General features: G+C 46.8%; 2 protein-coding genes across 4 annotated transcripts; both read left to right on the top strand.

Annotated features, from left to right (window-relative positions):
- Nucleotides 1–16,937: 16,937 nt before the first annotated feature.
- Nucleotides 16,938–146,947, top strand: LOC135057138 (zinc finger protein 16-like). Its single transcript, XM_063963034.1, has 15 exons — nt 16,938–17,307; nt 36,144–36,255; nt 37,881–38,039; nt 40,408–40,486; nt 40,605–40,702; nt 40,859–41,126; nt 79,493–80,465; nt 80,621–80,709; nt 115,397–115,517; nt 118,247–118,343; nt 118,997–119,155; nt 133,047–133,125; nt 135,365–135,462; nt 141,740–141,944; nt 142,527–146,947. Exons 2-15 carry the CDS (start codon nt 36,178–36,180, stop codon nt 143,669–143,671), a joined length of 3,648 nt encoding a protein of 1,215 aa, XP_063819104.1. The 5' UTR covers nt 16,938–17,307; nt 36,144–36,177; the 3' UTR covers nt 143,672–146,947.
- Nucleotides 146,948–165,217: 18,270 nt separating this feature from the next.
- On the top strand, nt 165,218–223,433 carry LOC135054674 (gastrula zinc finger protein XlCGF17.1-like). 3 transcript variants are annotated; one of them, XM_063957924.1, is made up of 7 exons: nt 165,218–165,608; nt 184,625–184,736; nt 186,362–186,520; nt 188,889–188,967; nt 189,086–189,187; nt 189,340–189,607; nt 219,005–223,433. In XM_063957924.1, the coding sequence occupies exons 6-7, from the start codon at nt 189,409–189,411 to the stop codon at nt 219,907–219,909; spliced, it is 1,104 nt and encodes a 367-aa protein (XP_063813994.1). In that variant the 5' UTR covers nt 165,218–165,608; nt 184,625–184,736; nt 186,362–186,520; nt 188,889–188,967; nt 189,086–189,187; nt 189,340–189,408; the 3' UTR covers nt 219,910–223,433. The 3 variants fall into 3 exon arrangements, with proteins under 3 accessions (XP_063813994.1, XP_063813992.1, XP_063813993.1); XM_063957922.1 differs by having other exon boundaries at nt 165,220–165,608; nt 219,002–223,433; XM_063957923.1 differs by lacking the exon at nt 165,218–165,608 and having other exon boundaries at nt 184,730–184,809; nt 219,002–223,433.
- Nucleotides 223,434–224,104: the final 671 nt, after the last annotated feature.

The following is a 224,104-nucleotide window of genomic DNA, read 5'->3' as shown; positions in this document are numbered from 1 at the left end:
CTTGAAGCTTTCCTCTTGAGGGCCAAAGGATTTTCTGAGGCGATCATTCAAACCATGCTTCTGCTCGGATTTACCATAGGGTCTGGAATGTTTACTTTACTTGGTGCGCATCTAACGATCATGACGTTTACAAGTTTAGTATGGCCAAACTTTTTGGCCTTCCTACAACAGGGCCTGGACTTAGGCCTTCATCTGGCCTCCATCAAGGTTCATATTTCGGCCTTGTCGGTTTGGTTTCAGAAAAATATCGCGACCTTGTGGTCACAAGAACCCGGCGTCCAAAGGAAGCATCCTGGGAAGCGGCAGTATCGAAGGCATAGAACCTTATGAACGTGTTCCCGGAAGACCACGTAGCCGCCTTGCACAATTGTTCAAGGGTCGCACCACGTTGGGCCGCCCAAGAAGGTCCAACAGACCGAGTAGAATGGGCCTTAATCTGATCAGGAGCAGAGAGACCAGCCTTCACATAAGCATGTGCAATCACCATTCTAATCCATCTGGCCAGGGTCTGCTTGTGAGCAGGCTAGTCACGTTTGTGAAATCCAAACAAAACAAAGAGAGAATCAGATTTTCAGATAGAAGCAGTTCTCTTCACATAGATACGGAGAGCCTGTACCACATCCAAAGACCGCTCTTTGGGAGACAAATCAGGAGAGACAAAGGCCGGAACCACAATTCCCTGATTAAGGTGAAACGAAGAAACCACCTTAGGTAAATATCCGGGACGAGTCCTAAGAACCGCCCGATCACGGTGAAAAATCAGATATGGGGAACTACAAGACAAGACACCAAGATCCGACACTCTTCTAGCAGAGGCAATAGCCAGCAAGAACACCACCTTAAGGGAAAGCCACTTAAGGTCAGCTGAACCAAGGGGTTCAAACGGAGGCTCCTGCAACGCCTCCAAAACCACCGACAAGTCCCAAGGAGCCACAGGCGGGACATAGGGAGGTTGGATACGCAACACACCCTGAGTGAAAGTATGAACATCAGGCAAAGTCACAATTTTTCTATGAAACCACACCGACAAGGTAGAAATATGAACCTTTAGGGAGGCCAGACGCAGGCCCAACTCTAGACCTTGCTGCAGAAAAGCCAAATGCTTGGCTGTACTAAACTTGGAAGCATCATTGTTAGATGCGCACCAAGCAAAGTAGGAATGCCAGACCCTATGGTAAATCCGAGCAGAAGCCGGTTTCCGGGCCCGTAACATAGTTTTAATGACCTCTTCAGAAAAACCCTTAGCCCTTAAGACGGAAGCTTCAAGAGCCACGCCGTCAAAGACAGCCGGGCTAGGTCCTGGTAGACACAGGGGCCCTGAACGAGGAGATCTGGGCGTTGTGGAAGTAGAATTGGACGCTCTGACGATAGGCCCTGCAGGTCTGAGAACCAGTGCTGTCTGGGCCACGCTGGAGCTATGAGAAGCAGATTTCCTTTTTCATGCTTGAACTTCCAAATTATCCTGGGCAGGAGTGACACCGGAGGGAACACATACGGCAGCCGAAACCTCCACGGTGACGCCAGCGCATCCACGAATGCTGCTTGAGGATCCCTTGTCCTTGCTCCGAAGACCGGAACCTTGTGATTGTGTCGAGACGCCATCAGATCCACATCTGGAAGACCCCACTTTTCCACGAGGAGTTGAAACGCTTCTGGATTGAGGCCCCACTCGCCGGCATGCACGTCCTGATGACTGAGAAAGTCCGCTTCCCAATTCAGGACTCCCGGAATGAATATTGCCGATATAGCCGGTAGATGGGGTTCCACCCAACGAAGAATCCGTGAGGCTTCCTTCATTGCCAAACGGCTTCGAGTGCCGCCTTGATGATTTATGTAAGCCACTGTGGTGGCGTTGTCCGACTGTACTTGAACAGGACGGTTCTGAATTATATGCTGGGCCAGGTTCAACGCATTGAAGACCGCCCGCAATTCCAGAATGTTGATCGAGAGGAGAGATTCCTCCTTGGTCCACCGACCCTGAAGGGAGTGTTGCTCCAGCACCGCACCCCAACCTCTTAGACTGGCATCTGTCGTCAACAGGACCCAGTTGGATATCCAGAAGGGACGACCCCTGCATAATTGTTGGTCCCGGAGCCACCAGTGTAGCGACAGACGGACCTCCGGAGTCAAAAAGATCATTTGAGATCTGATCCGGTGAGGCAGGCTGTCCCACTTGGCTAGAATCAGCCTCTGGAGGGGGCGAGAATGGAATTGAGTATACTCCACCATGTCGAATGCTGATACCATTAGGCCCAGCACCTGCATTGCCGAATGTATCGACACTTGCGGACGAGAAAGGAAGCAACGAATCTTGTCCTGAATCTTCAGGTTTTTCTCCTGAGACAAGTCAACCTCTGGTTGTGAGTGTCCCAACAACGCTCCCAGGTGCACCATGCACTGAGCAGGGACCAGGGAGGATTTCTTCCAGTTGATGAGCCACCCGTGGGCTTGTAGAAACCAGACCGTCATATCCAGATGACGCAGGAGAAGATCTAGGGAATTTGCCAGGATTAACAAGTCGTCCAGATACGGCAGTATCCTGACCCCTTGACGGCGGAGTACCACCGTCATCACCGCCATAACTTTGGTGAAGACTCGCGGAGCCGTTGTTAAACCAAAAGGTAACGCCCGAAACTGGTAATGTAGGTTGCCAATAGCAAACCTCAGGTATTGTTGATGTGACACCGCTATAGGAATATGCAGGTAAGCATCCTGTATGTCCAGGGAGACCATGTAGTCCCCAGGTTCCAAAGGCCAGAACTATAGAGCGAAAGGTTTCCATACGGAACTTTGAGACCTTCACAAACCTGTTCAATGCCTTGAGGTTGAGAATGGGCCGGGAGGACCCATTCGGTTTCGGGACTAGAAACAGCAGAGAATAGTACCCCCGACCCCTCTGAGCAAGAGGCACCTGTACGACGACTCCTGTATCCAGGAGGGTCTGTACCACCGAGTGTAGAGTTTTTGCCTTGGTCTGGTCCAAAGGGACGCCTGTCTGGCAAAATCGATGAGGGGGTCGGTTTTTGAAGGCTATGGCGTAACCTCGAGTGACGACTTCCCGTACCCAGGCATCTGAAGTGGTCTTCAACCATTCCTGGGTATACCCTAGAAGCCGGCCCCCCACCCTGGGATCCCCCAGGGGGAGGCCCGCCCCGTCATGCGGCAGGCTTATCAGTCTTGGCAACTGGCTGACGGGCAGCCCAGGCTCTTTTGGGCTTCAGCTTACCAGGCTTGGAAGTGCGGGCCTGCTTATGGTACGCCTGACCATTTGCTTTACCTGAAGGACGAAAGGGGCGAAAGGACGTACCTTTAGCCTTCGACACAGAAGGAGCGGTATTAGGCAGACAGGCAGTTTTGGCAGTAGCCAAGTCAGCCACAATCTTGTTTAAGTCCTCCCCAAACAGAATATCTCCCTTGAAAGGGAGTACCTCCAGGGTTTTTCTAGAGTCCAGATCCACAGACCAGGATCTCAGCCACAATATTCGGCGAGCCAGGACTGACGTAGTAGAGGCCTTGGCTGCTAGGATACCGGCATCAGAAGCCGCCTCTTTAATATATCGAGAAGCTGTGACAATATATGACAAGCATTGTATAGCATGGTCAGAAGAGATTTCAGCTTCTAACTCCAAGGCCCATGCTTCAATTGCCTCGGCAGCCCATGTAGCTGCAATAGTGGGCCTTTGTGCAGCACCCGTGAGGATGTAGATCGCTTTAAGACAACCCTCCACACGTTTATCCGTAGGCTCTTTTAGAGACGTGATGGTAGTGACAGGTAGAGCTGAGGAAACCACCATCCTAGCCACATGTGAGTCCACTGGAGGAGGCGTTTCCCAATTTTTAGACAGCTCTGGCGCAAGGGGATAGCGAGCCAGCATCTTCTTTTGAGGCACAAACTTCGTACCCGGGTTTTCCCAGGGTTCCTGATGTATATCCACTAGGTGGGCAGAGTGAGGTAAAACTTGCTTAACCACCTTCTGACGCTTAAACTGCATTCTTATAGGAAGAAAATACTGCATTATTTTTTGACTTTCTTCCTGTGATCCTAATGTTTCATTGCTGCATAGGTCATGCAAGATTTCATTTCTGTTTCCTTATGTTTCAGTAATTATAACAGCTCTAATTCATACCTAGTGTTTTCAGTGACATTTTCTTCATAAAAGAATCCTCACCTTATATACCAGTATTATTAATCTGTATCCATAATTATTTTTGAATCATCTTCTATCTTCAATCTTAGCATCTGTGTATAGGGAAGCCAATCCCGGGCCATTTTTTCAATCCCGGGTATCGGGATTGAAAAATGGTCAATCCCGGGATTCCCGGGATACCCGGGATTGGCTTTAGACTGTGTCCGGCCATCGCGCCACCCCTCCCCACCCGCCCTGCAGACATAAAAAAAAACCCTACAAACTTGCACAGCGAGGCTGAGGGTGAGGAGGATCCAGCGGGTGAGTGCTGGGGAGCCGGTGGGTGAGTGCTGGGGAGCCGGGAGTAGGCGGCGAGTGAATGCAGGGGGAGCCGGGACGAGGCGGCGGGTGAAGCCCGCCGTACTTTCCGTCTCTTCAGCTGCTGACAGCGCAGTGTGACCTCACAGGCACAGGTCACACTGCGCAGGGGGAGCCAAGAGGAGGGAGCCGGGCAGCGTCTGAGCATCCTGACGACGCTCAACGCTGATCCCTCAATCCCCGGGATTGGAGCTTCCAATCCCGGGATTGAATCCCGGACATTTTTGGGCCTAAATCCCGGGATCCCGCCGATCCCGATCCCGGGATTGGCCTCCCTATCTGTGTACACATATACAAAAACAAAAAAAGGTTTTTCTTGATCCTTGTTTTTCTACCGTTGTGTACGCTGACATACGGGTATTTTTCAGTACCTTTAGCCTAATAACATAAGCTTCATTAACTTTTTTATAAGGGCATATATCATATTACGCCGTAATTCATATACCTTTCTCTTCTTTCATGGACTCTCATTTATGATCCAGGGGCACAATACCACCTCGGTGGGATTTGATGTCTCCTGCCTAACATAAACAGCAGATCCACACTGCATCTTTGTGACCCAACAAGTCACTCCTCTCTATATAGGTGCACTCTCATTGGAGTCTGACCTAATCTCTCTACTATCAAACCACACTGCTAATGCCCGATCTCGTCCGATCTTGGAAGCGAAACAGTGTGGGCTGAGTTAGTACCTGAAGTGGAGACTCACAGGGAATACCCAGTGTTGTAGTGCAATAATCATCTCATATGATGTGTGGTATGTGACTCCAACAGCAGTATCACCACTTGCTTCTATCCTCTCCACTCCCTACTAAGATATACCCTTTTATCTTTCCTAATTTAGAATATACTATAAACATATCGCTACAGGTTACTAATCAACCAAGCACAGCTTATGAACAATTGCATACTGCTTAAACAAGCTGTTATTTCTTTATTTGGATTATGACAGAATTAAAAATCAATTGACTTAATTGATCTCATTAATACAGATTATCTGTACTGGTCGGGTGAGATGGGTTTATGACTTGCAGTGTCTTCACCCTTCTCTATCTCATTTCCTGAGGCAGGACCAGAACATTTTATTTATCTAGGATCATTCACATCTCTTTGATAAGGGGCAATTATACCTATTTTAAATATTATCTCTAAATAAATTGTGTTTTATCTGCTAATAGATTAACCAAGGGTTAATCATTCAAGTTATTTAAATTAATGAGTGCGCCCACACAAGAGCCTTCTCTTTTCTCCTTTTGTTCATGCATGTGTTTCTGGCTCTGGGCGCACCCCCAAACTGGACACTGTACTAAAGATTTACTTAAAAATTGTCCAATTTTTGTTTTTTTGTGATCAAAAAATGAATATAGACCGGTGCCGGGTCGCCCTCTTTTGTTACTGCCACAGAATGTGCAAGCTGAAATGTACTACACATCCAACTAGCAATCGTCTGCTTAGAAGCAAGAGCACCCAGTTTGTTGAGTGCATACAGGATAACAGCAAGTCAGTTTTCCTGACTCCAGCCGTCCTGGAAACATATATTTTCAGGGCCCTGACAACATCTAGCAACTTGGAGTCCTCCAAGTCCCTAGTAGCCGCAGGTACCACAATAAGCTGGTTCAGGTGAAACGCTGACACCACCTTAGGGAGAAACTGGGGACGAGTCCGCAGCTCTGCCCTGTCCGAATGGACAATCAGATATGGGCTTTTGTGAGACAAAGCCGCCAATTCTGACACTCGCCTGGCCGAGACCAGGGCCAACAGCATGGTTACTTTCCATGTGAGATATTTCAAATCAACAGATTTAAGCGGTTTAAACTAATGTGATTTGAGGAATCCCAAAACTACGTTGAGATCCCACAGTGCCACTGGAGGCACAAAAAGGGTTGTATATGCAGTACTCCCTTGACAAACTTCTGGACTTCAGGAACTGAAGCCAATTTTTTCTGGAAGAAAATCGACAGGGCCGAACTTTGAACCTTAATGGACCCAAATTTGAGACCCATAGACACTCCTGTTTGCAGGAAATGCAGGAATCGACCGAGTTGAAATTCCTCCGTGGGGCCTTCCTGGCCTCACACCATGCAACATATTTTCGCCAAATGCGGTGATAATGTTGTGCGGTCACCTCCTTCCTGGCTCTGACCATGGTAGGGATGACCTCTTCCGGAATGCCTTTTTCCCTTAGGATCCGGCATTCAACCGTCATGCCGTCAAACGCAGCCGCAGTAAGTCTTGGAACAGACATGATCCTTGCTGAAGCAAGTCCCTTCTTAGTATCTCTTGAAATTCCGGGTACCAAGTCCTTCTTGGCCAATCCGGAGCCACGAGTATAGTTCTTACTCCTCTCCGTCTTATAATTCTCAGTACCTTGGGTATGAGAGGCAGAGGAGGGAACACATACACCGACTGGTACACCCATGGTGTTACCAGAGCGTCCCAGCTATTGCCTGAAGGTCTCTTGACCTGGCGCAATACCTGTCCAGTTTTTTGTTCAGACGGGACGCCATTGTCACGAACCGGTCTCTCACCTTTGCGGGTTCTGGGGTTCATCCGTTGCCAGTGCGGTTGCTCGCGGTGCTGTGCGCCTGTGTGGGGACACGGCGTGATCAATGGCACAGGTAATGCAGAGTCTGGGAACTGTGAGTGCGGGGACCAAATGGCCTAAGGCACTGCAGTGTGTCTGCTGTATAGGAGGTGGCCATGTTGGAGACCAAATAGCTAATACAGAGCACTTGTGAAAACACCTGTGGGCAGGTGTAAGCCAATCCCGTGCTTGTGCTGCCTTTAAGTAAGCTGGGATTATGTTACTCTGGGCCAGTGCTTTGTTGTATCAACGCTGTGCTCTAGCTCTGAGCTCTCTCCGTGCATTCCTGTGTTATTCCCGTGGTCCAGATATCGCCTCCGTTCCCAGAGGTCCGTCTGCAGCCTTCACTGCTGAAAGATCCACCGGCTCTCCGCTGTGCTGTCAGTTAATTGCACTCCTATTGGAAATAGTTGGATTCCCAGTGTCCTGCATGAGGTTACCTTGTCAGTCTGCCTATCATTCAAAGTCTGGAGGATTCGTTTCTCTCAGCTGTTCGTTTGTTCAACTCTGCATTTAACCCATTCATCACCTTGTCTTCTACTACAGTTTCACAGTGATCTCCGGAACCCGCAAGTAACCCAATTCAGTACTTTTTATTTGCTATGTTGTCATTACAAGGATAATTCATCACAGTCTCTCAGTTAACCCTCAAAACTCCATTGCAAATTCTTACAGTTAATTCACCATGTCTGCATTAACCAGTTAAACACAATCTGCAGTTCAGCATCAAAGCTTGTTTATATTTGGACAATTCAACATTTATTCTTCAGCTTGTTTTTGCATGTTTCCATGAACATTTCTTTTATTTATTTTTGAGTTTTCTCTTGCATATTATTTCTGCCATTCTTGCAATACTTCAGTATAATGATGATTAACAACTAGTCATTTAACTCCTTACTGAATTGTTATTTAATAAATATATGAAGCGGAACTTTCTTTGTCCTCCCTGCTTTCTTCATACCCCAGCACCTACACCTGTGGTTGGTTCCGGGTTAACGGATTCACAAAAACACCCGGGCCTGACAGTAAGCACTGGCCACATGGATCCGTCAAGTGACCAATTCGCAGGAGGCGGTGCTACGTCAGATATCCTTTCCCGTCTGGAAAACCAGGAGTCTATACAGACACAAATAGTGCAGTTTATGCAAACTATGGCAAACCATGGAAGTCCTTTCATGGGGTAAATCTTGTACCAAGGACTGTTTAGCCTCAATTGTACCTCTCCGGTCAATTAGCCTTCCCGACCTACCTCCGGTGTATCAATCCTTTGCGGATGTTTTCAGTAAACAAGCAGCAGACTCTCTACCTCCTCATCGCGAATGGGACTGCCCAATTGTCCTGGTTCCGGGTAAAACACCTCCTAGGGGACAAATTTATCCGCTATCCATCCCAGAGACGCAAGCTATGTCTGATTATATACAGGAAAATCTAACCAAAGGATTTATCAGACCATCTTCTTCACCTGCAGGAGCCGGATTCTTTTTCGTTAAGAAGAAGGACGGTGGGTTACGACCATGCATAGATTACCGTGGACTCAATGAGATCACTGTGAAAAACAAGTATCCATTACCCTTAATTCCAGAATTATTTGACCGGGTAAAAGGAGCTACTGTGTTTACAAAACTGGATCTCCGAGGGGCCTACAATTTAATCCGCATCCGAGAAGGGGACGAGTGGAAGACTGCTTTTAATACCCGGGATGGGCATTACGAATACCTTGTAATGCCTTTCGGTCTTTGTAATGCACCTGCAGTTTTTCAAAGCTATGTGAATGAACTTTTTCGTGATCTTCTCTACAAGTGTCTAGTAGTGTACCTGGACGATATCCTAATATTCTCTAGGGATATAAAGTCTCACCGTCACCAAGTTAAAGAGGTACTGACACGTCTGAGGAAAAATCAACTTTATTGTAAGTTAGAGAAGTGCACTTTTGAAGTATCTTCCATACCGTTCCTTGGTTACATCATTTCTGGATCAGAGCTATGTATGGATCCCGGTAAGGTACAAGCTATCCGAGATTGGTCCACTCCTACAACTCTCAAGGGGATTCAGCGATTTCTCGGCTTTGCTAATTTCTATAGGAGATTCATTAAGAATTATTCTACGTTAGCTGCTCCCATCACAGCCCTAACTCGTAAGGGAGCAAATCCTACGAACTGGTCTTCAGAAGCAATCAAAGCCTTCTCTGATTTAAAGCAAGCCTTTGTGTCAGCCCCCATTCTTTGACAGCCTGATTTGAATCGTCCCTTTCTACTAGAGGTGGATGCATCTACAGAAGCAGTAGGAGCTGTGTTGTCACAAGTCTTTGAAGATAACAAGGTCCATCCCTGCGGATATTTCTCCCGTAAGTTCCTCCCGGCAGAACGTAATTATGCAATCGGTGAGCAAGAGTTACTTGCCATCAAGTTGGCATTTGAGGAGTGGAGATACCTTCTAGAAGGAGCTCAACATCGCATTACAGTTTATACTGATCATAAGAATCTTCTGTATCTGCAGTCAGCTCAGTGTTTGAATCCACGACAAGCTCGATGGGCGCTTTTTTTCTCACGATTTGATTTCAAACTCACCTATCGTCCAGGATCTCAGAACAAAAAGGCAGATGCCCTTTCCCGGTCCTTTGCTTCTTCTGAATTAAATGATGCTACCACGAATCAAGCCATTGTGAATCCTATGTCCTTTTTAATGACTCGAACCTCTCCAGTTCCTCCGCCTGGCAAGACCTTTGTCGCCACAAGTCTTCGAAAACGGCTGCTTACCTGGGCTCACTCCTCTTCCTTCATGGGTCATCCTGGGGTTCTAAAGACTCTCAAATTTATTCAACAGTCTTATTGGTGGCCACGTCTCAAAGCCGATGTCCAAGAGTTTATAGCAGCATGTCCTAAATGTGCCCAACATAAGAGTCCAAGAAGTTCTCCACCAGGTTTATTACATCCACTATCCATACCCAAACAACCATGGACTCATATCTCAATGGATTTCGTGACCGATCTACCTCCATCAAAAGGGCGAAATACCATTTGGGTGATAGTGGATCGATTTTCGAAAATGGCACATTTCATTACATTAACTGGGTTACCATCAGCCCCTTTACTAGCCAGATTGTTCATCTCTGAAATCTTCAAGTTGCATGGCCTTCCTCGAGAAATTATCTCTGATCGGGGAACACAGTTTGTGGCCAAGTTTTGGAGGTCGCTTTGTTCATCTTTAAATGTCAAGTTGAATTTTTCTTCTGCATATCATCCTCCGACAGATGGACAAACTGAGAGAGTCAACCAAGACCTTGAAACATTTCTCCGGCTATATATATCGTCCTCACAGGATGACTGGGTTGACTACCTTCCATTGGCAGAATTTGCTCATAATAATCTCTTCCATTCATCTTCAGAATCTACGCCCTTTTATATTAACTTCGGCTTTCATCCTCGTGTGCCAGAGTTTCATCCATTGCCAGCCCTAGAGGTCCCAGCGGCAGATCAAGAGCTTCAACGTCTATCTAGCATCTGGAGTTGTGTACGTAAGTCCTTGGTCAAAACTTCCGCTCGTTATAAATCTTTTGCAGATAGAAAACGTAAAGCTGTACCGAATTACAAAGTGGGAGACCAAGTTTGGATTTCTACGCGCAATCTCAAGTTCAAAGTTCCTTCTAAGAAATTTGCTCCCAGGTTTATTGGTCCATTTCCCATTGTAAAGGTACTCAACCCTGTGTCATACAAAGTCAAGTTGCCACCGTCTTTGAGAATTCCTAACGCCTTTCATACATCTTTACTGAAGCCTTTGATTCTCAATAAGTTCCGTACTACCCAGTCCAAATCTCCTAAAGTTCACTCTTTGCAGAATGAGGAATTTGAAGTTAAAGAGATTGTGGACTCACGTTCCCGATATGGACGTTTACAGTTTCTGGTTGACTGGAAGGGTTACGGTCCGGAGGAGAGATCCTGGGTTTTCTCTGAAGATGTTCATGCTCCAAGACTGGTACAGAAATACTTCTCCAAAAATCCTGACAAGGTTCAAAGGTGTTCGGAGACCACCCGTAGAAGAGGGGGTACTGTCACGAACCGGTCTCTCACCTTTGCGGGTTCTGGGGTTCATCCGTTGCCAGTGTGGTTGCTCGCGGTGCTGTGCGCCCGTGTGGGGACACGGCGTGATCAATTGCACAGGTAATGCAGAGTCTGGGAACTGTGAGTGCGGGGACCAAATGGCCTAAGGCACTGCAGTGTGTCTGCTGTATAGGAGGTGGCCATGTTGGAGACCAAATAGCTAATACAGAGCACTTGTGAAAACACCTGTGGGCAGGTGTAAGCCAATCCCGTGCTTGTGCTGCCTTTAAGTAGGCTGGGATTATGTTACTCTGGGCCAGTGCTTTGTTGTATCAACGCTGTGCTCTAGCTCTGAGCTCTCTCCGTGCATTCCTGTGTTATTCCCGTGGTCCAGATATCGCCTCCGTTCCCAGAGGTCCGTCTGCAGCCTTCACTGCTGAAAGATCCACCGGCTCTCCGCTGTCCTGTAAGTTAATTGCACTCCTATTGGAAATAGTTGGATTCCCAGTGTCCTGCATGAGGTTACCTTGTCAGTCTGCCTATCATTCAAAGTCTGGAGGATTCGTTTCTCTCAGCTGTTCGTTTGTTCAACTCTGCATTTAACCCATTCATCACCTTGTCTTCTACTACAGTTTCACAGTGATCTCCGGAACCCGCAAGTAACCCAATTCAGTACTTTTTATTTGCTATGTTGTCATTACAAGGATAATTCATCACAGTCTCTCAGTTAACCCTCAAAACTCCATTGCAAATTCTTACAGTTAATTCACCATGTCTGCATTAACCAGTTAAACACAATCTGCAGTTCAGCATCAAAGCTTGTTTATATTTGGACAATTCAACATTTATTCTTCAGCTTGTTTTTGCATATGTTTCCATGAACATTTCTTTTATTTATTTTTGAGTTTTCTCTTGCATATTATTTCTGCCATTCTTGCAATACTTCAGTATAATGATGATTAACAACTAGTCATTTAACTCCTTACTGAATTGTTATTTAATAAATATATGAAGCGGAACTTTCTTCGTCCTCCCTGCTTTCTTCATACCCCAGCACCTACACCTGTGGTTGGTTCCGGGTTAACGGATTCACAAAAACACCCGGGCCTGACAGCCATCATGTCCACCTTTGGTCTTTCCCAACGGTTCACAATCATGTGGAAGACTTCCAGATGAAGTCCCCACTCTCCCGGGTGGAGGTCGTGCCTGCTGAGGAAGTCTGCTTCCCAGTTGTCCACTCCCGGAATGAACACCGCTGACAGTGTTATCACATGATTTTTCGCCCAGCGAAGAATCCTTGCTGCCATTGCCCTCCTGCTTCTTGTGCCGCCCTGTCTGTTTACGTGGGCGACTGCCGTGATGTTGTCCGACTGGAGCAGCACCGGTTGTTTTTGAAGCAGAGGTCTTTCTAGGCTCAGAGCATTGTAAATTGCCCTTAGCTCCCGTATATTTATGTGGAGAGAAATCTCCAGACCCCTGGAAATGTTTTCCCTGTGTGACTGCTCCCCAGCCTCTGAGGCTGGCATCCGTGGTCACCAGGACCCAGTCCTGCATGCCGAATCTGCTGCCCTCTAGAAAATGAGCACTCTGCAGCCACCACAGAAGAGACACCCTTGTCCTTGGAGACAGGATTATCCGCTGATGCATCTGAAGATGCGATCCGGACCATTCGTCCAGCAGATCCCACTGAAAACTTCTTGCGTGAAATCTGCCGAATGGAATCGCTTCGTAAGAAGCCACCATTTTTCCCAGGACTCTTGTGCATTGATGCACTGACACTTGGCCTGGTTCTAGGAGGTTCCTAACTAGCTCGGATAACTCCCTGGCTTTCTCCTCCGGGAGAAACACCTTTTTCTGGACTGTGTCCAGAATCATCCCTAGAAACAGCAGACGTGTCGTCGGAATCAGCTGCGATTTTGGAATATTTAGAATCCACCCGTGCTGTCGTAGAACTACTTGAGATAGTGCTACTCCGACCTCCAACTGTTCTCTGGACCTTGCCCTTAGCAGGAGATCGTCCAAGTAAGGGATAATTAAGACGCCTTTTCTTTGAAGAAGAATCATCATTTCGGCCATTACCTTGGTAAAGACCCGGGGTGCCGTGAACAATCCAAACGGCAGCGTCTGAAACTGATAGTGACAGTTCTGTACCACGAACCTGAGGTACCCTTGGTGAGAAGGGCAATTTTGGACATGGAGGTAAGCTTCCTTGATGTCCAGGGACACCATATAGTCCCCTTCTTCCTGGTTCGCTATCACTGCTCTGAGTGACTCCATCTTGATTTGAACCTTTGTATGTAAGTGTTCAAAGATTTCAGATTTAGAATAGGTCTCACCGAGCCGTCTGGCTTCAGTACCACAAATAGTGTGGAATAATACCCCTTTCCTTGTTGTAGGAGGGGTACTTTGATTATCACCTGCTGGGAATACAGCTTGTGAATTGTTTCCAATACTGCCTCCCTGTCGGAGGGAGACGTTGGTAAAGCAGACTTCAGGAACCTGCGAGGGAGAGACGTCTCGAATTTCCAATCTGTACCCCTGGGATACTACTTGTAGGATCCAGGGTTCCACTTGCGAGTGAGCCCACTGCGCGCTGAAACTCTTGAGACGACCCCCCACCGCACCTGAGTCCGCTTGTACGGCCCCAGCGTCATGCTGAGGACTTGACAGAAGCGGTGGAGGGCTTCTGTTCCTGGGAAGGGGCTGCCTGCTGCAGTCTTCTTCCCTTTCCTCTACCCCTGGGCAGATATGACTGGCCTTTTGCCCGCTTGCCCTTATGGGGACGAAAGGACTGAGGCTGAAAAGACGGTGTCTTTTTCTGCTGAGATGTGATTTGGGGTAAAAAAAAAAAAAAGGTGGATTTTTCAGCTGTTGCCGTGGCCACCAGGTCCGATGGACCGACCCCAAATAACTCCTCCCCTTTATACGGCAATACTTCGATGTGCCGTTTGGAATCTGCATCACCTGACCACTGTCGTGTCCATAAACATCTTCTGGCGGACATGGACATCGCACTTACTCTTGATGCCAGAGTGCAAATATCCCTCTGTGCATCTCGCATATATAGAAATGCATCCTTTAAATGCTCTATAGTCAATAAAATACTGTCCCTGTCAAGGGTATCAATATTTTCAGTCAGGGAATCCGACCAAGCCACCCCAGCGCTGCACATCCAGGCTGAGGTGATCGCTGGACGCAGTATAACACCAGTATGTGTGTATATACTCTTTAGGACATTTTCCAGCTTCCTATCAGCTGGCTCCTTGAGGGCGGCCGTATCTGGAGACGGTAACGCCACTTGTTTTGATAAGCGTGTGAGCGCCTTATCCACCCTAGGGGGTGTCCCAACACGCCCTAACTTCTGGCGGGAAAAGGTTTAACGCCAATAATTTGCTATCGGGGGAAACCCTCGCATCATCACACACTTCATTTAATTTATCTGATTCAGGAAAAACTACAGGTAGTTTTTTCACACCCCACATAATACCCTTTTTTGTGGTACTTGTAGTATCAGAAATATGTAACACCTCCTTCATTGTCCTTAACATGTAACGTGTGGCCCTAATGGAAAATACGTTTGTTTCTTCACCGTCGACACTGGAGTCAGTGTCCGTGTCAGTGTCGACCGACAGAGGTAATGGGCGTTTTAAAGCCCCTGACGGTGTTTGAGACGCCTGGACAGGTACTAATTGGTTTGCCGGCCGTCTCATGTCGTCAACCGACCTTGCAGCGTGTTGACATTATCACGTAATTTCTAAACAAGCCATCCATTCCGGTGTCGACTCCCTAGAGAGTGACATCACCATTACAGGCAATTGCTCCGCCTCCTCACCAACATCGTCCTCATACATGTCGACACACACGTACCGACACATAGCACACACACAGGGAATGCTCTGATAGAGGACAGGACCCCACTAGCCCTTTGGGGAGACAGAGGGAGAGTTTGCCAGCACACACCAAAACGCTATAATTATACAGGGACAACCTTATATAAGTGTTTTCCCTTATAGCATCTTAATATGTAATAATATCGCCACAAAAATGCCCCCCCTCTCTGTTTTAACCCTGTTTCTGTAGTGCAGTGCAGGGGAGAGCCTGGGAGCCTTCCTAGCAGCTGAGCTGTGTAGGAAAATGGCGCTGTGTGCTGAGGAGAATAGGCCCCGCCCCCTTTTCGGCGGGCTTCTTCTCCCGTTTTTTCTGACAACCTGGCAGGGGTTAAATACATCCATATAGCCCCAGAGGCTATATGTGATGTATATTTAGCCAGTATAGGTAATTTCATTGCTGCCCAGGGCGCCCCCCCCCCCAGCGCCCTGCACCCTCAGTGACCGTTGGTGTGAAGTGTGCTGAGAGCAATGGCGCACAGCTGCAGTGCTGTGCGCTACCTCATGAAGACTGGGAAGTCTTCAGCCGCCGATTTCTGGACCTCTTCTCTCTTCAGCATCTGCAAGGGGGTCGGCGGCACGGCTCCGGTGACCCATCCAGGCTGTACCTGTGATCGTCCCTCTGGAGCTAGTGTCCAGTAGCCTAAGAAGCCAATCCATCCTGCACGCAGGTGAGTTCACTTCTTCTCCCCTTAGTCCCGCGTTGCAGTGAGCCTGTTGCCAGCAGGACTCACTGAAAATAAAAAACCTAACAAAACTTTTACTCTAAGCAGCTCCTTAGGAGAGCCACCTAGATTGCACCCTTCTCGGCCGGGCACAAAAACCTAACTGAGGCTTGGAGGAGGGTCATAGGGGGAGGAGCCAGTGCACACCACCTGATCCTAAAGCTTTTACTTTTGTGCCCTGTCTCCTGCGGAGCCGCTATTCCCCCATGGTCCTTACGGAGTCCCCAGCATCCACTTAGGACGTCAGAGAAAGTCTGTTTAACGGGCCCTACACACTGGGCGATTTCAGCGATTTTAACGACCAACGGTATTATCTTTGGTCGATCTTTCCCCAACGATTTTTGCATACACACTGGACGATATCTATGGCCGATACGACAGTACAATACATCGTCCAAATTGAATTGCATATATAACGATGATTGACCAACGATGAACGACTTGCGGGGATTGGCTTCGTTCATCGTTGGTGCATACACACTGATCGATATGAATGACTTATTGTTCATTTTTTAACGATATCCTTCATATCTATCATGGTTATCACAAAGTGTGTAGGTCCCTTAAGATAGGCTTCACTTGAATACCAATGGTCCAAATGATTACAAGATATAGGGGCAGATGTATTAAGCCTGGAGAAGGCATAAGGAAGTGATAAACCAGTGATAAGCACAAGGTGATAACTCACCAGCCAATCAGCTCCTAACTGTTAATTTACATATTGGAGCTGATTGCCTCATAGACAGCCTGCAACAATAAACTATGATTCACTGAACAGCTTCCCCACACAAGTAATACCAATTACAAGCAAGTCATTACATCACAAACTTTAAAAACATAGAAGAGTTTGCATAAAGAAAGAAATGTATCGAGCAGATTGTCCATTTCAGAGTTCAAAAACACAGATGTTAATTACATTTTAACAGCATAAGAAATGAATGACATACTTTTGAGGCATCAATGCAGTACATATGTGGTGGCTTTGGTTTGTAGATGTTTCCTTTCAGTTTAACGCAGGTGTAACACTAATATTATTACTATAATAGCCCTTTTATGCCATCACTTCCATGGAAGAACTGACATAAATGTTATATAGTAAAGTTTGCCATGTGCAAGCGTCTCCTCAGCGTCTTTCTGTAGCCATGGTTACTGTCCCTGCTGCTCTACCGCCTATTATCCTACTGACATGCCCACCCCGCAGCTGTCCCCTCCCGCTCACCGCACATCAGCCAATCGCATCTCACAGCTTTTTTCCCGGCTCCTCCCACTCACTCTCACTATGGCTACAGCTACCGCCCCATCCCTTTTAGTGCTGTGACTGACGCACCGAGAAGCCAATCAGGCGGCTGATAATACTCCGGACGTCTTGTAGATAGTGGCAGCTGCATCACAAAGGTCATCACTAGAGTAATCAACTGTAGCTACTATCAGTGTCCTCATATGTGCTGCGGCCATTTTCCTGTAGTCTCTTATACGTGATAGGTTGTCAGAGCCTCAAGGAGTGACGTAGAAGAGGGGGCGGAGTTAGGGAGTCCTCAACCGCCATTTTGGAGATCTTCATTAAAACAGGTAACTTAACTCTATATGATATTATTATATAGGGGAGAGGGGACTGTACAGTGATATATGAGGGGAATAACACAGCTCCTGGCACACACTGATATGTGGTATTATTATTATATAGGGGAGAGGGGACCGTACAGTGATATATGAGGGGGAATAACACAGCTCCCTGCACACACTGATATGTGGTATTATTATTTTCTCTTACGTCCTAGAGGATGCTGGGGTCCATATTAGTACCATGGGGTATAGACAGGTCCACCAGGAGCCATTGGCACTTTAAGAGTGCGGGCTGGCTCCTCCCTCTATGCCCCTCCTACCAGACTCAGTTTAGAGAATGTGCCCGGAGAAGCCCGTCACAGCTAGGTGAGCTCTACAGAGCTTCTCTAGTAAAAGTTTTTTTTAGAGTTTGTTATGTTACAGGGAGGCTGCTGGCAACAGGGGGAGAGCAGTGTGCGCCCTGCGGGGTCTTGAGCCACTGCCTCCGCTGAATGGACATTGAGCTCCAGAGGGGACAGATCGCGCCCCGCCACAGGGGAACGCTCACCCCGGCAGCCAGCCGCCACCCCCTCACAGAGCTGAAGTGTGGCGAGTTAGTCACTGTCCTCCCTTACAAGCAGGGGGTCAGGGTGAAGAGGGCGGCTTAAGGGTGGGAACACGGTATTAACTGCGCTCCTGGGCGGCTCAGCGGTACTGCGGTGCGGCGCTGTGATGGGCGCCCTGAGCCATCACAGAACCCTACACTGACCATTTCCAGCCTGTCGGGGTCCGCGAATCTCAGCCAGCACAAATTTCCTCAGGCCAGTATAATCTTCAAGAACGGGAAGACAGCACCATTGAAGGGGCGGAGCTTCTCCTAGCGGACCCAGCAGCGTTCAGCGCCATTTGTCCTGCCTGCAATCACTGCCAGTGGATGTCCAGGTCCCTCCAGAGCAACTCCAGCTATCTGTACGGTACCAGGGGGTTGAAGAAGGGAGGTGAGCTGTATGTAGGCTGTGTCACCTATTAAGAGACACAGTCAGCACGGGTTTAGGGTCTCCCTATACTGTAATAACACTGTGTGTGGGTTGGCTCCGATCTCTGTGTCTCTCTGCCATTCTTGGGGGAAACTCTGTCTAGTAAATACCCTGTGTGTTTTTGGGGTGTTTGGTGTGTGTGACAACGTCTATGGACACTGTTTCATATGCTGCAGTGGATTTGTCTTCCCAGGAAGACTCTATACCATGTCATCAGGATTGCACTGTTGTAGCGCAGATCCCAGCTAGAGAGCCAGAATGGTTAGTCTCTCCAGGGAAGGACTATTTCTCAGACTTCTGATATGGTTGCTAGGACTGAGCATGCCACTCAGGTCCTACAATCCTCTATGGTTGTATGGTCTGATACTGCTTCCTCGGAGTCCCCTGCGGTACATTCTCAAAAACGTGCACTTGCAATGCTTATGCAGGATGACACGGACACCGACTCTGACACTGCAGACGGTGACGGGGATGTGTTGAGGGGGACGGCATCACTTGCTAAGGTGGTGCAGTTGATGATTGAAGCTGTAAGGGATTTTCTACATATTTCTGACACAGGTCCTGAGCAGGTGGAGGAGGCCTTTTTTAGAGATAATAAGAAGCCCCCCCCCCCCCTCACCTTCCCGGCATCCAAAGAATTAAACGCTATCTTTGATAAAGCCTGGGAAACTCTGGGAAATAAATTTTAGATCCCTAAGAGGGTCTTGGTTGCTTTTCCCTTCCCAGAGGAAGATAAAAAGAAATGGGAGTCCCCGCCGATAGTCAATGCATCTGTCTCCAGGCTGTCCAAACAGGTGGTGTTGCCGGTCCCGGGATCTACCGCATTGTAGGACCAGGCAGATCGCAAGGTGGATGCTACGCTAAAACCATTTACACGGCTTCCGGGGCTATATTACGGCCTACTATAGCTTGTGCTTGGATTGGTGTCGACTCCGCTGGATAGAGGTGACGTTGATTTATTTTTACGCCATATTCAGGATTCTGCAGGGTTCCTGGTAGATTCCATGAAGGACCTGGGTTCCTTGGCTGCGGGGATCTCTTCCATGTCCGTCTCGGCTCGCAGGGGTCTCTGGCTGCGCCAATAGTCTGCGGACGCGGAATCCAGGAAGAGCGTGGAGGGCCTACCCTATACAGGTCAGGTTCTCTTTGGGAAGTCGCTGGATGCGTGGATTGCCACGGCTACCGCGGGTAAGTCTCCTTTTCTCCCCTCAGCTGCACCGGCTACGAAGAAGCCTTTTACACCAGCCACGTCACAGTCCTTTTGTCCGGCGAGGCCTAGAAAGAACAAGCCTTCGAACACCTTCTTCAGAGGTGGTCGTGCCAAAGGAAAGAAACCTGCTCCCGCAGGTTCCCAAACCTAGAAGCCCGCTTCTGATACCCCTAAGTCCTCCGCATGACGGTGGGCAGCTAGGCCTGGAGGAGGGTCAGGTGGGTACAAGACTCCAAAAGTTCAGCCACGTCTGGGTGTCCTCTGGCCTGGACCCCTGGGTTCTGGAAATAGTGTCCAGGGGGTACAGACTGGAGTTTCAAGATCCCCCACCTCACGGTTTCTTCAAGTCAGGCTTGCCAGCTCTGCTGGCAGACAGAACAATTCTTCTGGAGGCCATTAGAAAATTGGTGGTGTCAGAGGTCATTGTTCCAGTTCCACCTCAGCAGTGGAACAAGGGTTATTATTCGAACCTTTTTGTGGTACCACAACCGGATGGTTCGGTACGGTCTATTTTAAACTTAAAGTCTTTGAACCCTTATCTCAGGAAGTTCAAATTCAAGATGGAATCTCTAAGAGCTATCGGAGGGGGATTTCCTGGTGTCTCTGGACATCAAGGACGCTTATCTCCACATTCCCATTTATTCGCCGCATCAGGCATATCTCAGTTTTGCACTGTTGGACGATCGCTATCATTTCCAGGCGCTGCTGTTTGATCTCTCCACAGCACCTAGGATCTTCACCAAGGTGATGGCGGAGATGATGGTTCTCCGCCACAAACAGGGTGTGAACATAATTCCATATCTGGACGATCTTCTGATCAAGGCGTCTTCCAGGGAGAGGTTGTTGCGATCCATCGCGCTCACGACACAGCTGCTCAGGAAGCACGGTTGGATCCTGAACCTTCCAAAGTCTCATCTGGAGCCGACAAGGAGGCTGTCTTTCCTGGGAATGATTCTCGCCACGGAAGTGCAGATGATATTTCCCCCGGTGGAGAAAGCATTGGTGATTCAAACAATGGTCCGGGATGTCTTAAAGCCTACCCGGTATCCGTTCATCAGTGCATCCGCCTTCTGGGGAAGATGGTTGCCGCTGGGGAAGATGGTTGCCGCCGGGGAAGATGGTTGCCGCCTACGAGGCTCTGCAGTACGGCATGTTTCATGCTCAACCTTTTCAGCTGGACCTCTTGGACCAGTGGTCAGGCTCTCACCTACACATGCACAAGAGGATACGCCTGTCTCCGAAAGCCAGGATCTCACTCCTCTGGTGGCTACAACTTCCGCACCTTCTGCAAGGCCGAAGGTTCGGAATTCAGGACTTAATCCTTTTAACCACAGATGCAAGTCTAAGAGGTTGGGGAGCAGTCGTTCTGGGGGGAAACCTTTCAAGGAAGGTGGTCAAATCAAGAATCCCTTCTCCCAATAAACATCCTGGAGCTAAGGGCTGTGTAAAACACCCTTCTGCTAGCAGCACATGTACAGGGTCAGGCTTTTCAGGTGCAGTTGGACAACGTGACCACTGTGGCCTACATAAACCGACAAGGCGGAACGAAGAGCAAGGCTGGAATGTCAGAGGTGTCAAGAATCCTCCACTGGGCGGAATGGCACGCTGTAGCTGTGTCAGTAATCTTCATTCAGGGGGTAGACAACTGGGAAGCAGACTTCCTCAGCAGACACGATCTACATCCAGGGTAGTGGGACCTCCATCCGGAGGTGTTCGAGGAGGTAACCGGTTGGTGGGGGGTTCCTCACGTAGACATGATGGCCTCCCGCCCCAACAAGAAGCTGGGCAGGTACTGTTCCCGGTCAAGAGACCCTCAGGCAGTGGCGGTGGACGCACTGGTAACACCGTGGGTGTTCCCGTCACTGTATGTGTTCCCTCCACTTCCTCTGATTCCAAAGGTTCTTCGGCTGGTAAGAAGAACAAAGGTTCTGGCAATCCTCATTGCTCCGGATTGGCCAAGGAGGGCTTGGTATGCGGATCTACTGGATCTACTTCTGGAAGATCCAAAGCCCTTACCTGTTCAGGAGGATCTGCTACTGCAGGGGCCGTTCGCCTATCAAGACTTACCACGGATATGTTTGACGGCATGACGGTTGAATGCCAGATCTTAGCTCGGAAAGGTATCCCGAGTGAAGTAATTCCTACCCTGATTCAGGCTAGGAAGGGGGTAACGTCAAAGCATTACCACCGTATTTGGAAGAAATATGTTTCGTGGTGTGAATTAAAATTTCCTACAGTGGAGTTTCAACTTTTCTCCTTTTCCTGCAAGCGGGAGTGGATGTGGGCCTGAGATTGGGATCTATCAATGTCCAAATCTCTGCTTTGTCCATCTTTTTTCAGAAACAGTTGGTTGTCCTCCCTGAGGTTCAGACCTTTTTGAAAGGGGTTCTGCACATCCGGCCTCCCTTTGTGGCACCAACGGCACCCTGGGATCTAGATGTGCTGTTGCAGTTCCTAGAGTCTGTTTGGTTTGAGCCTCTACTGGAGGCTGACATCAAGTTTCTCGCATGGAAGGCGGTCCCTTTGTTGGCCTTGGCTTCTGCCCGACGCGTGTCGGAATTGGGGGCTTTATCTTGTAAAAGTCCTTATCTGATCTTCCATGAAGACTCGTCCACAGTTCCTGCCTAAGGTTGTATCGGCTTTCCATATCAACCAACCTATTGTGGTGCCAGTGCCTACTGACTCAATTGCTTCAAAGGCCTTGGATGTTGTCAGGGCTTTGAAGATCTATATGAAGAGGACAGCTCGTCATAGAAAAACTGACTCTCTCTTTGTCCTCTACGATCCCAAGAAAATTGGGTTTCCTGCTTCTAAGCAGTCGATTTCGCGCTGGATAAGGTTCACTATCCAGCATGGGTATTCTACGGCAGAATTGCCGTGTCCGAAATCGGTTAAGACCCACTCTACTCGTAAAGTGGGTTCTTCCTGAGCGGCTGCCCTGGGTGTCTCAGCCTTACAGCTTTTCCGAGCTGCTACTTGGTCTGGTTCGAACACGTTTGCTAAGTTTTACCAGTTCGATACTTTGGCCTCTGATGACCTCAAGTTTGGTCAAGCAGTGTTGCAGGAGCCTGCACGCTCTCCCTCCTGTACTAACAGCTTTGGTACATCCCCATGGTACTAACATGGACCCCAGCATCCTCTAGGACAGGGGTGGGGAACTTCCGGCCCGCGAAGCCGTTTGGTCCGGCCCACCAGCTTGTGTCAGTGAGACAAGCTGCCGCTCAGTCGGGCGGCAGCGTGTCTCAGCTGTCAGAACAGGGAGACGGAGGAGAGCGCGGCTGTAGAATGGGAGCAGCGGCGTGTAGTACAAACCAGCCGCCGGTCCGTGAGCCAATCAGAGCTCGCGGACCGGCAGCCAATCAGGAGCCGCGGCTGCCAGTCCGCGAGCTCTGATTGGCTCTCGAACCGGCGGCTGATTTGAAGTACTACACGACGCCGCTTTCACCCGACAGCCGCGCTCTCCTCCGTCGCGTCCACGGTGAGCAGCACGGAGGGGAGGGCATTTGTTTACCTGGCACTGTGGGGGAATCTGTATACCTGGCACTATGGGGGCTGTATACCTGTCAATGTGAGGGGCATTTGTATACCTGGCACTGTGGGGGCATCTGTATACCTGGCACTGTGGGGGCATTTGTATATCTGTCACTGTGAGGGGCATCTGTATACCTGGCACTGTGGGGACATCTGTATACCTGGCACTGTGGGGGGCATTTGTATACCTGGCACTGTGGGGGCATTTGTATACCTGGCACTGTGGGGGCATTTGTATACCTGGCACTGTGGGGGCAATTGTGGATCTGGCACCGCACTATTGGGGGCATATGTGTATCACTTCCCATTTTAACTGGCCACACCCATTTTTTGGGGCGCGTGCACACACAGTAGCTCTAAGGGGCAGACCTACTGGGGGGCAGGGTAATTTTTTTACGTTTAAAATTTTTGTATGGCCCCCAAAGGATTTTATAAATATCCAAATGGCCCTCGGTAGAAAAAAGGTTCCCCACCCCTGCTCTAGGACGTAAGAGAAAATAGTATTTTAATTACCTACCGGTAAATACTTTTCTCGTAGTCCATAGAGGATGCTGGGCGCCCGCCCAGCGCTTCGTTTTCCTGCGTTGGTTTCATAGTTCAGTACTGTCTGGTTCCTAGGTAAGTTCTGCGTTATTTACTGTTTCAGCTGTTGTTGAGTTTTCCGGCATGTTGGCCAGATTTGTATGTTGTGTGAGCTGGTATGAATCTCACCACTATCTGTGTAATTCCTTCTCTCGAAGTATGTCGTCTCCTCGGGCACAGTTTCTAGACTGAGTCTGGTAGGAGGGGCATAGAGGGAGGAGCCAGCCCACACTCTTAAGCTCTTAGTGTCAATGGCTCCTGGTGGACCCGTCTATACTAATTATTAATTGTTACTAATATGGACCCCAGCATCCTCTACGGACTACGAGAAAAGGATTTACTGGTAGGTAATTAAAATACTATTATATAGGGGAGAAGGGACCGTACAGTGATATATGAGGGGGAATAACACAGCTCCCGGCACACACTGATATGTGATATTATTATTATATAGGGGAGAGGGGACCGTACAGTGATATATGAGGGGGAATAACACAGCTCCCGGCACACACTGATATGTGATATTATTATTATATATGGGAGAGGGGACCGTACAGTGATAAATGATGGGGAATAACACAGCCCCGGCACACACTGATATGTGGTATTATTATTATATAGGGGAGAGGGGACTGTACAGTGATATTGAGGGGGAATAACACAGCTCCCGGCACACACTGATATGTGGTATTATTATTATATAGGGGAGAGGGGACCGTACAGTGATATATGAGGGGGAATAACACAGCTCCCGGCACACAATGATATGTGGTATTATTATATAGGGGAGAGGGGACCGTACAGTGATATATGAGGGGAATAACACAGCACCCGGCACACACTGATATGTGGTATTATTATATAGGGGAGAGGGGACTGTACAGTGAAATATGAGGAGGATTTACACAGCTTCCGACACACACTGATATGTGGTAGTAGTATTATATAGGGGAGAGGGGACCGCTATATGAGGGGGAATAACACAGCACCCGGCACACACTGATATGTGATATTATTATTTCTGCAGCGGGGCACACTGTGTTCCACAGGGAATTCATCGGGGTGTAGAGATGGCTCTTGATGCAGAGGCACCAACAGGCTAAAGCTTTAGACTGTCCCAGGATGTGTTGCGGTGCCTCCTCTATATAACCTAACAGGGGGCGCTAGGCAGCCTTGAAAAAGCTTTTTAGAAGACTTCATATGTCAGTGTGACATACTGTGCTACGGTTTCATCACGTCAGCGGCGTTGCATACTCCTGTTGGCTCTGTTCCTGGGTACTTGCTGCGAAGGTGCTACGGTTCCTAGGTATACCAACGCAGACGCTCTCCTGGATCGCGTGGCTGCTACTAAGGGAGGAGGTAAGAGGGTCCCCCAGGTGGGACCCGCCATTAAATCGTGTTCCGGTCTTGGCCTAAGGAGACGGATCGCGGCGCTGGCATGGATACTGTGGCCGTGCAGGGACCCCTCTATACCCGCCAGGGCATGGAAGCACAGGTTGGATAAGTAAAATATCCATTTTAATAAGGCTCCATAGTACCCGGTGGTGAGGACCAGCATAGGGGATAAGGTGCTTGACCTGTAGCCCCTCCCCCAGCTCCGGGTGCCATCTACTGCTAGTGATCCCGCCCTGGAGCTGCCTCACACTCTCCAACACATAACAGACCTTTGGGGATTACCCCAAATAGACATGATGGCCTCTCGTCTCAACAAGACGCTTTGACGTTATTGTTCCAGGTCGAAGGACCCACAGGCAGTGGCAGTGGACAGCGTGGTGTCTCCGTGGGTGTTCCAGTCGGTGTACGTGTTTCCACTACTCCCACTCATCCCAAGAATCTTAAAGCTCATAAGGAGAACAAGGGTTCCAGCGATCCTCATTGCTCCAGACTGGCCGAGAAGGGCTTGGTACGCGGACCTTCTGGATCTACTACAAGAAGAGCAGAGGCCCCTTCCTCTTCGAGAGGACCTGTTGCAGCAGGGGCTGTTCGATTATCAGGACTTACAACAGCTACGTCTGACGGCATGGAGGTTGAACTCCTGATACTAGCTTGGAAGGGCATTCCGAACAAAGTTATTCCTATTCTGATACATTACCATCGTATTTGGAAAAAATGTGTCTTGGTGTGAGTCCAAGAGGTTTCCTACGGTGGAGTTTCAACTGGGACGGTTTCTCCTCTTCCTGCAGGCCTGAGGTTGGGATCTGTGAAGGTCCAGATTTCAGCCCTATCCATTTTCTTCCAGTAACAATTGGCTGCCCTCCTTGAGGTTCAGACCTTTTTGAAGGGAGTTCTGCACATCCAGCCTCCCCTTGTACCGCCTGCGGCGCCACGGATCTTAACGTGATGTTGCAGTTTCTCCAGTCTAACTGGTTTGAGCCTCTGCAAGAGCTTGAGGTCAAGTTTCTTACGTGGAAGGCTGTCACTTTGTTGGCCTTAGCTTCTGCTAGACGTGTGTCGGAGTTGGGGGCTTTGTCTTGTAAGAGCCCCTACTTGATCTTTCATGCAGATAGAGCTGAGCTCCGGACGCGTCGGCAGTTTCTTCTGAAGGTTGTGTCGGCATTTCATATCAACCAACCTATTGTGGTGCCAGTTGCTGCTGACTCCTCAATTTCATCTAAGTCCTTAGATGTGCTAAGGGCTCTGAAGATATATGTGAAAAGGAGCTCATCACAGAAAATTTTACTCTCTTTTTGTCCTATATAATCCCCCAATAATTGGGTGTCCTGCTTCTAAGCAGACAATTTCTCGCTGGATCAGGGTCACTATCCAGCATGCATATTCTACGGCAGGATTGCCGTGTCCTAAGTCTGTTAAGGCCCACTCTACTCATAAGGTGGGGTTTTCCTGGGCGGCTGCCCGGGGTGTCTCGGCATTACAGCTTTGCCGAGCAGCAACTTGGTCTGGGACGAACACGTTTGCAAAGTTCTACAAGTTCGATACTTTGGCCTCTGATGATCTGAAGTTCAGTCAATCAGTTCTGCAGGAGCCTCCGCGCTCTCCCTCTCATTCTGGGAACTTTGATACATCCCCATGGTACTAATATGGACCCCAGCATCCTCTAGGACGTAAGAGAAAATAGGATTTTAATTACCTACCGGTAAATCCTTTTCTCGTAGTCCGTAGAGGATGCTGGGCGCCCGCCCAGCGCTTCGTTTTCCTGCAGTTGTTATCTGGTTCAGTACAACTTTGTTGTTAGTTATGTACGGCATTTTCTCATACGTCCTAGAGGATGCTGGGGACACTTCAAGAACCACAGGGTATAGACGGGATCCGCAGGAGACATGGGCACTTTTAGACTTTGAAGGGGTGTGAACTGGTTCCTCTCTCTATGCCCCTCCTCCAGACTCCAGTTTTAGAATTGTGCCCAGGGAGACTGGTCACATACAGGGGAGCTCTACTGAGTTTCTCTGAAAAGACTTTGTTAGGTTTTTTTATTTTCAGGGAGCGCTGCTGGCAACAGTCTCCCTCCATCGTGGGACTTAGGGGAGAGAAGTCAGACCTACTTCTAATGAGTTTAAAGGCTCTGCTTCTTGGTTACAGGACACCATTAGCTCCTGAGGGTTTGGAACATTAGGAACGCCTAGGGGTTCACTCCCAGAGCCCGCCGTCACCCGCCTTGCAGAGCCAGAAGTCAGAAGACAGGTGAGTAGAAGAAGACAGAAGACTTCAGTGACGGCTTTCTGAGGTACCGCACAGCGATCCCGCTGCGCGCCATGCTCCCACACACACAGCGGCACGACAGGGTGCAGGGCGCGGGCGCCCTGGGCAGCATAAAATCCTCATTTTCAGGCTGGCAAAAGTGGTATATAGTGCCTGGGCACAAAATCCGAACCCCCGCCAGTATATTATATTAAGAAAATAGCGGGGCTGAAGCGTGCCCCATTAAGGGGGCGGGGCTTAGCTCTCACAGCTCTCATCAGCGCCATTTTCTCTTCACAGAAGCTGCAGAGATGCTGGTCCTCTCCTCCAAGCACTGCTATACAAGTAACAGGGTGCAAAACGGGGGGGGGGGGGGGGGTACATAATTTGGTGCAAATATAAAAGCTCTATTGGTCTGGGGCTTTATATTAAAGGTTCAGATCTGGGATTGAGCGCTGGGTTGTGAGCTGGCAAACTCCCTCTGTGTTTCTCTGACAGGCTTTACTGCGGGTCTGTCCCCTAGTTGCCCAGTGTGTCTGTGGGTGTCGGTACAAGTGTGTCGGCATGTCTGAGACGGAGTGCTCTTCCCAGGAGGAGACTGTGGTAGGGAGAGAAACGGCTGTGGGAGTGACCCTGTCAGCACCACCGACTCCTGATTGGGTAAATCTGTTGAATACCTTGAATGCTAATGTGGCTCTTATTAATAAGAGATTGGATAAATCTGAATCTCAGAACCAGGCATGGAAGAAATCTGTGGAGGATGTGTTATCACAGGTCCGGACCCCTCGGGGTCACACAAACGTTCATTTGCTCAGTTGGCAGACACAGATACCGACACGGACACTGACTCCGGTGTCGACTATAGTGATACCAGATTAGACCCAAAATTGTAAAAGAACATTCAGTACATGATTGTGGCAATAAAAGACGTGTTACATATCACTGAGGACCCTACTGTTCCTGATACTAGGGTCTGTATGTTTAAGGGAAAGAAACCTGAGGTAACATTTCCGCCCTCTCATGAACTGAATACCTTTTTTGAAAAAATGTAGGAAAATCCTGACAAAAAGTTTCTGATTCCCAAAAGGATTCAGGTGGCGTATCCGTTCCCCTCTGCGGATAGATATAAGTGGGAATCATCAGGTCAGGTGCTTCCCCATTGTGGACAAGGTCCTATCACAGTTGTCTAAAAGGGTGGCTTTACTGTCTCCTGACACTGCAGCCCTTAAGGATCCTGCGGATCGTAGACAGGAGAATACGTTAAAATCCATTTACGTCGCCACAGGTACGCTGCTCAGACCGGCCATTGCATCGGCGTGGGTGAGAACTGCTATTGAAAAGTGGGCAGATAACTTGTCATCTGATATAGATACCCTGGATAGGGATAGCATCCTGTTAACTTTTGGTTATATCAGGGATGCTGCGGCCTACCTAAAGGAGGCGGCGAGAGATATTGTCATTTTGGGATCAAGAGCCAATGCCTTGGCAATTTCAGCTAGACGAGCATTGTGGATTCATCAATGGAATGCTGATGCTGACTCTAAGAAAGCTATGGAGTCTCTCCCATATAACGGTAGTGTCTTGTTTGGTGAGGGTCTCACTGGTTTGGTATCTACTGCTACCGTGGGTAAGTCGTCATTTTTGCCTTATGTTCCTCCACAACAAAAGAAAGCTCACCACTTTCAGATACAGTACTTTCGGCCAAATAAATACAAAAAAGGCAGAGGTTATTCCTTCCTTGCCAATAGAGGAAGGGGAAAAGGTAAAAGATCTCCGGCCGTGGCAGGTTCCCAGGAGCAGAAGTCCTCCCCGGCTTCTGCCAAATCCACCGCATGACGCTGGGGCTCCTCTGCGGGAGTCCGCACCGGTGGGGGCACGTCTCAAGCTCTTTGTCACGATCCGGGTACTGAGACGCCATTTTCTGCCCGTTAGGTGCCTCCTGAGGTTGGCTCAGCAGGCTAGGGCCAGGCTTTAACCTTGGTTGTGGCCTGCAGCGCTGGTCTTAGCATCCACCCGGGTATGTGTACTCACGGAAGTGCGGTGCTCTCTGCCCCGCCGCGGCCGTCACCGCCGCATCCGAGGACCTATCCTGGATACACGTCCTCCATGTGTCTTTGCCATTCCTGTGGCCGCTGTGTGCATCTGGGTGCATGAAGCTCTGCTGTTGCGGCCTCCGCCGCCATTTTTACATGGCTAAAGTACTTTGTTCCCCTTCTGTGTGTGTGTGTTCATGGGCGCAGCCATGTTGGACTTCATCACATGACATTGTTCCTCCTATCCGCAGTGCTGACAGTGCTGGAGCCTAATTGCCCACCAATCCCTGCTAAGCTGTGGGTATAAATATCCTGGATTCACACCCAGAAGATTGTCAGTGCTTCTGTTTCCTTCAGCTACTCCAGTGTGCAGTTCTCTGTGGACTCTCTCTGCAGCTCAGCCTGACTCTCCAGTGGTTTCCTCCTGCGGTGCATTCCAGCTCTCCTGTATCCAGCTTGGTGAGCAGCCTGCTTCTCTGTGTTCCCGCATCCAGTGCTAAGTAGTGTGTATACTCCGGCTTCCCAGCAGCCACTCTTCATTTATACCCCTTTCACATCGCACAAATAACCCGGTATCGACACGGCAAATTGCCGTGTCGACACGGGTCAGTGTGCGATGTGAAAGCACTTTCTCTGAATTAGCGGGTCGCCTGACCCGGTAATTCAACCCGGTATAAAAGAAGGATTATACCCGGGTTGATTACCGGGTCAGGTGCGGTGTGAATGGGAGCCGTGTCGATGCGACACGGTTCCCATTCACAGCATAGGGAGAGGCGGCGCAGGAGATGAGCTCATCTCCCAGCGCCGCCTCCACCCCCGCCCCTGCTGCTGCTGCGTTCCCCCGCTGCTATGGCAACCGACCCGGTATATTGCCGGGTCGGAAAGCCAGCAGAAGGGAGCAAATGCCGGATCCCACCCGGTAAGGACACGTTTCTTTTACCGGGTGGGATCCGGCATTAGCGATGTGAAAGCGGTATTACATTTCTCAATTACCAGCGAACCCCAGCCTCACTTCTTATTTACCAGCGAACCCCAGCCTCATTTCTTATTTATCAGTGAACCCCAGCCTCATTTCTTATTTACCAGCGAACCCCAGCCTCATTTCTTATTTACCAGCGAACCCCAGCCTCATTTCTTATTTACCAGCGAACCCCAGCCTTATTTCTTATTTATCAGCGAACCCCAGTTTCATTTCCCATTTACCTGCAAACTTCAGCTTCATCTTCTGTTTACTCACGAACACTCACATTATTTACAGCTTCACAAATCATCCTCATCATCACGTTAATCCTCACCTGAGTCCTCAAGCTTTATACAGAACTTTTTATTCATTTCGGATTACTGGTCTCAACCAGCAGTATGTTCTTTATCCCTTGTGACAGTATTATTTCAATGCACCTTATTTGACTTTTTATTTAATAAAAACCTTCAAAGTTATTTCAGTTGTCGTGGTCACGCCTTCAGGCTTCTATTACTACTACTGTGCGCATGTCTAGGAGTCCACTCTCTCCTCCTACATTCCGGTACCAGTCAGCCCCTACAATTGAGGCTTCCAGTCACCGTCATCAGCCCTCAGTTGTGACACTCTTCAGTCAATTCTGGGCTCGTTCGGCCCTGGACCCATGGGTTTTAGAAATAGTGGCCCTCATTCCGAGTTGATCGGTCACAAGGAGAATGTAGCAGAGTTACACACGCTAAGCCTACGCCTACTGGGAGTGTATCTTAGCTTCTTAAAAGTGCGACTGAGGTAATCGCAATATTGTGATCACAAACCTCGTAGCAGTTTTAGAGTAGCTTCAGACTTACTCTGCCTGTGCGATCAGTTCAGTGCTTGTCGTTCCTGGTTGACGTCACAAACACACCCAGCGTTCGCCCAGACACTCCCACCGTTTCTCCGGCCACTCCTGCGTTTTTTCCGGAAACGGTAGCGTTTTCAGCCACACGCCCATAAAACGCCGTGCTTCCGCCCAGTAACACCCATTTCCTGTCAATCACACTACGATCGCCGGAGCGAAGAAAAAGCCGTGAGTAAAATTACTTTCTTCATAGCAAAGTTACTTGGCGCAGTCGCAGTGCGAACATTGCGCATGCGTACTAAGCGGATTTTCATTGCGATGCGATGAAAAATACAGAGCGAACAACTCGGAATGAGGGCCAGTGTCCCAGGGGAACAAACTGAAGTTTCAAGACGTTCCCCTCACCGATTTTTCAAATCGGCCTTACCAGTTTCTCTTCCGGACAGGAAGGCTGTATGCGATGCAATACAGAAGTTGTGACTAAATCAGGTCATTATCAGGGTTCCCCTGTCACAATAGGGAGAAGGCTTTTATTCAAGCCTGTTTGTGGTCCTGAAACCGGAGGGCTCGGTCAGACCAATTCTGAACCTAAAGTCCCTCAATCTTTACCTAAGAAAATTCAAATTCAAGATGGAATCTCCCTGAGCGGTGATCTCCAGTCTGGAGGAAGGCGTGTTGGTCGACATAAAGGATGCCTACTTACACGTCCCCATATATCCTCCGCATCAGGCTTACCCGAGGTTTGCTATTTAGGATTGTCATTACCAATTTCAGACGTTGCCATTTGGTCTGTCCACGGCTCCGAGGATTTTCACCAAGGTAATGGCGGAAATGATGGTTCTCCTTCGCAGACAAGGAGTCACAATTGTCCCTTACTTGGATGATCTCCTGATAATGGCGAGATCCAAAGACAAGCTGGAGCAGGACATTGCGCTCTCCCTGACAGTTCTGCAGCAACATGGTTGGCCCCTAAACTTGCCGAAGTCACAGTTGAATCCGACGAAACGGCTGTCGTTTTTGGGAATGATTCTGGACACAAAACTACAGAGTTTTTCTTCCAGAAGAGAAGGCTCTGGAAATTCAGGGTTTGGTCAAACAAATTCTGAAACCAGCGAGAGTATCAGTCCATCAATGCACTCGATTGCTGGGCGGCCTACGAGGCCATTCAATTTGGTAGATTCCATGCCAGAGTGTTTCAGTGGGACCTATTGGACAAGTGGTCCGGATCCCATCTGCACATGCACCGGAAAATAATCCTGTCCTCCAAGACCAGAATCTCACTCCTGTGGTGGCTGCACACCCCTCACCCCCTAGAGGGACGCAGGTTCAGAATCCAGGACTGAATCCTAGTAACCACGGATGCGAGTCACCGAGGCTGGGGAGCAGTCACACAGGGGGAAACCTTCCAGGGAAAATGGTCAAGCCAGGAAGTTTGTTTACACGTAAATGGCCCTTAAATCCTGAACGTTTATAACGGCCTTTTTCAAGCGGAACGTCTTCTTCGCAAGCTGCCCGTCCTAATACGTTCGGACAACATAACAGCAGTGGCGCACATAAACTGCCAGGGTGGAACGAAGAGCAGGGCGGCAATGGTAGAGGCCACAAAAGTTCTCCGCTGGGCGGAAAGACATACAAGCGCTCTGTCAGCAATCTTCATTCCAGGAGTGGACAACTGGGAAGCAGACTTCCTCAGCAGACACGATCTCCATCCAGGAGAGTGGGGTCTTCATCAAGAGGTCTTCACAGAGGTGACAATTCTTTGGGGAATTCCTCAAATAGTATGATGGCGTCTCGCCTCAACAAGAAACTTCAGAGATATTGTTCCAGGTCGAGGGATCCTCAAGCAATAGCAGTGGACGCGCTGGTGACACCATGGGTGTTTCAGTCGGTGTACGTGTTCCCTCCGCTTCCACTCATTCCAAAGGTGCTAAAGATCATAAGAAGAACAAAGGTTCAGGCGATCGTCATTGTTCTGGACTGGCCAAGGAGGGCTTGGTATCCAGATCTTCAGGAATTACTCTTAAGAGATCCCTGGCCTCTTCCGCTACGAGAGGATCTGTTACAGCAGGGGCCGTGCGTATATCACGTCTTACTGCGGCTACGTTTGATGGCTTGGCGGTTGAACGCCGGATCCTTGCCGAAAGGGTATTTCCAGTGAAGTCATTCCCACACTTCTTCAAGCTAGAAAAGTAGTAATGTCTAACCATTATCACCGTATTTGGAGAAAATATGTGTCTTGGTGTGAATCCAAGAAGGCTCCTACGGAAGAATTTCAGCTGGGGCGTTTTCTCCATTTCCTGCAAGCAGGTGTTGATGCGGGCCCAAAGTTAGGCTCGATTTAAAGTACAAATTTCGGCCTTATCGGTTTTCTTTCAAAAACAATTGGCCTTCCTTCCAGAAGTTCAGACTTTCGTGAAAGGAGTTTTGCACATCCAACCTCCATTTGTGCCCCTAGTGGCACCATGGGATCTTAACGTGGTGTTGCATTTTCTTCAGTCACATTGGTTTGAACCTTTACAGAAGGTTGAGTTGAAATTTCTCACTTGGAAAGTGGTCATGCTATTGGCCTTAGCATCCGCAAGGCGGTTGTCTGAGTTAGCGGCTTTGTCTCACAAGAGCCCTTATTTAATCTTCCATGAGGATAGAACGGAGTTGAGGATTCGTCAACAATTTCTGCTGTAGGTGGTTTCATCGTTCCACATGAACCAGCCTATTGTGGTGCCAGTGGCTACTGACGCCTTCGCGGAGTCAAAATCTCTCAATGTTGTCAGGGCCTTGAAGATTTATGTTGCCAGAACGGCACAACTTAGGAAAATGGAAACCTTGTTTATCCTGTATGCTGCCAACAAGATTGGAACGACTGCTTCAAAGCAGACTATTGCGCGCTGGATCTGCAATACGATTCAGCATGCTCATTCTACGGCTGGATTGCCGTTACCGAAATCAGTGAAGGCCCACTCTACCAGGAAAGTGGGCTCATCCTGGGCGGCTGCCCGTGGAGTCTCGGCATTACAACTCTGCCGAGCAGCTACTTGGTCGGGTTCAAACACTTTTGCAAAATTTTATAAGTTTGATACCCTGGCTGATGAGGACCTCATGTTTGGTCAATCGGTGCTGCAGAGTCATCCGCACTCTCCCGCCCGTTCTAGACCTTTGGTATAAACCACATGGTTCTTGAAGTGTCCCCAGCATCCTCTAGGACGTAAGAGAAAATAGGATTTTGATATCTACCGGTAAATCCTTTTCTCTTAGTCCGTAGAGGATGCTGGGCGCCTGTCCCAGTGCGGACTCTATCTGCAGTTATTAGTTATTAATTATGTTTACACACAGGTTGTGTTTCTGTTATAGTCAGCCTGTTGCTGACATGGTTCATGCCGTTGACTGGAGTTTCTGTTAAATGCCATGTTGTACGGCGTGTTTGTGGTGTGAGCTCTCACCTTAGCTTAACAATAAATCTTTTTCCTCGAAATGTCCATCTCCCTGGGCACAGTTCCTATAACTGGAGTCTGGAGGAGGGGCATAGAGGGAGGAGCCAGTTCACATCCCTTCAAAGTCTTAAAGTGCCCATGTCTCCTGTGGATCCCGTCTATACCCCCATGGTTCTTGAAGTGTCCTCAGCATCCTCTACGGACTAAGAGAAAAGGATTTACCAGTAGGTATCAAAATCCTATTATTACTTGGTAAGTAATGTTTCAGCTGTTGCTGAAGGTTTTCAAGCTCGTTAGCTTGATGTGCCCTGTATGTGTGAGCTGGTATGAATCTCGCCCCTATCTGTGTATAATCCTTCTCTCGAAGATGTCCATCTCCTTGGGCACAGTTTCTAGACTGAGTCTGGTAGGAGGGGCGTAGAGGGAGGGGCCAGCCCACACTCTCAAATTCTTAAAGTGCCAATGGCTCCTGGGGGACCCGTCTATAGCCCATGGTACTAATGTGGACCCCGGCATCCTCTACGGACTACGAATAAAAAGGATTTACAGGTAGGTAATTAAAATACTTTTTTTAATTACCTACCGGTAAATCCTTTTGTTGTAGTCCCTAAGGGATATTGGGCGCCCGCCTCTGTGCTGTGACTTTCTGCAGATTCTCTGTTATGTGTTACCTCTTCAGCTGTTGCTGTTTATGTTGCCAGCTGTTGCTGGCCAAGTTATGTTATGGTGTGCTGGTGTGTAAATCTCACCACACTTATTATTATGTTCCTTCTCTCAAGTATGTCATTTCTTGAGAGAAGGAACATACACAGATAGTTTTACCTATAACTGCCTGTGAGAGGAAGCATAGAGGGGAGGAGCCAGCACACCCAGTTGAAGAAATGTAAAGTGCACTGGCTCCTTTGGACCCCGTCTATACCCTATCGTACTAATGTGTCCCCAATATCCCTTATGGACTATGAGAAAAGGATTTACCGGTAGATATCAAAATCCTATTTTTGTCCCTTCTGCTCACTACCTGGGGGTAAATAATATCACACAACATATTAATCGTGAAATGAGAGGATAAAGAGTGTAGTAATACATTTGCAGGTGCGCACATAGCAGGGGATTCCTGTTGCCCAGATCCTTTCTGAAGTGAGATCATAGAGACCCTGCCTGTCTCCTCCCACATTCTTTAACTATTTACTGTTTCCTGGTGCAGCCAATCAGAATAGAGCGCGGGGAGCCCAGGATGTAGAGAGGGGACACAGCAATGAGTGAGGCATGAAGAGGGTGCTTCAGAAATGTTACGGCCCATATAGATAGTTACTGGTAGTGGGATTGTCTATCAGAGCATAATGCAGCTGTCTATATATTACTATAGAGATGTCATCCACGCCAGACACTAGTGTGACCCAATGTTGGTGATGTGTATACGTCCACTGTAGTACTTTCACTATCACACTGTGAGAGGCTGCTGCTATATATTGTTATATACCAGAACGTCATCTGATTAGTACTCAGGCTTATGCTCCTTCTACTGATATAAATGGTCAGATATTTGAATATGTTACATGTGTTTAATGTGATGTTATGTTAATTATTTTAATTATTATATTTATTTCTAGATAATTACGTGGTGCGGATCCAGAGACTTTGAGGATGGACATGGACCGGAGTCACACAAATGAGAGGATATTACATCTCACCCTGGAGATCGTCCACCTGCTGACTGGGGAGGTGAGGGGATCTGGGAGTGTCACAATGACATCACTTCTATCTATAGTAATAATACCGGGACATGACTAAGGAGGTGAGTGGATCTGGGAGTGTCACAGTGACGTCATTTACATCTATAATAATAATAATACAGGGACATGACTGGGGAGGTGAGGGGATCTGGCAGTGTCACAGTGACATCACTTATACCTAGAGTAATAATGCAGGGACATGACTGGGGAGGTGAGGGGATCTGGGAGTGTCACAGTGACATCACTTCTATCTATAGTAATAATACAATGACATGACTGGGGAGGTGAGAGGATCTGGGAGTATCACAGTGACATCACTTCTATCTGTAGTAATAATAAAGGGACATGACTGTAGAGGTTAGGGGATCTGGGAACGTCACAATGACATCACATATATCTACAGTAATAATACCGGGACATGACTGGGGAGGTGAGGGGATCTGGCAGTGTCACAGTGACGCCATTTACATCTATAGTAATAATACAGGGACATGACTGAGGAGGTGATGGGATCTGGGAGTGTCACAGTGACATCACTAATACCTATAGTAATAATACAAGGACATGGTTGGGGAGGTGAGTGGATATGGGAGCGTCACAGTGACATAACATATATCTATAGTAATAATACAGGGACATGACTGGGGATGTGAGGGGATCTGGGAGTGTCACAGTGACATCACTTATATCTATAGTAATTATACAGGGACATGACTGGGGAGGTGAGGGGATCTGGGAGCGTCACAGTAACATCACATATCTATAGTAGTAATACAGGGACTAGACTGGGGAGGTGAAGGGATCTGGAAGTGTCACAGTAACGTAATTTACATCTATAGTAATAATACAGGGACATGACTGGGGAGGTGAAGGGATCTGGGAGTTTCATAGTGCCATTATAGATCTATAGTAATAATACAGGGACATGACTGGGGAGGTGATGGGATCTGGGAGATTCACACTGACATCACTTATATCTATAGTAATAATACAGGGACATGACTGGGGAGGTGAGGGGATCTGGGAGATTCACAGTGACATCACTTATATATACTGTTTAGTAATAATACAGGGAGATGACTGGGGAGGTGAGTGGATCTGGGAGGCTCCACTTCTTATGATTCTGGACTCCAGGATGCACCTATTTAGACATATTCAGGATAATTAATAAAAGGTTTGTACATTTGGATGTAGCTGGTAATATGAGGTGTGACCTCCAGCCTCTGTGGATCCTTTACAGAAACAGTAGTATCACAGTGTTACCTCTCCTGCATCTCCACCACTCTCAGTGGGCGGCTGTTCTCAGTCCTCTGTTTTCCTCCAGCTCCCTCCACATCATCATCTTACTGTCTGCACTACTCTGTCCAAGGCACGTGATTCATCTGTGGGTGCCGACCATATACCGAGGACACTGAGTGCTGGGCCCACTGAGGATGGCGGGAGACGTGCTATATACACTCCACTATCCTGTATACAGGAAATGGTTCCATGTAAGATTGGAGTTGTCCTCATAGATTACACTGTTGTGTTTTTTGCAGGTATTCCCTAAAAAGTGTAACTTCAAATAGGCAAACTAATTAATTTACTTTCAACGTTGTCTCTATCAATACACAGGGTTACACAGTAGTGAAGAAGACATTCCTTGACCATCTGACAACCATTAGCTGTGCCTCCATCACGGTGCCTCCACCTCAGTCACAGATACATGAGAGGGACGATGACCAGAAGATCCTGGAACTCACCAACAAGATCATTCAGCAGCCATCTGGAGAGGTGACTACTGGGAATGGGGCATTATACAGTAACACCAGGGGATGTGTCTGGGTGATGACTGGAGAGGTGACTGCTGGGAATGGGCATTATACAGTAACACCAGGGGATGTGTCTGGGTGATGACTGGAGAGGTGACTGCTGGGAATGGGACATTATACAGTAACACCAGGGAACGTGTCTGGGTGATGACTGGAGAGGTGACTGCTGGGAATGGGGCATTATACAGTAACACCAGGGGACGTGTCTGGGTGATGACTGGAGAGGTGACTGCTGGGAATGGGGCATTATACAGTAACACCAGGGGACGTGTCTGGGTGATGACTGGAGAGGTGACTGCTGGGAATGGGACATTATACAGTAACACCAGGGGATGTGTCTGGGTGATGACTGGAGAGGTGACTGCTGGGAATGGGACATTATACAGTAACACCAGGGGATGTTTCTGGGTGATGACTGGAGAGGTGACTGCTGGGAATGGTGCATTATACAGTAACAGCAGGGGATGTGTCTGGGTGATGACTGGAGAGGTGACTGCTGGGAATGGGTCATTATACAGTAACACCAGGGGACGTGTCTGGGTGATGACTGGAGAGGTGACTGCTGGGAATGGGTCCTTATACAGTAACACCAGGGGACGTGTCTGGGTGATGACTGGAGAGGTGACTGCTGGGAATGGGGCATTATACAGTAACACCAGGAGATGTGTCTGGGTGATGACTGGAGAGGTGACTGCTGGGAATGGGGCATTATACAGTAACACCAGGAGATGTGTCTGGGTGATGACTGGAGAGGTGACTGCTGGGAATGGGGCATTATACAGTAACACCGGATGGACGTGTCCGGGTGATGACTGGAGAGGTGACTGCTGGGAATGGGACATTATACAGTAACGCCAGGGGATGTGTCTGAGTGATGACTGGAGAGGTGACTGCTGGGAATGGGGCATTATACAGTAACACCAGGGGACGTGTCTGGGTGATGACTGGAGAGGTGACTGCTGGGAATGGGTCATTATACAGTAACACCAGGGGACGTGTCTGGGTGATGACTGCAGAGGTGACTGCTGGGAATGGGTCATTATACAGTAACACCAGGGGACGTGTCTGGGTGATGACTGGAGAGGTGACTGCTGGGAATGGGACATTATACAGTAACACCAGGGGACGTGTCTGGGTGATGACTGGAGAGGTGACTGCTGGGAATGGTGCATTATACAGTAACTCCAGGGGACGTGTCTGGGTGATGACTGGAGAGGTGACTGCTGGGAATGGGGTATTATACAGTAACACCAGGGGACGTGTCTGGGTGATGACTGGAGAGGTGACTGCTCGGAATGGGACATTATACAGTAACTCCAGGGGACGTGTCTGAGTGATGACTGGAGAGGTGACTGCTGGGAATGGGGCATTATACAGTAACTCCAGGGGACGTGTCTGGGTGATGACTGGAGAGGTGACTGCTGGGAATGGGGCATTATACAGTAACACCAGGGGACGTGTCCGGGTGATGACTGGAGAGGTGACTGCTGGGAATGGGACATTATACAGTAACTCCAGGGGACGTGTCTGGGTTTTGACTGGAGAGGTGACTGCTGGGAATGGGGCATTATACAGTAACACCAGGGGACGTGTCTGGGTGATGACTGGAGAGGTGACTGCTGGGAATGGGACATTATACAGTAACACCAGGGGATGTGTCTGGGTGATGACAGGAGATGTGACTGCTGGGAATGGGACATTATACAGTAACACCAGGGGACGTGTCTGGGTGATGACAGGAGATGTGACTGCTGGGAATGGGACATTATACAGTAACACCAGGGGACGTGTCTGGGTGATGACTGGAGAGGTGACTGCTGGGAATGGGACATTATACAGTAACACCAGGGGATGTGTCTGGGTGATGACAGGAGATGTGACTGCTGGGAATGGGACATTATACTGTAACACCAGGGGACGTGTCTGGGTGATGACTGGAGAGGTGACTGCTGGGAATGGGGCATTATACAGTAACACCAGGGGACGTGTCTGGGTGATGACTGGAGAGGTGACTGCTGGCAATGGGGCATTATACAGTAACACCAGGGGATGTGTCTGGGTGATGACTGGAGAGGTGACTGCTGGGAATGGGGCATTGTACATTAACACCAGGGGACGTGTCTGGGTGATGACTGGAGAGGTGACTTCTGGGAATGGGACATTATACAGTAACACCAGGGGACGTGTCTGGGTGATGACTGGAGAGGTGACTGCTGGGAATGGGACATTATACAGTAACACCAGGGGATGTGTCTGGGTGATGACTGTATCACTGTGTGTGTCAGGTTCCTATAAGGTGTCAGAATGTCACTGTCTATCTCTCCATGCAGGAGGGGGAGTATATAGAGGAACACAGGGGTCTGTACAAGGACGTGATGATGGAGAATCACCGGCCCCTCACATCACTGGGTAAGACGAGACTGTCATGCATTGTACAGGGGAGAGCAGGTATGGGGTCCCCTATATACACACATCATCTGATAATCACATATATACACTGTACTCAGTCACTGTGTGTCTCCTACAGATGGACCCAGTAACAGAGATACCCCAGAGAGATGTCCCCGTCCTCTGTATTCCCAGGATTGTACAGAGGAGAATCACAGGATCCCACAGAAGGATCAGGTAGGTGGGATTTAGGGTCTCGCCAATATACCAAAGTGACTTTTAACTGCTTCGTCTGTATTAAAACTGTGTATCATACACTGATATTATACTGTTTAATCTCAAGTAATGACATCAGACATTATTAGAAAGGTGTTTTTTTTGTGGGTTATTTAGGATGAATTTCTGACTGATAATAATGCAGAATATATAGTGGGAGAAGAAGAGACGTATTTTACTGATAATATGGCAAAACATACAGAAGAAGAAGAAGAAGAGTCGTATGTGACTGATATGAAAGAAGAATTTATAGAGGGAGAAGAAAAGACGTATTTTACTGATAACATGGCAAAACATACAGAAGAAGAAGGAGAAGAAGAAGAGACGTATGTGAGGGGGGATCAGCAGTGTAAGGAGGAGCAAATACCTACAGCCATCAGCACAGGTGAGTAATAAACACTTATTACAGAACAGTCACATGTTCTCCTTACTCAGTCACTGCAGCAGTTTCTTATTCTACACCCTCCTCTGTCAGTACAGACTAATGATGGAAATGTATCTGCCCAGTGGGAGATTCAGGAGCCATCAGCCCCTATTTCATTAACGTCCTAGAGGATGCTGGGGACTCCGTAAGGACCATGGGGATAGATGGGCTCCGCAGGAGACATGGGCCCTGGGCAGCAATATAAACCTCTTATTTGGCAAAAGAGAGCATATATACAGCTGGACACTGTATATATGCATGAGCCCCGCCAATTTTACTCTTTTAGCGGGACTGAAGCCCGCCGCCGAGGGGGCGGGGCTACTCCCTCAGCACTCACCAGTGCCATGTTTTTCTCCACAGCACCGCTGAGAGGAAGCACCCCGGACTCTCCCCTGCTTATACCATGGTAGAAGAGAGGGCTTTAAAGAAGAGGGAGGGGGGGGGGGCACATAATTCGGCACAGATAATAATAACAGCACTACTGGGTAAACATTAAATTGCTGTGTTTTTCCTGGGGTATTAGCGCTGGGTGTGTGCTGGCATACTCTCTCTCTCTCTGTCTCTCCAAAGGGCCTTGTGGGGGAACTGTCTTCAGATAAGAGAATTCCCTGAGTGTGTGGTGTGTCGGTACGTGTGTGTCGACATGTCTGAGGTAAAAGGCTCTTCTACGGAGGAGATGGAGCAAATGTGTGTGTGTGTGGTGTCTCCGTCGACAACGCCGACACCTGACTGGATATGTGGAGTTAAGTGCTGAAGAAAATTTATTGCACAAAAGATTAGAGAACAGACAGTGGGGTATATTTACTAAGGTCTCGATTTTGGCCGAGATGGTGTTTTTTCTTCCAAGTGTCATCTCAGGAATTTTTTTTTTCAAATAACTTTTTATTGAGTCATCATGAAAGTCACAAAAAGCAAATAAATCATAAGGTTATAATTCACAAACATTAAGATCAAGTAGTATACATCAACAATGTCTACATTAAGGGTATCAAGGTAACCAACTAATGTACACAATTACATGCGGTACAGTCGCACTGCATATAAGTAACTATTACTTATCCGCCGCACGACCAACGGAATCGTTTTTTTAGGCTGCGAAACCTTCAGCCGGAGCGTATTCTCAAAACGGGCCTATATGGGTACTACGCTATCCCCCGGGGCTGTGCTCACTACCTCTGACCTTTCTTAAGTCAGGGTCTTCAGTGCTTCGTTACTTACCTTAAACGGATTTCTGACTCTCGCGGACCTTTTGATCTGCTGTACTACTAATTGCTCCTTTTACCTTATACACTGTTAACGTGAGATGGCCTTCTCCCACGCCACCACGTGTTCACTTCACGGGTGTCCTTTGACGAGATCTCGATTTCCGGGGTTCACACAAAAACCTTTATTTGCATACACATGCTCTTTCTCTTCATATATACTTTGATTTTTCTGTACAGAAAATTTCTTTCATTCAGGTAACACAGGCTAATCCCAGAGGAGATGCAACGAGAGAAGGATCTTTTTTAAACTAAAATTTTGGAAACTGAACAAATCTGTGCTATTATCGCGTGGCTTCCGTATCGCCTACTAAAACAATGCTATCGTGTGATTTGTATCTAGTGGGCGTATCTGTACGCACATTGCGTAATTTACGCCACGTGTGTAGGCCTTTGCGTTGCGTACGCTGTCTCGCACTCGGTCAGAGACACGTGTACACAGGCCGGATACTCCCGCAGTAACACAAATAACACGCTTCTATAAACGCAAACGATATTTAACTATAATCGTTTACCAAGCACCACACAGTGTCTCCTGTATAACCTTTATAACTGGGTCAGGCTGCGTGCGTGTTTTACAATTACTCCCTTAAGTATTAATCTTACTTTTAACTAAATAGCAACAAATTTTCTCAGCACGTGATCAATGCCAATGGCAAACAGAAAGGTAGATATGTGAAAGTACACAAATGAAAATACAGGTGTGTTGCGTGTGCTATATGCACCAATACAGAAATTAAAACAGGTTTAAAAGACAATAGCTTAACGTTCTTAGCTTTCGGATTCGGATCCCACCAGCATCCCTACAAACCAAGCGGAGCAGACGCTTATCTAATCAGCACTACCATATCCCCGACCACCAAATGGTTAACAGGGGGATACTACCTTCCTGCCCTTTGCTGATGGATAAAGTCTGCCTGGTTCCGCTAGGCTGTGGATATGAGGAGGCCCGGACGATGCCCCCAATTGATAATGTCAATTATTACCTTAAAACATAAGCTATATACTATTTACGGACTAAGTACGCTATTGGCGCACTGAGTACCGTAAGGGTACGCACTTAGCGTAGCAGACGCTAGGCCGTGGGCGCGATGCACGAGCGACACGTATGCTCACAGAATCACGCTTAGTATCGAGCACGCTATAGGCGTCCCGAGCACCGTAATGCTACGCTATTGGCGTAGCGGACGCTGCGCCGTGAGTGAGACACGAGCGGCGCAGACGCTCACAGAATGTTACACAGAAAACCTTATTAACCACACACAGTAAGGGTAAGCTTATACTCTAAACCTTGGCAATGTAATACTACAATGATGTAACGCTTATTAACCTTGATAATATGTAAGCTGTTTGAGCGATTGAGACGCTAAGAAAACCCTTTACAGTAACTAGTGAAAACACAAGACCTGGTTTGGATTTAAAAACTTTGTGGATGATTCTTTAGAGTGAAAAGGGAAAACACTACAAAACTAACATCAAAATCTAAACAGAATAACAAGGAATAATATGAACAATAGCATACAATCGCAAACACGAGCAAACAGAATGAGAATAAATGGCAAACACAAAGGATAACAAAATGGCTACAGAGAACAATACATACGTGGGAATGATTCAAGAGCGCGTCCTGGATCCAGCCCTCATCATTCAATGAGAAAGCCTTTCAGAGAGAGTAAGTGACTGGCTCAGGCAATGGTGGTCCTTATATACACAGCATACAGTAACAATACAATGGTCCCTATAATCTCATTGTTCATTGGACACAGGAATGTGTCTCTGCATTATAACAAAAGGTCATAGGTGGGTTCGAGCAGGTGGGCTGTGTCTTTCTCCAACTGCTCAGGTGGGAGGTATCCTCAGGTTTCCCGCCGCATGGATAATGAACAGCAAATACAGTAAATGTCTATTAACTACTTTTGTACATAAGTATACGCAGGAGCGAGCAATCTCTTCCTAACCAACACCAAAATGTTACCATTAAAATACTCTACAGCTGGATACTAGACACCAACCTTTATCTGACCCTTCCTATCATGCAAAGAGGAATCTCTCTGTCCAAGAACCATTTACACTAAACATACTTGCTGACATTGTTTATGGGAATAATATCTATAAAACACACTATTTGTGTTAAATGTATTACGAACGAGTCGCACGCTAGACGCTTACAAACTCCGCCGTAAATACTCATCTCCATGCGCATGAGACGTTGGAGCGTCCCCTACGCAACCTGGGGGGATGCGTACGCACGGGAAAGTGGGTGCCCGAGCAGCGGTCATGTGCATTGGGGTTAGTACAAGGCATGTGAATCATGATATTTTTCGACTTTGACACTCAGCCAGCAGCAAAATCCTTAGGCCAGTATAATCTTAAAAAAGCGGGAAGACGGCGCTATTAAGGGGGCGGAGCTTCTCAGAGCGGACCCAGCAGCGTTCAGCGCCATTTTCCTGCCTGCAGCTGCCTGTGAAGAGTAGTCCGTCCAGAGCAACTCCAGTTATCTATATGGTAGAAGGGGGGGGGGGAGGCTGTGTATAGACTGTCACCTATTAAGGGGCACAGTCAGTGCTGTTTAAGGGTCTCCCTATACCTGGAAAGCGCTGTGTGTGGGTTGGCTCCAAACTCTGTCTCTTTGCCATTATTGGGAGGGGGGAAACTCTGTCTGCCCTTTAACCTGTGTGTATGTGGGGTTTGCAAGCAACCATGTCTAGAGACTGTCTCATATGCTGCATAGGATATATCTTCTCAGTATGATCCCATTCCATGTAATCAGGATTGCACTGTTGTAGCGCAGATCCCGTTTATGGAACCGGAGTGGTTTGCCTCTATTAAGGGGTTTATTTCTTAGATTTCGGAGAGGGTTGCATAGACTGAGAATGCAACTCAGGTATTGCAGTCTTCTATGGTAGTATGGTCCGGTTCTGTTCACTCGGGCCCCCCTGCGGTACACTATCAAAAACGTGCTCTTGCCCAAATTACGCAAGATGGCACGGATACCGATTCTGACACGGCAGACGGTGATGGGGATGTGTTGAGGGGAATGGCATCATTTGCTAAGGAGGTGCAGTTGATGATTGAGGCCATGCGGGATGTGTTGAATATTGCAGACACAATTCCTGTGTAGGTTGAGGAGGCTTACTTCACAGACATTAAGAAAGCCTCGCTAACCTTCCCTGCTTCTAAAGAATTAAATTATATATTTGAAAAATCCTGGGAAAACCCGGATAAAAAATTCCAGATCCCCATACAGGATTCTGCAAGGTTTCTGGTAGAATCCATGAAGGATCCGGGTTCCATGGCTGTGGGGATCTCCTCCATGTCCGTCTCAGCTCGCAGGGGTCTCTGGCCGCGCCAATGGTCTGCGGACGCGGAATCCTGGAAAAGTGTGGAGAACCTACCCAGGTCAGGCTCTTTTTGTGGAGGCGCTGGATGCGTGGATTGCCACAGCTACCGCGGGTAAGTGTCCTTTTCTTCTCTCAGCTGCACCGGCTATGAAGAAACTTTTTTCTCCCAACACGTCACGGTCCTTTCGGCCCGCTAGGACTAGAAAGAATAAGCCCTCTCACACCTTCTTTAGAGGTGGTCGTGCCAAATCCAAAAAACCTGCAACTGCAGGTTCCCAGGACCAGAAGTCTGCTTCTGGTGCCTCAAAGCCCTCAGCATAACGGTGGACCGCACAGCCTGGAGGTAGGTCAGGTGGGAGCGAGACTCCGGCATTTCAGCCACGTCTGGGTGTCGTCTGGCCTGGATCCCTGGGTACAGGATATTGTGTCCCAGGGGTACAGACTGGAGTTTCAAACTCTTTCACCTCACCGAATCTTCAATCAGGCTTGCCAGCTTTGCCGGCAGACAGAGCTTTTCTACTGGACGCTGTCCGAAAATTGGAACTGTTGGAGGTCATTGTTCCAGTTCCACCTCATCAGTTAAACAAGGGTTACTAAGCAAAACTTTTTAAGGTACAGAAGACGAATGGAGGAGGTAACCGGTTCGTTCAGGCCAATACTGAGCTCGTTAAACCCTTATCTCAAGGAGTTCAAATTCAAAATGGAGTCTCTGAGAGCGGTGATTTCCAAACTGGCGGAGGGGATGTTCCTGGTGTCCCTGGACATCAAGAATGCATACCTCCACATTCCGATGTGGTTGCCGCATCAGGCTTACCTCAGGTTTGCACTGTTAGCCGATCACTATTAATTTAAAGCACTGCCATTCGGTCTCTCCACGGCACCGAGGGTCTTCACCAAGGTGATGGTGGAGATAATGGTTCTCCTCCGCAAGCAGGGGGTGAACATAATTCCATATCTGGACGACCTGCTGATCAAGGCATCGTCCAGGGAGAAGTTGTTAAGGTCCATTGCTCTCACAACGCATCTGCTCAGGGAGCACGGTTGGATCCTGAACCTTCCAAAGTCTCATCTGGAGCCGACAAGGAGGCTGTCTTTTTCTGGGGATGATCCTCGACACGGACGTGCAGAGGGTGTTCCTACCAGTGGAGAAAGCGTTGGTGATACAAACAATGGTCTGTGATGTCTTGAAGCCTGCCCGGGTATCGGTTCATCAGTGCATCCACCTGCTGGGGAAGATGGTTGCCTCCTACGAGACTCTGCAGTACGGAAGGTTTCATGCTCAGTCCTTTCAACTGGATCTCCTGGACCAGTTGTCGGGATCCCACCTACACATGCACCAGAGGATACGTCTGTCACCAAAAGCAAGGATTTCACTCCTCTGGTGGCTGCAACTGCCTCACCTTCTGGAGGTTCGGGGTTCAGGACTGGATCCTTCTAACCATGGATGCAAGTCTCAGAGGTTGGGGAGCAGTCACTCAAGGGAAAACCTTCCAAGGAAGGTGGTCAAGTCAGGAATCCTTTCTTCCAATAAACTTCCTGGAGCTGAGAGCCATGTACAACAGCCTTCTTCAAGCAGCACACCTTCTGCAGGATCGGGCTGTTCATGCGCAGTCAGACAACGTGACCACAGTGGCCTACAAAAACTGACAAGGCAGAACGAAGAGCAGGGCTGCAATGTCAGAGGTGACAAGAATCCTCCTCTGGGCAGAAAGGCACACAGTGGCGCTGTCAGCAATCTTAATTCCAGGAGTGGACAACTGGGAAGCGGACTTCCTCAGCAGACACAATCTCCATCCAGGAGAGTGGGGCCTCCTCCCGGAGGTGTTCGAGGAGGTAACAGGTTGGTGGGGGGTTCCTCACATAGACATGATGGCCTCCTGCCTCAACAAGAAGCTGCAGAGGTACTTTTCCAGGTCGAGGGACCCACAAGCAGTGGCGGTGGACGCACTGGTAACACCGTGGGTGTTCCCGTCAGTGTATGTGTTCCCTCCACTTCCTCTCATTCCAAGAGTTCTGCAGATTGTAAAAAGAACAAAGGTTCTGGCACAATCCTCATTGCTTCGGACTGGCCAAGGAGGGCTTGGTACGCGGATCTGCTGGACTTACTGCTGGAAGATCCAAAGACTCTGCCTCTTCGGGAGGATCTCCTACTACAGGGGCTGTTCGCTTATCAATACTTACCACGGCTACGTTTGACAGCATGGCAGTTGAGTGCCAGATCTTAGCTCGGAACGGTATTCCGAGCGCAGTTATTCCTACTATGATACAGGCTAGGAAGGGAGTGACGTCTAAATATTACCATCGAATTTGGAAAAAGTATGTGTCTTTGTGTGAATCCAAGTGTCACGATCCGGGTATCTGGACGCCATTACCTGCCGTTCAGGTATCTTCTGAGACTGGCCCAGCGTTCCAAGTCCGGATCTCATCTGTGTCCACACTCTGTGCATCCCTCCTGTTGTTCTGAGACACTACTACAGCGACGCCATGTTTGAATCCAACATGGCGTCTCCCGTCCTCTGCGGCCTCCGCCGCCGTTCCTGTAATATTGCTGCAGGTTCTCAGAGTGGTTTATTATGCCTGCCGCGGTCTCCACGTGTCTCGGCATATAATTGCCATCTGGCGTCTCATGTCCTCCGCGGCTGGCGCCGCCATTATCACTATGTTTACACATTACATTTCTAACCAGTTTACCCTCCAGGTTCCAGCATGGGCGCAGCCATGTTGGATTTGATCACATGCTCCAATTCCTCCAATCCACCATCTCTGAATCTGCATAATTGCCTAGCTAATGCCTGCATAGCAGCAGGTATAAGTATCCTGTGTCTAGGCCAGATAGATGTCCGTGCTTTGAATGTCATACCTTGTTCCAGTCTCTCTTTCCTGTGGCTTGTTTCTCCAGGTTCCATTTCCTGCCTCCAGCATCCACAAAGAGACCCGCACCTGCTTTCCATCCTGCGGTGCAGCCTGACTTTACAGTCCTCTGTGGCTGTCCAGTTTCCAGCTATCTACTATCTGCTTCCAGCAGCCAGCTTTCAAACAGATTCCAGCTTCTACAAAACACCGGTGCTGATCCAGCGGATCATATCTACCAGCAGTATCCACTACCACCGGTAATCATCTATCAGCTATTCTGTTTCTACGCTCACTAGCATCTCACATCATCCACTCTGTAGTTCATCACCTGGCTGGTTCCATCCAGCACCCACTCCGTGACTTTAGTACCTGGCTGATTCTATTCAGCATCCACTCCGTGTTTTACCACCTGGCTGGTTCCATCCAGCTGATACAGCAGCTTACTCAAATTACCAGATTAACCTGTTACAACTACTGGCATGTTCCTCGGCTATCTCCACTACTACAACCAGGCCTGTGACAATGCTAAATTCCTTTGTCGTATAAACAACCCTTTATGAAGCTAAGAACACTGTACGCTGTTTACTTAAGAAGTACCGTAATGGTACGCTGTTGGCGTAACGATCGCTCGGCCGTAGGCGAGACGCTCAAGCGTCACGTTCGCTCGCGGCCCAGCGATCACAGGACACGTTATTGGTTATGTCTAGGGTAATGATTCGCTATGGCGTAGCTTACGCTCGAGACCACGAGGAGGTCACCAGCGATGCAGATGCTCACAACACTATACCTTTATGTTAAAACCTTATACCAATGAAATACACTGAATACCTTAATGTGAGTACAGGGTGTAAGTGCAACCTTGTGTAACCTGACTAACTACAAAGCTGCTTGAGCGTCACCGACGCTCAAGTGAACACTTAACACTATAGAAAATACACAGATACTGGTTTAGGTTCCAAAGCCTATTAACTGTATTATATCTAATATACTTGTAAAAGGGGATAACAGTACAAATGATACACTACAATATAACAAGGACTTCCTAACCACAGAACTAAACAATAAATACAAAAAGACAATACTACACTGACCTAAATGCAATACAGTACAATACTATAATACTATGAGAGATATAAGAGAAAAGAGGAGAGAGAGAGATAGAGAGAGAGAGAGAAATTGGCTCACAGAAAGACAATGATTACGGAGAGAAACTTACGCACAAAGGGTTTGATCGCCTGCGCCTCGATATCCAGCTCCCGGCTATCAGCAGATAACCGTTGATGAGAGAGAGTGAGCTGGATGTGGTCGGCCTGCCTATTTATGCCCCACACACAATGCAATCTCATAGTCCCTACAATCCCATTGTTCATTGGCCGAAGGAATTCGGCCCTGCATCATAACAAAAGGTCATAAGTTGATTCATATCAGTGGCCCTGGTTATGCAAAATAATGGGTGATGACTAACACATTCCTGTCTTCTGGAGAGCGATTGTTTGGCGAATACAAAACAGAATCCTGTCTGGGTTCTGTTCTATATTCATGATGTCCACTTTCAGTTGAGACAATGACATCTCAGCCCTCATTCTCCTGTATACAAATCCAGCCCCATTTGTAAACACAGGTGTTGGCCCTCCTTATTGAGTCTCAAAAACTCAGTGTAATTAAAGGCTATTGTACTCCGTCTGCGGGAAAGATACTGATTTGGAGTACAATTGATCTTCAATTACTATTCCTGTGTTTACCTTATGCATGTGTAGATATGAGGCCCTCTTAACATGCAAACTATTGTTTGGGGGATCTCTGAGGTCAAAGAGACATTTGAGACCCACTGATGCCTGTCTCCTACTGTTCAGATGCATGACTAAGTAAGAACAAATAATAATAAATAAATGGACATAACTTCTTATGTCCATAACTATTCGCACGAGCGATTAATACGCTCCAAACCAACACCGGAATATTGCTAATTAAATACTCTTCCGATGGGTACCAAACACTGCTGTATGATTCCTGTTAGACCCTTCGTACGATGCAAAGAGGGATTCCTCAGCTCAGGGACATTCTATTTTAACCAAACTTTCAGAATCTATCAAAGGGACCATGATCTATAAACTACATTAATTGTGAACAGTTGTAACGAATGGGTCGCACGCTACGACTACGTAAACTCTACCGTAAATACGCATACCGCGCCTGCGAGTGCACGCTATCGCGGGTATGCGCCTTCACGGGAGAGCGTACGCATGCGCAGCGCGGACCAGTGTGCGGTGCAAATATGGCAACGTGCATAGAGACATTTTTCTGACTTTGACAGTCCACCCTTTGGCAGTCAATAATAACTGCCACAAAACGTTTAAGGAGAAAAATGTAAGTCAGGGGTTAATTGATTTCCATGGTGGGGTAAGGAAGAAGAGAGGAGTAGGTGTGAAAAGGGTATGACCTAGTGAGAAAGCAGAAGCATGTGTGTATGAGTCCATGTTTGGAGGGTCATGTATCATCGTGCCGTACGTGTGGTAAATCAAGCTTCGAGGTATTGCGAAGTATACATTTGAATTCCTTCTTATCCTGTGGTACAGGTCTGTGGATGGGCTGTCAAACTCTACCGAGCTCATTTCGGCTGTGGTTGTAACAAAATGGGGAAGCACATTTTAGTTGATGATACATGAATGGGGGAGGTATGTGGTTGCTGATATCTGTGCCTGTATTCCCTATCGTCTATGTGTGTCGTTACCTGAGGGTTGTAGAGATGAAGATAAAGAACACTTATGGAGAATGCAATGATATTCTATGTCAGGGAAATGTACATCTGTCGTTGAGGTTGTGTTCGGTATCTGTTGAGAGTCGTCTTCTTTGCGCTGTATTGCTCCTTAGGCATGAGCAAATAGCTTTGTCTGAGCCATCAGATTTACAAAAAATGTTGGGCTAGCGTGAGTTTAAAAGTACTAGGGAAACTGGGGATCCATGGCAAAGTTCATCAAGTGTCCATATCATAGGTTATCAAAACTTCATCTTTGGTGCTTGTCTGTTGTCTTGTCTGTATACCGTCTCGTCAACTTCCTCGTCCAAGGGGTCTTTGTATCTTGGAGAAAAGCAGAAAAACAGGTGAAAGAAACGGACCGTATAATCGCATTTTCATCACATTCTGGTTTCTATCATTGGGTCATAAATCAAATCCAGGTTAATTACAGTTTCCTCACTCCTCAAGCTCATCACTTTTGTACTTTGTTTGCACCTCATTAAAGCCTGCCCGCATCTAAATATCAATCCAATCGATATAACGACACCCAAGATACATAGGAGAAACTTTCCAACATCCATTATGACTCCTTGAGCCCAGTCTCCTAAACCGGAGAACCAATTTCGCGGGTTCAACCATGACACCCAACCAGTCAGCTCATTACCTACAGCAGCAAGGGTGAGATTGTGTTTTCGACGAAATTCCCACTTCAATTGGAGAATATCATCCATCTTTTGGTCTATGACCTCTACCGGATCCTCGGTGCTATTTGTGATGTACGTGCAACACTTTATGCCGTACTGTGTTGCCAATGTAACACAATATCCGCCTGTTACTGCTGTAAGATAATTAAGAACCATCCTATGCTGAACTAGTTCTGTTTTATAAGCTTGAAGTTCTCTTCCAGTGTATCTAAACGTGTCATCATACATTTCAGTGATATTATCTAACAAATTGGCGAGTGCGGAAATGTATCTATAATTCATCACACCTCGAGCGGTGCGAGTGAAATCTAACGCTACCAGAACCTGAATCCCGGTGGATTCATGGATAAGATCAGAGGCCGGATGCTCTAACCTTTCTGACAGTTGTCTTTTAACTCGGTGCTCGTAATGAGTGTGAGTATAAGGAGCTTGGGCACCACGGTGTATGTCCTTCATTTTGTCATGTGTAACAGTCATCACTTCAGGCAATACTTTTCCAATATAACACAATCCTTCAGAGTTTGGGGCAAGCCACTTGTACGCCTTTCTCCCACATATGAAATATGCGTCATCGGGGAGAACATAGGGGACGGAGAAGGACATGACCATGTTACAAACCTTCCAGGTGAAATCTCCTGACCCTAATTCTTCCAACTGCTTAATGCACGTATCGGTTTGTACGATGTGTGCACAGTATCCTGGTGATACCTCTCCAACTCTAGTAATCCTATTTCCTAAGGTATATCGATACCGGAAAGATTTTCCTCTACTGGCTATGTGGCGTACGAGCTCTGTATCTGTAGGCATTCTATCTGCTCTGTGTGAAAAGGTCATGGTAAGGTTGCTCCATGACACTTCCCAATTTCCCGGCTTACGGGGATTGGAGATATTAAAACATATGAGGGACCTATCCACATGGTATTGGTGGAGCTTCAAACTAGGAGGGCTGGAGATGTTAAACCTCCGGTCCACCGGTCTCCCACCACTTAGCTCAAGTACCTCCCCTAACGTTAAAGGAAATGGTACTAGCCCTGATTTGCTATGCCCTTGAGGTACTTGAGAACATACCCAAAAATCTGTCTCATTTAACACGCTACCCACTAAGGAGTGATAGTCACTCAATGGATGCCGGTCCCTATGGTTATTAAAACTGGATTGGCATTATTGTTACCGAGCCTACTGATACAGTTTTCTTTTTTGAGCTAACAATCCTTCAAAGAAAATGTTTACAGATAACATGGTTGTTAGATCGTGCCCGGTACTCGCCTTTGCTTGGTGATTGGGTTGCTATTGGAAATTTACACCTCCGTCTCAGTCATTAGAGCCTTTCTGGATCCTTTCTCGACCTCACTGGTACTCTCACCGAAACAGACTGCTCTGGTCAACATCATGGTTAACGGGAAAATCCATATCGCAGTCTCTTGGGGCAAGTCCATCTTACAGGAGGAGAAAAGACGAAATTTGTAAAGGGGGTATAAGAAAACAGTTTGAGGGGGGGGGGGAGAACTCGTTACGATAATAAGTTCTCTCGTCTTGTTGTTCTTCTTGTTCTGCTGTCCTCTCAAAGGTGCTGTCTCTCAGTCTTCAAAAAACGATCATTCTGGTGATGCAATATTCCTTCCTAACCGACGATCTTTCTGTAAGGAGCAAAAATCTGGCATTACCATTGGTCCAACTGAGGGGTGACATACCATCTTTAAACCATGGAAACATGAGTGAGAAGAGAGAGAAAATAAAAAAACAAAAGAGATAGAGAACAATTCATGTGCATATATACATTACATAACTCGACAATAACCATCAATAAGAAAAGAGAAACAAAGCATTTTTAAACATTGTAAGAAAACATTGTTAGCATTAGAAAAACATTGTCAGACTTATTAGGCTGTCATATCTATGTGTCTAATGGTCTCCCTGAGCAGTCCCTTCCCACCAGCACCTGCATTACTCCACTGTCTGTATCTGGCCAGAAATACATTGTGGCGGAGGTCATGCTGGGGTTTGGTAGACTTCTGCAAGGACCAAGTGGATATGCAATGTGTGAATTCTTACCACTACTAGTCAGAGATGGGGATAGAGAGAGGGAGAGAAAAACATTTTTCACAAATACATTTACAACTTTTCACCTGGTCATTCCTGTGTCTTTAGTGAATGACCTCCCACTTCATTAACCGTTACTTCAGGCTTGCCTCCATTCCTAATAATCACCTTTCCTGCCTATGTGATCCTTGATTATAATGGTGTGTATTGTAATTTTGCTCATTTCTTGGTCTAGGGGGTCTAACTTTATGTGGGTTATTACAGTTGCTAGCACAATGCCCTTCTCTCCTACACTGATAACAAATCCTGGGCTTCCTCCACGTGTCCATGACCTGAGGTTTTGGTTGATTTGATGCCTCCTCAAACGCTCGGATGCTCATCATCATCAATCGTTTCCCCTGTACTTCCCTGATTCCTTGGATTTTATGATTATGGTGTTGTCTTTCTCTTGATCTACAATCTCTTGCAATGTGTCCCTTTTTATGACAATTGTAACAGATTTCCATATCTGGATTTCTCGCAGGGGTGTGTGGCTTTTGTTGGGGTGGTCTTGTGGTTTGGGCCTGTATATTTGCTGCCATTAACTTATCTCTTAGTGACTCTCTGTACCTGGTGATATTCTGGTCATGATTAATGACGGCCTCTCTTAGTGCGGCCACCGAGATCTCTCTCCAGTTTGGGTTGGTGGTCTGTACCCTTGTTTTTAATTCATCCTTTAAACCATTCATTAATACCTTAACCGCTATTCCTTTATGTTGTGCATTTGTCTTGATGTCTGCGATCCCAGTGTTTCTAGCCATTATTTGCAGTGCTCGATTGAAATAATTAGAAACATTTTCCTTTTCGTTTTGCCTTATGGAGAAAATTTCATTCCACTTGACAGTGGTTGGGAAATATATTCCTAACTGTCGGTTAATTTGCCTAATACATTCCTGATTGTGTTCCTCCATACAGGGTACCTCCGTGTTTAATTTACAATCAGCAATGAATTTTTCAGGGTCAACACTGGAGGGCAAACATGCCCTCAGCACTGTCCGCCACTCTTTGTTGGTGGGTTCTGTGGCGTTTCCTAGTTCTTTAATAAACCTTTGACATTTGGCTAGATTTTTCCTCGGATCAGGAAATTCAGACATAATTGATCTCAATTCGGTCCGGGACAAGAGACAGCGCATTGCACTGTCCTTGACGGGAATGATTCCCTGATCGTCAGTCTTCCCATTGGGGACTGAGATCACCCTGGCCAGATCGAGCTCAGTTACATCATCTTGTGTTGGTCTTACAATATGGGGTACATCTGTTTGTGCGTGATATGAAACATTGTACGTACCTGTGGACACGACCTCACCTGACCCTCCGTTAGGGGGTTCGATTATTGCCTTTACCAATTTTGTCGCGTCCACCTGGATGGCTTTTGTGATGGTTGCTGGAAGAGGTGCTGACATCGTTCTGGGCTCACTTTCTTGTTTGTATTCCTGAGGGAGGTTTGACATGGGGTGCAGCTTGCACAGGTTAATAGTTGTACATTCAACAGTATTACAATAATCATTGTTACATTTATTACACTTATTCTTATAATCTATATTACAGTTGCTAAGAGCGTTTTTATTGTTCACCCTTGTGTCTTTCTCTCCGCAATCAACCCCTCTCCTGATGCCACTGTCTCTCCTCTCAAGATAAGAGTCAGAAAAGTCAATAGACTCTTTTTGTAATTCACTTTCCTGTTGCCATAACTGTAAATATTCATAATGTTTATTTTGTCTCTTCGTTGGTTCAATGAGACTTATCCTCCTCCTTAAATTTTGTAACACTACTGGACTGAAGCTACCTATTCTTGGGAATTTGTCCCTGTCTTGTACAGTCATTCTCTCCCATTCATCACATAAAATTTCTGTGTGACTTCCGTATTTTTCACACATGATGTACCTTGCCGACCCAATTGATCGGTTCTCTGAATCAACCCGAACCGAGGTTGATCGCCCCCTACCTGAACAACTGGCCCCCATAATCTGCAGGCGTTGCTTATTCCTCCTTGAATATCAAGGCTTTCAGCGAACCCTTACAAACAAACCAAGAAGTCCTGGGCAGGCCGGCGGTGGCGGTTTATCAAGTACCCCACTTACTTCTCGCCCACGTTGGCCTGTGCTGCAATCACTGTATCCAGAGCTGCGGTACCCAACCCAGGGCCCCTGTGAACCTTTATTTACTGGGGCGCGTTCCCCAGCAAGTATCGGTTGTTGGATAGTTCCTGAGTGACCAGCGAACTTCCCTTCCAAAAATAAAAAATTACACAAATCACGTCAGAGTGTACAAATAGCGTTTGTGACCACTTTACTCTAATGGTATTAGGTCAGATTACTAACTACTGCACACAATTACGTGTGGTCCAATCGTTCAGTACACAAGCACTACTTGTTATGTACTGAGAGATCAATGGAATCGATGTTTCCGGCCGCGATTCCTTCAGCAAGAGCTTATGGCCTATATGGGTTCTGCACCAACACCCCAGGCGTTGTGCCACTGGACTTTTATAGCGGACCTCTTTGTCTATTTTGTGACCTCCTGGTCTTGTTCCTTATGACCTCCTGGTCTTGTTACCTTATGACCTCCTGGTCTTGTTACCTTATGGTCCGCTATACTCTAATGCTCAAATATTATTTAACCAGGGATGCCTCCCTAGCCACCGTATATGTCACTTACACGTATGTCCCTTGACGAGTACCCGGCTTTCCTTTTGGTTCCACCTTACAGTTATATAAACTTTTGTATACAAAACACACTCACTCAACACATGTACACTTTTGTTTCTATATCTATTTCTGCGCAGAAATTTGTCTTTAGCCCAACAGTGTTACCAATTAGGAGCAGGATCTGTTAAACTAAATTTCAGATTCTCCAAAAATAGACTTGCGTTATTTTCCACGTCGCGTTATCTACCGCTGTGCGTTACTTATCGCCTTTGCGTTACTTCACTTTATCACAACTTGAGCTACGTGGGCGTAACCGGACGCTACGTTGCGTCTGCCTTTGGATTGCGTACGCTAGTCTTTGTTAGCGACACGTGTACGCAATGCAAAGATCCACCGTAACACAATATATTTTTATCAATGTAAATGATCCCTGATCATCTACCGCAATCCACACTGACTGCCTTGTATCTCAGACAAACCGTGTGTTTGTTCTATACTTTAACTATTACCTCTACTATGAAATAACACCAAATCTCTTTTTAGCACTTTCTATCAACTATAAAATTGGCAAACAGGAATAGTGATATACGAAAATGAAACAGAAATGCAGATATATGCGTGCGTACGCAAGACAAAAGAAAAATAAACAGTTTTAAAAAGACACAAGCGTTTTGTTCTTACTTCCGGTTACCGGGTTCCTTCAGCACTCTTTATCTAAGCGAAGCAGACGCTTATCCCGCCAGCACTATGAGACAATCTCCCACCCTTTGCTGGGGGATAATGTCTGCTGATCTACCTAGTGCAGATGTGAGAAGTATAGGACGAGTTCCCAATTGACAATGCTAAATTCCTTTGTCGTATAAACAACCCTTTATGAAGCTAAGAACACTGTACGCTGTTTACTTAAGAAGTACCGTAATGGTACGCTGTTGGCGTAACGATCGCTCGGCCGTAGGCGAGACGCTCAAGCGTCACGTTCGCTCGCGGTCCAGCGATCACAGGACACGTTATTGGTTATGTCTAGGGTAATGATTCGCTATGGCGTAGCTTACGCTCGAGACCACGAGGAGGTCACCAGCGATGCAGATGCTCACAACACTATACCTTTATGTTAAAACCTTATACCAATGAAATACACTGAATACCTTAATGTGAGTACAGGGTGTAAGTGCAACCTTGTGTAACCTGACTAACTACAAAGCTGCTTGAGCGTCACCGACGCTCAAGTGAACACTTAACACTATAGAAAATACACAGATACTGGTTTAGGTTCCAAAGCCTATTAACTGTATTATATCTAATATACTTGTAAAAGGGGATAACAGTACAAATGATACACTACAATATAACAAGGACTTCCTAACCACAGAACTAAACAATAAATACAAAAAGACAATACTACACTGACCTAAATGCAATACAGTACAATACTATAATACTATGAGAGATATAAGAGAAAAGAGGAGAGAGAGAGATAGAGAGAGAGAGAGAAATTGGCTCACAGAAAGACAATGATTACGGAGAGAAACTTACGCACAAAGGGTTTGATCGCCTGCGCCTCGATATCCAGCTCCCGGCTATCAGCAGATAACCGTTGATGAGAGAGAGTGAGCTGGATGTGGTCGGCCTGCCTATTTATGCCCCACACACAATGCAATCTCATAGTCCCTACAATCCCATTGTTCATTGGCCGAAGGAATTCGGCCCTGCATCATAACAAAAGGTCATAAGTTGATTCATATCAGTGGCCCTGGTTATGCAAAATAATGGGTGATGACTAACACATTCCTGTCTTCTGGAGAGCGATTGTTTGGCGAATACAAAACAGAATCCTGTCTGGGTTCTGTTCTATATTCATGATGTCCACTTTCAGTTGAGACAATGACATCTCAGCCCTCATTCTCCTGTATACAAATCCAGCCCCATTTGTAAACACAGGTGTTGGCCCTCCTTATTGAGTCTCAAAAACTCAGTGTAATTAAAGGCTATTGTACTCCGTCTGCGGGAAAGATACTGATTTGGAGTACAATTGATCTTCAATTACTATTCCTGTGTTTACCTTATGCATGTGTAGATATGAGGCCCTCTTAACATGCAAACTATTGTTTGGGGGATCTCTGAGGTCAAAGAGACATTTGAGACCCACTGATGCCTGTCTCCTACTGTTCAGATGCATGACTAAGTAAGAACAAATAATAATAAATAAATGGACATAACTTCTTATGTCCATAACTATTCGCACGAGCGATTAATACGCTCCAAACCAACACCGGAATATTGCTAATTAAATACTCTTCCGATGGGTACCAAACACTGCTGTATGATTCCTGTTAGACCCTTCGTACGATGCAAAGAGGGATTCCTCAGCTCAGGGACATTCTATTTTAACCAAACTTTCAGAATCTATCAAAGGGACCATGATCTATAAACTACATTAATTGTGAACAGTTGTAACGAATGGGTCGCACGCTACGACTACGTAAACTCTACCGTAAATACGCATACCGCGCCTGCGAGTGCACGCTATCGCGGGTATGCGCCTTCACGGGAGAGCGTACGCATGCGCAGCGCGGACCAGTGTGCGGTGCAAATATGGCAACGTGCATAGAGACATTTTTCTGACTTTGACACCTGGTAAGGATTTCTATCAAAGGACTTTTAACATCTGTTCTAACCTACCAGTGCTCTGCAATACCTTCTACGGCTACGTGTTCCAGGAACTGTTATTTGCCACTATCAACTGCTAATCTTGAATGCTGCTTTGTTGTATCACGGAGTCTGTTAATACACTTTTATTTTGAATTTTAACTTGGTTGTCATGGTCACACCTTCGGGTAATTATTCTGCACTTACATGTCCAGGGGTCTGATTAAACCTCCCAGGTTTAATTTTATCTCAGCTCCTACAACTGAGGCTTCCTCCCGTCAGCCTAAACCCTCAGTTGTGACACCAAGAAGTTTCCTGTGGTGGAGTTTCAACTTGGACGGTTTCTCCTATTCCGGGAAGCAGGTGTGGATATGGGCCTGAGATTGGGATCCCTCAAGCTCCAGATTTCGGCTTTATCCATTTTCTTCCAGAAACAATTGGCTGTCCCCCTGAGGTTCAGACCTTTCTGAAAGGGGTTCTGCACATCCAGCCTCCCTTTGTGGCACCAACGGCACCCTGGGATCTTGATGTGGTGTTGCATTTCCTGCAATCAGATTTGTTAGAGCCTCCTCAGGAGGCTGAAGTCAAGTTTCTCACGTGGAAGGCTGTCACTTTGTTGGCCTTAGCTTCTGCGCGACGTTTGTCGGAATTGGGGGCTTTGTCCTGTAAAAGTCCTTATCTGGTCTTCCATGAAGATAGGGCGGAACTCAGGACTCGTCAACAGTTCCTTCCTAAGGTTGTGTAATTTCAACCAACCTATTGTGGTGCCAGTGGCTACTGACTCCTCAGTTGCTTCAAAGTCCTTGGATGTTGTGAGGGCTTTGAAAATTTTTGTGAAGAGGACTGCTCGTCACAGAAAATCGGACTGTCTGTTTGTCCTGTATGATCCCAAGGAAATTGGGTGTCCTACTTCTAAGCAGACAATTTCGTGCTGGATCAGGTTCACCACCCAGCATGCATATTCTACTGCAGGATTGCCGTGTCCAAAATCTGTTAAGGCGCACTCTACTCGTAAATTGGGTTCTTCCCGGGCGGCTGCCCCGGTGTCTCAGCTTTGCCGAGCGGCTTCTTGGTCTGAGTCGAACACGTTTGCTAAGCTTTGCAAGTTCGATACTTTGGCCTCTGATGACCTCAGGTTTGGTCAAGCAGTTCTGCAGGAGCCTGCGCGCTCTCCCGCCCGTTCTGGGTGCTTTGGTACATCCCCATGGTATTAATATGGACCCCAGCATCCTCTAGGGCGTAAGAGAAAATAGGATTTTAAATACCTACCGGTAAATCCTTTTCTCGTAGTCCGTAGAGGATGCTGAGCGCCTTATCCTGCAGTGATTATTTAGTTCAGTACTGCCTGGTTCCTAGGTAAGTTCTGCATTCTTTACTGTTTCAGTACGGTTTCAGTTGTTGCTGAGTTGTTCCGGCATGTTGGCCAGATTTGCCTTGTTGTGTGAGCTGGTATGAATCTCGCCACTATCTGTGTATTTCCTTCTCTCAAAGTATGTTGTCTCCTCGGGCACAGTTTCTATACTGAGCCTGGTAGGAGGGGCATAGAGGGAGGAGCCAGCCCACACTGTTAAACTGTTAAAGTGCCAATGGCTCCTGGTTGACCCGTCTATACCCCATGGTACTAATATTGACCCCAGCATCCTCTATGGACTACAAGAAAAGGATTTACCGGTAGGTAATTAAAATCCTATTTATATTCCTGCTCTCCCCCTCACATCATGTCACTGTGTGTTACCAGCCCAGAGATCTGACCAGTCTCCTCCCCACACTCTCTGGTGTATCTCATACATCAGGAGCCATCAGCCCCTATTATACTCCTGCTCTCCCCCTCACATCATGTCACTGTGTGTTACCAGCCCAGAGATCTGACCAGTCTCCTCCCCACACTCTCTGGTGTATCTCATACATCAGGATCCATCAGCCCCTATTATACTCCTGCTTTCCCCTCACATCATGTCAATGTGTGTTACCAGCCCAGAGATCTGACCAGTCTCCCCACCACACTCTCTGATGTATCTCATACATCAGGAGCCATCAGCCCCTATTATACTCCTGCTCTCCCCCTCACAACATGTCACTGTGTGTTACCAGCCCAGAGATCTGCCCAGTCTCCTGCCCAGTCTCCTCCCCACACTCTCTGGTGTAAATCACACATCAGGAGCCATCAGCCCCTATTATACTCCTGCTCTCCCCCTCACATCATGTCACTGTGTGTTACTAGTCCAAAGACCTGACCATTCTCCTCCCCACACTCTCTGGTGTATCTCATACATCAGGAGCCATCAGCCCCTATTATACTCCTGCTCTCCCCCTCACATCATGTCAATGTGTGTTACCAGCCCAGAGATCTTACTAGTCTCCAAGGGACGCTATCATAGTAATTTTATCACATGAACAATGATGGGAGTCCTCATGTGACATTATCCATAATCCTGTCTGTGATCTACCACATTATTCTTTATCTTCCTTGTGTATTGATATCTGAATATATAGTACTTTAATATATTTGAAATGACACTGCAATACCAAAGCAAAGTATCAGGTGATTCACTTCTCCCTAAGATCTACACCGAAGCATCCACCTGAGTTAGTAGCTGGACTCCGGCTGGCCAGAAGGACATATTGATGCTGATTGTGGCTCTCAGCTGCTGGCTATGGTCCTGATTCAGAGTTCTGCGCTGTTGCGTGGCTTCATACCAATTCCCGATTATCAGGAATCTGCGGTTGTGCAAAGTCTGCCATGTTTAGAATGGGTCTTGCGCTGTTGTTCGGAGTCCCCCTCTGCCGCTCCCTGATTGACAGGCTGAGGTGTTGAGGGTGTGTGTGGAGAAGGCGGACTGAAGACTGTGTTACTAGAACGCACATCGCCCTCGTTTTCTAGGAGGGGAGAGCCAAGGGACTTCATGTCACCACGCAGACTTCTTGGCCTTGCAGCCCCGCTTCCATTGGCCAATTGCACAATCTGGCCATCTGTGGGGTTACGATGGTCACGATGTTGGATCGCAGTGCTGGGATCACAGCTACATGCAGGATATGTCTCTTCTACTGAGATGCCTTGTGTACTCCCATTCCATGCCATTATCAGTCAGATGTGTTCCACCTAGCATGGTGTAGGTGTGAGTGCCATTTCCGGTGGTGGTGGCCGCTTTAGTCAGCGTAGAGCTGGGGGCAGAGCGTTCATAAGACATGTCTCACTCAGAATACTGTCTGATGTCCACATGAGATTTCCATTTGTGGTAGGCAGTTGGAATTGCGGCCACATTCCAAGCGACTTTGACTGAGGCCCTCTGTGTCCACCTGTAGATCTTCATTGGACTAGGATGTTTTGCTAATTTTTCTCATGTCTATTCAGCTCTGAAGGACCCAATGTGTATGGGGGTGAGGGACAGTATCTGAATGGCCATTATGGTTGGCATCTGATTATTGAAGCTTCCTGTCCTATGATGCCAGCTGGGCTGTGTGTATGTTCAGAAACTGTTACTCACCAATGTCTGCTTTTGGGTCCATGCAATATGCTTGGTGACGTGATTGTGTTACATTTTAAGCTAATGTTTTACTTATTCAACAGTTGTATTTATATATAATAAAAAAAATTAAGAATTTTCTCCTGCAGGGTTCACAGGTTATCCACAGGATAACATTGGGATATGATGAAGCGACAGTGGATTTCACCAAATGGTCAAAGCTTTTCTGCCTCTCAGCATGCAACGGGCCCGTCCATATATCCCTGCTTCCTGGCTCAGGGAAATCAGTTTTTTGTTTGGTGTGGCAGGAGCCGGACCATGGTCAATGGGCTGCTGGTTTTTAGCAGCCATAAGCTTTCTTATTTTATTTCTATAGTCTTACTATTTTTTTTGAGTGCTCTTTTTAAAAAGCGTCTTATACGTGCCTTAGAAAAAGTCGCTCCTACAACTCCCCACCTAGTCGCGACAATGCTTACTGAAAGGATCCCTACCTCTCTTTGATTACCTCGATGTGATGGCCACTGACGTCAGTGAGAGCAATCCTTAACGTTACACATAATACACGACACCATGTAGTTAAGAATCACTCTGCGTTTATTGTTCATAACAATGGTATATAAGGCATCATTGTCTAGGGAGGGATTGGAATGTCCAGGGAGGGGTAGGCAAAAGTAAATACTTTATTGGTTTAACTTTACTGCATAGGAGGGATAAAACAGGCTACATGGGGGGGATGTAGGATACAGCCTAGTACTTCATCTAGGGGTGGTGATTTCACACAGTTCCCAACAAACTATGGGTGGAACTATATTTATTTTATGCAATGCAAGCTAAATCCAAGGCAAAAGAAAAAGAAACAATATTTACACAATGCACAATGACAGAGGAGATTTAACCCTTCAATCCCCTCTTAGAATCATGATTGTTATACGACATGATTCTTCTGTAGAGCCCCCTTTTTGTTTCTCCAATTTTTTAGATATTGAACATAATCATCGGGTCCCTTACTATCAGAGGAGGTGACAGGACTGGGGGTTATATCATAGTACATCAGGGCCTTATCAATGCCTTTGGAGGTAAGTTTCTTTCCACAGGGAATTACACAATAAACTATAATGCCTAAAAGAATTAAAGTTACAAGTATGAATATGCTTATTTGCACCAGAGCCTGTTTCCAATTTTCAAACCACCCAAAATATTGGCTCCATGGGTTATCAATACCTGAATTTTTCTTGAGTTCTATGGATAAGGTTTCTAACTTGTTTATGGCTAAAGTAACCTTACCATTGGGACCAGTGTTGTCAGGAATATATGTACAACAGCCTTCCACCTTACTAATGTAAACACATGTACCGCCTTTTTCTGCTAGAATCATGTCAAGGGCCATTCTATTTTGAAATGTCATTTGGGAAGTGGCTTCTAGCTGTTCAGCTATACCTTTAAGAGCATCTTTGGTATCATTAACAAATCTTTGTTGATTATAATATATATAATTAATCCAGGCTACGTTTTTATTTACAGTTACTATAGGGAACAATGATTCAAAACCCGCAGCCACCTCATCTCTAGCTTTGAACTCATTTGGAACACCTCTTGGGACCCCTATAGCATCAATGTATACGTGGGGGTCAAAGCTACCTCCTGGGAGTGCTCTTTTCTTTCGATTAGCAGGAGTATTAGAGGGAGGAGTGGGGTCATCGGTGATCATTAGGAGTGGCATTATGACTTTGGCCAGGGCACACTCACCATACCATGGTGTGTCTAATTTAGTTCTAAGCTTCATATCCCCACATATATAATAAATGTCACCTAGTGATCTAGTTTGGTTAACTAAAACAGTTGTTCTTTTATTTGCACAATACCCTGGTGGGAAGGTTTTTAAATTTCTACCTGTGGTAGTGTTAGATGTATAACAGGTATAGTTTCCAGGATATATGGTTATGGTGCTTCCTGGGTTGGGATTTTTTGACAATATGGGATATTCCCTTTTCCACATTTCGCACTGACTGTCATTTGTTTTGGTGTCATTAAAAAGGCTGAAAAAACAATTTTCCTGTTCTAGGGGTATATTAAGGGGCACTGTACCTAGGTGGGGCCTAGATTTGCCACAGACATAACAGTTACTTTTATTATGTTTGCTAGCACTATACTTCATCCATTCTAACCAGAAATTGATGTCAGAGAAACCAGTTTCAATAGCTAGGGTGTCTTTAAAGGTAGGATTGTTAACGGCCATCATATCCTTGAAGGTGGTTATATGAGGTTTCAAGAGGTTGGGGCGTGGTTTAGGGGGCTTGAGCTGGGCATACTTTTCATTGTTAAACATATCCTGTAACAAGAATGGTGTAAGGGATGGGTTTAAAAAAAAGGATTCACCTAGGACATAGGTGCCTGCATCAGTAGACTGGGGATGTTTTATGCTTAATATGAATTTACTATCACATCTGTTTTGTCTATGAAGGGTAAGACGGGTAAGCAGGGACTCACCATATTTGTCTTTTCTTGAGAGAGCCTCTTTGGGCTGGTATCCATAACTATGGCCAGAATTCCATCCCACTGATCCCCAATACGCACATTTATTTCCCCAATATTTACTAGTAACACAAATATAGGCTTCAGTGGGGGTATTACGTGTACCATACTGATCACACTGCCAGGCATAATGTTTGTTAAGACAGGGAGCAATGGTACAGAAATCTATTTTATAGGCGGCAACCTCAGTATTGGAGGAGTTATACCAAAATGTGTAGGTGCCGGATTTTTGTGTAATGTCTACTTCAGCTGTAGCTTGGCAAGTGAGGACCATTAGGATTATCAACATAGTCCCCAGGATAGAGGTAGGGGACAGGTTCCTCATCCTCCTCTGTTCTTCTGTCTTCGCTAGGTGGGAGGTCAGGGCTGTCTGCCCCCGTTTGTACCTCGCTGGAATCACTTGCTTCCCTCTCTAGGTCTGGTCTAGGAATCTTTTTCACTCGGGATGCATGGATCCAGGTGGGGCTTTCCTCTGTCAGGACTGCTGTTCTGGTTACTGCTACGACCTCTGTCTCTGGACCGTAGGTAAAGTCTCCTGGGCTCTTGTTCCTGGGGAGCACCTTCACCACGACTCTGTCTCCGACTTTAAAGGGGTGTGTAGGTTCCTGTGGATTCAAAGGGTTTTTACAAACAACCTCATGTTCAATTTCATTCAGTTTTATTATCAGGGACCTGACATACTCTTCTCTGATGAGTTCTAGATCTCCTTCCTGTATTACTAATGGTTTCTTAGCCCAAGGTGTAGGGAAGGGCCTACCCATTAATATTTCAAAGGGGGAGTAACCCAAAGTCTTTTGTGGTGTCATTCTAATTTCTGCCAAGATAATGGGAAGGACCTTCTTCCATTTATGGAAGGTACCCCCTGTGGCCTTCCTAAGCTTGTCTTTGAGGGTCCTATTCATGCGTTCTACGACCCCTGAACTCTGCGGGTGATACGGGATGTGGAATTTCCATTCCACCTGCAGGGTCTTTACCAGAGCCTGTGTAATTTTTGCTGTAAAGGCGGAGCCTTTATCACTATTGATTTGCAATGGGCACCCCCATCTGGGGATGATTTCCTGAGTTAGGATCCTAGCAACTGTCTTTGCATCCTCAGATTTAGTGGGGAATACCTCTGGCCATCGAGAGAACATGTCTACAATGACCAGGGCATATTCCTGTTTACCAGTACCTGGGATATGGGTGAAGTCAATTTGCAGGTGTGTAAAGGGTGTGGTGGGGTATTCAAGATGCTGATGTTTTGCCTTGTCAGGGTTGTTGGGGTTGTTTCGCAGGCAAGTGATGCATCTACTGACATACTGATCTACTAATGACTTGGCATCCGTGACATAGAAATCATTACGTAAGAGTAAGGTAGTTGTTGCCTTACTGTGGTGTCCTATGCCATGGTAGTGGGCAATAAACAAGGGTGCACTGGACTGGGGTATACAAGGTTTCCCCTCTTTGCAGATTAATCCTGTTTTAGGATTCTTCTGCAAAACTGGGTAAGTCCAGTCAGCTAGGTCGGCATTGGAGGCTGAGGCCTGTAACTGGGTGATCAGGTAATGGTTGTCGAGAGCTGGGGGGGTCATGATGGTCATGTGGGCCTGAGTGATGGGCTGTGAGGCTGCATGTTTGGCAGCAGAGTCAGCAAGGGCATTTCCAAGGGAGACTGCATCCTTCCCCCCGGTGTGTGCCCTGCAATGGAGGATTGCAATGTCAGAGGGTAAGGTTATGGCATGCAGAAGGTCAGAGATGAGTTGGGCATGTGATATGCCTTTTCCATCAGCTCCAAGGAAACCACGGCGTTGCCAAATGACCCCATGGTCATGCACGACGCCGTACCCGTATTTGGAGTCAGTGTAGATGGTGACTGGTTTATTCCGGTAAAGGTGACAAGCCCTTGTGAGAGCAATGAGCTCTGCAGCCTGTGCTGACTGGTAAGGAATGGGCTGTGCTTCCAGAATAATGTCAGGGAGAGTGACAATAGCATAACCCGCTTGGTACGTGGTGTCATTGGGTCTGCTACAGGAACCATCTACAAAAATGACATCCGCGTCGGGGACAGGGACAGGGGACATGTCCAGTCTGGGGGATGTTTCTGACTCAATGGAGGCCGAGCAGTCATGGGGTTGAGGAGGGTGGTCTTCAGGACCTTTGAGCCCCAGTAGAGCGTTGAGAATGGGTGCAGGACCTGAAGAGTTGGTGGCATACTTAATGGTGAGGGAGGGGTTGTTCAAAAGGAGAACCTCATATCCACTGAGGCGCTGAGCTGACATGTGTTGTGTGTGTAACCCTTTTAAAATGGTTAGAACATCATGAGTGGTGTGAAGTATTGTTGTGTGGCCTAGGGTGAGTGTGGTGGCCATTTCAGTTACCATTGCACAGGCTGCAAGTGCCCTGAGGCAAGCAGGCATACCTTGCACAGTGACAGGCATTACTTTGGAAAAAAATGCCACTGGGCGCAACTTTCCTCCATGAAACTGTGTGAGCACCCCCGCCATGGTTTTACAATTGTCCCTTGCAAACAAATGAAAAGGTAGTACATAGTTGGGGAGGCCAAGTGCCGGACTTTTCATTAACATACACTTTAAGCTCTCATATGCAGTTAACATTTCCTGTGACCATTGTACAGTGTTAGGTTTGTCTTTCAGTGTGGCTTGTCTCAAGATGTTATCATAATAGGAACAATCAGATATCCACTGTCTGCAGTAATTTACCATACCCAGAAAAGACAGCAGTTCTCTCTGGGTAGTTGGGGTGACCAGGCCCAATACAGACTGAATGCGCTGTGGACTGACTTTCCTTTCCCCCTGAGTGAGCACAAAACCTAAGTAATCCACATGCTTCTTACACCATTGCATTTTTGTTTTGGACACCTTGTGTCCACATTCACAGAGCCAGTTTAACAGTGATATACCATCCTCCCGGCAGGCCTCCTCAGTTTGACTACAGAGCAGCAGATCATCTGCATACTGTAGCAGGACTGAACCATGGTGAGGGTGCCAGGGCCCCAATGTGGCCTGGAGTACAATGCTATACACAACAGGTGCGTCAATGAAGCCCTGGGGTAAACGACACCAGGTGAGTTGCTTGCCCTCAAAAGAAAATGCAAAAAGTAACTGTGTCTGTGCATCCACTGGAATGCTAAAAAATGCATTTTTTAAATCAATTACCGAAAAAAATGCAGCATCTGCAGGGATAGCTGAAATGAGTGAGTTAATGTCAGGTACAATGGGTGCTATAGGCACAATGAGTTGGTTAATTGCCCTAAGGTCTTGTACAAACCTTACACTGCCATCTGACTTAGCAACAGGGTTGACTGGTGTGCAGTAAGGTGAGATTACGTGTCTGAGAATGCCTTGTTGGAGAAACTGTTGTATCATTGGTCTAAGACCTTCAACCTTCTCTTGTGACAAGGGGTATTGCTTTTGATAGACAGGTTGTGTGTCAGGTTTCAGGGTTGCTCTATATGGTGTGCAAGGAATGAGGCCAGTGTCATAGGGACCCTCCGACCATAGAGCAGGGTTTACTTTGTCAAAATCAGGTGTAATGTCTGTTGCTTCCCACACCGGTAGGTGTGGGGACTCGACCTCCAGGCCACTGCTAGTGGGTGAAGGGAGAATGGAGATTTCGAGTTTGCTAAGAAGATCCCTTCCCAGAAGATTAATTGGACATTCAGGTATTACAGTGAAATTGTGTTTACCCATATACGTGCCTCCCGTGGTTCTGACACTAAGGGCATCTGTCAGGTAAGCATCTGTGGGTATCCCATTGATTCCCATTGAAGGAGCAGTCTTTTCCAAATGACCATCGTACAGGTCGACACACAAAACACTAGTAGTTGCCCCGCTATCCACCAGGAAAGGGATTGCTCTCTTTCCTATAATCAAGGTTAGTAGCGGTGGGTCCTTCCAGTGTCTGGTGAGTTGGGCAAAGGCTGGGATACCCTCCTCCGGGCCCCGTCAGTGGGAGGGGTCCTGCCAGTCAACTCGGAATCGGACATGATCCTGAAAGGGGTTGTTGTGTGACTGTCGGGGATGATCCCGGGAGGGAGCCGGAGCTTGGGGCTGTCGGTGGTTTTGTGAGGGACAAGGGCAATCCCTTGCCCAGTGATCGTCCCTTCCACAGTTGAAGCAGGAGGTTTGTTTCCTGCTGGCAGAGTCAGGGGGGTGGGGTGGCCTGGCTTGTGGGTTTTGATATCGGGCTGGATTACGGGGTGGGCCAGTGGAGTGCTGCTGGCGTCTATCTCCCCGACCTCTCTGATTTTGGTAATTATGAGTTGGGGCATTCTGCAAGGGTTTTTTAACATCAAAGCATCCTGCAGCTTCCTTTTCATATAAGTGCTTTTCAAATTCCTTAATATTATCAGAGGTCCAGGAAGAAACACCTTGCTTAACTGGGACCATAACAGATGGCAACAAGTTATTTACAAAGGTAGAAATTAGTAAATGGTCTGTATCTACAAGAGTAAGACCTGCATCTTCAGACCAACACTTTTTAAACCTCTTCCAAAACTCAGTGACAGTTTCAGTGGGCTTTTGTTTACATGCTACGGCAATAGGAAGAGAAGCTCGGGTTTTAAAAATCTCTTTCATATGGGTCTCAATTTCCTTCCACATCTCCGTTACACCGTCCCCAGTATTGAGAGGGTAGCGAACGGCATCGTTAAGGGTGGTAGGAGTGTTTATGGTGGGAATCTTTTTCCAATCCCACCCGTTGTAATGGTCTATAACCCCATCTATGATCAGCTTCATATCTTCTTGAGTATAGCTGCGTCCTGTGCAAGCCTTTTTCAAGTAAGCTATGCAGCCGTCAGGTGCAACAGTGGGTTTGGGACAGTTCTTAACAATTCTGTCTAAATCCTCTATTTCAATGGGTTTCTTTAACAACTGATCCCCTACTGTCATGAAGGGCAGGTGGGTGGCGACACCGAGGAAACCAGTGCCGGATCGCGTTGTGGAGGGGGTGAGAGGGTTGTCAGTAGCAATAGTTAAGTCAGCGTTGCGGCGGGAGACGGTTTGTCTGTTAGGAGTAGGGGCACTAGGGGCGGGGGTGGTTACGTCTATGTGGAGGGTACTGTCAGGGGGGGCTATTCCTCCTGAGCCTCCTTCTCCTTCCCCTTCCCCTCCTCCCCCTCCCCTTTGCATCGGAATTCGTGACAAAGCAACTGCAGCTAAAAGATCTGTGTCTTTTAAGGAGGGGTATAGGGGAGTGTAAGGCGGGGGAGAAGAATTTTTCAGAAACTTGTTGCTTCTAAATTCCTCAGCTTTATGCAGTCTGGAAGTTACAGATTTTATTCTACGCTGTTTCTGCTTGATATTCTTGTCATACCAATGAGGTGCTATCGTGAGCCATTGCTCTCCTCCAGCACGCATATATGTCATGTCCCATTGTGGGTCATGATCATACCATGGCCAGGCTTCCTTATCTTCCAGACAAAGACCTTTGACCATGTCCATATAAAAGGGATAATTAATACCGTCACGGGGGAATGGACTGGGGCTGCCAACTTTCTCTGTCCATCCTGCTAAGTTATCCACCCAAGGGTTAACTAAATAATAATCTGTGGTGGAGTTACGGGCAACATACTCTTTACATGTCTCCCCTGGTAAAGGTGGAGGATAAATGACTGTCTTACTCTGACCCCCTCCCATAGTAAAGAATACAATCTACACCAGCTTTCTACGCAATTTCTACAACAACTTATAACAACTGTCTATGCAATATCACAACAAAAATGCAGTTTACAAAAAAAACATTCTATGCAATTTCACAACAAAAATACGTTCTATGCAATTTCACAACAAAAATACGTTCTATGCAATTTCACAACAAAAAATGCAATTTAAAAACTTTCTATGCATGCATTAGCTAACACCAGTTAATTAGTCATTGACAATATCACAATATTATCTGTATAATGAGAACATGAAATCTTTTGACGGGTACGCTTACCTTCGTACAAGATGTCAGAAAAAAATACAGCGTTTTAAACAGGAAGCAAGAAAAGAGTTTTGAGTAAAGATATCTGGCAGACGAAAACTTACCAGCCGTCTGAACCAAATATAAGAACTTATCTCACTACAACATACAAGAATATATATATAGACGATCAGATCGAGGTATAGTCTACGTTACGTATAGACCCCAGGTCTATTTTTTTTTTTTTTAAGTATCCCAGATACTAACGTCTTTGGAGAATTGCGCTTTTCTCAGACGTATCTTTAAGTCCCAGACATTAAAGATTATATGGTATCCCTGATACCTGTTTTATGGCTTTACATAAAACTACGTAATATTAAGTCCCGGACTTAAATATTACCTTGTCACGTGTTCCCGGAACACGGAGCGAGTTCAAATTCAGTGTTTGAACGCAATCCCTTACGGAAAAGACAGACAATGAATTCTCTATCTTACCGATTCGGGGGCGATCAACTGAATCCAGGACTGAGCCCCCACTTGAAAGGATCCCTACCTCTCTTTGATTACCTCGATGTGATGGCCACTGACGTCAGTGAGAGCAATCCTTAACGTTACACATAATACACGACACCATGTAGTTAAGAATCACTCTGCGTTTATTGTTCATAACAATGGTATATAAGGCATCATTGTCTAGGGAGGGATTGGAATGTCCAGGGAGGGGTAGGCAAAAGTAAATACTTTATTGGTTTAACTTTACTGCATAGGAGGGATAAAACAGGCTACATGGGGGGGATGTAGGATACAGCCTAGTACTTCATCTAGGGGTGGTGATTTCACACAGTTCCCAACAAACTATGGGTGGAACTATATTTATTTTATGCAATGCAAGCTAAATCCAAGGCAAAAGAAAAAGAAACAATATTTACACAATGCACAATGACAGAGGAGATTTAACCCTTCACTTACCCGTGAGTACAGTTTTGTTTCGGTAGGCCTTTGTTGGATATACTAGCAAGTCCAGCAGACGTTACCAGACTGAGGCTTAGAGGGGGAACACGGACACAGCCGCACTGTTTTTGGAGTATACTACCAAACAGTCGCTAACATTTGGGGTGCTCCAGCGCTAGGCCTTAGGAATCATAGGCTCCAGGGGTAATTTAAGTCCGCAATCCCTAGGGTTGATGTCAGCAGTGAGGAGTCAGACGCTCCCCTGGTCACTCCTACCCCCGGTTCATGACCAGTTTCCTCCAAGTCTCCTGCCATGAACTGTTTTCCCGCTTCCGCCTGAGACGCTGTGTACTAAGGGAACCCAGTTGCAGCATATGCGGCTGTGTGATTGGTGCGTCAGTGTTCACTTGGGTGTCTGTGTTCACTATAGATTTATGGAGCGGTTATGTACACTATTAGCATCTGGATCCACTCAGCGTTCGCCAACGTATTGATCGGTCCTGGAAGCGGGGTGAGTCTCCCTGTATCCCACTGTACTGAGCACTGGTAATACAGCACTACATCTCTATCTACCTTTTGATTACGAATAGTTGGATAAGTGCTATTACATATGAGTCCGATCATTATTACTGTTGTTTTCTTTCGCTATGCGTCTGAATACAGTTAAATCTTATATAAAGTAATGCAGTAATATGTTTCTCCTACATACTTAAAATTTATTTGTAATTGATTATGTGCTCATAATTGCTTATTATACTAATGTATAACCTATGACTGATTGCTAGTGTGATTGCTGACTTTACTATAATTCTGTCAGTTTTTTCTGTCTATTCCGATCCTCAATGCTGGTGCAAAGCAGGGTAGGGTCGGATTGTATGTCACTTTAACAAAATTTAAAGTGATTTCAGTCACAAATTGTGTAGTACACTGTGCAAGTGTCTGATTATTTATCATGTCTAAGAGCGGCAAGGGAGAGGAAAATACACTCACAGCAGCACCAACACTCGTATCATGTTTGTCTTGCAAAGTTGGGTTAACCTTTCAGGATATGGTTCAAGATGGTTTGTGTGCAAACTGTTTTAGCTTTGACCAAGGTCTCTTGAAATATACAAGGCAGACACAGGTGCAAGTTGATCCCCCTTGGGCTATGTTTGCACACACTTTGTTTGCAGCAATAGAGTTTGTAGCTAACGAGTAGGGTGGTTTAGAGGAAGCATAATGTCTTAACTGTAAGTACATGTAAAGTTGTGAGGTCGAAAGGTGAAACTTCTCTTGTAACTGTTGGAAAGAGAGTATTTGGCCTCCAGAGTCGAAGCCGTCGCAGATAGCTTTAATTCCTATACAAGCCCAGTCATAAAATCATCTGTTATGTAGGGTGAGCTGGTATAGTCTCTACCCACTCTTCTATTAATCGTTATCCAAGCCAAATATGTATCTTTAAAAAAGGGATGATTTAGTATATGAGGAGGAATAAATTTTCTATGGAGATGTAACAAGGCAGTAGGGGCGTAGGGTGAGAATAAAGTATCATCAAGAGTGGAATTTGTGAAGTGATTGTGGTTTAGTAGCCAGTCTGTGGCATATTGGAAGAACCCAGCACAGGAAAAAGCTTGAATATCTGGTAGGGCCATTCCACCGAGGGTTTTCGGTTAGACCAAGCGTAAACGAGAAATTTTAGTTTTTTTTGGATTGCCATATGAATTTTATGAACGCTCTAGAACATATGGTAGTATCAGCTTTGGACATGGCAATCAGGAGCATCTGTATGCAATATGAGAGATTATGAGATATTACACTCTTAACAAGCGCAATTCTGCCTAGTAGTGAGAGAGGTAAGTGCATCCATTTCTGTAGTTGAGACAAAATAAATCGAATAATGGGGGAGAAATTTAGGCCATACAATTTTTTTTATCTTAGTAGGAATATGGATTTGAAAATATTTTAAGGAAGTGCGGGATACATGAAATTGCGATAACGCAGACGATGAGAACTGACCCTTTGTGCGGGGGTACCCCAGCAGTGGATGAGGCAGATATCTGATAAACTTACCCTTTGTGTCGGGGTATTGGAGTTAAAGATATAACTCAGTGGCCTGTGAGAGTAGTAGGGGGATTGGCAGCTTCATGTGGTTACAGTTATCACGATTCCCAGCCGACATATGCAAGATGAAATATAATATAGGGAAAGATAAATGCCGTTGGCTGGCTATGAGAGTTGCAGAGAGTAGGAGGTAAGTATGGTGGTATAGCCCAACTCTCCAGGGTGCCTGGGCTGTCTCCAACCTCCACGGGGCGCAGGAGACATAGGGTATCTGAGGGAACTGAGCCAGGAATAGCTACTGGGCCCTCTGCCCAGGCTGCAGTCCAAAAGGCTGCTCAGGTCTTTGTAACAGTGCTATGGAGCGTGTGTATGAAAGCAGCTGTAGAACTGTGGAGGCAGGGGGCCACTCACCAGCTGGAAGCTATATGGAGAGAGCAGGGCACTAGTCCTCAGGCTCCGGGGGCAGCCATGCAGGAGGAAGCAAGGTCCCAGGATGGCCATCTGCTGGGGGACACACCACTGCCGCAGTGTCTCCATCAAGCCGCAGGTCCCCGCCGGGCTCTCTTCAGATAATCCGTCGATGGCCTCACTGGCAGGGATGCTCAGCGGGTGCCGTGGGTTCACTCTGTCCCTATTCTATGGCGAGCGGGAGCAATCCGTCAGCCGCGGCATCCCTGGATGGCTACAGTCGCCGTTCCCGGATATCAAAGTCCCGGCTTTGAGAGGACAGGAGGGCTGCAACCTGCAGGAGTGAAGGAGTCGCTCCCCAGCTCCTCTGCACCACTCTGCCTGGATCCGGAGGAGGCCAGGGGGAAGACAGGGGCTGTTAAAAGGTAATTGAGGTTAGAAAAAAGGGGTATATTAGAGGGGAATTATGGGAGCTCGTAGGAAGCATGTCCTCCCTCAATCATCAGGCCATGCCCCCCCAGAGGACTGGTTTCTAAATCAGAAGATAAGCCATCAGCCTGATGGGGCGGGCCTCCACCTGCTGGATCCCAGGGTGGGAGGTCAATTTCTTCAATTTGCACAGATCTGGCATCAGTCTACAAGAGACGCCTGGGTGCAAGAAGTGATATCTCTTGGTTATGCATTTGCTTTCAGGAAGCTCCCTCAAAGGTATTTTTTGTACCAGCCTGTCTCTGGTAGAGATGAAGGCCAGGGCTTTGCAAGAGGCAGTTCAGAAATTGCTTCAGTCAGGAGTAATCATTCCAGTTCCTTCTGCACAACAAGGACAGGGTTTTACTCCAACCTGTTTCTAGTCCAGAAGATAAATGGGTTGTCCCGGCACATACTCAATCTCAAAGTGCTGAACAAGTACATTTGGGTGCCTCGTTTTCATATGGAGACTTTACGTTCCATCAATTTGGCCATGGAGCCAGGGTATTTTTTGGAATCCGTGGATATCCATTATACTTACCTACATGTTCCTATAGCCCAGTCCCATCAGCGCTATCTCAGGTTCACTATCCTCCAACAGCATTTTCAGTTCCAGGTCCTGCATTCCGGATTGGCCACAGCCCCCATAGTATTTTCCAAAACTATGGTGGTAATGGCAGCTTATCTCTGCCAACAGGGGATAAGAATTTTTCCATACCTCAACGATATTTTACTCCTGGCACAGTCTCAGGACTTGCTTCTGCGTCATCTGCAACAGACCATAACATGTCTTCAGAAGCACGGGTGGCTCATAAATTGGGCGAAATCGTCTCTGGTTCCGTCAAAGTGGAGGACTCACTTGGGAGCTGTATTGGATTTGAGCCTCTGAACAAAATATCCAAAGTTCAGTCAATTATTCAAGAGCTGCTGCATCAGAGGTTCTCAAACTCGGTCCTCGGGGGCCCACACAGTGCATGTTTTGCAGGTCTCCTCACAGAATAGCAAGTGAAATAATTGGCTCCACCTGTGGACCTTTTAAAATGTGTCAGTGAGTAATTAATACACCTGTGCACCTGCTGGGTTACCTGCAAAACATGCACTGTGTGGGCCCCAGAGGACCGAGTTTGAGAACCTCTGTGCTTCATAGTCGAAGGGTATCCATTCAAGCAGCAATGCGTGTGATGGGATTGAAGGTTTCAACATTCGACATGTTAGAGCAGGGGTGGCCAGACTTTTGGAGTCGGTGATCTACTTTGAAATCAGAAAAGCTTTTATCTACCTAGGCGGGATACTTGCACGTGCCCAAAAAAAGGGCGTGACATAACAAAAGGGGGCATGGTATAACACTAAATAACACATTGGCCACCACAGGTAAAAACCTCAAACACATATGCCCCCACAGTGCCAGATACACATATGCCCCCACAGTGCCAGATATGCCCCCACCATGCCAGATACACATGCCCCTAGAGTGCCATGTGCCCACAGTGCCAGATATTCCCCCACAGTGCCAGATATGCCCCCACAGTGCCAGATACACATATGCCCCCACAGTGCCAGATACACACATGCCCCTACAGTGCCATGTGCCCACAGTGCCAGATATTCCCCCACAGTGCCAGATACACACATGCCCCTACAGTGCCATGTGCCCACAGTGCCAGATATGCCCCACAGTGCCATATGCCCACACTAACATTACTTTATCTTACGCTGGCTGGCTTGAGTGCGTTCCCTCTGGCTGGATCCCCGCTGGCTGGCTGGATCCCCACCACTGCTGTCCTGCTGCTGCTGGCGCTGAGCTGACTGGATCAAACCAGATCTAGCAGGCGCACAGGATCCTCACATCGCGTTCCCAGTTGTGCATTGTGCGGGTGCGTGGCTGATGTCATGATGTCACCCACACAATGCATCAATGGGAACGCTCCAGACTCAGAGAGGCGGCAAGTCACACTTGGATCGCGATCTACCGGTGAGAGCTCCGCAAGCTACCGGTAGATTGCGTTCAACGTTTTGGCCGCCTCTGTGGTAGAGTATGCTCAGTTCCATTCGAGGCCTGTGCAACATCTAATCCTTACCAAATGGAATGGTTTTCATCAGACAATAAAAACGCAGACTATGGTCCTTACTCTGGAAGTAAGGAGGTTGTTAGCCTGGTAGCCTAGTGACTGCAGACATCCCATCTGGACAAAGGGAGACCCTTTTGGATCTCAGATTGGGAAATTCTGACAATGGATGACAGCCTACAGGGCTGGGGAGCAGTGTCAAGAAGGTCTTGTTTCCAGGGGCAGTGGACAAGGAAAAAAGTTGCCTGCCAATAAATATATTGGAACTTCGGGCCATATACATGGTGCTGATTCAGGCAAAGGACATCCTTCAGGGGAAACCAGTTCAGATCCACTCGGACAATTCAACGGCATCATCGAGGAACTGGTCGACAGGTGGAGGTTGCCGGAGATGGATCTCGTGGCGTCCCGTCAGAACAACAAAGTTCTCACATACGGGTAAAGAACAAAGGATCCCAGAGGGATCTTTCTGGATACCCTGTCAGTGAGATGGGACTTTCATCTGGCTTATGTGTTTCCTCCAATCACCCTAATACCCAGGGTGGTGAGAAAGATAAAGCAAGGAAAGGGTACCGTGATACTAGTAGTTCCGGCTTGGCCCAGAAGGCATTGGTACACAGATCTGCAGAGAATGTTGATGGATGCCCCACTTTTGCTCCCTCAACGTCCAGATCTACTGATGCAGGGTTCTTGTTATCACAGACACCTGGAGCGACTGTCTATGACAATGTGGCTCTTGAGACCTCTATCCTGAAGTCAAGCGGATTCTCACAACAGGTAATTCAAACAATGCTCAGAGCAAGGGAACCTTCCTCAGCTCGCATTTATCACAGTATATGGTAAGCCTATATTCAGTGGTGCAGTGAACGGAGATTTGACCCTAGGTCTTTCAGAGTTTCCAGGGTCATAGCATTCCTTCAGGCAGAAATGAATAAAGGTTTAAGGGTGGCTTCCTTGAGAGTGCAAGTATCAGCATTGACTGTATGGTTCCAAAAGAAAATTGCCAACCTACAGGATGTGCACACTTTATCCCAGGTAATGCTGCACATTCAACCTCCTTTTGTCCTCCTACAGTGCCTTGGGACTTAAGTGTAGTCCTAAAGGCCCTTCAAGTTGCCCGATTTGAACCACTTAAAAAAGTGGATCTTAAATGGTTGACAGCTAAAGTTCTCTTTCTACTGGCCCTGGCTTCAGCTAGAAGAGTTTTAGATTTAGGGGCATTGTTATGTGGTCCTCCATTTCTGATTATTTTTTTTATCCATATAGAGCAGTTCTCAGAACTAAATCTTGGCATCTTACTAAGGTGGTGTCTAAATTCCACCTTAACGAAGAAATTGTAGTCCCGGCTTTCCAGGGGCCGGGCCTTTCTGCATCGTTGGATGTACTCCGTGCCTTAAGGATCTACATAGATTGTATCAGTGCTATCAGAAAGACAGATTCTTTCTTTGTTCTCTACGGATTTCACAAGAGATGATAGCCTGCTGATAAGCAGACACTGGCGAGGTGGCTTCGGAAGACTATTTCAGAAGCATACTGATCAAGCTGATCTCCATGTGTCGGCTAATGTCTCTGCTCACTGTACTCATTAAGGTAGGTCCATCACGGGTAGCCAACGTGGTGCTTCAGCAGAACAGATATGTAAGGCAGGCACATGGTCTTCCATTAACACATTCATTAGACATTATGCCGGTGATACCGTTGCCTCTTAGGACGCTGAATTCGGGCGAAGGATTCTCCTGTCCAATCAGGAACGTCCCTACCACTGAATTGCTTTGGCACATCCCAATGTTATCCTGAGGACCCTGCCGGAGAAATATGCGTTATGGTAAGAACTTACTGTTGATAACGATATTTCTCCTAAGTCCACAGGTTCCACAGGGATCCCACCCTGAAGCACCTGATTTGAGGATCCTTTTACTCACTAACCTCTTCCTTTTTGTACGGAAAGGTGTCCATGAGTGTGTGTTCTTCTCGCCTGATTAGTGCTCTCTATGATCCTCCTGCCTTGAGCTTTGAAAAACAACTGATTTGCCTGAGCCAGGAGGCAGGGTTATATGGATGGGCCCGTTGCATGCTGGGAGGCCGAAATACTTTCATCGTTATGTTGCAAATCCGCTGTCGCTTCTTATCCCAATGTTATCCTGTGGAACCTGTGGACTTAGGAGAAATACTGTAATCAACTGTAAGTTCTTACCATAATGTATATATTTCCATATCTCTCCAGCAGATGGACAGAGGGGCAGGAATACCTCGGAGGGACATCTAACTTTGTTTCCAGATTTTAAATTAGAAGAGAAGAACATCACACGAGATTCTTCAGGAGAAAACCTTTTTACCTCAATTTTACATCCAGTACCTCATAGTGCAGATATATCATCTGATCCCTCTAACCATGAGGAGTGTAACATTAATTCAGATGTTGGTGCACATAGTGCAGCTCCTACAGATGCTACAGTATTTCCCTCTTCTGAATTTGTTAAATCCTGTAATAATCAGTCAGTTTTTGTTAGACAGGAGAATCGCACAAGTAAGAAACAATTTTCATGCTCTGAGTGTGGGAAATGTTTCAAATATAGAGCAAATTTTGTTGAACATCAGAGAAGTCACACACGTGAGAAGCCATTTCCATGCTCAGAATGTGGGAAATGTTTTACAAAGAAATCATCTCTTATTATGCATCACAGACTTCACAAAGGTGAGAAGCCATTTCCATGCTCTGAGTGTGGGAAATATTTCAAATATAGAGCAAATTTTGTTGAACATCAGAGAAGTCACACAGGTGAGAAGCCATTTCCATGCTCAGAATGTGGGAAATGTTTTACAAAGAAATCATCTCTTATTATGCATCACAGACTTCACACAGGTGAGAAGCCATTTCTATGCTCTGAGTGTGGGAAATGTTTCACACAGAAATCAGCCCTTGTTGTACATCAGAAAAGTCACACAGGTGAGAAGCTGTTTCCATGTTCTGAGTGTGGGAAATGTCTTGCACACAAATCAACTCTTCTTGCACATCTGAGAATTCATACAGGTGAGAAGCCATTTTCATGCCCTACATGCGGGAAATGTTTTACAAAGAAATGCAAAATTGTTGAGCATCAGAAATGTCACACAGGTGAGAAGCCATTTCAATGCTCTGAGTGTGGGAAATGTTATATGCGAAAATCCGCTCTTGTTGTACATCAGAAAAGTCACAGGTGAGAAGCCATTTTCATGTTCCAAGTGTGGGAAATGTTTTACACGTAAGTCAAGTCTTGTTACACATCTGAAAAATCACACAGATAAGAAACCATTTCCATGCTCTGAGTGTGGGAAATGTTATATGCGAAAATCAGCTCTTGTTGTACATCAGAAAAGTCACACAAGATGAAAACCATATCGGTGATCTGACTGACATGAAAGAGTTTTGCAACAATCTACCTATTGTAAAAGTCATTGATAGTAATATGTACAGTTCCGTTAAAGAGTGAATTCTCAAATGTATATTAACATTACATAACAGTTTTGGAGGGCAATTCAAAACTTGAGTCTTTGCCATCCACAAAGTGGAATGTTCGTCATCAACATAAGACTGGAACACAACGCACATGTATGGATCTTATTGCAGTCTCTTAGATGTTGGTGTCTGCTATATATTTTCACCACATTTTGGCCAAAGCCAAGGAATTGATTTGTGTTAACTGTGATATTATTTCCATCCAAAAGTTGCGACAGGTATACAGCCAGCTCCAATTGAGGAGCCTGTCGTTTTCTCCGGCTGAATGATGTGATAACAAACTCTTTCATCCCTGTGGGAGGCTGGACACAATAGGTATTGTGCGTGGTGTTCGGAGCCTGGACATTTTAAAACTGAAGCCAACTCAAGCTCCTCCTCATACACACAACGTTTCCTACCAACATCAGTTTTTCTTAGTGCTGGTGTTCCAGGATGCGCTCCATCTAGTTTTGAGTTTGGCAGATTTTATGTTTTTTTTGTTTTCTCTTTGGCTGATAGAGAGGTAGGTGGGTGAGTTCTTTCTCCTCCAGGGGCAGGGGGCCTTTATCTTGTCTCAAACATACCTTTCATGCCCAGAAAATAGGAAGAGAGTGTGTTGGATCTGATACAACACCACCCCCGTCCAGTGTGCCGTAGTTGAGGCATGCCAGATTGGTCGGACAGCCATCCAGGCCCCGGATCAACACACAGACATTAGGCATACTGAGAAGAAGGACCATCAGGAAAAGCCCTTGGTGGAAGCTCATAGGTTATGCTTCAGGGTCAAATGGTTAGATTTAACTTCAGATGCTTGGGTAAAAGACATATGCATGGGTTTCTTTTTTAAAATCTTATTCTAGATCTACCAGTGTTTGGCTTTACAAGAGGTTATTCAAAAGTCCCGATACCTGCCGGCAGAGAGGTGGGAGGTTTTATTCAAACCTTTTTCCTCGTTCAGTAGCCAGACGAGTAATTTTGGTAACTGCACTCGAGAGTCTTTACTAAGGTTTGAGAACAGTAGTTTCTCCAGAGATTCTGTTAGATCATGTCATAGTAACAGAACAAGAATTAATTTCCCATTGTTGGGTAATATATTGTTTAAAATCAAATATAGTTTTAGCTCAAAATAAGCTTTTCTTGGGCAGTGTGACTGATACCAGATTCAGGAGGGGTTTTCTTTCTGGGAAACAAGATTCCATTCTTACAAAAATGGCTCTTGAAAAAGAAGGCATTAAAGCATTGTGCGAAATGGTCTCCACCTATGAGGCAAATCCGTTACTCTTAGAAGTTCCAGATAAAGATTTTATGGAAATGCTACAGATCCCTATCCTCATCTGTAATCTCATCTCACCATTGAGTTCACTGTTGTAGACAGGATATTCTTTTATGATGTCAGAACAATAGACCTTAATCTATGAAGTTGAGGGACAGCACAGGTTTCAGGACAAGTGGACGCTGGAGGAGCCTTCATTCCACATCAGTGTTCTGAAACTTTGAGCTGCCTTCAGTGCCCAAAGATCTCTTTACATAGACCTTTTCTTAGCTGAAGTCTACATAAAGGGTCAGGTAGTCTAAGTCAATTTAGACCAAGGGTGGCCAACCAGTTAGAGACAAAAAATCCAGTTAGGTACATCAAAGAGCCGTCATCAAGCCAAAGGTACACGTGCAAAAAAGGGGTGTGGCCTTGTGCCTGCTAGACCATGCCCCGGTATAAAATACATTGAAAAGGCCACTTCCACATAAAATTATTGAAAAAGCCAGATTCACATAATATATTTCAGCTCCCCTATGTGTCACTCCAGCCAGCACCCTGCTGCATCACTCCAGCAAGCTCCCGCATATGTCACTCCTGCCAGTTCCCCGTGAGTCACTCCTGCCATCACCCTGCTGCATCACTCCAGCCATCCCTCCCATGTGTCACTCCTCGTACCACCCTTCTGTGTTACTCCAGCCAGCTCTCCCATGTGTCACTACTTCCAGCACCCTACTGTGTCACTCCAGCCAGTTACTGTGTGTGTCACTCTTGCCACCACTCTTTTATGTCACCCCTGCCAGCTCCCTCGTGTAACTCCAGCCAGCTCCCCCTTGTATCACACCAGCCCCTACAACTCGTGACATTGCAGCAGCCTCTTATGTGTCCTCAGTTTGCCTATATTATCCGGCTCCCTCAATTCTCAGTGACCGTAGTGCTGCTGTGTGTCTGGCTGGAGTGCAGCAGTTTCCGGATATATTGTGGTCATGTGATTTTGAGTGTTGGGGAGCCACATTTGAATAAAGAAAGCCTCATGGAGCTCAAGAGCCACTGGTTGGCCACCACTGATTTAGACCGTGCTATTGCAGTAGCATTTTTGAACCATCAGATGGGATACCAAGATTACCCAGACCATGGAGACATAAAGGACCTTCCTTTGGGTGGAGAAGAATGTGTTGACTCTCACCGCTTTGCATTTTCCCAGTGTGAGCACTGGGATGCTGACGATTTCTGCAGACAACCTACAATTGGGGGAATGGTCACTTCATCCAGATGTTTTCCAACAGATAGTGGACAAATGGGTTCAAACAGATATTGATATGATAGTCCAGAATGAACTTCAAAGAAATACATTACTGTGCCAAGACGAGATCTGGAGTCAAAGTTTGTTGACATACTGATGGTCTTTTGGATTTATCCCCTCATTTATCATGCTCCAGAAGGTCCTGGAAAAGGTAAAGAGCATGGCATACTTGTTGCTCTAGAATAGATTTACCAATTGGTTACTGAAATACAAAATCATTTTAGATAATGTGAAAAAGACCACAATGAATGCTAGGTGTCCTGCATCACCCAAATGTACTGTAGGTTCCCATTTTAACCTTTAAGTTAGCACAACTTTACAGGAGGTTCTTGTTACAGGGTAAAAGTGGGGGTCTGAAAGTTCAGATTTTAGCCATGTCAGTGGTTTTTTTTTTTTGCAGAAAAAGTCTTTCCCCCTTTTCAAGGCCAGTTCTGAACCTCTGTTTAAAGCCATTTTTTAAAGATACCCCACCAAAGAAAAAGTTGGGATGCCCTTGTTATAGATCATGCTATTTTTACTGGTGTTCTTGTGTAATTAAATTTAAAACAAAATAAAATAACGTTAGAGTTTCAGTTGATAAGAATGTATTCCTGGCTTTATTTCCTTTGTCATCCATATATTTATTGGAAAAGTTGCCATAAAAGGTGGTCAATGTATCTTGCAGTTTTTGGCAAAGGGTCATCAAAGATGTTTGGTGAATTTATTGGTAGTATATAACCAGTCTAGTTGGTGGGGTATGTATAGGTGATAAGTAATGTTAACTTTTGTAAAAATGGATGACCCCTCCCCTAGTAAATGTGAAACTAGAAACATTTATAAACCTCGGATTGCTGTAGCTTAGGAATCATAGTTTAGAATACTCCACTAACAAATGACTCCGTAGTCAGCACGTCCTCTTCTTTTTACATTATAAGAGCTCCTATGGTTTAGAATTGAGAGTTCTAGTGTTAGCCTGTTTCCAAGTGCATCTTTCTTTTCTCTTTTGTTGTATGTTACCTGTGATCATCCTTAGAAACTTCTGAAGATGTTGATTTGTGCAGTAGAATGTGTTGCCAAGGTGCAACAGAGAGAGGAAAGTGATAGATTGAGGTGAAGCTGGTGGGGTTAACGTCAAAAACCTAAAAATGCCTGGATAAGATGTTTTGTGTGAAATTATGTTATGTTTCTCTTACGTCCTAGGGGATACTTGGTATCCATTTAGTACCATGTGGTATAGACAGGTCCACTGGGAGCATTGGGCACTTTTAAGAATATGATAGTGTGGGCTGGCTCCTCCATCTATGCCCCTCCTACTAGACTCGGTTTAGAAAATGTGCCCAGAGGAGCCGGTCACGCTTCTGGAAGCTCCTGAAGTTTTCTGCATTTATTTTCTAAGTCTGTTATTTTCAGGCAGGACTTGATGGCACCAGCCTGCCTGCTTCGTGCGGGGTGGGGGTGGGGAGGCCCAACCTCTCTCAGGGTTAATGATCCAGTTCCCCGCTGTAAGCCCCACCACAGCGAGTGTACACTCCCGCAGCACGCCGCCACCCCTAACAGAGCTAGAAGAATGAAGAGTGGTGAGTACAAAGCCGGCGTCCTGGTTAGCGGATCGCCGGCCATTATGGTGGCATTAGGGTACAGAGACGCACGACTTCTGCATGGGGCAGCTGGGTCTCCAGACTCGGTACACAGTGCAGACGCACAGCTTCTGAGGGGGCGAACTCAGTGTCAGTACACTAGATGTGTACACAGTACCCAGACTGGCAATACAGACTTAAAAGGGGGACTGACTCCATTTTAGGCACAAAATTACCTCAGCCAGTATAAATAAGAGCGGAAAGACCGCGTGCCATTGAAGAGGCTTCACTATGAGTGGATCCAGCAGCTGACAGGCGCCATTTTCCCTACTGCAGGTGACACAGACACTGACTGACAGGGACGCGCAGCTCCTCCGGAGAGACTCCAGATTACTTCAGCGGTACCAGGGGGTCATAGCAGGGGGGAGCGATTTATTAGTGTACTAAGTCCCTAATCTAGGTACATAGTCTGCAAACTGGCTAAACTTGGCATTAGCGATAGGGGCGCTGTGTGCTGGTTCCAAACCTCTGTGTATCCCTGAAAGGGCTGTTTGTGGGTTAATTGTGCATTTATCCTTTTCCTCTGTGTATAAGCTGTCACTATACAGTATGTCAGACAAAGAGTCAGACAGTGTTCTTCCCTAGGGGGGTCACTAGTGTGTACTCAGTGTAGTGTCCCTTCCCAGGCTAGTGGGGCTGAACCAGCGTGGCTGGACTCCATTAGGGGGGTGATCTCTTTAATTTCTACTAAGCTATCTCCGAACGAGAAAGAGGTGCAATACTTAAGACAATCTATGACTGATTTTCGGAAAAGAGACTCCGTACTCAAGTCAGTGTCTCAGTCCCCTGCCATTTGTCCGCAAAAACGTACTTTGGCCAATGTCCTGCAGTCTGACTCTGATGATGAGGGGTCTGACATGGAGGTGGGTGAGATGGACTCAGAGGTGAGGGAGGGTACTCTGTCATGGAATAGAGGCTCTCATAGAAGCTATCAGAGAAGTTCTGACTATCCCTGATTAGGTGACAGGGAAGATTGAGGAATCTCATTTTAATATAAAGAAGAAGTCCTCAGACACTTTTCCTGTGTCTAAGGAACTTAATACCCTGTTTGAAGAACCGTGGGTTAATCCAGATAAGAAATTTAAAATCCCTAAACGGTTGTTATCATCTTTTCCTTTTCCTCCTGATAGTAAAAAATAGTGGATGCATCGTTATAGTGGATGCATCGTTATCCAGGCTATCACGGAAAATTGTACTGCGTGTACCAGGTGCAGCCTCCCTAAAAGACGCGGATGATCGCAAAATTGAGACTACTCTCATCTTTGTATACAGCTGCAGGGCTGGCCCAGAGACCCACCATAGCATGTGGGTGGATTACGCGAGCCATTGCAAAATGGTCAAGTAACATTATTGAGGGGTTAGATACCTTGCATCAAGAGGAGATTATTTTGCTCCTGCAACATATACAGGACTCTGCAAACCTTATGGTGGAAGCCTTAAAAGAGATAGGCTTTCTTAATACACGTACTACAGCTATGGCAGTGTCAGCATGCAGGGGTTTATGGCTATGCCAGTGGACTGCGGATGCGGACTTCAGGAAAGGCGTGGAAGGCCTATCTTTCACAGACGAGGCCTTATTTGGAGATGAACTCTACAATTGGATCTCCAAAGCTACGGCAGGTAAGTCCACATACCTTCCTTCTGCAGCTCCCTCAGCTAGGAAGACCTCTTCAGTTCCCAACCTACAGTCCATTTGGACAGCAAAATTTAGGGCAAGGCCAACGGTTCCTCTGCCTCAGCCAGAGGGGCTAGAGGTAAACCACAGAAACCTGCTACTACAGGTTCACCGGAACAGAGTTCAGGCTCTGCTTCCTCAAAACCTTCCCCATGATGGTGGACCGCAATGCCTGGAAGACTGTCAGGTGGGAGCCTGGCTAAAATGATTCAGTCACATATGGACAAGATCGTGCCAGGATCCCTGGGTCATAGACCTTATATCCCAGGGCTACAGACGAGTTCCAGGACCTCCCACCTCACAGATTCTTCAAATCAGGCTTACCAGTTTCAGAGAGGCAAGAATAACCTTACAGGATGCCATTCAAAAACTGTTACAGATCCAAGTTATTGTTCCAGTTCCACATCATCTACGAAACAAGGGTTACTATTCCAGCTTGTTTGTAGTACCGAAGCCCGACGGTTCGGTAAGACTGATTCTGAACCTAAAATCATGGAAACCGTTCTTACGAGTGTTCAGATTCAAGATGGAGTCTCTGAGACCGGTGATCTCAGGTCTGGAGTAGGGGGAATTCCTAGTGTCTCTGGATATCAAGGATGCCTACCTTCATATTCCAATCTGGCCACTTCACCTGGCTTATCTACGTTTTGCACTGCAGGACTGTCACTATCCGTTTCAGGCCCTGCCATTTGGTCTCTCTACGGCACCGAGGGTATTCACCAAAGTGATGGCAGAGATGATGTTATTACTCCGCAAACAGGGAGTGAACATAATTCCGTACCTGGACGATCTTCTGATAAAGGCACTGTCCAGGGAACAACTATTGGAGAGCATTGCCCTCTAGACCAGACTACTTCTGGATAATGGGAGGATTCAGAATTTTGAAAATCTCACCTGGAACCAACACAGAGGCTTCAGTTCCTGAGAATGATACTGGACACAGTCCCCGCCTTCAGGGGGAAAATATTGGCTTCCTACGAAGCAATTCAGTACGGAAAGTTTCATGCAAGGCACTTCCAGCTGGATCTGTTGGACAAATGGTCCGGATCGCATCTTCACATGCACCAGAGGATTCGTCTGTCCCCAAAAGCCAGGATCTCCCTCTTGTAGTGGCTACAAACATCTCACCTTGCTGGGCCGCAGGTTCAGGATTCAGAATTGGATTCTACTAACCACAGGTGCAAGAGTATCTTCATTATGGAGTTGTCATACCTAAGCCATCTCAAACTTCATATAGCTTGGGTGCTAAAAGTGTTAGTAAAAGTACAAATTGTAAGAAAAAAAAATATGGACACTTATTTCTAAAATCTTTTTTAGTGCCACAAAATAGCAAAAAATGTTGAAAATTGAATAAGTATAAGGAAGACGGAAAAAAATAAAAAGCAAATATTTTTATTTATAGGAATCAATCTCAAATGTTATTGTACTCTTGTTTCTAAATTCAAGAACAAAAAAAACTCAACAACAAGACAACAAAATACTACTCTAAATTAGAAAACATTAAAAGTTAAAAATCACGCTAAGTTAAAATCAGATTTTTTGTTAAATTGAGGTATGATGTCTCTAGATTTCAACCTGGTTCTAATGTATCCATCTCTTTCGGGTTCACAGACTGCTGCAGCAGCCTCTGTTACTAAACGAACACATCGTTCTACCGCTTGCGTGTGACACAAAAATCTGGGGAATGTCACTAACTCTTTGTTGGTGATACATCTCTCGATATTTTCACGGCTGATCGATCATGTTAAGGGTGGTTCATAATCATCATTGGTGTAGCACTTGTGACCTATCATTTCGAAATATTCCGAAGCATGAAAGTTCAGCTCAGGTACCTTGAATTTTCTGATTTGCTTCATAACTTTGTTCTCGTTTCTAATCTGTAAGATTTGGTGAAAAGCCAGTTTTCTAATATTCACTCTGTTATAAGTTAGCATAGCTAGCAACATATTTTCGGTTTGCCCGAAATACGCATTTCTCTGCATCACAGGATCAACAAGTTTTTTCAAACTTTCAGGAAGGTATCTTCTGAAGAAAATCAATTTCCACAGATTTCGGGGTCCATTCCAAACTTCTGGCAGCGTTTTGATTTCAAACCAAACTGGTGCAGATACTTTTACTATATAATTGGTTAGAATGACCAGATTCTCTGTTGGGTCATCAGTGCTAATAAACAAGCAAAGTATCCAACATGCAGTTGTCAGCCACCTTGAATGGGACATAGGGCCTAGTTGAAGATTAGACAAGTCTTGAGTACACTTGCCAGAAGTAACAGCCTCAACAATTTTATAGCGGTATTTCTGGCCACCACTCAGCTGTTTTAAATCGATATTGGGCATTGGAGTTCCTTCAATTGGTTCATACTTAACAGGTAAAGCGCAATCTTTTAAAGCTTTTCCAATGGGACCAGCAAAAGAATTCGGCCCATGTGTCACTCCATCTAAATGGATTAACAAGTGTCTTAGAGGAAGCTCATTTAAATGAAGACACACGAACCAGTGAAGAGGCATCCTGTAGTGAGTTTCCAGCATTAGTATAATGCCATTTTCGTAGCCAGTGTTCACAAATTTTTGCGTCACATCCTATTGAGACTAAACTCTCTGTTTTGTAGTCTTTTTCGGACAAGTAATTGGTAATAGGTTTGAAGATATTAAGAGAGTTTCCTGAGGATGGCATTACGTGACCCAGGTATTTTGAATTTGGTTCACAAACTAAAACCACATGTACTTTGATAACTGTTACTGAATGTCTCACACCATCTTTGGTAATCATTTTCTTAGACTTGTCCTTCCTGCCATCAAAGTAAATCGACTGTATCATGGGAGTCTGATCATCAGTATCGATACATTTCAAGTGAGACCGGATTTTCTGCCTTTCCCGTCTGATCTTACTGCGGTTTATAACAGAGGATGTTTCTTGTATTGAGATTATACCCCAATCCTGGAGCAGTGCAAATGACACAGCTGCTGCACCCCGATCAGATATCACCCATCTGTCACATTTGCGCGCCAAAGTTGGGAGGCTCTTGCGCATCTGAGCAAGGAAAAAATAAATCTCTTTACCATAAATGGTATAGAGAAAACAGGCGCTGTAACTGGGCTGGTTTTCTAAGCTGCTGTTGGAAACGGGATGATAGCTGTTCACCCCAAAAAAACATATATATGGATAAACAAGAATTACCAACTGCGCTCAAAAATATTTTTATATATATTTAAAATTGATATCACAGATACACATATACACATAAACACTTAAATACTAAAATTAGGCACTGCTAGTGCTAAACCATACAATATGGAAAATTGAGCCTTAATGAGCCACTCTCTGTAAGTGATTTTTCACTAGGGGCAGTCTTTATGTAGAAAAAACTAGCTGGTAAAACAGCTGATAGTTGGAGGATGTTATAAAGTCCTGCAACGCATGCGTTGATGTGCAAAAAACAGGTATCCAGATGAAGGAGGATATTTACCAAGTCCTTGGTGATAGTTCAGCCGGGTATCCCACCTGGCGGGGTTCTGGAGCAAACTCTCTATCCCTCGCAGCAGAAATGGTGGTTCTCCCTTTATTAATATCCACACCAAAAACGGACTGGAATCTCCAGATGGTGAACAGCGTCCTGTATGTCACTTGCAGGAATCCTCACAGGTGCCCAGGTCAGAGATGTGGCCCCCCTAACGCGTTTCACTGTCACTTGGCAGCTTTCTCAAAGGTTTAAGTGTTTATGTGTATATGTGTATCTGTGATATCAATTTTAAATATATATAAAAATATTCTTGCGCATCTGAGCATTGGTAACAGATGTAAGCTCCGAAGGAACTAAAGATGAGTTTGTAGCAGTACTACCTGAAAAGATATTCTAGACAAGCTGCAAAAACATCAATGTTAAAACCAAATAAACAATTTTAAAGCTCAAAACTATGTTTTATGGTCTTGTGGCACCTCAAGTGAATCAGTTTGGGAGGTCAATAGAAATCAAAAATAGAAATTTTATACCTTTTTTAAAAAAAATTTTAACACCCTGTGGCACCTCAAGATGACATCCAATTTTGATGAAATTTTGAGGCGATGTTAGGTACAACTTTCGCACACCCAAGAGTTTTTGATTTCTGAAATAGTGAAAATTTATGATTTTTTACTGCCCTTCAGCAAGCTGCATTTTTTCTTCCGATTCAGGTCCAGTCGGACAATGTGTGTCAGGATTCTGATTTTGTCTTTTCCCGGAGGGGGCAATAGTGGGTCAGTGTTGGAATGACGTATGAAACGTGGAGGCTGCATAAAGTCCTGCGCATATGCACTGATGTTTATTAAACACAAAGGTCACAGAGTAATGATATAGCAATGGATGATAACTTAGAATCGGCAGTAACAGAGATGAAATAAGCAGTAACTGAATCCAAGGTAATAATCAAAAGTCTCTGGCAACACAAATATATATTGAAGATAACTTGATGACTGAATGCAAATGGTTTAAAGTAAAATAAAGTCTCTGGTAACATAAACGTAGAATAATTTGGTAACTGGTTGCAAATGGTTTTATAAACAGAACTCCGGTATTACTTGGAAAGAACACAGTCTCTGTATATAACTCAAGTTCTTATAACTACACAAGACCCAGGCAGGAGACATTCCCAATGCAGCAAGCTTGCACAAGATGGTATGTATTAACGAGGTGCACAGGTTTAGGCAATGAAACAAACACCTGAGGAAAGTCTCTTACTGCTGATGAGCAGTGGCAGGCTGTGGCTGGAGTCTGAAGCGAATAGGAGAAATGCAGAATGATGAGTGGAATGAAATGATGAGAGGAACCACAGGGAACTACTGGAGACAGTTACACGGGAAACCACTGGAGAACTAGACACACCAAATGTGACTCGTTGTCCGAGGCCATGAGAATGAGCCAGGAACTGGAGTTTATACCCCTTGCTCTGTGATGATTGGATGTTGAATCCCCGTGAGAACACACACTCTGCTGAATTGGGTGCCCAGATCAGCTGAGAGTTAACTGGAGCCGATGATTAACCAGGAGAATGATTCCATAGACAGTTAATGCAATGCACTGCTGGTTGCTGGCTGGGATCAGTAGTGCACTGGGAGTTAATGCTGTTAACTAGAATCACTTGTGTACTCCAGGCTGCTGGCTGAAACCAGTGGTTACCAAATAATAGTACTGGTTGGGTGGAGCACAGTGAGCTGTAGGCTGCAGAAGACTGAAGACTGGAACTGCTGGGACCTGTGGTTCCACAGGTCCAATTCACAGGGGATACTCTGAAGACAGAGGACTGAAGCCAGGAGACACCTGTTCACTGGAAGTGATGCAATGGAGAATGCAGATTCCTGACAATGTGACGGCAGTGACGTACATAAACCGACAGGGTGGAATGAAAAGCAGAGCCGCAATGTCAGAGGTGTTAAGAATTCTCCTCTGGGTGGAAAAAAACGCAGTGGCATTGTCGGCAGTCTTCATCCCGCGAGTAGACAACTGGGAAGCAAACTTCCTCAGCAGACTCGATCTGCACCCGGGTGCATGGGGCCTTCACCCGGAGGTGTTCCAGTGGTTGACATGTCGGGAAATTCCACAAATCGACATGATGACCTCTCGTCTCAACAAGAAGCTCAAGCGGTATTGCTCCAGGTCAAGAGACCCACAAGCAGCGGCGGTAGACGCTCTGAAAACTCAGTGGGTCTACCAGCTGGTGTACGCGTTTCCTCCACTTCCTCTGATCCCAAGAATTCTAAAAAGTATTAAAAGGGAAAAGGTTCAAGCAATCCTCATTGCTCCAAACCGGCCACGAAGGGCCTGGTTTGTGGATCTTTTCGAGATGCTCCTCGAAGATCCGTGGTCTCTACCTCTTCACGAGGATCTTCTACAACTGGGCCCGTTCATCTATCAAGACTTACCACGGCTACGTTTAACGGCATGGAAGTTGAACATCTAATTCTAGCCAGGAGAGGGATTCTTGACAAGGTCATTCCGACTATGATCCAAGCTAGAAAGAGGGTAACGTCAAAACATTACCATTGTATCTGAAGAAAATATGTCTCTTGGTGTGACAGCAGACAATAATCTGTGGTGAAATTTCATCTGGGACATTTCCTGCTTTTTCTGCAGTCGGGAGTGGATGCGGCCCTACGTCTAGGCTCCATAAAAGTCCTGATTTCGTCCTTGTCTGTTTTCTTTCAAAAACAATTGGCTTCTCTCCCTGAGGCCCAGATGTTCTTGAAAGATGTTCAGCACGTCCAACCTCCCTTTGTGCCTCCCACGACACCTTAGAATCTCAACTTGGTACTGCAGTTCCTCCAATCGGACTGGTTTGAACAGTTACAGGAGGTTGACGTAAAGTACCTTACGTGGAAGACTGTCGCACTGTTGGCTTTGGCTTCAGAAAGACGTGTGTCGGAACTAGGGGCGTTGTCTCACAAGAGCCCCTACCTGATTTTCCATGAGGACAGAGCTGAACTCAGGACTCGTCAGCAATTTCTTCCTAAGGTGGTGTGTGCGTTTCATATCGACCAACCTATTGTGGTTCCGGTTGTTATGCACACTTCTGCTACTTCAAAGTCTTTGGCTCTTGTGAGGGCTTTGAATGTGTATGTTAAGAGAACAGCTCGTCACAGGAAATCGGAGTCGCTGTTCATTCTCTATGATCCCAATAAAATTGGTATATCCTGCTTCAAAGCTGTCAATTGCACACTGGATCAGGCTCACTATCCAGCATGCTTATTCCACGGCAGGCTTGCCAGTTCCAAAATCTGTACAGGCCCACTCTACTAGGTCGCTGGATTCTTCTTGGGCGGCTGCCCGGAGTGTCTGGGTTTTACAGCTCTGCCGAGCAGCTACTTGGTCAGGTTATAACACATTTGCAACGTTTTTCAAGTTCGATACTTTGGTCTCTGAGGACCTTCAGTTTGGTCGATCAGTTCTGCAGTAACCTCAGCACTCTCCCACCCGGTTTGGGAGCTTTGGTACTTCCCCATGGTACTAAATGGATTCCCAGTATCCCCTAGGATGTAAGAGAAAATGGATTTTAATTACCTACCGGTAAATCCTTTTCTCATAGTCCGTAGGGGTTACTGGGTGCCCGCCCAGTGCTTTGTTCTTCCTGCGCTGTTACTTGGTTAAGTAATGTTTGGTTCAGCTGTTGCTATTCCTGTTTCAAGTTTGGTTAGCATGGCTTTCCTCTTGTTTTGTGTGTGGTGGTTCGGAATCTCACCACTTTACTTATCTATCCTCTCAAAGTATGTCCGTCTCCTCGGGCACAGTTTCCTAGACTGAGTCTGGTAGGAGGGTTATAGAGGGAAGAGCCAGCGCACACTATTAAAGTGCACAAGGCTCCTAGTGGACCCATCTATACCCCATGGTACTAAATGGATTCCCATTATCCCCTACGGACTACGAGAAAAGGATTTGCCGGTAGGTAATTAAAATCCTATTTTTTGTGTTATGCTACTAGGTTTCTCCTGTTATGCTGATGCTTCCCCACCTACAGTATCATACTGTCGTATTTTGACTACAGCGGGGCTGGATGCTGGGAACTTTTTAGTTATGTGGGACATAAACATAATTGTTTATTTTCTTCTGTGAAACCTTTCTATTATGCCATGAATTGATCTTTAATGAGATCAGCTTAGTATGAATAAAATCATTTATACGTATGTCTCAAGGTGTCAATGTTACTGCGATATTCACTTAAAAAATAGTATGGCTAAGAATATGATATATTCAATCCTTGAATTTAGGAATCCTAATATGATTCTGGATTCTAATTCATGGTACCAAAGAAACTAAATCCAATAGTGATATCTTTCTTACTGATAACTGTGCAGACTAATGAGTGTAAACCAATAGAGTAGCAATGGGTTTATGGAGAAGTACTGTATATCTTACTGTAACTATAGAAGGGAGGTACTGATAGATCACATTATAATGCTTTTATGTAATAAGATGTTTATATGAATTGCCTGAGCTGTGGGCAGGGTAAGAGGGGAAGGGACCCAGTACATCCTGGGAAGCTCAAAGCTTAGTTATTTGGTGCCTGATCCTGGTCTCCACCAATCATACCCCAGTGTTAACCCTGTGGATGCCATGGACCTAGAAGAAAAAGAGTTAACAAGGGTAAGTTTTATCATAACTTTTATTTTTGAAGTTAATTGGCAGCTGGGCAGGATCAATTTAAAAAGTACTAATAGGTGCTACTGCTCCGTATTTTGGGGGTCATTCCGAGTTGTTCGCTCATTGCCGATTTTCGCAACGGAGTGATTAAGGCGAAAATGCGCATGGTTCGCAGTGCGCATGCGCTAAGTATTTTAGCTCAAAACTTAGTAGATTTACTCACGTCCGTACGAAGAATTTCCATCGTTGAAGTGATCGGAGTGTGATTGACAGGAAGTGGGTGTTTCTGGGCGGAAACTGGCCGTTTACTGGGTGTGTGTGGAAAAACGCAGGCGTGCCAGGATAAAACGCGGGAGTGTCTGCAGAAACGGGGGAGTGGCTAGCCGAACGCAGGGCGTGTTTGTGACGTCAAACCAGGAACGAAACGGGCTGAGCCGATCGCAGTGTAGGAGTAAGTCTCGAGCTACTCTAAACTGCTAAGAATTTTCTATTCGCAATTCTGCTAATCTTTCGTTTGCAATTCTGCTAAGCTAAGATACACTCCCAGAGGGCAGCAGCCTAGCATGTGCAGTGCTGCTAAAAGCAGCTAGCGAGCGAACAACTCGGAATGACCCCCCTTGTTTCCCTGATTCGCAAGGGCCCTCTGACCCTATGGGTGCGGTATGGGTGTCCCCTTTGCTTCCTACATTGTCGGGCCTGACCACAGGACAGCTGTGAGGCTACACATTAGTTCATTAACTCCTAACTACAAACACCTGTTGTCTGCGAGCTCCCTGTTCGGTCGGTGCTAAAACGTAACAATTTACTTCCAACTAGATGTGCATGCTTTCTGTGTTTCACAAATATTTTAATGTATATCTGTAACAAAATCTCTTTTTGCATTTATTCCTTTGAAGTCCTGTGAATGTGCAAATAACTAAGAATATTTCTCTTACGTCCTAGAGGATACTGGGGTCCATATTAGTACCATGGGGTATATACGGGTCCACCAGGAGCCATGGGCACTTTAAGAGTTTAATAGTGTGGGCTGGCTCCTCCCTCTATGCCCCTCCCACCCGGTCAGAGCTAGGGGAGCTCCTAGTGCTTCTTTGGGTTTATTTTTTAAGCGTAATAGGCACAGGGAGGCTGCTGGCAACAGCTTCCCTGCTTCGTGGGACTTAGGGGGGGAGCAGTGTCCAACCCAGAGAGGTCAATTGCCACTATCTCCGCTGACAGGACAGTGAGCTCCTAAGGGTGATGATCGTTAACCCCCGAGGTGACCGCACACTCACTCAGCATTCCGCCAGAAGATCGAGGTGATGAGTGTGTCACCGGTGACCCGACAAGCGGGGAGCCAGTGTGCATGGCAGCTACAGGGTTGGAGCGCAGTACTAACTGCGCTCTGGAAGGCTCAGCGGTACAGGTGCGGCGCTGTGAGGAGCACCCTGGGCCAGTGCAATGCCCTTACAACTGGTCACTGACGCTATCGGGGACTGCTGTAACGCTGCTAGCGCCATTACCTAAGCCCAGTATAAATATTCAAAGTGCGGGAAGATGCGCCATGTTTGGAGGCGGAGCTTCTCAGAGCGGACCCAGCGCCATTTTCTCCCTGCAGATCCACACTCTTGAGACGCTGACAGGGAGCGCTGACCCTCCACGACTCTCGCTATCCTGTGCGGTGCCAAGGGGGTTGTAGAAGGGGGGAGACTGTCTATTAACTGTGTAAGTTCTATTAAGGGTACACAGTCAGCGCCAGGCAACTATTCTATAACTGCCTACTGAGGTGCTGTGTGTGCTGGCTCCAAGCTCTGTGTTTCTCTGAAGGTACTTGGGGGAAACTGACATTTTCCTGTGTTTGTGTGTGTGTGTATACTAGTTTCTCACAGTACCATGTCCAGGGACTCTCTGTCTTGTGCAGCAGAATATGTATCTTCTCCAGAGGAATCTATTCCATGAACACAGGAATGTAATATTTTTGTATCAGCCTTCCGGATCCGAGCCCCAATGGGTAGCTTCAATTAAGGGAATGATATCCCAGATTTCTGCTAGGATTGCATAGAGACTGAATCACAGATTTTAAAACAATCTGTGGAGATTTTGTCTGGTTCTGTCCCCACTACCTCAAAATCCCCTGGTGTATGGCCCAAGAAATGTGCGCTTGCTCAGATTATGCAAGTCAACACGGACATTGACACGGCAGAGGGTGATGTGGATATGCAGGGGTGGGGGGGTGAGGCTTCCCTGGCAAGAGGGGTGCAACTCATGATTGAGGCTATTAGGGATGTGTTACACGTTACTGACAAGCCACCTGAACAGGTAGAGGAGGCTTACTTTACAGACAATAAGAAAGCCTCCCTTACCTTCCCTGCGTCTAAGGAATTAAACGCATTATTTGAAAAATCCTGGGAAAATACAGAGAAAAAAATTATAGATCTCAAAGAGGGTTCTTGTGGCTTTTCCTTTCCCTGAGGATGATAGGTAAAAGTGGGAAAACCCACCTATAGTAGACGCTTCTGTATCTAGACTGTCTAAAAAGGTTGTTTTACCTGTCCCTGGATCTACCGCTTTGAAAGAACCGGCAGACTGCAAGATTGAAACTACGCTCAAATCCATATACAGTGCTTCAGGGGTGGCTTTAAGTCTCACTATTGCCTGGTGCAAGGATTTCTAAAGCCATAGTAAAGTGGTCAGGCACATTACTAGAGGATTTAGATTCTATGGATAGAAGTGACATTGAATTGTTTTTACGTAACATACAGGATTCTGTGGGTTTCATGGTGAAGGCCATGAAGGACCTGGGTAATCTGACTGCAAGGACATCGCCCATGGCTGTCTCAGCGCGCAGGGGACTCTGGCTACGCCAATGGTCTGCAGATGCGGAATACAGGAGAAGTGTGAAGAACCTACCCTTCACAGGTCAGGCTCTATTTGGGATTTGCACGGCAACCGCTGGTAAGTCAACCTTTCTTCCAGCAGCCTCTCAGACGATGAAGAAACCTTTTTCTATGTCCGCTATGCAGTCCTTTCGGACTCCTACCACTTTCTTCAGAGGTGGGCAAGCAAAATAAATAAAACTGGCACCTGCAGGTTCCCAAGACCAGAAACCTGCCTCTGTGTCCTCAAAATCCTCAGCATGATGGTGGACCTCTCTGCCTGGAGAACGGGCAAGTGGGAGCGAGGCTCAGATGTTACAGTCATGTCTGGGTGTCGTCCGGTCTGGATCCCTGGGTACAGGATGTTGTGTCCCAGGGGTACAAACTGGAGTTTCAAGAGCTCCCACCCCACAGGTTTTTCAAGTCAGGCTTGCCAGAAAGGGCTGTCCTTCAGGAAGCCAATTAAAAAATTGCAAAGGTCAGATGTAATTGTTCCAGGTCCACCTCATCTTGTAAACCAGGGTTGCTATTCAAACTTTAGTTTTGGTACCGAAACCGGATGCTTCGATCAGGCCTATTTTGAACCTGAAGTTGCTAAACCTTTATCTAAGGGAATTCAAGTTCAAAATTGAGTCTCAGAGCGGTGATCTCGGCTGGAGGAGGGAGCGTTTCTGGTGTCCTTAGGATGCGTACCTCCACATTCTGATTTGGCCGCCACACCAGGCTTATCTCAGATTTGTGCTGTTGGACTGTCACTATCAGTTCCAGGCAGTGCCATTCGGCCTCTCCACAGCACCAAGGGTATTCACCAAGGTAGTGGCAGAGATGAAGATTCTCCTCCGCAGGCAGGGGGTGAATATAATTCCTTATCTGGCTGATCTGCTGATAAAGGCATCTTCCAGGGAGAGGTTGTTGCAGTCCATTGCTCTCACGACTTGACAGCTCAGGGAACATGGATCCTGAATCTTCCCAAGTCACATTTGGAGCCGACAAGGAGATTGTCTTTCCTGGGGATGATCCTCGACACTAAAGTGCAGAGGGTATTTCTTCCGGTGGAGAAAGCGTTGGTGATCCAAACTATGGTCCAGGATGTCTTGAAGCCTACCCGGGTATTGGTTCATCAGTGCAGTCGCCTTCTGGGGAAGATGGTTGCCTTCTACGAGGCTCTTCAGTACAGAAGATTTCATGCACGGTCCTTCCAACTGGATCTCCTGGACAAGTGGTCGGGGTCTCATCTGCACATGCACCAGAGGATACTTCTGTTGCCAAAAGCCAGGATTTAATTCCTCTGGTGGCTACAATTGCCTCACCTTCTAGAGGGCCGCAGGTTCGGGATTCAGAACTGGATCCTTCTAACCACGGATGCAAGTCTTAGAGGTTGGGGCGCAGTCACCCAAGGGGAAACCTTCCAAGGAAGGTGGTCAAGTCTGGAATCCGTTCTTCCAATCAACATTCTAGAACTAAGGGCCGTGTACAACGGTCTTCTACAAGCGGCACATTTTCTACAAGATCGGGCCATTCAGGTGCACTCGGAAAATGTAACGACGGTGGCCTACATAAACCGACAGGGCAGAATGAAGAGCAGAGCTGCAATGTCAGAGGTAAAAAGAATCCTCCCCTGGGCAGAAAGGCACGCGTCGACGCTGTCAGCCATATTTATTTCCGGGAGTGGACAACTGGGAAGCGGACTTCCTCAGCAGACACAATCTCCATCCAGGAGAGTGGGGCCTCCATCCGTAGGTGTTCACGGAGGTGACAAATCTTTGGGGTGTTCCTCAAATAGATATGATGGCCTCCCGTCTCAACTAGAAGCTTCAGAGGTACTGTTCCAGGTTAAGAGACCCATAAGCAGGGGCGGTGGACGCGCTGGTAACGGTGTTCCAGTCAGTTTACGTGTTTCCTCCACTTCCACTCATTCCAAGGATTCTAAAACTCGTAAAGAGAACAAGAGTACAGGCAATCCTCTTTGCTCTGGACTGGCCAAGAAGGGCTTGGCATGCGGATCTTCTAGATCTACTGCTGGAAGACCTGAGGCCTCTTCCTCTTCAGAAGGACCTTCTACAACAGTTGATGAGTTTTCAAGCTTGTTAGCTTGGTTTGTCTTCTGTGTGTATGAGCTGGTGTGAATCTCGCCACTATCTGTGTAAAGTCCTTCTCTCGAAGTTGTCCATCTCCTCGGGGACAGTTTCTAGACTGAGTCTGGTAGGAGGGGCATAGAGGAAGGAGCCAGCCTACACTATTAAACTCTTAAAGTGTCCATGGCTCCTGGTTGACCCATCTATACCCCGTGGCACTAATATGGACCCCAGCATCCTCTACGGACTACGAGAAAAGGATTTACTGGTAGATAATTTAAAATCCTTTTTTTACATAGCAATTAATCAAATAGTTGAACAACACCTGAGACCAGGTAATTTTACCATAAAATTTGCCATTTCCTTATGTGCTATCCTAAATATATATACTTTTAATCCAAAATTGCTGTATACCACAAATTATTATTTCTAATCTCACTCCATGGTATCTTCTCTACGGCTACTACAACCTTCGCTGTCTCTGCAACTCATCCATCTGTGAACATCGCAGCCTCAGTAATACACTCTCAACTTATTAAAACTCATGAGCTTTTTTCTTCTCTATGGGCCTTATTCAGAAATGATCGCAGCAGCAAATTTGTTAGCAAATGGGAAACACCATGGGGGTAATTCAGAGTTGATCGCAGCAGCAAATTTGTAAGCAGTTGGGCAAAACCATGGCCCTCATTCCGAGTTGTTCAATCGTTAGTTTTTTTTCACAACGGAACGATTAGTCGCAAACTGCGCATGCGCAACGTTCGCAGTGCGCCTGCGCCAAGTAAATTTGCAAAAAAGTTTGGTATTTTACTCACGGCTTAATGAAGAAATGTCATCGTTCTGGTGATCGTAGTGTGATTGACAGGAAGTGGGTATTTCTGGGCGGAAACTGGCCGTTTTATGGGTGTGTGCGAAAAAACGCTGCTGTTTCTGGGAAAAATGCGGGAGTGTCTGGGCGAACGCTGGGTGTGTTTGTGACGTCAAACCAGGAACGAAACTGACTGAACTGATCGCAGTGTAGGAGTAAGTCTCGAGTTACTCAGAAATTGCTAAGAATTTCTGTTCGCAATTCTGCTAATCTTTCGTTCGCAATTCTGCTATACTAAAATACACTCCCAGTAGGCGGCGGCTTACCGTGTGCAAAGCTGCTAAAAGCAGCTAGCGAGCGAACAACTCGGAATGAGGGCCCATGTGCACTGCAGGTGTGGTAGATATACCATTTGCAGAGAGAGTTGGATTTTCATCTTCCATTTCTTGCCTGCTTCTCATCTTCCATTTTATCTCTGAACCACTTCTTGTGCATTATCTGTTTCATTAGTGACAAACGTACAACACATTCTTGGAGTTCTCTTCCTACATATCTGAAAGTGTCATCATAGACCTCAGCAATATTATCTAATAATTCTGCACAATATTCTACTCCGTATGTATTTGACCCAAAGAAATCGAGAAACCCCATACACTCATATGTAATAGGGACAAATATCCATTCCTCTCCTTTTCCAGATGTGTGGGCCCATGTGAGCTCAGCATTTCTTAACTAACTGGTATCTTTGAACCTCAGATATTTCATAATCTTTACTTTAACTTGCTTAACACTTGATCTACTGGTTCTTATACCACACTTCTTACATACTAAAAACTGGTATGTACCTTTGGATTGGTGGACATGCCAGCCCCTGCCCTCTCTTATGATGGGTATACTATAATGAGTACTGAGGTCCCTGATATAATGAACCATAGTGGCCTGTCTGGTTTAGGCCCAATTAGCCTCTGCATGTTTGTGTATTTTACTGTTCAAACTTAACTTGGGCAAGTTTGCAGTACTCAAGCGCTCTCTTTCAACTTCACAGATGTGGGGGTGGTCAGCAACACTTGATATGGACCATCAAATCTGGGCTCAAGTGACTTTCTCACGTGTCTTTTCCAGATACACCCAATCTCCTCACTAGCCTGTGTGTGATACAACACATGGAATGCCTGTTGTATTCCCAAATCATGCATTGTATGCTACATTATTTCTTCAATGAAATGAGTACTGCTATCTGATACTATAACTTCTGGTACTCCATATCTGCAAATAACTTCTGAAATTAATTTTCTAGCTATTGATCTTGCTGTAGCTTTTGCCATTGGCCAATAACTAAAAATGTCTGTGACTACCAGTACATATTTGGCAGCTAAATATAGTCAATTTGCAGTCTTTGAAATGGAAAATAACTTTTGGGGATTGCTCCCAGGGTTGTCTTAACCTTCTGTAATTTCCACATAATAGCCAGCAGGCTTGTACAAACTTGGTTGCAGCTGGATAAAATTCTGGAGCTATCCATCCTTCATTAACTACATTTCCCATTTGATCCTTTCCCAGGTGTGTGAGTCCATGGCTGACTTGACACATAGGTGAATATAAGCTTCTGGGTAAGTAAAACTTCTCGTCTGATTTCCATAAGCCAGTTTCTTCTTCCTGTCTGGCTCCTCTTCTCTGTCATGATGCTTTTTCTTCAGGACCTGCTTCTTCCTGAAATGTCTTCAAATCCTGTAGATCAGGCATTTGAGGCTTTACTTCTTTTTTTCTTCTGTCTGTGGTGTAGATTTCTACCTTCACTGGTTGTTTGGTTGCTATTTTTTTTCACAGGCTACTTTCTCACTCTCTCCTGCTTGGTTCTGAAGTTCAATCAGCGTAGCATAATGAGGCATCTGGTCTGGCACTGGACTGGTTACTGTATAGGCTTCCCTTTCCTGCTGGGGGCATTTTGCTGCCCTCTTGGCTTCAGCATCTTGCCAGATTGTTGCCTCTTGTTTCAGGAGTATCGTTTCTTGCGTGTGCCTGGATCTTAATTACTGCAACTTTGTGTGGCCCTTGCCGAGCTCTGATTAGTGAAGCATGTTGTATGTCTTCGCCTCTTGACGTTTTGAAGCCTCTGCTTTTCCATATCTGGCCAACAATCTTGTGCTGGGATGGTAAAGATCCTGAATCCACAACTTCATATTCAGTGGTTACTGCATATCCTGTATAAGGAATCCCATCCTCATAGTACCTTGATCCATCCACATATACAGTTGTGCTCATAAGTTTACATACCCTAGCAGAATTTGTGATTTTCTGGCCATTTGTCAGAGAATATGTATGATAACTCACAAACTTTTCTTTCACTCATGGTTAGTGGTTGGGTGAAGCCATTTATTGTCAAACAACTGTGTTTACTCTTTTTAAATCATAATGACAACAGAAACTACCCAAATGACCCTGATCAAAAGTTTACATACCCTGGAGATTTTGTCTTGATAACTTGCACACAAGTTGACACAAACGGGTTTGAATGGCTACTAAAGGTAACCATCCTCACCTGTGATCTGTTTGCTTGTAATCAGTGTGTGTCTATAAAAGGTCAGTGAGTTTCTGGACTCCTGAAAGACCCTTGCATCTTTCATCCATATTTCATACCATATTGGATTCTACATGGACAAAGGGACTGAGGTGCTGAGTGGGACACTAGGTAAGTATGTGTGAGTGTTTAAATAAACTTTTACTATCACAGTGTGTATCTTGTTTTTTGGGGGGTATTTCTTTTGTTGTGGAACTACAGGTACCAGCGGGCCTATTAATTTTCCACATGCTGGTACTTGTGGTTCTCCAAGTACCAGCATGTGGGGAGGCTTACTGGGCCCATGGGTGGTGGCCATAGCCCCGGGCTTCATCCCTGGGCATTGGGTGCCTGGACGGGGCAACATCTTTATTGTAGGGGTCCCCACTCCCCCAGGGAACCCCGGCCAGGGGTGACTTGTTGGAGGGGAGTGATGCTGCAGGCACGGGGACCTTTCTAAAAGTGTCCCCCATCTGCGGCATCACCTCCCTGGCTAGTGGAGACCAGTGCTGGTTTAAAAAAAATATGGGGGAGACCCCTACCTCTTATCCCCCGTATTTTTGGAACCAGGACTGGTCCAAGAGCCCAGTTCTGGTTATAAAAATACTGGGGAACCCCTGTGCAAATTTTCCCTGGAATTTTTAACAACCAGGACCGGCTCAAAGAGCCTGGGGCTCGTTATGCGTAGTAGGGGGACCCCACACATTTTTTTTAAAGTTTTAACTATTTAAATACAGTACACAACGAAGCCCTGCACGTATCTCACTGATCTGGCCGGGCTTTATTGTGTGATGTCCGGCAGTGTTTTACTAATCTCTCACGTAAAATACTGACGGCAATACGAATTGCATCGGTGAGTTCAAATTAAAAAACCACGGTAGTTTGTTAAATTACTGTTTTTTTTTCCTCAAAATGTTGCAATCTCAAATGGCCGATGATCATGGCTGACTATGGGGGACATTCCGAGTTGATTGCACGTAGCAACTTTTTGCTGCCCGTGCAATCAACTAGACGCCGCCTATGGGGGAGTGTATATCTGCATAGCAGGGCTGCGAACGCTTGTGTAGCCCTGCTATGCTAAAAAAGTTTCCTGTAAAAGAAGAGCAGGGTAAGAGTTACTTAGCCTGTGCGATCGTTCCAGCGATGAAGGTCCCGGAATTGAAGTCAGATATCCGCCCTATAAACGCCTGGACACGCCTGCGTTCGGCAAGCCACTCCCGGAAAACGGATAATTGACACCCCGGAACGCCTTTGATAATGTCGATTTGATTACCTTATAATATTCACTATATATGGGTAAGAGACTCAGTACGCAATTGGCGTATGGGGTACCGTAAGGGTACGCACTTAGCGTAGCAGACGCTTAGCCGTGGTCGAGACGCACGAGCGGCACGCTCGCTCACAGCTTTACGCTAGGTATCGAACACGCTATAGGTGGCCGACTACCGTACTGTTACGCTACTAGCGTAGCGGACGCTGTGACAGCGAGGGGAACACGAGCGGCGCAGACGCTCACAGGATGACACTCAGTAAACCTTGTATGCAACACACTTGAAAGATTGAGTTTATACTGTAAACCTTACTACTGAAATACTGTAGCGATATAACGCTGCTTAACCTTGTATATGTTAAAGCTGCTTGAGCGAATGAGACGCTCCTAATACCCTCAGCAATGTAAGAAACACACAATACTTTACTAAGGTTCCAAAACCTTTACTAACAAGCTTTTAGTTATATCGAAAAGGGGAAAACACAGTTGACAAGTCATACACTACAAGCTAACATATAGGGGGTCATTCCGAGTCGTTCGCTCGGTAAAAATCTTCGCATCGCAGCGATTTCCCGCTTAGTGCGCATGCGCAATGTTCGCACTGCGACTGCGCCAAGTAAATTTGCTAAGAAGTTAGGAATTTTACTCACGGCTTTTTCTTCGCTCTGGTGATCGTAATGTGATTGACAGGAAATGGGTGTTACTGGGCGGAAACAGGCCGTTTTATGGGCGTGTGGGGAAAAACGCTACCGTTTCCGGGAAAAAGGCGGGAGTGGCTGGAGAAACGGGGGAGTGTCTGGGCGAACGCTGGGTGTGTTTGTGACGTCAAACCAGGAACGACAAGCACTGAACTGATCGCAGATGCCGAGTAAGTCTGAAGCTACTCAGAAACTGCTAAGAGGTGTTTAATCGGAATATTGCGAATACGTCGTTCGCAATTTTAAGATGCTAAGATTCACTCCCAGTAGGCGGCGGCTTAGCGTGAGCAACTCTGCTAAAATCGGCTTGCGAGCGAACAACTCGGAATGACCCCCATAATTCTAACAGAATATCTAGACAGAAATATACGCAATAGTGAACGATCACAAATACATAGACTAATAATGAATGGCTAACATTACACGGGTAACAAAATGGCCATAGAGAAACATACCATACGGGGAACCCTCGCTAGCGCAACCGGAATCCAGTCCTCCAATTATCAGAGATAAATGTTGAAGTGAGAGAGAGTACTGGCCGGTCTGTTGACCGTGACCCTTATATACACAACATACAGTGTACTTCAAAGGGCCCTACATCCTTATTGTTCATTGGACACAGGAATGTCTCTCTGCACTATAACAAAAGGTCATAGGTGGATTTGAACAGGTGGGCTGTGACTATTACAAACAGCTCAGGTGGGAGGGATTTGCCGGATTCCTGCCGCATAGATAATGAACTGCAAATATAGGAAATGTCCAGAAATTATTAATGGCCATAACTATACGCAGGAGCGATTAATCTTTACCTAACCAACACCGGATTGTTGCTATTAAAATACTCTTCGGTTAGGTACCAGACACCACTGTTCAACCTTAGTCAGACCCTTTGTATCACGAAAAGAGGGATTCCCATGTCCATGAGCAAGTCACATTAAACAAACTTACAGTTATCTTTAAGGGGAACTTTACCTATAAAACCTGCTATATGGATTTATTAAGTAACGATTGAGTCGCCCGCTAGACGCACACAAACTCTACCGTAAATGCACATACCATGCGCTCGAGCGCACGCCCGTAGAGGCGCCGTCACACAATTGCGAATATGTGCACGCACGCCAGAGAAAGTGCATGTGCAGCGGGCAAGCGCATGAGGTGAATATATGGCAGCGTGTAGCGTGATATTTTTCCGACTTTGACACCTTCCTCCTGTCAATCTTCTTGCGGTCGTCATGCTGCGACCGCTTTTGTCATTAGCGGTGGTGGCGCCAGGCAACGACGCGCCTGCGCAATACGGCCGCCGTGCATATGCAGAACCGGCCTGTTCGCACAGCTGCAATATTATACGTGTGCTGTTTAGAAGAGCACCGTGAGCACTTCTGGATCTTGTACCTGTAGCTGCTGATCACTGATTCTCCCAGTTATATCTCACTGTACCTATGCAAGGGAGGTACTGATAGATCACCCTATAATGCTTTTATGTAATAAGATATTAATATGTCTGTGTCCCCCCCATACATACACCTCAGGGATATAGTCCTGTATGTAACTTCCCACAATGTAACTGCCCCCACATTTACTCTATGCCCCTCCCTGAGTAACCTGTCCTTGTAGGGGTGTGCACTTCTCATCTACATTGTTAATATGAGAAATATATATACTTGTGATGACCAGTATATGGAATTGGGAATAACCAGATCTGACAATATATATTTGGTAACACATACTACTCAGTCCAGTCCATTGATCTGTTCCATTATTATAACACACTACTATACTATGAGTGATCCCCACCACAATACTAACCTCCTTACTGACCACTACGCTGACAGGTATTCCCTGGTCATAAACAGAAAGCCAGGACTTTTCCTTATTGGTCAAAATTGCTGTCCATCAAATATGAATAGACTTTCTTCCAATGAAAATACTAACAGGCACTACCAATTGGCGCATACCAACGTTAATCAGCCCCGATTGGCTGATGATGCTGTCCTTCAACAAATCTGGCCAGTGATTGGCCAGTTACATCGTTGATACATATGTTTCAGCATGAGAGACACCAGAGTCTGCTCCTCCTGCATTATAGTATTGTGACACCACAGGCTACTCCCCATGCATTATAGTAACATGACACCACAGGCTCCTTCCCCTGCATTATAGTAACACAGCAGAGTCAGCTCCCCTTGCCTAATAATATGACATCACAGTCTGCTCCACCTGCATTATATTAACATAACACCACAGGCTGCTTCCCCTGCATTATAGTAACGTGACACCACAGGCTGCTTCCCCTGCATTATAGTAACGTGACACCACAGGCTGCTTCCCCTGCATTATAGTAATGTGACACCACAGGCTGCTCCCCTGGCATTCTAGTAACTCGAAGCCAAAGCTTTCCCCATCTCCATTATAGTAGCACAACAGAGTCTGCTTCCTCTGCCTAATAACTTGCATTATAATAACATGGCAGCAGAGTCTGCTCCACCTGTAGTATAGTAATGTGACACAGCAGGCTGCTCTTGTTGCATTAAAGTAACATAGACCCGGGCTTGCTTGTCTTGCATTGTAGTAATGTGACACCCCTGCAGTAAAATAAGGTGACACCACAGGCTGCTCCCCCTGTGGTACAATAATGTAACACCACAGGCAGTTCCCACTGCTGTACAGTAAGGTGACACCACAGGCCGCGTCCCCTGCGGTACAATAAGGTGATGTCACAAGCCACTCCCTCTGCGGTACAGTAAGGTGACATCACAGGCCGCTCCCCTTGCAGTACAGTGAGGTGACACCACGTGCAGCTCCCCCTGAGGCACAGTGAGGTGACACCACAGGCTGCTCCCCCTGCAGTACAGTAAGGTGATGACACAAGCTGCTCCCCCTGTGGTATAGTAAAGTGACACAACAGGCTTCTCCCTCTGCGGTACAGTAAGGTGACACCACAGGCCGCTCTCCCTGTGGTACAGTATGGTGACACCACAGGCCGCCCCCATGCGGTAAGGTAACACCACAGGCCACTCCCACCTGCGGTACGGTAAGGTGACACCACAGGCTGCTCCCCCTGCAGTAAAGTAAGCTGACATCACAGGCTCCACCCCCTGCGGTACAGTGAGGTGACACCACAGGCCGCTCCCCCTGCGGTACAGTAAGGCGACACCACAGGCCGCTCCCCCTGCGGTACAGTGAGGTGACACCACAGGCCGCTCCCCCTGTGGTACAGTGAGGTGACACCACAGGCTGCAGTATAAGGGAGATATTGGGGACGGTAGATGCTAGAATTAAGTGGGAGGGGCGGGGCTCCTCTGTAGCCATGGTTACTGTCCCTGCTGCTCTACCTCCTATTATCCTATGGACACGCCCACCCCTCAGCTGTCCCCTCCCGCTCACCTCACATCAGCCAATCGCATTTCAAGCTGTCCCACCGGTTCCTCCCATCCACTTTCACTATGACTACAGACAGATACCGCCCCATCTCATTTAGAGCTGTGATTGACGCACAGAGCAGCCAATCAGGTGCCAGTAGACACGCCGGACGTCATGTAGATAGCGGTAGCAGCATCACACAGGTCATCACTAGAGTAACCAAATCACCTATCTCATATGTGCGGCGGCCATTTTCCTGTAGTCGCGAAAGATATTAGAACGTCATATCCTCCTACAGAGGGGGCGGAGTTAGGGAGTCCTCAGCCGTCACTTTGGAGAGCCTCATTACTACAAGAGGTAACTTATTATATATGATTATTATATAGGGGAGAAGGGACCAGACAGTGATATATGAGGGGAGAATAACACAGCTCCCAGCACACACTGATATGTGGTATTATGATACAGGGCAGAGTGGGGGACCATGCAGTGACCCTCTCTATACCCTAGAACACTACACATACCCTCCAACATGACCCGCCCCACTAGGTACAAAATGCTCTGTTTCTGGACTTCCCTCTTAATTTATTATTGCCATCACCTGTGAAGAAACAGCTTTGTTATCATTTAACTAGTTCAACACAGGTGATGGAAATCATAAATTAAGAGGGAAGTCCAGGAACAGAGCATTTTGTACCTAGTGGGGCGGGTCATGTTGGAGGGTCTGCACTACATCCCTGACCCCTCTACACCCTACACAACATCCCTGACCCCTCTATACCCTACACTACATCCCTGACCCCTCTATACCCTACACTGTAAACATCACCGTACTAGCTCCCTGCATTATATCACTGGGAAAATAATACAGAATAAAATAAATGTTCCTATGCGCAACCACAGTTAGATGCAGCCTATGGAAAAGACGGGAGGCCAGGTGTGGCTGGCCACCATGCTGCTGCTCCTCCTCTCCTCCATGCACTGGCCTCTCCCACTGCTCCTGTCAGGCACCCCAGGCTGCCAGTCAGCAGGCAAAGACGCGTTGAGGCAGATGGATAGTCTTTTTTTGCAGTTTGCAGCATAATTGAAAGCAGCACTACCCCGCCCCCATCTCTGGGCATCGTCTGACTATCTGTACCTGGACCAGACAGAGCTTTACACGCTCACTAGCCGGACAGTGCTGCCGCCTGTTATATAACACAGCGGACATCGCTACAGCTCTCACCGGCACCGCGTGCAGAGCCAGACAGTCTGGGTACATGTACTACTTTAGTTATAACCCTGACGGGGAGAATATACAAACTCCACACAGTTCGAGCCATGGTGGGAATCGAACCCATGACCTCAGCGCTGTGAGGCAGTAATGCTAACCATTACACCGTCCCTACTGCCAATTACATTTCTCTAACGTCCTAGTGGATGCTGGGAACTCCGAAAGGACCATGGGGAATAGCGGCTCCGCAGGAGACTGGGCACAACTAAAGAAAGCTTTAGGTCACCTGGTGTGCACTGGCTCCTCCCACTATGACCCTCCTCCAAGCCTCAGTTACATTTTGTGCCCGGCCGAGGTTGGATGCACACTAGGGGCTCTCCTGAGCTTCTAAAAAGAAAGTTAGAATTAGGTTTTTTATGTTCAGTGAGACCTGCTGGCAACAGGCTCACTGCAGCGAGGGACTAAGGGGAGAAGAAGCGAACCTGCCTGCTTGCAGCCAGCTTGGGCTTCTTAGGCTACTGGACACCATTAGCTCCAGAGGGATCGACCGCAGGCCCAGCCTTGATGTTCGGTCCCGGAGCCGCGCCGCCGTCCCCTTTACAGAGCCAGAAGCAAGAAGATGGTACGGAAAATCGGCGGCATGAAGACTCAGTCTTCACCAAGGTAGCGCACAGCACTGCAGCTGTGCGCCATTGCTCCTCATACACACTTCACACTCCGGTCACTGAGGGTGCAGGGCGCTGGGGGGGGGCGCCCTGAGCAGCAATATAAACACCTTGGCTGGCAAAAATACCACAATATATAGCCCCAGAGGCTGTATATGTAGTAAATACCCCTGCCAGAATCCAGAAAAAAGCGGGAGAATAGTCAGTGGAAAACGGGTGGAGCTATCTCCCTCAGCACACTGGCGCCATTTCTCCCTCACAGCTCCGCTGGAAGGAAGCTCCCTGGCTCTCCCCTGCAGTCTACACTACAGAAAAGGGTAAAAAAGAGAGGGGGGGCACTAAATTTAGGCGCAGTATATATTTATATAGATAAAGCAGCTATAGGGGACATAACACAGTCCCTGCATTATATAGCGCTCTGGTGTGTGCTGGCATACTCTCACTCTGTCCCCCCAAAGGGCTTTTGTGGGTCCTGTCCTCTGTTAGAGCATTCCCTGTGTGTGTGCGGTGTGTCGGTACGGCTGTGTCGACATGTTTGACGAGGATAATGATGTGGAGGCGGAGCAGATGCCTATAGAAGGGATGTCACCCCCTGGGGGGCAGACACCTGAGTGGATGGGCTTATGGAAAGAATTGAGTGCACGTATAGACTCCTTACATAAAAAATTTGACGACATGCCAAATGTGGGACAGCCGTCTTCTCAGCTCGTGCCTGTCCAGGCGTCTCAAAGGTCATCAGGGGCTCTAAAACGCCCGCTACCTCAGATGGCAGACGCAGATGTCGACACGGATACTGACACCAGTGTCGACGACGATGAGTCTAGTCTACTGTCCACTAAGGCCATTCGCTGCATGATTGAGGCAATGAAAGAGGTGTTACACATTTCTGATATAAATCCAGGTACCACTAAAAAGGGTATTATGTTTGGGGAGAAAAAACTACCCGTAGTTTTTCCCCCATCAGAAGAATTAAATGAAGTGTGTGAAGAAGCGTGGGCTTTCCCTGATAAAAAATTGGTAATTCCTAAGAAGTTACTGATGGCGTTCCCTTTCCCGCCAGAGGATAGGTCACGTTGGGAAACACCTCCTAGGGTGGATAAAGCGCTCACACGTTTGTCTAAAAAGGTGGCACTACCGTCCCCGGATACGGCCGCCCTCAAGGAGCCTGCTGATAGAAAGCAGGAGGCGATCCTGAAGTCTGTATACACACACTCAGGCATTATACTTAGACCAGCTATTGCGTCAGCATGGATGTGCAGTGCTGCCGCTGCGTGGTCAGATAATCTGTCAGAAAATATTGACACACTAGACTGAGACACTATTTTGCTAACTATAGAGCATATCAAAGACTCAGTCTTATACATGAGAGATGCACAGAGGGAGATCTGCCGGCTGGCATCTAAAGTAAGTGCATTGTCCATTTCTGCTAGGAGAGGCTTATGGACTCGGCAGTGGACAGGGGATGCAGATTCAAAAAGGCACATGGAAGTTTTGCCTTACAAGGGTGAGGAGTTATTTGGGGATGGTCTCTCGGACCTAGTTTCCACAGCAACATCTGGGAAGTCAGCATTTTTACCCCATGTTCCCTCACAGCCTAAGAAGGCTCCGTTTTATCAGGTTCAGTCCTTTCGGGCCCAGAAAAACAGGCGTGGAAAAGGCGGGTCTTTTCTGTCTAGAGGCAGAGGTAGGGGAAAAAGGCTGCAACAAGCAGCAGGTTCCCAGGAGCAAAAGTCCTCCCCCGCTTCTTCTTCCAAGTCCGCCGCATGACGGTGGGGCTCCACAGGCGGAGCCAGGTACGGTGGGGGGCCGCCTCAAAAATTTCAGCTCGTCCGGGCACAGTGTCCTAACTGAGGCTTGGAGGAGGGTCATAGTGGGAGGAGCCAGTGCACACCAGGTGACCTAAAGCTTTCTTTAGTTGTGCCCAGTCTCCTGCGGAGCCGCTATTCCCCATGGTCCTTTCGGAGTTCCCAGCATCCACTACGGACTACGAGAAATAGATTTACCGGTGAGTAAAATCTTATTGTTTCTGCTGCGGGGTACACTGGGCTCCACAAGAATTACATCGGGGTGTAGAGTGGATCTTGATCCAGAGGCACCAACAGGCTAAAGCTTTAGGCTGTCCCAGAATGCATTGGGACGTCCTCTGTAACCCCGCCTCCAGGCACTGTGAGCTCAGTTTCATTAACAAGTCCAATGTAGGAGCAGGTAAGAGAGGACGCAGATGATAGTCTTTCAAAGAAGACTTCAAGGGATGCAGCACTGTTACAGTATATGTCAGAATGACATTCAGTGCCGCATCCCCGTCACCTCCCAAGAGGCGTTGCATACTCCTGCGGCCTGTTCGCTGTAGCAGTTTGTGAGTTCTCTCCTGGATACAGGAGTGGTAGTACCGGTACCTCTGTCCCAAAGGGGCAGTAGTTACTACTCAACCCTGTTTCTAGTACCGAAACCTAATGGGTCATTCCAGCCTATACTCAACCTCCAATCACTAAACAAGTTTGTAATGCTGCTTTCAGATCGCAAATGCCGGATCCCACCCGGTAAGAGAAGCGTGTCCATACCGGGTGGGATCCGGCATTTGCGCTCCTTTGCTGGCTTTCCGACCCGGCAATATACCAGGTCGGTTTCCATAGCAGCGGGGGGCGCAGCAGCAGCAGGGGCGGGGGTCGAGGCGGCGCTGGGAGATGAGCTCATCTCCTGCGCCGCCTCTCCCTATGCTGTGAATGGGAGCCGTGTCGCATCGGAACGGCTCCCATTCACACTGCACATGACCCGGTATGCAACCCGGTAATAACCCTTCTTTTTTACCGGGTTGAATTACCGGGTCAGGCGACCCGCTAATTCAGCAAAGGAGCTTTCACATCGCACACTGACCCGTTTATTGCCGTGTCGATACCAGGTTATTTGTGCGATGTGAAAGGGGTATGAGTGTGTCCAAATTCCATTTGGAAACGTTGCGCTCAATTGTGCTAGCGATGGATACTGGAGACTATATGGTATCCCTGGATATACAGGATGCGTACCTGCATATATTGCCAAGTCACATCAGCAGCATCTGCGGTTTGCTATTGGCAACCTACAGTATCAGTTCCAGGCTCTGCCATTCGGACTGGCTACAGCTCCTCTGATCTTCATGAAGGTCATGGCCGTAATGACGGCACAGCTCTGTCGCCAGGGAGTCAGGATCCTGCCGTCTCTGGACGACTTGCTGATCCTGGCAAACTCCCACAATGTCCTCCTCAGTCATCTACAACTGATGGTAAACTTCCTACAAGCCCATGGGTGGCTCATCAATTGGACGAAATCCTCGCTGGTCCCAGCTCAGAGCATGGTGCACCTGGGGGCACTCCTGGACACACAGTCAACGTCTGTTCCTGTCTCCGGGAAAAGTCTTGAAGCTTCAGGACAGGATAAGATGCTTTCTCTGTCGCCCCAGAATCTTGATACACTCGGCGATGCAAGTACTTGGCCTGATGGTGTCAGCATTCAACATGGTAGAGTACGCTCAATTTCATTCCCACCCCCTGTAGAGGCTAATCCTTTCCAAGTGGGACGGCCTACCTCATCGGATCAGATCTCACATAATTACTTTGACTCCGGAGGTTCGTCATTCGCTAACCTGGTGGCTCCGGGTCCAGCAATTGAGCAGGGGTCATTCCTTCTGGATTCCTGACTTGGTCCTGCTGACAACGGATGCCAGTCTGCGGGGATGGGGTGCGGTGTTGGAGCAACACTCTTTCCAGTGTCGTTGGACCAAGAAGGAGTCCCGCCTCCTGATTAAACATTCTAGAACTGCGGGCGGTGTTCAATGCGTTACCCTTCGCCCTGCCTCTGGTACAGAACAGACCTGTTCAAGTACGGTCATACAATGCCACCAGAGTGGCATACATCAACCATCAAGGCAGCACTCGAAGCCGCATGGCAATGATGAAAGTGTCAAAGATTCTTCTATGGGTGGAACGCCATCTGCCAGCAATATCGGCAGTGTTCATTCTGGGAGTCCTAAACTGGGAAGCAGACTTCCTCAGTCGCCAGGACGTACACACCGGAGAGTGGAGTCTTCATCAGGAAGTCTTTCAATTCCTAGTGGACACGTGGGGCCTACCAGATGTAGACCCGATGGCATCTCGACACAATCACAAAGTTCTGGTCTTTGGATCAAGGACCAGGGATCCTCAAGCAGCGTTCGTGGATGCACTTGCCATTCCATGGATCTTTCGGCAGCCTTATGTCCTCCCTCCAGTGTCACTCCTGCCCAGGTGTCACGCTCGACATGAGTTGAGGCTCTGATGACTGACAATTGACTAAGGGAGCAGCATTCGGCAAAGGAAGGAAATGAGGTGGCTGAATATAGTTCTTACTCATGGATTGAAGAGTAGGCCTGAAGGTGAAGAGGGGTAGGCAATGAGGACAATGACTGAAACCAAATACTCTGAAGAAAGATTAATTTAGTTTTAATGAGACTTCAGTAATACACCACAACTAGGAGATAAGTCAGAGTGAGTTCTGAAGAACGAAATGTTCGTGACTTGTAGATGGTGCTGAAGAATACTGAATGGAGAAGTGACTTGTAAACGATGCTGAAATACACTGAATGAGGAGATGACTTGTGATTTGTAAACAATGCTGAAGGACGCTAAATGAGGTGATGACTTGTGATTTGTAAACGATGCTGAAATACAATGAATGAAGAGATGACTTGTGAACAATGCTGAATAAGACTGAATGACGAGATGACTTGAAGAACGATGTTGAAGAAAGGATCGCTGTGAGCACTGACAGTAAACGGAGACCCTCTACCAGATAGAGGACCCAGCAGTTAAACCTCAAGAGCAGGTCAACTGGAAGGAAAGGACTGCAATAACAGAACTGACCACCAGGCGGCCTCCACAGAACCAGGATACCAGGGGTTAACCTGGGAGCACAGAGCTTGAGCACCTTACTGCAGCAAGTAACTAGAAGCACTGGCACCATAGCTAAGCATTAACCCCTTTTTTATAAGGGAAGACTGCATCGGATTGGCTGGATACGAACTGGGATACCTATTGGCTTGGCTTGGTCTCCAACATGGCGGCTCCCTGCCCAGAGGACACATGTGGAACCAGCACACAGCCACTACCTCTGGCCTCAGCCTCCCAGACACCGCACTCCAGCAACAGGCCACTTGAAAACAGACACCTCCAGCTGCCATGCTCCGCTCCCTAGGACCCGGATCCCGGCCTCCAGACGCCCGGCAGCTGCACCAGAGGACCTTGCTGCTGCAGCTCCTATCCGCTGCAGCCACACCAACCAGCTTACAGGAATGCCGCATGGACCAGATCCGGAGGTAAGACTCCGGATGCTGACACCAGGGTTCTGTGGAAGTTCAAGCAAGAAGGAGGAATACTACTTCTAGTCGCTCCGGTGTGGTCCAGACGGCATTGGTTCTCAGACCTGCAGCGTCTATCGACTGAGCGTTATCTTCTACTTCCTCAACGACCAGACCTACTCGTTCAGGGCCCTTGTCTTTATCCAGACTTGGCCAGACTAGCTTTGACGGCGTGGCGCTTGAAGCATCACTCCTGAGAGCCAAAGGATTCTCTTAGGCGGTCATTCAAATTATGTTGAAAGCCCGTAAGCCGACGTCTGCTCGGATCTATTATAGGGTCTGGAATTCTTACTTCACCTAGTGTGCTGGTAAGAACTATGATGCGTACAGATTCAAAACATCCAGAATTGTGGCTTTCCTGCAACAAGGCCTGGACTTAGGCCTTCGTCTTGCCTCCCTCAAGGTTCACATATCTGCCTTGTCGGTGTGGTTTCAGAGAAAAATTTAGTCTATACCGGACGTTCATACTTTCACTCATGGTGTGTTACGGACTCAGCCTCCCTATGTCCCTCCTGTGGCTCCATGGGATCTGTCTGTTGTCCTGAATGCCCTGCAAAAGTCTCCATTTGAACCTCTTGAGTCAGTGGACCTTAAATGTCTCAACGCCAAGGTCCTGTTTCTGCTGGCTATTGCCTCTGCTAGAAGGGTGTTGGACTTAGGGTGGACGACAGGATAAAGCACCTTTCTAATATTCCATTGTGACCGGGCAGTTTTGAGAACTCGCCCAGGTTACTTACATAAAGTGGTGTCATCTTTTCACCTTTAACCAAGAGATTGTGGTTCCGGCCTTTGGGGGTCATTCCGAGTTGATCGCTCGCTAGCTGTTTTTACCAGCCGTGCAAACGCATAGTCGCCGCCCACTGGGGAGTATATTTTCGCATTGCAGGAGTGCTAACGCATGTGCAGCCGTGCTCAGCAAAAACAGTTTGTGCAGTTTCTGAGTAGCTCTGAACCTAGTCAGCGCTTGCGATCACTTCAGCCTATTCGTGTCCGGATTTGACGTCAGACCCCCGCCCAGCGAATTTACAACCACGCCTGCGTTTCTTCAGACACGCCTGCGTTTTTCCAAACACTCCCTGAAACGGTCAGTTGCCACCCAGAAACACCCACTTCATGTCAATCTTCTTGCGTCCACCAGTGCGAATGGAATCTTTGCTAGAACCTGTGCAAAACTACAATGCTCTTTGTACCTCTACGTCGTGCGTGCGTATTGCGGTGCATACGCATGGGCAGAAATGACGATTTTTTTACCTGATCGCTGCGCTGCAAACAACGGCAGCTAGCAATCAACTCGCAATGACCCCCTTCAACTCTTCTGACTTGTCCCCCAAAGAGCGGTCTTTGGATGTGGTAAGGGCTGTCCGTATATATGTGGGGAGGACTGCCTCTATCAGGAGGTCAGATACCCATTTTGTACTGTTTGGTTTCCACAAACGTGGCTGGCCTGCGAATGAGCAACCCCTGGCCAGATGGATTAGAATGGTGATTGCACAGGCTTATGTGCAGGCTGGACTCCCAGCTCCTGCTTCTATCAAGGCCCATTCTACTCGGTCTGTTAGACCTTCTTGGGTGGCCCGCTGTGACGCACGCAGAACAATTGTGCAAGGCTGCCACGTGGTCCTCAGTGAACACGTTCATTAGGTTCTATGCCTTTGATACATCCGCCTCTGAGGATGCTTCCTTTGGACGCCGGGTTCTCTTACCCGCTAAGGCGCGTCCCCTCCCTTGAGAAAACTGCATCAGGACATCCCGATGTATTTCCTTTGGTACACAGTGTACCCCGCTGCAGAAAAGGTGAGTTATGGTAGACTTACCGTTGTTAACTCTCTTTCTGCGAGGTATACTGGGTTCCACAGGGCACCCACCCTGATGCACATAGCTGCTATGGGTTTGTATGGCATTAGCCGCTGGTCCCTTCTCCTGTCGTGAGAACGTGCTTCTATGTGACTAACGTCTACCATCTCTATTACCTGCTTCTGCATTGGACTGGTTAACAAAACTGAGCTCACACTGCCTGGAGGCGGGGCTATATAGGAGGCCCCAATGCATCCTGGGACAGCCTAAAGCTTTAGCCTGTTGGTGCCTCTGGATCAAGATCCACTCTACACCCCCATGTATTTCCTGTGGAACCCAGAGCACCTCGCAGAAAGAGAGTTAACCATGTTAAGTCTACCATAACTCTCCTTTTTCTTATATCCGAATGTCAGCTGATTAATACTCAGCCTTTAGCAGCCTTATTACGACAAAAGAAAAGGGAGATCACACCTTTTGCCCCACAAATCAAATATTAAAACAGTTCAACACTCCCCTTTATTTAGGGTAACCCTCCTTTTCTGTCAATGGAGATTTCAGCATATAGAACAAAACAGGAACACAATCATTACGTAATACGGTTTAAAACAAAGGATAACAACTATATTACACTAAGATCTTGTGCTTCTGTTTTCTTCCATACTGTATGTTGATATCTTCATTTGCTGAGACGGAAAAGGACGGTTACCCTGAAGAACCCTAAGGAAAGTGTTGTTGATGTTAATTGAAGCCGTATTAAAGATATTTGAAAGTGTACAATGTGATGTTATTTCAATTTTTTTTTAATAATTATATTTATTCCTAGATAAATACGCAGTGTGGATCCACAGAGTCTTAGTTTAGTCATCACGTGATTGTGAAACGCGTCCTGTATAAATTGCTGAGTCACTGAAGATGGACAAGGACCGGAGTCACATGACCGACAGGATACTAAACCTAACTCTGGAGATCATCTACGTGCTGACTGGGGAGGTGAGGGGACCTTAAAGCGCAGCGGTGACATCACTTATATCTATAGTAATAATAATACAGGGACATGACTGGGAAGGTGAGGGGATTTGGGAGTGTCACAGTGACATCACTTATACCTATAGTAATAATACAGGGAGGTGAGTGGATCTGGGAGTGTCACAGTGACATCACTTATATCTATAATAATAATAATAATACAGGGACATGACTGGGGAGGTGAGGGGGATCTGCGAGTGTCATAGTGACATCACCTATATCTATAGTAATAATACAGGGACATGACTGAGGAGGTGAGGGGATCTGGGAGTGTAACAGTGACATCACATATCTATAATAATAATAATACAGGGACATGACTGGGGAGGTGAGGGGATCTGGGAGAGTCATAGTGACATCACCTATATCTATAGTACTAATACAGGGACATGACTGAGGAGGTGAGGGGCTCTGGGAGTGTAACAGTGACATCACATATCTATTGTAATAATACAGGGACATGACTGGGGAGGTGAGGGGATGTAAAAGTGTCACAGTGACATCATGTATAGCTATAGTAATACATACAGGGACATTTTGCACAATTATTCTCTAAAAAGAGTTAATCCAAATTGGCAAACTTTTAATTTATATTTCAATGTTGTCCCAATATACAGGATTATACAGTAGTGAAGAAGATATCCAGTGACCATTTGACACCCATCGGCTGTGACTCCATCACTGTGCCTCCAACTCACTCACTGATAAATGAGAGACAAAATGACCAAATGATCCTGGAACTCACCAACAAGATCATTCAGTTGCCAACTGGAGAGGTGACTGCTGAGAATGGGGCATTATACAGTAACACCAGGGGATGTGTCTGGGTGATGACTGGAGAGGTGACTGCTCGGAATGGGGCATTATACAGTAACACCAGAGGACGTGTCTGGGTGATGACTGGAGAGGTGACTGCTCGGAATGGGACATTATACAGTAACACCAGTGGACGTGTCTGGGTGATGACTGGAGAGGTGACTGCTGGGAATGGGACATTATACAGTAACACCAGGAGATGTGTCCGGGTGATGACTGGAGAGGTGACTGCTGGGAATGGGGCATTATACAGTAACAGCAGGGGATGTGTCTGGGTGATGACTGGAGAGGTGACTGCTGGGAATGGGGCAATATACAGTAACACCAGGGGTCATGTCTGGGTGATGATTGGAGAGGTGACTGCTGGTAATGGGACATTATACACTAACACCAGGGGACGTGTCCTGGTGATGACTGGAGAGGTGACTGCTGGGAATGGGTCATTATACAGTAACACCAGGGGACGTGTCTGGGTGATGACTGGAGAGGTGACTGCTGGGAATGGGACATTATACGGTAATACCAGGAGATGTGTCCGGATGATGACTGGAGAGGTGACTGCTGGGAATGGGACATTATACAGTAACACCAGGGGATGTGTCTGGGTGATGACTGGAGAGGTGACTGCTGGGAATGGGGCATTATACAGTAACACCAGGGGACGTGTCTGGGTGATGACTGGAGAGGTGACTGCTGGGAATGGGTCATCATACAGTAACACCAAGTGACGTGTCTGGGTGATGACTGGAGAGGTGACTGCTGGGAATGGGACATTATACAGTAACACCGGGGGATGTGTCTGGGTGATGACTGGAGAGGTGACTGCTGGATATGGGACATTATACAGCAACACCAGGAGACGTGTCTGGGTGATGACTGGAGCGGTGACTGCTGGGAATGGAGAGATGACTGCTGGTAATGGGTCATTATACAGTAACACCGGGGGACGTGTCTGGGTGATGACTGGAGAGGTGACTGCTGGGAATGGGACATTATACAGTAACACCAGGAGATGTGTCCGGGTGATGACTGGAGAGGTGACTGCTGGGAATGGGGCATTATACAGTAACAGCAGGGGATGTGTCTGGGTGATGACTGGAGAGGTGACTGCTGGGAATGGGGCAATATACAGTAACACCAGGGGTCATGTCTGGGTGATGATTGGAGAGGTGACTGCTGGTAATGGGACATTATACACTAACACCAGGGGACGTGTCCTGGTGATGACTGGAGAGGTGACTGCTGGGAATGGGTCATTATACAGTAACACCAGGGGACGTGTCTGGGTGATGACTGGAGAGGTGACTGCTGGGAATGGGACATTATACGGTAATACCAGGAGATGTGTCCGGATGATGACTGGAGAGGTGACTGCTGGGAATGGGACATTATACAGTAACACCAGGGGATGTGTCTGGGTGATGACTGGAGAGGTGACTGCTGGGAATGGGACATTATACAGTAACACCGGGGGATGTGTCTGGGTGATGACTGGAGAGGTGACTGCTGGATATGGGACATTATACAGCAACACCAGGAGACGTGTCTGGGTGATGACTGGAGCGGTGACTGCTGGGAATGGAGAGATGACTGCTGATAATGGGTCATTATACAGTAACACCGGGGGACGTGTCTGGGTGATGACTGGAGAGGTGGCTGCTGGTAATGGGACATTATACTGTGAAAGCTGATTTACATACAGGACAGAAAAAGCAATACCTTTTACACTGAAATTCGAGCAGCTGTGGCTGCTGGATGTAATCTTTAACCTACGTACTTTTCTCTTACGTCCTAGAGGATGCTGGGGACTCCAAAAGGACCATGGGGTATAGACGAGATCCGCAGGAGCTTGGGCACACTGTAAAGACTTAAACTGGGTGTGAACTGGCTCCTCTCTCTATGCCCCTCCTCCAGACCTCAGTTAGACTTTGTGCCCAGGACTGACTGGACACACACTTGGGGAGCTCTACAGAGTTTCTCTGGAAAGACGTTTGTTAGGTTTATTATTTTCAGGGAGACCTGCTGGCTACAGGCTCCCTGCAGCGTGGGACTGAGGGGAGAGAAGTCAGACCTACTTCTGTGAGTTAAGGGCTCTGCTTCTTAGGCTACAGGACACCATTAGCTGCAGAGGGTCGATCACTTGGTTCGCCTAGCTGCTTGTTCCCGGAGCCGCACCGTCACCCCCCTCACAGAAGCCAGAAGAAATAAGCCGGGTGAGTATGAGAAGATCCGAAGACTTCAGTGATGGCAGAAGACTTCAGTAACGGAGGTACAGCGCAGCGGTAGCGCTGCGCTCCATGTTCCCACACACACACCAACGGCACTCATAGGGTGCAGGGAGCTAGGGGGGAGCGCCCTGGGCAGCAGTTACTGAGGTTTTTGGTGGTAAAAGAAGGCTATACGGTGTCCGATCACTGTATAGAGTACCCTCGCCACTTTGCAATTTCAAATTTTAGCGGGCTACAGCGCGCCGGGAAGGGGGCGGGGCTTTGCCGCACATTGCTCACCAGCGCCATTTTCTCCTATTCTTACAGCGCTGCAGAGACGCTGCCCGGACCTCCAAGCTGCTGCAAGTACTTGGGGAGGGAAAACGGGGGGGGGGGGGGGCACTTAAATTTGGTGCTTTTCAAGTTATATTGTCGGCGCTGAGCATGTTACTAACTTCTGTTAGTATATGGGCGCTGGGGTGTGAGATGGCATACTCTCTCTGTGTTCTCCCTAAGGGCTTCTCTGTGGGGCTGTCCCCGTGCTTGTGGACTGTGTAAGTGTGAGTGTGTCGGCACGAGGTGTCGACATGTCTGAGCCTGGGTGTTCCTCCCCGGAGGAAGTTATGGGGGCTGCAGAGAAAGATTTAAGTATGTGTCTGTTGGCACAGCCGACTGCTGATTGGATGACTACGCTGAGTACACTGAATACAAATGTGGCTTTATTATCTAAGAGACTGGATAAGTCTGATTCTCAGACACAAACATGGCGTCTGTAGAGGACGCATTGTCTCAGGTACAAACAGTCTCAGGGTCACAGAAGCGTGCTTCTAACCAGATGGCAGATACAGGTACCGACACGGACTCTGACTCCGATGTCGATTTGAATGAGGCTTCTTTGCATCCACGGGTTGTCAAGAGTATTCAGTACATGATTATAGCCATTAAAGATGTTTTACGTATATCTGAGGAACCTACCGTTCCTGACACAAGGGTTTGTTTATTTAAGGGGAAAAGACCTGAGGTAAAGTTTCCCCCCTCTCATGAAATGAATGAACTTTGTGAAAAGGCTTGGGAGTTCCCTGAAAAAAGGTGGCAGATTCCCAAGCGAATTTTGATGGCATATCCTTTCCCCTCTGACGATAGGGACAAATGGGAGTCGTCTCCAAATGTGGAAAAAGCTCTCGCGCGATTGTCCAAGAAAGTGGCGCTTCCGTCTCCTGACACGGCTGCCCTCAAGGATCCTGGGGATCGCAAGCTGGAGACGACATTGAAGTCCATTTTCGTCAATACTGGTGCATTGCTCAGACCTGCTGTGGCGTCGGTATGGGTGAGTAGTGCAATAGCAAAGTGGGCTGAAAATTTGGCTTCTGATATGGACGCTCTTGATAAAGATAATATTCTTTTGACTCTTGGTTATATTAAGGACGCTGCAGATTACCTAAAGGATGCGGCGAGGGATGTTGGCCTCTTAGGATCAAGAGCCAATGCCATGGCGATTTCGGCCAGGAGGGCGCTGTGGATTCACCAATGGAATGCTGATGCCGACTTCAAGAAGAATATGGAAGCTCTCCCTTTTAAAGGTAGTGTCTTGTTCGGTGACGGCCTGGCTGACCTGGTGTCGACCACTACTGCGGGTAAGTCATCTTTTCTTCCATATGTTCCACCACAACGGAAAAAGATACCTTATCAGCAGATGCAGTCCTTTCGGCCTAATAAGTACAAAAGAGGTAAGGGCTCGTCCTTCCTCGCTTCAAAGGGTAGAGGTAGGGGAAGGAAGTCGCCTGCAGTGTCAGGCACCCAGGACCAAAAGACCTCCCCTGCCTCTACCAAGTCCACCGCATGACGTTGGGGCTCCACTGGGGGAGTCCCTACCGGTGGGGGGCCGTCTCCAATTCTTCAAACAGGTCTGGGTTCGTTCGGCCCTGGATCCTTGGGTCTTAGAAATAGTGTCCCAAGGGTACAGGCTGGAGTTTCAGAAGATGCCCCCCAACCAGTTTTTCGTGTCGGCTTTGCCAACTTCTCTTCCCGAAAAGAGAGGTGGTGAGGGATGCTTTACAAAAGTTGTGTCAACAGAGGGTCGTGGTGCCGGTTCCCCCTTCAGATCGGGGGAAAGGGTTCTATTCGAGCCTCTTTGTGGTGCCGAAGCCGGACGGTTCGGTCAGACCGATTCTGAACCTAAAATACATCAACCCATATTTGAAAACGTTCAAGTTCAAGATGGAGTCTTTTCGAGCGGTGATCTCCAGCCTCGAAGGGGGGGATTTAATGGCGTCAGTAGACATAAAGGATGCTTACTTACACATCCCGATATTCCCTCCTCATCAGGCTTTCCTGAGGTTTGCGGTGCAGGATTGTCATTACCAATTTCAGACGTTGCCGTTTGGGCTTTCCACGGCCCGAGGGTTTTCACCAAGGTAATGGCTGAGATGATGGTCCTCCTTCGCAAGCAAGGGATCACAGTTATCCCGTACTTGGACGATCTCCTGATAAAGGAGAGGTCAAAGGAACAGTTGTTAAGAAATGTGGATCTCTCCCTGTCGGTTCTGCGACATCACGGTTGGATACTAAGTTTGCCAAAGTCTCAGTTGATCCCGACCACTCGGCTGCCCTTCCTGGGCATGGGCCTAGACACGGAAATACAGAGAGTGTTTCTTCCGGAGGTCAAAGCTCTGGAAATCCAGACCATGGTCAGGGAGCGTCTGAGGCCGACAAGTGTGTTGATTCATCAATGCACTCGGGTACTAGGGAAGATGGTTGCGGCTTTACAAAGCCATTCCGTTTGGCAGGTTTCATGCCCGGGTGTTTCAATGGGATCTGCTGAAAAAATGGTCCGGGTCTCACCTGCACATGCACTGGAAAATAAGTCTATCTTCCAGGGCCAGGATTTCGCTCCTGTGGTGGCTGCAAAGCTCTCACCTTCTAGAGGGACGCCGTTTCGGAATCCAGGACTGGGTCCTGTTGACAACAGATGCAAGCCCCGAGGCTGGGGCGCAGTCACGCGAGGAAGAAATTTCCAGGGAAAATTGTCAAGCCAGGAATCTTGTCTCCACATAAATGTTCTCGAGTTGAGAGCCATTTACAACGGCCTTCTACAAGCAAAGAACCTTCTTCAGGGTCTCCCTGTCCTGATCCAGTTGGACAACATAACAGCGGTGGCGTACGTAAACCGCCAAGGCGGAACAAGGAGCACGGTGGCTATGGACGAGGCCACAAGAATACTACGCTGGGCGGAACAGAGAGTGAGTGCTCTTTCAGCAGTCTTCCTCCCGGGAGGACACGATCTCCATCGGGCGAGTGGGCTCTTCATCAAGAGGTATTTGCAGAAGTGACAAAGCGTTGGGGAATTCCTCTGATAGACATGATGGCGTCTCGCCTCAAGAAGAAGCTACCGAGGTATTGTTCCAGGTCAAGGGACCCCAAGCCAGTGCAGTGGACGCCCTGGTGACTCCGTGGGTGTTTCAGTCGGTGTATGTGTTTTCTCTCCGTTTCCTCTCATTCCAAAGGTGCTGCGGATCTTTCGACGAGCAAGGGATCAGGCGATACTCGTCGTTCCAGATTGGCCACGGAGGGCCTGGTATCCAGATCTTCAAGAATTGCTAGTTGAAGATCCCTGGCCGCTTCCTCTAAGAGATGACTTGTTATTGCAGGGGCCCTGCGTGTTTCCGGACTTACTGCAGCTACGTTTGACAGCGTGGAAGTTGAGCGCCAAATCTTAGCTCGGAAGGGTATTCCCGGGGAGGTCATCACCACTCTCCTTAAAGCTAGAAATGAGGTTACGGCAAAACATTATCACCGTAATTGGAGGAAATATGTTTCATGGTGTGAGACCAAAGCAGCTTCGGCGGAGGAGTTTCACTTTGGTCGGTTTCTCCATTTTTTGCAGGCAGGCGTAGATGCAGGCCTGAAAGTGGGTTCCATAAAAGTGCACATTTCGGCTTTATCTATTTTCTTTCAGAAAGAATTGGTCGTCCTGCCTGAGATTCAGACCTTTGTGAAGGGTGTGTTGCATATACAACCTCCATTTGTGCCGCCGGTGGCGTCGTGGGATCTTGAAGTGGTCTTGCAGTTCCTTATGTCTCCTTGGTTTGAACCTTTGCGTAAGGTTGAGTTAAGGTTTCTCACTTGGAAAGTGGTCATGCTTTTGGCTCTGGCGTCGGCCAGGCGAGTGTCTGAATTGGCGGCCTTGTCTCACAAGAGCCCTTATTTGATATTCCATTCGGATAGAGCGGAATTGAGGACTCGTCAACAATTTCTGCCGAAGGTGGTTTCTTCTTTTCACATCAACCAACCTATTGTGGTGCTTGTAGCTACGGATGCTGTGGCGGTTCCAAGGTCTCTTGATGTTGTAAATGCCTTGAAAATTTACGTTGCCAGAACGGCTCTTACCAGGAAAACAGAGGCTTTGTTTGTCCTGTATGCTTCCAACAAGATTGGAAATCCTGCTTCTAAGCAGACTATTGCTCGCTGTGCTTGTAATACGATTCAGCAAGCTCATTCTTCGGCTGGGCTACCATTGCCGAAGTCAGTAAAGGCCCATTCTACCAGAAAAGTGGGCTTATCTTGGGCGGCTGCCCGAGGAGTCTCGGCACTTCAGCTTTGCCGAGCAGCTACGTGGTCGGGTTAAAACACTTTTGCTAAGTTTTACAGGTTTGATACCCTGGCTGAGGAGAACCTCATGTTTGCCGAATCGGTGCTGCAGATTCGTCCGCACTCTCCCGCCCGTTCTGGAGCTTTGGTATAGACCCCATGGTCCTTTTGGAGTCCCCAGCATCCTCCAGGACGTAAGAGAAAATAGGATTTTAATACCTACCGGAAAATCCTTTTCTCCTAGTCCGTAGAGGATGCTGGGCGCCCATCCCAGTGCGGACTGTTTCTTGCAGTTGTATTATTACTGGTTGTATTTGTTTACACACGGATTGTGTATTGGTTTTCTTCAGCTTGTTGCTGCTGTTAGTTCATACAGTTATCTGGTTTCATTCTATTCCAGTTGTACGGTATGTTGTGATGTGGGCTGGTATGTTTCTCACCTTAGTTTAAACAAAAATCCTTTCCTCGAAATGTCCGTCTCTCCTCGGCACTGTTCCTGTTACTGAGGTCTGGAGGAGGGGTGACAAAGCTGATTTTCTACTCTATAACACAGGCTATTATATATATATCGTGAAGCCGTAATGGCCGCTGAACCTCGTGCACGTGCTACGCACTCCGTACGCTATTTGCGTATGAAGACCTCGCACGTGGTACGCAAGTTACGTACACGCTGCGCTGGGTGTACGGAACACACACAGCGAGCGTACACACAGATGATAACCTTTTAAACTTTACTCAAGGTATGATTATACTAAAATACCTAGTATTGAGATACTGTAATGATGAGACACTGGTTAACCTTGTTAATATAAAAGCTGTTTGAGCGGATGAGACGCTCCGATTACCCTCAGTAACGTAATAAACACACAATACTTTGCTAAGAGTCCGAAACCTTTACTAACAAGCTTTTAGTTATATCAAAAGGGGAAACACAGTTGACATTTCAAACACTACAGGCTAACATATAATCTAACAGAATAACTAAACAGAAATATACACAATAGCGAACGATCGCAAACACAAATACATAAACTGAGAATGAATGGCTTACATTAAATGGGTAACAAAGTGACCACAGAGAAACATACCATACGGGGGAAACACTCGCCAGCGCAACCGGATCCAGTCCTCCAATTATCAGCGATAAATGTTGATGAGAGAGAGTACTGGCCGGTCTGGGGACAGTGGCCTTTATATACACAACATACAGTACACTACAAAGGGACCTATAATCTCATTGTTCATTGGACACAGGAATGTCTCCTCGCATTATAACAAAAGGTCATAGGTTGGTTTAAACAGGTGGGCTGTGACTATATCAAACTGCTCAGGTGGGAGGGAATCGCCGGATTCCTGCCGCATGGATAATGAACTGCAAACATAGTAAATGTCCAGAAATTACTAATGGACATAACTATTCGCAGGAGCGATTAATCTTTACCTAACCAGCACCGGATTGTTCCTATTAAAATGTTCTTTAGTTAGGTACCAGGAACCACCGCTCTGACCCTATCTGACCCTTCGTATCATGCAAAGAGGAATTCCTCTGTCCAGGGACCAGCTACAATAAACAAACTTACAGTTATTATTAAGGGGAACATTATCTATAAAACATATTATTTGGATTTATTATTTAACGATTGAGTCGCCCGCTAGACGCACACAAACTCTACCGTAAATGCACATACCATGCGCTCGAGCGCACGCCCGTGGGGGCACCGTCACGCAACTGCGAGTATGCGCACGCGCGGGAGAGAATGTGCATGTGCAGCGAGCAAGCGCATGGGGTGAATATATGGCAACGTGTAGCATGATATTTTTCTGACTTTGACAGTGGCATAGAGGGAGGAGCCAATTCACACCCAGTTTAAGTCTTTATAGTGTGCCCAAGCTCCTGCGGATCCCGTCTATACCCTATGGTCCTTTTGGAGTCCCCAGTATCCTCTACGGACTAGGAGAAAAGAATTTACCGGTAGGTATTAAAATCCTATTTTTACTCACTGAGCGTACACACACACCGACACGCTGTAAGCACAATGCAGCTACACGTGTGGCTGAAATACACTTTAAACCTAAAGAGACACAACACCAATTGTATTTAAAATGCTGGGATCCGACCCACCAACATATAATTTCAAAAAGGGGGTTACAATAACAATACAATTACAATAAGAGAAAAGAGGCTACAATCAATAGTACATACGTTTGTTTTGCCAGTGCCACACGGACCCGGTGCTCAGTCAAGATGACCAGAGAGAGAGAGAGTCCGGCCAGGCAGCTGGGCTTTTTATACATTTGGCTAAAACATAATACAATAGAAACTGTAATCTCTTCATCTATAGGTCAAATGGCTGGTCATTTACAGTACAGGAGGGGTCATAGGTTGGTTTGAATAGGTGGGCGATGCCTGGTCTAGGAGCACTTGCAGTTGGTCTCCACTGGGTTCCCTCCGAATATCAGAGTACAGTAAATACAGTGGAGAATGCTATCTTCTGCAAACTCCTACCAGAATTTTGCTCTTAAAATACCCTACAGATGGATACCAAACACCACCTCCTAACTTAATGCTGTCCCCTCATATCCTGTAAAGGTGAATCCCTTTGTTGTTGTACCTTTTTAAACAAGTATAACTTGCTAGTGTGGTGCATGTGGGCTATGTGTACATTTTGCACTATGTGGATTAAATATGAGATGTCTTTGTGGCTTTTCCGTGCGAATACAAATGCTACCGTAATTATTCATACAACGCACTAATACGCAGGACCGCGTGAATATGTGCACGCACGGCAGAACAAGTACGCGCTCAGAGGCCATCTGTGTGGAGTTAGTTCGTGATGTGTATGGCTGTAATATTTTCGACTTCGACAATACACAAACACCAGGGGACGTGTCTGGGTGATGACTGGAGAGGTGACTGCTGGGAATGGGACATTATACAGTAACACCAGGGGACGTGTCTGGGTGATCACTGGAGAGGTGACTGCTGGGAATGGGGCATTATACAGTAACACCAGGGGATGTGTCTGGGTGATGACTGGAGAGGTGACTGCTGGGAATGGGACATCATACAGTAACACCAGGGGACGTGTCTGGGTGATGACTGGAGAGGTGACTGCTGGGAATGGGTCATTATACAGTAACACCAGGGGATGTGTCTGGGTGATGACTGGAGAGGTGACTGCTGGGAATGGGGCATTATACAGTAACACCAGGGGACGTGTCTGGGTGATGACTGGAGAGGTGACTGCTGGGAATGGGGCATTATACAGTAACACCAGGGGATGTGTCTGGGTGATGACTGGAGAGGTGACTGCTGGGAATGGGACATCATACAGTAACACCAGGGGATGTGTCTGGGGGATGACTGGAGAGGTGACTGCTGGGAATGGGACATTATACAGTATCACAAGGGGATGTGTCTGGGTGATAACTGGAGAGGTGACTGCTGGGAATGGGACATTATACAGTAACACCAGGGGACGTGTCTGGGTGATGACTGGAGAGGTGACTGCTGGGAATGGGACATTATACAGTATCAAAAAGGGGATGTGTCTGGGTGATAATTGGAGAGGTGACTGCTGAGGATGGGACGTTATACAGTAACACCGGAGGATGTGTCTGGGTGATGACTGGAGAGGTGACTGCTGGGAATGGGGCATTATACAGTAACACCAGGGGATGTGTCTGGGTGATGACTGGAGAGGTGACTGCTGGGAATGGGGCATTATACAGTAACACCGGGGGGGGGTGTCTGGGTGATGACTGGAGAGGTGACTGCTGGGAATGGGACATTATACAGTAACACCAGGGGACGTGTCCGGGTGATGACTGGAGAGGTGACTGCTGGGAATGGGACATTATACAGTAACACCAGGGGACGTGTCCGGGTGATGACTGGAGAGGTGACTGCTGGGAATGGGACATTATACAATAACACCATGGGACGTGTCTGGGTGATGACTGGAGAGGAGACTGCTGGGAAGCGGACATTATACAGTAACACCAGGGGACGTGTCTGGGTGATGACTGGAGAGGTGACTGCTGGGAATGGGACATTATACAGTAACACCAGGGGACGTGTCTGGGTAAGGACTGGAGAGGTGACTGCTGGGAATGGGACATTATACAGTAACACCAGGGGATGTGTCTGGGTGATGACTAGAGAGGTGACTGCTGGGAATGGGGCATTATACAGTAACACCAGGGGATGTGTCTGGGTGATGACTGGAGAGGTGACTGCTGGGAATGGGACATTATACAGTATCACAAGGGGATGTGTCTGGGTGATAACTGGAGAGGTGACTGCTGGGAATGGGACATTATACAGTAACACCAGGGGACGTGTCTGGGTGATGACTGGAGAGGTGACTGCTGGGAATGGGACATTATACAGTATCAAAAAGGGGATGTGTCTGGGTGATAATTGGAGAGGTGACTGCTGAGGATGGGACATTATACAGTAACACCGGAGGATGTGTCTGGGTGATGACTGGAGAGGTGACTGCTGGGAATGGGGCATTATACAGTAACACCAGGGGATGTGTCTGGGTGATGACTGGAGAGGTGACTGCTGGGAATGGGGCATTATACAGTAACACCGGGGGGGTGTCTGGGTGATGACTGGAGAGGTGACTGCTGGGAATGGGACATTATACAGTAACACCAGGGGACGTGGCCGGGTGATGACTGGAGAGGTGACTGCTGGGAATGGGACATTATACAGTAACACCAGGGGACGTGTCCGGGTGATGACTGGAGAGGTGACTGCTGGGAATGGGACATTATACAGTAACACCATGGGACGTGTCTGGGTGATGACTGGAGAGGAGACTGCTGGGAATGGGACATTATACAGTAACACCAGGGGACGTGTCCGGGTGATGACTGGAGAGGTGACTGCTGGGAATGGGACATTATACAGTAACACCAGGGGACGTGTCCGGGTGATGACTGGAGAGGTGACTGCTGGGAATGGGACATTATACAGTAACACCATGGGACGTGTCTGGGTGATGACTGGAGAGGAGACTGCTGGGAATGGGACATTATACAGTAACACCAGGGGACGTGTCTGGGTAAGGACTGGAGAGGTGACTGCTGGGAATGGGACATTATACAGTAACACCAGGGGATGTGTCTGGGTGATGACTGGAGAGGTGACTGCTGGGAATGGGGCATTATACAGTAACACCAGGGGACGTGCCTGGGTGATGACTGGAGAGGTGACTGCTGGGAATGGGGCATTATACAGTAACACCAGGGGACATGTCTGGGTGATGACTGGGGAGGTGACTGCTGGGAATGGGACATTATACAGTAACACCAGGGGACGTGTCCGGGTGATGACTGGAGAGGTGACTGCTGGGAATGGGACATTATACAGTAACACCAGGGGACGTGTCCGGGTGATGACTGGAGAGGTGACTGCTGGGAATGGGACATTATACAGTAACACCAGGGGACGTGTCTGGGTGATGACTGGAGAGGAGACTGCTGGGAAGCGGACATTATACAGTAACACCAGGGGACGTGTCTGGGTGATGACTGGAGAGGTGACTGCTGGGAATGGGACATTATACAGTAACACCAGGGGACGTGTCTGGGTGATGACTGGAGAGGTTACTGCTGGGAATGGGACATTATACAGTAACACCAGGGGATGTGTCTGGGTGATGACTAGAGAGGTGACTGCTGGGAATGGGGCATTATACAGTAACACCAGGGGACGTGTCTGGGTGATGACTGGAGAGGTGACTGCTGGGAATGGGGCATTATACAGTAACACCAGGGGATGTGTCTGGGTGATGACTGAAGAGGTGACTGCTGGGAATGGGGCATTATACAGTAACACCAGGGGACGTATCCGGTCGGTGACTGGAGAGGTGACTGCTGGGAATGGGGCATTATACAGTAACACCAGGGGATGTGTCTGGGTGATGACTGGAGAGGTGACTGCTGGGAATGGGACATTATACAGTAACATCAGGGGATGTGTCTGGGTGATGACTGGAGAGGTGACTGCTGGGAATGGGACATTATACAGTATCACAAGGGGATGTGTCTGGGTGATAACTGGAGAGGTGACTGCTGGGAATGGGACATTATACAGTAACACCAGGGGACGTGTCTGGGTGATGACTGGAGAGGTGACTGCTGGGAATGGGGCATTATACAGTAACACCAGGGGATGTGTCTGGGTGATGACTGAAGAGGTGACTGCTGGGAATGGGGCATTATACAGTAACACCAGGGGACGTATCCGGTCGGTGACTGGAGAGGTGACTGCTGGGAATGGGGCATTATACAGTAACACCAGGGGATGTGTCTGGGTGATGACTGGAGAGGTGACTGCTGGGAATGGGACATTATACAGTAACATCAGGGGATGTGTCTGGGTGATGACTGGAGAGGTGACTGCTGGGAATGGGACATTATACAGTATCACAAGGGGATGTGTCTGGGTGATAACTGGAGAGGTGACTGCTGGGAATGGGACATTATACAGTAACACCAGGGGACGTGTCTGGGTGATGACTGGAGAGGTGACTGCTGGGAATGGGACATTATACAGTATCAAAAAGGGGATGTGTCTGGGTGATAATTGGAGAGGTGACTGCTGAGGATGGGACATTATACAGTAACACCGGAGGATGTGTCTGGGTGATGACTGGAGAGGTGACTGCTGGGAATGGGGCATTATACAGTAACACCAGGGGACGTATCCGGGTGGTGACTGGAGAGGTGACTGCTGGGAATGGGGCATTATACAGTAACACCAGGGGATGTGTCTGGGTGATGACTGGAGAGGTGACTGCTGGGAATGGGACATTATACAGTAACATCAGGGGATGTGTCTGGGTGATGACTGGAGAGGTGACTGCTGGAAATGGGACATTATACCGTAACACCAGGGGACGTGTCTGGGTGATGACTGGAGAGGTGACTGCTGGGAATGGGACATTATACAGTAACACCAGGGGACGTGTCTGGGTGATGACTGTATCATTGTCAGGTTCCTATAAGGTGTCAGGATGTCACTGTCTATGTCTCCATGCAGGAGGGGGAGTATATAGAGGAACACAGGGGTCTGTACAAGGATGTGATGATGAAGAATCACCGGCCCCTCACATCACTGGGTAAGAGGAGACTGTCATTTATTGTATAAGGGGAGCAGGTATGGGGGCTACCTATATACACACTGTGACCAGATGCTTCCCAAGCCCTCACTGACTTGTGTCCCACGGTCACGGAACGGCTTTAGGTCACACGGGACCTGGCCAATTAAGATTCATGCTTACTGTTACTGACTCCACCCACTGCACAGTCGGCAGGTACAATGCTGCCACCACCAGACTCCTTGCTCCCGTGGCATCTTACCACAGCTGTGTGGCGTTGATTGATTCCCACTGGTCGCTTGACCAGGCCTCTGCATGGTAGCTGGCGGAAAGCGGAGCTTGAAGACACTAGGGTTACCCTGGACAGCCAGAGAACGGGGCTACATTTCATGTATCCCTGCTGGTCACAAGATGAAGCGGTCGTCTTGAGTCAAAATATGTTTATTCGCTCAAATAAAGTCCTTAAAAGGACCCTCCCTGTTTCCAGTGGAACAGCAATACAGCAAGATGTTCACAGCAGAAATAAGATGGTATAATACACTCTGAGGCATCAGGCCTCCTTTTTATCTAAAACCAACATACAGTACTATAAGGGGTGGTCCCACCTTCATTCTATCTCACAAAAAATATAAATAAAAACATGTTACATTTCAAAAGAGTTTAACAATTGGATAAAGCAAATTTCTGCTCCTTTTCATACATAATCCAAACCAGTGTGCTTAACCAAACACAATCTGATTATCATATCCCTGTCTCTTTCTCAAATGTGAATATAATTAGAATTTAAATTGCACTCACCCTCTCACCCATAGACAACGTTCTTGTCGTTTAAACATAACTCTGCATCCTAGATAATGCAGCCTAGGAAATATTAAACCAAATTGTTATTACACGAAAACCTACTGGAAAGATGCCCTACATTGCATTCGTAAAACACAGGGGGTAGTTGATCGCAGCAGGAAATTTTTTAGCAGTTGGGCAAAACCATGTGCACTGCAGGGGGGGCAGATATAACATGTGCAGAGAGAGATAGATATGAGTGGGGTGTGTTCAATCTGCAATCTAAATTGCAGTGTAAAAATAAATCAGCCCGTATTTACCCTGCACAGAAACAAAATAACCCACCCAAATCTAACTCTCTTTGCAAATGTTATATCTGCCCCCCCTGCAGTGCACATGGGTGGTCATTCCGAGTTGAACGCTCGTTATTTTTTTTCCGCAACGGATCGATTAGTCGCTAATGCGCATGCGCAATGTCCGCAGTGCGACTGCGCCAAGTAAATTTGCTATGAAGATTGGTATTTTACTCACAGCATTACAAGGTTTTTTCTTCGTTCTGGAGAGCGGAGTGTGATTGACAGGAAGTGGGTGTTTCTGGCCGGAAACTGGACGTTGTATGGGAGTGTGTGAGAAAACGCTACCATTTCTGGGAAAAACGCGAGAGTGGCTGGAGAAACGGAGGAGTGTCTGGGTGAACGCTGGGTGTGTTTGTGACGTCAAACCCGGAACGACAAGCACTGAACTGATCGCACTGGAAGAGTAAGTCTCGAGCTACTGATAAGCTAAGATTCACCCCCAGTAGGCGGCGGCTTAGTGTGTGCAATGCTGCTAAAAGCAGCTTGCGAGCGAACAACTCAGAATGACCACCATGGTTTTGCCCAACTGCTAAAAAATTTCCTGCTGCGATCAACTTGGAATTACCCCCAAAATCTGATTTAGCATCCACTCCTGTCTTTCACATCTCCATGCAGAACCAGTTTTTGGCTTATCACCCAACAGGAGATGCTGAAAGCACAAACAGTCTTCTTTCCGAACCTTAGTTTGTATCTCAAAGACAATGTTTGCCCACCAAAAGCCTGCCACTTGACAACATATGACTTTCTGTGCTAAAATGTCTAAAAACAATTCTCAAGGCCTTTTAGAAACCAAATACCTCATACTTTTCTCATAAGTGTAATGTCCCTGCAGTTCTATAACCGTGCCGTCCATAATTCTCCAACTGCGCACAGCGCAGCAATATAACATATTAAGACACATTATTGAACATACATTTAGTCATGTACAGTGCATGGTGCCTAGAGCCAAGTGCTCCTTTTAAAAATGTCGCCAAGCGCCCATTGTCCATTTAAATGGTGCCAGGCATGGAGGGTTAACCCTTTTAGTGCCGCTGCTGCTATTGGCCAGGGGGGCTCCGGCCACACACACACCATCTGATAATCACATATATACACTGTACTCAGTCACTGTGTGTCTCCTACAGATGGACCCAGTAACAGAGATACCCCAGAGAGATGTCCCCGTCCTCTGTATTCCCAGGATTGTACAGAGGAGAATCACAGGATCCCACAGGAGGATCAGGTAGGTGGGAATTAGAGTCTCCATAATATTCCAAAGTGACTGTCACTATATGATATCTAGTGAAACTGTGGGCCTGATTCTTATTTAGGAATACAGTAAGAGTAAGTGGCTACCTGGAAAACCATTTTATAATGCAAGGGATAGGCAAATACATTGTGTTTGCATGCAGGGTTATTACTGGCTACTTTTGCATGTAGCCCACAAATGCTGGAAAACTTTATTTCTCTTTCATCCACTAGGGGACACTGGAGCCCTATACAGTAGGAGTGTGAAGCTTGCAACCGGAGGTGTGGCACAATCTAAAAATTAGCATTGTCTGCACAGCCGGCTCCTCCCCCTTCACATCCCTCCTCCCCCAGTTTGAAAAATTGTGCTAGAGGTACAGCACGTGGAAGCACTGAGCTCCTGACTAACATTTCTAAAACAGTGTGCGGCATCCACCTAATAAAAGAGAGACAAGGCATCTTTATATTGGAGAGACAAAGATCCATTTTGAAGGGACCTGTATCTCTCGACAAGGAGATCCTCAGAGAAACTCAGAGTGAGTACTATAAAAAAATTTAAATAAGGACCCAGTTAGCTTTTTTATTTTTATTATTTAATCCCCTTGTCAGCAAAGCCCGAGAGGTTACTCTCGTATAACATGAGGTCACCAGCGATCGCAGTGAGTAGCGCAGGGCTGGAGGAGTGCGCCGGGTGGATGTGAGTAAGCCGCCCACACTGTACAGCCGCTGACTAGCGCTACGGGACTTAGTGACAGGGTCCCGGAACGCGCACACCAGGGGGCAGACAGTCCCTTTAGCCGCGCTGATGGGCGCCGCTACGAGACTTAGTGACAGAGTCCCGGAGCGCGCACACCAGGGGGCAGACAGTCCCTTTAGCCTCGCTGATGGGCGCCGCTATGAGACATTCCAAGGGGCAGGGATAAGCTCTCCCCCTCGTATAGATACAAGAGGGATGGTTTTTTGTAACAACAGCTCCGTCTGCTGGTAAATTTATATATTTAGATAAGAGGATCTCCTGAACAGAATAATCTACTTTACTATTTATATTTTCAAAGGACTTCTATTACAAAGATCCTGAAGAAAATACATGGAAGCAAGCGGATACCAACTCTACCATCGTAGCTGATTTACAGTTGGGTTGTGAGGGATGCGAGTCGGCTGGTGTAATAATTTTTTTTTTAAATTTATTTTGTCCTGCTCCTTTTCTATATACTGAAAGGAAGGGTAATTTCTGCCGGATCCGATACCTTTGCTTCCATCATCTCTCAGTCTTTCTCTTCCTAGTTTAAAGGGTGGAAGCGCTGCATAATACCCTGGTAGAAGGTTTTAACAACATGTCTAAAGCACCAACTAGGACCTCCAAGACCTGTTATGTTTGTTAGAAATGTAACAAGAAAAGCATGCGGGTTGGCAGCTCCGGTGTGTGCGACTCCTGCTAAGACAAGGACGCTCCACCTGGGAGCAGTGCTCCGTCTTGGTCATGGGAAGACAACCTTGCAAATAGAATCTCCAAGGAGATGGCAGAATCGCGCAAGCAGCACTCGGAATGGGCTGCGGGATTCTCAAAGACAATGGAGGAATTTCTCATCAAGTTAACACCGCCCGCACAAGCAGAAACGAATGTGCGCAAGGCTGTTAAGACCTCTTCCTATTATACGGAATCAGAGGAGGAAGAAGGTTTTCTCCTTGATACATAGGAAGGTGAGTTAATTGAATCTAACCTAGACGCCGATTTTCCAGAAGACGACACGGCAATCTCGGGTCTTGATTCTTTAATTGACGCAGTAAAGGAGATCCTAAACTTTAAGGTAGAAGAAACAAAGGAGCCGGAAGATTTCTAATTGTTCGAATCCCAAAATCCGCCTTCAGCAGTGTTTCACATTCCTAAATCCCTCCAATCTCAAATGGAGAAGGCTTGGAAACAACCTGACAAGCGCTTTCAGTTTCCAAATAGGTTTCAAGTAACTTATCCCCTAACCAAGGGTGTAATGGATAAGTGGGAGACCCCACCAGTAGTGGATGCTTCCCTAGGAAGGTTGTCAAAGAAGACAATCTTACCAATACCTAATGTAACGACTTTAAAGGATGCTTCAGACTGAAAGGTTGACACAACTTTAAAGTAAATTTTTGTAGCAGCAGGTGCAGCACAGAAACCTACGATCATCTGTGCTTGGGTCAACAAGGCCATAGGAGCATGGTCTGGACATAGGCCCTCATTCTGAGTTAATCGCAGCAGCAAGAAAGTTAGCAATTGGGCAAAACCATGTGCACTGCAGGGGAAGCAGATATATCATGTGCAGAGAGAGTTAGATTTGGGTGGGTTATTTTGTTTCTGTGCAGGGTAAATACTGGCTGCTTTATTTTTACACTGCAAATTAGATTGCAGATTGAACACACCCCACCCAAATCTAACTCTCTCTACACATGTTATATCTACCCCTCCTGCAGTGCACATGGTTTTGCCCAATTGCTAACTTTCTTGCTGCTGCGATCAACTCAGAATGAGGGCCATATTGTACAGGCTATTGAGGAGGAAAATAGTTTAGAAGAGATTACCCAACTGGCGAAACACATTTGAGAATCAGCTTCATACTTATGTCAAGCCTCAAAGGATATTAGCAGTATTGCATCACGCATCTCGGCATTGCCCATATCGGCTAGACGGATTTTATGGCTCAGAGAATGGCAAGGAGACTCTGACACCAAGAAGGCGGTAGAATCCATTCCCTTTGGGGGCGAGATGCTTTTCGGTCCAGAGTTGGACAAGTGGATCTCGCAGGCTACAGCTGGGAAGTCCAGCTTCCTACCTACTTCTTATACGAGAACCATTCCACAGGTTAGGAGAGGTTATTCGGGACCAGTGTTTACTTCATTTAGATCACAACAGGTTTCGGTACACAAGTACGTGGGGGCAAAGGTAGAGGCCGCTCACAGGCAGCAATCAGAAGCAGGTAAACCTGCTGACAAGGCCGTGGCATGACGGCCTCCCAGCTCACCTGGGGTCCCCCTTGGTGGGCGCACATCTGGAGGGTTTTCAGGACGTCTGGGCCAGAACCTCACCAGAATTTTGGATAAACATAATCTCTCAGGGATACAAACTGGATTTTCAACAGAGGCCTCACAGTTTTTTACAATAGGATTGCCTCAGTGCCCTCAGAAAGCAAAAGCACTACTGACAGCAATTCAAAAATTGCTACAGTCAGAGGTCATTATTCCGGTTCCCGCCTCTCAGAGAGAACGGTCAGACCAATACTCAATTTAAAAGTTTTAAACCAGTTTCTAAGGGTCTACAAATTCAAGATGGAATCAATCCAGTCGGTCATTGCAGGCTTAGAACAGGGCAAGTTCATGGTATCCATGGACATACAAGATGCATATCCCAATCTGGACTCCTCACCAGGCTTACTTAAGGTTCACACTGGTGACGGATCAATAACAACTCAGGGCCTTGCCGTTCGGTCTATCATCAGCCCCAAGAATCTTTATGAAGATCATGGCAATAATGGTTGCAGGATTGAGACTGTTGGGGGTCACAATAATACCTTATCTAGATGATCTACTGATCAAGGCATCATCTCAGGAACAGCTGATCAAGGATGTTCAGACATCTCATCAATTTCTTATTCAACATGGGTGGATTGTGAATTTCCAGAAATCCAACCTCATGCCAACTCAACGGATTCAGTTCCTCGGTCTCATCTTGGACACGGTACAATTGAGAGTTTTCCTACCAGAGAACAAGGTCCAAGACCTACAGAGATTAGTGGGTCAGGTTCTGAAGACACAAATGGTCTCTCTACACCTCTGTGTGCAGCTTCTCAGGAAGATGGTGGCGTCGTTCGAGACTCTCCAAAATGGCAGACTTCATTCCCGACCATTCAAGATGAACATCATTGCTGAGGGAGCAGGTTCGCACTGGCTTTTACATAGAAGAATCCGACTTCCACCGCGCATACGAACCTCCTTAATTTGGTGGTCGTTGCACAGGAATCTTGTAGCAGGCAAGAGATTCGGCATTTGGGATTGGAGGATCCTGACAATGGACGCCAGTCTCAGAGGTTGGGGTGCCGTCTTAGAGGAACATCAGTTTCAGGGCAGATGGACGTTCCTGGAGTGCAGACTACCCATAAACATTCTCGAACTAAGAGCAGTTTACAATGCGCTTCTCTTAGCCGAAGACCTAGTCATGGGTCAACACGTAAGGATACAGTCGGACAATGTCACGACAACGGCTTACATAAACTATCAAGGAGGAACAAAGAGCAGGATGGCGTTGAAGGAAGCCACAAAGATCTTGTTGTGGGCAGAAAGGCGAAACATCATCCTCTCGGCAGTGTTCATTCCAGGTGTGGAGAACTGGGAAGCAGATTATCTCAGTCGCCAGGACATGCATCCGGGAGAGTGGTGCCTACATCCATGGATTTTCAACATGGTGGTGAGGAGATGGGGTCTACCTCAAGTGGACCTAATGGCGTCTCGGCAAAACCATCAGCTGCCCAGATATGTATCCAGGACAAGAGATCCAGCAGCAGAAGGATGGGACGCATTAACACTTCCTTGGTTTTATAGGAGGGTTTACATTTTTCCACCTTTCCCACTCATACCCAGGGTTCTGAAAAGGTTGAAACGAGAACGAGTGTGGGCAATTCTAATCGCACCAGATTGGCCCCGCAGGAGTTGGTACTCCGACCTGCGGGGGTTACTAGCAGAAGATCCTTGGCGGTTACCTCAGAGAGAGGACCTGCTTTCTCAGGGACCGTTCCTACACCCAGACCTGAACAGGCTGCTTTTAACGGCGTGGCTATTGGATCTTAAGAAACAGAGGGATACCAAGAACGGCCATTCCTACGATGATTGCCACTAGGAAGCCGGTCACAGCCATTTGCTACTACAGGGTTTTGTCAGGAACGTGGGTGGAATCCGACGAACTTCCACTTATCCAGACTTCTACTTTTCCTTCAGGCCGGTCTAGATGAAGGACTGAGGCTGGGCTCTCTGAAGCTTCAAATTTCATCTCTCTCCATCCTGTTTCAACAGCGGTTAGCATCCTTACAAGAGATTCAAACCTTTTTACAGGGGGTCCTAAGGATACAACCCCCTTTTCGTCCTCCAACTGCGCCATGGGACTAACATTTGGTGTTGGAATTTTTGAGATCACCAACTTTTGAACCGTTAGCAAGAACAGACCTGACATATCTCTCTTGGAAAGTCACGTTATTGCTTGCCTTGGCTTCGGCCAGGAGGATTTCTGAGTTGGGAGCCTTATCCTGTAAGAGTCCTTTTTACATTTTTCATGAGGATAGGGCAGAACACCATACAAGAGCTGATTTCCTTCCTAAGGTTGTTTCGGGGTTTCACGTAAACCAGCCAATTGTGATCTCCTCTTTCCAGGGTCTCCCAGATGGGGACGTGTCCTTGGATGTTGTCCGAGCTTTACGGGTATACGTACAAGTTACGTCGTCCTTCAGAAAGTCGGACCATTTGTTTGTTCTTTATGATGGGCCAAAGAAGGGTTGGCCAGCATCTAAGCAGTCTTTGTCTAGATGGATTAGACTTGCCATTCGGCAAGCTTATATTTCCTGTGGTAAACAGGTTCCGGTACAGACGGGTGCTCAAACCACCCGATCCGTGGGTGCCTCATGGGCGGCTGCCAGAGGTGCTCCCACTATTCAACTTTGCAGAGCGGCGACGTGGTCCTCAGCCCACACGTTTGCGAAATTTTACAAGTTTGATACCTTTGCGTCCGGAGACTCTAAGTTTGGACGTTTAGTTTTGCAGGCCACCGACAGCACTCCCTCCCTGTGGGATAACTTTGGGACGTCCCCTACTGTATAAGACTCCAGTGTCCCCTAGTGGATGAAAGAGAAAAGAGGATTTTGGTACTTACCGATAAATCCATCTCTCAATCCTCTAGGGGACACTGGACGCCCGCCTCGGTGCTGTCAACCTGCTGTGTTCTAAGTTCTTGTTTTAAACAGTTCGTATAAATGGTGTTCCTTATTCGGTCAAGAGTTCTTGGGCGCTGTTTGATATGTTATACGGTTCGGTTCCTCGCCATGTGCTATAGTGTCATGTCCTATTCTCTCAGTCAAATTTTTCAAACTGAGGGAGGAGGGATGCGGGCTGTGCAGACAATGCTAATTTTAGATTGTGCCACACCTCTGGTTCAAGGCTTCACACCCCTACTGTATAGGACTCCAGTGTCCCCTAGAGGATTTAGAGAAATGGATTTATCGGTAAGTACCAAAATCCTCTTTTTGTGGGTTTCTTAGGGTGAAGATCTGACTGATAATAAGGCAGAAGATATAAAGAGAGAAGAAGAGACGTATGTGACAGTTAATATTGCAGAAGATACAGAGGAAGAAGAGACGTATGTGACTGATATAAAGGCAGAAGATGTAGAGAGAGAAGAAGAGATGTATGTGAGAGGTGATCAGTTGTGTAAGGAGGAGGAAATTCCTACAGATATCAGCACAGGTGAGTAATAATCCATATTACAGAAAAGAGTCACATATTCTCCTTGCTGAGTCACTACAGAAGTCTCTTCCCCTCCACCCTCCACTGTCATATCAAACTAATGTGGTAAATGTATCTGCCCAGTGTGGGAACGTCAGCCCCTATTATACTCCTGCTCCCCACCTCACATCATGTCACTGTGTGTTACCAGCCCAGAGATCTGACCAGTCTCCTCCCACCACTCTCTGGTGTATCTCATACATCAGGAGCCATCAGCCCCTATTATATTCCTGCTCTCCTCCTCACATCATGTCACTGTGTGTTACCAGCCCAGAGATCTGACCAGTCTCCTCCCACCACTCTCTGGTGTATCTCATACATCAGGAGCCTTCAGCCCCTATTATACTCCTGCTCTCCCCCTCACATGTCGCTGTGTGTTACCAGCCCAGAGGAGTGTTACATGCCAGTGTCTGTATTTAGGTCTGTGCACTGTGCTGTGTGATGTGTTGTGTTACATATTAAGCTAAAGTTTTACCTGTTCAGCAGTTGTATTATATATAATAATAAAAAAGAAACAATTATTTCCATATATTTATCTTCCAGCAGATGGACAGAGAGGCAGGAATACCTCGGAGAGACATCTAACTATGTTTCCAGATTTGAAATTAGAAGAGAGCATCTCATGGTATTCTGGAGGAGAATACTCCATTACCCCAATTATACATCCAGTGCCTCACAGTGCCGATATATCATCTGTTCCCGCTAACCATGAGGAGTGTAACATTAATTCAGATGTTGCTACACATAGTACAGCTCCTACAGATTCTACAGTCTTTCCCTCTTCTGAATTTGTTAAATCCTGTAATAATCAGTCAGTCTTTGTTACACAGGAGAATCGCACAAGTAAGACACAATTTTCATGCTCTGAGTGTGGGAAATGTTTTAAATATAAAGCAAATTTTATTGAACATCAGAGAAGTCACACAGGCGAGAAGCCATTTCCATGCTCTGAATGTGGGAAATGTTTTACACAGAAGTCGAATCTTGTTACACATCTAAAAAATCACAGAGATAAGAGACCATTTTCATGCTCTGCGTGTGGGAAATGTTTTACATATAAATCACGTCTTGTCATACATAAGAGAAGTCACACAGGTGAGAAGCCATTTTCATGTTCTGTGTGTGGAAAATGTTTTACATATAAATCATTTCTTGTCATACATGAAAGAAGTCACACTGGTGAGAAGCCATTTCCATGTTCTGAGTGTAGGAAATGTTTTAAAAAGAAATCAGGTCTTGTTAGACATCAGATAACTCACACAGGTGAGAGGCCATTTCCATGTTCTGAGTGTGGGAAATGTTTTACACAGAAATCAGATCTTGCTGCACATCAGAGACGTCACACAGGTGAAAGGCCATTTCCATGCTCTGAGTGTGGGAAATGTTTTACACAGAAATCCGATCTTGTGATACATCAGAGAAGGCACACAGGTGAGAAGCCATTTTTATGCTCTGAGTGTGGGAGATGTTTTAAACAGAAATCATATCTTGTTAATCATCGGAGAACTCACACAGGTGAGAGACCATTTCCATGTGCTGAGTGTGGGAAATGTTTTACACGTAAATCAGCTCTTGTTAGACATCAGAGAAATCACTCAGGAGAGAGACCATTTCCATGCTCTGAGTGTGGGAAATGTTTTACACATAGATCTGATCTGGTTAGACATCAGAAAATTCACACAAAATGAAAACAATATCAATGAGCTCACCGATATGAAAGAGGATTGCAGCAATCTATATATTATGAAAAGCATTGATATTAAAATTTGCAATTCAAGTACGGAGTGTATTCTCAAAGGTATATTTTCCTCACCTATTCATTATAGAGGACAATTAAAAATTCAAGTCGTTGCCATACACAGACATAGGTGAAATTTTCGCCATCGACGTAAGACTGGAACAGAATGTACATGTATGGATGTTATTGCAATCTACTTATTCTGTTAGATGTCGGTATCTGTTATATCTCTTCACAACATTTTGGCCAAAGCCAAGGAATTAATTTGTTTTGACTGTGGTCTTATTTGCAGCAAGTAAAGAAGATTTAATAAGTTGGGACAGGGGTACAACCAGCTCCAATCGAGGGACTCAAGCTCCTCCTCTTCATATGCAACCTGTCCTACCGACACCAGTTTTTGGTGCCTAAGTTTTTTTTTTGTGACAAGTAAAGCTAGTGTTCTGAGTTGTACTCCAGCTTGTTAAGAATTTGGGAGATTTTTACGTTTTATTCTTTCCTCTTTGGCTAATAGGGGGTGAGTGGGTGAGTTCTTTCCCTCCATTTTTCTATGGAGCCTTTAGCTGATCAATTATGTTCTTTTCAAGCCCAGAACTTTAGTATACCGTAGTTGCGGCATGCCAGTTTAGTCAGACAGCCAAACAGGCCCCAGACCAACACACCGATATTAGACATCGTGAGAAGGTAGCCCATCAGGAGAAGCCCTTGGTAAAAGCTCATCTGTTATGTTTCATGGACAAGTGGTTAGAAAACACTTCAGAGACTTGGTAAGAGATATTTACATAGGTTTATATTATAGATCTTCTACCAGTTCACTTGATCCAAGAAAGTGTCTGGCTTTACAAGAGGCAATTTAGAAGTTTCAGCAGGAATTGTCCCAGTACCTGCCGGCAGAGAGATGTGATATTTTATTGAAACCTTTTCCTTGGTCAGAAGCCAGACGGGTCTTTTGGGCCACTGCATTCAGAGTCTTTACCAAGGTGATGGAGGCCTTGCTAAGGTTTAATAAAAGTAGTTACTCCAGAGATTCTGTTAGATCGTGTCAGATTAACAGAACGAAGAGTTGGTTTCCCATGGTTGGGTAATATATTGTTTAAAATTAAATAATCAAGTCTAGTTCTGGATTTTCCTGGGCAAACTGTTCAAAATCAGACTTATGAGGGTTTTTCCTTCTGGAAGCAAGATTCCCTTCCTACAAAAAATGGTAACATAGCTCCTGAAATAGAGACGTGTTGGTACTTTATTGCATAAAGGCATTGGGCAAGATGGTCTTCACTTATCAGGCAAATCATTTTGCCCAATTTCACTCTCAGAGGTTACAGATAAAGATTTGATGCAGATGATACAGGTCCCATCTTCATCTGTAATATGTATTTCATTCTGTTCACTGTTGTAGCAACCTAACAGGTCATTCTTTTGTAATGTCAGAATGACATTACATGTTTCAGGGCAGGTGGTTTCTCGAAGAGTCCTTACTCCATATCCATGTTCTGAAACTTTAGGCTGGTCTTCAGTGCCCGAAATTCCCTTTACATAGACCAGTTCCTCAAGTCTACATAAAGGGTCAGACAGTCTCAGTTAATTTAGACATTGCTATTATAATAGCATATTTGAACCATCAGGGGATACCAAGATTGCCCAGACCACAGAGACATCAAGGATCTTCCTATGAGTGGAGAGGAATGTGCGGTCTCTCGCCGCTTTGTATTTTCCCGAGGTGAGCATTGGGCAATGGACTATCTCAGCAGACAGAACCAACATTTGGGGGAATGATCACTCCATCCAGATGTTTTCCAACAGATAGTGGACAAATGGGTTCAACCAGATATTAATATGATAGTGTCCACATTGAACTTCAAAGTAAGACATTACTGTACCAGGATAAGAGATCCAGGGTTGGTATTAGTTGTGGTAGTGATGGTCTTTTAGGATTATCCCCTCATTTACCATGCTGCAGAAGGTCATGGAAAAGGTAAAGGGTACGTCATTCTTGTTGCTTTAGACTGGCCATAAAGGGTCTGGGAATTTGGATCTGCTGTGCAGGTGGCAGGCTCTTGCATTGCCTGGTCCCTTAATCCAGGGGAGATTCCTACAATCAGCATTACCGCATCTAGCTTGGTTATTCAGATCCAAAATGTATTCAGATAAGTTGAAAAAGACCACAATGAATGTTAGGTGGCCTGCATCAGCCAAAAGGTATCACAGAGTGTGGAAATCTTATGTGGCCTGGTGTGAATGGATGAAGGTCCCCACTTTGACCTTCACGTTGGCACAACTGTTCATGTTTTACAGGAGGGTCTTGATGCAGCGTAAAGGTGGGGTTATCTGAAAGTTCAGTCATGTCAGTGTTTTGTTTTTTTAATCAGTAAAAAACTAGTAACAATTCCAGAGTTCTAGACTTTTGCAAAGCTTTCCCCATTTTCAAGGCCAGTACTCAACCTCTGTTCAAAGGCATTTTTTAAATATGGCCGTCCAAGGAAAAAGTTTGGATGCTCCTGTTATAGACCATGCTTTTTTCACTGGTGGACTTGTGTAATTCAAACAAATGATAAGAACTATTTAGATTTTCAGTCAATGAGAAAGTTTCCGTTGTGGGGTATATATATGTGATAAGTAATGGTAGCTTTTGTAAAGTGAATGTGAAACTAGAGACATTTATACACATCGCATTGCTGTAGTTTAGGAATCATAGTTTAGAATACTCCACTAACAAATGACTCCGTAGTCAGCACGTCCTCTTCTTTTTATATTATAAGAGCTCCTATGGTTTAGAACGGTGAGTTCTAGCTGTTGGTCCGTTCCCAAGTGCATCTTTCTTTTCCCTTTTGTTGTACGTTACCCGTGGTCATCCTTGGAAAACTCTGAAGGTGAAGATGTTGATCTGTGCAATAGTGTTACCAAGGAGCAGCAGAGAGAGGAAAGTGATAGAGTGAGGTGAAGCTGGTGGGGTTAACGGCAAAAATCTAAAAAAGTGTTAATAAGATGTTTTGTGCAGAATTATGTTATCATTGTGTTGTGCTACTAGGTTTCTCCTGTTATGTTGATGCTTCCCCACCTATTATACTATAATGTTACGACTACAACGGTGCCAGATCTTGTGAACTTTTTAGTTATGTGGGACACGAACATAAATGTTTTTGTATTTTATTCGGTGAAACCTTTCTATTATGCCGTACAATGACCTTTAATGTGATCAGCTTACTATGAATAAAATAATTTATACAACGTATTTTTCAAGGTGTCAACTTTACTGTAATATTCACACACAAAAATTAGTATGGCTCAGAATATGATATATTTAAACCTTCAACTTGAGAATTTTTAATATGATTTCTGATTCATGGTACCAAAGAAACGAAATACAATAGATATATCTTACTCACTGATCGCTGTGCATGAAAATGAGAGAGAAAATCAGTAGAGTACCAATGCGTTTAAGCAGTGCTGGAGTGGGGCACGGGGGGAATGTAGTGGTAGGGACACATGCTTAAGGGTGTGACCATGTCTCCAGAGGGGGTGAGGCTAGCCAACACAGAGGCTTGGCTACCCATTAAAGAATGTATGATCTGTGCCCCTTGATAAATATGTGAATACTGCCAGTACACGCATGATAATCAGAGCCGTACCAATCGAAAGAATAGACTGAATTTGGTGCAGCTATTAGCAGCTGTTTTGGGAGTGTGTGAGGCTCCTATCAGAATATATTTGGTATTGGGGAGAAAACGGCGTTTGGAGTTTCTGGATGAATTTACAAAAGAATGGACAACGGTTGGAATATAACTAAGTGTTAATACATTAAATATATAAAAACATATATAAATATCTACTGATATAGGGACACTACTGGAGAGTAACACTAAACTCTGATGTCTTATTGTCCGGTATATTGTGTACCAAGCAATAAAAATTCCTCATAATGTGTGGGAGGATTAGATAAATTTTGTCCCTCTATAAAGGTGATGCCAATATAATTCCACATATGGATAAAAAAATCTCCGGTATATTGAACTATACGTCCATATATTCTTAATGCAGGTGGAATTGTAATCTCCTAGGACTCCAATTATTGTCTCCTCTCAGGTATAAGTTGGTCCGGATTTAAGGTGGTCAGTGGTATCAAGTCCAGTATTGCATAGTGTCCAATATAGGCTCAACGCGTTTCCATGTAGAATAACCTACACCTATGTCAGGAGGTGTCGCTCCAGGCTGTCCTATTTATACCTCCTTGATTATGTTAGGCAGCACGGGTGAGCAAATGTGTGTTAATCCAACCGCAGTCTAAAACAGTTGCTAATTTAATTATGCAGAAGGCAGTCATATCATAAATAAGTAGAGGGTGTAAAGTAAAATATACCATATAACCTAATATTAGAAAGGATTTATTAAAAACATATGTGTGAGTGGGGAATATACCACATGACTAGATTAACTAAATAGAGCCAGAATTGGTGCCCCTATCCCCATATATTTAAAATAGGGACAATGTACACCTAAGGCGTGCACCAACAATATAGGAGCATGGCTTCATGGGAAAGGTGCGTAATCACAAAATACAGTAGTACCAATTCCTGAAAAGGGATCCTCAAGCAGCGTTCGTGGATGCTCTGGTAATTCCGTGGAACTTTTGGCTGCCGTACGTGTTCCCTCCGCTGTCACTCCTGCCCAGAGTAGTAAGGAAGTTCAAGCAAGAAGGAGGAATCCAAATTCTGATCACTCCCGCGTGGCCCAGACGGCATTGGTTCTCAGACCTTCAGGGTCTCTCGATAGAATACAATAGATATATCTTACTTCTACTTCCACAGATTTCCTCGTTCAGGGCCCTTGTGTATATCAGGATTTAGCCCGGTTGGCTTTGACGGCGTGGCTCTTGAAGCTTTCCTCTTGAGGGCCAAAGGATTTTCTGAGGCGATCATTCAAACCATGCTTCTGCTCGGATTTACCATAGGGTCTGGAATGTTTACTTTACTTGGTGCGCATCTAACGATCATGACGTTTACAAGTTTAGTATGGCCAAACTTTTTGGCCTTCCTACAACAGGGCCTGGACTTAGGCCTTCATCTGGCCTCCATCAAGGTTCATATTTCGGCCTTGTCGGTTTGGTTTCAGAAAAATATCGCGACCTTGTGGTCACAAGAACCCGGCGTCCAAAGGAAGCATCCTGGGAAGCGGCAGTATCGAAGGCATAGAACCTTATGAACGTGTTCCCGGAAGACCACGTAGCCGCCTTGCACAATTGTTCAAGGGTCGCACCACGTTGGGCCGCCCAAGAAGGTCCAACAGACCGAGTAGAATGGGCCTTAATCTGATCAGGAGCAGAGAGACCAGCCTTCACATAAGCATGTGCAATCACCATTCTAATCCATCTGGCCAGGGTCTGCTTGTGAGCAGGCTAGTCACGTTTGTGAAATCCAAACAAAACAAAGAGAGAATCAGATTTTCAGATAGAAGCAGTTCTCTTCACATAGATACGGAGAGCCTGTACCACATCCAAAGACCGCTCTTTGGGAGACAAATCAGGAGAGACAAAGGCCGCCGACAAGTCCCAAGGAGCCACAGGCGGGACATAGGGAGGTTGGATACGCAACACACCCTGAGTGAAAGTATGAACATCAGGCAAAGTCACAATTTTTCTATGAAACCACACCGACAAGGTAGAAATATGAACCTTTAGGGAGGCCAGACGCAGGCCCAACTCTAGACCTTGCTGCAGAAAAGCCAAATGCTTGGCTGTACTAAACTTGGAAGCATCATTGTTAGATGCGCACCAAGCAAAGTAGGAATGCCAGACCCTATGGTAAATCCGAGCAGAAGCCGGTTTCCGGGCCCGTAACATAGTTTTAATGACCTCTTCAGAAAAACCCTTAGCCCTTAAGACGGAAGCTTCAAGAGCCATGCCGTCAAAGACAGCCGGGCTAGGTCCTGGTAGACACAGGGGCCCTGAACGAGGAGATCTGGGCGTTGTGGAAGTAGAATTGGACGCTCTGACGATAGGCCCTGCAGGTCTGAGAACCAGTGCTGTCTGGGCCACGCTGGAGCTATGAGAAGCAGATTTCCTTTTTCATGCTTGAACTTCCAAATTATCCTGGGCAGGAGTGACACCGGAGGGAACACATACGGCAGCCGAAACCTCCACGGTGACGCCAGCGCATCCACGAATGCTGCTTGAGGATCCCTTGTCCTTGCTCCGAAGACCGGAACCTTGTGATTGTGTCGAGACGCCATCAGATCCACATCTGGAAGACCCCACTTTTCCACGAGGAGTTGAAACGCTTCTGGATTGAGGCCCCACTCGCCGGCATGCACGTCCTGATGACTGAGAAAGTCCGCTTCCCAATTCAGGACTCCCGGAATGAATATTGCCGATATAGCCGGTAGATGGGGTTCCACCCAACGAAGAATCCGTGAGGCTTCCTTCATTGCCAAACGGCTTCGAGTGCCGCCTTGATGATTTATGTAAGCCACTGTGGTGGCGTTGTCCGACTGTACTTGAACAGGACGGTTCTGAATTATATGCTGGGCCAGGTTCAACGCATTGAAGACCGCCCGCAATTCCAGAATGTTGATCGAGAGGAGAGATTCCTCCTTGGTCCACCGACCCTGAAGGGAGTGTTGCTCCAGCACCGCACCCCAACCTCTTAGACTGGCATCTGTCGTCAACAGGACCCAGTTGGATATCCAGAAGGGACGACCCCTGCATAATTGTTGGTCCCGGAGCCACCAGTGTAGCGACAGACGGACCTCCGGAGTCAAAAAGATCATTTGAGATCTGATCCGGTGAGGCAGGCTGTCCCACTTGGCTAGAATCAGCCTCTGGAGGGGGCGAGAATGGAATTGAGTATACTCCACCATGTCGAATGCTGATACCATTAGGCCCAGCACCTGCATTGCCGAATGTATCGACACTTGCGGACGAGAAAGGAAGCAACGAATCTTGTCCTGAATCTTCAGGTTTTTCTCCTGAGACAAGTCAACCTCTGGTTGTGAGTGTCCCAACAACGCTCCCAGGTGCACCATGCACTGAGCAGGGACCAGGGAGGATTTCTTCCAGTTGATGAGCCACCCGTGGGCTTGTAGAAACCAGACCGTCATATCCAGATGACGCAGGAGAAGATCTAGGGAATTTGCCAGGATTAACAAGTCGTCCAGATACGGCAGTATCCTGACCCCTTGACGGCGGAGTACCACCGTCATCACCGCCATAACTTTGGTGAAGACTCGCGGAGCCGTTGTTAAACCAAAAGGTAACGCCCGAAACTGGTAATGTAGGTTGCCAATAGCAAACCTCAGGTATTGTTGATGTGACACCGCTATAGGAATATGCAGGTAAGCATCCTGTATGTCCAGGGAGACCATGTAGTCCCCAGGTTCCAAAGGCCAGAACTATAGAGCGAAAGGTTTCCATACGGAACTTTGAGACCTTCACAAACCTGTTCAATGCCTTGAGGTTGAGAATGGGCCGGGAGGACCCATTCGGTTTCGGGACTAGAAACAGCAGAGAATAGTACCCCCGACCCCTCTGAGCAAGAGGCACCTGTACGACGACTCCTGTATCCAGGAGGGTCTGTACCACCGAGTGTAGAGTTTTTGCCTTGGTCTGGTCCAAAGGGACGCCTGTCTGGCAAAATCGATGAGGGGGTCGGTTTTTGAAGGCTATGGCGTAACCTCGAGTGACGACTTCCCGTACCCAGGCATCTGAAGTGGTCTTCAACCATTCCTGGGTATACCCTAGAAGCCGGCCCCCCACCCTGGGATCCCCCAGGGGGAGGCCCGCCCCGTCATGCGGCAGGCTTATCAGTCTTGGCAACTGGCTGACGGGCAGCCCAGGCTCTTTTGGGCTTCAGCTTACCAGGCTTGGAAGTGCGGGCCTGCTTATGGTACGCCTGACCATTTGCTTTACCTGAAGGACGAAAGGGGCGAAAGGACGTACCTTTAGCCTTCGACACAGAAGGAGCGGTATTAGGCAGACAGGCAGTTTTGGCAGTAGCCAAGTCAGCCACAATCTTGTTTAAGTCCTCCCCAAACAGAATATCTCCCTTGAAAGGGAGTACCTCCAGGGTTTTTCTAGAGTCCAGATCCACAGACCAGGATCTCAGCCACAATATTCGGCGAGCCAGGACTGACGTAGTAGAGGCCTTGGCTGCTAGGATACCGGCATCAGAAGCCGCCTCTTTAATATATCGAGAAGCTGTGACAATATATGACAAGCATTGTATAGCATGGTCAGAAGAGATTTCAGCTTCTAACTCCAAGGCCCATGCTTCAATTGCCTCGGCAGCCCATGTAGCTGCAATAGTGGGCCTTTGTGCAGCACCCGTGAGGATGTAGATCGCTTTAAGACAACCCTCCACACGTTTATCCGTAGGCTCTTTTAGAGACGTGATGGTAGTGACAGGTAGAGCTGAGGAAACCACCATCCTAGCCACATGTGAGTCCACTGGAGGAGGCGTTTCCCAATTTTTAGACAGCTCTGGCGCAAGGGGATAGCGAGCCAGCATCTTCTTTTGAGGCACAAACTTCGTACCCGAGTTTTCCCAGGGTTCCTGATGTATATCCACTAGGTGGGCAGAGTGAGGTAAAACTTGCTTAACCACCTTCTGACGCTTAAACTGCATTCTTATAGGAAGAAAATACTGCATTATTTTTTGACTTTCTTCCTGTGATCCTAATGTTTCATTGCTGCATAGGTCATGCAAGATTTCATTTCTGTTTCCTTATGTTTCAGTAATTATAACAGCTCTAATTCATACCTAGTGTTTTCAGTGACATTTTCTTCATAAAAGAATCCTCACCTTATATACCAGTATTATTAATCTGTATCCATAATTATTTTTGAATCATCTTCTATCTTCAATCTTAGCATCTGTGTATAGGGAAGCCAATCCCGGGCCATTTTTTCAATCCCGGGTATCGGGATTGAAAAATGGTCAATCCCGGGATTCCCGGGATACCCGGGATTGGCTTTAGACTGTGTCCGGCCATCGCGCCACCCCTCCCCACCCGCCCTGCAGACATAAAAAGGAGGATCCAGCGGGTGAGTGCTGGGGAGCCGGTGGGTGAGTGCTGGGGAGCCGGGAGTAGGCGGCGAGTGAATGCAGGGGGAGCCGGGACGAGGCGGCGGGTGAAGCCCGCCGTACTTTCCGTCTCTTCAGCTGCTGACAGCGCAGTGTGACCTCACAGGCACAGGTCACACTGCGCAGGGGGAGCCAAGAGGAGGGAGCCGGGCAGCGTCTGAGCATCCTGACGACGCTCAACGCTGATCCCTCAATCCCCGGGATTGGAGCTTCCAATCCCGGGATTGAATCCCGGACATTTTTGGGCCTAAATCCCGGGATCCCGCCGATCCCGATCCCGGGATTGGCCTCCCTATCTGTGTACACATATACAAAAACAAAAAAAGGTTTTTCTTGATCCTTGTTTTTCTACCGTTGTGTACGCTGACATACGGGTATTTTTCAGTACCTTTAGCCTAATAACATAAGCTTCATTAACTTTTTTATAAGGGCATATATCATATTACGCCGTAATTCATATACCTTTCTCTTCTTTCATGGACTCTCATTTATGATCCAGGGGCACAATACCACCTCGGTGGGATTTGATGTCTCCTGCCTAACATAAACAGCAGATCCACACTGCATCTTTGTGACCCAACAAGTCACTCCTCTCTATATAGGTGCACTCTCATTGGAGTCTGACCTAATCTCTCTACTATCAAACCACACTGCTAATGCCCGATCTCGTCCGATCTTGGAAGCGAAACAGTGTGGGCTGAGTTAGTACCTGAAGTGGAGACTCACAGGGAATACCCAGTGTTGTAGTGCAATAATCATCTCATATGATGTGTGGTATGTGACTCCAACAGCAGTATCACCACTTGCTTCTATCCTCTCCACTCCCTACTAAGATATACCCTTTTATCTTTCCTAATTTAGAATATACTATAAACATATCGCTACAGGTTACTAATCAACCAAGCACAGCTTATGAACAATTGCATACTGCTTAAACAAGCTGTTATTTCTTTATTTGGATTATGACAGAATTAAAAATCAATTGACTTAATTGATCTCATTAATACAGATTATCTGTACTGGTCGGGTGAGATGGGTTTATGACTTGCAGTGTCTTCACCCTTCTCTATCTCATTTCCTGAGGCAGGACCAGAACATTTTATTTATCTAGGATCATTCACATCTCTTTGATAAGGGGCAATTATACCTATTTTAAATATTATCTCTAAATAAATTGTGTTTTATCTGCTAATAGATTAACCAAGGGTTAATCATTCAAGTTATTTAAATTAATGAGTGCGCCCACACAAGAGCCTTCTCTTTTCTCCTTTTGTTCATGCATGTGTTTCTGGCTCTGGGCGCACCCCCAAACTGGACACTGTACTAAAGATTTACTTAAAAATTGTCCAATTTTTGTTTTTTTGTGATCAAAAAATTAATATAGACCGGTGCCGGGTCGCCCTCTTTTGTTACTGCCACAGAATGTGCAAGCTGAAATGTACTACACATCCAACTAGCAATCGTCTGCTTAGAAGCAAGAGCACCCAGTTTGTTGAGTGCATACAGGATAACAGCAAGTCAGTTTTCCTGACTCCAGCCGTCCTGGAAACATATATTTTCAGGGCCCTGACAACATCTAGCAACTTGGAGTCCTCCAAGTCCCTAGTAGCCGCAGGTACCACAATAAGCTGGTTCAGGTGAAACGCTGACACCACCTTAGGGAGAAACTGGGGACGAGTCCGCAGCTCTGCCCTGTCCGAATGGACAATCAGATATGGGCTTTTGTGAGACAAAGCCGCCAATTCTGACACTCGCCTGGCCGAGACCAGGGCCAACAGCATGGTTACTTTCCATGTGAGATATTTCAAATCCACAGATTTAAGCGGTTTAAACTAATGTGATTTGAGGAATCCCAAAACTACGTTGAGATCCCACAGTGCCACTGGAGGCACAAAAAGGGTTGTATATGCAGTACTCCCTTGACAAACTTCTGGACTTCAGGAACTGAAGCCAATTTTTTCTGGAAGAAAATCGACAGGGCCGAACTTTGAACCTTAATGGACCCAAATTTGAGACCCATAGACACTCCTGTTTGCAGGAAATGCAGGAATCGACCGAGTTGAAATTCCTCCGTGGGGCCTTCCTGGCCTCACACCATGCAACATATTTTCGCCAAATGCGGTGATAATGTTGTGCGGTCACCTCCTTCCTGGCTCTGACCATGGTAGGGATGACCTCTTCCGGAATGCCTTTTTCCCTTAGGATCCGGCGTTCAACCGTCATGCCGTCAAACGCAGCCGCAGTAAGTCTTGGAACAGACATGATCCTTGCTGAAGCAAGTCCCTTCTTAGTATCTCTTGAAATTCCGGGTACCAAGTCCTTCTTGGCCAATCCGGAGCCACGAGTATAGTTCTTACTCCTCTCCGTCTTATAATTCTCAGTACCTTGGGTATGAGAGGCAGAGGAGGGAACACATACACCGACTGGTACACCCATGGTGTTACCAGAGCGTCCCAGCTATTGCCTGAAGGTCTCTTGACCTGGCGCAATACCTGTCCAGTTTTTTGTTCAGACGGGACGCCATTGTCACGAACCGGTCTCTCACCTTTGCGGGTTCTGGGGTTCATCCGTTGCCAGTGCGGTTGCTCGCGGTGCTGTGCGCCTGTGTGGGGACACGGCGTGATCAATGGCACAGGTAATGCAGAGTCTGGGAACTGTGAGTGCGGGGACCAAATGGCCTAAGGCACTGCAGTGTGTCTGCTGTATAGGAGGTGGCCATGTTGGAGACCAAATAGCTAATACAGAGCACTTGTGAAAACACCTGTGGGCAGGTGTAAGCCAATCCCGTGCTTGTGCTGCCTTTAAGTAAGCTGGGATTATGTTACTCTGGGCCAGTGCTTTGTTGTATCAACGCTGTGCTCTAGCTCTGAGCTCTCTCCGTGCATTCCTGTGTTATTCCCGTGGTCCAGATATCGCCTCCGTTCCCAGAGGTCCGTCTGCAGCCTTCACTGCTGAAAGATCCACCGGCTCTCCGCTGTGCTGTCAGTTAATTGCACTCCTATTGGAAATAGTTGGATTCCCAGTGTCCTGCATGAGGTTACCTTGTCAGTCTGCCTATCATTCAAAGTCTGGAGGATTCGTTTCTCTCAGCTGTTCGTTTGTTCAACTCTGCATTTAACCCATTCATCACCTTGTCTTCTACTACAGTTTCACAGTGATCTCCGGAACCCGCAAGTAACCCAATTCAGTACTTTTTATTTGCTATGTTGTCATTACAAGGATAATTCATCACAGTCTCTCAGTTAACCCTCAAAACTCCATTGCAAATTCTTACAGTTAATTCACCATGTCTGCATTAACCAGTTAAACACAATCTGCAGTTCAGCATCAAAGCTTGTTTATATTTGGACAATTCAACATTTATTCTTCAGCTTGTTTTTGCATGTTTCCATGAACATTTCTTTTATTTATTTTTGAGTTTTCTCTTGCATATTATTTCTGCCATTCTTGCAATACTTCAGTATAATGATGATTAACAACTAGTCATTTAACTCCTTACTGAATTGTTATTTAATAAATATATGAAGCGGAACTTTCTTTGTCCTCCCTGCTTTCTTCATACCCCAGCACCTACACCTGTGGTTGGTTCCGGGTTAACGGATTCACAAAAACACCCGGGCCTGACAGTAAGCACTGGCCACATGGATCCGTCAAGTGACCAATTCGCAGGAGGCGGTGCTACGTCAGATATCCTTTCCCGTCTGGAAAACCAGGAGTCTATACAGACACAAATAGTGCAGTTTATGCAAACTATGGCAAACCATGGAAGTCCTTTCATGGGGTAAATCTTGTACCAAGGACTGTTTAGCCTCAATTGTACCTCTCCGGTCAATTAGCCTTCCCGACCTACCTCCGGTGTATCAATCCTTTGCGGATGTTTTCAGTAAACAAGCAGCAGACTCTCTACCTCCTCATCGCGAATGGGACTGCCCAATTGTCCTGGTTCCGGGTAAAACACCTCCTAGGGGACAAATTTATCCGCTATCCATCCCAGAGACGCAAGCTATGTCTGATTATATACAGGAAAATCTAACCAAAGGATTTATCAGACCATCTTCTTCACCTGCAGGAGCCGGATTCTTTTTCGTTAAGAAGAAGGACGGTGGGTTACGACCATGCATAGATTACCGTGGACTCAATGAGATCACTGTGAAAAACAAGTATCCATTACCCTTAATTCCAGAATTATTTGACCGGGTAAAAGGAGCTACTGTGTTTACAAAACTGGATCTCCGAGGGGCCTACAATTTAATCCGCATCCGAGAAGGGGACGAGTGGAAGACTGCTTTTAATACCCGGGATGGGCATTACGAATACCTTGTAATGCCTTTCGGTCTTTGTAATGCACCTGCAGTTTTTCAAAGCTATGTGAATGAACTTTTTCGTGATCTTCTCTACAAGTGTCTAGTAGTGTACCTGGACGATATCCTAATATTCTCTAGGGATATAAAGTCTCACCGTCACCAAGTTAAAGAGGTACTGACACGTCTGAGGAAAAATCAACTTTATTGTAAGTTAGAGAAGTGCACTTTTGAAGTATCTTCCATACCGTTCCTTGGTTACATCATTTCTGGATCAGAGCTATGTATGGATCCCGGTAAGGTACAAGCTATCCGAGATTGGTCCACTCCTACAACTCTCAAGGGGATTCAGCGATTTCTCGGCTTTGCTAATTTCTATAGGAGATTCATTAAGAATTATTCTACGTTAGCTGCTCCCATCACAGCCCTAACTCGTAAGGGAGCAAATCCTACGAACTGGTCTTCAGAAGCAATCAAAGCCTTCTCTGATTTAAAGCAAGCCTTTGTGTCAGCCCCCATTCTTTGACAGCCTGATTTGAATCGTCCCTTTCTACTAGAGGTGGATGCATCTACAGAAGCAGTAGGAGCTGTGTTGTCACAAGTCTTTGAAGATAACAAGGTCCATCCCTGCGGATATTTCTCCCGTAAGTTCCTCCCGGCAGAACGTAATTATGCAATCGGTGAGCAAGAGTTACTTGCCATCAAGTTGGCATTTGAGGAGTGGAGATACCTTCTAGAAGGAGCTCAACATCGCATTACAGTTTATACTGATCATAAGAATCTTCTGTATCTGCAGTCAGCTCAGTGTTTGAATCCACGACAAGCTCGATGGGCGCTTTTTTTCTCACGATTTGATTTCAAACTCACCTATCGTCCAGGATCTCAGAACAAAAAGGCAGATGCCCTTTCCCGGTCCTTTGCTTCTTCTGAATTAAATGATGCTACCACGAATCAAGCCATTGTGAATCCTATGTCCTTTTTAATGACTCGAACCTCTCCAGTTCCTCCGCCTGGCAAGACCTTTGTCGCCACAAGTCTTCGAAAACGGCTGCTTACCTGGGCTCACTCCTCTTCCTTCATGGGTCATCCTGGGGTTCTAAAGACTCTCAAATTTATTCAACAGTCTTATTGGTGGCCACGTCTCAAAGCCGATGTCCAAGAGTTTATAGCAGCATGTCCTAAATGTGCCCAACATAAGAGTCCAAGAAGTTCTCCACCAGGTTTATTACATCCACTATCCATACCCAAACAACCATGGACTCATATCTCAATGGATTTCGTGACCGATCTACCTCCATCAAAAGGGCGAAATACCATTTGGGTGATAGTGGATCGATTTTCGAAAATGGCACATTTCATTACATTAACTGGGTTACCATCAGCCCCTTTACTAGCCAGATTGTTCATCTCTGAAATCTTCAAGTTGCATGGCCTTCCTCGAGAAATTATCTCTGATCGGGGAACACAGTTTGTGGCCAAGTTTTGGAGGTCGCTTTGTTCATCTTTAAATGTCAAGTTGAATTTTTCTTCTGCATATCATCCTCCGACAGATGGACAAACTGAGAGAGTCAACCAAGACCTTGAAACATTTCTCCGGCTATATATATCGTCCTCACAGGATGACTGGGTTGACTACCTTCCATTGGCAGAATTTGCTCATAATAATCTCTTCCATTCATCTTCAGAATCTACGCCCTTTTATATTAACTTCGGCTTTCATCCTCGTGTGCCAGAGTTTCATCCATTGCCAGCCCTAGAGGTCCCAGCGGCAGATCAAGAGCTTCAACGTCTATCTAGCATCTGGAGTTGTGTACGTAAGTCCTTGGTCAAAACTTCCGCTCGTTATAAATCTTTTGCAGATAGAAAACGTAAAGCTGTACCGAATTACAAAGTGGGAGACCAAGTTTGGATTTCTACGCGCAATCTCAAGTTCAAAGTTCCTTCTAAGAAATTTGCTCCCAGGTTTATTGGTCCATTTCCCATTGTAAAGGTACTCAACCCTGTGTCATACAAAGTCAAGTTGCCACCGTCTTTGAGAATTCCTAACGCCTTTCATACATCTTTACTGAAGCCTTTGATTCTCAATAAGTTCCGTACTACCCAGTCCAAATCTCCTAAAGTTCACTCTTTGCAGAATGAGGAATTTGAAGTTAAAGAGATTGTGGACTCACGTTCCCGATATGGACGTTTACAGTTTCTGGTTGACTGGAAGGGTTACGGTCCGGAGGAGAGATCCTGGGTTTTCTCTGAAGATGTTCATGCTCCAAGACTGGTACAGAAATACTTCTCCAAAAATCCTGACAAGGTTCAAAGGTGTTCGGAGACCACCCGTAGAAGAGGGGGTACTGTCACGAACCGGTCTCTCACCTTTGCGGGTTCTGGGGTTCATCCGTTGCCAGTGCGGTTGCTCGCGGTGCTGTGCGCCCGTGTGGGGACACGGCGTGATCAATGGCACAGGTAATGCAGAGTCTGGGAACTGTGAGTGCGGGGACCAAATGGCCTAAGGCACTGCAGTGTGTCTGCTGTATAGGAGGTGGCCATGTTGGAGACCAAATAGCTAATACAGAGCACTTGTGAAAACACCTGTGGGCAGGTGTAAGCCAATCCCGTGCTTGTGCTGCCTTTAAGTAGGCTGGGATTATGTTACTCTGGGCCAGTGCTTTGTTGTATCAACGCTGTGCTCTAGCTCTGAGCTCTCTCCGTGCATTCCTGTGTTATTCCCGTGGTCCAGATATCGCCTCCGTTCCCAGAGGTCCGTCTGCAGCCTTCACTGCTGAAAGATCCACCGGCTCTCCGCTGTCCTGTAAGTTAATTGCACTCCTATTGGAAATAGTTGGATTCCCAGTGTCCTGCATGAGGTTACCTTGTCAGTCTGCCTATCATTCAAAGTCTGGAGGATTCGTTTCTCTCAGCTGTTCGTTTGTTCAACTCTGCATTTAACCCATTCATCACCTTGTCTTCTACTACAGTTTCACAGTGATCTCCGGAACCCGCAAGTAACCCAATTCAGTACTTTTTATTTGCTATGTTGTCATTACAAGGATAATTCATCACAGTCTCTCAGTTAACCCTCAAAACTCCATTGCAAATTCTTACAGTTAATTCACCATGTCTGCATTAACCAGTTAAACACAATCTGCAGTTCAGCATCAAAGCTTGTTTATATTTGGACAATTCAACATTTATTCTTCAGCTTGTTTTTGCATATGTTTCCATGAACATTTCTTTTATTTATTTTTGAGTTTTCTCTTGCATATTATTTCTGCCATTCTTGCAATACTTCAGTATAATGATGATTAACAACTAGTCATTTAACTCCTTACTGAATTGTTATTTAATAAATATATGAAGCGGAACTTTCTTCGTCCTCCCTGCTTTCTTCATACCCCAGCACCTACACCTGTGGTTGGTTCCGGGTTAACGGATTCACAAAAACACCCGGGCCTGACAGCCATCATGTCCACCTTTGGTCTTTCCCAACGGTTCACAATCATGTGGAAGACTTCCAGATGAAGTCCCCACTCTCCCGGGTGGAGGTCGTGCCTGCTGAGGAAGTCTGCTTCCCAGTTGTCCACTCCCGGAATGAACACCGCTGACAGTGTTATCACATGATTTTTCGCCCAGCGAAGAATCCTTGCTGCCATTGCCCTCCTGCTTCTTGTGCCGCCCTGTCTGTTTACGTGGGCGACTGCCGTGATGTTGTCCGACTGGAGCAGCACCGGTTGTTTTTGAAGCAGAGGTCTTTCTAGGCTCAGAGCATTGTAAATTGCCCTTAGCTCCCGTATATTTATGTGGAGAGAAATCTCCAGACCCCTGGAAATGTTTTCCCTGTGTGACTGCTCCCCAGCCTCTGAGGCTGGCATCCGTGGTCACCAGGACCCAGTCCTGCATGCCGAATCTGCTGCCCTCTAGAAAATGAGCACTCTGCAGCCACCACAGAAGAGACACCCTTGTCCTTGGAGACAGGATTATCCGCTGATGCATCTGAAGATGCGATCCGGACCATTCGTCCAGCAGATCCCACTGAAAACTTCTTGCGTGAAATCTGCCGAATGGAATCGCTTCGTAAGAAGCCACCATTTTTCCCAGGACTCTTGTGCATTGATGCACTGACACTTGGCCTGGTTCTAGGAGGTTCCTAACTAGCTCGGATAACTCCCTGGCTTTCTCCTCCGGGAGAAACACCTTTTTCTGGACTGTGTCCAGAATCATCCCTAGAAACAGCAGACGTGTCGTCGGAATCAGCTGCGATTTTGGAATATTTAGAATCCACCCGTGCTGTCGTAGAACTACTTGAGATAGTGCTACTCCGACCTCCAACTGTTCTCTGGACCTTGCCCTTAGCAGGAGATCGTCCAAGTAAGGGATAATTAAGACGCCTTTTCTTTGAAGAAGAATCATCATTTCGGCCATTACCTTGGTAAAGACCCGGGGTGCCGTGAACAATCCAAACGGCAGCGTCTGAAACTGATAGTGACAGTTCTGTACCACGAACCTGAGGTACCCTTGGTGAGAAGGGCAATTTTGGACATGGAGGTAAGCTTCCTTGATGTCCAGGGACACCATATAGTCCCCTTCTTCCTGGTTCGCTATCACTGCTCTGAGTGACTCCATCTTGATTTGAACCTTTGTATGTAAGTGTTCAAAGATTTCAGATTTAGAATAGGTCTCACCGAGCCGTCTGGCTTCAGTACCACAAATAGTGTGGAATAATACCCCTTTCCTTGTTGTAGGAGGGGTACTTTGATTATCACCTGCTGGGAATACAGCTTGTGAATTGTTTCCAATACTGCCTCCCTGTCGGAGGGAGACGTTGGTAAAGCAGACTTCAGGAACCTGCGAGGGAGAGACGTCTCGAATTTCCAATCTGTACCCCTGGGATACTACTTGTAGGATCCAGGGTTCCACTTGCGAGTGAGCCCACTGCGCGCTGAAACTCTTGAGACGACCCCCCACCGCACCTGAGTCCGCTTGTACGGCCCCAGCGTCATGCTGAGGACTTGACAGAAGCGGTGGAGGGCTTCTGTTCCTGGGAAGGGGCTGCCTGCTGCAGTCTTCTTCCCTTTCCTCTACCCCTGGGCAGATATGACTGGCCTTTTGCCCGCTTGCCCTTATGGGGACGAAAGGACTGAGGCTGAAAAGACGGTGTCTTTTTCTGCTGAGATGTGATTTGGGGTAAAAAAAAAAAAAAGGTGGATTTTTCAGCTGTTGCCGTGGCCACCAGGTCCGATGGACCGACCCCAAATAACTCCTCCCCTTTATACGGCAATACTTCGATGTGCCGTTTGGAATCTGCATCACCTGACCACTGTCGTGTCCATAAACATCTTCTGGCGGACATGGACATCGCACTTACTCTTGATGCCAGAGTGCAAATATCCCTCTGTGCATCTCGCATATATAGAAATGCATCCTTTAAATGCTCTATAGTCAATAAAATACTGTCCCTGTCAAGGGTATCAATATTTTCAGTCAGGGAATCCGACCAAGCCACCCCAGCGCTGCACATCCAGGCTGAGGTGATCGCTGGACGCAGTATAACACCAGTATGTGTGTATATACTCTTTAGGACATTTTCCAGCTTCCTATCAGCTGGCTCCTTGAGGGCGGCCGTATCTGGAGACGGTAACGCCACTTGTTTTGATAAGCGTGTGAGCGCCTTATCCACCCTAGGGGGTGTCCCAACACGCCCTAACTTCTGGCGGGAAAAGGTTTAACGCCAATAATTTGCTATCGGGGGAAACCCTCGCATCATCACACACTTCATTTAATTTATCTGATTCAGGAAAAACTACAGGTAGTTTTTTCACACCCCACATAATACCCTTTTTTGTGGTACTTGTAGTATCAGAAATATGTAACACCTCCTTCATTGTCCTTAACATGTAACGTGTGGCCCTAATGGAAAATACGTTTGTTTCTTCACCGTCGACACTGGAGTCAGTGTCCGTGTCAGTGTCGACCGACAGAGGTAATGGGCGTTTTAAAGCCCCTGACGGTGTTTGAGACGCCTGGACAGGTACTAATTGGTTTGCCGGCCGTCTCATGTCGTCAACCGACCTTGCAGCGTGTTGACATTATCACGTAATTTCTAAACAAGCCATCCATTCCGGTGTCGACTCCCTAGAGAGTGACATCACCATTACAGGCAATTGCTCCGCCTCCTCACCAACATCGTCCTCATACATGTCGACACACACGTACCGACACACAGCACACACACAGGGAATGCTCTGATAGAGGACAGGACCCCACTAGCCCTTTGGGGAGACAGAGGGAGAGTTTGCCAGCACACACCAAAACGCTATAATTATACAGGGACAACCTTATATAAGTGTTTTCCCTTATAGCATCTTAATATGTAATAATATCGCCACAAAAATGCCCCCCCTCTCTGTTTTAACCCTGTTTCTGTAGTGCAGTGCAGGGGAGAGCCTGGGAGCCTTCCTAGCAGCTGAGCTGTGTAGGAAAATGGCGCTGTGTGCTGAGGAGAATAGGCCCCGCCCCCTTTTCGGCGGGCTTCTTCTCCCGTTTTTTCTGACAACCTGGCAGGGGTTAAATACATCCATATAGCCCCAGAGGCTATATGTGATGTATATTTAGCCAGTATAGGTACTTTCATTGCTGCCCAGGGCGCCCCCCCCCCCAGCGCCCTGCACCCTCAGTGACCGTTGGTGTGAAGTGTGCTGAGAGCAATGGCGCACAGCTGCAGTGCTGTGCGCTACCTCATGAAGACTGGGAAGTCTTCAGCCGCCGATTTCTGGACCTCTTCTCTCTTCAGCATCTGCAAGGGGGTCGGCGGCACGGCTCCGGTGACCCATCCAGGCTGTACCTGTGATCGTCCCTCTGGAGCTAGTGTCCAGTAGCCTAAGAAGCCAATCCATCCTGCACGCAGGTGAGTTCACTTCTTCTCCCCTTAGTCCCGCGTTGCAGTGAGCCTGTTGCCAGCAGGACTCACTGAAAATAAAAAACCTAACAAAACTTTTACTCTAAGCAGCTCCTTAGGAGAGCCACCTAGATTGCACCCTTCTCGGCCGGGCACAAAAACCTAACTGAGGCTTGGAGGAGGGTCATAGGGGGAGGAGCCAGTGCACACCACCTGATCCTAAAGCTTTTACTTTTGTGCCCTGTCTCCTGCGGAGCCGCTATTCCCCCATGGTCCTTACGGAGTCCCCAGCATCCACTTAGGACGTCAGAGAAAGTCTGTTTAACGGGCCCTACACACTGGGCGATTTCAGCGATTTTAACGACCAACGGTATTATCTTTGGTCGATCTTTCCCCAACGATTTTTGCATACACACTGGACGATATCTATGGCCGATACGACAGTACAATACATCGTCCAAATTGAATTGCATATATAACGATGATTGACCAACGATGAACGACTTGCGGGGATTGGCTTCGTTCATCGTTGGTGCATACACACTGATCGATATGAATGACTTATTGTTCATTTTTTAACGATATCCTTCATATCTATCATGGTTATCACAAAGTGTGTAGGTCCCTTAAGATAGGCTTCACTTGAATACCAATGGTCCAAATGATTACAAGATATAGGGGCAGATGTATTAAGCCTGGAGAAGGCATAAGGAAGTGATAAACCAGTGATAAGCACAAGGTGATAACTCACCAGCCAATCAGCTCCTAACTGTTAATTTACATATTGGAGCTGATTGCCTCATAGACAGCCTGCAACAATAAACTATGATTCACTGAACAGCTTCCCCACACAAGTAATACCAATTACAAGCAAGTCATTACATCACAAACTTTAAAAACATAGAAGAGTTTGCATAAAGAAAGAAATGTATCGAGCAGATTGTCCATTTCAGAGTTCAAAAACACAGATGTTAATTACATTTTAACAGCATAAGAAATGAATGACATACTTTTGAGGCATCAATGCAGTACATATGTGGTGGCTTTGGTTTGTAGATGTTTCCTTTCAGTTTAACGCAGGTGTAACACTAATATTATTACTATAATAGCCCTTTTATGCCATCACTTCCATGGAAGAACTGACATAAATGTTATATAGTAAAGTTTGCCATGTGCAAGCGTCTCCTCAGCGTCTTTCTGTAGCCATGGTTACTGTCCCTGCTGCTCTACCGCCTATTATCCTACTGACATGCCCACCCCGCAGCTGTCCCCTCCCGCTCACCGCACATCAGCCAATCGCATCTCACAGCTTTTTTCCCGGCTCCTCCCACTCACTCTCACTATGGCTACAGCTACCGCCCCATCCCTTTTAGTGCTGTGACTGACGCACCGAGAAGCCAATCAGGCGGCTGATAATACTCCGGACGTCTTGTAGATAGTGGCAGCTGCATCACAAAGGTCATCACTAGAGTAATCAACTGTAGCTACTATCAGTGTCCTCATATGTGCTGCGGCCATTTTCCTGTAGTCTCTTATACGTGATAGGTTGTCAGAGCCTCAAGGAGTGACGTAGAAGAGGGGGCGGAGTTAGGGAGTCCTCAACCGCCATTTTGGAGATCTTCATTAAAACAGGTAACTTAACTCTATATGATATTATATTATATAGGGGAGAGGGGACTGTACAGTGATATATGAGGGGAATAACACAGCTCCTGGCACACACTGATATGTGGTATTATTATTATATAGGGGAGAGGGGACCGTACAGTGATATATGAGGGGGAATAACACAGCTCCCTGCACACACTGATATGTGGTATTATTATTTTCTCTTACGTCCTAGAGGATGCTGGGGTCCATATTAGTACCATGGGGTATAGACAGGTCCACCAGGAGCCATTGGCACTTTAAGAGTGCGGGCTGGCTCCTCCCTCTATGCCCCTCCTACCAGACTCAGTTTAGAGAATGTGCCCGGAGAAGCCCGTCACAGCTAGGTGAGCTCTACAGAGCTTCTCTAGTAAAAGTTTTTTTTAGAGTTTGTTATGTTACAGGGAGGCTGCTGGCAACAGGGGGAGAGCAGTGTGCGCCCTGCGGGGTCTTGAGCCACTGCCTCCGCTGAATGGACATTGAGCTCCAGAGGGGACAGATCGCGCCCCGCCACAGGGGAACGCTCACCCCGGCAGCCAGCCGCCACCCCCTCACAGAGCTGAAGTGTGGCGAGTTAGTCACTGTCCTCCCTTACAAGCAGGGGGTCAGGGTGAAGAGGGCGGCTTAAGGGTGGGAACACGGTATTAACTGCGCTCCTGGGCGGCTCAGCGGTACTGCGGTGCGGCGCTGTGATGGGCGCCCTGAGCCATCACAGAACCCTACACTGACCATTTCCAGCCTGTCGGGGTCCGCGAATCTCAGCCAGCACAAATTTCCTCAGGCCAGTATAATCTTCAAGAACGGGAAGACAGCACCATTGAAGGGGCGGAGCTTCTCATAGCGGACCCAGCAGCGTTCAGCGCCATTTGTCCTGCCTGCAATCACTGCCAGTGGATGTCCAGGTCCCTCCAGAGCAACTCCAGCTATCTGTACGGTACCAGGGGGTTGAAGAAGGGAGGTGAGCTGTATGTAGGCTGTGTCACCTATTAAGAGACACAGTCAGCACGGGTTTAGGGTCTCCCTATACTGTAATAACACTGTGTGTGGGTTGGCTCCGATCTCTGTGTCTCTCTGCCATTCTTGGGGGAAACTCTGTCTAGTAAATACCCTGTGTGTTTTTGGGGTGTTTGGTGTGTGTGACAACGTCTATGGACACTGTTTCATATGCTGCAGTGGATTTGTCTTCCCAGGAAGACTCTATACCATGTCATCAGGATTGCACTGTTGTAGCGCAGATCCCAGCTAGAGAGCCAGAATGGTTAGTCTCTCCAGGGAAGGACTATTTCTCAGACTTCTGATATGGTTGCTAGGACTGAGCATGCCACTCAGGTCCTACAATCCTCTATGGTTGTATGGTCTGATACTGCTTCCTCGGAGTCCCCTGCGGTACATTCTCAAAAACGTGCACTTGCAATGCTTATGCAGGATGACACGGACACCGACTCTGACACTGCAGACGGTGACGGGGATGTGTTGAGGGGGACGGCATCACTTGCTAAGGTGGTGCAGTTGATGATTGAAGCTGTAAGGGATTTTCTACATATTTCTGACACAGGTCCTGAGCAGGTGGAGGAGGCCTTTTTTAGAGATAATAAGAAGCCCCCCCCCCCCCTCACCTTCCCGGCATCCAAAGAATTAAACGCTATCTTTGATAAAGCCTGGGAAACTCTGGGAAATAAATTTTAGATCCCTAAGAGGGTCTTGGTTGCTTTTCCCTTCCCAGAGGAAGATAAAAAGAAATGGGAGTCCCCGCCGATAGTCAATGCATCTGTCTCCAGGCTGTCCAAACAGGTGGTGTTGCCAGTCCCGGGATCTACCGCATTGTAGGACCAGGCAGATCGCAAGGTGGATGCTACGCTAAAACCATTTACACGGCTTCCGGGGCTATATTACGGCCTACTATAGCTTGTGCTTGGATTGGTGTCGACTCCGCTGGATAGAGGTGACGTTGATTTATTTTTACGCCATATTCAGGATTCTGCAGGGTTCCTGGTAGATTCCATGAAGGACCTGGGTTCCTTGGCTGCGGGGATCTCCTCCATGTCCGTCTCGGCTCGCAGGGGTCTCTGGCTGCGCCAATAGTCTGCGGACGCGGAATCCAGGAAGAGCGTGGAGGGCCTACCCTATACAGGTCAGGTTCTCTTTGGGAAGTCGCTGGATGCGTGGATTGCCACGGCTACCGCGGGTAAGTCTCCTTTTCTCCCCTCAGCTGCACCGGCTACGAAGAAGCCTTTTACACCAGCCACGTCACAGTCCTTTTGTCCGGCGAGGCCTAGAAAGAACAAGCCTTCGAACACCTTCTTCAGAGGTGGTCGTGCCAAAGGAAAGAAACCTGCTCCCGCAGGTTCCCAAACCTAGAAGCCCGCTTTAGATACCCCTAAGTCCTCCGCATGATGGTGGGCAGCTAGGCCTGGAGGAGGGTCAGGTGGGTACAAGACTCCAAAAGTTCAGCCACGTCTGGGTGTCCTCTGGCCTGGACCCCTGGGTTCTGGAAATAGTGTCCAGGGGGTACAGACTGGAGTTTCAAGATCCCCCACCTCACGGTTTCTTCAAGTCAGGCTTGCCAGCTCTGCTGGCAGACAGAACAATTCTTCTGGAGGCCATTAGAAAATTGGTGGTGTCAGAGGTCATTGTTCCAGTTCCACCTCAGCAGTGGAACAAGGGTTATTATTCGAACCTTTTTGTGGTACCACAACCGGATGGTTCGGTACGGTCTATTTTAAACTTAAAGTCTTTGAACCCTTATCTCAGGGAGTTCAAATTCAAGATGGAATCTCTAAGAGCTATCGGAGGGGGATTTCCTGGTGTCTCTGGACATCAAGGACGCTTATCTCCACATTCCCATTTATTCGCCGCATCAGGCATATCTCAGTTTTGCACTGTTGGACGATCGCTATCATTTCCAGGCGCTGCTGTTTGATCTCTCCACAGCACCTAGGATCTTCACCAAGGTGATGGCGGAGATGATGGTTCTCCGCCACAAACAGGGTGTGAACATAATTCCATATCTGGACGATCTTCTGATCAAGGCGTCTTCCAGGGAGAGGTTGTTGCGATCCATCGCGCTCACGACACAGCTGCTCAGGAAGCACGGTTGGATCCTGAACCTTCCAAAGTCTCATCTGGAGCCGACAAGGAGGCTGTCTTTCCTGGGAATGATTCTCGCCACGGAAGTGCAGATGATATTTCCCCCGGTGGAGAAAGCATTGGTGATTCAAACAATGGTCCGGGATGTCTTAAAGCCTACCCGGTATCCGTTCATCAGTGCATCCGCCTTCTGGGGAAGATGGTTGCCGCTGGGGAAGATGGTTGCCGCCGGGGAAGATGGTTGCCGCCTACGAGGCTCTGCAGTACGGCATGTTTCATGCTCAACCTTTTCAGCTGGACCTCTTGGACCAGTGGTCAGGCTCTCACCTACACATGCACAAGAGGATACGCCTGTCTCCGAAAGCCAGGATCTCACTCCTCTGGTGGCTACAACTTCCGCACCTTCTGCAAGGCCGAAGGTTCGGAATTCAGGACTTAATCCTTTTAACCACAGATGCAAGTCTAAGAGGTTGGGGAGCAGTCGTTCTGGGGGGAAACCTTTCAAGGAAGGTGGTCAAATCAAGAATCCCTTCTCCCAATAAACATCCTGGAGCTAAGGGCTGTGTAAAACACCCTTCTGCTAGCAGCACATGTACAGGGTCAGGCTTTTCAGGTGCAGTTGGACAACGTGACCACTGTGGCCTACATAAACCGACAAGGCGGAACAAAGAGCAAGGCTGGAATGTCAGAGGTGTCAAGCATCCTCCACTGGGCGGAATGGCACGCTGTAGCTGTGTCAGTAATCTTCATTCAGGGGGTAGACAACTGGGAAGCAGACTTCCTCAGCAGACACGATCTACATCCAGGGTAGTGGGACCTCCATCCGGAGGTGTTCGAGGAGGTAACCGGTTGGTGGGGGGTTCCTCACGTAGACATGATGGCCTCCCGCCCCAACAAGAAGCTGGGCAGGTACTGTTCCCGGTCAAGAGACCCTCAGGCAGTGGCGGTGGACGCACTGGTAACACCGTGGGTGTTCCCGTCACTGTATGTGTTCCCTCCACTTCCTCTGATTCCAAAGGTTCTTCGGCTGGTAAGAAGAACAAAGGTTCTGGCAATCCTCATTGCTCCGGATTGGCCAAGGAGGGCTTGGTATGCGGATCTACTGGATCTACTTCTGGAAGATCCAAAGCCCTTACCTGTTCAGGAGGATCTGCTACTGCAGGGGCCGTTCGCCTATCAAGACTTACCACGGATATGTTTGACGGCATGACGGTTGAATGCCAGATCTTAGCTCGGAAAGGTATCCCGAGTGAAGTAATTCCTACCCTGATTCAGGCTAGGAAGGGGGTAACGTCAAAGCATTACCACCGTATTTGGAAGAAATATGTTTCGTGGTGTGAATTAAAATTTCCTACAGTGGAGTTTCAACTTTTCTCCTTTTCCTGCAAGCGGGAGTGGATGTGGGCCTGAGATTGGGATCTATCAATGTCCAAATCTCTGCTTTGTCCATCTTTTTTCAGAAACAGTTGGTTGTCCTCCCTGAGGTTCAGACCTTTTTGAAAGGGGTTCTGCACATCCAGCCTCCCTTTGTGGCACCAACGGCACCCTGGGATCTAGATGTGCTGTTGCAGTTCCTAGAGTCTGTTTGGTTTGAGCCTCTACTGGAGGCTGACATCAAGTTTCTCGCATGGAAGGCGGTCCCTTTGTTGGCCTTGGCTTCTGCCCGACGCGTGTCGGAATTGGGGGCTTTATCTTGTAAAAGTCCTTATCTGATCTTCCATGAAGACTCGTCCACAGTTCCTGCCTAAGGTTGTATCGGCTTTCCATATCAACCAACCTATTGTGGTGCCAGTGCCTACTGACTCAATTGCTTCAAAGGCCTTGGATGTTGTCAGGGCTTTGAAGATCTATATGAAGAGGACAGCTCGTCATAGAAAAACTGACTCTCTCTTTGTCCTCTACGATCCCAAGAAAATTGGGTTTCCTGCTTCTAAGCAGTCGATTTCGCGCTGGATAAGGTTCACTATCCAGCATGGGTATTCTACGGCAGAATTGCCGTGTCCGAAATCGGTTAAGACCCACTCTACTCGTAAAGTGGGTTCTTCCTGAGCGGCTGCCCTGGGTGTCTCAGCCTTACAGCTTTTCCGAGCTGCTACTTGGTCTGGTTCGAACACGTTTGCTAAGTTTTACCAGTTCGATACTTTGGCCTCTGATGACCTCAAGTTTGGTCAAGCAGTGTTGCAGGAGCCTGCACGCTCTCCCTCCTGTACTAACAGCTTTGGTACATCCCCATGGTACTAACATGGACCCCAGCATCCTCTAGGACAGGGGTGGGGAACTTCCGGCCCGCGAAGCCGTTTGGTCCGGCCCACCAGCTTGTGTCAGTGAGACAAGCTGCCGCTCAGTCGGGCGGCAGCGTGTCTCAGCTGTCAGAACAGGGAGACGGAGGAGAGCGCGGCTGTAGAATGGGAGCAGCGGCGTGTAGTACAAACCAGCCGCCGGTCCGTGAGCCAATCAGAGCTCGCGGACCGGCAGCCAATCAGGAGCCGCGGCTGCCAGTCCGCGAGCTCTGATTGGCTCTCGAACCGGCGGCTGATTTGAAGTACTACACGACGCCGCTTTCACCCGACAGCCGCGCTCTCCTCCGTCGCGTCCACGGTGAGCAGCACGGAGGGGAGGGCATTTGTTTACCTGGCACTGTGGGGGAATCTGTATACCTGGCACTATGGGGGCTGTATACCTGTCAATGTGAGGGGCATTTGTATACCTGGCACTGTGGGGGCATCTGTATACCTGGCACTGTGGGGACATCTGTATACCTGTCAATGTGAGGGGCATTTGTATACCTGGCACTGTGGGGGCATCTGTATACCTGGCACTGTGGGGGCATTTGTATATCTGTCACTGTGAGGGGCATCTGTATACCTGGCACTGTGGGGACATCTGTATACCTGGCACTGTGGGGGGCATTTGTATACCTGGCACTGTGGGGGCATCTGTATACCTGGCACTGTGGGGGCATTTGTATACCTGTCACTGTGAGGGGCATCTGTATACCTGGCACTGTGGGGACATCTGTATACCTGGCACTGTGGGGGGCATTTGTGTACCTGGCACTGTGGGGGCATTTGTATACCTGGCACTGTGGGGGCAATTGTGGATCTGGCACCGCACTATTGGGGGCATATGTGTATCACTTCCCATTTTAACTGGCCACACCCATTTTTTGGGGCGCGTGCACACACAGTAGCTCTAAGGGGCAGACCTACTGGGGGGCAGGGTAATTTTTTTACGTTTAAAATTTTTGTATGGCCCCCAAAGGATTTTATAAATATCCAAATGGCCCTCGGTAGAAAAAAGGTTCCCCACCCCTGCTCTAGGACGTAAGAGAAAATAGTATTTTAATTACCTACCGGTAAATACTTTTCTCGTAGTCCATAGAGGATGCTGGGCGCCCGCCCAGCGCTTCGTTTTCCTGCGTTGGTTTCATAGTTCAGTACTGTCTGGTTCCTAGGTAAGTTCTGCGTTATTTACTGTTTCAGCTGTTGTTGAGTTTTCCGGCATGTTGGCCAGATTTGTATGTTGTGTGAGCTGGTGTGAATCTCACCACTATCTGTGTAATTCCTTCTCTCGAAGTATGTCGTCTCCTCGGGCACAGTTTCTAGACTGAGTCTGGTAGGAGGGGCATAGAGGGAGGAGCCAGCCCACACTCTTAAGCTCTTAGTGTCAATGGCTCCTGGTGGACCCGTCTATACTAATTATTAATTGTTACTAATATGGACCCCAGCATCCTCTACGGACTACGAGAAAAGGATTTACTGGTAGGTAATTAAAATACTATTATATAGGGGAGAAGGGACCGTACAGTGATATATGAGGGGGAATAACACAGCTCCCGGCACACACTGATATGTGATATTATTATTATATAGGGGAGAGGGGACCGTACAGTGATATATGAGGGGGAATAACACAGCTCCCGGCACACACTGATATGTGATATTATTATTATATATGGGAGAGGGGACCGTACAGTGATAAATGATGGGGAATAACACAGCCCCCGGCACACACTGATATGTGGTATTATTATTATATAGGGGAGAGGGGACTGTACAGTGATATTGAGGGGGAATAACACAGCTCCCGGCACACACTGATATGTGGTATTATTATTATATAGGGGAGAGGGGACCGTACAGTGATATATGAGGGGGAATAACACAGCTCCCGGCACACAATGATATGTGGTATTATTATATAGGGGAGAGGGGACCGTACAGTGATATATGAGGGGAATAACACAGCACCCGGCACACACTGATATGTGGTATTATTATATAGGGGAGAGGGGACTGTACAGTGAAATATGAGGAGGATTTACACAGCTTCCGACACACACTGATATGTGGTAGTAGTATTATATAGGGGAGAGGGGACCGCTATATGAGGGGGAATAACACAGCACCCGGCACACACTGATATGTGATATTATTATTTCTGCAGCGGGGCACACTGTGTTCCACAGGGAATTCATCGGGGTGTAGAGATGGCTCTTGATGCAGAGGCACCAACAGGCTAAAGCTTTAGACTGTCCCAGGATGTGTTGCGGTGCCTCCTCTATATAACCTAACAGGGGGCGCTAGGCAGCCTTGAAAAAGCTTTTTAGAAGACTTCATATGTCAGTGTGACATACTGTGCTACGGTTTCATCACGTCAGCGGCGTTGCATACTCCTGTTGGCTCTGTTCCTGGGTACTTGCTGCGAAGGTGCTACGGTTCCTAGGTATACCAACGCAGACGCTCTCCTGGATCGCGTGGCTGCTACTAAGGGAGGAGGTAAGAGGGTCCCCCAGGTGGGACCCGCCATTAAATCGTGTTCCGGTCTTGGCCTAAGGAGACGGATCGCGGCGCTGGCATGGATACTGTGGCCGTGCAGGGACCCCTCTATACCCGCCAGGGCATGGAAGCACAGGTTGGATAAGTAAAATATCCATTTTAATAAGGCTCCATAGTACCCGGTGGTGAGGACCAGCATAGGGGATAAGGTGCTTGACCTGTAGCCCCTCCCCCAGCTCCGGGTGCCATCTACTGCTAGTGATCCCGCCCTGGAGCTGCCTCACACTCTCCAACACATAACAGACCTTTGGGGATTACCCCAAATAGACATGATGGCCTCTCGTCTCAACAAGACGCTTTGACGTTATTGTTCCAGGTCGAAGGACCCACAGGCAGTGGCAGTGGACAGCGTGGTGTCTCCGTGGGTGTTCCAGTCGGTGTACGTGTTTCCACTACTCCCACTCATCCCAAGAATCTTAAAGCTCATAAGGAGAACAAGGGTTCCAGCGATCCTCATTGCTCCAGACTGGCCGAGAAGGGCTTGGTATGCGGACCTTCTGGATCTACTACAAGAAGAGCAGAGGCCCCTTCCTCTTCGAGAGGACCTGTTGCAGCAGGGGCTGTTCGATTATCAGGACTTACAACAGCTACGTCTGACGGCATGGAGGTTGAACTCCTGATACTAGCTTGGAAGGGCATTCCGAACAAAGTTATTCCTATTCTGATACATTACCATCGTATTTGGAAAAAATGTGTCTTGGTGTGAGTCCAAGAGGTTTCCTACGGTGGAGTTTCAACTGGGACGGTTTCTCCTCTTCCTGCAGGCCTGAGGTTGGGATCTGTGAAGGTCCAGATTTCAGCCCTATCCATTTTCTTCCAGTAACAATTGGCTGCCCTCCTTGAGGTTCAGACCTTTTTGAAGGGAGTTCTGCACATCCAGCCTCCCCTTGTACCGCCTGCGGCGCCACGGATCTTAACGTGATGTTGCAGTTTCTCCAGTCTAACTGGTTTGAGCCTCTGCAAGAGCTTGAGGTCAAGTTTCTTACGTGGAAGGCTGTCACTTTGTTGGCCTTAGCTTCTGCTAGACGTGTGTCGGAGTTGGGGGCTTTGTCTTGTAAGAGCCCCTACTTGATCTTTCATGCAGATAGAGCTGAGCTCCGGACGCGTCGGCAGTTTCTTCTGAAGGTTGTGTCGGCATTTCATATCAACCAACCTATTGTGGTGCCAGTTGCTGCTGACTCCTCAATTTCATCTAAGTCCTTAGATGTGCTAAGGGCTCTGAAGATATATGTGAAAAGGAGCTCATCACAGAAAATTTTACTCTCTTTTTGTCCTATATAATCCCCCAATAATTGGGTGTCCTGCTTCTAAGCAGACAATTTCTCGCTGGATCAGGGTCACTATCCAGCATGCATATTCTACGGCAGGATTGCCGTGTCCTAAGTCTGTTAAGGCCCACTCTACTCATAAGGTGGGGTTTTCCTGGGCGGCTGCCCGGGGTGTCTCGGCATTACAGCTTTGCCGAGCAGCAACTTGGTCTGGGACGAACACGTTTGCAAAGTTCTACAAGTTCGATACTTTGGCCTCTGATGATCTGAAGTTCAGTCAATCAGTTCTGCAGGAGCCTCCGCGCTCTCCCTCTCATTCTGGGAACTTTGATACATCCCCATGGTACTAATATGGACCCCAGCATCCTCTAGGACGTAAGAGAAAATAGGATTTTAATTACCTACCGGTAAATCCTTTTCTCGTAGTCCGTAGAGGATGCTGGGCGCCCGCCCAGCGCTTCGTTTTCCTGCAGTTGTTATCTGGTTCAGTACAACTTTGTTGTTAGTTATGTACGGCATTTTCTCATACGTCCTAGAGGATGCTGGGGACACTTCAAGAACCACAGGGTATAGACGGGATCCGCAGGAGACATGGGCACTTTTAGACTTTGAAGGGGTGTGAACTGGTTCCTCTCTCTATGCCCCTCCTCCAGACTCCAGTTTTAGAATTGTGCCCAGGGAGACTGGTCACATACAGGGGAGCTCTACTGAGTTTCTCTGAAAAGACTTTGTTAGGTTTTTTTATTTTCAGGGAGCGCTGCTGGCAACAGTCTCCCTCCATCGTGGGACTTAGGGGAGAGAAGTCAGACCTACTTCTAATGAGTTTAAAGGCTCTGCTTCTTGGTTACAGGACACCATTAGCTCCTGAGGGTTTGGAACATTAGGAACGCCTAGGGGTTCACTCCCAGAGCCCGCCGTCACCCGCCTTGCAGAGCCAGAAGTCAGAAGACAGGTGAGTAGAAGAAGACAGAAGACTTCAGTGACGGCTTTCTGAGGTACCGCACAGCGATCCCGCTGCGCGCCATGCTCCCACACACACAGCGGCACGACAGGGTGCAGGGCGCGGGCGCCCTGGGCAGCATAAAATCCTCATTTTCAGGCTGGCAAAAGTGGTATATAGTGCCTGGGCACAAAATCCGAACCCCCGCCAGTATATTATATTAAGAAAATAGCGGGGCTGAAGCGTGCCCCATTAAGGGGGCGGGGCTTAGCTCTCACAGCTCTCATCAGCGCCATTTTCTCTTCACAGAAGCTGCAGAGATGCTGGTCCTCTCCTCCAAACACTGCTATACAAGTAACAGGGTGCAAAACGGGGGGGGGTACATAATTTGGTGCAAATATAAAAGCTCTATTGGTCTGGGGCTTTATATTAAAGGTTCAGATCTGGGATTGAGCGCTGGGTTGTGAGCTGGCAAACTCCCTCTGTGTTTCTCTGACAGGCTTTACTGCGGGTCTGTCCCCTAGTTGCCCAGTGTGTCTGTGGGTGTCGGTACAAGTGTGTCGGCATGTCTGAGACGGAGTGCTCTTCCCAGGAGGAGACTGTGGTAGGGAGAGAAACGGCTGTGGGAGTGACCCTGTCAGCACCACCGACTCCTGATTGGGTAAATCTGTTGAATACCTTGAATGCTAATGTGGCTCTTATTAATAAGAGATTGGATAAATCTGAATCTCAGAACCAGGCATGGAAGAAATCTGTGGAGGATGTGTTATCACAGGTCCGGACCCCTCGGGGTCACACAAACGTTCATTTGCTCAGTTGGCAGACACAGATACCGACACGGACACTGACTCCGGTGTCGACTATAGTGATACCAGATTAGACCCAAAATTGTAAAAGAACATTCAGTACATGATTGTGGCAATAAAAGACGTGTTACATATGACTGAGGACCCTACTGTTCCTGATACTAGGGTCTGTATGTTTAAGGGAAAGAAACCTGAGGTAACATTTCCGCCCTCTCATGAACTGAATACCTTTTTTGAAAAAATGTAGGAAAATCCTGACAAAAAGTTTCTGATTCCCAAAAGGATTCAGGTGGCGTATCCGTTCCCCTCTGCGGATAGATATAAGTGGGAATCATCAGGTCAGGTGCTTCCCCATTGTGGACAAGGCCCTATCACAGTTGTCTAAAAGGGTGGCTTTACTGTCTCCTGACACTGCAGCCCTTAAGGATCCTGCGGATCGTAGACAGGAGAATACGTTAAAATCCATTTACGTCGCCACAGGTACGCTGCTCAGACCAACCATTGCATCGGCGTGGGTGAGAACTGCTATTGAAAAGTGGGCAGATAACTTGTCATCTGATATAGATACCCTAGATAGGGATAGCATCCTGTTAACTTTTGGTTATATCAGGGACGCTGCGGCCTACCTAAAGGAGGTGGCGAGGGATATTGGCATTTTGGGATCAAAAGCCAATGACATGGCAATTTCAGCTAGGTGGGCATTGTGGATTCATCAATGGAATGCTGATGCTGACTCTAAGAAAGCTATGGAGTCTCTCCCATATAACGGTAGTGTCTTGTTTGGTGAGGGTCTCACTGGTTTGGTATCTACTGCTACCGTGGGTAAGTCGTCATTTTTGCCTTATGTTCCTCCACAACAAAAGAAAGCTCACCACTTTCAGATACAGTACTTTCGGCCAAATAAATACAAAAAAGGCAGAGGTTATTCCTTCCTTGCCAATAGAGGAAGGGGAAAAGGTAAAAGATCTCCGGCCGTGGCAGGTTCCCAGGAGCAGAAGTCCTCCCCGGCTTCTGCCAAATCCACCGCATGACGCTGGGGCTCCTCTGCGGGAGTCCGCACCGGTGGGGGCACGTCTCAAGCTCTTTGTCACGATCCGGGTACTGAGACGCCATTTTCTGCCCGTTAGGTGCCTCCTGAGGTTGGCTCAGCAGGCTAGGGCCAGGCTTTAACCTTGGTTGTGGCCTGCAGCGCTGGTCTTAGCATCCACCCGGGTATGTGTACTCACGGAAGTGCGGTGCTCTCTGCCCCGCCGCGGCCGTCACCGCCGCATCCGAGGACCTATCCTGGATACACGTCCTCCATGTGTCTTTGCCATTCCTGTGGCCGCTGTGTGCATCTGGGTGCATGAAGCTCTGCTGTTGCGGCCTCCGCCGCCATTTTTACATGGCTAAAGTACTTTGTTCCCCTTCTGTGTGTGTGTGTTCATGGGCGCAGCCATGTTGGACTTCATCACATGACATTGTTCCTCCTATCCGCAGTGCTGACAGTGCTGGAGCCTAATTGCCCACCAATCCCTGCTAAGCTGTGGGTATAAATATCCTGGATTCACACCCAGAAGATTGTCAGTGCTTCTGTTTCCTTCAGCTACTCCAGTGTGCAGTTCTCTGTGGACTCTCTCTGCAGCTCAGCCTGACTCTCCAGTGGTTTCCTCCTGCGGTGCATTCCAGCTCTCCTGTATCCAGCTTGGTGAGCAGCCTGCTTCTCTGTGTTCCCGCATCCAGTGCTAAGTAGTGTGTATACTCCGGCTTCCCAGCAGCCACTCTTCATTTATACCCCTTTCACATCGCACAAATAACCCGGTATCGACACGGCAAATTGCCGTGTCGACACGGGTCAGTGTGCGATGTGAAAGCACTTTCTCTGAATTAGCGGGTCGCCTGACCCGGTAATTCAACCCGGTATAAAAGAAGGATTATACCCGGGTTGATTACCGGGTCAGGTGCGGTGTGAATGGGAGCCGTGTCGATGCGACACGGTTCCCATTCACAGCATAGGGAGAGGCGGCGCAGGAGATGAGCTCATCTCCCAGCGCCGCCTCCACCCCCGCCCCTGCTGCTGCTGCGTTCCCCCGCTGCTATGGCAACCGACCCGGTATATTGCCGGGTCGGAAAGCCAGCAGAAGGGAGCAAATGCCGGATCCCACCCGGTAAGGACACGTTTCTTTTACCGGGTGGGATCCGGCATTAGCGATGTGAAAGCGGTATTACATTTCTCAATTACCAGCGAACCCCAGCCTCACTTCTTATTTACCAGCGAACCCCAGCCTCATTTCTTATTTATCAGTGAACCCCAGCCTCATTTCTTATTTACCAGCGAACCCCAGCCTCATTTCTTATTTACCAGCGAACCCCAGCCTCATTTCTTATTTACCAGCGAACCCCAGCCTTATTTCTTATTTATCAGCGAACCCCAGTTTCATTTCCCATTTACCTGCAAACTTCAGCTTCATCTTCTGTTTACTCACGAACACTCACATTATTTACAGCTTCACAAATCATCCTCATCATCACGTTAATCCTCACCTGAGTCCTCAAGCTTTATACAGAACTTTTTATTCATTTCGGATTACTGGTCTCAACCAGCAGTATGTTCTTTATCCCTTGTGACAGTATTATTTCAATGCACCTTATTTGACTTTTTATTTAATAAAAACCTTCAAAGTTATTTCAGTTGTCGTGGTCACGCCTTCAGGCTTCTATTACTACTACTGTGCGCATGTCTAGGAGTCCACTCTCTCCTCCTACATTCCGGTACCAGTCAGCCCCTACAATTGAGGCTTCCAGTCACCGTCATCAGCCCTCAGTTGTGACACTCTTCAGTCAATTCTGGGCTCGTTCGGCCCTGGACCCATGGGTTTTAGAAATAGTGGCCCTCATTCCGAGTTGATCGGTCACAAGGAGAATGTAGCAGAGTTACACACGCTAAGCCTACGCCTACTGGGAGTGTATCTTAGCTTCTTAAAAGTGCGACTGAGGTAATCGCAATATTGCGATCACAAACCTCGTAGCAGTTTTAGAGTAGCTTCAGACTTACTCTGCCTGTGCGATCAGTTCAGTGCTTGTCGTTCCTGGTTGACGTCACAAACACACCCAGCGTTCGCCCAGACACTCCCACCGTTTCTCCGGCCACTCCTGCGTTTTTTCCGGAAACGGTAGCGTTTTCAGCCACACGCCCATAAAACGCCGTGCTTCCGCCCAGTAACACCCATTTCCTGTCAATCACACTACGATCGCCGGAGCGAAGAAAAAGCCGTGAGTAAAATTACTTTCTTCATAGCAAAGTTACTTGGCGCAGTCGCAGTGCGAACATTGCGCATGCGTACTAAGCGGATTTTCATTGCGATGCGATGAAAAATACAGAGCGAACAACTCGGAATGAGGGCCAGTGTCCCAGGGGAACAAACTGAAGTTTCAAGACGTTCCCCTCACCGATTTTTCAAATCGGCCTTACCAGTTTCTCTTCCGGACAGGAAGGCTGTATGCGATGCAATACAGAAGTTGTGACTAAATCAGGTCATTATCAGGGTTCCCCTGTCACAATAGGGAGAAGGCTTTTATTCAAGCCTGTTTGTGGTCCTGAAACCGGAGGGCTCGGTCAGACCAATTCTGAACCTAAAGTCCCTCAATCTTTACCTAAGAAAATTCAAATTCAAGATGGAATCTCCCTGAGCGGTGATCTCCAGTCTGGAGGAAGGCGTGTTGGTCGACATAAAGGATGCCTACTTACACGTCCCCATATATCCTCCGCATCAGGCTTACCCGAGGTTTGCTATTTAGGATTGTCATTACCAATTTCAGACGTTGCCATTTGGTCTGTCCACGGCTCCGAGGATTTTCACCAAGGTAATGGCGGAAATGATGGTTCTCCTTCGCAGACAAGGAGTCACAATTGTCCCTTACTTGGATGATCTCCTGATAATGGCGAGATCCAAAGACAAGCTGGAGCAGGACATTGCGCTCTCCCTGACAGTTCTGCAGCAACATGGTTGGCCCCTAAACTTGCCGAAGTCACAGTTGAATCCGACGAAACGGCTGTCGTTTTTGGGAATGATTCTGGACACAAAACTACAGAGTTTTTCTTCCAGAAGAGAAGGCTCTGGAAATTCAGGGTTTGGTCAAACAAATTCTGAAACCAGCGAGAGTATCAGTCCATCAATGCACTCGATTGCTGGGCGGCCTACGAGGCCATTCAATTTGGTAGATTCCATGCCAGAGTGTTTCAGTGGGACCTATTGGACAAGTGGTCCGGATCCCATCTGCACATGCACCGGAAAATAATCCTGTCCTCCAAGACCAGAATCTCACTCCTGTGGTGGCTGCACACCCCTCACCCCCTAGAGGGACGCAGGTTCAGAATCCAGGACTGAATCCTAGTAACCACGGATGCGAGTCACCGAGGCTGGGGAGCAGTCACACAGGGGGAAACCTTCCAGGGAAAATGGTCAAGCCAGGAAGTTTGTTTACACGTAAATGGCCCTTAAATCCTGAACGTTTATAACGGCCTTTTTCAAGCGGAACGTCTTCTTCGCAAGCTGCCCGTCCTAATACGTTCGGACAACATAACAGCAGTGGCGCACATAAACTGCCAGGGTGGAACGAAGAGCAGGGCGGCAATGGTAGAGGCCACAAAAGTTCTCCGCTGGGCGGAAAGACATACAAGCGCTCTGTCAGCAATCTTCATTCCAGGAGTGGACAACTGGGAAGCAGACTTCCTCAGCAGACACGATCTCCATCCAGGAGAGTGGGGTCTTCATCAAGAGGTCTTCACAGAGGTGACAATTCTTTGGGGAATTCCTCAAATAGTATGATGGCGTCTCGCCTCAACAAGAAACTTCAGAGATATTGTTCCAGGTCGAGGGATCCTCAAGCAATAGCAGTGGACGCGCTGGTGACACCATGGGTGTTTCAGTCGGTGTACGTGTTCCCTCCGCTTCCACTCATTCCAAAGGTGCTAAAGATCATAAGAAGAACAAAGGTTCAGGCGATCGTCATTGTTCTGGACTGGCCAAGGAGGGCTTGGTATCCAGATCTTCAGGAATTACTCTTAAGAGATCCCTGGCCTCTTCCGCTACGAGAGGATCTGTTACAGCAGGGGCCGTGCGTATATCACGTCTTACTGCGGCTACGTTTGATGGCTTGGCGGTTGAACGCCGGATCCTTGCCGAAAGGGTATTTCCAGTGAAGTCATTCCCACACTTCTTCAAGCTAGAAAAGTAGTAATGTCTAACCATTATCACCGTATTTGGAGAAAATATGTGTCTTGGTGTGAATCCAAGAAGGCTCCTACGGAAGAATTTCAGCTGGGGCGTTTTCTCCATTTCCTGCAAGCAGGTGTTGATGCGGGCCCAAAGTTAGGCTCGATTTAAAGTACAAATTTCGGCCTTATCGGTTTTCTTTCAAAAACAATTGGCCTTCCTTCCAGAAGTTCAGACTTTCGTGAAAGGAGTTTTGCACATCCAACCTCCATTTGTGCCCCTAGTGGCACCATGGGATCTTAACGTGGTGTTGCATTTTCTTCAGTCACATTGGTTTGAACCTTTACAGAAGGTTGAGTTGAAATTTCTCACTTGGAAAGTGGTCATGCTATTGGCCTTAGCATCCGCAAGGCGGTTGTCTGAGTTAGCGGCTTTGTCTCACAAGAGCCCTTATTTAATCTTCCATGAGGATAGAACGGAGTTGAGGATTCGTCAACAATTTCTGCTGTAGGTGGTTTCATCGTTCCACATGAACCAGCCTATTGTGGTGCCAGTGGCTACTGACGCCTTCGCGGAGTCAAAATCTCTCAATGTTGTCAGGGCCTTGAAGATTTATGTTGCCAGAACGGCACAACTTAGGAAAATGGAAACCTTGTTTATCCTGTATGCTGCCAACAAGATTGGAACGACTGCTTCAAAGCAGACTATTGCGCGCTGGATCTGCAATACGATTCAGCATGCTCATTCTACGGCTGGATTGCCGTTACCGAAATCAGTGAAGGCCCACTCTACCAGGAAAGTGGGCTCATCCTGGGCGGCTGCCCGTGGAGTCTCGGCATTACAACTCTGCCGAGCAGCTACTTGGTCGGGTTCAAACACTTTTGCAAAATTTTATAAGTTTGATACCCTGGCTGATGAGGACCTCATGTTTGGTCAATCGGTGCTGCAGAGTCATCCGCACTCTCCCGCCCGTTCTAGACCTTTGGTATAAACCACATGGTTCTTGAAGTGTCCCCAGCATCCTCTAGGACGTAAGAGAAAATAGGATTTTGATATCTACCGGTAAATCCTTTTCTCTTAGTCCGTAGAGGATGCTGGGCGCCTGTCCCAGTGCGGACTCTATCTGCAGTTATTAGTTATTAATTATGTTTACACACAGGTTGTGTTTCTGTTATAGTCAGCCTGTTGCTGACATGGTTCATGCCGTTGACTGGAGTTTCTGTTAAATGCCATGTTGTACGGCGTGTTTGTGGTGTGAGCTCTCACCTTAGCTTAACAATAAATCTTTTTCCTCGAAATGTCCATCTCCCTGGGCACAGTTCCTATAACTGGAGTCTGGAGGAGGGGCATAGAGGGAGGAGCCAGTTCACATCCCTTCAAAGTCTTAAAGTGCCCATGTCTCCTGTGGATCCCGTCTATACCCCCATGGTTCTTGAAGTGTCCTCAGCATCCTCTACGGACTAAGAGAAAAGGATTTACCAGTAGGTATCAAAATCCTATTATTACTTGGTAAGTAATGTTTCAGCTGTTGCTGAAGGTTTTCAAGCTCGTTAGCTTGATGTGCCCTGTATGTGTGAGCTGGTATGAATCTCGCCCCTATCTGTGTATAATCCTTCTCTCGAAGATGTCCATCTCCTTGGGCACAGTTTCTAGACTGAGTCTGGTAGGAGGGGCGTAGAGGGAGGGGCCAGCCCACACTCTCAAATTCTTAAAGTGCCAATGGCTCCTGGGGGACCCGTCTATAGCCCATGGTACTAATGTGGACCCCGGCATCCTCTACGGACTACGAATAAAAAGGATTTACAGGTAGGTAATTAAAATACTTTTTTTAATTACCTACCGGTAAATCCTTTTGTTGTAGTCCCTAAGGGATATTGGGCGCCCGCCTCTGTGCTGTGACTTTCTGCAGATTCTCTGTTATGTGTTACCTCTTCAGCTGTTGCTGTTTATGTTGCCAGCTGTTGCTGGCCAAGTTATGTTATGGTGTGCTGGTGTGTAAATCTCACCACACTTATTATTATGTTCCTTCTCTCAAGTATGTCATTTCTTGAGAGAAGGAACATACACAGATAGTTTTACCTATAACTGCCTGTGAGAGGAAGCATAGAGGGGAGGAGCCAGCACACCCAGTTGAAGAAATGTAAAGTGCACTGGCTCCTTTGGACCCCGTCTATACCCTATCGTACTAATGTGTCCCCAATATCCCTTATGGACTATGAGAAAAGGATTTACCGGTAGATATCAAAATCCTATTTTTGTCCCTTCTGCTCACTACCTGGGGGTAAATAATATCACACAACATATTAATCGTGAAATGAGAGGATAAAGAGTGTAGTAATACATTTGCAGGTGCGCACATAGCAGGGGATTCCTGTTGCCCAGATCCTTTCTGAAGTGAGATCATAGAGACCCTGCCTGTCTCCTCCCACATTCTTTAACTATTTACTGTTTCCTGGTGCAGCCAATCAGAATAGAGCGCGGGGAGCCCAGGATGTAGAGAGGGGACACAGCAATGAGTGAGGCATGAAGAGGGTGCTTCAGAAATGTTACGGCCCATATAGATAGTTACTGGTAGTGGGATTGTCTATCAGAGCATAATGCAGCTGTCTATATATTACTATAGAGATGTCATCCACGCCAGACACTAGTGTGACCCAATGTTGGTGATGTGTATACGTCCACTGTAGTACTTTCACTATCACACTGTGAGAGGCTGCTGCTATATATTGTTATATACCAGAACGTCATCTGATTAGTACTCAGGCTTATGCTCCTTCTACTGATATAAATGGTCAGATATTTGAATATGTTACATGTGTTTAATGTGATGTTATGTTAATTATTTTAATTATTATATTTATTTCTAGATAATTACGTGGTGCGGATCCAGAGACTTTGAGGATGGACATGGACCGGAGTCACACAAATGAGAGGATATTACATCTCACCCTGGAGATCGTCCACCTGCTGACTGGGGAGGTGAGGGGATCTGGGAGTGTCACAATGACATCACTTCTATCTATAGTAATAATACCGGGACATGACTAAGGAGGTGAGTGGATCTGGGAGTGTCACATTGACGTCATTTACATCTATAATAATAATAATACAGGGACATGACTGGGGAGGTGAGGGGATCTGGCAGTGTCACAGTGACATCACTTATACCTAGAGTAATAATGCAGGGACATGACTGGGGAGGTGAGGGGATCTGGGAGTGTCACAGTGACATCACTTCTATCTATAGTAATAATACAATGACATGACTGGGGAGGTGAGAGGATCTGGGAGTATCACAGTGACATCACTTCTATCTGTAGTAATAATAAAGGGACATGACTGTAGAGGTTAGGGGATCTGGGAACGTCACAATGACATCACATATATCTACAGTAATAATACCGGGACATGACTGGGGAGGTGAGGGGATCTGGCAGTGTCACGGTGACGCCATTTACATCTATAGTAATAATACAGGGACATGACTGAGGAGGTGATGGGATCTGGGAGTGTCACAGTGACATCACTAATACCTATAGTAATAATACAAGGACATGGTTGGGGAGGTGAGTGGATATGGGAGCGTCACAGTGACATAACATATATCTATAGTAATAATACAGGGACATGACTGGGGATGTGAGGGGATCTGGGAGTGTCACAGTGACATCACTTATATCTATAGTAATTATACAGGGACATGACTGGGGAGGTGAGGGGATCTGGGAGCGTCACAGTAACATCACATATCTATAGTAGTAATACAGGGACTAGACTGGGGAGGTGAAGGGATCTGGAAGTGTCACAGTAACGTAATTTACATCTATAGTAATAATACAGGGACATGACTGGGGAGGTGAAGGGATCTGGGAGTTTCATAGTGCCATTATAGATCTATAGTAATAATACAGGGACATGACTGGGGAGGTGATGGGATCTGGGAGATTCACACTGACATCACTTATATCTATAGTAATAATACAGGGACATGACTGGGGAGGTGAGGGGATCTGGGAGATTCACAGTGACATCACTTATATATACTGTTTAGTAATAATACAGGGAGATGACTGGGGAGGTGAGTGGATCTGGGAGGCTCCACTTCTTATGATTCTGGACTCCAGGATGCACCTATTTAGACATATTCAGGATAATTAATAAAAGGTTTGTACATTTGGATGTAGCTGGTAATATGAGGTGTGACTTCCAGCCTCTGTGGATCCTTTACAGAAACAGTAGTATCACAGTGTTACCTCTCCTGCATCTCCACCACTCTCAGTGGGCGGCTGTTCTCAGTCCTCTGTTTTCCTCCAGCTCCCTCCACATCATCATCTTACTGTCTGCACTACTCTGTCCAAGGCACGTGATTCATCTGTGGGTGCCGACCATATACCGAGGACACTGAGTGCTGGGCCCACTGAGGATGGCGGGAGACGTGCTATATACACTCCACTATCCTGTATACAGGAAATGGTTCCATGTAAGATTGGAGTTGTCCTCATAGATTACACTGTTGTGTTTTTTGCAGGTATTCCCTAAAAAGTGTAACTTCAAATAGGCAAACTAATTAATTTACTTTCAACGTTGTCTCTATCAATACACAGGGTTACACAGTAGTGAAGAAGACATTCCTTGACCATCTGACAACCATTAGCTGTGCCTCCATCACGGTGCCTCCACCTCAGTCACAGATACATGAGAGGGACGATGACCAGAAGATCCTGGAACTCACCAACAAGATCATTCAGCAGCCATCTGGAGAGGTGACTACTGGGAATGGGGCATTATACAGTAACACCAGGGGATGTGTCTGGGTGATGACTGGAGAGGTGACTGCTGGGAATGGGCATTATACAGTAACACCAGGGGATGTGTCTGGGTGATGACTGGAGAGGTGACTGCTGGGAATGGGACATTATACAGTAACACCAGGGAACGTGTCTGGGTGATGACTGGAGAGGTGACTGCTGGGAATGGGGCATTATACAGTAACACCAGGGGACGTGTCTGGGTGATGACTGGAGAGGTGACTGCTGGGAATGGGGCATTATACAGTAACACCAGGGGACGTGTCTGGGTGATGACTGGAGAGGTGACTGCTGGGAATGGGACATTATACAGTAACACCAGGGGATGTGTCTGGGTGATGACTGGAGAGGTGACTGCTGGGAATGGGACATTATACAGTAACACCAGGGGATGTTTCTGGGTGATGACTGGAGAGGTGACTGCTGGGAATGGTGCATTATACAGTAACAGCAGGGGATGTGTCTGGGTGATGACTGGAGAGGTGACTGCTGGGAATGGGTCATTATACAGTAACACCAGGGGACGTGTCTGGGTGATGACTGGAGAGGTGACTGCTGGGAATGGGTCCTTATACAGTAACACCAGGGGACGTGTCTGGGTGATGACTGGAGAGGTGACTGCTGGGAATGGGGCATTATACAGTAACACCAGGAGATGTGTCTGGGTGATGACTGGAGAGGTGACTGCTGGGAATGGGGCATTATACAGTAACACCAGGAGATGTGTCTGGGTGATGACTGGAGAGGTGACTGCTGGGAATGGGGCATTATACAGTAACACCGGATGGACGTGTCCGGGTGATGACTGGAGAGGTGACTGCTGGGAATGGGACATTATACAGTAACGCCAGGGGATGTGTCTGAGTGATGACTGGAGAGGTGACTGCTGGGAATGGGGCATTATACAGTAACACCAGGGGACGTGTCTGGGTGATGACTGGAGAGGTGACTGCTGGGAATGGGTCATTATACAGTAACACCAGGGGACGTGTCTGGGTGATGACTGCAGAGGTGACTGCTGGGAATGGGTCATTATACAGTAACACCAGGGGACGTGTCTGGGTGATGACTGGAGAGGTGACTGCTGGGAATGGGACATTATACAGTAACACCAGGGGACGTGTCTGGGTGATGACTGGAGAGGTGACTGCTGGGAATGGTGCATTATACAGTAACTCCAGGGGACGTGTCTGGGTGATGACTGGAGAGGTGACTGCTGGGAATGGGGTATTATACAGTAACACCAGGGGACGTGTCTGGGTGATGACTGGAGAGGTGACTGCTCGGAATGGGACATTATACAGTAACTCCAGGGGACGTGTCTGAGTGATGACTGGAGAGGTGACTGCTGGGAATGGGGCATTATACAGTAACTCCAGGGGACGTGTCTGGGTGATGACTGGAGAGGTGACTGCTGGGAATGGGGCATTATACAGTAACACCAGGGGACGTGTCCGGGTGATGACTGGAGAGGTGACTGCTGGGAATGGGACATTATACAGTAACTCCAGGGGACGTGTCTGGGTTTTGACTGGAGAGGTGACTGCTGGGAATGGGGCATTATACAGTAACACCAGGGGACGTGTCTGGGTGATGACTGGAGAGGTGACTGCTGGGAATGGGACATTATACAGTAACACCAGGGGATGTGTCTGGGTGATGACAGGAGATGTGACTGCTGGGAATGGGACATTATACAGTAACACCAGGGGACGTGTCTGGATGATGACAGGAGATGTGACTGCTGGGAATGGGACATTATACAGTAACACCAGGGGACGTGTCTGGGTGATGACTGGAGAGGTGACTGCTGGGAATGGGACATTATACAGTAACACCAGGGGATGTGTCTGGGTGATGACAGGAGATGTGACTGCTGGGAATGGGACATTATACTGTAACACCAGGGGACGTGTCTGGGTGATGACTGGAGAGGTGACTGCTGGGAATGGGGCATTATACAGTAACACCAGGGGACGTGTCTGGGTGATGACTGGAGAGGTGACTGCTGGCAATGGGGCATTATACAGTAACACCAGGGGATGTGTCTGGGTGATGACTGGAGAGGTGACTGCTGGGAATGGGGCATTGTACATTAACACCAGGGGACGTGTCTGGGTGATGACTGGAGAGGTGACTTCTGGGAATGGGACATTATACAGTAACACCAGGGGACGTGTCTGGGTGATGACTGGAGAGGTGACTGCTGGGAATGGGACATTATACAGTAACACCAGGGGATGTGTCTGGGTGATGACTGTATCACTGTGTGTGTCAGGTTCCTATAAGGTGTCAGAATGTCACTGTCTATCTCTCCATGCAGGAGGGGGAGTATATAGAGGAACACAGGGGTCTGTACAAGGACGTGATGATGGAGAATCACCGGCCCCTCACATCACTGGGTAAGACGAGACTGTCATGCATTGTACAGGGGAGAGCAGGTATGGGGTCCCCTATATACACACATCATCTGATAATCACATATATACACTGTACTCAGTCACTGTGTGTCTCCTACAGATGGACCCAGTAACAGAGATACCCCAGAGAGATGTCCCCGTCCTCTGTATTCCCAGGATTGTACAGAGGAGAATCACAGGATCCCACAGAAGGATCAGATAGGTGGGATTTAGGGTCTCGCCAATATACCAAAGTGACTTTTAACTGCTTCGTCTGTATTAAAACTGTGTATCATACACTGATATTATACTGTTTAATCTCAAGTAATGACATCAGACATTATTAGAAAGGTGTTTTTTTTGTGGGTTATTTAGGATGAATTTCTGACTGATAATAATGCAGAATATATAGTGGGAGAAGAAGAGACGTATTTTACTGATAATATGGCAAAACATACAGAAGAAGAAGAAGAAGAGTCGTATGTGACTGATATGAAAGAAGAATTTATAGAGGGAGAAGAAAAGACGTATTTTACTGATAACATGGCAAAACATACAGAAGAAGAAGGAGAAGAAGAAGAGACGTATGTGAGGGGGGATCAGCAGTGTAAGGAGGAGCAAATACCTACAGCCATCAGCACAGGTGAGTAATAAACACTTATTACAGAACAGTCACATGTTCTCCTTACTCAGTCACTGCAGCAGTTTCTTATTCTACACCCTCCTCTGTCAGTACAGACTAATGATGGAAATGTATCTGCCCAGTGGGAGATTCAGGAGCCATCAGCCCCTATTTCATTAACGTCCTAGAGGATGCTGGGGACTCCGTAAGGACCATGGGGATAGATGGGCTCCGCAGGAGACATGGGCCCTGGGCAGCAATATAAACCTCTTATTTGGCAAAAGAGAGCATATATACAGCTGGACACTGTATATATGCATGAGCCCCGCCAATTTTACTCTTTTAGCGGGACTGAAGCCCGCCGCCGAGGGGGCGGGGCTACTCCCTCAGCACTCACCAGTGCCATGTTTTTCTCCACAGCACCGCTGAGAGGAAGCACCCCGGACTCTCCCCTGCTTATACCATGGTAGAAGAGAGGGCTTTAAAGAAGAGGGAGGGGGGGGGGGGCACATAATTCGGCACAGATAATAATAACAGCACTACTGGGTAAACATTAAATTGCTGTGTTTTTCCTGGGGTATTAGCGCTGGGTGTGTGCTGGCATACTCTCTCTCTCTCTGTCTCTCCAAAGGGCCTTGTGGGGGAACTGTCTTCAGATAAGAGAATTCCCTGAGTGTGTGGTGTGTCGGTACGTGTGTGTCGACATGTCTGAGGTAAAAGGCTCTTCTACGGAGGAGATGGAGCAAATGTGTGTGTGTGTGGTGTCTCCGTCGACAACGCCGACACCTGACTGGATATGTGGAGTTAAGTGCTGAAGAAAATTTATTGCACAAAAGATTAGAGAACAGACAGTGGGGTATATTTACTAAGGTCTCGATTTTGGCCGAGATGGTGTTTTTTCTTCCAAGTGTCATCTCAGGAATTTTTTTTTTCAAATAACTTTTTATTGAGTCATCATGAAAGTCACAAAAAGCAAATAAATCATAAGGTTATAATTCACAAACATTAAGATCAAGTAGTATACATCAACAATGTCTACATTAAGGGTATCAAGGTAACCAACTAATGTACACAATTACATGCGGTACAGTCGCACTGCATATAAGTAACTATTACTTATCCGCCGCACGACCAACGGAATCGTTTTTTTAGGCTGCGAAACCTTCAGCCGGAGCGTATTCTCAAAACGGGCCTATATGGGTACTACGCTATCCCCCGGGGCTGTGCTCACTACCTCTGACCTTTCTTAAGTCAGGGTCTTCAGTGCTTCGTTACTTACCTTAAACGGATTTCTGACTCTCGCGGACCTTTTGATCTGCTGTACTACTAATTGCTCCTTTTACCTTATACACTGTTAACGTGAGATGGCCTTCTCCCACGCCACCACGTGTTCACTTCACGGGTGTCCTTTGACGAGATCTCGATTTCCGGGGTTCACACAAAAACCTTTATTTGCATACACATGCTCTTTCTCTTCATATATACTTTGATTTTTCTGTACAGAAAATTTCTTTCATTCAGGTAACACAGGCTAATCCCAGAGGAGATGCAACGAGAGAAGGATCTTTTTTAAACTAAAATTTTGGAAACTGAACAAATCTGTGCTATTATCGCGTGGCTTCCGTATCGCCTACTAAAACAATGCTATCGTGTGATTTGTATCTAGTGGGCGTATCTGTACGCACATTGCGTAATTTACGCCACGTGTGTAGGCCTTTGCGTTGCGTACGCTGTCTCGCACTCGGTCAGAGACACGTGTACACAGGCCGGATACTCCCGCAGTAACACAAATAACACGCTTCTATAAACGCAAACGATATTTAACTATAATCGTTTACCAAGCACCACACAGTGTCTCCTGTATAACCTTTATAACTGGGTCAGGCTGCGTGCGTGTTTTACAATTACTCCCTTAAGTATTAATCTTACTTTTAACTAAATAGCAACAAATTTTCTCAGCACGTGATCAATGCCAATGGCAAACAGAAAGGTAGATATGTGAAAGTACACAAATGAAAATACAGGTGTGTTGCGTGTGCTATATGCACCAATACAGAAATTAAAACAGGTTTAAAAGACAATAGCTTAACGTTCTTAGCTTTCGGATTCGGATCCCACCAGCATCCCTACAAACCAAGCGGAGCAGACGCTTATCTAATCAGCACTACCATATCCCCGACCACCAAATGGTTAACAGGGGGATACTACCTTCCTGCCCTTTGCTGATGGATAAAGTCTGCCTGGTTCCGCTAGGCTGTGGATATGAGGAGGCCCGGACGATGCCCCCAATTGATAATGTCAATTATTACCTTAAAACATAAGCTATATACTATTTACGGACTAAGTACGCTATTGGCGCACTGAGTACCGTAAGGGTACGCACTTAGCGTAGCAGACGCTAGGCCGTGGGCGCGATGCACGAGCGACACGTATGCTCACAGAATCACGCTTAGTATCGAGCACGCTATAGGCGTCCCGAGCACCGTAATGCTACGCTATTGGCGTAGCGGACGCTGCGCCGTGAGTGAGACACGAGCGGCGCAGACGCTCACAGAATGTTACACAGAAAACCTTATTAACCACACACAGTAAGGGTAAGCTTATACTCTAAACCTTGGCAATGTAATACTACAATGATGTAACGCTTATTAACCTTGATAATATGTAAGCTGTTTGAGCGATTGAGACGCTAAGAAAACCCTTTACAGTAACTAGTGAAAACACAAGACCTGGTTTGGATTTAAAAACTTTGTGGATGATTCTTTAGAGTGAAAAGGGAAAACACTACAAAACTAACATCAAAATCTAAACAGAATAACAAGGAATAATATGAACAATAGCATACAATCGCAAACACGAGCAAACAGAATGAGAATAAATGGCAAACACAAAGGATAACAAAATGGCTACAGAGAACAATACATACGTGGGAATGATTCAAGAGCGCGTCCTGGATCCAGCCCTCATCATTCAATGAGAAAGCCTTTCAGAGAGAGTAAGTGACTGGCTCAGGCAATGGTGGTCCTTATATACACAGCATACAGTAACAATACAATGGTCCCTATAATCTCATTGTTCATTGGACACAGGAATGTGTCTCTGCATTATAACAAAAGGTCATAGGTGGGTTCGAGCAGGTGGGCTGTGTCTTTCTCCAACTGCTCAGGTGGGAGGTATCCTCAGGTTTCCCGCCGCATGGATAATGAACAGCAAATACAGTAAATGTCTATTAACTACTTTTGTACATAAGTATACGCAGGAGCGAGCAATCTCTTCCTAACCAACACCAAAATGTTACCATTAAAATACTCTACAGCTGGATACTAGACACCAACCTTTATCTGACCCTTCCTATCATGCAAAGAGGAATCTCTCTGTCCAAGAACCATTTACACTAAACATACTTGCTGACATTGTTTATGGGAATAATATCTATAAAACACACTATTTGTGTTAAATGTATTACGAACGAGTCGCACGCTAGACGCTTACAAACTCCGCCGTAAATACTCATCTCCATGCGCATGAGACGTTGGAGCGTCCCCTACGCAACCTGGGGGGATGCGTACGCACGGGAAAGTGGGTGCCCGAGCAGCGGTCATGTGCATTGGGGTTAGTACAAGGCATGTGAATCATGATATTTTTCGACTTTGACACTCAGCCAGCAGCAAAATCCTTAGGCCAGTATAATCTTAAAAAAGCGGGAAGACGGCGCTATTAAGGGGGCGGAGCTTCTCAGAGCGGACCCAGCAGCGTTCAGCGCCATTTTCCTGCCTGCAGCTGCCTGTGAAGAGTAGTCCGTCCAGAGCAACTCCAGTTATCTATATGGTAGAAGGGGGGGGGGGAGGCTGTGTATAGACTGTCACCTATTAAGGGGCACAGTCAGTGCTGTTTAAGGGTCTCCCTATACCTGGAAAGCGCTGTGTGTGGGTTGGCTCCAAACTCTGTCTCTTTGCCATTATTGGGAGGGGGGAAACTCTGTCTGCCCTTTAACCTGTGTGTATGTGGGGTTTGCAAGCAACCATGTCTAGAGACTGTCTCATATGCTGCATAGGATATATCTTCTCAGTATGATCCCATTCCATGTAATCAGGATTGCACTGTTGTAGCGCAGATCCCGTTTATGGAACCGGAGTGGTTTGCCTCTATTAAGGGGTTTATTTCTTAGATTTCGGAGAGGGTTGCATAGACTGAGAATGCAACTCAGGTATTGCAGTCTTCTATGGTAGTATGGTCCGGTTCTGTTCACTCGGGCCCCCCTGCGGTACACTATCAAAAACGTGCTCTTGCCCAAATTACGCAAGATGGCACGGATACCGATTCTGACACGGCAGACGGTGATGGGGATGTGTTGAGGGGAATGGCATCATTTGCTAAGGAGGTGCAGTTGATGATTGAGGCCATGCGGGATGTGTTGAATATTGCAGACACAATTCCTGTGTAGGTTGAGGAGGCTTACTTCACAGACATTAAGAAAGCCTCGCTAACCTTCCCTGCTTCTAAAGAATTAAATTATATATTTGAAAAATCCTGGGAAAACCCGGATAAAAAATTCCAGATCCCCATACAGGATTCTGCAAGGTTTCTGGTAGAATCCATGAAGGATCCGGGTTCCATGGCTGTGGGGATCTCCTCCATGTCCGTCTCAGCTCGCAGGGGTCTCTGGCCGCGCCAATGGTCTGCGGACGCGGAATCCTGGAAAAGTGTGGAGAACCTACCCAGGTCAGGCTCTTTTTGTGGAGGCGCTGGATGCGTGGATTGCCACAGCTACCGCGGGTAAGTGTCCTTTTCTTCTCTCAGCTGCACCGGCTATGAAGAAACTTTTTTCTCCCAACACGTCACGGTCCTTTCGGCCCGCTAGGACTAGAAAGAATAAGCCCTCTCACACCTTCTTTAGAGGTGGTCGTGCCAAATCCAAAAAACCTGCAACTGCAGGTTCCCAGGACCAGAAGTCTGCTTCTGGTGCCTCAAAGCCCTCAGCATAACGGTGGACCGCACAGCCTGGAGGTAGGTCAGGTGGGAGCGAGACTCCGGCATTTCAGCCACGTCTGGGTGTCGTCTGGCCTGGATCCCTGGGTACAGGATATTGTGTCCCAGGGGTACAGACTGGAGTTTCAAACTCTTTCACCTCACCGAATCTTCAATCAGGCTTGCCAGCTTTGCCGGCAGACAGAGCTTTTCTACTGGACGCTGTCCGAAAATTGGAACTGTTGGAGGTCATTGTTCCAGTTCCACCTCATCAGTTAAACAAGGGTTACTAAGCAAAACTTTTTAAGGTACAGAAGACGAATGGAGGAGGTAACCGGTTCGTTCAGGCCAATACTGAGCTCGTTAAACCCTTATCTCAAGGAGTTCAAATTCAAAATGGAGTCTCTGAGAGCGGTGATTTCCAAACTGGCGGAGGGGATGTTCCTGGTGTCCCTGGACATCAAGAATGCATACCTCCACATTCCGATGTGGTTGCCGCATCAGGCTTACCTCAGGTTTGCACTGTTAGCCGATCACTATTAATTTAAAGCACTGCCATTCGGTCTCTCCACGGCACCGAGGGTCTTCACCAAGGTGATGGTGGAGATAATGGTTCTCCTCCGCAAGCAGGGGGTGAACATAATTCCATATCTGGACGACCTGCTGATCAAGGCATCGTCCAGGGAGAAGTTGTTAAGGTCCATTGCTCTCACAACGCATCTGCTCAGGGAGCACGGTTGGATCCTGAACCTTCCAAAGTCTCATCTGGAGCCGACAAGGAGGCTGTCTTTTTCTGGGGATGATCCTCGACACGGACGTGCAGAGGGTGTTCCTACCAGTGGAGAAAGCGTTGGTGATACAAACAATGGTCTGTGATGTCTTGAAGCCTGCCCGGGTATCGGTTCATCAGTGCATCCACCTGCTGGGGAAGATGGTTGCCTCCTACGAGACTCTGCAGTACGGAAGGTTTCATGCTCAGTCCTTTCAACTGGATCTCCTGGACCAGTTGTCGGGATCCCACCTACACATGCACCAGAGGATACGTCTGTCACCAAAAGCAAGGATTTCACTCCTCTGGTGGCTGCAACTGCCTCACCTTCTGGAGGTTCGGGGTTCAGGACTGGATCCTTCTAACCATGGATGCAAGTCTCAGAGGTTGGGGAGCAGTCACTCAAGGGAAAACCTTCCAAGGAAGGTGGTCAAGTCAGGAATCCTTTCTTCCAATAAACTTCCTGGAGCTGAGAGCCATGTACAACAGCCTTCTTCAAGCAGCACACCTTCTGCAGGATCGGGCTGTTCATGCGCAGTCAGACAACGTGACCACAGTGGCCTACAAAAACTGACAAGGCAGAACGAAGAGCAGGGCTGCAATGTCAGAGGTGACAAGAATCCTCCTCTGGGCAGAAAGGCACACAGTGGCGCTGTCAGCAATCTTAATTCCAGGAGTGGACAACTGGGAAGCGGACTTCCTCAGCAGACACAATCTCCATCCAGGAGAGTGGGGCCTCCTCCCGGAGGTGTTCGAGGAGGTAACAGGTTGGTGGGGGGTTCCTCACATAGACATGATGGCCTCCTGCCTCAACAAGAAGCTGCAGAGGTACTTTTCCAGGTCGAGGGACCCACAAGCAGTGGCGGTGGACGCACTGGTAACACCGTGGGTGTTCCCGTCAGTGTATGTGTTCCCTCCACTTCCTCTCATTCCAAGAGTTCTGCAGATTGTAAAAAGAACAAAGGTTCTGGCACAATCCTCATTGCTTCGGACTGGCCAAGGAGGGCTTGGTACGCGGATCTGCTGGACTTACTGCTGGAAGATCCAAAGACTCTGCCTCTTCGGGAGGATCTCCTACTACAGGGGCTGTTCGCTTATCAATACTTACCACGGCTACGTTTGACAGCATGGCAGTTGAGTGCCAGATCTTAGCTCGGAACGGTATTCCGAGCGCAGTTATTCCTACTATGATACAGGCTAGGAAGGGAGTGACGTCTAAATATTACCATCGAATTTGGAAAAAGTATGTGTCTTTGTGTGAATCCAAGTGTCACGATCCGGGTATCTGGACGCCATTACCTGCCGTTCAGGTATCTTCTGAGACTGGCCCAGCGTTCCAAGTCCGGATCTCATCTGTGTCCACACTCTGTGCATCCCTCCTGTTGTTCTGAGACACTACTACAGCGACGCCATGTTTGAATCCAACATGGCGTCTCCCGTCCTCTGCGGCCTCCGCCGCCGTTCCTGTAATATTGCTGCAGGTTCTCAGAGTGGTTTATTATGCCTGCCGCGGTCTCCACGTGTCTCGGCATATAATTGCCATCTGGCGTCTCATGTCCTCCGCGGCTGGCGCCGCCATTATCACTATGTTTACACATTACATTTCTAACCAGTTTACCCTCCAGGTTCCAGCATGGGCGCAGCCATGTTGGATTTGATCACATGCTCCAATTCCTCCAATCCACCATCTCTGAATCTGCATAATTGCCTAGCTAATGCCTGCATAGCAGCAGGTATAAGTATCCTGTGTCTAGGCCAGATAGATGTCCGTGCTTTGAATGTCATACCTTGTTCCAGTCTCTCTTTCCTGTGGCTTGTTTCTCCAGGTTCCATTTCCTGCCTCCAGCATCCACAAAGAGACCCGCACCTGCTTTCCATCCTGCGGTGCAGCCTGACTTTACAGTCCTCTGTGGCTGTCCAGTTTCCAGCTATCTACTATCTGCTTCCAGCAGCCAGCTTTCAAACAGATTCCAGCTTCTACAAAACACCGGTGCTGATCCAGCGGATCATATCTACCAGCAGTATCCACTACCACCGGTAATCATCTATCAGCTATTCTGTTTCTACGCTCACTAGCATCTCACATCATCCACTCTGTAGTTCATCACCTGGCTGGTTCCATCCAGCACCCACTCCGTGACTTTAGTACCTGGCTGATTCTATTCAGCATCCACTCCGTGTTTTACCACCTGGCTGGTTCCATCCAGCTGATACAGCAGCTTACTCAAATTACCAGATTAACCTGTTACAACTACTGGCATGTTCCTCGGCTATCTCCACTACTACAACCAGGCCTGTGACAATGCTAAATTCCTTTGTCGTATAAACAACCCTTTATGAAGCTAAGAACACTGTACGCTGTTTACTTAAGAAGTACCGTAATGGTACGCTGTTGGCGTAACGATCGCTCGGCCGTAGGCGAGACGCTCAAGCGTCACGTTCGCTCGCGGCCCAGCGATCACAGGACACGTTATTGGTTATGTCTAGGGTAATGATTCGCTATGGCGTAGCTTACGCTCGAGACCACGAGGAGGTCACCAGCGATGCAGATGCTCACAACACTATACCTTTATGTTAAAACCTTATACCAATGAAATACACTGAATACCTTAATGTGAGTACAGGGTGTAAGTGCAACCTTGTGTAACCTGACTAACTACAAAGCTGCTTGAGCGTCACCGACGCTCAAGTGAACACTTAACACTATAGAAAATACACAGATACTGGTTTAGGTTCCAAAGCCTATTAACTGTATTATATCTAATATACTTGTAAAAGGGGATAACAGTACAAATGATACACTACAATATAACAAGGACTTCCTAACCACAGAACTAAACAATAAATACAAAAAGACAATACTACACTGACCTAAATGCAATACAGTACAATACTATAATACTATGAGAGATATAAGAGAAAAGAGGAGAGAGAGAGATAGAGAGAGAGAGAGAAATTGGCTCACAGAAAGACAATGATTACGGAGAGAAACTTACGCACAAAGGGTTTGATCGCCTGCGCCTCGATATCCAGCTCCCGGCTATCAGCAGATAACCGTTGATGAGAGAGAGTGAGCTGGATGTGGTCGGCCTGCCTATTTATGCCCCACACACAATGCAATCTCATAGTCCCTACAATCCCATTGTTCATTGGCCGAAGGAATTCGGCCCTGCATCATAACAAAAGGTCATAAGTTGATTCATATCAGTGGCCCTGGTTATGCAAAATAATGGGTGATGACTAACACATTCCTGTCTTCTGGAGAGCGATTGTTTGGCGAATACAAAACAGAATCCTGTCTGGGTTCTGTTCTATATTCATGATGTCCACTTTCAGTTGAGACAATGACATCTCAGCCCTCATTCTCCTGTATACAAATCCAGCCCCATTTGTAAACACAGGTGTTGGCCCTCCTTATTGAGTCTCAAAAACTCAGTGTAATTAAAGGCTATTGTACTCCGTCTGCGGGAAAGATACTGATTTGGAGTACAATTGATCTTCAATTACTATTCCTGTGTTTACCTTATGCATGTGTAGATATGAGGCCCTCTTAACATGCAAACTATTGTTTGGGGGATCTCTGAGGTCAAAGAGACATTTGAGACCCACTGATGCCTGTCTCCTACTGTTCAGATGCATGACTAAGTAAGAACAAATAATAATAAATAAATGGACATAACTTCTTATGTCCATAACTATTCGCACGAGCGATTAATACGCTCCAAACCAACACCGGAATATTGCTAATTAAATACTCTTCCGATGGGTACCAAACACTGCTGTATGATTCCTGTTAGACCCTTCGTACGATGCAAAGAGGGATTCCTCAGCTCAGGGACATTCTATTTTAACCAAACTTTCAGAATCTATCAAAGGGACCATGATCTATAAACTACATTAATTGTGAACAGTTGTAACGAATGGGTCGCACGCTACGACTACGTAAACTCTACCGTAAATACGCATACCGCGCCTGCGAGTGCACGCTATCGCGGGTATGCGCCTTCACGGGAGAGCGTACGCATGCGCAGCGCGGACCAGTGTGCGGTGCAAATATGGCAACGTGCATAGAGACATTTTTCTGACTTTGACAGTCCACCCTTTGGCAGTCAATAATAACTGCCACAAAACGTTTAAGGAGAAAAATGTAAGTCAGGGGTTAATTGATTTCCATGGTGGGGTAAGGAAGAAGAGAGGAGTAGGTGTGAAAAGGGTATGACCTAGTGAGAAAGCAGAAGCATGTGTGTATGAGTCCATGTTTGGAGGGTCATGTATCATCGTGCCGTACGTGTGGTAAATCAAGCTTCGAGGTATTGCGAAGTATACATTTGAATTCCTTCTTATCCTGTGGTACAGGTCTGTGGATGGGCTGTCAAACTCTACCGAGCTCATTTCGGCTGTGGTTGTAACAAAATGGGGAAGCACATTTTAGTTGATGATACATGAATGGGGGAGGTATGTGGTTGCTGATATCTGTGCCTGTATTCCCTATCGTCTATGTGTGTCGTTACCTGAGGGTTGTAGAGATGAAGATAAAGAACACTTATGGAGAATGCAATGATATTCTATGTCAGGGAAATGTACATCTGTCGTTGAGGTTGTGTTCGGTATCTGTTGAGAGTCGTCTTCTTTGCGCTGTATTGCTCCTTAGGCATGAGCAAATAGCTTTGTCTGAGCCATCAGATTTACAAAAAATGTTGGGCTAGCGTGAGTTTAAAAGTACTAGGGAAACTGGGGATCCATGGCAAAGTTCATCAAGTGTCCATATCATAGGTTATCAAAACTTCATCTTTGGTGCTTGTCTGTTGTCTTGTCTGTATACCGTCTCGTCAACTTCCTCGTCCAAGGGGTCTTTGTATCTTGGAGAAAAGCAGAAAAACAGGTGAAAGAAACGGACCGTATAATCGCATTTTCATCACATTCTGGTTTCTATCATTGGGTCATAAATCAAATCCAGGTTAATTACAGTTTCCTCACTCCTCAAGCTCATCACTTTTGTACTTTGTTTGCACCTCATTAAAGCCTGCCCGCATCTAAATATCAATCCAATCGATATAACGACACCCAAGATACATAGGAGAAACTTTCCAACATCCATTATGACTCCTTGAGCCCAGTCTCCTAAACCGGAGAACCAATTTCGCGGGTTCAACCATGACACCCAACCAGTCAGCTCATTACCTACAGCAGCAAGGGTGAGATTGTGTTTTCGACGAAATTCCCACTTCAATTGGAGAATATCATCCATCTTTTGGTCTATGACCTCTACCGGATCCTCGGTGCTATTTGTGATGTACGTGCAACACTTTATGCCGTACTGTGTTGCCAATGTAACACAATATCCGCCTGTTACTGCTGTAAGATAATTAAGAACCATCCTATGCTGAACTAGTTCTGTTTTATAAGCTTGAAGTTCTCTTCCAGTGTATCTAAACGTGTCATCATACATTTCAGTGATATTATCTAACAAATTGGCGAGTGCGGAAATGTATCTATAATTCATCACACCTCGAGCGGTGCGAGTGAAATCTAACGCTACCAGAACCTGAATCCCGGTGGATTCATGGATAAGATCAGAGGCCGGATGCTCTAACCTTTCTGACAGTTGTCTTTTAACTCGGTGCTCGTAATGAGTGTGAGTATAAGGAGCTTGGGCACCACGGTGTATGTCCTTCATTTTGTCATGTGTAACAGTCATCACTTCAGGCAATACTTTTCCAATATAACACAATCCTTCAGAGTTTGGGGCAAGCCACTTGTACGCCTTTCTCCCACATATGAAATATGCGTCATCGGGGAGAACATAGGGGACGGAGAAGGACATGACCATGTTACAAACCTTCCAGGTGAAATCTCCTGACCCTAATTCTTCCAACTGCTTAATGCACGTATCGGTTTGTACGATGTGTGCACAGTATCCTGGTGATACCTCTCCAACTCTAGTAATCCTATTTCCTAAGGTATATCGATACCGGAAAGATTTTCCTCTACTGGCTATGTGGCGTACGAGCTCTGTATCTGTAGGCATTCTATCTGCTCTGTGTGAAAAGGTCATGGTAAGGTTGCTCCATGACACTTCCCAATTTCCCGGCTTACGGGGATTGGAGATATTAAAACATATGAGGGACCTATCCACATGGTATTGGTGGAGCTTCAAACTAGGAGGGCTGGAGATGTTAAACCTCCGGTCCACCGGTCTCCCACCACTTAGCTCAAGTACCTCCCCTAACGTTAAAGGAAATGGTACTAGCCCTGATTTGCTATGCCCTTGAGGTACTTGAGAACATACCCAAAAATCTGTCTCATTTAACACGCTACCCACTAAGGAGTGATAGTCACTCAATGGATGCCGGTCCCTATGGTTATTAAAACTGGATTGGCATTATTGTTACCGAGCCTACTGATACAGTTTTCTTTTTTGAGCTAACAATCCTTCAAAGAAAATGTTTACAGATAACATGGTTGTTAGATCGTGCCCGGTACTCGCCTTTGCTTGGTGATTGGGTTGCTATTGGAAATTTACACCTCCGTCTCAGTCATTAGAGCCTTTCTGGATCCTTTCTCGACCTCACTGGTACTCTCACCGAAACAGACTGCTCTGGTCAACATCATGGTTAACGGGAAAATCCATATCGCAGTCTCTTGGGGCAAGTCCATCTTACAGGAGGAGAAAAGACGAAATTTGTAAAGGGGGTATAAGAAAACAGTTTGAGGGGGGGGGGGGGAGAACTCGTTACGATAATAAGTTCTCTCGTCTTGTTGTTCTTCTTGTTCTGCTGTCCTCTCAAAGGTGCTGTCTCTCAGTCTTCAAAAAACGATCATTCTGGTGATGCAATATTCCTTCCTAACCGACGATCTTTCTGTAAGGAGCAAAAATCTGGCATTACCATTGGTCCAACTGAGGGGTGACATACCATCTTTAAACCATGGAAACATGAGTGAGAAGAGAGAGAAAATAAAAAAACAAAAGAGATAGAGAACAATTCATGTGCATATATACATTACATAACTCGACAATAACCATCAATAAGAAAAGAGAAACAAAGCATTTTTAAACATTGTAAGAAAACATTGTTAGCATTAGAAAAACATTGTCAGACTTATTAGGCTGTCATATCTATGTGTCTAATGGTCTCCCTGAGCAGTCCCTTCCCACCAGCACCTGCATTACTCCACTGTCTGTATCTGGCCAGAAATACATTGTGGCGGAGGTCATGCTGGGGTTTTGTAGACTTCTGCAAGGACCAAGTGGATATGCAATGTGTGAATTCTTACCACTACTAGTCAGAGATGGGGATAGAGAGAGGGAGAGAAAAACATTTTTCACAAATACATTTACAACTTTTCACCTGGTCATTCCTGTGTCTTTAGTGAATGACCTCCCACTTCATTAACCGTTACTTCAGGCTTGCCTCCATTCCTAATAATCACCTTTCCTGCCTATGTGATCCTTGATTATAATGGTGTGTATTGTAATTTTGCTCATTTCTTGGTCTAGGGGGTCTAACTTTATGTGGGTTATTACAGTTGCTAGCACAATGCCCTTCTCTCCTACACTGATAACAAATCCTGGGCTTCCTCCACGTGTCCATGACCTGAGGTTTTGGTTGATTTGATGCCTCCTCAAACGCTCGGATGCTCATCATCATCAATCGTTTCCCCTGTACTTCCCTGATTCCTTGGATTTTATGATTATGGTGTTGTCTTTCTCTTGATCTACAATCTCTTGCAATGTGTCCCTTTTTATGACAATTGTAACAGATTTCCATATCTGGATTTCTCGCAGGGGTGTGTGGCTTTTGTTGGGGTGGTCTTGTGGTTTGGGCCTGTATATTTGCTGCCATTAACTTATCTCTTAGTGACTCTCTGTACCTGGTGATATTCTGGTCATGATTAATGACGGCCTCTCTTAGTGCGGCCACCGAGATCTCTCTCCAGTTTGGGTTGGTGGTCTGTACCCTTGTTTTTAATTCATCCTTTAAACCATTCATTAATACCTTAACCGCTATTCCTTTATGTTGTGCATTTGTCTTGATGTCTGCGATCCCAGTGTTTCTAGCCATTATTTGCAGTGCTCGATTGAAATAATTAGAAACATTTTCCTTTTCGTTTTGCCTTATGGAGAAAATTTCATTCCACTTGACAGTGGTTGGGAAATATATTCCTAACTGTCGGTTAATTTGCCTAATACATTCCTGATTGTGTTCCTCCATACAGGGTACCTCCGTGTTTAATTTACAATCAGCAATGAATTTTTCAGGGTCAACACTGGAGGGCAAACATGCCCTCAGCACTGTCCGCCACTCTTTGTTGGTGGGTTCTGTGGCGTTTCCTAGTTCTTTAATAAACCTTTGACATTTGGCTAGATTTTTCCTCGGATCAGGAAATTCAGACATAATTGATCTCAATTCGGTCCGGGACAAGAGACAGCGCATTGCACTGTCCTTGACGGGAATGATTCCCTGATCGTCAGTCTTCCCATTGGGGACTGAGATCACCCTGGCCAGATCGAGCTCAGTTACATCATCTTGTGTTGGTCTTACAATATGGGGTACATCTGTTTGTGCGTGATATGAAACATTGTACGTACCTGTGGACACGACCTCACCTGACCCTCCGTTAGGGGGTTCGATTATTGCCTTTACCAATTTTGTCGCGTCCACCTGGATGGCTTTTGTGATGGTTGCTGGAAGAGGTGCTGACATCGTTCTGGGCTCACTTTCTTGTTTGTATTCCTGAGGGAGGTTTGACATGGGGTGCAGCTTGCACAGGTTAATAGTTGTACATTCAACAGTATTACAATAATCATTGTTACATTTATTACACTTATTCTTATAATCTATATTACAGTTGCTAAGAGCGTTTTTATTGTTCACCCTTGTGTCTTTCTCTCCGCAATCAACCCCTCTCCTGATGCCACTGTCTCTCCTCTCAAGATAAGAGTCAGAAAAGTCAATAGACTCTTTTTGTAATTCACTTTCCTGTTGCCATAACTGTAAATATTCATAATGTTTATTTTGTCTCTTCGTTGGTTCAATGAGACTTATCCTCCTCCTTAAATTTTGTAACACTACTGGACTGAAGCTACCTATTCTTGGGAATTTGTCCCTGTCTTGTACAGTCATTCTCTCCCATTCATCACATAAAATTTCTGTGTGACTTCCGTATTTTTCACACATGATGTACCTTGCCGACCCAATTGATCGGTTCTCTGAATCAACCCGAACCGAGGTTGATCGCCCCCTACCTGAACAACTGGCCCCCATAATCTGCAGGCGTTGCTTATTCCTCCTTGAATATCAAGGCTTTCAGCGAACCCTTACAAACAAACCAAGAAGTCCTGGGCAGGCCGGCGGTGGCGGTTTATCAAGTACCCCACTTACTTCTCGCCCACGTTGGCCTGTGCTGCAATCACTGTATCCAGAGCTGCGGTACCCAACCCAGGGCCCCTGTGAACCTTTATTTACTGGGGCGCGTTCCCCAGCAAGTATCGGTTGTTGGATAGTTCCTGAGTGACCAGCGAACTTCCCTTCCAAAAATAAAAAATTACACAAATCACGTCAGAGTGTACAAATAGCGTTTGTGACCACTTTACTCTAATGGTATTAGGTCAGATTACTAACTACTGCACACAATTACGTGTGGTCCAATCGTTCAGTACACAAGCACTACTTGTTATGTACTGAGAGATCAATGGAATCGATGTTTCCGGCCGCGATTCCTTCAGCAAGAGCTTATGGCCTATATGGGTTCTGCACCAACACCCCAGGCGTTGTGCCACTGGACTTTTATAGCGGACCTCTTTGTCTATTTTGTGACCTCCTGGTCTTGTTCCTTATGACCTCCTGGTCTTGTTACCTTATGACCTCCTGGTCTTGTTACCTTATGGTCCGCTATACTCTAATGCTCAAATATTATTTAACCAGGGATGCCTCCCTAGCCACCGTATATGTCACTTACACGTATGTCCCTTGACGAGTACCCGGCTTTCCTTTTGGTTCCACCTTACAGTTATATAAACTTTTGTATACAAAACACACTCACTCAACACATGTACACTTTTGTTTCTATATCTATTTCTGCGCAGAAATTTGTCTTTAGCCCAACAGTGTTACCAATTAGGAGCAGGATCTGTTAAACTAAATTTCAGATTCTCCAAAAATAGACTTGCGTTATTTTCCGCGTCGCGTTATCTACCGCTGTGCGTTACTTATCGCCTTTGCGTTACTTCACTTTATCACAACTTGAGCTACGTGGGCGTAACCGGACGCTACGTTGCGTCTGCCTTTGGATTGCGTACGCTAGTCTTTGTTAGCGACACGTGTACGCAATGCAAAGATCCACCGTAACACAATATATTTTTATCAATGTAAATGATCCCTGATCATCTACCGCAATCCACACTGACTGCCTTGTATCTCAGACAAACCGTGTGTTTGTTCTATACTTTAACTATTACCTCTACTATGAAATAACAGCAAATCTCTTTTTAGCACTTTCTATCAACTATAAAATTGGCAAACAGGAATAGTGATATACGAAAATGAAACAGAAATGCAGATATATGCGTGCGTACGCAAGACAAAAGAAAAATAAACAGTTTTAAAAAGACACAAGCGTTTTGTTCTTACTTCCGGTTACCGGGTTCCTTCAGCACTCTTTATCTAAGCGAAGCAGACGCTTATCCCGCCAGCACTATGAGACAATCTCCCACCCTTTGCTGGGGGATAATGTCTGCTGATCTACCTAGTGCAGATGTGAGAAGTATAGGACGAGTTCCCAATTGACAATGCTAAATTCCTTTGTCGTATAAACAACCCTTTATGAAGCTAAGAACACTGTACGCTGTTTACTTAAGAAGTACCGTAATGGTACGCTGTTGGCGTAACGATCGCTCGGCCGTAGGCGAGACGCTCAAGCGTCACGTTCGCTCGCGGCCCAGCGATCACAGGACACGTTATTGGTTATGTCTAGGGTAATGATTCGCTATGGCGTAGCTTACGCTCGAGACCACGAGGAGGTCACCAGCGATGCAGATGCTCACAACACTATACCTTTATGTTAAAACCTTATACCAATGAAATACACTGAATACCTTAATGTGAGTACAGGGTGTAAGTGCAACCTTGTGTAACCTGACTAACTACAAAGCTGCTTGAGCGTCACCGACGCTCAAGTGAACACTTAACACTATAGAAAATACACAGATACTGGTTTAGGTTCCAAAGCCTATTAACTGTATTATATCTAATATACTTGTAAAAGGGGATAACAGTACAAATGATACACTACAATATAACAAGGACTTCCTAACCACAGAACTAAACAATAAATACAAAAAGACAATACTACACTGACCTAAATGCAATACAGTACAATACTATAATACTATGAGAGATATAAGAGAAAAGAGGAGAGAGAGAGATAGAGAGAGAGAGAGAAATTGGCTCACAGAAAGACAATGATTACGGAGAGAAACTTACGCACAAAGGGTTTGATCGCCTGCGCCTCGATATCCAGCTCCCGGCTATCAGCAGATAACCGTTGATGAGAGAGAGTGAGCTGGATGTGGTCGGCCTGCCTATTTATGCCCCACACACAATGCAATCTCATAGTCCCTACAATCCCATTGTTCATTGGCCGAAGGAATTCGGCCCTGCATCATAACAAAAGGTCATAAGTTGATTCATATCAGTGGCCCTGGTTATGCAAAATAATGGGTGATGACTAACACATTCCTGTCTTCTGGAGAGCGATTGTTTGGCGAATACAAAACAGAATCCTGTCTGGGTTCTGTTCTATATTCATGATGTCCACTTTCAGTTGAGACAATGACATCTCAGCCCTCATTCTCCTGTATACAAATCCAGCCCCATTTGTAAACACAGGTGTTGGCCCTCCTTATTGAGTCTCAAAAACTCAGTGTAATTAAAGGCTATTGTACTCCGTCTGCGGGAAAGATACTGATTTGGAGTACAATTGATCTTCAATTACTATTCCTGTGTTTACCTTATGCATGTGTAGATATGAGGCCCTCTTAACATGCAAACTATTGTTTGGGGGATCTCTGAGGTCAAAGAGACATTTGAGACCCACTGATGCCTGTCTCCTACTGTTCAGATGCATGACTAAGTAAGAACAAATAATAATAAATAAATGGACATAACTTCTTATGTCCATAACTATTCGCACGAGCGATTAATACGCTCCAAACCAACACCGGAATATTGCTAATTAAATACTCTTCCGATGGGTACCAAACACTGCTGTATGATTCCTGTTAGACCCTTCGTACGATGCAAAGAGGGATTCCTCAGCTCAGGGACATTCTATTTTAACCAAACTTTCAGAATCTATCAAAGGGACCATGATCTATAAACTACATTAATTGTGAACAGTTGTAACGAATGGGTCGCACGCTACGACTACGTAAACTCTACCGTAAATACGCATACCGCGCCTGCGAGTGCACGCTATCGCGGGTATGCGCCTTCACGGGAGAGCGTACGCATGCGCAGCGCGGACCAGTGTGCGGTGCAAATATGGCAACGTGCATAGAGACATTTTTCTGACTTTGACACCTGGTAAGGATTTCTATCAAAGGACTTTTAACATCTGTTCTAACCTACCAGTGCTCTGCAATACCTTCTACGGCTACGTGTTCCAGGAACTGTTATTTGCCACTATCAACTGCTAATCTTGAATGCTGCTTTGTTGTATCACGGAGTCTGTTAATACACTTTTATTTTGAATTTTAACTTGGTTGTCATGGTCACACCTTCGGGTAATTATTCTGCACTTACATGTCCAGGGGTCTGATTAAACCTCCCAGGTTTAATTTTATCTCAGCTCCTACAACTGAGGCTTCCTCCCGTCAGCCTAAACCCTCAGTTGTGACACCAAGAAGTTTCCTGTGGTGGAGTTTCAACTTGGACGGTTTCTCCTATTCCGGGAAGCAGGTGTGGATATGGGCCTGAGATTGGGATCCCTCAAGCTCCAGATTTCGGCTTTATCCATTTTCTTCCAGAAACAATTGGCTGTCCCCCTGAGGTTCAGACCTTTCTGAAAGGGGTTCTGCACATCCAGCCTCCCTTTGTGGCACCAACGGCACCCTGGGATCTTGATGTGGTGTTGCATTTCCTGCAATCAGATTTGTTAGAGCCTCCTCAGGAGGCTGAAGTCAAGTTTCTCACGTGGAAGGCTGTCACTTTGTTGGCCTTAGCTTCTGCGCGACGTTTGTCGGAATTGGGGGCTTTGTCCTGTAAAAGTCCTTATCTGGTCTTCCATGAAGATAGGGCGGAACTCAGGACTCGTCAACAGTTCCTTCCTAAGGTTGTGTAATTTCAACCAACCTATTGTGGTGCCAGTGGCTACTGACTCCTCAGTTGCTTCAAAGTCCTTGGATGTTGTGAGGGCTTTGAAAATTTTTGTGAAGAGGACTGCTCGTCACAGAAAATCGGACTGTCTGTTTGTCCTGTATGATCCCAAGGAAATTGGGTGTCCTACTTCTAAGCAGACAATTTCGTGCTGGATCAGGTTCACCACCCAGCATGCATATTCTACTGCAGGATTGCCGTGTCCAAAATCTGTTAAGGCGCACTCTACTCGTAAATTGGGTTCTTCCCGGGCGGCTGCCCCGGTGTCTCAGCTTTGCCGAGCGGCTTCTTGGTCTGAGTCGAACACGTTTGCTAAGCTTTGCAAGTTCGATACTTTGGCCTCTGATGACCTCAGGTTTGGTCAAGCAGTTCTGCAGGAGCCTGCGCGCTCTCCCGCCCGTTCTGGGTGCTTTGGTACATCCCCATGGTATTAATATGGACCCCAGCATCCTCTAGGGCGTAAGAGAAAATAGGATTTTAAATACCTACCGGTAAATCCTTTTCTCGTAGTCCGTAGAGGATGCTGAGCGCCTTATCCTGCAGTGATTATTTAGTTCAGTACTGCCTGGTTCCTAGGTAAGTTCTGCATTCTTTACTGTTTCAGTACGGTTTCAGTTGTTGCTGAGTTGTTCCGGCATGTTGGCCAGATTTGCCTTGTTGTGTGAGCTGGTATGAATCTCGCCACTATCTGTGTATTTCCTTCTCTCAAAGTATGTTGTCTCCTCGGGCACAGTTTCTATACTGAGCCTGGTAGGAGGGGCATAGAGGGAGGAGCCAGCCCACACTGTTAAACTGTTAAAGTGCCAATGGCTCCTGGTTGACCCGTCTATACCCCATGGTACTAATATTGACCCCAGCATCCTCTATGGACTACAAGAAAAGGATTTACCGGTAGGTAATTAAAATCCTATTTATATTCCTGCTCTCCCCCTCACATCATGTCACTGTGTGTTACCAGCCCAGAGATCTGACCAGTCTCCTCCCCACACTCTCTGGTGTATCTCATACATCAGGAGCCATCAGCCCCTATTATACTCCTGTTCTCCTCCTCACATCATGTCACTGTGTGTTACTAGTCCAGAGACCTGACCAGTCTCCTCCCCACACTCTCTTGTGTATCTCATACATCAGGAGCCATCAGCCCCTATTATACTCCTGCTCTCCCCCTCACATCATGTCACTGTGTGTTACCAGCCCAGAGATCTGACCAGTCTCTTCCCCACACTCTCTGGTGTATCTCACACATCAGGAGCCATCATCCTCTATTATACTCCTGCTCTCCCCCTCACATCATGTCAATGTGTGTTACCAGCCCAGAGATCTTACTAGTCTCCATGGGACGCTATCATAGTAATTTTATCACATGAACAATGATGGGAGTCCTCATGTGACATTACCCATAATCCTGTCTGTGCTCTACCACATTATTCTTTATCTTCCTTGTGTATTGATATCTTAATATATAGTACTTTAATATATTTGAAATGACACTGCAATACCAAAGCAAAGTATCAGGTGATTCCCTTCTCCCTAAGATCTACACCGAAGCATCCACCTGAGTTAGTAGCTGGACTCCGGCTGGCCAGAAGGACATATTGATGCTGATTGTGGCTCTCAGCTGCTGGCTATGGTCCTGATTCAGAGTTCTGCGCTGTTGCGTGGCTTCATACCAATTTCTGATTATCAGTAATCTGTGGTTGTGCAAAGTCCGCCATGTTTAGAATGGGCCTTGCGCTGTTGTTCGGAGTCCCCCTCTGCCGCTCCCTGATTGACAGGCTGAGGTGTTGAGGGCGTGTGGAGAAGGCGGACTGAAGACTGTGTTATTAGAAGGTACGTCGCCCTCGTTTTCTAGGAGGGGAGAGCCAAGGGACTTCATGTCACCACGCAGACTACTTGGCCTTGCAGCCCCGCTTCCATTGGCCAATTGCACAAGCTGGCCATCTGTGGGGTTACGATGGTCACGATGTTGGATCGCAGTGCTGGGATCACAGCTACATGCAGGATATGTCTCTTCTACTGAGATGCCTTGTGTACTCCCATTCCATGCCATTATCAGTCAGATGTGTTCCACCTAGCATGGTGTAGGTGTGAGTGCCATTTCCAGTGGTGGTGGCCGCTTTAGTCAGCGTAGAGCTGGGGGCAGAGCGTTTATAAGACATGTCTGACTCAGAATACTGTCTGATGTCCACATGAGATTTCCATTTGTGGTAGGCAGTTGGAATTGCGGCCACATTCCAAGCGACTTTGACTGAGGCCCTCTGTGTCCACCTGTAGATCTTCATTGGACTAGGATGTTTTGCTAATTTTTCTCATGTCTATTCAGCTCTGAAGTAACCAATGTGTATGGGGGTGAGGGACAGAATCTGAATGGCCATTATGGTTGGCATCTGATTATTGAAGCTTCCTGTCCTATGATGCCAGCTGGGCCGTGTGTATGTTCAGAAACTGTTACTCACCAATGTCTGCTTTTGGGTCCATGCAATATGCTTGGTGACGTGATTGTGTTACATTTTAAGCTAATGTTTTACTTATTCAACAGTTGTATTTATATATAATAAAAAAATTTAAGAATTTTCTCCTGCAGGGTTCACAGGTTATCCACAGGATAACATTGGGATATGATGAAGCGACAGTGGATTTGCACCAAATGGTCAAAGCTTTTCTGCCTCTCAGCATGCAACGGGCCCGTCCATATATCCCTGCTCCCTGGCTCAGGGAAATCAGTTTTTTGTTTGGTGTGGCAGGAGCCGGACCATGGTCAATGGGCTGCTGGTTTTTAGCAGCCATAAGCTTTCTTATTTTATTTCTATAGTCTTACTATTTTTTTTTTTGAGTGCTCTTTTTAAAAAGCGTCTTATACGTGCCTTAGAAAGAGTCGCTCCTACAACTCCCCACCTAGTCGCGACAATGCTTACCCGTGAGTACAGTTTTGTTTCGGCAGGCCTTTGTTGGATATACTAGCAAGTCCAGCAGACGTTACCAGACTGAGGCCGGAGTACGGGTAGAAGGTAAGGCATCTGTTCTGCTTAGAGGGGGAACACGGACACAGCCGCACTGTTTTTGGAGTATACTACCAAACAGTCGCTAACATTTGGGGTGCTCCAGCGCTAGGCCTTAGGAATCATAGGCTCCAGGGGTAATTTAAGTCCGCAATCCCTAGGGTTGATGTCAGCAGTGAGGAGTCATGACCAGTTTCCTCCAAGTCTCCTGCCATGAACTGTTTTCCCGCTTCCGCCTGAGACGCTGTGTACTAAGGGAACCCAGTTGCAGCATATGCGGCTGTGTGATTGGTGCGTCAGTGTTCACTTGGGTGTCTGTGTTCACTATAGATTTATGGAGCGGCTATGTACACTATTAGCATCTGGATCCACTCAGCGTTCGCCAACGTATTGATCGGTGCTGGAAGCGGGGTGAGTCTCCCTGTATCCCACTGTACTGAGCATGGGTAATACAGCACTACATCTCTATCTACCTTTTGATTACGAATAGTTGGATAAGTGCTATTGCATATGAGTCTGATCATTATTACTGTTGTTTTCTTTTGCTATGCGTCTGAATACAGTTAAATCTTATATAAAGTAATGCAGTAATATGTTTCTCCTACATACTTAAAATGTATTTGTAATTGATTATGTGCTCATAATTGCTTATTATACTAATGTATAATCTATGACTGATTGCTAGTGTGATTGCTGACTTTACTATAATTCTGTCAGTTTTTTCTGTCTATTCCGATCCTCAATGCTGGTGCAAAGCAGGGTAGGGTCGGATTGTATGTCACTTTAACAAAATTTAAAGTGATTTCAGTCACAAATTGTGTAGTACACTGTGCAAGTGTCTGATTATTTATCATGTCTAAGAGCGGCAAGGGAGAGGAAAATACACTCACAGCAGCACCAACACTCGTATCATGTTTGTCTTGCAAAGTTGGGTTAACCTTTCAGGATATGGTTCAAGATGGTTTGTGTACAAACTGTTTTAGCTTTGACCAAGGTCTCTTGAAATATACAAGGCAGACACAGGTGCAAGTTGATCCCCCTTGGGCTATGTTTGCACAGACTTTGTTTGCAGCAATAGAGTTTGTAGCTAACGAGTAGGGTGGTTTAGAGGAAGTATAATGTCTTAACTGTAAGTACATGTAAAGTTGTGAGGTTGAAAGGTGAAACTTCTCTTGTAACTGTTGGAAAGAGAGTATTTGGCCTCCAGAGTCGAAGCCGTCGCAGATAGCTTTAATTCCTATACAAGCCCAGTCATAAAATCATCTGTTATGTAGGGTGAGCTGGTATAGTCTCTACCCACTCTTCTATTAATCGTTATCCAAGCCAAATATGTATCTTTAAAAAAGGGATGATTTAGTATATGAGGAGGAATACATTTTCTATGGAGATGTAACAAGGCAGTAGGGGCGTAGGGTGAGAATAAAGTATCATCAAGAGTGGAATTTGTGAAGTGAGTGTGGTTTAGTAGCCAGTCTGTGGCATATTGGAAGAACCCAGCACAGGAAAAAGCTTGAATATCTGGTAGGGCCATTCCACCGAGGGTTTTCGGTTAGACCAAGCGTAAACGAGAAATTTTAGTTTTTTTGGGATTGCCATATGAATTTTATGAACGCTCTAGAACATATGGTAGTATCAGCTTTGGACATGGCAATCAGGAGCATCTGTATGCAATATGAGAGATTATGAGATATTACACTCTTAACAAGCGCAATTCTGCCTAGTAGTGAGAGAGGTAAGTGCATCCATTTCTGTAGTTGAGACAAAATAGATCGAATAATGGGGGAGAGATTTAGGCCATACAATTTTTTTTATCTTAGTAGGAATATGGATTTGAAAATATTTTAAGGAAGTGCGGGATACATGAAATTGCGATAACGCAGACGATGAGAACTGACCCTTTGTGCGGGGGTACCCCAGCAGTGGATGAGGCAGATATCTGATAAACTTACCCTTTGTGTGGGGGTATTGGAGTTAAAGATATAACTCACTGGCCTGTGAGAGTAGTAGGGGGATTGGCAGCTTCATGTGGTTACAGTTATCACGATTCCCAGCCGACATATGCAAGATGAAATATAATATAGGGAAAGATAAATGCCGTTGGCTGGCTATAAGAGTTGCAGAGAGTAGGAGGTAAGTATGGTGGTATAGCCCAACTCTCCAGGGTGCCTGGGCTGTCTCCAACCTCCACGGGGCGCAGGAGACATAGGGTATCTGAGGGAACTGAGCCAGGAATAGCTACTGGGCCCTCTGCCCAGGCTGCAGTCCAAAAGGCTGCTCAGGTCTTTGTAACAGTGCTATGGAGCGTATGTATGAAAGCAGCTGTAGAACTGTGGAGGCAGGGGGCCACTCACCAGCTGGAAGCTATATGGAGAGAGCAGGGCACTAGTCCTCAGGCTCCGGGGGCAGCCATGCAGGAGGAAGCAAGATCCCAGGATGGCCATCTGCTGGGGGGGACACCACTGCCGCAGTGTCTCCAGCAAGCCGCAGGTCCCCGCCGGGCTCTCTTCAGATAATCCGTCGATGGCCTCACTGGCAGGGATGCTCAGCGGGTGCCGTGGGTTCACTCGGTCCCTATTCTATGGCGAGCGGGAGCAATCCGTCAGCCGCGGCATCCCTGGATGGCTACAGTCGCCGTTCCCGGATATCAAAGTCCCGGCTTTGAGAGGACAGGAGGGCTGCAACCTGCAGGAGTGAAGGAGTCGCTCCCCAGCTCCTCTGCACCACTCTGCCTGGATCCGGAGGAGGCCAGGGGGAAGACAGGGGCTGTTAAAAGGTAATTGAGGTTAGAAAAAAGGGGTATATTAGAGGGGAATTATGGGAGCTCGTAGGAAGCATGTCCTCCCTCAATCATCAGGCCATGCCCCCCCAGAGGACTGGTTTCTAAATCAGAAGATAAGCCATCAGCCTGATGGGGCGGGCCTCCACCTGCTGGATCCCAGGGTGGGAGGTCAATTTCTTCAATTTGCACAGATCTGGCATCAGTCTACAAGAGACGCCTGGGTGCAAGAAGTGATATCTCTTGGTTATGCATTTGCTTTCAGGAAGCTCCCTCAAAGGTATTTTTTGTACCAGCCTGTCTCTGGTAGAGATGAAGGCCAGGGCTTTGCAAGAGGCAGTTCAGAAATTGCTTCAGTCAGGAGTAATCATTCCAGTTCCTTCTGCACAACAAGGACAGGGTTTTTACTCCAACCTGTTTCTAGTCCAGAAGATAAATGGGTTGTCCCGGCACATACTCAATCTCAAAGTGCTGAACAAGTACATTTGGGTGCCTCGTTTTCATATGGAGACTTTACGTTCCATCAATTTGGCCATGGAGCCAGGGTATTTTTTGGAATCCCTGGATATCCATTATACTTACCTACATGTTCCTATAGCCCAGTCCCATCAGCGCTATCTCAGGTTCACTATCCTCCAACAGCATTTTCAGTTCCAGGTCCTGCATTCCGGATTGGCCACAGCCCCCATAGTATTTTCCAAAACTATGGTGGTAATGGCAGCTTATCTCTGCCAGCAGGGGATAAGAATTTTTCCATACCTCAACGATATTTTTCTCCTGGCACAGTCTCAGGACTTGCTTCTGCGTCATCTGCAACAGACAATAACATGTCTTCAGAAGCACGGGTGGCTCATAAATTGGGCGAAATCGTCTCTGGTTCCGTCAAAGTGGTGGACTCACTTGGGAGCTGTATTGGATTTGAGCCTCTGAACAAAATATCCAAAGTTCAGTCAATTATTCAAGAGCTGCTACATCAGAGGTTCTCAAACTCGGTCCTCGGGGGCCCACACAGTGCATGTTTTGCAGGTCTCCTCACAGAATAGCAAGTGAAATAATTGGCTCCACCTGTGGACCTTTTAAAATGTGTCAGTGAGTAATTAATACACCTGTGCACCTGCTGGGTTACCTGCAAAACATGCACTGTGTGGGCCCCAGAGGACCGAGTTTGAGAACCTCTGTGCTTCATAGTCGAAGGGTATCCATTCAAGCAGCAATGCGTGTGATGGGATTGAAGGTTTCAACATTCGACATGTTAGAGCAGGGGTGGCCAGACTTTTGGAGTCGGTGATCTACTTTGAAATCAGAAAAGCTTTTATCTACCTAGGCGGGATACTTGCGCGTGCCCAAAAAAGGGCGTGACATAACAAAAGGGGGCATGGTATAACACTAAATAACACATTGGCCACCACAGGTAAAAACCTCAAACACATATGCCCCCACAGTGCCAGATACACATATGCCCCCACAGTGCCAGATATGCCCCCACAGTGCCAGATACACATGCCCCTAGAGTGCCATGTGCCCACAGTGCCAGATATTCCCCCACAGTGCCAGATATGCCCCCACAGTGCCAGATACATATATGCCCCCACAGTGCCAGATACACACATGCCCCTACAGTGCCATGTGCCCACAGTGCCAGATATTCCCCCACAGTGCCAGATACACATGCCCCCCACAGTGCCAGATACACACATGCCCCTACAGTGCCATGTGCCCACAGTGCCAGATATGCCCCACAGTGCCATATGCCCACACTAACATTACTTTATCTAACGCTGGCTGGCTTGAGTGCGTTCCCTCTGGCTGGATCCCCGCTGGCTGGCTGGATCCCCACCACTGCTGTCCTGCTGCTGCTGGCGCTGAGCTGACTGGATCAAACCAGATCTAGCAGGCGCACAGGATCCTCACATCGCGTTCCCAGTTGTGCATTGTGTGGGTGCATGGCTGATGTCATGATGTCACCCACACAATGCATCAATGGGAACGCTCCAGACTCAGAGAGGCGGCAAGTCACACTTGGATCGCGATCTACCGGTGAGAGCTCCGCAAGCTACCGGTAGATTGCGTTCAACGTTTTGGCCGCCTCTGTGGTAGAGTATGCTCAGTTCCATTCGAGGCCTGTGCAACATCTAATCCTTACCAAATGGAATGGTTTTCATCAGACAATAAAAACGCAGACTATGGTCCTTACTCTGGAAGTAAGGAGGTTGTTAGCCTGGTAGCCTAGTGACTGCAGACATCCCATCTGGACAAAGGGAGACCCTTTTGGATCTCAGATTGGGAAATTCTGACAATGGATGACAGCCTACAGGGCTGGGGAGCAGTGTCAAGAAGGTCTTGTTTCCAGGGGCAGTGGACAAGGAAAAAAGTTTCCTTCCAATAAATATATTGGAACTTCGGGCCATATACATGGTGCTGATTCAGGCAAAGGACATCCTTCAGGGGAAACCAGTTCAGATCCGCTCGGACAATTCAACGGCATCATCGAGGAACTCGCAGCCAAAAACAATGAAGGAGGTAAGTCGCACATTAAAGTAGGCAGAACTTCATCATCCAGTCTTGTCCGTATTGTTTGTCCCGGGAGTCCTAAATTGTGAAGCGTATTTTCTCAGTCGACACGCCATTCAGGCAAGCGAATGGGCGCTACACCCGGAGGTCTTCCAGACCCTGGTCGACAGGTGGAGGTTGCCGGAGATGGATCTCGTGGCGTCCCGTCAGAACAACAAAGTTCTCACATACGGGTCAAGAACAAAGGATCCCAGAGCGATCTTTGTGGATACCCTGTCAGTGAGATGGGACTTTCATCTGGCTTATGTGTTTCCTCCAATCACCCTAATACCCAGGGTGGTGAGAAAGATAAAGCAAGGAAAGGGTGCCGTGATACTAGTAGTTCCGGCTTGGCCCAGAAGGCATTGGTACACAGATCTGCAGAGAATGTCGATGGATGCCCCACTTTTGCTTCCTCAACGTCCAGATCTACTGATGCAGGGTTCTTGTTATCACAGACACCTGGAGCGACTGTCTATGACAATGTGGCTCTTGAGACCTCTATCCTGAAGTCAAGCGGATTCTCACAACAGGTAATTCAAACAATGCTCAGAGCAAGGGAACCTTCCTCAGCTCGCATTTATCACAGAATATTGTAAGCCTATATTCAGTGGTGCAGTGAACGGAGATTTGACCCTAGGTCTTTCAGAGTTTCCAGGGTCATAGCATTCCTTCAGGCAGAAATGGATAAAGGTTTAAGGGTGGCTTCCTTGAGAGTGCAAGTATCAGCATTGACTGTATTCCAAAAGAAAATTGCCAACCTACAGGATGTGCACACTTTATCCCAGGTAATGCTGCACATTCAACCTCCTTTTGTCCTCCTACAGTGCCTTGGGACTTAAGTGTAGTCCTAAAGGCCCTTCAAGTTGCCCGATTTGAACCACTTAAAAAAGTGGATCTTAAATGGTTGACAGCTAAAGTTCTCTTTCTACTGGCCCTGGCTTCAGCTAGAAGAGTTTTAGATTTAGGGGCATTGTTATGTGGTCCTCCATTTCTGCTTATTTTTTTTTATCCATATAGAGCAGTTCTCAGAACTAAATCTGGGCATCTTACTAAGGTGGTGTCTAAATTCCACCTTAACAAAGAAATTGTAGTCCCGGCTTTCCAGGGGCCGGGCCTTTCTGCATCGTTGGATGTACTCCGTGCCTTAAGGATCTACATAGATTGTATCAGTGCTATCAGAAAGACAGATTCTTTCTTTGTTCTCTACGGATTTCACAAGAGATGATAGCCTGCTGATAAGCAGACACTGGCGAGGTGGCTTCGGAAGACTATTTCAGAAGCATACTGATCAAGCTGATCTCCATGTGTCGGCTAATGTCTCTGCTCACTGTACTCATTAAGGTAGGTCCATCATGGGCATCCAACGTGGTGCTTCAGCAGAACAGATATGTAAGGCAGGCACATGGTCTTCCATTAACACATTCATTAGACATTATGCCGTTGATACCGTTGCCTCTTAGGACGCTGAATTCGGGCGAAGGATTCTCCTGTCCAATCAGGAGCGTCCCTACCACTGAATTGCTTTGGCACATCCCAATGTTATTCTGAGGACCCTGCCGGAGAAATATGCGTTATGGTAAGAACTTACTGTTGATAACGATATTTCTCCTAAGTCCACAGGTTCCACAGGGATCCCACCCTGAAGCACCTGATTTGAGGATCCTTTTACTCACCTCTTCCTTTTTGTACGGAAAGGTGTCCATGTGTGTGTGTTCTTCTCGCCTGATTAGGGCTCTCTATGATCCTCCTGCCTTGAGCTTTGAAAAACAACTGATTTGCCTGAGCCAGGAGGCGGGCTTATATGGATGGGCCCGTTGCATGCTGGGAGGCCGAAATACTTTCATCGTTATGTTGCAAATCCGCTGTCGCTTCTTCTTATCCCAATGTTATCCTATGGATCCTGTGGACTTAGGAGAAATACCGTAATCAACTGTAAGTTCTTACCATAATGTATATATTTCCATATCTCTCCAGCAGATGGACAGAGGGGCAGGAATACCTCGGAGGGACATCTAACTTTGTTTCCAGATTTTAAATTAGAAGAGAAGAACATCACACGAGATTCTGCAGGAGAAAACCTTATTACCCCAATTATACATCCAGTGCCTCATAGCGCAGATATATCATCTGATCCCTCTAACCATGAGGAGGGTAACATTAATTCAGATGTTTCTACACATAGTGCAGCTCCTACAGATGCTACAGTCATTCCCTCTTCTGAATTTGTTAAATCCTGTAATAATCAGTCAGTTTTTGTTAGACAGAAGAATCACACAAGTAAGAAACAATTTTCATGCTCTGAGTGTGGGAAATGTTTCAAATATAGAGCAAATTTTGTTGAACATCAGAGAAGTCACGCAAGTGAGAAGCCATTTCCATGCTCAGAATGTGGGAAATGTTTTACAAAGAAATCATCTCTTATTATGCATCACAGACTTCACACAGGTGAGAAGCCATTTCCATGCTCTGAGTGTGGGAAATATTTCAAATATAGAGCAAATTTTGTTGAACATCAGAGAAGTCACACAGGTGAGAAGCCATTTCCATGCTCAGAATGTGGGAAATGTTTTACAAAGAAATCATCTCTTATTATGCATCACAGACTTCACACAGGTGAGAAGCCATTTCTATGCTCTGAGTGTGGGAAATGTTTCACACAGAAATCTGCCCTTGTTGTACATCAGAAAAGTCACACAGGTGAGAAGCTGTTTCCATGTTCTGAGTGTGGGAAATGTCTTGCACATAAATCCACTCTTCTTGCACATCTGAGAATTCATACAGGTGAGAAGCCATTTTCATGCCCTACATGCGGGAAATGTTTTACAAAGAAATGCAAAATTGTTGAGCATCAGAAATGTCACACAGGTGAGAAGCCAATTTAATGCTCTGAGTGTGGGAAATGTTATATGCGAAAATCCGCTCTTGATGTACATCAGAAAAGTCACAGATGAGAAGCCATTTTCATGTTCCAAGTGTGGGAAATGTTTTACACGTAAGTCAAGTCTTGTTACACATCTGAAAAATCACACAGATAAGAAACCATTTCCATGCTCTGAGTGTGGGAAATGTTATATGCGAAAATCAGCTCTTGTTGTACATCAGAAAAGTCACACAAGATGAAAACCATATCGGTGATCTGACTGACATGAAAGAGTTTTGCAACATCTACCTATTGTAAAAGTCATTGATAGTAATATGTACAGTTCCGTTAAAGAGTGAATTCTCAAATGTATATTAACATTACATAACAGTTTTGGAGGGCAATTCAAAACTTGAGTCTTTGCCATCCACAAAGTGGAATGGTCGTCATCGACATAAGACTGGAACACATCGCACATGTATGGATCTTATTGCAGTCTCTTAGATGTTGGTGTCTGCTATATATTTTCACCACATTTTGGCCAAAGCCAAGGAATTGATTTGTGTTAACTGTGATATTATTTCCATCCAAAAGTTGCGACAGGTATACAGCCAGCTCCAATTGAGGAGCCTGTCGTTTTCTCCGGCTGAATGATGTGATAACAAACTCTTTCATCCCTGTGGGAGGCTGGACACAATAGGTATTGTGCGTGGTGTTAGGAGCCTGGACATTTTAAAACTGAAGCCAACTCAAGCTCCTCCTCATACACACAACGTTTCCTACCAACATCAGTTTTTCTTAGTGCTGGTGTTCCAGGATGCGCTCCATCTAGTTTTGAGTTTGGCAGATTTTATGTTTTTTTGTTTTCTCTTTGGCTGATAGAGAGGTAGGTGGGGGAGTTCTTTCTCCTTCTCTACTACCTCCAGGGGCAGGGGGCCTTTATCTTGTCTCAAACATACCTTTCATGCCCAGAAAATAGGAAGAGAGTGTGTTGGATCTGATACAACACCACCCCCGTCCAGTGTGCCGTAGTTGAGGCATGCCAGATTGGTCGGACAGCCAACCAGGCCCGGATCAACACACAGACATTAGGCATACTGAGAAGAAGGACCATCAGGAAAAGCCCTTGGTGGAAGCTCATAGGTTATGCTTCAGGGTTAAATGGTTAGATTTAACTTCAGATGCTTGGGTAAAAGACCTATGCATGGGTTTCTTTTTTTAAATCTTATTCTAGATCTACCAGTGTTTGGCTTTACAAGAGGTTATACAAAAGTCCCGATACCTGCCGGCAGAGAGGTGGGAGGTTTTTTTGTCAAACCTTTTCCTCGTGCAGTAGCCAGACGAGTAATTTTGGTAACTGCACTCGAGAGTCTTTACTAAGGTTTGAGAACAGTAGTTTCTCCAGAGATTCTGTTAGATCATGTCATAGTAACAGAACAAGAATTCATTTCCCATGGTTGGGTAATATATTGTTTATAATCAAATATAGTTTTAGCTCAAAATAAGCTTTTCCTGGGCAGTGTGACTGATACCAGATTCAGGAGGGGTTTTCTTTCTGGGAAACAAGATTCCATTCTTACAAAAATGGCTCTTGAAAAAGAAGGCATTAAAGCATTGTGCGAAATTGTCTCCATCTATGAGGCAAATCCGTTCACCCAATTTCACTCTTAGAAGTTCCAGATAAAGATTTTATGGAAATGCTACAGATCCCTATCCTCATCTGTAATCTCATCTCACCATTGAGTTCACTGTTGTAGACAGGTTATTCTTTTATGATGTCAGAACAATAGACCTTAATCTATGAAGTTGAGGGACAGCACAGGTTTCAGGGCAAGTGGACGCTGGAGGAGCCTTCATTCCACATCAGTGTTCTGAAACTTTGAGCTGCCTTCAGTGCCCAAAGATCTCTTTACATAGACCTTTTCTTAGCTGAAGTCTACATAAAGGGTCAGGTAGTCTAAGTCAATTTAGACCAAGGGTGGCCAACCAGTTAGAGCCAAAGAGACAAAAAATCCAGTTAGGTACATCAAAGAGCCGTCATCAAGCCAAAGGTACACGTGCAAAAAAGGGGTGTGGCCTTGTGCCTGCTAGACCATGCCCCGGTATAAAATACATTGAAAAGGCCACTTCCACATAAAATTATTGAAAAAGCCAGATTCACATAATATATTTCAGCTCCCCTATGTGTCACTCCAGCCAGCACCCTGCTGCATCACTCCAGCAAGCTCCCGCATATGTCACTCCTGCCAGTTCCCCGTGAGTCACTCCTGCCATCACCCTGCTGCATCACTCCAGCCATCCCTCCCATGTGTCACTCCTCGTACCACCCTTCTGTGTTACTCCAGCCAGCTCTCCCATGTGTCACTACTTCCAGCACCCTACTGTGTCACTCCAGCCAGTTACTACGTGTGTCACTCTTGCCACCACTCTTTTATGTCACCCCTGCCAGCTCCCTCGTGTAACTCCAGCCAGCTCCCCCTTGTATCACACCAGCCCCTACAACTCGTGACATTGAAGCAGCCTCTTATGTGTCCTCAGTTTGCCTATATTATCCGGCTCCCTCAATTCTCAGTGACCGTAGTGCTGCTGTGTGTCTGGCTGGAGTGCAGCAGTTTCCAGATATATTGTGGTCATGTGATTTTGAGTGTTGGGGAGCCACATTTGAATAAAGAAAGCCTCATGGGGCTCAAGAGCCACTGGTTGGCCACCACTGATTTAGACCGTGCTATTGCAGTAGCATTTTTGAACCATCAGAGGGGATACCAAGATTACCCAGACCATGGAGACATAAAGGACCTTCCTTTGGGTGGAGAAGAATGTGTCGACTCTCACAGCTTTGCATTTTCCCAGTGTGAGCACTGGGATGCTGACGATTTCTGCAGACAACCTAAAAATTTGGGGGAATGGTCACTTCATCCAGATGTTTTCCAACAGATAGTGGACAAATAAGTTCAAACAGATATTGATATGATAGTCCAGAATGAACTTCAAAGAAATACATTACTGTGCCAAGACGAGATCTGGAGTCAAAGTTTGTTGACATACTGATGGTCTTTTGGATTTATCCCCTCATTTATCATGCTCCAGAAGGTCCTGGAAAAGGTAAAGAGCATGGCATACTTGTTGCTCTAGAATAGATTTACCAATTGGTTACTGAAATACAAAATCATTTTAGATAATGTGAAAAAGACCACAATGAATGCTAGGTGTCCTGCATCACCCAAATGTACTGTAAGTTCCCATTTTAACCTTTAAGTTAGCACAACTTACAGGAGGTTCTTGTTACAGGGTAAAAGTGGGGGTCTGAAAGTTCAGATTTTAGCCATGTCAGTGTTTTTTTTTTGTTTGTTTGTTTTTTTGCAGAAAAAGTCTTTCCCCCTTTTCAAGGCCAGTTCTGAACCTCTGTTTAAAGCCATTTTTTAAAGATACCCCACCAAAGAAAAAGTTGGGATGCCCTTGTTATAGATCATGCTATTTTTACTGGTGTTCTTGTGTAATTAAATTTAAAACAAAATAAAATAACGTTAGAGTTTCAGTTGATAAGAATGTATTCCTGGCTTTATTTCCTTTGTCATCCATATATTTATTGGAAAAGTTGCCATAAAAGATGGTCAATGTATCTTGCAGTTTTTGGCAAAGGGTCATCAAAGATGTTTGGTGAATTTATTGGTAGTATATAACCAGTCTAGTTGGTGGGGTATGTATAGGTGATAAGTAATGTTAACTTTTGTAAAAATGGATGAACCCTCCCCTAGTGAATGTGAAACTAGAAACATTTATAAACCTCGGATTGCTGTAGCTTAGGAATCATAGTTTAGAATACTCCACTAACAAATGACTCCGTAGTCAGCACGTCCTCTTCTTTTTACATTATAAGAGCTCCTATGGTTTAGAATTGAGAGTTCTAGTGTTAGCCTGTTTCCAAGTGCATCTTTCTTTTCTCTTTTGTTGTATGTTACCTGTGATCATCCTTAGAAACTTCTGAAGCTGAAGATGTTGATTGTGCAGTAGAATGTGTTGCCAAGGTGCAACAGAGAGAGGAAAGTGATAGATTGAGGTGAAGCTGGTGGGGTTAACGTCAAAAACCTAAAAATGCCTGGATAAGATGTTTTGTGTGAAATTATGTTATGTTTCTCTTACGTCCTAGGGGATACTTGGTATCCATTTAGTACCATGTGGTATAGACAGGTCCACTGGGAGCATTGGGCACTTTTAAG

This window comes from Pseudophryne corroboree, chromosome 3, assembly GCF_028390025.1.
Source record: "Pseudophryne corroboree isolate aPseCor3 chromosome 3, aPseCor3.hap2, whole genome shotgun sequence".
NCBI classification, from domain to species: domain Eukaryota; kingdom Metazoa; phylum Chordata; class Amphibia; order Anura; family Myobatrachidae; genus Pseudophryne; species Pseudophryne corroboree.
Note: the sequence above shows the minus strand (reverse complement) of the source record. Positions and strands in the feature narration are given on the sequence as shown.

What these genes read in the sequence shown, in the direction of transcription:
- LOC135057138 (XM_063963034.1), top strand. Translation starts at nt 36,178, where the DNA reads ATGGACATGGACCGGAGTCACACAAATGAGAGGATATTACATCTCACC. An exon ending in TTCAGCAGCCATCTGGAGAG is followed by an intron (nt 38,040 to 40,407) that starts GTGACTACTGGG and finishes CTCTCCATGCAG; the next exon opens with GAGGGGGAGTATATAGAGGA. An exon ending in GGATCCCACAGGAGGATCAG is followed by an intron (nt 135,463 to 141,739) that starts GTAGGTGGGAAT and finishes TGGGTTTCTTAG; the next exon opens with GGTGAAGATCTGACTGATAA.
- LOC135054674 (XM_063957922.1), top strand. Translation starts at nt 189,409, where the DNA reads ATGGCAAAACATACAGAAGAAGAAGAAGAAGAGTCGTATGTGACTGAT. An exon ending in ACCTACAGCCATCAGCACAG is followed by an intron (nt 189,608 to 219,001) that starts GTGAGTAATAAA and finishes ATATCTCTCCAG; the next exon opens with CAGATGGACAGAGGGGCAGG.